This window comes from Tauraco erythrolophus, chromosome 7 (assembly GCF_009769465.1).
Source record: "Tauraco erythrolophus isolate bTauEry1 chromosome 7, bTauEry1.pri, whole genome shotgun sequence".
NCBI lineage: Eukaryota > Metazoa > Chordata > Aves > Musophagiformes > Musophagidae > Tauraco > Tauraco erythrolophus.
In genome coordinates, this window is record NC_141471.1 from 42,580,087 (window position 1) to 42,868,444 (window position 288,358).

General features: G+C 39.5%; 1 protein-coding gene across 1 annotated transcript; it reads left to right on the plus strand.

Moving 5' to 3' along the window:
• The first annotated feature begins 20,678 nt into the window (after nucleotides 1–20,678).
• LOC104379365 (ubiquitin-conjugating enzyme E2 E2) lies at nucleotides 20,679–235,268 on the plus strand. Its single transcript, XM_086614582.1, has 5 exons — nucleotides 20,679–20,854; nucleotides 28,952–29,002; nucleotides 197,268–197,400; nucleotides 211,514–211,661; nucleotides 235,171–235,268. Exons 1-5 carry the CDS (start codon nucleotides 20,679–20,681, stop codon nucleotides 235,266–235,268), a joined length of 606 nt encoding a protein of 201 aa, XP_086470708.1.
• The last annotated feature ends 53,090 nt before the right edge of the window (nucleotides 235,269–288,358 follow it).

The following is a 288,358-nucleotide window of genomic DNA, read 5'->3' on the forward strand; positions in this document are numbered from 1 at the left end:
GTCACTTGTCATCTGGCTCTGCAGACCTCAGCACACAAGCCAAGGCAGCAAGTGGCTCCCGGTTATTGTTGTTTAGTTCTGAAGATGAAGTGGAAAACACGTGTAAACACTAGGGGTTTGTTAACATTTAAATCTGTCCACTAATGCTACTGTGCCAGAGCCGGGGGGGGGGGGGGGGGGGGGGAAGTAAACCAAAGGCTGGTTGCTGTCCTGGCTGTTTGTCCTCCGGAGACTGACTTCCTGACGTCACCAGCACCAGCACGGGCAGAGCCCAGCAATCCTCTTCTGGTTCTTTTGCTGCCGTTCAGATCGGTGGTTCACTGCTCAGTACACTGCTGTAACAAATGGGAGGCAGAGTGTTTTTTATATTTTTTTTTTCTCCTGTAAATTCAGAGTAAATTAGATTTGGTGCTCTGCCAAGAACAAAATACTGTCTACTATTGTAAGGATTGTTATGGGCCAGATCTTCAAATCTTTACTACTGGCAAAGTGTGTTTGTCCAACTATTGAGTTAGCAAAGATATCTGATTTGGCCCAGTATCTTTTACATCTATGCCTTTAACTCTCTTTCCTCCCAGAACACGCAAGTGAATACAGTCTTTATACTAGAAAAAATTGGATCCGCTTAAATAAGCAGTTCAGGATTGCCTGCTATAACTATACCTGGCCTGGCTGACGAGTGATCTTTGATTTAAACAGTGCAATTAATTTCTATAGCATACAAATACGAGCTCTGATGATGCCAACCTTATTTGCATGCGTGGAATAAACAAATCCAGCGTGAGCACTCAAGAGGAGAATGGAGGTCTAAATAATGCAATATCTAGCAGGCACAATAATAATTGCCTTGTGGGAAGCTGGAAATGTCTTCTATTTTCCTTGCTACTTTTTCTAATGCTTTTAATTTCTCAGCTCCAAAGCATCTTAAAGTTGGAATAAAAGAACACTTATGACATTTGCTAAAATTTCAAAGTGGATCTGTCCACAACTCTTTCATGTTGGCTTTTTGTAAACACTGCATATTTCTAGCCAAAATCTCCCCTTTTGCACTTCACAAAGGAGACAGAGCAGACAACTTACTCTAATCCCAAAAGCGCGAATTTCAGGCTAATTTATTTTTTATGAGTATCGCAAATAATTTTAAAACATTCTGAAATAGCTTATACATGTGTGATATATGTCCAGAAATCTAAAATCCAACAAGAATTCAGTAAACAAAAGTTTCGGTTTTTTGAATAATAACTGATTCGCCTATCTCTGTCTCACAAAATTTTCCCAGCATTGTCTGGATGTGATGATGGTTGTCATAATGAGTATGAATTACATGGCTTAATATCTTCTCTTTGCTGTGAAAAAGTGATTAAAGTAGAATTTTAAATGGAATCAGTTTATAAAAGGTTACAAGTTATTAAAGAGAATGTATTTTTACTGTAGAATTATTTTTAAATGACAGGATATGCAACGGAGAGGTATTCTAGAAGGACCAGAGAGCAGTGGAGGAATTCTATTGTTTTCATGTGAAAAACCTGGTGCTTTAGTAATAGTCTTCTTGGATAATTAGATTTGTTTTAATTAATAGTCTGTTTAACATGTGCATTCCATTATCAGGAATTATTGTGCTTCAGAGACCTCTCACTGGAAGTAAAGACACAGTGGAGGGTGGTGTAAAGATGTTTGAGGTAGAGGGAGCCACACTGGTTCCACAGCTGGGAGGAACAGATTCATATTATCATGATGCTGTGAACAATGACTTCTGCCAAGGAGTGGTTTAGCTTGGAAATAGAGTCTCTACACCAATGGGATCATCCATGCCAGGCAAAAATTGCCCTCTATAAGATACGGACAAACACATTTTTTACTAGAGTAGAAAAGTATTTGGAGTCATGTTGTGCAGTAAAATAGATGACCAAATCCACAATGGCCAGGTTGAACCGGGTAGCAGCTAAGAGTAAAAAGTTTTTGAATTTTCCGTTTGTGTAAAAGAGATGGAAAATAAGAAGTATTAACTTCTTCTTTTTCATACCCTTTCTATTCTTACCACTTCCACAACTGACCTCACAAAATAGTCAGACTAGACACTAGCTTGCAGCTATTTCTGCTGCCTTAATGTGTTCTCAAGAGACTTGAGATAAGAAAGGAGAAAAAAGCTAAGGCTTAATCTACATGAAGGAATAAATATTGGTAACTGATGCCCACTGGAAGCAAAGCTGAGTGCTTCACTCTGGTGGAGGAGATACCAAAATCACTCTGCTATTTTCTTTACTGAGAGTACCATCCCAATGTTAACTATGACGACGCGTTTCTCACAGTCAGGTAAATTAATGTGGATTTACACTGATGTAATCGATTGTTACATTCTGCTAGCCTCACTGATGTTGAGATGCGTGTTACTTTCCTATGCCCAGATTCCTCCAGTAACAGTGTTCAAGAATGTGTCCGAATGTGTCCTTGTACCCACTTTGTCCTACCTTTAATTATAGAGGTATGAACTGCCCCTCAGTGATCACGCTAATTTCCTTCAGTAAGTGGATGTAGAAGAGTGCTCAGCCTACTGAAGGTAATGTCAATCCCATCTGAGTTTACTGAGTTTACGTGTTAAATTACTTTGTGACTGCAGAGTATTGACTATAAAAAGATTGAGACTCTTCTGGGTGATCACCATCTGGGATTGCTGATCTGAGACAAGAGTGTGAAAGCATGCAGTCTGTGTGAATTGTCTGTATCCTCCCAGTTGCTGCTGTTCTGCGTCATTCTTTGAAGTATTCCCCGAGGAATGGCATACTACCCAGCTGAATCAAGCATGGTTAAGGCTTGCCATAATATCACATTTCCAAAACTGGTCTATTTCAGCTTGAAATGAGTTATGTGCCCTTTGTTTGTCTATCTCATTTCTAAACCTAAAAATATTTCTTTTACAGAACAGAAAGGGTCCTCTCTGAAAGTGTGTTGAAGATGTGATAAATCAATTAGCAATAAGATACTTAGGGCTAGCTTGTTCATACTATTCTCCTCTTGATCTATGCTGACTCTCTGAGTCTCGCTGAAATTTAATTAAAGAGTATTCCAAAACGCTAATTCTAGAAATATGGTTGGTGTTTTGTGTTTAATCAAACAGATGGTTTTGTTCTGCATGTAAACTGACTTTAAGAAATCACATTATTATAGCTCAAAGTTAAAGGAAACTTTTTCTTGGTATTTCACAATGTCTCCCTCCTTAGTAAAACTGATTTGTCAAAGCATTCCAGTTCAGCACTTAAACCGTGCCTTGGACCAAAGTATTTGTGCTAAACTGTAAAATTTCAGCCTGGCTCATGGCAGAACACACAGGTATTGCTCAGAGAGCAATAGACAAAAAGACCCAGAGAGACAAGTGTCCTCGTTATGTTCATTGCTCTAATACTGCTGACCTATTCAGTTTGCTGACCAGTACATTGAAGGGAACAGAGAGTCTCCTAAGAGTTGAGGCTTTTCTTGCCTTGGGCAGTGCCCAAGAAAGTAACAAAAAAGTAAGGCAGTTACCTTTGCTTTGGCACTTCAGATCCACGTTGCTCAGATTAAATGTGCAGTTTATGTCAGGCCCATTACCCATATAACCCCATAATATTATAATCAGATACAAAAGATCATCTTCTGACAGCACTATTTCTATTTTAATCAAACTCTCCCCCTTAAAGTACTTCTAATATCTTCGGGAGTTGCTGCTAATCTAGAAATATTTTCCACTTCTGAAATTGGTCATTAATGAGACTGCTACTACTGTGCCTTAGAATCCTACCTATACGTTTCCAGATATGTTAAAAGTATGAGCCAAGGCCACCATGAGGTCTTCAGACTAAAAAGGAAGTCTGTCTAGTCATAAATGCCATATTTTGAGTGATTAGGGGCATCACATCACTAGATTATTGCATGCCCCGATATAGAGAGGGCTGCAATTTCAACTACTGCCTCGGATTCTTAGGAACTCTGACTTTTAGCGTGGATGGCATCTTAGCAGAATTCACACAGGGAGCATAAGTATCTGGTTTTACTCACAACTGCATAGACTTGTACCCTCGTGATGTTATAACAACATCTACAGTTATGCAGGAAATAATACTAGATGGGTATCTGACATGCTTTGTCTTTGAAGGTAGTTTAGATACTCAACAGCTGAAAGAGAACAGTTCTCGCCTCCAAGTTCATCATCAACCAATGGTCTGTGAGTTACAGTTTGTGAAGTGAGGGACTAAGGCACGCACTTACACATCTGGAAGGTCAAAATGCACAACAGATTGGATTGGGGGATGGAAGACCATCCAGGGACAAAGTCAAGGAAAAGAACACATGCAAAGAGACAACGGGGAAAAACAGAGTGACTGAAAATGAAAGGGAAAAGTAGAAAAATAACAAGCAGTTCAGGTACAAAAGCCTTATTCAAAGAAAAACAAGGAAAAAGTGGAAGGTAAAAGTATGTGACAAAAAAGGTAAAACAAAAGCAAAGACAAAAAAAGGCAAAACAAAAAAAGGTAAAACAAAAGCAAAGGTGCAGAAATGTGGGAAAAGACAACAGGAGGTTTACTCAAACAGAATTAGACTGTGAGATGCTCTTATTACTCACCATAGTTTCTTTTTCCCTCGTACAACTCTTCTCCGCTTGCTGTAGGGGTCTTTTTTTTTTTTTTCTCTAGTTTTTCTTAAAGCTTAAAACACTCAGCTCCATCAGTTTTTTCAAGGTGGTTAATGAAAGAGAACTTCATTCCAGATGCCAAAATCTGTTTGCTAGTAAATAAATTAATAAGGCCATAAGCTGACAGACAAGTCAAATTTATAATACATTATCATCTGTTCACTGAAGGAATAGAAGGGATAAAATAGTTTATTCGTGCAAAGACACATTTTGCCTTGGCTCACAACCTTTTAAAGCGACATCATGTGAAAAGCAGGCATTACACAGAGTTGCTGCAACAGTCACATTGGCTGCAGAAGGCCAGCTATGAAAGCAATCCCTGTCTTCAAACAATGAAGTGTGAAGCATCGCAAGAAAGCACAGGGGAATGAGATGGGGCTGTGGCTTTGCTACTGGGGTAACTATGTGAGGAGTCCTCTGAAGCAGACAGCAGACTACCTGGTGCTTTATGTACCGGAAAATCTAAAAGACACTGAGTAAAAGAAGAGGAAGGTTTTGCCGAGGCATGTGCCCTCCCAGGGTGCTCTAGGAACCATGAGGCTCTACAATAATACGTAGCTTTAGAACATAAACTGTGGCAGAAGTAGACACAGAGAGGTTTCAAAAACTATTGGACTGATATGAAAGGCTGGCAATAAAACCAAAACCAAAATAGGGTTAATCGGAAACACTGATGTATCCACTCTGGACAAAGGTGACACACCTGTACATGGTACCTGCCAGGCACTCATGCAGAAGGGCAATATCTGGCAAGCAAATCATGTTTGTTGACTGATTATTGGTTAGAAATATATGTTTTCCATAATATTTTTTCCATCAGTAAATAGTAAAGTTGGTTGGTTGTTGATTCATTCTATCTTTCTCCCTGAGATTCAAAGCTAGATGCTGATCTAAACTGAGATCCCCTGGTGTAACGCATTGGGGCACGCAGCCATAAATCTTTGCTATGAGCAGCAAGGAACACAGGTCCTAATGTTGATCCCACCTAAAAGAATGTGATAGCTAATGATCTACAGCTTGTGGTAAATGGCAGCAAACTAAACTGAAGGGGTTGAAGTGTTGGCGGCTCTTCTCCCAGGAATCCTTACAGAGGTTACCAGACTTCTCCCAGAGGTTGTCACCTCCTAACAGGGGGGAGCAGAACAGCTCATGAATCAGCTCTAAACCACTACAGCTTACAGCTTGGCCTATTAAGGTAAACCAACATTGATTTTGGTTTATGCTAAACTGTAAAGTTCAGGAGCTGATTCACGAGCCATTCAGCCACCCCTGCCACAGGGCAAATGCCTCTGGAAAACAGCAGGATTGGAGGCATTAATTGCTTCAGCTGCTGAATTTTAAACTGCCATCAACTGTGTGCCAGTATGTTTACGAGGAGTTCCTTCTGGAGAAGACCACAGAAAAAGCAACCAAACAGAAAGTTACAGCTTAGTCTGAAACTGTGATAATAATAATTTGTAGCTTATTTAGGATCCCTGTTTTCCCATATAATTTTTAAAACTGTACATTATTGTTGCTACCAAGAATACAGCTGCAATATGAGATCTTGGATGTATGTTTTCTTCTATTCCTGGAGTGAAAAATAGTATCACAACTCACCTTTACAGCTATGCTGTGGAAAATGAAAACTTTTGTAGTGTTCACTGATGCTTTCAAGAGTTATACTAGTATTTTGCATCTTGACCTGAAGGATTCATAAATCTAAACAAATATCGGGGGTCTGATCTTTTTGACATCCCTGTGACTATCATGCATATTTTGTGAAAGGGAAACTGAGGAAAACTTACTCAGTTTGCGTGGTTACACAAGTCATCTTAGCTCTCCTCATTTTATATCCTAACATTTACCAGAAAATATCATTCTTCCTCCAAGACACTCATAACAAAACCTGAAATCACATGAAACTAAATTGGTTTAGAATTTCAGTGTAAGTTTAAAATGTAGTCCATTTTTAGAAAAGGCCTTACTATAACATTCATAAACTTTTGAATTAATCTAGATACTGTTTTGAGCAAACTTGCCTATAGATCTGGTTTGGTGACCAAACTATGTAAAGTACATGAAACCAGATCACCCAAGCTTTGATGCTTCTTAGTCAGTTTTGGTTTGCGTTTTGAGTTTCAGAGCAAAGCCATAGTTGAGAGAATGAACTGTTACGAATTAGAAAAAAGAAAATGCTTATGTGAGGTTCTCCCTAAAGAAACTCACAGATTTTTGCACAGTTCTCTATTTTCCCTACAAAATTAAAGTCTTTTAAGCCTTCCTTCTGAAATAACATAAAACTAAATTCATCTGTCAGAGGGCTTACTCTTGTTAGAGTTTCAGAAAGGATATCCATTTTAAGGAGCACATTCCTTATGGTACATTCAGGACCACTTTATTAAAATACATACATGGCAAATAATGTATGGCATCAATAAAAAGGTTTTATAGTGGCAATTAGGATTTGATCCAAATTCCATTAATGTCAATGGGAATGTTTCCGTTGATTCCAAAGGAGTTTGAAGTAGGTCCACATGAAAAGAGATGTGCACACATTTCTAGGCCTATCCTAGTCTACCCAGGTGACAGGAGACCTGTGTATGTTTCTCATGCCTTCCTTACCTTCTGGGCTCTCACCAATGGATTTTTAATTACCAGTAATGGCCAGACCATTATATTTAAATTGCCAGCCAATTTCTGGTCCATTGTTTCAGATCCGTGGGCTCTGCGAGCAGATGCCGAGGCAGCTGTGCAGCTCACAGTTTCCGTGGCATCTCACCTCACAGGAGATGTAGCACAGCAAACCATTTAGCTGGCATCCCCCAACACTGGGAACTCTGGTCCAGTAACACAGTGCAATCCAAGCTGCCAGCGCGCAGGAGTGAAAAGCTACCATTGAAATTCTTCCAAAAGCAAATTATATCTTCCATTGTCTCAAAGGAATAATAATCCCTGGCTGGCTGGTTGTGGAATATAATAATCATCTAGCTGAATTAGTGGGCATTCCTGGGAGTGACTGATTTCTGCTTTTCCCAAAACAGCATTTTTTTTCCCCAAGATAATAGCCCTTCTTATCCGAAAAACAGGATTTCTCCATACATAACTACGTGAAAACTAAACTTTAGAAGTTTAGAAATGGTGATATTCAGAATAGTGCCACTTGGTCTCAGCCAGATGTTTGAAAATCTTCACTACTGCCTCAGCGCACAGTCGCACAGCATGTTTGAATCAGCAACACACGTTTTGCTACTTTAACGTATTTTTTCAAGTAATGGTGGATTGTGGTGTTTTCTGGTTTTAAGTCAGTCACGTCTTTGATCTCGCGAGTAGAAACCCAAATTCTTGATGGCACCGAGCAATTTACAGCTCTTTGTGATCCTGCCATCTTGCCCGCGGATGTTGGCCTAGCAGAGCAAGCTCTCCCATCTTCACCAAAGCATGGGCAGAAGCACTTCATCAAAATGTGAAGCAGCTAGACCTTTCTTCAAGGATGTCAGAGACACGGGCACAAACCAGCTGTTTTCCTGAAGGCCAACGTTATCTCGGGTTGCTGCCTTGAAAATCGGCAATGGTGTGGGAAGAGGACAGGGGACTTATTAATCTCTCTTGCTAATGCTGTTCCATTTTGAATAGCATCATTAAATATTAAAAGAGTGAAAGACCAAAAGATAGAGTGACTTTTAGCCTATTTGTTAGGCCTCTCACGTTTGCAGTTCCAATCTAGTGTAGACGTAGGTATTTTTAGAGAGGAGATGCAGCAAGAGAGAACAAATAAGCCAAGCACCAAAATGCTGTAGTGGTTAGGACACACTCTGTGAGTTAGAAACTGTGTGGTTTTGTCCTTTCAGTCAGGAGACAGAATTAAATTTCCACTTCCCACATTCTCGGTGATGCCCCTGGCACTAGAAGTTGGAACAGGCAAGGGTCTTCTGCTAGATCCAGGAGATTCATAGATTCATAGATTTCTAGGTTAGAAAAGACCTTAGAGATCATCGAGTCCAACCATCCCTAATCCCCATTAAACCATATCCTCAAGTAGATCATCCACCCTATTCTTAAACACATCCAGGGATGGGGACTCAACCACCTCCCTGGGCAGCCTATTCCAGTGGCTGACAACCCTTTCAGAGAAGAAATACTTCCTAACATCCAACCTAGATGGATCTAGGAACTCCGTAGATCAAAGCCCCAACCAGAGATTGTCAATTATATTTGTGGAAAACACTGCCGGTAACATCTCTCTCCTTGTCACTTCCTAATAACTAGATCAAGTGGTTTAATACTCAGTCTAATATCTGTAGACCTCCACTGTCTAAATATCTAGCTCTGCTAATGTATTTCACTTGAAACGTGTGGCCCTACCTGAGAACTGTGAACTTCACTAGCCATCAATAGTTAAGCACTAAGACAGCATCAACAGTTAGAAATTGCAACGGAGATCCCAAATTACCTTTGTGGGTCTAGTCCTCAGCCATGCCGTGGGTTCCAGTTCAAAGAACTCTGACGAACACAGGAAATCAAGACAAAGAAACATTTCAAAGAGGAACTAGGGGCTGGATTTTCTAATTACTTTTCACTTTTCCAAATTAACTGTAGAATGCAAGTAGCATCCACTTTGCAGAGGTAGAAATGGCTATGTAACATGCAAAGTTGGTCAAAATAAGGGTCTACTTGGATTAAAATACAGTAATAAATATAGCTAAGTAGGCTCTGAACTTAGTTATAAGGGTAAGCAAAATTCCTTAAAACACTCATTATGATAAGATTAAGATGTCAAAGAGCCCACTCATGCTGCTCGGGGCTCTGAATTGCAGTAAGGATACTCAGGAAAACAGTCTGCTTGCTTAGGAAGTAGACATGTGCTCCTGTGCTGTGCCTTGCAGCTTTTTTAAATGAAGTGTATGCCTCATCTGTGTCCTCCCCACTGCCTCTCCATGACTTTGCAGCCTCAGGAATAATTCCAGTGTAAGAATATTTGTCCCTTCCCTGAAGTTGCTGCTTCCACTGGGTAGGTTGCCTGCTTCATTTTGGGTAGGTGAGGAAGATAAGCACTAGCTGTTCTGTTTCCTGCTCCCTGAGATTCTGCAGCGGGAGTTTAGGGAAGAGCAGACAGGAGTTTGTCAGGCTCTGCATAGACCTATAGGCAAAAGATGTTCCCTGCAACAGTTACCACCAAGGACAAGACAAAAGATGTTTGGGTTTTTTCTTCCTCTGTTTGTTCTTGGACTTAGGCACTGGCAGCTGCTGTATTGGCACTCGTGTGGTATAAGGTTCCATAAAGCAGAAGGGATAATTTAGGTTTATACAACTGCAGGCATTGCCCTTCATCCCTTCCAAGTACAGCCCAAATCAGGCTCTTTGGCCAGGATCTTCAGGAAAGAAGTGCAAAACATGAGTAATCTGACTTACTGCTGCAGAGGACTTCCGCTTCACTGGGGGAATCCCCTGCAGAGAACATGTGGGTAATTTCCACTCTGTACAAGGCAGACAATCTGCTCCAGACTGATCGTGGTCCCTTGGGATCCTGAAATATATTTGGTCATTCATATTGAAAGGACTGAACAAGCCCGCTGTAAGGGGTTTGGTTTGCTGTGGTGGAGGCACTAGCTGCCTCCTTAAGCGTGCATTAATCATGCATTAACAATACAGGACATTAGCCCACATTCTTCTGGAACCTTAACTTTATTAAAAGGGAACATGAGTGCCCACGGCTTCTCTTTCTATGTAAAGATGTAACTTTCCCTACAGAACCGCAAGACATGCTCAGAATTTTACCCATCTTTAATCAGAAAACGAAGCTCTGATCCTGTGAATTAAGATGTTATGAAACCAACAGAAGATAATAGGAATGTGGAGGTGCTGAAAAGCGTGTGGAAATAACACCTAAAAATCGCCAATTTTCTTTTCTAACCTATCTTCACTTCTCAACATTCTCTCCCACGTATGGTGATGAATTAAGACAGGCAATGTAGGGAATTCTTCCAGTTACAGGTCACTGCATTGCAATAGCTTTGGAAATAAAGATTTTTCCCTTCAGTACATACAAGATGAGATTTTTTAAAGTAGTGGCTTAGTCTAGGATTCAATTGTTAACAATTTCTGTCTAGAAACTGAGAGAATTATCCTATGCAATTATCCTAAGTTGTGCTCTAAACCAGCACATAGAAACAAACCTCCATTGCCACTAAGCAGTGATTTATTCTCTATCTTAAAAAAAAAAATAAAAATAAAAGGGCAAAAAAGCCAGGCTTTCATTAAGGACACGGAAGCAAATTATTACCTCCCTCCCACCCATCCCTAATATGTTTTATCTTTATTCTTTACAATCCTGGATAGCAAAGTGGTTGAGAGACACCAGGATCTCTGATGTCACATGGTTATTGTCCCAATTGTTTCTTCTGGTTCCAGCTGAATGATAGTGGGAGCTGTTCTGCTTCTGAGCAAAGGGGAGGAGGAGGGGCTGCAAATTCTTAGTTTTTCAGGTTAGAGTGAAAGAGATCTTAAAACTTGTTTGCCTCACAACTTAACAACTCTTTTCATATTTAATGGATTGAAAAGATTAGAGTGAATAAATTCTAATGATTTGCAAGTTTACACTATTGTAGAGCAAATCAGGAAGTCAGGCTAGTAACAACTTGTCTCTGTGCCCACACAATCATTTTACTTCAGAATGCCATGAAAATACTTAAAACAGATTTCTGTCAAGGCACTATTTGAATAATAGGCTTATCTGGGGTTCAGGATTCAGTCATGTTTTCCTTGATAAAGGATGTCAATTTTTAAGGGATAAGGACATATGCAATTAGCTGAAAACTCTAATGAAATTTTTGCTGCAGATACCTTCCTTGCTACTCCACTTCATTCTACATGCTGATAGCAGGAATATAAAATGAACATGAAGAATCCTGATCTCTGAATCACTCAAATGCTGCATTTTCAGACACAGCTGGTGCTGCAGAGATCAGGGTACCTGTGAATTTCAGTTTACACTTGCCAACATACAGAGTGGAATTCATCCAAGTGGCAACAAAAGCAAAGCAAGATTGCAGAAAAAAAAAAAATAGATGCAGTGCCAGAATAAACTATCTACAAATGGGAGAAAGAGAACTATCAGAGATGGAAAAAGAATACAGAACAGGCCAGATCCTCTGGACTATCCTTATGGCTTTGTGCCATCACAATAGTATAAGGAAAGCCAGCTATAGAAGAGGAATCCTGTAACGGGATACAGCTACTGCAGAGACTCATGCCATTTTGTGTCCATGCCTCAGCTCAGGATGCAGGACAAGACTGGGAAAGAGAGGGCCTGCTGCTGAGAGCTGCTTGCCCTCTGCTCTCCGAACAGCCCCATGGGGCCCAAAACTCAGCAGGGAAGAAATGGGGGGAGTGATGCAGGCTGGGATAGCTCCTGCGGAGCTGGGAAGTGGAATCAGGTAAAGAATGAATAAAGGCACCTTTGTCCCCATTCCTCCAATCCTCTGCTGATAACAGTTCAGATGGATGAGACTATCTGGTTCATTAGGATTTGGTGGAAAGAGATTGATAGAAAAACAGGGTGCACCATGGACAACTGAATATTTCCATCCACTTTTACAATAAATACTAAAGTTTTGAAAGTGAGATATGCTATCACAAGAGAGATATTGTTTTCAGCTGTATCATAGTTGAGATAATTCCTCATCTTTTCTCCACCTCAGAAAACCAATCCTTTCTTATCAGCTATAATGTGATGGCAATGCTCATTTAACAACTTAAATAGCAATATGAAAATGCCATATTCTTTCAAATGGGAACAAACAATAATTCATTAATAGAAATGCAGAAGAAACCTGAAAGTTGCATTTTCCTATTTCTTATTTTCATGTGTAACAATAACTTATAATTGAATTTCTCTGTTTTTTAACTGAACAGAAACGGATAAAGCTTGCCATAAAGGAGATCTCAGTACAGCTAAATAAGTCTAAAAATCTAAATTGATTCAATACTTCTTTAAATTAAACACTCTTAAATGGAAATTTGGCTCAGGTTTCTCCAACTTCATGGATTTTGATTGACATATCTGCCCTTATAAAAGACACTCTAAATCAAGAGGCCTTAACAGAGGCATCCTTAACTATAACAGTCTTAAAGCGTGACTGTCTGTGCCAGGTGAGCCAAACTCCAGTGTGTCTCTGAGGAAGCTGCAAGCTACTGTGAGAGTAAATAACTCGGGTTGTTTTGGACACGTCCAGTGTTGTAAAGAGTGTTAGCTTTTAGAAACCACATAAAACTAAGCTAGGGAAAAAAAAAGTGTAATGTGTGTGCCTTAGCACTCCAGCACGGGTGAAATCTAACACTGGAGTATTGCTGCTCACTTCAAAAGGGCCAGGATTTCATCCTATATGATCCAAACCTACAGAAGTGTTCCAAAGGATTTTGAATACTACAATATTATGCAACCCTTAACATCCGAGGGCCAAACATGTTATTTTGAAAGGTCAAAAGGATAAAACTGGGAGCAGTTGACTACCTTGCCCTACTCTCTTAACACTGCATAGGTAGGGCTCATTCAAAACTCCCACTTTCAAATTCACAGGGCACACCTCAGTGTGCATGTTCTATTCATAAGGCAGCACAAACCTTCTCCCTAGTTTAGTTGTCCTTAATTTAAGCCCTAACATTTAGGGCTTTGGGCCAGAGGTTACACACCAAAAGAAAAATCAGGGCCTGACTCTCGATGACTCAAACCCTTCATTTGGTGCTGGAACACTTCACCGCTCCCTTGATTTTTTTGGCACCGGGAATTTATGACCCAGATTCTGGGACACTGTACGGCCCCATCCTACCCCTTTTTGAATCAGGCTATTCACTGAGCTTGTCTTTCTGTGCTTCCTGCGGATTCTGGCAGAAAAGAAGAACTATAATGAAGCACACCGAACTGTCACTGAAGTGAAGTTCTGACACGGGCTGAGCAGTTTCAATAGATGGGGTATCCGAACAGGAAAATTTATGCCTCCTTTAAGGCACCTTTAAGCAATCAGAGCAACATTAAGGAAGTACGGTAGAAGACTCATTTGGAAATGAATTTCATTGCTTCCTGGATCGTTTACAGGAGGTCTTTTTTGGAATGACTGAAAGAAGAAGGCATGATTTAAGTGATTTTAGAAAAGGGGACTATGATGTCAAGAGTGTGCAATGCAGCCAGCATCCTTTCAGCGCGATGAGAAGCATTACTTGCGGGAGATTTGCATTCTTTAAAGGATTTTTATGTATCATATTCTGTTAATTACTTAGTTATTAGACCTGGTGAGAAGTTGATGCATGCTAACAGATAAAAACCCACCAAACCAGCATTAGGAGCTTTTCTCCACGAGTTCATCAGAAGCAGGAAAATATCCTGTAAACACAAACAAAATAGGAAGAACTAGCTGATTCAGTATTTTTAAGCTTAAGTGAAAATGTCACTGGGATTACTTAACAAAGACATAGAAAGAGACAATAAACCAAGTTGTTTCAAAACAATTACTCAACAAAGATTAATTTTATGTACAGGGAAACTGCAAAAATCACTTCTGTTGTCTGGATGTAAAATGAGAGTAGGTGCCAACAATGTTTCTAATCCTTAAATATCTCAGCAGTGCTTCAAGTTCTCAATTTCTGTATGTTTGGTAGCATGGACTCCACCTACACCGTAACCATGAGTCAGAAAAAGTACAATACTTCACAGCTCAAGCAAGGAGAAACTTTTCCTTGTACATATGGAATGGCGAGAACACATTGTATCTTTTAATTCCCTTTAGTTGTCAAAAGAGGGAAAATATTTTGACTTTGCATTTCCCCTTTACCCTTGGCTGGTACATTTCCCTGTTAGACAAAGGTTCGAGGTGATAAAGTTTACATAACGTAGCTAAGCATAAACCAAATGTTATGTAAAGATTAGAGCAGCAGGGTCAGCGCAGGGAAAGAAGTACCTCAGTTAGGCCAACGCAGGCAGTTACCTGACAGCCAGTTCTGTTAGAGGTTTGTTTTGTTCCGGGTTAGCATTATTCATACGAAATATGTAACATTTGAGTGTGACTCTGTCTTGGCCTCTCCCATGCCTTATTGCGATGCTTGCCACGGAGGTAATGCCTACTTGCGTGGGAGGTGAGATTCATTTACCTGCCTACAACCACGCTGCACCACCTATCTCCAGCTGGGATGCTGTACGTCATCCCGTGTTGTTAGTGGCCGGCGGCTGTTTGTGCCATCGAGCTGTGCTAATGCGACGCAGTAGCTTTGTGGTCGAAACTACCACGATAAACACAAAAGTGTGACCATAAAGTACCGGCCTCGGCCCTCTCTCCGCGCTGGAGAAGGCACCTCGTGCCCTCCCACCGCTCCTTCCCAGGTAACACGTCCCTCCTCGCCCGGCCGCCGCCGGCAGCTGCCCGGACCCTTCGCTCCCCCGGGGGCGCCCGGCGCGTCTCCGGCTGCTCCCTCGGGCGGGGAGACGCGGTGGCTTCGCGGAGACAAAGGCCGCGGGGAGTTGCGGGCAGCGGGCCGGCAGGACCGGGGCGGGGGGAGGAAGGGGAGGAGGGGGCGACCGGCGGAGGGAACAAAGCAGCAGAAAAAGACCAGAAGAGCAAAGAAAGTTGATACCGGCCTCCGCCGCCCCCCTGCCCCGTTCCGGCCTGCCCGGTCACCCCCCGCCGGCGCCCCGCTCCCGCCCGCCCCCAGGACTTTCGCGGGCGGCCCGCGGCGCAGCCCGGCACTCGCGGCAGCGCGGGGCCGCGGCAGCCTGGCCGCAAGAGGGAAGCGGGCCGGGTGCCGTAACCTCCATCCCCCGCGCAGCCCACCCGACCCCCGGCTGGGGCTCCCCCCCTCCCCTCGCGCCTCCTTCCTACTCGGCCGTGCTGACCCCGCCCCCCTCTGTGCTTCCCTTTAACGCGCGCTCCCGCCGGCGGCTCTTCCCCTTCCCCCGCCCCAGCCCCAGCCCACGGCCCCGGCCCGGCGGCGCGCGGCCTCCACCAGCCCGCGCGGGCGCGCACCCGCGCCCCATGCCCGCCGCCCCCGCCCGCCACTTCCCCCCCCTCCTCCCCCGCCCCCTCGCCCAAAGAGCGCGCGCGCGCGCCCGCCCACCCCACCCCTCCCTCGGCGGACCGCGAGCGCCCGGGCTAATTGGCTGGCGGGCGCGCGCGCGGCGCTCGTCGGGCGGGGGCGCGCGCGGAGGCGGCGGCGGGAGCGCGCGCGCGGTGCCGCTTCACTTCTCTTCGGGCAGCGGGGGCAGGAGCGGCGGCGGTGGGAGAAGCAGCAGCAGCAGCGGCCGCCGCTGCTGCTCGGAAGAGCGGGGAAAGAAAGAGGAGGGCGAGGAGCGGGCTCATGACTCAGTGAGCGGCTGCAGCCCCTTCCCAGCCCCGCGCGCGGCCGGAGTCGGGACGACCGCGTCGGATTGTCCCGCAGCCTGTGCCCGGCACCAGCGAGAGAGAGAGAGACCTGCGCTCGCCTGCAGGTAGCAGCGGTCCCCGTCCCTCCCGAGGTACACCTCTGCCCCGGCTTAGGTCCCCGTCTGCCTCCCCTCCCCCCGCCCCGCCGGGCTCCCACCCCCTCGTCCCTCGCCATCCCTCCCTCACGGCATCCCCCTCATCCCTTTAACTGTGACCCTCCGTCTCTACCTTTATCCTTCGTCTCCCCTCCCCCCTCCGCATCCCCCCGGCGCTGCCTGGTACCCCCTTGCCCCCCCTCCTTGTCATCCCCGGCCGTGCCCTTTCTTAGCAACGGTCCCGTCCGTCCCCCGTCGCCCCCCTCCACCTCGGCATTTCTGCCGCTGCTCCCCCCTCCTCCCGGCTCCATCCATCCTCCGGTCATCGCTCTAGCCTCCATTGCTCCTCAGCACCCGCACACCCCTCCAACAACTCTTCCGTGTCCATTTGTCCTGCTTGCCCTGCTGCGGGCGGGAGCAGCGGCCACCCCCGCTCAGCCCCGGCTCCGCTCCGCACCCATCGCGGGGTCCCGGCGGCACTCGCTGCGCCCCTGGGTCGCCCCGGCGCCGGGGTAGCCCCTGACCGCCCTCCCCCTACCCCCCCCACCCCCCCCCCCCCCGCCATGATGGAGCCTCCTGGGGTACACCATCCCCACGCCCTCCCCACCGCAGCGGTGGGCGCCGTGGGCTGGAGCCCCTCGGGACGGGCACTACCGCCCCCCACTCCCTCCCCGAGCGCCCCGAGGAGCCCCGCAGCCCAGCCCCCTCCCTTCCCTCATGTGCCCTCGACGTCTTCCTCTCGCAGTCTCCTCCTCCTCCTCTCCCCGGCTGTCTCCTACTTCTCACCCCGGCCCGGCCGCCGCCTGCCCGGCCGTGTGGGTACAAGGTGCGTGTGGCGTTTGGGGGTGCCCGTGCCCCCCCGCCCCGCTATGGCCCGATTCCGCACGCTGTGTCCGCCCGACGGGCGGGGGCAGAGGGGCGAGTCGCGCGTGTGCCCACCCGCGGCAGTGGGGCCGTGGGAGCCCGGGGCTGCCGTCTCGTTCCTCCGGGTTCCCCTCTCCGAGGCGGACCCTGCCCGGCCAGAAACCGGGCTCCTCCTGCGTCCCCTCCTGTGATGTTTTGGTCCTTTTGCGCTTTACGGTTTCTAATGAAGATGAAGTAAGGCGGCTGCTGCTGTTGCTGCTCTTCGTGGACCCTGCAGAAATATTCAATTTATCTTGGCTTATAGGAAATTAAGACCGCTTTAGAAAGACATCATCACTAGCGCTGCCGCCCTTGGGACCCATCTGCACGTTGCCAGGATCTCTCTTTCCCTGACTGCTGGATTTTTATTTTTTTTTTTGAGGGGTGGTGGTTAGGTTTTTTTTTTGTTGTGGATTTTTTTTTTAATTTATATTTATTTTCCTTTTGAGGAGGGAGGGGAAGTTGCCAGTGGATATGTATGACAGAAGCAGGATCTTTTGGATGCTCTTCACTTAGAATTGATAGTTGTGGTTCCACTTGTAATCTGTGTGTCTGCTGAATCATCTCACATTAAGGGAGAGACTTTTAGCTCCCCTTTCACTCTTTCCTCTGTCCCCTCTGCTCATTTTTCTCAGCCCAGCAGCAGGGAGGTTAGCAACCCTTGTCTGAACCCTCGCCAGAATAGCCTGGCAGCCAGGGACCTGGACGTCGTGTGTCTTTCCTCTCGCTCCGTGTGACAGTTGCAAATGCACTTATGGCTGTTCAGATTCAAGGAGTATCTTGTATTTCTCTGTCTGTGTTCGTGGCAGTGAAATGTTTTCCTAACAGTGTCACCCCCTCTGTTGATTTCTTTTTTTTTTTTTTCTTTTTCCCATTCTCTTATTTGTTCATGTGTTTGTTTGTCTTTCTAAGTTTGACCACGTTTGTAAGTGTCTAACTTCAGGGCCATTAAAACACACTTTTACCATGGTGTTGAGCATCCCTCGAACTAGGCAAAATTCCTAAAATTGCATATATTGTGAGGAGAAGACATGGAAAGAACTGCCTGCATGTCAGAAAGGGAAACAGAGAGACAAGGAGAGAGGGGAGAAAAAAAAAAAAAAGAAGAAACTAGCCAGACATCAAATGACAGATTTAAGCATTTTCCTGTTGTAAATGCTGGCATTACATGTTACAGTAATTATATGCTCTGGGCTACTGTTACAGTGTTTGTCTGCTGGATAGTAACCTGAACTTATGAAGTGAATACAGTTGTTTTTGGATAATAGTAATATTTATAGCCAAGATTATTCACAGCAGATGTCCTATGCATATAGGCTTTATTAAATATGCTTTTAACATTCTGGCCTGGAGTGTTAAAGCCTATGTACATTGAGAAGAGGATTTTTCTCTTTAAAGTTAGATGTATTAGGCAATGATCAGAACTCAAAAGCATTATTAAAAAATAAGACTGTATTTTAGCTCTATGTAGAAGCAAAAGAAAACGGGTACTATCAAAATTGCATTGTAGTTATTAAATGCATATTTTGACTTGTCAGAATACGATACTTTTGTGGCTTATTACCTCTAAATATTCTGTTACTTTTAACTTAAAATCTGACAACCAGGATTTAAATATCTAAACATTAACCTGTGTAAATATATGAATTATGTTAAGTATAATGTTGTAGCTCTACCATAGGAAAAATTGTTCTCTAAGAATGAACAATTTTTGTATTTTAATTTTAGGATGCAAACTATGCATTCAGTTACTTCAATGAGCAGGCTAGGTGTTGTGTTTTTATGTAAATTTATATATGAACATATAGAATCACAGAATCATATGATTTATAAAATCAATATTTATAAAATATTCTTTTCCATAACAAAACCCAAAATTTAGCTTAAGCTGATTAAGGGAAACATAGTCCTTTATCCATCACTTGCTATTACTTGCTATTTCTTTCAGCATCTAAACATTTTGAAGGGATGCCATGCTTCCAGATTTCCTTTTCAGTGTAGCTTCATAAAATAGAAAAAAAAGATCTAATTCCTCCTGAAGTTAGTTGTATTGTGTCAGTAATGCCTGAAAAGATTAATTCTTCCACTCCATGGTGTGTACTGTTTGATAGAATTAGATCTTCGTAAGGCTTTTCCAGAAAAGGAGTAAATTTATTTTCTTACACGCTGCTATAACTAGAACACTTACGGTCTTTTTAAAAAGCGTCCTTTTCAACATAACCCTGTTGACATGGATGTAACTTTACTTTTCCTTTGCTGTCGCGTTCCACAAATATGTGCCGAGAGATGAACTTTGTTTAATCCGCTGAATGAGCATGGTTGAATCTGAGACTGCAATCTCATTATTCTCCCTTGAGAGAGTATTAAAACTTATAATAGTCAAGGTGGATAGTTTTGTTCTTAATTGTGATGGTGTCTGTACATGGGTAAGAGGAAAACTAAGTCAAAGTTCACAGCAATTTAAAACTCTTTGTGTATGAAAGAGCAAATTCTTGATTCAGACAGATTCGATCAGAAAACCACCGGGATACATGGGGATTGTGTGGGTGTAAGCAAGTAACGGTTGGGCCTCTGTGCTTTGAAGACCATTCTTTTATTAAAATCTCTAGAGGAGGATATGTAAAATATGTATATAAACTACAAGTTTGGAGTTAAAGGAAAGACCTTCTGGGTTTGGATTTGTTTTGGTAAAATTTTGTAACAGTCATTGCCACGACATATGCTAATTGAGTAAGAGTTTTTCATGGACATCTGCCCTTAGAACAGTTTGAGAAGTCGTGACAGCTGTAACAGTGAGCTTGTAATTCCTCATCTGTCGACATATTATTATACTATTTAAAATGAAGGAAGAAAAAAAAGCTAACGAGTATCAGAAGTGTGCAAATAAAGCATTAACATGATTTCTGAAATATACTAAGATTTCTTGTCGCTCGTGTTCTCTGACAGCTTTATTCCCTCATGTTGCCTGAACAAAATTTGTCAGGAAAAACTTTCTTATATCCTCTACCAGTGTGCTTACTGCTCCAGAAGCCTACCTTTTTAGTAAATACAAACAGTCCTGTGTTAGTGCCTTTTGGTTCTGTGAATGTTTCCATAGAGCATGCCAAGACGTGGATTTTGTAATGTGGAAACCCACATTATAGGCTCAGAATGAGCCCACAGATTTATTTCATATGGGATAACAGAGAGTCTTAAGATAGTAACAGCTCTCAGTTTTTAACAAACTATGCTAGATTTGAACTGGTGGCGTAGTGGTGAGGCCACTAACTCATGACATTGCCGAGTGGTTGAAAAGTATTATTCACAGTGAATGGTATTATGGTTGCAGAATTATATTTCCCACTTAACTACAATAATTTATGCTTTTCATATAAATAAGGGTTTATTATTTATTTATTATGGGGTTTGAAATGACGAACCCCTGAATTATTGTGAAGATGCTTATGGCAAAACTCTTTAGTACTAAGATTACTGAAGTACTGTAACACAAGTATTATGTGTTAAGACAAAGACATAAATCTCGTGTGTTATTTCCTTAAGGCATGTAAGAAATACTATTGGATAGTTTCTTCTGAAGAAGTTAACTTTTGTTGTTTGTTTTTTTTTGTGTTCAGTGCAGCATCTGCCATGTCTACAGAGGGGCAGAGAGTTGATGATAGTCCAAGCACTAGTGGAGGCAGCTCTGATGGAGATCAGCGCGAAGGTGTTCAGCAGGAACAAGAAAGGGAGCAAGTTCAACCCAAGAAAAAAGAGGGCAAAATATCAAGCAAAACAGCTGCTAAACTGTCAACTAGTGCTAAAAGGTACAGTGTTCTTTCTGGCTGTTTATTTTCTTTCTCTTTTTTCAGCTGACCATCAGATATACGTATTGACTCAGTATATTAATTTTTTTTATTGTTTTATTATAACACTACTATGTCAGTGTAATAGCCTTTGAGACTGGTCACAATAATGAGACCTGTATACTTTTTTCCTTTCTTTGACAGATTGGCTCCTTCACATGGTTTTAATAGTAGCTTGCATGATAAAAGCTGACATTTTTTTATTGCTAGTAAAACTCAGACAGTTTTGTAGCCTTATAAAATATATCTCTGTATGTGTATGTATGACTGATGTTGAAACTTGTCAGTGTAACTTACAGTTAATTAACCATAAACATTTCAGACAGTTCAGTAACTCAGCATGTTAGGACTACCGTAATACCTATTGCTGTAAAGAACTGCGTTTCCTTTTCCCAGATTGTCAGGTCAGAAATATTTGAGTGAACAACAAATGCATGTTGGTTTCATTACTTTAAACTGTCGTCTATTTTAATACCCATTCTTTTTCCTCCTCTTTTCTGCTTGAGAGGAAAGGTGAGTTTGTAGAAATAGCTATTTAAACTACTCTATGCTATCATGTCAATCTCCAGATAACAATTGTCTTGCTTGGACCAGACAGAAGGAATTTACAGCTTAGTGTTGCTCCATTTAGTACATGTAGGGGTGTTAGTCTAGGCAACAAAATTCAAATGGGATTATAGTGATTGAAGTTTAAAAAGGCTTTTAAAACTATCTGCCAAGAGACCAATTCTGCAGACTATCCTGATGCAGAATTCCTGGATCCTGTTTCTTTGCTAATTCAAGGACATGTAAACTACAAAAAAAAATTGGAGTTGCGCCACTATGGTGCTGTGGTAAAGGAGAAACATTAAGGCCCTATTGCTGTAATTTATAACATATGCATATAGTAGTAGTCTGTAAATACCAGTATATAAACGTCTGTGTACATCTCTTCAAGATTGAAGTCTTTGTCTTGCCTTAGTCTGTCCCTTGCCATTTACATGCTTTTCTGAGCTGAAGTCTCTTCTGTCTTTCCAATGAGGTATTGTCATGCTTTTCTTCTGCAATAGGCACCTTCCTTACAGCTAGCCTTTCTTCTTTTTTTCTTCCCTGGTGAAATGGTTTCTGAAGACCAATTCGTACTATGACACTACTAGGAGATTACCTAGTTGTATCACTTACAGGATGGCCAGCAAAGCTTGCCCATGTTTTCCTTTATGACTAAAAGGAAAAAAAGAAAACCACCAACTTTCACTTCAAACCATGATGTTATTCAGGTGATTAATCCTTACAGCCATTATAGTTTCTAGCCGCCTTCTCTTTCGTCTGCTTCTTGCTATTGTTATTTTTAAAATATTGGGAATATTGGACTAATTATTACTTTTAAGGTCATAAGAAACAGTTTTTAACATCTTTAGAAAAAAGTCTATGTGTTCTGAACTTTGTACGACGCCTAATGTAATGATGCCACAATTCTAACAAGGGCCTGTGGACACTATCTTATTAAAAAATTAATAATGATATGTCAGAAATTGGTCTATTAATCTTAGCTTTGTATCTTCAAAGCTTAGAGCTTTTATCAACATGCATTTCACAGTGATAAAATTACTTAAACCTTTTAAAGTTTAATCATATCTGCTTATGGTTCTGCTGAAACTAATTATGCCAGTTGCTGACATCAGTATGTTTGCCAGTTAGACTCTAAAGCCAGTTTCACATGTGTGCTAATATTGAAGGAAAGCTTTTGATTATGCATTTTAAGAGCTGAGATGATTTGTAAGAGTTCTGTAGATATATGCACAATAAATAATGTTTTTGAAAAAAAAAGTGTTTTAGGAGTGCTGGTTGTCATAGCACTTTGTGGAAGGATCACAGCAACATAGTTTTTATAGTAACAGGGATTTTTTAATAGTATAGAATTTTTTTTATCTTTTTTTTTTTTTTTTTAGTATTCAGTAGTTTGTCACTGTGTTAGAATTGGGATTACATTTCTGTAAACATTCTTAATCTGACCAGGTTTTCATATTACAGGTTTAGTTTCTTTGCTTTTTAATTAAAACCAGTAACGCCTCAAGAAAGGAAAATCAGGAATTAAAGTAGAGGATAAAAATGAGAGGAGTAATACAAAGGAAGGAAATACAGCATAGAATGCTCAATATGTGATGAGTATTACAGAAACTGTATATATAAAATATCTTCATAGTAGTAGTATTATTCTTATTCATTAGAAATGTAAAATAATGCAGGAATACAGCTATACTCCTTCAATGGGAGTGTTGTCCTTGACTAGGTTAAAAAAAAGTGATCTTTTAAAAATTGAAAAAAATTGAAGTCATTCAACTGTCCTAGTGAAAAAAGGCTGAATATATGCTTAGCAATTTTTCCCTTTTCTAGCTTTTGAGTTCCGTGGGTTTGTATGGCATTACTCTAAATTTAGTCACAATAATCTTTACTTAACTGTTTCACTATGCAATTCCCTCTAATAACTCCATTACAGTTAAAGGAGTCAACTCTGCTAAAATCAGTAAAAACCCCAAACAACAGAGTGTACTGCAGGTGTGGCTTTGGTCAAGATTCCTTAATTCCTGTTTAGAGCAGAGAACACTAGCAAGTTAGCGTAGCACTGGAGCTCAAGTCACACACCACAGACTAGATTCTAACCTGAGTTTGGAAGTCATGTTTTCTCACTCGGAAAGCTTTTTCATGCATATGGAATTGTAGTCACAGTATTTTTGGATTACTTTATGATACCTACGGTATATCTTGGAATAGGATGATAATTTGTGCATCTGTATTTGGAATATTTCTGTTCTGCTTTTTATTTGTATGTTTGTGTAGTCAGTTAGATTTAAAGAATTTTCAATAGCGTTAGGTTTTCTGTAAAGCAAGATTTAGCAGTGTGCTGACTTTTGCTTGTGTAAAAGTAAACTGCTGCCATGTCTTATGTATGAATATACTACTCCTGCAGCTTACTGCTTTCCAAGGTGATCTGATTATGGAGGCTGTAGGAAACCACTTGAATTCATATTTGAGTAAGATTTTTTTTTTCATAAGATACAGCATTTCTTCTGTTAGCATTGCTATAGATGGCATCAAGAAGGCAGAATGCCATCACACGCCGTCCTTCTCTAATACTTTTAGGACTAGCTGCCATGCAGGTGTAATAGCTTACAGCGTATGTCATACAGTGTACCGGTGCTTCAATTTTCCTCACCCAGAGGGCATCACCTTAAATAGCAACCTTTCTTACCTAACATGTCAAGATTGAGAAACTCGCTGCATATCACAATTACAGTTCAGACACGGAATTGAATTGCTGTCCTTGAAAACAGCAGGCATCTTGTTACCTCTTAAGTAGCAAATCTTAGCATGACCTTTGGATTGAGAGAAGTGTAACCATTCTTGGCTGACATAGTAGCTCAACAAATAAATGTATTGTTTTGTTTGGCTCCCGAAGTTGATAGTTGAAAATCTGTCAACCTTTGTGTCCAGTCCTGGAATTTTTTTATAAATATCTGTGCCAACAATGAATGGTGAGCTTTAAAACTTGAGTTATATCTTTTCTTTTCTTTATTGAAATAAGTTAGAACCTTAAGGAGTAGCATTTAGGTAATGGATTAAATTTGTTTGAAATCCAACAAAGTAAAAATGTGTTGGGTTTTTTCCCCTCTTTTTTGTCTCAGAAGTTTATCACAGCACTGTTTTCAAAGAATCTGGGAATGGTATTTAGCATGTTGAATATGACAGCAAAATATGGAGTGCTTTTTCTTGTAAGAAATACCCTTGTCATTTATTGTGCATCTAGTATGAAGGCGAGAATATTTCTTTTCCTCCAGCATGAATCTAACCATCTTTAGATCAATCTCCTGCTCAGTCACAGTTTATGTAAGATTGAAATAAATACCAGTGATTGTATTTCTTAGTATTTCCTAAATAGCATATTCTTCAGTATGGAATATTGATTCACCTGGCTTTTATGGGTAGAGAGGCATTTATTTTAGAAAAGTAGATGTGGTAAAAATAACTCATTGTCATATAGTCTTTTATTTTGCTTCTTTTCCTATTAGTCATATTGGGAAATCCTCTGACATGTTCAGTTCTCTGTTAGCTTTAGAGAACTTTAACTGTTTCATGAAGGAAACAACACACAGTCCCCTTAGGCTTGGAACAGTAGTAAATACGTGTCTGTAAGAATTAATAATATTTGAAATCCACAATGTACTTTCATGTTTCTGAATTTAGGAGTAGATTAACCTTTGCACTATTACTAGAGGGCAACCATGTTTGTCCTTTTTTGTTAGTAAAATGGAGGGGGAAAATATTTTTATATGTGTATATATATATGAGAGAGAAAGAGGGGTCAAACGACTTCTTTAAGACTAAACAAAGAGTATCAGATCTGACATTGCAAATTAAATGCCCTGTGTATACAGCCCAGGGCTTTGATTGCTGGCTTTGATTTCCCCTGCTGTCACCTCCATCCCCAATATATAGTAAACCAGTATGTCATTAATTTAAATATAAACTGGATATATATGATGATTTTATTTTAGAGTCCTTTTTGCTCTCTGACATAGCTAAACACAACCGTACTGAGGCAGATAATCCGAAGAAAGAGGTGCCAGAAAGGACCCTGCAAAAAAGGTTTCTTTGCCAGAGGCCACATGCTCTGGCAGTGAACCCTCCGTGGTCAGCGAAGGAAATGAGGCACATCCTCTCCTATGCCAGATTCTGAGGGCAACTCAATGGAGATGCGAAACAAGTGCCAGAGCAGTGGAATAACTCATGCAGACGAAGGCCAGCTTGCACTGGTCTCTATCAGTGCAAAGCTCTCTGGGATGGTGTCTGACGATTTAATTGTAACTTTGAATGCTGTGACATGTGAACAAGCTATTGTGTGTCAGCTGCTCTACAGAAACTGTCTATGAATGTGCTCTCAGCATGAATGCAAGGTAAATTGAGGTTGCAACAAAAGAGGTGTAAGGTGTATATATTAATTTTATTTTGGGATGCCACAGAGCAGGAGAATAAACACCAACAACTTGCTGAGGAGCAATTGATGGACAGTATCATATTAATATGTTGTATCTTGTTTATATAAAAATGATCATGAATGAAACATCTCTTTATCTTAGATGCTTGTAAAAGCAGTTAGGACTTTTGAACGCAAATAGAAAGTACCATCTGATGAATTTTTATAACTTGAAACAGAAAGGTATTTTGTTCTTGCTTGCTCAATCACAGGAGAAGTTTGAAAAAGGATAATGTTAGTGCTCTTGACATTAGAAGTTAGAAATTTTGAGTTGAACTAGAACAGCGGGAGAAAGGAGAGAGCCCTGTACCCTTTTGGTTTTGGAATGGAAGGGACATGGATTAGGATTTAGGAGGAAGAGATTTTTGATCTAGGACTTAAGCTACACTTGTCAATCCATTCTTGATGTGTCTCAGACTCATTGTAATGCAATGAAATACTAACTGCTCTTACTACTGTATGTAAAGGAAAGGAATAATCCCTGACTCTATAGAAGTTCAATGCCATCATTCTGTAACCTCCCAAAAGGCAGAAAGCTCAAAAAATACCCATAAAATACGAAATCAAAGATTACATGCTACCCAGGTTTTCTGTGATTTGAATTTGTGATAGTATAAATTTTAAAAGCACAGTAGAAATTTTTCACATACAGAAGAAATGTTTTCAACATCTCCCACACTGTAATATCTCCCTTCTAAAGAGTGTAAACTGTTAGGATTGTTTAAATGGAGTAACTTTTTAAAAGCAACATGTTTATTGTGCTTAGACATCATTAATCAGATTTTCTCTTTTAAAAATATGTGGATTTTGAGTGTTACAACAATGACTTGCTGCAAATATTGATTAAGCAGCCTGTGCTTGTATTTTTACAAGGAAGGAATGTTATTTATTGGGGAAATTCTATGTTCTGGAGATGTAAACGTTTCCGTGAGTAAAAAAAGCAAATAAACATCAAATTTCTCCCCCTCTACAGGAGTATGTAGTGTGTGTGTAGGTAAGGATGGGGTGCATAGAGGTTAGAAGAAAAGATAAGCATCTGAAAGAGTGTTTTTATCTTTTCAATGATATTGCCTGGTTTAGTAAACGGTTATTACCTCTACCTACAAATCTTGCCCACGTATGTCCTAATTACTTCAGGATGTGAATGATAAAGGATTGGACTTTCTGGTTCAGGCCAGTTTCTCTACCGCTTTTGGTTCGTTTATTCATTGTAGCCATCAACTCAACTCTTAGTGGCATAAGGGGAATTTTGATGGTGGCTATGAGACTCCTTAGCATGAGATTGTATTTGGATCTTAACATTATATAGAGAATTTAACTGCTCATTTTTGTTATGTATGCCAATATACTTGAATGTTTATTTTGATAAACTGTGGTTTGTTGTTTGTTTGGGTTTTTTTGCCTGTATTTATGTGCAAATGGATGGCAGTTTTTAACAAGATATGTGTGTACTTCAGGTCAGGCTTGAATTTTTGGGTTGTGGCTTGAGCACGTATCTCAGGAATTTGAGTGGTATTATCGTGCAAGTTTTCCTTCTTAGTGTAGGGAATAACAGGAATAGCAATCTGCTCCTGTTCATGAAATCCTGTAAAGAAGGGAAGAAGAAAATACTGAGGGTACATTGAATTGTTTTTCTTTTCCTTCCTTCTTTTAAATGTCCATGTTTTTGCACTGAAGTAGCCTATAAAAAGCCTTGGGCGTAGTTTATAGGGAAGGTGGCCATCACAGTCCTGTTTATGGCATCATAATCTGGCAAGTCTTTGGGAACTGTAAACTCCTCCAAGTTCCTTTGGGAACTCTGTAAACTCCTACTCTGCATGTTTAAATTTCTTCATAGGGGAATATACTGACTCTTATGCAGATGCTGGTATAACAGAAAAGAGCTCATATTGCCAGATGTGGCAGAGATCAGGAATTCAAGGACTTGGCATGGAAGCACCAGCCTGGGAATATCCAGAAATCCTTAATGATGAGGTTGCTCTCCCTGGAGGAAGACCTCCAGCAGGATGCCCCTCACGAGTGCAGTACTGCTGGGATCCATACTGGACTTGCCCAGCTTGATGTCTTTATCAGTGACCTGGGGGATACCGCAGAGCGCACTCTCAAGTTTGCAGATGATGACACGTTCAGGGGGAGCAGTTGGTACATGCAGGGGCAGAGCTGCTGCTCAGAGGGACCTCTGCAGGCTGCAGGAGAGGGTTGACAGGGAACTCATGAAATTCAGCAAGGACAAATGTAATCACGTGTGTGAGAAAGACTAACCCCTTGTAACGGTACAGGCTGGGGAGCAACTCTGCTGCGAAGGACGTGGGGGCCCTGGCAGACAGCAAGCCCAACGTGAGGCAGCAACGAAGGCTAACTGCTGTATGAACAGGAGCATAGTAGGTAGAGGAAAGTGATTTGTCTCCCGTTACTTAGCTCTCATTAGACAGCATCTGGAATAACGCATACGCAGTTTTGGGCCTCTCAGTACAAAGGCGGCACGCACTGGAGCAAATCCAATGGCAAGTCCCCAGCCTGGCCAGGGAGCTGGAGCACTTTCCTTTGAGGATAGGCTTTGGGGGGATGTGATAGCAGACCCGACACAGGATGGACTCTTTCTGGCATGGTGAGACCAACTATCCTCTGAAGTTGTTTTTTTTGCCCTGCCAGTACAAGATACATTAAGAAGTTAAATGTTCTGGAGAGCAAGAGCTGTTGAGGCATATAGGCAGAGGGGAAGTAGATGAGGAGGCTGTATGAGACGTTTAATTGTTGTGTAAGTGAGCAGAGGAGCTGAGAACCCTGACCTATAGAAAAAGCGGGTTTTTCTAGCTGGCAAGTCATGGCATAACTTGTCCCAGATTGGAGACTCATTTTTCAGAAGAGGTTTGATTTTTAGTTCAACATTTTCTTGAGCAGTTTTGTGAAACCTTATAGCATCAGCTTTCCATCAGAAATTATAAGAATTGTATTTTATTATTACAGATTTCTGTAGACATGTTCATAAAGTTGAAGTAAGTATATTGCAAAAAAGTCCTGATAATTATTTTTTTTTTTGTCTTAAGAATTCAGAAAGAACTTGCAGAAATTACATTAGACCCTCCTCCAAACTGTAGGTAAGTTCACCTGGATTTTATTAATTTGGAATATGGAAATGGAATATATGGAGTTATGGAAATTGCATAGGGAATGGGAGTGAATTTTAGCTATTCTTTTGTGCTGATTACTTAGTAATTTGGGAATAAAAGCTAATAGATCATGTTTGCCTACATACAAGGAATTGACGTGACATACTTCCTGGTAGCAAAAGTAATGGTAAAAACTGATGAACTCTGATGCTTTAATAGCTACAGGGTAAAAATCAAATTGCCCTTCATTTGAGATATTAAATCAATAGCATTTTGTTTGATTCTGTAAAATGTAATCTTGGTGGCAGTTGCTGGTATATTTGATTCCTTTTTCTTGCAAATTGTTAGCACACTGTGAATGTAATGGAGAAGGAAAAATGTTGTAGGCACAAAGTATTATTAATCTTCTGACTGTGTTTCTGGTGATCAGTTACGATACTCAGTGGAAACTTCCTGAAATAGAGTGTATCATTGCTTAGCCCTTCTAATAATGATTTTGTGCTTGTTTGTTGGTTTGTGGTTTGTTTTGTGGTTTGTTTGGTGGTTTTTTTTGTCAGGTATGTTAACTTTTGGTGTGCTGAACATTGCCTTTGAAATGAGTAACGAAGTAGTCCTAGAAACCCTGGCTGCCTGGTGGCCGGGGCGGTATGCAGTTGTTTTCAGATGTCTGTCTCGGGCTTCTTATCTGTCAGTTTGACACACGGTCAGTGTTGGAGCTGGGCCAGGGCTGCGCAGTTCTGCTGAAAGGAGCCCCTGCCACCGCACCTCTTGCGGTGAGAGGTCGGGCTTGGTGCATAGGAATAGTTTCCATCGAGTCCTGCCAACCCATTTCAACTGATGTGGTTAGTAGGATTCGTTCTATTAGTGCAGGAAAAGGAAAGATTGATAGAAATGGCTGATTGCATGCAGCTTTTATAATGAATCCCAGTACGTTTCAGTATCAAATTAACTAAGCAACTGGTAGTAAAAATGACAGTCAGCTTTATTGTTTTGGTCTCTTGACAAAAGTATGCGTGAGAAACTATTCTAACAAGATTTGATGTGGTTGTGCTGGATCTCAAGATAGAAGTCAAGTGGCTACGTACTAACGCGCTGCGTACTGAAGTAGCCTTGCAGTAACAGTGTTCAAAGAGTATTTCAGTCAATTAGGTTGAACAGTTCTTTGCTAGATAAAACATTTTAATAGCTAAGCTGCTCTGTCATACTTACGACTGTGTACGAGTCTTCAATCACATCAAAGCTGTTTCAAATGGCAGATCTTTACTTAGGTGTTGATGACTGATGCCTATTAGTGGATTGATTTGCTGAGATGAATATAAAACTTAGGCCTGTTGTGGAAGAATGCATAAGTCTTTGAACTGAGTCTAAAAGGCTTATAGTTTTTACAGCAGTGTCATTTGTTCTAGTTTTCTGAATCCTTCCCTCTGTAATTAAGCAGTTGTTTCAGTATACAAGATACTGTTACTTGATTTTCTTTTGCTAGCAAGTGTAAAGTGAGCATTGGCTGTCTTAGTGGAAAGCCCTTTGGTGACTTGCAATTCAAAAAAAAAAAGTGAGCTGGAGATTTTCTGTTTGTTTTTCTTAATTATTTACACGAATGATGAAATGGCAATAAAGTGCGCTGCATGATGCTGTTTTGCAAAATAAAAAAATTACATCTAACTTTGTGTGTCTGCTGCTTTAACACAGTTTTTAGGATGCAGAATTATTTCATGTTGTGATCTTGATAGATAACCATTAGTAACTTTACTATTAGCAAATATTTTTTTATAGTCAATACGGAATCACTTCATTTAGTTTCATGCTCTGTTGACATAGTCTAAACAGTGTTTTCATTCCAACTTCATCTATTTTCTATTATAGTTAAACATTACAAAATAAATACATCAGCTAGACATGATTCTTCAGCGTAATGAAGTCAAGCTATAGTACAGTATGCCTTACCCTGAAGTATTGATATGTCATTTCTTGTTTTTAGTGAAATTTAGATCATTGTTATAATAGGTGTTAGAATTTCTATTAAAAAAAACATATTTCATAAAGATAAGTTCCTTACAAATGTAGGCCACTTGAAATGGTTGTGATTCCAGCTTACTTTCAATATGTGTCCTCTTTTTATATATAAAGTAAATCATGATTGAGCAATAGGAGTGTGATAAATCTCAAAACTAAATGTCACAGAAGACGTGAAGGAAAGCTGTATTGTTTGAGAATACTCGCTAAGTAGTTATTTAGGAACTCCTGATAGACAGAATATTGAGCTGAACTGGAACTTGGGTGGAGTACTGCAAGACATGTTGCAAGACTTTCCATTAACTACAGCAGACCAAAGCTTCAAGTTTGTCTCATTCAGGAAAAACCCCAAAATGGAACAGTGTCTGTAGTACAGTAGCATCTCTTAATGGCATGCTAGGCTACACAGTCGGTACAAGCTCCAAGGGAGTTGCAGCTTCTACTTCTGCAACAGCTGCAACTTTAACACTTCCCCTGCCTCATCGCCACAAAGAGAACAGGCTGTATAATCTTGTTTGCTTGGGAGACAAAAAATCTTGCTCACACATGTGCCTTGTAATTGGCAGATTATCACTGCTGTGACTTGCAGCATCTTTGCAAAACTGTGGAAAGCTGTGGATTTCGGAGTTCCTAAAAAAATCTGTCATGTTTGGCTTCTTTAATGTTACAAGAAATCAGAGTTGCGTGCCTCCCTAGGTATTGTATTTCATATTTTGTAATTTTGAGTTTTGGGCAATTGAAAGAGTCCTCCTGACTCACGAAACTTTCGATCATTCCTCAGGACTGAGAATGGATAATGTTCTAACTGTCAAAAAGTCAAGCTAGGGGGGTGTGTGTGGGAGTTAAGCAGTGTAACCATTGCTATTTTCGGAGGAAGACATGTCATAAAAAAGCCTGTTATACTTCACATTTAACAGAAAGAACTGGATGGTTTTTGGTATGTGTTGTGTCCTATCCCTCCCCCCCTTTACTTTTGTATAGAGCTGAATTTACTGTCAAGGAGAGCTCTGAATAAATCTGCAGCATTGTGAAATTTTAGTTTGTCAGGAGATAGTATACCTAAATTGTAGACATTTGCCACTCCTATTTGTTATCTCCTCGTTGAAATATCAAAACTTGATTGCTAGAAACGTTGCACGTATTATACCTCTGAGTAGTTCAGACCATACCTTTTCTCATAGGTGATAAAAAACTCATCTTTAAGTATCACTTTCATATATTACCTTACTGGAAGAGGGGAATAGTCAGTAATTCTTCTAGCTATAATAATGCCTTTTCAAACTTTCCCATATTTTGGACTGCATCTTGTCTGAGACAATAGATTTCGTAGAATACAACTTCTATTGTCAACGTTGTATACTATTTCCCTTCTCACTGGCAAGAGAGCAACATCCCTGTGGCAACTTATACCAATTGCTTACATGGGAGAATAGTATTTGGAAAGTATTTAATGTATTTTTAGCTTCTTTCAATGTGAACTTAGCAGCTGGAAACAAGGGGAGCCAGCACAAAGCGAATAGCAGTTCTCTGCGGACACCACTTGGAGCAACTGCTCAAAATTTTCCTATTGAGTCACTGTTGTTCCCTATCTTCCTCTTCGTGTTTTCTTTTGATGTTCTCTAGCTTATTTGTCTCTATTTTTCTCTTTTCTGTGTATTTACTGCAATTCCTTTTATGTGTATACATTTTATTTCTTTTTCCCTGTAGCAATATGAGTGATGCTTGAGGCTCAGAAATATACTTTTAAAGGGTCGTGCAACTTAGTAGGCAAATCAACGGGTTACTATTCCAAAACAATCAATTGAAAACCCTGCATGTAGTCTTATCTCTTCTATTGGTTTGGAATCATTACATTAATTCCTTGCTTCCTATACTTTCTGCAAAACTGAGAAACAACCAACGTATCTGATCCTAGTATTTGGCTTGTGAAAACTAGTCATGCTGAAAAGACTTAAAACACATTATTTGAGGGGGATGATGCAGAGGAGAGCCAAATGGAATGGCAAATTGTTCAGCTGGGCTTAGGGAGAGAGGTCAGCGTGCCTCACAGATGTCTTTTGCACTGTTAATGACTGTATGGAGTCTGACACTTCTGTTCAATATTGCTCTGGCAATATTCAGTTTTTACAGAAGTGATGAGGCTGCGATCTTCACAACTCTAAGGGATTGTGTGAATCCCATCAATTTAAGTTATTGTTCTTAAGGCTGTTTGTTTAAACTCTTGCCTAGTGCAACTTTAAAGCTAAGGAGATGGCACAAGTATCAAGAGCAGAAAACAAATATTGGCACGATTTTGTGGGGAGACTGGGAAGGAGAAGATTGTCAGCCTTGCTCTATGATGCAGAGAGAGGGAGGTGTAGGGGCCTAAAGCAACAGGTACAGCAAGTATCTGTCGTGCTGCCCTGGCCTGCTCAAGTCTCCTTCCTTCCCTCTCACTTGAGGAACTCGTTGAGGAAGTCTTCTGCTCTTTCCTATGTGCACACTCACACAGAAGGACGCGGGACATTCACACAACTTTCCAATGTGAGCAAAGAGATGCCTTACAGTTTTTTAGATCGCATACTCATGACATCAGTTTGACTTGGGGGGGAGTGTCTGTATTATCTTGGTTGTATATATTCCCTTAAAATATTTGAATAAATGTGAAAATACTTGGAGAAGGCAGAGTAATGACTTCTCCAAATACAAAATGCAAAACCCATTTCCCTTGGATGCTGGAAGGATTCTGTTTTTAATGCAATTTGCTCAACCTAAATTTGCTTCTCCTTTCATTAGTCTCCTTTAGCTTGCACAAAGAGTTTACTTAATGACTTTGGTAGTGCTCACTCAGTAACACTGCATCTGCTTAGGTAGTGTTCACTATCTATTTCACTACCTTTAGATGCCTGTTGAGTTCTTTTTACTCTTGTGCAGAATGCACAGGCTACTTCAGTGTGGTGCTTCCTTGCTCTGTAACCGAAGAAGAAACATTAAGGCAGCATGTCTTTATTTGCTGCTTCCTTCATAAAACTGTGGAGGTACAAAGGATGATTGGCATCATGCTCGTGGTTGTCGTATCACTTAGGAGGAGTATAGGAGTATAGTGGCTTCTCTGCCTAAAGAAAGAGTTAATCGTATTTCTTCTGATAGGGATTTCACCGAAGGAGGATCCAGGCACAAAATTCAAGTGGAAAAAAAATTTCCAAGATCCAGCAGCTTGTATTTTTATTTTAAAATGAACTATTATCAGTGGTTTTGAGTATTTGAGTTAGCAATGCATCGGTCTGTTGTCATAGGCACATGACTACGATGCATGTGATGCTAATGTGCAAGCGGGATGAAAACCGGAATAAGGAATGCTTTCTTTGAACGTTCTTCTGCACAAACATTTCCAGCTGCCTTGGTATAAATCTGGGCTCTCTTCTTGTTATATTATGTTACCCATGGAGTATACCTTCTGCCTGTGTAGGCTTACTTTGATCTGCTGCTAGTTTTGTGTAACATCCTAGAGAAAACGTGACACAGAAAATTGTGTATAACTTTGCCTGGCTAGACCTCTTAAGAGTTTACAGCAAATAGCAAAACTTAATCAAAAAGATATGCATAGAAGCAGTTGATATTAATGTGCAGAATCCTGTTGTTTTTTAATCTAAGATGTATTAACATTTGTTTGAGAATAGGAGTGAATGAATGTAAAATATATCGAGTGCTCATTGCAACTGCTTTATTTTTTAATTTTGATTCCCTTTCTGCTTCAAAAGCAGCAAGAAACATGTCCTGAAAACATGCAAGTTAACAATCGCACTGGGATTATATTTTATAATAGCAACTATACTGTATTTTATCACTTGAGTTAGCTTGCCTGTTTTTTATAACTGGTGGGTTTTTTAGATTTATTACCTTGGTACCTTGAAGTATGAAGTGAAAAGTGTCAGGTTACTGTTTAATATGTAATCTTTTAATACCTTTAGCTATTTTCTTTTATGACTTCTCAGGACAGTATCAATTGTGCTTTAAGGTCTGAAGCATGTAAGTGTACTAAAACATATTTTTAAAATATGTTTATTTCCACTGTAAAAGTGACTCTAGACTTTTCAATGTCATTGTTCACAAAGCATCTGTTTTTAAAAAATAACACACAGATGTTTCTTTTTGTGGGTCTTCAATGTGTCAAGATGCAGCATACTTGGAAGGTCATCTAAACTATAGCTGATGTTTCTTAAGTGATCTGATATCTTTGAAAATGTATGTTTGATATGAAAAATTATTAGACAGCACTGAGGTTTGGGTTTGTTTTTTTTTCATTGAATAAACTCAGTTCTGAATATCTACTTGATTCCATTACTGCTTGTGGTCGTGGGGTGACTTTAGGATTGATTAGATGCAGCACTCAAAAGCTTCAGGATGTATTGCGGGCGTTGGTGGCTAGAAATCTTGGCAACTTTCATGAAGACGGGAGGAGGGGAAAAAAAAAAAGGGCAATACAGGGAGCCTGCTGCTGGCTTCTTGCCAGGGCCAGCAACTTCACTTGCTGATGACAAAGTAAGGAACTGGCTGACAACACCCGTTAATACCTCCCAGCATAACAGTACCTCCACATAATTTCTACCAGTTCTCCCAGTTTTAGAATGATGACAATGTTGCTCACCAGCCTGGGCTGCAGCACCAAGGACGCTGTTGCATCTTCCACAGCCAGGAGGAAATGGCCTGCCTCTTGTAGGCAGGATCGGTACCTTGAGTTAGTTAATTAGTTCATTATCTTTAACTCAGTCCAGCTGGCTAATAATGATCTGATGCCATAATTCCCCCTTTTTGTTTTACAATTTTTTGTTTTTTCACAAGGGCTTTATGGTGAGCAGAGACCCGGTCCATTCATCCAACTCCAGCACGCTTCCCTCCCGCGAGTACCACGTCGGGGCTTGCGGCTTTACCTTCTTCTCCGAAGGACTCTCGCTCGGGCTCCCGGCTCTTTTGGCTCGGGCTCTCGGCTCCAGCGACGGAGTCGGGGCTGCACAGGGTCTTAGATGTATCACATCGGGGTCACCAGTTGTTGCTCACCAGCCTGGGCTGCGGCACCAAGGACACTGTTGCATCGTCCGCAGCCAGGAGGAAATGGCCTGCCTCTTGTAGGCAGGATCAGTACCTTGAGTTGATTAGTTAATTAGTAGTTCATTGTATTCAACTCAATCCAGCTGGCTAATAATGACTGGATGCCATATGACAACTTCTCTCCCAGGAGGAGCAGAAAAGAGAAAGTAGTATTAGAGAAGAATAAGAGTACTTCAGTGAGCACTATGTGAGTACAGGTTTTGGGAGGTCAGGGAGATGCCAGAAAGCATCCCATGGGACAGCTGAAGCAGGGAAATGAGTGGAGACTGGGGCATAAAGAGAGATCATGATGATCACACATGAAGCAGGAAAGGATGGAAAAGTGCCCCAAAATGAGCCTGTGGTGGACATCGAAGAGATCCTTGATATTTGCAATGAGCTTAGTGTACAAGATTAGTAAAGCTGTAGTTTAAATCGCAAGTGTGGGGAAGGTGGAGGACTGTAACAAGAGTGAAAAGAAACACTTTGAGCTTTAAGCATGGGGAATCCTGAACAGAGACATTTTCTTCCAGTGTTTTCATATTAAGTTGCAGCTAGTCTTTGTAAGTCACTCTTTTTGGAAGTACAAGGGCAATCCTCAATGCTTTCGGCTCCGGAATTTTTCGGACTACCTTCCATAGACGTTTCTCTTGCCCTCTCCTACATAGCTAAACCAAGTTGTGGGTTGTTTGTTTTTTTTTCTCCCTATGGGCCTGAATTTGGTTTATGATGTAAACCTGATATTATATGTGCATGTTTTTGTAATAGCCTCAATATACCCCTCATAAAACACCAAAAAACCCTGTCGCCCCACCAAACTCTAAAATAAGGGTATTAAGCAATCATTGCTGGCCAGCGAGAGAAACAAAACCACGTTGGCTGAGAATTTGCAAAGAAATATCTTAGTGTGTAGCTTTTAAATTTACTTAAATATTTCTGTGGGATTTTTTTTTTACCATTTTTTTCTAAATGTGGATTAATGTCTTGTATAAAAACTACATAAGGATCAATTTCTTTACAGAAATTTGATAGAGCAGAGTTATTTGAAAGTGTGACTGTAGTAGGAACTATTGCACTGAACAAGCAGTCACTGCCATTTCATGATAATCATGTAAGAAACATGCTTTTATTAGCAACTCATTACCCTTTAGTAAATTACTCATTATCGAATATATGGGGGAAATGGAAGGTACTTTGTCTGTTGGTTGGGACTGACAGAATTACTGATAATGAAGTATTTGTCTCCTTAAATAAATGGCACAATCTCAGAAGTGCCTAACTCTGTTGTCTTCAATACACCCCCATTTGATCAGAATTTGAACTCTGATCTTCTATGTAATACTTAGAGATTCCTTCCTTTTTAAGAAAACTTAAAAAAAGCATCTGACAAATTCATGATATTTTCTGAATGCCACTGTGTACCTCTTATTCCTTCCAAATAAAAAATAGTATTTTCCTCTCTCCTTGGAAGACTATTAAAAAAACCCCACAATCTTTCTCAGTTCCAGTACCACAATTCTACAGCTTTTTAACAGCCATTAACTTACATGCTTCATTATTTTGGTTTGTTTTGGGTTTGTGGGTTTTTTTTGTTGTTGTTTTGTTTTTTTATGGTTGCTGGTTTTGTTTTGGTTTTACATAGGCATGACAGTCTAAGGCAATGCTGTAATTTATCTTTTATTCTTTGTATTGTCATGGTTTGATGTGGGGGGGGGGTGGTTCTGGTGGCAGGAGACAGTATACACAGAATGTGTACAGATTTACGATTAATTGTCTGAATTTAATGAAATTGTTTTCCAAAATCTCCTGGCAGAAAAGCTGCAGCTTAAGACCAAAGAGTCATGAACTAGTAAGAGAGCATGCTTTAAGCGTTTCGGAAACAAACTATGAAATTGATCTGGGTGCTGTTTTCTTAGTGTGCAATAAAACTTATTTATTCTGTAGTTACACATTTGCAGCTTTGTTACAAGCTTTTTGGGGTATCTAATTGACTGCAGCTTTGAATCATATCATAACACATGCCAAATGTTGCTAATTACAATTAAGATATCTACTTGAAATAATCTTTGTTTTTATTTTCTCTGACAATTTTTTTTTCGCTTATTTACATGCCTTTAATTTTTCATTTTAACAGTTCTTGCAGCACTTTAATTTATTTTTGTTTCAAAGCTGTGGAATTGGATTAAACAGGGTTTTTTAAACACTTCCATGTTGCTTGGAAAGAAGCCAGTTACTGTGTATCAGCTTAATAGAAACCATGCTTAGCAGAGCCTCACATATGGCAGCTCGTGTTTGTGTGGTAAGGCATTATGTATTTTAAATATTACCTTTTATACGATAGTCAAATTTATGCCAGAATCTGAAGTTTCCTCTGATTAATGTTAGCAAAAATAGCAGAGCGCCAAATGTTTCTGTTTTTTAAGGAAAAATGTGTAATTAAATACATAATTTACTGTCTGCTTTGCACAAAAGTCGTATTTATGTGGCCTTTATTAACTTGAGATGCATACTGTGCCTAGAAAAGGCTATAGGTGAGTGATAATATGCTTTCTTCACACTTATAGCCTTTTAATGTTGTAAATACTGTGGAGGCCAAGATGGTGACTCTGTAGCTAAGACTGAAATATTGGGGTTTGTGCTTAATTTAGGAGATTGAGTTGTATTTGAAGAATAAGTGGTACACAGTTACAGCAATTACTCTTTGAGTAACACTTGACACAGCTGAGAACTTAAAGCTTAAATTCCTCAAGACTTTTTTCTGGCTAGGGTGTTGGTTTGTGGATTTTTTTAATTTAAAACTTAGTATAACCTTTATCAGATTTAGAGCTCAGTGTAGTTTTTATGAAATTTAGAGCTTTTAAAGGCATTTGTTCTGGCTGTAGACAGTCTTTTTGTATAAAATTCAGCTGTGAGTCTTCATAATGAAATTTCTTTATCAGAAAATAATGTTGTTCAGTGGAGAAATAGCAAATAATTTCATTCTTTCAAAATGATTGCCTTATTTTTAGTACAGGTTGGGTTTTGGGGGAGGAGGGCTTTTTATTTCTGCAAGATTAGCTGATGTTTGATTTAACTTTTTTGTTTGGGAGGTATTAACATTAATCACACTGAAAATGTACATCATAAATCTAATAAAAATTATTATCCTTATTATTATAACTTAAAAATTGCTAAAGGAAATTCTTTCTTACTATGGCACTAGTGCAGTATCTTCTGCATCAATCATAGTTATATGGGTAATGCATATAATCCTGTAGTAACAAATTGAATTTGTTTTATGTTTTAAGGCGCTCTAATTCTAAAATGGCAAATACAAGTTTGTTACACTAATTTATCATTAGTCTGTTTGCGTATAAGAAGGCAGCATTTAGAACTTTATACTTCTGAGCTAAATAGATGATGTTTTTTTTAGATAATTACAATATGTGTAGAATAACTACATGGTGTCAACTGTGAGGTCATTTTACCGTAGATGTGATCCAGACCATTAAAAATGCTGTACAGCCTCACTATTTGATATCTTAGGTAGCCTAAATAGGATAAATATATGTATTACCTATAAAATTAAGCATGTTATAAACCTTAAAAGAGGATGGAAGGAATGTGAGTAACACGTTTAATTTTCAGAGAAGTTTATGATTGAAAAATTAGATGTCTGCCTATGATGCAATTTCAGATTTGTTGATAGAAGTAATTGATTGCTAAGCTCATAGCTGTGGCATTTAGGGTTGCAAACTAAGGATTTAAAAAAAAAAAAAGTTTCAAATTTGGGGCTTGCGGCCAGAATGGCTTCACAGGAAAACTAGGAAAGCTGGAGAGGGACTTTTTACAAGGGCATGTAGTGATAGGACAAGGGGCAATGGATTTAAACTGAAAGAGGGGAGATATAGATTGGATATAAGGAAGAAATTTTTCACTCTGAGGGTGGTGAGGCACTGGAACAGGTTGCCCGGAGAAGTTGTGGATGCCCCATCCCTGGAAGTGTTCAAGGCCAGGTTGGATGAGGCTTTGGGCAACCTGGTGTAGTGGAGGGTTTCCCTGCCCGTGGCAGGGGCCTTGGAACTAGATGATCTGTGAGGTCACTTCCAACCCTAACCGTTCTATGATTCTAGTTTCAGAACCACAATGGTAAATGCGGTGCTAGCTTTTGCAGTAACATAAAGTAACTGTGGATGGGATTTGTTAAGTGTTCTAGGTTAAACTGTTGACTGGAGTTAACTGGGCTTGAATGTCGCACAGGGATTTTGACTGAGTCTCTAGCGTGAAAATGGACGTTATTTCAGATTTTGTTGGATAGCTTGAAAAGAGGGGTGTTCTTGACTGGACTTTTTATGAAAGAGCATCTGACTTTTGATTGCTGAAAAATCATTAACCTTGATCCATGTTATGTTGGAGTAAGTTCATTTTTCTTCAGCAAGTATCATAGGAAACAGTTGGGCTTGCTCATTCAGAATACTTTGTGGGAGTGCACTTTTTGGTGCTGCACCTCTCCCATCCCAGACGACTGATTTTGCTGGCTGGGTCAGGAACACAGCCATGGCTTCTTGTATGTCCTGCATACAATCCGCCACATTGCCTGCCAAAAACAATCTTCCGGAGTCACTTTGTGCCAAAGGTACAAAGAGCAGGTTCTTTATCTTGCCTCTCCCTTTCCTGAGGTTCTCGTGTAAGATCTGCCATAGTTTGGCTCAGAGAAATAGCCGGCTCTGGTGGGGGGAGAAAGCCCAACAACCAGCATACCCCCCAATAATTAGCTATTTGCTTATTTGTGTTCTGTTACAGATAAAATAAGACCTGTCAGTCTATAAAAAATATTTCTAAAGAGGGCTTGCTTCACTGCCATGTCTTATTCACAGCAATGTCCTGTCGGTAGCAGCAAGAACAGTAAAACACTTTGACACACAGTGTGCACGTTACAAAAATGAAGTGTCATTTCAAAAATGGCTGTAAACATTTTTACAGTCACTTGTCGTTGCATGTTTGAAGGTGGGAAATTTTTAGAGAAGATGACTCAATTTTCTTCCTTCCCTGAATGTCTGGGCTGCCTAGAAGGGAAGAAGCATCTACTTAATGTGCCCACAACAGCCCATTGAAATGCCATAACTACTATGATCCTGGTTGTCTGGATATATTCCTCAACAGTCTATTAACACAGCGATTAGGCATCAATGCAAGGGGACTAGTTTGAATGTGGATCCAGCATTAACTGTTTTTTTTGTTGTTGTTGTTTGATTGGTTTTTTTTTTAAATTTGTAAACTGTAGTCTTTGAAGAGTAAAATCAAGTGATCACAAGTATCATTGGGATGGGAAACTGCTAGCTGATAGGCATCACACAATCAGCTTGAAAATCTCATTTAACTCTGGAATTATGGTAGTGTAAATCAGATTTAAATTCATGATTCAAGTATAATGACCTCTTGCATTGCAAACTTCGTTGAGAGACATTTAATTAATAATGTATATTAACTGTGAGTGTTCTACCATATATGTGTGGCATACATTTTCAGGTAGCCACAAATACAGCCTCAAAAGCCCACAACGTGGTGGCTGTAGGATGACACATTTCTAAGATGTTCTGTAACAACCTGCTTTGCTCCTTACTGAATACAAATAGCTGAGGGATGACAGCTATCTCAGTTTCAGTAGAATCTTTATGATTTATATGATAATGATGATTTTATTCTGCTGCCAGTACAGAGCATTTTGCAGACTGATATCAAGGTTAATTGTCACTTTGAGAAGTGAAGCAGTCTGCCAACCTGATGCTCTGCTCAGCTGAGAAAGATAATTGTTATTCAAGTAGTATTTAAATGAGCCCAAATGCTGATAAATACACAACCAAAATATTTTTTTTTTCCCTCATGTTCATTCACTGTGCTAGAGAATGAGGTCATCACTGTGTATAAATATCACTAATGGACGCTGTAGTAAAAACATGCTGAGTATTTACAGAAATTACAAGGAGAGGGTTTCCCCCCATGTGGGCTGTGGGGAAATACTTTAAGCCTGAGTTCCTCTTGTCAACACATTCCAGTTCTTTTATGGCTGTGGTTGCTTTTAGCAGTTGTACTGTTACCTATATATGACCCCTCATGCTGTATGACCTGACCTTATTGATGCATCTGAGGGGTTTACAGTTTGTATTATGCCTTGCAAGTTCTTAGGGTTACTCCACGCTCCGCATATCTCACATTGATTCTAAAGATAACTTTCATTTTTTCCCCTCTAGATTTAATGAATTGTAAGCAGCCCAGTGGCCAGAGAAATAATACAGAAACATGCAAATATTAGTGTAAATTAGCAGGTTGGGTTTTTTTATGTTCTAGGTAGCTGCACAACTTTTTAAGGGAGCTGGTCAGCTGTATCCAACAGTGTAGTCCTATATCCTGCAGAGCCATGGGGCTGTCCCAAAATCTGGGTCTGTCTTTGTTCAATTTACGTAACCTCTTTCACCTTTGGGTCTTCAAAATTAAGATTTTTACTGTGTAGCTTTCCCTTTTTTTGAAATATTTTAATTGATTGGAATGCATGCTCTTTGTTCCACCTGCTGCCCCTTCAGAGGATTTTTTTTTTCCCCTCTCTGTGCTGTTTAAAAATTATTAGCTGCAGGGGTCTCTTAGCCTTGAGAATTTTACTTTATCTTAATGCAGCACGAGCTGTATCTTGATGCTTATACTGCTGTTCTTTTCCTCAGCGTCAAACTGACTTTTTCCTTTACCATGTGAAAACTTATGGTTTATGTTTAGTGATTTGTTTGTTGCTAATATTTCAGTGAAGTGGGTTCTGTTTGGAGGGTTTTATTATTTAGAATGTTAATTTGATGCAATTTTTGGACTAAATTCATAACTGATGTAACTCTACTAGACAGACTATATTGTAAATACGTCAAAAATTTGCACAGAGCACAGTAAAATGATAGAATAGTTACTTCTAAGACTTCAAGAAGTGAAGCTAAAATAAACTTACCTTAGTGGTTTATGCAACGGGAAAGATTTTTTCCATGACCATCCATAAATTCCTGGCTAAGGTGTTTGCATATTATTACTTTTGTAAGACAGTTCATTACCTACTGGTAAGAGACCAGTTACATGTTAATTTAATTCTGTTATTTAATATGCATTATAGTCCTGCGGCTAAGAAACACAAATTCTTAAATGGATTGTTTTCACTCCTAAATACTTCCATACGGTTTTGTAATATTTTTAGATTCTGTATGGCTTACTAGCTTTCCACATGACTAATGAAGATTTTAACAAACAAAATGGAAAAGGGCCAGCTTGTAATTGTTAGTGCAGTAGTGTAATCAGCCATACATGGTTTGTTTGTTATAGCTCAGCAACAGAACAATGTTTGAAAGAGAAAACACGTGGAGATGATTAATAAGTACCACGGTGATGTGAGACTGTCCAACTACAGAAGTAGCCTAGCTGGGTTATTCATGTGAACACGTCAGTATATGCTTTTGGTTTTGTTATCATAAAGGGCACTGATAATGTCTCATTCTAGTAGCTGTTTACACCGAGTTACTAAGAAGAAATAAATGAAAGCTTTTTTTTGGGAGGTAAATGGATGTGTTGTAGAAGTGTAGCAAATGCTATGTGTTGTAAAACTACCAAACTGATGAGAGCTTACTTTGCGCAGATACGAAAAGGTGAAAATTATCTGGCAGGAAGACAGTTACTTTTAAAGAATAAAATGTTTATCAGGTGTTTATTAAAGATATAGATAAGTAACTTCTGGATTTATATTGTAGCAGTTACAAAGGCTACAAAACGAGCATCCTTTCTGACTATGTATTCATCGAAATGAAGAAATTAAATCAGAAATAGCAATGCAGTGTGGTACGTAATGGAGAGAAGACTCAATTGCATAATAGTTGCTGGTACTGCTTTTCAGTCTCTTTTGCTGAATTTGTTGGAAGCAAGTTTTAAAACAAAACAAAACAAAAAAACCAACCGAAAACACAACCAGGAGGAAAAAAAAAACCAAAACAAAACCCCAAACTGTTACTGAGTTTACACAAGAATCTGAACATATTTGATTCGTAAAACTGTGCTATTGTTTGCTCAGTTGAATAAATATAAAATTTCTTGTATTTCACTTTCAGAATTTTTATTGTCCCTGACTATTTCGGGTATCATTGTGTCCTTCTGTGGCAAGTTTGAGGATAGCATTCCACTGTGAATTCTTCCTGGCTTCATCTTGGTCCTAGAAAGTGGTCATTCCCTTGAGAATTCAGTGTCAATTATAGAATACTTGTCTAGCGAATAAGAAAAGGTAAATTTAATGCTCATCTGTAGAGAGACAGTATATTAGTGTCTGTTTTTCAAGAGTAAATGTCATTCAGTCCTAAAATTTCCATTGAGTTTACAGGTTGATTTTGCTTACCATTTTACTCACCCTTTAGCAAAACAATTGTTTTGCAAGCCTTATGCTGTTTTCTTCCAGCTTCTGCTACATGTTTTTTCATCCCCTTGGTAGTGACTTGAGTCATCAGCTTTATCTAAATATGCAGGCTATGAAAGCTGATGAATTGGTTGAATTAGTTTTAAACTGATTTTAATTAAAAAGTGTCCAGATATATTTTTGAATTCTTTAGTTTCTGTCTTATTTAGGGTTGTATTAAGTCTATTGATTTTAAACTAAATCAATGTAAACCTTGTTACTAAATGTTCCTGCAGCTTTTTGACTGGTTTAGCTAAAAATAGTCTTAAATTGTGTGTTTTTCTTGAACACTGCAAGTTTATGCATGGACAAGCCTTCAGCTAGGTGTCCATTTTGCTTCTTTATTCTTTGGTTCTTCCTGAATAAAAAACTAGAAAGTCCAGGAACTGTGTTGGAGAAATGTCGACTAACCATATTTAACTTCTTTGCCTTTACAAATTTTATTGTTTCAATGATTTTATTTGACAGGAGCCTTATTTTAATACAAAAGATACTTTTTGGAGGCAAGGTCAATGTGTTGTACAACACCAGTTTTTCTGGCATCTGTTATACAGTTTCTGTTAAAATGAAATTCTGTAGAGAAGGCAGGGCTTAGGGGAATCTCATCAAAGTGTATAAATACCTAAAGGATGTAAAGAAGGTGGAGCCAGGCTGTTTTCAGTGGTGCCCAGAGACAGGACAAGACGCAATGGGCACAAATCGAAACACGGGATTTTCCACATCGGAAGATCAGAAAACACTTTTTCATTGTGAGGATGACCAGGGAGGCTGTGGAGTCTCCATCCTTGGAGATATTCAGAAGCTGTCTGGACATGGTCCTGGGCAACCGGATGTAGATGGCCCTGCTTGAGCAGGAGGATAGGACCAAATGACTTCCAGAAGTGCGTTCCAACCTCAGCCATTCTGTGATTCTGTGATAATGGCAATGTAATTTTTTTTGTTTTCTTCTTGTTGAAAAGCATGAATATTTCAGCATTTTTGAGTTAACAGGTAATTAAAAAACCTAAGGGTCAGTTTATATACTTGTTTTTTGACTGAAACAATGAGGGTGAGATGTGGTTTAAAAACAGACTGTATGTGATGGTTGGCTCACACTCTCTGAGTTTAACTATATTTCATATATAAACATGTTCATTACAAATTTTGCTTTTGTTGTGCCTTAAGGAATCATGTGCAGTTTTTCTTGTTAGAGCTGATTATAGCTTGTGTTTGCAGACAACTGGTAGAAACTAAAGGATAAACTTAAAGAAGGCGTGGAATGGATGTGCGAAACTTTTTCCCTTCTTGAATTGACTGATAATTTTTGGCTGACATTTAAATTCACTAATTACATTTTGACTGAAAATTTTGCAGAACTGTTTTGTTTGAGCATTGTGCAACTACTTTGCTGACCTGGATTGTACTAGTTTATATTTAGACTTCTAATAAATGAAATTGGCCAACTGTTGTCTTTTAACAGCAAAGTTTAATGCTGTTAAGTGTTTTCACTTGCTTGTTTCAGTGAAGTATATATACAGTCATGAAGAACTCTTCTTTATCCTGAACAATTTTTTTTTCCACGCTTGAAAGTTACTGGACTCCTTTGCATTTATTGCATTTCTTTTTGAATCAAAACCCAACACCCAGCCAGTTCCTTAAGGCTTTTTAAGCCTATGCAGCTGAAATCCCTCTTAAACATGGAACCCATGTCATATACTCAGACATACCTAACCCCTGATGCAGGAAGAGATCGATCAACAACTAACCTGAGTGATCCTGCAGAACTGCCTACCCCCTGTTGCCAGCAGTGGTGTGGTTCCCAGTCTGCATGATGGAGGATCCCTGCCTGTCCTGGCACTCTGTCCCTGGCATGCCAGGCTGGTAGTAAGTGGTTTAAAAAAACCCCACCTGTGTTACTCGATGTTCTTTTATATCAGAACAGTAAACATTCTAGTCCTTTTATTTGCTTCTAAAAGCAGTAACTAATTAGCTCAGCAAAAAAGGAGTAAATGATATGCTTAAACTTTAATTGCCTTACAGTGGTATTCCATCAGCAAAAAAGGCCTTGCTGATGAGACGCTGAGCACCGTCTAGGTTAGATGCAGAGCTGGTATTGAATGAGCAAACAGAAAGTCTGGACCTGTACTGGCTCTGTACAACGTCATCTCTTGTGCCACTGTACTAAGTTTCTGAAGGTGATTCTTAAGAGGCAGGAGTGGCATTCCTGAGATCGAAAACAAGCATCTTTCACCAAAGATGGGGAAGTAGTGATCTGAGGGATGTGTGGAACACTCTTGATTTTATAGGGAGAGATTCACCTTCTAAAATGTTGGGAGATGCTAATTTAGCATACAGACTACATTAAAAAAATACAGTTATGCGATGATTTTTTTGTTTGTTTGACAAATAATACACATATTCATTTGAAAGAATCTTTCAGGTTAATATAATATACATGTAATTTGAAGAAATTTATTTATAAATTTACAAAGTTTAAGAAAAAAGTTTAAAAAATGACAGCCATGTATTTTTTAGAAAACAATGTTTCTTCTGTCTCAGCACCTTTTGTTTAAAAAAAACCCAAACAAAACAACAACAAACATAACCAAACTCCAAATCTTTTAAAGAGTCCCTTTAAAGGACTTCACATTAAGGCTAGGTATATTGATCAATAAGAAATGCAGTTTTTACATCATTTTGGTGGCTGATTTTTTTTTCCTTCAATTTAATTTAACCAAATAAAACAAAAAAATCATTTGTTCCTTGCAGTCTGTTAACTTTATAAACCATTTGGATTTCGTTTGTGAAGGATTTGGTTCATTGTTGTTGCCACAAAGCTTTGGTTCTCTAATTGTCAAGGCTTGATAGTTAACGCTTGTGACTTTCATTTGATTGTCATGCTCCTAGTAATTTTATTATTAAAGTTGATTTTTTTTTTTTAATTAGAGTTTAATGGAGAGCAGACAGAGTAACTTCAACATTATTTTAGATAAGGGTAACACTGGGAGAAGTATGTCCTGTTGCTGACAGTCCAAGTACTGCTTAAAAGAGGTATTTTCCTGAGTTAACCCTGTCTAAAGAGCCGCATGATTCCTCGGGTAAGATGTAAAGATTCCTGAAAAATCTTTTGAAAATAGCTTTTAAATTGCTATTCAGTTTGAAGTAACCGATCCAGAGGATAAATTTAGCAAGTATGCCTTTGCTGCCAATTTGTTTTTGTAAATATTGTAAATAGTCATATGTTTAAGCAAGAACTCTATTTAGACCTTGTGGTTAGTGAACCTGTTCATCATTAAAAATGGCAGTAATAGAGCATGTGACATAGCGGTGGCCTTTTTGTGCCACAGGAACTAAAAGAAACTATATTGACCAAGTAATCAGGATAAATGTTGAACTTGGAGGCAAAACTAAGTGTATTCATTGGGATTTCACTGGGTTCTATGAAAATGGCAAGAATTTATGTCTAGATCAACCTCTGAATTGTAGTTGCATTTAGACCGTGGATTGTCTGTGGCAGAATTTGGGAAAAATACTCCTTGTAATGATAATTCCCTAAAATACCAATGACATTAAGGCAAAAAAACCCCAAAACTTTAGATACCTGAAGCTGAAAGCATCTTTCTTACTCTGATAGCTTCCATTCTTTCTCCCTAAATACTTGGAAAACTATCTATTTAATGGTTTTGCTAACAAGATGACTGTCCCTTGTGGTGTTCTATGGTTTATCCTAGCCATTTCAGTTACTTCCCTTTGTTTATGTGTTTATCTTCCTCTACTTCTTGTTACAAAGGTGAGGTGAGCCCTCTGGACTTGGCACTTTAGGTCTATACTGGTAAAACGGACGATGCAAGAATGTGTTCTTGGACTATAAAACTCAGTTGTTAATATTACTGAGTTACTAGAACAATCTGGCAAGGCTTTGGACAGCATCAACCAGTATTCTCCTGAACAAATCTTGAGCATGGCTAGGGAAGAGGAAGGCTGAAAGACATTCCTATCCAGCAGTTGCATACTTTGAAGGGTAAGGGAGTATGGACACAGGCTGTTCTGTGCCAGCTGGCCTTAGTGCCAGTAGACAGTCTTGGCGTGTTTAATTTACTGTTACAGGCAGTCTTACACAGCATCACAAACAGAAACACTGCAAATCTGGGCACCTTTCCATGATGAGGGCATATATATGAATGGTTATATATTATTTGTGTATGAGATTACTTCCAGGTTTCCCCCTTACTGCTGGGTGCTGTTGAAAGAGAAACTTTCATAGCTGTGATTGGGCTGTACTCAGTGCGAGGGCTACCAGGTGATGCTGGAAAATACCTCAGTAGGCAGTGGTTTTGCATAATTGTCTAGACAGGATGTTTTGGGAATGTAACCCACTCTTCTAAATGCAATGTTGTGTTAGTATTTTGGTATTGCTATGCAGCAATAATATAGTTATTCATGTCTTTTAAAACATGAACTTAATAACACTGATGTTAAAAGGTGATAGAAAATTGGGTGTGAATTAAAAAGGACTCCATGTGCCGAAAGGGAACGACGCAAATGCGTGCCTGGCTTGTACTGAGAGATCAGAAGTTTGGTGTGTGAGTTCAGCTGGCTGCCAAGCAATATCACCCGTATCCCATTTCATTGTTTGGGGCTGTTGGCATTGATGATGGTCTCTGTTGCTGGCCTTGCAATATGGAAAGACTATTCCAAGGCTGTTGCTTTAGGTATGCCTCTGTAGACTTAACAGATTATGTCAAAAGGTGATATGGGGGAGGAGGGAAGGTTAAAAAAAGAGTATTGGTAGCACGCTTTCAGCTTTTGTTGAACAGAAATAGGAGACTTCACTTTGCAGTGGCCGAAAATGATGCTTTTGCAAGTTTAACTTCTCAGATGTAAAATGTCTGAGAAGAGCTTCCATCCTCTCCCAAAGCAGAGTGGTTGTTAACCTGGTCACAAGTTACCAAAATGTGCATTCTAATTCTTTAAATGGCTGCTTGGTGACTTTTTACATGGGAGCATAATTGATGGTGTCAGTTTTAATAAATAATTCAGTAGTTCTTTCTCTTTGATTGTATAGCAGGATTTGCGGATAATAAAGGTCTGAGGACTACGTGTGACTGATGAGAATGGATGGCATATTGCTATCAATCTTGTCACTTTTTACCACGTGTAAAAATTGAATTTGAGTTATTGACCATCCTACTGCGTATTTGTCCTCTCACTGTGTGTGGACTGAAAACATGCTCAGAAGGCAATTATTAAACTTTGTGTGCCTGAAATAACCAATGCAAGTTACATAGCTCCAGAGTTGGCTTTACTGATTTTATTTATTTATTTATTTGCTACACGGAGAGCGTGGAAATCACTTCTTTAATTCTGAATTTCATTGAGTTTTATTTTCTTATAGCTTAGCTTTAAAAGAAATTTACACTTGTATTTACCATTCCAAAGTCAAACTGTATTTACTAATTTCATGCAATTAAAAAGTGCTTATTTGACTCTGATAATTATGATGAATGCTTTGTAGTAAAATGACATGGTCAATAAATTAAGATGTTATAATAGCATTTATTATATGTGTGTCTTTGCTTGACATAGGGATAACTATCTTTGGCTAAATTTGGCTGATTCTGTCTAACTACATTTTTTTTCTTTCTTTCTTTCTTTCTCTCTTTTTTGCCTTGGTTGTAGTTTGTGATTCATCAGCTTGGAGCTGATTTTTTTTCTTTCTTTCTTTCTCTCTTTTTTGCCTTGGTTGTAGTTTGTGATTCATCAGCTTGGAGCCTCTTCCACTCTCTATTAATCCTCAGTCTTAATAGGAATTCTGATTGACTGTACTTGATTCCTAGATGTACTTTAGTGTATGGTGATGTCCAGCAATCAAAGTATTGTTGGATATTTCTTTATTTGGATGTGTGCAGGGAGAGTAAGAGACCATTTATATCCATCATATTTCCTGTTTGGTTTTCGGTGTATGTTTTGTTGGAGGGTTTTTTTGGCATCATTTTCCTTTCAGCGTTCACTGAGCCCTGAATATGGTTGGAGTGTGCTAAATACTGTCTCTTTCCTAGCAGCCTTTCCCCTAACCTAAAATAGATCAGTCAATGGTAATATCGTGTAATTGCAAGTCGAACAACCTTTTTCTCCTTTGAGAGAGAATATATTATTACTACTTTGGGGAATTGATTTGATCAGGGAGTATAATAGAAGCTTAACATCCTTTTAGATATTTTCCCATAAAAGAAAAGAGCAGCTCTGTGTGAAAACATGAAGTGGAAAGCTTGGCTTCTTCCATGTTCCAAAAGATTGCACATGGAGTGATTTCCTCCTCCCTCCCACCCCCCCACTCCATGACTCCTCTTCCTGTATCCACTTTATTCAATCCAAAAACCCTCCTTTTCAAAATAAATCTGAACTCTTCCCTATACCAGTTGTTCCACTGTGCTGTCTCTCTGTAGCCTTGAGGATAGTGCTAGGAACACTCTAGAGCATACAGCTCTGCACTTTGAGCCCCAAACTTCAGCCTGACTCCTAAATCTTGCTTCCAGATCTCTCCCAGCCTTCTTCCATTTTCAATACTCTTAGGAGCTATGGGAACTAGTTCCCTTCAAACACTCTCTGGGATACTACACAGATGCCAAGTCAGGTCTGCTACTTTGGTGTTTAGAAGGCTGGTCATCATATGATCTTCCTTGGCATCATTAAACTCACTGTGTGTTTTATAATTAGACCCCTGACATCTTCCCACTGCAGAACATTTCCTCTCCTGAGCATCAGCAATAGGGCGTAATATCCTGGTCATCATTTGCTCTATGCTGTCCCTGTAACCCTCTCGTTGATTTATCTCTCTGTCTTTGTGTGTTTGGTTTTGCTTTTTTTGTTTGGGCTTTATTGTTTAGTTGGTTCGTGTGTTTTTTTCCCGTTTGCCCAAACTGTCTTCAAAGGAGAGTGTTTTTATCCCTGGTATCTATAAGCTGCCTGCAACAGGTGCATACATGCTATACATGTTACACATCATACATTAACTGAGAAATCTTCAATTGCTAAGTTTGTCTTAAATGATTGTATAATGCCATAGCATGCTCCAGAAATTACTCCTCTTCATAGCTTTAAACTTGTTGTGCCTATGTGTGTTTAAGTAGAGGCCAGAAGGTTAGTGCACAGGTAGTACATAAGTTTTTGTGGTCTGAATGGGTTGATGGCTTGATTATCTCCCTTCAGCATGAGGAATGCAAAGTACTAGGGCATGTTTCAAAACTTCTGTTAAAGGAAAAACAAGCTTGACTTTAGGATTAGGTTTTGGATTTTATTAATGAGAAACCTGTGGAGTTGAACTTCATCTTTTGATGGGGGACAGGACAGGAAGGCATTTTGGTAGACAACCAAAGGTCCATTAAAATAATTCAGAATACTGGCACAGATTAATAGACAATTTTGTTGATTGCTACATGATGAAACTCTTTCAACTACAACAAAATGTCAAGCATGTGCTGTTTGCATCAGTGGATAAGGAACTGCTCTGTTTAAAACAACCAATCTCCTCCCACACCTGTCTGCACTCATTCAACTTTGTCTACAATCCCAACTTACGGTTTATATCCTCTCCAGACTGAGTATCAATGAAGTATAAATATCTTAAATAGATGTAGTTGTGATACATTTAAAATAAATTCATTTCTAACATGACTATCTGGAGGCTAGAAGCATTTCATCAGGTATACACCTCAGTACTGGATTATTTTACCTGATATATTGTTTCATTCAGAAAACAGCATTTGTATTATTTGCAGACATCCTAACATAATACTGAATTTCTAGAAATAGCTAAATAGCAAATAAGATTATGTTTTTGTGTGTCAGTCTTATATACTCTGTACTATTCTCTGGAAGGATAATGGAATACTACTCTGTGGCTTAAACTAGCTTAGCGTCTGAACTCTATTTTAAACCTTCATAGCAGTAAGGTTGTATATTGTAATATATGCTCATTTCTGTAATGCTGAGCTTACATTTATTAAAGCTCCAACTTTCAGTAAATATCCCTGTTTGTGAAAGCATCTCCTGTAACTTCTCCTTCTTGCCTTTCTGAAGAACAGAAATACAGTTTTCATGTTATTTTTGTTTGCCTTTTAATCTGATTTTCAATGGCAAAAGATTATATAATCGCAGTGTTGTTTCTGAAGTTTTTAGAGAGGAAGCTCAGTGGCTAATTTCAACCAATTTGACAGGAAAGTAGGAGTCTAAAAAATGCTAAATTCCTACAATAAGCCTACACACCATATGGCCCAGAGCCCACATGTAGTCGTTGCATCTATTGCTTCCGTGTGCCAGTGGCCAGGGGGCAACATGTTCCCTCATCACATGTTCAACAGATCGTCCGGAAAACAAGAGAGCCGATTTCTTCCAACAGCTTCTCTAGTGAAATAAGCTCAAAAGCAACACAAAGGGTTGAAACACGCTTCTTGACTTTCTTTGAATAGGCAGAAGTTCCTGTCTAGGGATGTGTTTAATGTTGAGAGGGAACTGGGTTTTGGAAGTATCTCCATCTGTGCTCACCACACATAGTATTAAGAGGGATCTGCTGGTTTGGAGAGACCTAGAGCAGACAATTTTCCTGGTACCTTCTCTCTCTTTCTTTGTGCCTCAGGCTGCCAAATACCAGGTATTGTGGGAGGATGATGAGCTGACTGGCATTCTTTTGGTGTTACTAAGTTCTTCTTTGAACTTCAGCCTTCAGAGATATGATAGTGCTGTTATTATGCAGGCAATAATTTTAAGAAAAGATGTGCTTTTGTGAGGGGCTGTAGTCTTCGGGTTGGTTTCTGGTAAGGCAATTGACTGTTAGTGAAGTGCCTGGTACAGATGAGTGTCATGATTTCTTTGGTCGACAAGGATGGGAGGATACTCTTTTCTGCAGAATTGTGATCACTCTTTAAGTTCTCTAACTGTTTTTTTTTGACAAAAAGACTTTACATTATCTCTCTGGATCGACAGATATGTGACATACCTTTTGGTATGCTGTAGCCAATGAGGTAAAAGTGCCCTCCATCACAATTTTCATACTTGCCAAATAGCTTAACTGGTGCATTCTGGAGAAGGAAGAAGAGCCAGCAAGGTGCTTGTTATTATTAAGGAAATTGGCATATCAGAATATGCTTCCCAGTTAGTCTTTCTATTGTGAGGGGAACAGTTTTACTGGCATTAAACTAAGGAAGTCCTCAATTCTGGTTTTCTTCTCTTACCTTTGGTCTGTGTAGAGGTGTGAATTTTTAATGTCTTGCTCAGGTGATGTGATTTTGGGTGAGTGTTCTTGTGAAACGGAGCTTAGGCATTTGTTTGCCTACATATTCCTGTCAATCCTGTCAGCTGCTCTTCTTCTTAGTACTGTCCCCCCTCCCAATCATTGGCCAAATTTCAGCCAAAGTTGGCAAAGTGAAAGAGATTTCAGATATATTAATTTCATATGAGGTTCCTGAAAACAAGATGACTGATAAAGAAGAGACTTTTGCCCTGTGGGGATATTAATATGCAAATACAACCCATATTAGGCATTAGAGAATCCACATGAGATCTCAGCCCTGAGGCACAAACCCATAATAAACTGTTGGCTACTGGCACTATCTTGCTTGTTTCCTATTTTACCAGTTGATCTTCAGTTTGTTTTTGTTTTTTTTTTTGTGAGGGCAGGGGGAAAAAATGGGGACAAGAGGATGCTCTGTAAAAACAAACAAAAGTTTCTCTTCGGTTTCTTTTAAAATTGTAGCAAGTTTTGAAAATGTTGCTGTTGTTTAAAAAACTAATGTTGGCTAACTCTGCCTTTTCTTCTAAAAGGCAGTATGATAAGGATTGGATGTCCTTGGTTAAACATAGGTTGTGGTCTTTTCTTTGAAAAATCTTATGCTTCAGCCTTTCTCTGACAGTTATAACTGCAAATACCTGTTGCATCTCAGTTCTTGAACTAGATTTAATCCAGCAGTTAAGCAACATTGTGGTTTATTTCTCTTTTATTCTTATATGGGGAAAAAAATTAAAAATACTGCAATTAAAGTGCAGCTGAGTATTAAGAAACAAACACGGGGCAGAAAAACTTTCTAAAAGAAAAAATGATGGAAAAAGAAATATTATGCTGCAAAATTCTATGTTTGTGATTCATGGTTATGGAAAATGCTGGTTATATTTGTGTAAACATATGGATATATTTCAGAGTGATCTGTAATGACTGTCTTGCCATGCACCAAAACTGAGAGCTTCTGCCTAGTCAAGGTATTGACTTGATGTGCAGAGGTCTTGAATCTACCAAAGACACATACCACTGTATGTACAATACATAACACTATTTAAATAATTTCTGCTTCTCGAGGAGCATAGGAAGATGCTGTATAGAATTTTTATCAAGCTATATATACTCAGTCTTGAAGTTTGTGATATAATAGTCTGTTCCCCCTGCTCTCCTCCCCCCGAAAAAAATCCTAAACCAACAAACCCTAAAAGTTTAAGCAATCTGTTTCTTGACTAAAAGATATAGATCTGGCCTACATTTATATTTCTCAGGTGTAGGTGTCCTGCAAGCTACTTATCATATCATTCTGGCTTGAACATTAGATTGATAAGGGATATGAATAAAATAGATAGTTATATAGAAGGGATAACTGATGTTACTTACAGTGCTGAACCAAGTCAGGAACAGTTGAATAGATTTCATTACAGGTATTTATCTGGGACTCTATCACTTTAGCTGAGTACCCCAGAAATTGTCTGTAGGTAGAATAGGAATCAGCCTCCAAATTCTCTTGGATCATAAGCCACTACAGGAATTGCCTTTCCACCAGTTTTGGGAGAGGAATTTGTCTCAACCTGTCTTTCATGCTAGATATAATTACTGAATCCTTAAAGTTGCAACTTGTGTTTTGTTTGCCACCTTTCTTTTGCCCTTATTTCCCCCCCCACACACCCCCTTGCATAGATGTTGTCTTTTGTTCTGAAATAATGTGGTGTGTCCTTCTGTCCTCTGCAATTTTTCACACGTTTTGCGAAGGAACTGTCTGGGTCAGAAGTTACAAAGCCTTCATCTGTGGAGGAGCTGATTAGCATTAGAGCTAATGATAGATATTTTTGCTGATAGTGCTGAAATCCGAAGACTAAATGCAGCTCAGTGTAAATAGATATGACTTTGCTTTTTAATATAATGTGAACAGAAAAGAAGCAGCTCCCTCTGAAAACACAAAGTATTTCAGCATTGGGATGTATTAGTGAAATAGTAGCATAGAAGCAATGTCTGCTGACTTCTGAGTAGCTCAAGTAGTATATAAGTATTTTGAAAACCTGTGGATTTTGTGTATGAGTATGACTCAAACTGAGATATAGCTTCTGTAAAATGAATTTATTCTAAAATGAAAATACTTTCTTATTTAGAAAAAAGTTTGCGTTGATCAGAATGATGTATTCTTAATCTGTGCTTTGTTGCTCTAAAGTTTTAATTATTTTTTTTTTATTCCTCAACCCCCTAAAATAAATGAAGGTATCTTGCATTGAATAGCTGTATTTTAGCAGGAATTAGCATACAAATGTTTGAGACTGAAAGTTTATAATGCCTTTTATCCTTTTTATGCTTATCTATTTTAAGTAGCTTCAGTGCTCTGTGAAGACAAAGGCACTGGTGTACATGCCACTGATAATAGACAGTGTGACCGTATCATGTATGCTTCCTTAATAATGTCTGACATTATCAGATTGATTAACTCGGCAGGGGGCTTTAATCAGATTTAACTACTGTTGGCAGCTGTACACTGGCAGAATAGTAATACATCAGGGAGTAATATTGAACTTCTTTTATAAGCTGTATTAAACATGAAACTCAAAAATGTACCATAAAAATTATCATTATTTCTAGTACTAATGCAATGAGAAGTGAAACCTGCACATTGCTCATCATAATCTCAGATCTCTTGGATTGTGCTGTCTTAAATTTTCTGTTGTCTTCAGTTCCAAATACTGATCTTTCTTCAGATTCTCCTTTGGTAGTAAATGGGAGTGTATTTAAAATATAGCTGTTTCTTTTAAGATTCAAAGACCAATAAATCATTTGGGACTCAATGACTTAAGCAGGAAAATAATAAAAACATTTTGTAGCTACAGATTTAGGCATGTGCGTACGTGACAAAGTAATGATAGTTGGGTTTCCTGCTTTGTCCTTTTCAAGTCAAATGCCATATTATGACACATTGTTTAGTTTCATTTGATGCAGAATACTCACAGTATTAATAAATAAGATGCAGGCCTCAAAGATGTTAATGTAACATTCATTCATAGATCAATAGGTCAAGAGGGACAACTGTGATCATCAAGTGTGACCTTCTGCCTATCGCATGACATTAAGACTTTTCAGAGTTCATTCCTGTTTGAACTAAAGCATGTCTTCTTGAAAAGATTGACTTTTGGTTGAAACAAATTAATGAAGGGGACAACCACAGTCCTTGGTATTTGTCTCAGCAATCAGTTATGCTTCAGGTAAATTTGTAGTTTAACTTCCAGATACTACATTTCATTCTATTATCTTACCATAATTAAAATATAGTAGAAATATGCTACTGTTATTTTATAGTTAATTTAAAGGTTTTTTCAAAGTATAGTTAAACACTGATTCTGTTTCCTATAACTTTCCATGTTTCCATTCACTTTCTCTTTGAAAGCAAAATAATTCAAGTTCTTGGAGTGTTCTTGTTCTAAAGTAAGCTTTTAAAGTTTTAACTATTATCATGTAAGGTGCTTGTGTTCAGGTGGTTGTTGTGGCACATTTATGAGTTTTTTTTTCCCCAAATCATATTATCTTCTTATTCTAAAAGTACAGCCTACATTTCTGTCTTCCATGTAAGACTTTGTGTTTCTTCATATTCCAAATCCTGCTATATGCTTGTACTTACCTTAAAAATAAGTCCAGGTTACTTTACTTAGGCAATTTAATGTTTTCCATTTCCCCCATCTCTGCTGAAACTGTAATTGTTATCAGGGATGATTTAGTTTACTTCAGATCATGAATATGAATGTGAAACTGCAGAGCACCAAGACCTGATCTTACAGATTGCTCCTAGACTGTTTCAATTCCTCTTCTTTTGAGTGAGAAAAAAGCTTTGCCATCTTATTTTCTGCATTTCCTATATTGCAAGAGGATTAGAAGAGTAGGGACTTCTCTCTCTTCCTTCCTCGCCTCATAATGTCTTTCAGATTGCAAGTCTTAGGTGATTGACATCCCAGAGCTGATACACTAGACTCAGCTGCACTTAAAGACTCATTTCCTCATTAGAATCTTTTTTTCTAACTTTGTGGAAAATTATTTATAAATAACCTTCACATCGATAAATATACAGTTGGAAGAATAAGTTAGTCTCCAGTTTGTGCAGTCTTTAGTGTCCTGTATGGTTTTTTGTTTCTGTCTCAGATTCTAGATAATAGGTGCTACATCGGTGAGCTTTACAGAAGAGAGAATTAACTCACAATTAATAATAGAACAGCAATTAACTGTTGCTTCGACATATCCTTATTTTTGTTTCGATGATCTGGCAAATCTTCAAATTCAGAGAGGTTTGTGTCTACTTGTACTATCATTGCTGGAACAGAACAAAATCATTGGCTTTAAGTTAGGTGAGGAAATTATTAGAAGTGCTTATGAATGATAAAATTGTAATGAAATATGTGAATTACTTTATAGAAAGCTAATTTAGTGGTTTTTTTTCCCGAATGCTAAACTTCTCACTCCAAATGGTAGTGATGATTGTTGAAGTGATATTACAACTACTGCAATAATACTGCTGCTTTGCTGAGTTTTTAATAGAAGCGTCTCAAGCAATGACAACCGTGTGCTTCATTATATATCTTAGAGAAATTCCAATTATATGATGTAAGCAAGCAAACAGAAATTGTTTTGAATTTATTTATAATTACACAGGAAAGCGCTGTTGGAGACCAATAAAATAGATGAGCATTGATCACTATAGCAGAGGTGAAAGAGAATCAATGTTAACATACATTTAGACAAATCAAACTCGCATTTGAGCAGTTCAAAAATATTGTGATTTCAATAAGGTGCAGTAAGAACCATCAAAAGTGCTGATAGTTCTCCAGTATTCTGCATACTTGAGGGGGAGGGAGGTGGGAAAGATAAGTTGATGAGTATGTCAGGTACAAAGAGGAAATGCCTCTGAGAACAAGTAAATGTCTAAGCAGAATGTTACAAACATTGCAGTAGAGGTTGATATCTGGCAGTCCTGTAATTTATGACAGTATGTATTTAAGAAGCATTTGCCCAGGAAGGTAGCAGGTTATAAAAACAGAGAATCATAGAATGATTAGGGTTGGAAGGGACCTTAAAGATCATCTAGTTCCAACCCCCCTGCTATGGTCAGAGAAATCCTCCACTACACCAGGTTGCCCAAAGCCTCATCCAACCTGGCCTTGAACACTGCCAGGGATGGGGCATTCACAACTTCTCTGGGCAACCTGTTCCGGTGCCTCACCACCCTCAATGTAAAAAATTTCTTCCTTCGATCTAATCGAAATCTCCCCTCCTTCAGTTTAAATCCATTGCCCCTTGTCCTATCACTACACGCCCTTGTAAAAAGTCTCTCTCCAGCTTTCCTGTAGGCCCCCTTTAGGTACTGGAAAGCTGCTGTAAGATCACCCCGGAGCCTTCTCTTCCCCAGGCTGAACAGCCCCAACTCTCTCAGCCTATCTTCATAGCAGAGGTCCTCCAGCCCTCAAATCATCTTTGTGGCCGTCCTCTGGGCTCGTTCCAGTAGCTCCATGTCCTTTTTATGTTGGGGACTCCAGAGCTGAACACAGTATTCTAGCATAAAAATGTTTTCCTGATTCTTATGCTTCTGTTGTTGTGATTTTTTTTTTTTTTTCATTTCACATCCATTCTTGTTTGCCAGCTTAGTAACTCTGGGACTGTCTTGCAGATCATTAAGGTGTTTCGAAACTGCTTCTGGATGACATAGTTTTACAGATTACTTTCCTTGCATGTGACAGAAAAATATAGTTCCATGGCACTCTCATGATGTATAAAATTGTTACCAATCTGATGTTCTGGGAGCCTTATAGGGAGTGCTTGTTTGTATTTACTATGATCCTAGGGAAAGTGTATTTTTTACAGTTCTCATTTGTTGTTTCATGTCTTAATTCTCTGTTTTACTTAAGGCCTAATTAAATTGGTTTGTGGATCAGACCGAGTCCCTGGATTAAAAAAAACCCGATACAAATAACAGTGGCGATTCAAACAAACCGTTTACAGACATATATTTCACCTAGTGTTATGTGATTACTATACCTAAATCGGTATTTCTGGTTTTGGTAGTTACTACTTTGACTTGTTCAGAATAGACTTGAATAGCCCTGACTGTTTAGGATCTCCTCATTAGTATCTGTATGGTATTTTTATCAAGTCAAACTTATTTAATTTACATTGAAAGGGTTTGGATAACCCCATGTGGTGTAACGTGGATTCAGTTGACATCACCAAGGCAGAGGAAGAACAGATTCTCTGAAAGGACGGAGAAGATTCACTGGCTACTTCATAACGTAACGTATGGGACACAAAGATTGATTAGTCACGTTCTCTACTTGTTGGTAGATGTTTTTGCACCATGCCACCATGAATATCACCTGCTCTGGAGAGAATAAAATAAATTGCATTACCAGCATAAATTAAAAAAACAAGTCAGTAACAAAACAGTGAATTCAGTTATTGCAAAAAGAACTTCATGTATGCATCAGACCAGTCAAGTAACTAACCAGCTACTTAAAATTACTGAAAGATACTGTGTAATCTGTACTAATAAGAGATTTTAGGGAAATACCCAGTTAGAGACTTTCCTTCTGTGCTGCTTAGATTTTTGTAAAGTATTTTTGGCTTTCCTACTAGTCTCTGAATATGAAGTATCTTATGAATTTGAAGCTCCTCTTGCCTCCAGCAGCTGGAAGGAACAGGCTGTCCAAAGTATTTTGGAGGCTGTGAGGCTGAATGCTAGGATTAGATCGCCTGCTTCTTTTGCCGTCTGCATGCTGTTGCTTTAAAAGGGGATTTTTAAAGTCTTTCACACAGTTCCCCAGGGTTATCTGGGTTATCCTGAGTTATCTCTCTTTCCAATGAGTCATTGCTACTACTCATGATAAGTTGGTGGTTGGTTGTTCTTTTTTCCCCACTGGTAGAGTGCGACTCACATACTTACTGCTAGTTTGGTTTTGGCATATGACTGAAGAAAAGAATCACTAAAAAAAAAAAAAAGTAGTTAATTTTCATTCTGCTCCTGTGTGCAGCCAGATAGAATTTTCTTTAGGCTGGGGAATACAGTCTTACTGGTTTACAGTTGGTTATTAAGTTCATAATTGGAAAATTACATTTTTACCCTAGAAAGAGAGGAAGCTATTTTTGCTGCAAAATGTAATTATTTTTCATAAAAACAATTATTGAGTTAGATGACAAAGTGGCTATAAACCATTTTCCACTTGTCACTACTATTCAGAAGAGTGCGTTTTTACAGCCCTGTTGCCGTGGACCATCAAATTTTGTTCTAGGCAGTTGAGTTGGGACTTAAAGATAGAGCAAATAAATCCTGGAAATGTAATCTCAAATAAAAGATCATACACTTTCTAGTAGGATGGAGGGCTCAATTTATTTAGTGTCTTAAAAATAGCAGAACTTTATATCTGATGACAAAGCTTGTAATTGTCAGAGAAAGCAACAGTAGTCTCTTGTATAAGATCCAGGGAAAAAATAACTGAATATGAAAGGACAAAGAATGAGAGCAAAGAGCTCTCATCAATAGATGTGTTATAGTGAACTCAGCATGCTGGTAGATGTGTAGAATAGATCATCGTTCCTCTAAAGAAAGTGGCATTTTCACTCCAATATTGAAGCGAATACAATAAGAGATACATTGACAATCTACTTCTTATGGGAGTAGGTCTTGCATCAAAAGAAAAGGTTTTCCTTTTGCTATGAATTATATCTCTAAAATAACTAGAAATAGTTTCTAATAATTTGGGTCAGATCATCGTAGTGGAATTACTAATTTTAATATTCTTTTAGAAATACTTTAATCCACATTAAAGTTGTGAAACAATGGAGCAATCCTTACTGTGTCAAACATCGTTCCTCAAGTTTGGGCTTTGAACAAAGGTGAAGAAAGTTTCTGCTGTTTGAAGGAGGGGGGGATTACTTTTATTTTAGTAGTGTGGCAGTCTTGAAGCAAAAATGCTAATTTTTATTTGGAATAAAGAAGCTGTTAATTGTTTTGTAGAATACTATTGAAAATCCTTTAATGTACGGGAAAGTGAAATCGATTATGCATCTGTTCACATGTTTACTGATCCTTGGGAAGAATGTCACCACAGATTAGAAGTGTTCTGTCATGGGATCTAAGAAATCTGTATTCTTCAAGCTTTATTAAAAAAAGGAGAGAGAAAAAGGCTTACAATGTCAGTCAAGGCATGCTATATCCATTAACTTTGCAAGGAGGACATTGGAATTATGTTGTATTACCATAAAAAGTGCTAAATTGTCCCTTTCTTGGGAAAACGTATCAAGAATTTGGTGGCATTTTACCCCAACTAAATAATCAATTTTCAGTGACTAGGAAGCTTACGCGTATAGCTGGCTTTAAGCAAGGGTAAGCTGATCTGATCTCAGCATTGTACAGAATTACGTGTTTGAAAGATTGCAACTGTGGCAAAATAACAGCTCATAGGAGAACTGTGTGGTCGAGAAGATGATTGCAAATACTGAGGGAGGTAGGCAGACATTGAGGCCTTCACTTTACGTGTTTTTATTGGCAATCTTGGAGAACTCTTCTGAGAGTTCTTACGGAACTAAAAACTGTGTCTGTCCAGGAAGCAATCACTGTTTTTATGTAAAGTGATGGAGTTAGACAAGGATTCAGGGAGAGATAGGCATGGGTGGCTAAGTACCACATTGGTATCGGTTGCTCCAAATTTGCACCAATAAAAATGTTTTAAGAGAATGAAAACCATAGTAGGAAATGAAAACTGTAGTAGCGTGTCTAGCATCGCTTCTGAGTTTTTTTTGTGTATCTCTTTTTATTTCAAATCTCAGCTGGCTTCCCTGCAGCTCTGGGAAGTTCCAGGTCAGTGTTCTAGAATTCTTGTTCAGGATAGTATTTTAATCAACCATTTATCTTAAATGAGCATATTCAATTATGGACAATTCTAAGTAACTTACTATATGTAACATAGTTTATATTATATAGTTTTGTATCACAGCTATTTATTTAACTTTCAAAACTATAGTGCTTGGCTTTTACGTATGGTTATTTTAAATACCGAAGAAAAAAATGCAAAGATTTAAATAATAATCTGAAAATGTTAATAAATTGTTTTTTTCGTACACTAAAAGACACTCTAATAAAAACAAAAGGTAACATCTACAGAGGCAGATCTAAGTAGCTTAAACTGTGTTTCAAATAGTTACAGCTTCTAAAAATGTATTTTAGCCAAATTCAAGTGTTTTTTTTCAATTAAACATTCAAAGTACTAATACTGTATTGTTTGAGGCTTTGAATGTTAAGAGTCTTTTATCAATAACATTGTTACCTTTTTGTGACTCTAACCATTGGCAGTATTCAGGGTTGTCAAGATGTCTTTTGGGAAAAATCCATGTTTCTTTGACACCACTTCATTTACAAATCTTGTAAAGAGGCATCTCAACAATGAGGAAAACATTTTCAGTAATTTCAAGTTTCCCTCTATTTAATTATTTTCCGTAGAATCATTCTGCTTTGACTTTCTAGGCTACTGTGACAATCCTAAGAATTGTTATTCTACTCAGTACTGAGGATTGCCGGAGTCTCTCTGGGTCAGCATGCAAATTTCACTAACAGATTGATTCCGAGGGCAGGTTGCTTCCCCTGCTGCATTCTGCCTCTCGGTTCAGATAAAAACTGCAAGACAGTGTCAGGATAAATTTTTGTGATGGATACTGTTACTAAGCTTCAGGGGAGGGTGGAGTTGCTTTAGTTTAGTTTTTAAACTTTGATCCTGTTTCAGACAGAATATCAGTGGACAAAAGAATGTCAATTATCTTGTACAAATCAACTTTTCAAGTTTCATCCTTAGGGAGAAGTAACAAAAGCAAGTATTGATTGCTCAGTTAGACTAGTCAGGGGACTCAGCTACAAAAATAGATCTTGGAAGAGACAGGAGGCAGAAAAAGCATGGGCAAAAAAAAGGAACAGATAGCAATGTTTTCTTTGCAGATGAATGCTTGTAATTGCATAACAAATCACAACAAAAACTGGCAGCCGAGAAGAGAGGGAGAGAGAAAAAACAATGTGTATAGACTGGGATCCTGTTTTCTGAACCTTAAAATTATTCAATTAGGAAGTAGTGGAACCTGCAGGGAAGTGGCGAAGTGGGTGTTTCACTGCTTTATCTAAAGCCGTGCATATCCTGTACAGCTTAAAATACAGGCAGAAGGATTTCTAGAGGGCTCCATATAGCGCCCAAAATGTCAATTTTCTTAACTTTGAGGGGTGTGTGTGTCACAAGAGAGATGAGCTATCAATGCAGTGTCGGCAAGGATGAAGCTCTGGGAAAGTGTGATTAGACTGCTGAAGCATCTGTGAGCCAGCACCTAATGTCTTTTCTTCAAGGGTTTCCAGATAGAGCCTTTGTCTCCAGGAGGCATGCCGGAGGGGATGAATCAATACTGTAGGCCAGAGCTCACAGTCTCAGCTGCAAGCAAAGAAGTCTTAGCAGGACTATGGGAAGCACACTATTTATGCTTTTCTCAGAGTATCCTTAGCACCCCGACATTTGTCTTTGCCAATGACCACGATATCAGAGGGATGTCAAACCATACCTGGATCCTTAAGGTAGCATACAACCTCCAGCAAAAGCCCATGCAGCTCCACCTCTTCTCAGCTTTTTACAGGCTGTGGTTGAGCCAGTGTTTCATATTGTTCTCAAATTGCTCACTTTGAGAAGCTTAATTATCTCTTACATTTATTCCAGATAAAGAGAGTATGCCTTGTCCACCAGCTCATACAAGATTTTACCCAATTTTCGTCATACTAAGATGTCTTGAGAGTATAATAATTAACATAGGCATTATAGTTGAAGGCAACAAGGTAATCTATTTGTCTAGTGATGCCGCAGTGCCTTCTTACTTCATTAACTTTTCTTACATATGCTAAGCACACTAAAATCAGTCATTTCAAAAATGATTGTTGAGTTTGATCTTTGTGCAAGTCACACTGCTGGTGCTTCAAAGGGATTTCAAGGCAACAAAACAGTAATGGCATCCTAGTTAATGCACTAAACATGCCGTTTTAAAAAGCTACGGTATTGCGATCAATAATTGGAGTTATTCTATTGAGTATACCATTATTTTTCTCGCTTCTGGTTCAGCTTAGACTCGGGTGGGTGTTTAAGCACCCTTGTAAAGTAGCATTAATTTTATGACTCTGTCTTGAATTAAGTGTATCGCAAAAATGAAACAAGGTATAGGAGACAAATGTAGATATTATAATTACAGTGCCAGTTTTGCAAAGGATTGTTCAAACTCTGAATACACAGTTATATGGTGTTAAAGGCGGCCTTTGCGCTTAGTTTCAAGATGTGATGCAGCAATTGCATGTTTTGTGTTGTAATCTTTATGCCTGAACTCAACCTGTACGTATGTATATTCCCTAAACAAATGGATTGAGAAATGACTGCCTGAACAAATAGGGGTTACAGAATTAGTGCTTTTGAGAAAAGCGATCAAACCAAAGGACTAAAGCCCCTGCTCCCATACTTCGGTAACTGGATTCAGTCATAGTTTCTGAGACAATATTAACAGCATAATTGTCTGTTATAATAGCACTTAGGTTTCATTCGGTAAGAACTGATTCAGATCAGCGGGAATGTCATTTTGAAATGACATGTTACTACATGTTAATACTGTATGTGGCCAGCAGGTTGAGGGAGGCGATTCTGCCCCTCTACTCTGCTCTCTTGAGACCCCACCTGGAATACTGTGTTCAGCTCTGGAGTCCCCAACACAAGAAGGACATGGAGCTGTTGGAGCGGGTCCAGAGGAGGGCCACGAAGATGATCTGAGGGCTGGAGCACCTCTGCTGTGAAGACAGGCTGAGAGAGTTGGGGCTGTTCAGCCTGGAGAAGAGAAAGCTCCAGGGTGATCTTATTGCAGCCTTCCAGTACTTCAAGGGGGCCTACAGTAAAGCTGGAGAGGGACTTTTTACAAGGGTGTGTAGTGATAGGACAAGGGGCAATGAATTTAAACTGAAAGAGGGGAGATTTAGATTAGATAAAAGGAAGAAATTCTTCCCTCTGAGAGTGGTGAGGCACTGGAAGAGGTAACCCAGAGAGGTGATAGATGCCCTAGCCCTGGAAACGTTCAAGGTCAGGTTGGACAGGACTCTGAACAACCTAATGCAGTTGAAAATGTCCCTGCACATTGCAGGAGGATTGGATAGATGACCTTTAAAGGTCCCTTCCAACCCAAGCTATTCTATGAATCTATACAGGTGGATTTTTTTTTTTTTATTCTCCAACAACATCCGTATTCTTTAAATTTACCACACTGTTCAACTCTTATATTTATTTTTAAATATTTATTTTTAAAATAGTAGTTAATACATAATATTTTACACTTCTGTTGCATTTTCATGCAGACTTGCAGTGCAGCTGTTCACCTTGCTTCAGACTGGGTTAAAAAGGAACAGATCTTTTTTAATTATCTGGGAACAGCATTGATAACACAGAGATGTTTTAGTTACTGCTGAGCAGTGCGTACACAGAGCCAAGGCCTTTTCTGCTTCTCATACCACCTCAGCAGTGAGCAGGCTGGGGGTGCGCAAGAAGTTGGGAGGGGACACAGCTGGGACAACTGACCTCGACTGACCAAAGGATATTCCACTCTGTATGACGTCATGTTCAGCATATAAAGCTGGGGGAAGAAGAAAGAAGGGGGGATGTTCAGAGTGATGGTGTTTGTCTTCCCAAGTAACTGTTACGTGTGATGATGCCCTGCTTTCCTGGAGATGGCTGAACACCTGCCTGTCGATGGGAAGTGGTGAATGAATTCCTTGTTTTGCTTTGCTTTGCATGCGCAGCTTTTGCTTTACCTATTAAACTGTCTTTATCTCAACCCATGAGTTTTCTCACTTTTACTCTTCCAGTTCTCTCCCCTGCACCGCTGTGGATGGAATGAGCAAGTGGCTATGTGGGGCTTAGTTGCCGGCTGGGGTTAAACCACGACGGTTAGCTGTGGCTAACTGGCCCAACAAAACAATTTTCATGAACCCTAAGCAAGTATTTACTGAGCCTTTTAATCTTCTTTTGTAAATAGAAACTGAAAAATGAACACAGTTATTGTGAATTCATAATAAACTTTTAAACACTCTTTATTTTCAGTCTGCATGAAAGTCTTCTCAAAGTATTTTGTCCTGGGAGAGGAAACAGGAATTGTCTTTCACGCGTTAATTGAATAAACCATGGGCAAACACTTGGATCTGTAATATCACCCATTCTCCTGGAAAGTACTTTGCCTTTATACTGATAACTGTGATATTGTGGACTTGCCTAATACCTGGGAGGAAGCTCATTAGCAGCCTTCAAGTATAGAAGATGGGAAGCATCTGCTCCCTGTGGTGGGTTTTCCCTCCTTGTGGAGCAGCTATAGCAATGGCTGGCATCTCAAAAATTCTCAACTGGCTGGTGCTAATGGAGCAGAGAGGCTAAGGCACGAAGTACAAAATTACAAGGGTAAATATTTATTCATGAGCATGAGATGTCCCAAACTGGGGCACTCCAAATGTGGTTTCGCACATTCAAATGTTCAGGTGCAACACAATTTGTCTAATCACTAGCACTCACACTAGTGATTACTAATCATAGTAAAACTTTGCAAAGCAACTCTGTTTCTGCAGCATTCTTGCTGTTTGTCTGTTGATTCAGATGTCCCTGGAGTCAATCTTGCCGGAGTTACTTATCTATGACACCAGATGACACTGGGAGGGTTTCAAAGATGTGTTAGAAGGGCTGGGATGGTGGTATTATCTTGGTTGTCCAGGCGTATCCTTTATCCTTCATGGACAGCTCTAAGCTTCCAAGAAGCAAAGTCCTGATTTCCAGGGCTAGGCTGTTCTTTATTTTGTTTCACTTTAGCATGAACCATACTGAAGTCTCCAGCAAAATTCCAGTACTTCAGTACATGACAGTGTATAATGTGAATTAATATACATATTAACAAAGTTAATACACTTTCATACTATAAAGACTGGTTGATATAATAGGGTAGGGAATTTTCATAGCGCTGGTGGGAAGTAGTTTTCCTTTCTTACCTGGAAGAAGGTTGCATGCAAAAGAACATTCTGAGTGCAGTGGTAGCTTGTGTCACCCCTTCTCATGGTGCTTATGGCTTTCATAAGAACAGGCTGAAACATGGAAGCAGTCAATCTAAATGAAGGCCAGCAAGCAGTGAGGTAACACAGACTAGGAGAGCCTTCAACAGTGGAACTAGCCTGCTGCTCTAGTTGTCTGTGCTCTCACCCTCATTCGCTTGTGAAACCATCTAGCTCTTTGGAGTGACTGTTTGGATAGTTATCTCGTGAATTTGTTGCAATTTTTTGGCTTATTGCACCTCTCAAGATGACTAAGCAGGCCTTTTCTAACCTCACCTGTACTTCACAAGCAAAATTGGAGTTGGAATGAATTGTAAATATAAAAGAGAGAGCTCGCCTGAGAAAAGAAGCGTTCCCTCAGTTTCTGTATGGCACTTGTTACTCCAGGCTGCTGGCTTTTAGCATAGCTAATCCATGAAGATTTTACTTTTTTCAATACCAATCACAAATGTCAAATAATGCTCCAAATTTTAACTCTGATTGGAATCGCTCCTCAAGTAACAAACAAAAAATGACTGCACATGAAGTGCTGTATGTTTGCATAATTTCTCAGTACAGGCAACTGTTGAATAACTATTTCTACTATAGTGATGTATACGCATGGTTCTGCAGCAGTGGGTCTGTATAAGTGTGGGTTTGTATCCATTCTTCAATCCCCAAAATAATGAATTTCTTAAAAAAAAAACCAAAACACAACCTACGCCTTTTACTTTAAGCTTTCAAATACATTTTACAAATTCTACACTGAAGGTTCTTTGGTTTTATCACTTTCCAGTCTAGATATTTATTTTTCTTCCTATTAATGTTTTTTTTTTTTTTTTTTCAATAATTTAAGGAAAGATTATTGTCTCTGATACACAAGATCTGGCTTGTTTTGGCTGGCTGCTAATTCTGCCTACCATGTTAGAGAAAGAAAACTTCGTATATTCTTCAAAGCTGCTCCCCCACCCTGTGGTCCCTGTGGTGGAAATATATCTGTACTGCTTTTGACCTCTGATTTTAGCTGTCTGATACAAAAAGAAGCGTGAGGAGAAAAGGGCAGGGGCTTGTCATCTGTTGTAGGTCAGAATAGTTTCCAGGTATATTTTTTGGGCTGGAGAGATGTAGAATAAAGAAGGTACTGTCCTAATTTGCATGCTACTACTCTGCTACTCAGAACAGGTGCTTTAGAGAGCCTGTGCATTGATGAATGCTGTCAGTCCTGGGTGGTATTAAAGGTGTTTGTTGGAGTAGGGAAGGAAGAATGGTAAACTCTCTTTCAATAGTCTGTTCTGTTGATAACTGCATGCATTGTGTATGTGTACACATATGTACATGTGTATCTCAGCAGCTCATTTGCTGATGTAGTTGTTGCACATAGGTAATAAATGCATTAGCTATAGTTAGTATGTTAGTTAACTATAGCTATTAGCTATAGTTTGTTACAAAACCTGCTTTGTTGATTCACCTCTGTTAATCCGCTCTGTTGCAAGTTTCAGACTTATTTTCTTTGGCTTTGTATTTCAAAATTGTAGTCGGTAGCGTTATTAAATCAAACACCTAATTTCTTACCAGTTGTCAAGTATTCGTTCAGTTACCTTCTCTGCGTGATCTTTTGAGGATGCTGTTTGTGCAGTAAGTGCCCTTTGGCAAATAAAAATACAATGATGTGAAGTGGTACAATTTAAGGATGATCTGATGTGATGCCAGACCCGTGACCAGTCATTCGGTCTCTTCCTCCTGTTTGTCATGAAGGCGTTAGGGTAACAAAACCAGAGAATCGCTTTGTAGATGTATCTAGTAGTGCTAGTGAAACAGACTTCCAAACATCTAGTACTTCCTAAATCTCTAACGTGTAAATTTAAGTGATTTAAGGGTATGGATTTACAGAGTAAATAGTTTCAAAAAGAAGACAACTAGGATGGAAGTACTTAATTTTCTCTACTTTTTATCTTTGCTTACATGGGTATAACTTCAGAATAGAGCTTATGAATGCTCCTTATATTTTAAAGTCTATTTTACAAAATTTCCATTTAAAATGCTGTAATGTCAATTTACTGGTTTATTTATGATAAGAAAGCAGATCTATCCTACTTTCCCGGTAGCATGATAGACAATCATTCTGAATCTGAAGTGGACATCCTCTGATTTCTGACAAGAAATCTACTATAATTCCTTAGTTTTCTCAGAGAACTCTTAACAGGTGTTGATTTAAAATAAATAAATACATGCAGCCCATCAAAGGAAGAGAACATTGATGGAGATTTCGAATTTAGTTCCTCTGAAATATTCACACCTTCATGCTACATTTTTGTAAATCTGTATTTGGGGACTTTAAGATGCTGCTTTAGGCGGTTGAGTGGACTGTTACAGGGTGGTGATAGGTGTTTTCTGGCTGGTCCTGGTCTCTCTCTGCTCCTTGGGCAGCTGTGGCAGGGCTGCCTGCCCTGCTGCCTGCCCCTGGGCTCCAGCAGTGCCCCAGGGCTTGACTCCCTTCCCCAGCAGCTCCCCTCGCTGCTCCAGAGCACAGGGGCAGTGATGGGGAGGAGGTGACCTGCTGCCAGGCCACAGTCTGCTCCCAGCTGGTCCTCTAAAGCCAGCCCTGCTTCATGAAAATTAATTAAAATGGTTCCGAGGGAAGAGATGAGTGACCTATTAAGGATGGCATTAGCTTTCCTTTTCTGTTTTAGGGGTAGAGGTAGGAATCTGGCTGAGAGAAACCCTTTTACTGGGACTTAATCTTTAACTTTTGCTTTGAGTTACAACTGACATTGAAAGTCAAGAGGTTGAGGGGGAAAAACAGCCTTGAAAAGGACGCTGCATCCCTCGGGCCCGCGGAATTGTATGCATCTCGTATGACCCGCATCTGGAGAGACGACAGCAGCTTCCTGCTGCCTCCGGGCTCTGACAAACGAGTTCTGGCAGATTGTAGTGCAACAGCTTAAGGTGTTACCATCCCCAGATGCTTCTCATCTCTCTGCTGGCACTTGCTACCTGGCAGAGGGTTGCCCTTTGATTAAAATTATTTTTTCACCATGACGCCGTACTGTAAAATGCAGGAGTCAGTGTGTAGGCAGATGCCCTGTTTTCCTGTGGCATTGATGGGCGGGCAGAGAGCCACGGATGAGTTTGCCTCAGACCCTTTCTACTAAATATACCTGAGCTCGTTTGTTAACAGATAGGCAGCTAGACCTTCGCTAGGAATTTACTTTGTCTTCTGTTAGAAGCCATGATTTACTTGACAACACTCATTCACATAAAATGACCTATCTAATTTTCTGGCATTTAGCCCTTTTGTGTGATTAATCCAAAGCCCAAACTTCATATTTGCAGAAAAAGAGATATAAGTTAAGAAATGTATGTGCCTTTGCTGGTATGCTGACTTTTACTAAGTATAAAAAATATATCCAAATAAAGAGAATATCTGTATCTCTCAGATGATAGAAGTGTTCTGGTTCACAATAAACATAACAGAAGGTTACTAGTCAAAGCAGGAAAAAAAGAAGTGGATAGAGTACATAGTTAAAATCATTTCATTTGCTCTGAAAACTTTTCTGTCATATTGTGATGTTGGTGTATGTTCAGGCATACATTTTCTCAACTTCACCACTCCAGGTTGGCTGCATCGTAGTGTTGTTCCTTCATTTATAGTGATAAGCAAGCAAACAAATTTGGAAAACTACTACCGCAAAACTAGCATGGTTCAGTCAGTCTACTGCAGCTTTATGGACAACTGGCTTTTTTTTGCCCCTGATGGGGAAGTGCATCATTTCTCTATTGTGTTCAGTTCTCATTCCCTTGCTGCACTTGAGAGGGTGTCTGCAGCCAAGCCAACATGTTATCAGATCGTCTGCTGCATAAAATGTTATTAATTTTTTTTTAAGAAAACTCAATTCACAATTGATTGTTTTAATACGTAAATAAATACTTTTGCGAATAATTTTTTCTCAAATATACGTACTTTTCTGCGTATGTGAGAGGTGTAACCTTATGGAAGAGAAAGACTGTTGTGCAGAGTGTACAGCAGGAAAATACACGAACATTTCAAAACCTAGTTTCAAGAAAGATGGTTTTCAGTTGGAATAGACACTACTGCCCATCACGCTAAATTATTATAAGTGATATTATTAAAATAAGTTCAAACATTATATTTAACTTCATAGCGGTTTCCCTCCAACACAAACAGGACAAAAAGATAAACTGAAGTGACTAGTGCTTCATCTGCAACCTGTTCTGTTTTTCTGTCATATAATTGCCAAGAAGGTTGCTGTTGATCACCTTTGCAGCAATGGCACATTCAAGTCTACTGAATTAGCCAAATAAGCAATTTCTATTTATGTAAAGAATGCAACTGGATATATAAAATGCATCCAACTGATGTTGTGTGCTACTTGTCTCTTTGCTTTCTTAATAATTAGGCAACATCCATGCTTTTAGTGCAAAGTGACTAAATAATGGAGTAAGGTAAACAGTGAAGCCATTATGCAATTACTCACGGGTTTGGGTATATTCTCAGTTTTTTGCAAGGCTATTCACCTACTAGCTGCTGTCTACACCAGTATTAACCCTATATATTCTTTTTATGTCAGTCTCCAGATTTAAAACGTCGCTTCATGTTTTTCATGTTCATCACATGGCGAAATATACCTGGTTTACTGTGTATTTTGAGAAGTTTTCAAGATTTCAATTTGTCTTGGGTTAGAGCTTGCATGAAAAAAATTTTCGTGAAAGTGCTACTTATTTTTAACAGATCCACATCAGAGATAGTGACCTAAGAGAAGTGAAATGATTTGTTTGTAAAAATATTTGGGTTTGTGTGGCCATTTGAAGTGGCTTTCATAATCAGAAACTGAACGTTTCTGTGGTCAGAACTGAAAAAGCTTGTTATCCTCTCTCCTCCAGAATTAAATTAATTTGAAGAGACAGACTGTCATACTGTCTTATGAAATAGCAACAATAACTATTTTATTTAATTTTATTATGAGAGCAAGAATAATGAAACTGAAAAAATAATGAAAGGATCATTCAGCTTTAGTTCTGTTTCATACACTAAGAAAATTAACAGCTTCTTATTTATAACTTTTTTGTAATACAGAATTCTATTTTAATCATGTCAAGAGATTTCTGTGATTCCGCGTCCAATAACTTGAGTTACTATGAACAACTCCCACCCATTTTGGACTTTAGTTTAATCTACTTGGCACTAATATAAATTTGACTTGCTTCTGTGGAGGATTTAAGAGAGTCAAAACTTTGAACACACCAACTGTTAAAATATAACTTTTAACTATTATTTTAAACCTTGTCTTTCTAGCTCTGCAGATACTCAAGTGAATATATGCTGATGTTTGTGAATTAAAGTCAGATTTCTAAGTTCTTCTAATATATTCTGGAAAAGTATGGAACAGTTTCTCCCAATTAAACAAAACTTGAATAAGATTTTTCACTGTGAAATAAGGACTACCAAAGAGTTCATATGATAGGGTTGTGTAAAAATGCACATTTCATAAGGAGGTAGTAGTTCTCCATGTTTTCAGAATTAATGAGCATAAAAAGAAATTAACAGCTGACTTATTTATGGAAGGTTTCACAGAATACCTATGTAAGCTAGGGACGTCCTTTCTGACAGTTGCTGTGGATGCTAAAACTTCACATGGAATCAAGGAGATGCTGGAAAAGTGCCCAGAAGAGAAATTCTTGCTACACCCATGATGTGTGCAGAAACCACGTTTGCCTCAGCTGCAGAAGGTCCCTTGGTTGCAGACGGGAAGCACTGGAAAATGTGTTTTATGTAGTGACCCTGCTGTGATCTCTTCTGTGCATGTCCCTTTTGGCCACTGTCAGAAACAAGATCCTGACCTAGGCTGGCTGCCTTTACTCTCATATGTAGAGATGACAGTATATTCAATATTGCTCTGCTCACATTAACGCTAGTGGAAGTTCTGTAGATTAAACGGGAAAAAAGGACACTACTAGCCATAGTAGTCTCTATGACTTGAGAGCCATGTTCCATTTTCGAATGCATTTGGTAGATTGCTTTTCACTAGGAAATACTAACTTTGGTGGATGAAATCAAGCCCATAGTTCTGGGGTTTTTTTGATTCACGTTTTGGGGACAGAAACTTTTGTGAGCTTATCCTATGAGGTTTCTGATACGGCAAACCTTTATTGTGTTTTTTTTGCACAGTAGCATGTAATTTGTCATTTAACATGAAGTGTGTTAACTTAGGACATGTAGTTAAAATAGAAATTGTAGAAAGTATTTGCTTAATTGACGCCTAGGCCTAGACCTTGCCTTTTGTTGGCATGAGTGGGAGGAGAGCAAAATTGTGACAGTCCTCAATAAGTTTCCTATTTAAATCCGAGTGACAAAACATGCTACAATTTACCAGGAGGCATTGTGTGTGCATGAATACAGGAGCATGTTTAGACTGTCTCCTACAGCACTTAACGTTGTAGGTTTCCTTCTCTTTGCTGTATTTCTGGAGGCTTGCAAGTTCCCTTCTCTGCTGCCTACTAAAAGCCACAGCAGCTGAAGCGGGTTTGCATCATCCAAGTGGAATGACCCGGTGCTGTGCAGAGCTATTCACAACTGTGTATGCAAATGGGGCTTCTGTGGTTACCAATAGTGCCAGCTTCCAGACGTTTGGATGAAAGAGGGATATATTTTTAGTTTTACTTTTCATTATTTTTGAGAAGCAAGCTCATTTTAACTGCCAAAGGAAAGAATAATCTGTAAGGAAGTTAGTGTAGGAAAATTGACAGAAGAGAGGGTAAGTAAAACACAGAAGTTAGCTTGTACCTTAAGCTTGCTTTGAATTTCTTTTCTGTTATAATTTATTGCCATCTAAATTTGAACATTTTAATGTAACATCTTGATTAGTGGCACAAAGCATGGTTCACAAAATCTCAAAAAGCCGAGTGGCAATGTTAGTGTCAGGGTGATGGCAGTAGTAAAATTGAACATTAAGTACACCCACAAGGATTAGTTTAAAATCTGCTATCATGAAATATCAGAATACAATGAAGTACTTGATAGCCTGCATTAGCTACTGATAGCGTACGCAAACAATTCGCTTAACCACAAAAATAACCGCTGAGGAAGTTCAACTCCACTGCCTCAGTACCAGCCACTGCTATGATTTGATGCATTCTTGGAAGACCAACTTTATTTTGTTGATAAATCATCCTGAGTTATTCCATAATGTTATCATTCCAAAGCATATCCCATGATTTTTTATGAATTCATTGTTTGGCTTCACTTTTGTGGTATCTTGCCTGGTTTCTAGCATCTATTTTCACTTGTTCTGTTTTTAACTAAGTACAGAATTCGGCTAGATTTACAGAATCTGTTGCAAAAAATAAAAGTAGATTATTTTGCAATTTTTGAAAGTTAAATTCTTCTTTTGCTGTGTCACATTTTTTTTGCCTTCGTTTTCCTCTCTAGCCCTGCCTTCTCAAAATAAAAGCTTTACTAAAATTAGAGCAGGCAACAGTAATCAGAAGAGAGAAGATTTTCTGAGAATTCGGAATTTTGATCTTTCCCCCTGCTTTCTGCTTTTAGGTTACATTAGATTACATTAGCACCAGAACATCACCTACTTATACAGTAGGTTTTAATCCTTTCCTCTGCTCTGTAAGCCAACATTTCTTTTTCACATAGGGTATCTTTCTGCTTGCCACTTTACATTTACTTCAGGTGGAATTTGGTATTTAAAGAATACCAAGAACTTGCAACCAAATTCAGTTTTAAGAATGTATCTTCCCAATTAAATTGATCTTCTGTTAATATGATATTTTCACAGTCAGGGGAAAATACTGACATGTATGGAGATGGTATGGTTTTGGCAGAGAAAAGGCCACCAAACGTATGAGGAGTTTGCATGAAGAGAAGGGGTTGCTGTCTGAAGTGAGATATCCCATATCATTTTTTGATTTTCAGAAGGAGCAAACGATAATTCAGCAATACCATGGGAACAATTGTAGACTTGCCATAGTGACAGCATTATAAGCAGTTTTGTATTATTTAAAAAAAAAACACATCAGAACCAAGTGTCAGCAAGCAACCACTACCAGAGTCTCTCTCATTACATCTTGTGAAATGAGTTGCTTTGGCCTGGACCTTACTTTTGAGGGCTTCAGTTCTTCTTCCATCTAAGCTGCCTTGGCCTGTGCCTCCCATGGGGTGCAGAGGGCCTCATTCGCATGGATACTTAACGCACTGAAAGCCAGACACTGGAGCAAGTACTTCTGAAACTGTAAATCTAAATACTGTAGTACTGGATGAGAAAAAGTCGTGTTTTCTTCTCCCACATTTATTCTATATTCTGTTTGTGAATACCTTAATTACTCAATTTTATCTTAATTGGCATTTATAACTAGCAGATGCTTATTCCAAGGTGTATGTTGCCTTGTTAGTAAAGCAGAAGCCTCTTTTCCAAGGAAATTCCAAACCTTTCCTACTTTTGTCTTCAGTTTACCTCCTGTGTTGTTCCTTATTATATGTGGTAGCATATTTTCTACTTTCATTGCCAAAATCTCTCCCTGAAGTGGATCTTGCTCCCAACAAGTGCTTTGCTGAGGACTTGTGTAGTCCTTACTGAAGTGGGAACATTTATATAGGAGAAAAATGTTTGCTTATGTAACAGGCATGAGGGTTGTAGGTACTCCAGTACAAAGCTCTGCTGGCAGATGGCTTGTCAGGTAGAAAAAAGAGGACTAGAAAAATGAAAGAAGATGCACAGGGTTATGTTGTCTTTTTACTGCTGTGATGGCCATTCTGCTTTGTTGGAGAATGAATGCCTATCATTAGTCTTCAGCAAAGAAATATTTTTATTTAAAAAATTAATACAATGGAAGCATAGTTAGCCAATATGAAAAAAAAGGTCAAATTGATTCTAACAGACACAAAATTATTTGTTGAGGCTTGAAATTACTGACACATGGAAACGATAGGGAATAATATATAGAAAATATGGAATCTCTAATCTAGTGCAACTTCTATAATATAAGTGTGTTCATAATGACAAATAAAAAGGTAATATTGCATTAAATACAGCTGAGTTTTCTTCACCCTATTGATATAAGAAGAGCTTTATAGATCCAGCTATTATTTCACATTTTTCATAGAAGAGAAGAAAGATTAAGTACTGTATTAAAAGGTACACGTAGTTGAAAAAGACTATAATTATGTGTGATTTCATAAGAAAATATTTTTACAAATCCTGTATTTCATGTTTTATGTTCATCCTAATTAGTTCAATAGAGAATTATTAAATACTAATTTTGCCATGCCTGCCAAGATACCTGAAGGGTTATTTTAAAAGATATTATTAATGGGACTGGATACAATGTATGTGGTTCCTTAATGATAATTAATTCACTCAGGAGACAGTCCTAATAAGCAGATGTGAAACCAGAATTTGAGACAAAAAACATTCTGTTAGCTTGTGAAGTTTGTCTATTTTCTAGTGTAAGTTCGCTTGATAGATAAGTAATTCCAATCAAACTGTTTTGTGTACTTATCAAAAAGTGTTTTGTTGGTATGCCTTGAACCGTAGGTGAAATTTTATCATGAAAACTTACACATAGACTTCATAAATATTCCCAAGATTAAAGCTAATTTTGCTAGGCCTGCCAGTGTGATCAGAGTTCATTTAGTTTGATTACACTTTTTTTTTGTTGTTTTGCACCCAACTATTTCACCATTATGTCAGCTAGGTAATATTGATTTCTCACTGCAACAGCACTTAAAAGCTTTTGTGAAAATTAAATGAGTTTTTATACACAGCTGCCGATTTCATGAAAACTATTTTTAAGTGTCTGCTAGAGTAATAGGAGATAAGTTTTATTTCACTGAAGATATTAATTTGGTTTTAATCAAGTTTAGCAGTTCGACAAAAAAGAAGCCTGGAGAATATTGCATTAAATATTAATAGGTTTCCCTATCAAGGTATTGGGGCTTTTGTTTTGTTTGTAAGAAATATCACATCCTTTTAAATTGCTAAATCATTCTTATGTATCCTGTTATTTTGTCCTTAGTTGAAGTATGAATTCACAGTGTCTATTCTAATTGATTTATTATGTTACGTGATTCTAATAATGATTTCTTTTGTACTTTGATTTAACTCTAAAGAAAAATGCAGGTATACAAAATAAAAAAAAAAAAGTGTTTGAAAAAACAGGCCTATTAAATAACAATAGTGTTAGTTATCTATTTACCAAAAAATATTTTCAGTAATTTTTTAAGGGTTTACAAAAGGAAACTCAGTCATACTTGCTGCACTTGTTATGCCCCAAATTATAATGCTGAAAAATCTCCGTTTCATTCTGTAGATAGCTTCCAGCTTCTCCTGCTGAAGTCAAAGCAGGAAATCGTCCACGTTGTTTGTTGTAGCACTGTTAAATCAGCTAAATGGATCCAAGTCTTAGTCTGAAATAAGGTCATACTTGAGTTGTCTTTTAGAGCATCTCAACTGTCATGTGCTCGATGTTTATGCCCAAATATGCTGTTAACTCTCCTGCCCCTGACAAAAACAGAAAATCATGTGAACAGAGATGATTAATCTACATAGTATTCTTTGGCTATGGGATAAATAAGTTTCTTGATTAAAATTTTTGCCCTCATTTTTTAATGCTTTAATTGAACACAACCCCAAATTTCTGAGTCAGGTAAAACATGCCCTGATGAAAAAGATAAGATCTTGCAGTGGTAATTTCAGAGCTGCAGGCTCTGTAGCTCGTACCAACTTCTGTTCCACCGTGATAGCTGTTTGCCAGCAGGCAGCATCAAATCCCTTAAAGTACCTTCTGGGCTGCTTTCATACTGTAGTTTAAGTAGTTTTGGAATACCAGCAGGTTTTCTCATGGAATGGTGCTTTTCCCAATTCTGAGTGTCTTTTTGATGTATTTTTTGTAAGTACAAGTTAAATAGGGTTCTCTTGTATAATTGCTTTGTAATGTTAGGAAAGATGTAGCCTGAGGAGCAATTTTCTGTTATGTTTTAAAACTAACGAGGCATTTTTAATCTGGTTTGATTTGCAAGTTTGTTCCAGACTCCCTCCGCTGTGAATGTCTTCACTTGCTGTCCCGTGTTTTGTGCCAGTTTTCTTAGCTGTGTTTGCTGAAAAAAACACATACTTTGTTCTGGTAGAAGTAGATACCTTTGTAGTTAGTGTCAGGTCCACTGAGGACTTCGAAAGTAAAGACGCTTGGCCTAAGATTTGGCAAATGAAATCCAGTAGCATCTAATGGAAGATACATAGTTCTGGATTATTATGTAGAAAGATGTTCTGGAAAAATGCTTGTATCTGGGACTCTGTATTCACTCTTAAATAGGGTGAATATTTCACAGAATCACAGCATGCCTGGGTTTGGAAGGCACCTCTAAAGATCATTTAGTCCAACTTGCTCAAATCAGGATCAGCTAGAGCAGATTGCCCAGGACTGTGTCCAGTTAGATGAATACTTCCAAAGATGGAGACTCTGCAATGTCTCTGTGCCACCTGTTGCAGCGTTCAACCACCCTCACAGTAAAAATAGTGTTTTCTGGTGTTCAGATGGAGTCAAGATGCAGTTGACCTGCTTGTGGTTCTGTAGATCCTCCTTCCTGCCCTTCTTGAAGATAGGAATGTGGTTTGCTTTCTTCCAGTACTCAGAAAGCTCTCCCAACTGCCATGACTTTTTAAACACAATTTTGAGAGTGGCCTCACAAAGACATCAGCCAGCTTCCTCAGCACCCTTTGTTGCATCCTGTCTGGTCCCATGGACTTGTGTGTGCTCAGTTCCTTAACCCGAGCATTCTCCGGTGAGAGAAAGTCTCCAGTGCTCCGTGCTTTTCCCCTGGTTGCAAGAGCTTCAGATTCCTGAAGGCAGGTCTTACCTTCTTTACCAAGGCAAAGAAGGCATTGAGTACCTCAGCCTTTTCTGTAGCCTTTGTGACTAAGGCCCATGTCCATTCAGCAGCAGGCCCACATTTTCCCTTGTCTTCCTTTTGCTGCTCACGTAGAAGCCCATTTTGCCTTCCGTGTACCTTCACCAGACTCAATTCTGGGTTGCTTTGACTTTTCTGTCCCCATCCCTGCAAACTTAGAGTGTCCCTGTATTTCTTCTGGGTCACCTTGACTCTGCTTCCACCTCTTGTACATTTCCTTTTTGTGCTTGAGTTTTGGCAGGAGCTACTTGTTCATCCATGAAGGCTTCCTGCTGCCTTTCTTGTGTGAATTGCAATAGTTCAGGCTGGAGGTAACAAATGAAAAGATCATTGCAACCATTTCCTTATGCAAAGATGTAAGTTTGAGTGAGGATTATAATGGAGAAAGAAAGTTAATATTGAAAAAAGGAGAGATTTTGAGATATTGCTGCAGACAGTGTAGTAGAATATGTTATGAAAATCTTTAAAAATATTTCAAAACAATTGAGTACAGATACATTAATAGTTTATTGTAAACATGACCCTCTAGAAGATTATAGGGCGTTATATACAGGATTTAAACGTGCTTTAAAATATTTGCTGTTGTTCACAATGGGACTTTCAAATTCTAAAGTGAAAATAGCTTGTCTTTATTTCAGTAGAAAAGGCTTCATGATAAAAGCAACCATTGTTGAGGTGGGTGAATGAGTAAGATTTAATGAGCCCATTCTCAAGTAAGCACAGGCTGTCACCTAACCAAGTACTGCATACTCGCCTATCATGTAAAAGAAAATGGGAAGATTTAAATGATCAATGGTGATTGCCAGCAGTGAATGGAATACCAGATTTAAAAATGAAAAGTAGAACATATTTGCCAGGAAGTGGGCAAGGAACAGTCAGTTTGACTCCTTTTTAATTAGGTTGAGATCTGTTCTACTACATCTGCCTGGCAATCCTCAAAGGATGTCATAGAATTAACGTTATTAATTTTACCACAGTTCTAGCTAAGTGTAAGCCTGGACTAGCACTCTAGACAACAGCACTTAGAAATTTTACAAGTGAACAATGGAGGGAAATAATGTTGGCTAGTTGGAGATAAGAGCTGATAAAAATGAGAAATGGGTCAAGTGGAAATAGGACATGAAGTGAAGACAAATAGTTTGTTTTTAATAAGATGGAGAAACAGGTGTCAGCGGAAGGAACTTGTAAAGAGGGTTACATGGTGATTCAAAGAGCTTAGGAAACTGATCCTTGCAGGTGCACTCTGAGCAGCTGTGAATAGTAAAATTGTATTTGCTAAAGAAATGAGAAAGAAAAAGGACAGAAATAGAAAGTGCAATAAAGAAATTTGACATGATCAGATTGCAAATGGAAATATGCTTGGTGAAGGGTGAGAAAATTTAAGTCATGGGACAGTGACGAAAAAAGCATTTAGATATGATTCAAATGCAAAGAGCTAGGAGACCTAAATAAAAACCATCGCCTTAACTATCAGCTTGCATAATAGCAGGTGAGGATAGTGCTTGGAGAGAGTAAAGAAGGAGACAGGGCTGGTGGCTAGATATAAGCTGGCAGGTGTTTAGAAGAATGGAGGTATATTTTGATTTGGTCAAGAAAATGCAGCATATATAAAATAATGGCAGATGTCTGAATGGTCTTTGAGAAGTGGTAGTTGAGTTTGTTTGGTGGTGGCTTTATCTGGAGATAATGTGCAGAGAACAAAGGGAATTAATTAGAAAAAGACTTGTAGAATGTGTTCTTTCTACCTGAAGGGAGGCATCAGTTCTCAAGTCCAGATGGAGAAGCTCTTCCTAGGGACATGCTTGAACGATTGATTAGAGAAGTAGGAACTCAGAAGATTTGACAGTTTATGTCATGTATCACCTACAGTATTGGGCTCTGATCTCATTTTACATCAATACAAAAGACCAAAATGGAAAAGGAGATGAAAGTATTAATTTTTCAACAGCCAATCAATCATTTTTACACTGGTGAAGGCTAGAGGTGATGAAAGGCGAAATGCACATCTATACTGTAAGAGGGGCGGGAAGATTCCTTACTTGTAAGACTCGTCATTAGTCAGTTTATCATTGTGGAGGAGAGTATTCTGAGGGAAAAGTGGATGTGGAAAGGTAAGTTTCTTTCTATACTACTTAATAAAAAATACGTGACATTTATTTTTTAAACCAAACAGATCAGAAGATGGAGAGGGAGATTGAGGGGTGGGGTGGTGAAGGAAAGTGTGAAAGGGTGGATATACAATTCATGCTTGTCTGTCCATCTTCCCTATCCCTGTTATCTCAACAATGTTGTATTTCACCATAAATTGATCTGATAGGGAAAATGGTGAGGTACCAGGAAGATGTAAGTGTATAATTGTCCACGTGTGTAAAATAAATGAGAAGGCTGAAGAAGAAAGAGATTGTGTTTGGGAGCACATTTTACATAAAAAGAACAGAACCATGAAGTATTTAATTAGTAATTGTCAGGAAAATCAACAGGTAAAAGAAATAGGCAGTTCTCTTAAATGGATTTCTTTAGCTTCCTCCTCTTCCCTTCCCCAGCTACAATAAAAAGTGATGCATATGGAGAATGTGTTCACATATATCAGTGAAGCATATATTACGGTTGATGCTCAGGGTTTGCAGCCTGAGGGTTGAACATACTCCTCTTACCTAAAGGTTTAGAGACCACAAAGTGTATTCTGACATACTTTCTCTGCCATGTTTCGTCTTACTTTTTGCACAAAATGTGAAAGGAATGCAAGTTACACGGAAGACCTCAACAAGAACAGCTAGCCCAGCAGTGCAGGGCCAATGCTGCTGAAACCCAGAAGCAGGCAGAGCCCAGGGCGCTGTGGGAGGAGAGCATCTCCGTTTTTATCCACAGCGCTCTGATGACCTAAGGTAGGATAATTTCTTCTATGACCTGCCTGGGAAGGTGGAGAGGGCAATGCTTTTTGGTTCCCAGATTCCGCACTGGCCTTCTGCTAGGCTGGCTATGCGGGTGAACTGAGAAGTAACTGATTGCAGGGAAGCACATGCCGTAAGCGAGCGGTGGTTCCCAGCAGGAGTCACAAGTCTCTGCGAGGCCGCAGAGCAGCTGGGCTCCCTCTCTTTGCTCCGCTGCGGCCGGCAGAGCCTGTTGAGCAGCTGCGTTCAGGACAAGGCGGCAGTGGCTCAGATAGGTCAGCCCAGACCCTCTGCATCGTGTATGACACAGGACGTCTTTCATGCAAGTAATTCTACTTTAGATAGTGACTTTATATTGCCTCCGGCTGCAGGGTTGATTTTAAATTATGAGAAATACTCCAATGTGTTTGAAACATGACTTTTTTTTTTCTAAATATTTAGGCATAGCAACTAATTTTGAATAATAAAGTTCGCATTCTTTGAACTTACTGTAGATAAACTACTCAGAAGTTGTGACATAGGGTACTGAGCTTAACAGCGTCGGCAGGCAAAACTGACAGTGTTCTGAGTCATCAGATTCCCTCAGCTGATGGTATCACTAGCTCAGGCGTTCAGAAAACATATCATTGTTTAGAAGCTTGCTGTTCTAACAAACCAAGACATAGTACTTTTGTACTGATTCAAAACTTTGTCATCTGTTGTAATCAGCAACAGCTTATAACTGAAATATTTCCCCGATTGCTTTTCTTCCCCTATATTGCCTATATTTGTTGCATCTAGATTGGGCATGAGAGGTTGGCTGTTGATGTATTGGTATTTCTTTCAGAGAGAACAGTTGAAGCATTTTACATTGTGAAAGAAGGAAAAACCCATCAACATGGTGTTTTTTGAATGGATACACTCGAAGGAAGGGAAGTAACAATGATGGTGCATTTGTCTTATTTTTCTTCAGTATTGCAAAACATAGATAGCTAGCATGCGCAGCCCTTAAGGATGACTTAAATCCATTAATGAGTTGCTAAGGATCTGGAAATTTTTAGAAAGAATTAAGATGATCTATATCATCTAGGGTTTCTTTTGAGCTTACAGCTGGGGGGTTTACTAGGTGACAGAACTCTGTAAATGGCAGAATTTCCAAAAGCAGAAATGAGGAAAATCTGCAGGTTAATCCCTGCTACCCAGCATTGCCACATCCTAAAATAATTCTCCAGAATGTAACAGGCTTCTAGTACTGTCTCTAAATGACTCCATTTTCTTTTTAACACCAAAACTGTGCTTTGGACTTTTTCTGTTAGGTGCAGATTAAGCATTTGATGTGGTCAAATAACTGTAAACTTAAGTTTTTGAAGTATTATGTAATTCTGCTTCACTGAATCTTGCTCTGATCAGAATCCAAGGCAGGAGAATACCAGCGGCAGGATTTTTAGGTCCTTCTTTTTTCCTTGATACTCCCTGCCAATAGTTTGGACTGATGAATGAGAAAGCCATAGAAAACATAGTGAAAAGGGAGGACTGAGAGTGAATGAGAGTGTGCTCCTTAAACTGAATCCTTTCCCATCTTTTATGATCAAGCCCTGGCCTACTTCCATTGTTATATGGATCCCTTAGGCTTATTTCCCTATGGAATTAGTGTATGCAGTTTAAATTCAAGGTATATTAGTGAGCTACTCTGCAGCTGATGCATCACAGCACAGTGAAGGATGGCCAACATCATCCTTTGGATAAGGTTGCCCCATCACATTTTGTAAGTGTAAGAAATACACAGCCAAAGATTTCTTCTTTTCTTCAGAATTTTGGTGCTGTTAGTTGGATAAGATAATCACATAGAAGCATTAAAAAATAATATTTCGAGGTTAGTTAGATGTCAAATAGCTTCTCATCGTTTTGTGAGTATTAGAGTTATGTAGTGATATTTCAGAGCACGACATCTCACAGAGGTCTGCTTCTTTGGTTGTCAGAATTCTAAAGGACTTTGAATCACCAGCTGCTATGCAGGAAACGTAGGTTTCAGCCAGCATACCTTAAAGATACAGTACCTCCATTTGGGCATAAAATACTAATTAAAAATCACCATTACTGTAATACAGAATTAAAAATAATTTTTAACCAAACAAACTAAAGAGCAACATAGGGAATGCTCTCTATTGTAGATTTTCATTGTAGACAAAAAGATAAATAGATACATCCATCGTCATGGTCTCTGTTGGGTTCAAACCTTTTCAGGCAAACTGTCCTGCTAAGCGTTCTGTATCTCCCTCCCTTCTGAAGTTGCAGAAGGGGTTGATTATTTCTTTGTCTGTCAGTCCCGATCAGCAGTTAGATGAGCGTCTAGTAGTGCCCATCTTGTGACACCTCTGCTGCTCATGGCCATTGTTTTCCCTCTGAAGAAACACCATTGTTTTCCTAAAGCAGCAGCAGCAGCAGCAGCTTGTAGGATCCCATCTTATGCTGACGTTTTCACTTTGCCTTTTCTGTGGTGTGTATATTTGCAGTTCTTCAGTGACTGGAACATCCGTTTCTAATTTAGAATTAATTAATTGTTGTTTTCAGTTTTTGAGAATAAAACAGCAGCAGGTAACGATCTGCACTTCATTACTGCCACTTCATAATTTAACAGCGTTGGATTTGCACCAGAGCTGGCCTTTTTTCAGTAAGCACTTTGTTCTTTTGCCACTTCTTGCCATTTACTATTTTAGGCATAATAAGGCATAGCAGCCTCAGTTTTGAACCTGTATTTCATGGCAAACTGGCAAAAACTCATGCACACTGGAACTGTGACTGTTTTCTTTCCTTAATCTTCATTTGTGGATTTAGACAGATAAACAAATAGGGCATACAAGTTGATCTGTCCACATATGTGCTATTAACCAGTGGCAAAGGCAAGGTCTTTCAAGATAATGAAATATGAGTGAACTGATTTGAATTATCTCACTTTTTCTAAATGTACCTGATTGGCAAGAAAAAAAGAATTTGAAATTTCACTTGGGATACAAGGTTGTTTGTTTGTTTTCAGAATTAGTTGTTTTCTTTAAAGACTGTAATTATAAATAAATTTAGATTTTTTTTTTACAAGGATTAACATATGGTTCCTTCTTAAATCATACAAACTTATATTAGTTTTAGCTTCCAAGCTAAGTTAATGTAATACTGCTGGTATAGATATATGATCTCAGTCGATTAAAATAGTCATGCTTTCTTCTAAATAGACAGTGGAAGTGCTGCGTGAATGAGAAATACTTTACCTGAGACCATCTGGATGTCTGCCAGGAATGCAAGGCAGTTATCAAGAGCTTTCTTCCAATTATTTGGAATAGAAATTAATCTAGGATTAAACTGTCTCCTTTAGCAGCACCTAACTGTGATATCAAGAGAATTGGTTTGGCCATTCACACTATTAGATGTAATTTTGCCCTCTTGACAGTAAGCCTCTTTGTATGTTTCCTACTCTTTAGTAGCTGTTAAACTAGGTATATTCTGAGTTTCAAAGGTCATCATTTTAATTTGTGTTTTCTTGGGAGCTCGGTTACTGATAACTTATTTATGATTTAATGAGCAAATCCGTCTTCCTTTTGGTTGATGAGATATGCATGTAGGGAACCTTTGCGGTCTACTCAGTCCCCAGAGAATTTGCTGAGCCAGTTTTTTCCGACAATGATTCAGGAGAGATCTCAGGTTCTGTTTCCACAATGTGCCACAAGTATATCTTTATATATTTTTCCCTTAATCTCTTTAGCCTTGATCTGGAGAGTTTTAAATGTTATGTGTATTTTTACATTTTGCTACTCATAGCTTATAGTCAGACCGTTGTGTGTGGGGAGGTACCATGTGTTGGGACAGTTATGCCTGAGCCTTAAGTCTTTACCAAACAGGTGAAAAAAGAGCTATGGGACTATGAGGACAAAGCAGCAATAGGTGGTAGAATGAGAAATTCTCCAGATGTTAAAAAGACCTGTTATATTTGTACTAGTGACTAGTAAGGTGCTATAAATTTAATTCAATTGCAGTGCAATAAATTTAATTTGGTTACTGTTCTTGTGTGTTGACGTGTAGGACTGGTATAATTAAGACTGCTAGGGCCAGTGTGCCAAGAATAAACATTTTCTGTTAATAGTCATGGCAGAAGTTGCATGAAAGGGATTTCAAATTGCAGTAAACGTAACTGAGCCTGACTGCTTGCTGTTGATGAGTATTCCCAGGCTACAGGTCAACATTATGCTAAGGTCCAGTAGAGACTCCCATTTTACGAATTTAAAACGCTTTCCCAAGTATGAGTAAACTAATTCTCACAGTATCTGGAAAAGTAAATAAATATTATCCCATTTAAATTGTGGGAAAAGCAATTTAGGCAGATGAAATGATTTGTCACATAAAGAAAAGCTGTACCACAGCCAGAAATTGAAGCCAGATTTCCTTATGGCATGTCCTGCTTTATTAAACTTCCCTCCCATGGTTGACATATGTCATCCCATGCTATTGTGCGTCAGTATTTCCACTTTGGATATTATGAACATTGAAATAAGTTATGGGAATACAATATCTCCCTGACTGTGACCCTTCAGTCCATCCACTGTAATAGTTGAGCTAAAGGAGTGAAACCACAAAGTACAGAAGTGAATTATCAACTATTAGATCAGCCACAGAAGTAGGACACAACACACTCTTTGCCAGTGTCTTATTTACTTTCCAAAACAGTTGTTTTCATAAACAGTTTGTGATGCTTATGTATACAGAATAAAAGAGTTCTTTTCAAAGAGTGAATGTATTAAAAATTCATTTATTCAGAATTCATATTTACCTACTTTAATGTATTTGTACAGCGGGAAACCCTTTGTACCTTTTTAATTGTTATTTTCTCTAGATATTTAAGTCACTTACTGCTGAGCAGTTACACTCTGGTAGCTTTTGTTAAGTTTGGAAAGGAAGAATTATAGAACTCAAAGTAAAGCAAGCAGCTCGATCCCTCAGAATTAAATTCCCTTTTCTTATGATGAGAGAAGGATGTTCTGATGTCAAGGCTGATTACTTTAAAAATAACTTTTTAAAAATAAACTCTTAAATGATTTCTCTTTCTAAAGCTTTTTTTGGTTGTTGTTTCTGAATAGATGAACATTTATTTTTGGATGATGCTTGACATGTAAAGTTTGTTTACAAAGCTCTCACTACTTCACCGTGAAAGTGAGGAGCTGTAAAAGTGGAGTTCTTAGCTGATGTGGTGATCTTGGATTCTGTTAGACACCATCTCATCTCCCATCGTCGGAATTCAGAGGGAGAGGTGCTGTCACGAGACAGAGTGTCAAAGACTATAACATAGCTACAATATTTCACACCAGGTATATAAAAATAAAATTCAAGTATAAAAAAAAAAAGAATTGTTTATCTTACTTCATTCCTGGAGTCATGCTTTTCTACATGGCTACTACTCTTATTGAATTTCCTTTGAAACAATAGTAATGGTCAGACTATTTCATTGAGATTAATAGTCATTATAATATTGACTATGGTAGTTGTAGAATCAGCAATATCTCCTTTAAGGAGAACTGATAAGATATAGATTTCTTATTTTCCTTTTCTAATTTCAGACTGGGGTTGAGTCCAAGTTACATACTTCTAAAAATTGAATAAATAATATTGTCATACTTAAAATAAAAGGAAAACACATAGTGTGAAAGCTGCTTTTCTGTTCAGTCATATAAATTCAGTTCTTCTGCCATCACAAGTTGCGTTATCAGCAGCCTGACTCCTTACTCATTTTTGGGTTGGAACTCCTCCACTTTGAATTGGCCTCTGACTGATTTTGTTATAGAAATTATAGCTCTTTTACAGCATGATGCTGATGGACTCCTCCAACTTTAAATTTTCCTGAGTAGCTTCCAAACCCATGAGGGCCACCAGAGTAGTTACAGATACCAATGATTCTGAGTTATTCTCTGGTCCACACATGAATCATATTACCATATGTCATCCTGAAAACACAGTGGTGTTATTTGTGAGTTATAAAGCACCAATAAGATGTTCTGTTGGTCCAACAAATGTATTGACTAGTTGAAAAAAAACACATAAAACATTTGGAATGCAAAGCCTAAAAAGACACGTTTCTTAAATACCAATCTACAACTACCTACAATATTTGCACGTAGTGAATCTGTTTCTTTAATGAAATCTGCATGTAACCAGTTATAACTTGTTCTCACTTTTTATCATCAGTTTCCCTGTGGGTATTTTTAAAGCCAAACTAAACTAAATATTTCCTGAACAGATTATATTTTCACCTTCTTAAATTCATCTGAATGTAAAAAGGGCTGAATTATCTGCTTCTGTTGACTTTTGATTTATACAACTACACTGAATTTCTAAAGCAGATTCTATCTTCCTTTTTATATACATATGTTTAGGTGCAGGTTTTTGAAATACCACTATATTGCAACAAATTCATTAGTGGTATACTTGGGCCTGCCTATTTTGGGATTCAGTTTGCATGTTTGTAGTCAGCTAAGCCAGGGCTATTTGTTCTGGGCTAAACCCTAGCGTGAAAAATACAACTTGCTCCAGCATGCGTTGGCACGGTCTCAATGGGAGCTAGATTTTACAGGTCTGCTGTAAAATCCTGCTTCTCTTTTCCAAACCTTATCATATAATGGTTGCATCTAGTGAATATTGAAGCAGACATGGTTGAAGTTCAAATTATTAATTAAGCTCTGAGAGTATAACTACAAATTACCTAGTCATTGTCATTAATGCTTTTTAAGTATACTTCCCTAATTATAATTCATTACCTGTGCTGATCAAGCAGTAGGTTCTGCAAATTCTCACTTTTAATTATTGGTATTGGAGCGTAGAATCACTAATATAGTCTGGGATTTCATGTGCTCTTGTGACAAATTTTCATACTTGGGTTCTATTTATACTTCCGTATGAGAAAGTTAATATATCAATAATCCACTTGGATAGCTTCTGGTAACCTTTGCAGAAGAAACTTTTGTATAGCCTCACCATTAGGCAGGAGTTTTCATATCAGAGAAACTATACTTGTAAGGGGGGAATATGCCCAGAGTTGTTGGAATATCTTTCAGTAATTGTTGGAATATCTTTTGTATTCAAGAATTTGAATAATGTTTTAATTCTTTTTTTAATATAAACATGGTTTTATTATTTTCTATTACTTGAACTGTTTTCAAAAGCATGTGTTCATCTGTCTTTCCTTAGTTGTTGAGGACATTTATTGGAATTCAGTTACCTTATATTTTTTAATATGGAAGATTAAGTGCAGGTTTAGCAAGGTACAGCAGAAAATGCTATTGCATATTTTTATGAACTGTTAAAATATTCAACATAATTCTCTAAATATTCCATATTACTTAGACAGTATTTTTACTATACTATACTGTATATATGCATTGAGAGGAAATTGCTTAAAAGCATTCCCAGTGAAATTTAAGTATATGGCAAAAATATTTAGCACAGAATATTTTTAGAAGGCTAACAAAAATCCTCCCTCTGGCATGTTTTTTTACTAAATACATTTAACTATGCTCTGTCTAACTTTAAAAGACTGGTGTGAATTTGCAGGAAGAAACTGTAGGTAAGGTCTATTTAATTAGATTGTATAGTTGCACCCCTAAACATTATGCATATATTTCATTAATTAATTTCTTGAAAATAGAGGAGTTGTCCATTGGAATAGCATAATACTTAATGAATATACATTTCAGTTATTTAAAGAGATTTGGTAGCATATTCTAGAATAGTTTCATTTTCAGGCTTAATATACCCATCTAGGGATAACCCTAAATTTAGCAACTGTAAGTAGATTTAATGTGTTGTAGATAGGCAACAATATGATAACCGTGTTCTACCGTAATAATTAGGATAAACTGACAAATGGATCTCCATAGAATTTGTGTTATTTCTCGTAGCACAATTAAGATATGCTCTGCTTTACGAAAAAAGCTCAAACATTTTATTTTTGCAAATGGAAATTGAGGCAATGAATGCTAGTAATTGTGTCCAAACTGCTGATGAAAAAGGTATTTAATATTAAAGCTATATTACTTTACTTCAAAATGAATCCTGATCTTTTACATTTACATGTTTGTAAGTCACAAGCCATGCTGTGCTGGTTTCTCAACAAGTATGCCTGCCGCACATCCCAGTGACTGGGAGACGTTTTGCTTTTAACACTGGAGTATTTAGGACTGGTAGCTTTTATGGTAGCTTTTATTGCTCTTTTGTTGATTTTAATCAAATAATACTCAGTGTTTCATCTTAATCACAAAATGTCAACCGGCATTTTATGTCTGGGTAATAAAAAACACTGTTGAAATTCAAATTTCACACCAATTATTAATTGTAACACATCCTCAGGGCTTCAACAAACATGGTATCTGACGGATAATAAAAACTATTTTCTAAGAATGCTGTGCAGAAGCTCACCTCTATAAATAGCCTTTGTGAGTTACAGTACATACATTAGCAGCTCTGGAAAGTGCTAAGAAACTCCAATCTTAATTGTCTTGTTTGTTTTTTGTTAAGGTATTTATAAAATAGGTTATAAGCACATTGATCTTGTACTCTTGCTTGTGATGTTGAATGTGTAGAATAATTGACTTTCTGTCCCATTTATGAAGTATTCAGTAATTATCTCAGTGAATAATGTAATACCAATGTTTAAAGGGCTTTCACAGGAGGAAAAAGTGGCGTGGCTCAGTTTACTGCATTGCCTGTCAGCATTTTATTTGTCTACAGAAGCATATGCCACAGCATTTCAGTTTTACTAAAGCAGCACTGTGTGTTCTTCAGCTATGAGGAAAGCTATAATAGGAAGTAGGTCAGTGTTTGAATGCAAGTCTCTCTCGTTGTTTCTGGATCTTTGCTGATATTTTGAGCCTGTGAACAGTTTTCCTCCTGAAGATGTTGCTTTATTTAAAAGAAAAGAGAAACCAAGCATGTTCTTCACCTTGTCTGTTAAGCTTTTGGGGAGTAAAAGTGAAAACTCCAAAGTTTTGCACTTAAAGGCTGGTCAGCTGAGGAATGTAAGTGAACTGTGCATCTTAATCGACATCTTTACTAAATTGTAACCTATTTATTCCAGCAGATCAAAAGGTCTATTAAGCTGACTCTTAAGGTGTATATATATGAAAAGAAATGCCCTGTATCATTACTGCATCTTCTAAAAATTCTGAGTGAAGGGGCAGCAGTAAAAATGCTGACAGAGGGGAAGTGGTGGTTTTTTTTGGTTGCTTTCACTCAGTATGGTCTGAAACTCAGTTTCACATACATTGCTTTATACTTGGTTTTCCTAGTCTTCAGTTGAGAATTTTTCCAGTATTTTCTACCTGACAAGGTAGGAGTGCATGTGCTAAGATTTAATGGCTCTTGCCCCTGTTCTAGCAGAGATGAGATGCACCTCTAATGAACAATTTAAGGAATACCAAGAATTCCTTTATCCAGTGCTAATGTAGTAATACCTTTTGCATAAATTTTTAAGTTATGCCTAAGCAGTTTTACACATAAGCACAACTGCCATGCATGTGTTATAAAAATAAACAGTCATAGGAATAAGTGTGGTGATTATGTTTGTGTTTGGCTTGTGTACTTTTTTCTCTTCAGTAGATCTGCTTTCTGTTGCACTTTACCATGATTCAGAATAAACCTTCAAATTTGTAATGCTTATAATCCCGCTTATGCAGAGCTTCTTAAAAAGTCTTCTTTACTCATTTGTACTTTAGCAAAATGCCAGCTTTGTTCTTCTGGCTTTTGTCTTTAGTGAACAATAAATTCATATTCATAGTCCTCAAATATAGTTTCCTTTTTTTGTTATAAATTTACTTAGGGGATTAGTAAAAGTTATCTGTAGAAGATTTTCCATAGTGTTGGAAATGCAAGACATGGTACTTGGTCTTGGGAGTAATTAATGGGATCAGATACTTTCTTATGTGACTTCCATCCATGGGGGAAGAGGAGAGTAGTCATATTATTAAGAGAAAGGCCATAATGCTACTCTACTGCCTTGTAGTTTTGGGTATCCAGTTTACCACTTTCCTTTTTGTGGACCCATGCATTGGATCTAGTGGGTCAGCAAATTACACATCTGTATCTTTCCTGTTCTTGAGAGGGAAAGAAACTGCAATGCTACCCACAAAAACATGAGTTTCAAATCGTCAGCAGAGTCATAGGATATTTGGAAGTGGCCAGCTGATCTTTTTCTCCTGCTGTGCATGTTATTCTTATTACAGTGGAGTGCTTACTTGGCCCATGATGTACTAAGTTATCTCAGGTACAAGCAGAAACAAAAAAGCCAGTTTCTATGTTAAAAAGCTGAAAAGTAAGAAGAAACAGAGGCAGAGGTGAAATTGTTCAGCCTGACAATGTCAGTGCACTTACACTGGTGAGTCTTGTATCTGTCACAGCAAAGTCTATGCCTCTGGAGAAGGAACTTCAGGTCTGTGGATGCAGCAGAAACTGGAATTCCTCCTTCTGATTTCTATAGCTGAATCTTACCCAGCAGCTGCTGTGTGGTAGAGAGTACAAAGATGAGGCAGAAGAATCTGTGCAAGAAATCATAGTGCTCTGAAGGTCGTAGCTGATCTCTTCTATCCTCTTTGTCTTCTCTTCTGTAAAATCCTTCAGTAAAATTCTTCTGTAAAAAAAAAAAAAGTAGGAAGTTGAAGGATAGGCCAAAAGGTAAAAAGGTAATGCAGAATTTATTTGCAATTTTGAGAATTAAGAACGTAGATTGCTGCCATTGTTGCCTGATAGCTGATGTCTTTTCTGTGGTACTCCATTCTGAATATCTAACCAATTTCTTCATGGGTGGCAGGGGGAATTCTAGTCAACAGTTGTGAAGGATTTTGTTTTGAAAGGCTTTGTCCGTAGCTCCTCTTTTCCATCAGTCTGCATGTGTCTTTCTTCAGGCAAATTGCAGAACTGAATTCTTGCTCTATAGTCTGGCAAGGAAAGTTTCATTTCAAGTAAGGCATCAAATACCAGAAAAGAAGATATACGAATTTTGTCTTGCAGAGTACCTGTGTCACATCAGTACAGCTCTTTATCCTGCTTTTTTTAAATTGCAAGCATTCTTGGTCAGAAAATCGGATGATTACCCAGTAATTTCAGTGTCAAAGGGTGGTTCTGAAAAGGCTTTCTTAGTAACTGAGAAACTCTTAGGATGAAGTATGAAATGGTGTTTATTTTTGTTCCCTAACTTGCTGCATTCGTACTTGACTTCTTTAATTGCAAAACCTTGTGGAAAATAGATTTCAGACAGGGCCTGTTGCCCAACTCTTAAGAAAAACAGGCAAACTACAGTTTCCATGGTTTCAGACACTGCTGCTCACCCTCTCAAGGCTGTTCTATCTTGGTAGGAGAAATTCAAGCACTGAGAATGTGTGAAAGTCTAAAAGTGAGATTGATTGTTTCAGGGTTATTTTTTCATTTTTGTATTGTGCTTACTATAACATCTAGAGTTTTCCCAGATTGTCAAAGCTGAAGAAATATTTTTCCCATCCCAAGGATTTCTCATTGGTGTTATGAGTTCTCTTTCTCAAACAAGGCTGTCTTATGAAGTTTTTCTGAAAAAAGCTAGATATGTCAGTATTCACATGAGGAGTGTTTCTCTTGGTTTCAGGGATGGGCAGTTGTTTAACTGTAAATATGGCTATTTCAACCAAAATGACTTGAGTTCATTAGCCATAGGCTTCTGTTTCTAAGGGAGTAGTCTCTGGTTTTGGTAGATTATCCTAGTTCTTTAAAGGAAATTGCATTTCCTGGAAAAGGGGAGAAAGAGAGGGAGAGGAGAGGGAGCATTTGTCTCTCTTTTTTGCCTGCCATTCTTTGCCTTTTTCCAGCACAAAAACAGTTAAAAGGTTTTCAGAATGTTTAGTCACCTCTGAAGTGGCAGAATGTAGTTCTCAAGGAATGACCGTTGCTTGCAAACCAACCTCTCACTCTTTTCCTTCCTTTTTTTTTGTTTTTAATTAATTGGTTAATTAATTGAATTATTAAATTATTAATTATTTAATGTAATTAAATTATTTAATTAGCTCCCTAGTAAGAATCTGGGAGGAGAGGATTTTTGATTTTCAAAACGTTTGATGTAGTATGAAGTCCACTTGTCCTTTGCTTCAGCTCCCATGTGTGAAACAAGAGCATAGGGGATCAAACAGTTCCAGTTGACACCTGGGTCCTCCTGATGGTTGTAGAAGCAGTGAACTTCAGTTATCAGTAGTCCTGGCCCTCCTTGGGAGCTGTTGCACATGTAGCTTGGTCGCAGGGGTCTACATACAGCCAGCAGTGATAGGTCACCTAGAGAGTACCCAGTCTGGTTCTTTTCATCTAAGGTGAGGTTTCCTGGCTCAGCTATCTACATCAGATTTGTTTGAGTAATACAATTGAAAAACTTTATGCTGCTTTATGTTGTATCTTTGATATTTTTGAGAAGATAGCAAGTAAAAACAATCAGTATAGAATAAAACTGATCTTTTTTTCCCCTCAATCCTTGTGGAGCTAGAAGAGGATGGGAGAAACTGCTCAGAAGAGACATCCGTAACCACTAGCCTGTAAGACAAGCTGCAAAAGCAGCTGTAAAAAATCTTATTCTCAAACCATTGGCCCTGATTAGTTAATAATGAAACCAATGTAATATTCAGTGCATTACTTAATTCAGTGTTCTGGTGTGTTATTTGCCTTCCATAAGAGTAGAAGCTCTTTGGCTTTTCAAGGTGGGAAATGATAACAGTGCTCATCGGAAAAGGGACTCCTCCCTGCAGACTCTTAAGCATTACCATGCTAAATGTAAAATAATAAAGCTGAGGAATACATACTGTTTTTGTTCCCAGTTAGTTTGTGTGTAATTTTATTACCTAAAACCTAATAACTATGTGAAAAAAACATGTTTTTCCAAAATTTCTCTGTCTTTTCTATTAAATATTAGGCTGTGCTTTGTCATGAGAAAACTGCATTGCTGGCACATAAAATATGTAAAAATGAACTCTTACTTACAAGAAAAATGTTTGGTAGCCCACAAGTTTGAAAAAATTCCCTTTGCTTTAGCAGAACCTTAGTGTTACTGGAATACTACTTTGATCCAGTTGCCTATTATTTATGTAAATGCAAATAAATTCCTTTAAGTATCTTATTGTACTATTTCCTTCTTGACTTGTCACCAAATGTCATCTCCCCCGAACCTCTATTTAAGTGCCATTTCCCAGCACCATCCCATGAGCTGTTAGAAGGAGTGAACAGCTGCTTTCCCCACCGCCAAGTGCCACTACTTGGATCGTTAGCAAAAGATGGTGATTTATGGAGTGATCGGTTTCCCCTGTCCCAGAGGCTGGATGAGTCACTCTGGAAGGAGCCTTGTGCTCATTGTCTCTGCATCTGAGCTCATACTTCCCCTGCCTGCATGTTTCCCACTGCCAGTACAAGGAGCCGTTCCCCAGGGAACTCCTTTGCAGGGGGCAACCTTACCCTTTCCAGCACAACTTAAAAGCCTAAAATAAGTATTTTCTCCTACACTGTCAAATTGTCTATTCCAATTGCTTCTCTGGTTTCAGCAGCGCTCACCTCTTCAGAGCTCCCCAGCCACCATTCATTCCCCATCCGCTGCTATACCCTTTGAAGGGTCTTTATCATTTACAGATGCAAATAAAGTCTTCTGGGGTATATCAGCTCTATGGCAAGAAGAAAAGGAAAATAAACCCACTTTGGAGACTTGGCGATGCTTGGAGTAGAAGCGACTGAAAAGAAAGCAAATCAAGGAAAGAGATTGTGGTACAGGGGAGGGAGATCCAGAACTAACAAGCAGAGGGGTGGCAAGTCTGACTATTTTAATTAATTTCACGAGGCAGTTGCCACTTTGAATTGGTAACAGAGCATTTTTCTGGGTTTGATTTTGACTTATTGTTGTTGAGGGGGGTGAGTCTGCGTAGGAAGCGGTGGGGGAGGGAGCATGCATGCATTGGAAAGTGTGTCAGTGCTCTGAGTCAACCTCTTGAAGTGTTTCCATTTGCTTTGCTGAAAAGTAATAGTCATCATCTTTGTTCCTCTTTCACCCCTTTGTCCTGATGCAGGGATCTTCTCGGGTTAGGGACTTTCCCCTTGTGAGTGCACCCCATGTGGAAGGCGCTCCCCTGAAAAAGGACGTGAAGCTGAATAACGAAAGAAGTGAAATGTGATACAGAGTGAAAATGTTTTTTCTCGCTGTTTCTATACCACAACCACTTTCACTAGGCTTTTTAACACTAATGTTCCTCCTCTGAACGTTCCAATCCTCAACTAAATCATATTTTGTCTCTGTAAGAAGTATGTCACCGACCTGCTTATTTACCCTGTAGAGTCTGAATAAAATGCATAGATAATTTTTTCCCCAGTGTCACGTCCAGCATCAATTGTTACTCATTCACCTTCTCCAACTTCACCAAAAGGAGTAGCTCAGAGCATTCATCCATAGCAGTGCAGCTCTTCAGTGGGTGAATGTCACAGAAGGCGTCAGTCCTTCTGCTCTGTTTTTTTAACTCTTGAGAGACTACTGCCTCATTTTCTGTACCATCGTGTAAAAAGCAGTAACCAAGAACGGAAGTCTGAAAAATACTATTATGGAATAACAAGGAGGTCATCAGGTCATCACACCAGTCTGCAGCCGTGCAATGAAAACAAATACTTACACAGGATAACTGGTGAAAATTAATCACCTGGATTATCTCCAAAGATTGGACTGAGCAGAAGTTTAGTCATAATCTGATTTGAAAACTCCCTGTTTGGGGAGGTATGAGAAACATGGTGCCTTCTCTGGGAACAGCAGAGCTACCAGCCTTATCCTAGACATGAACTTTGAGTGAATGTTCGTGCTGCCTTGGGGACCTGCACTTGAGTTTGAGCTCAAAGTACTTGGGAAGTGTTATCTGTAGTGTCTTTCTACCTTTAGTTATTAGGTAGCAGGACATATTGTAGATATGTTAAATGCTGCTATTACTATACCTTCCAAAAACATCCATTGCTCCTCACCTCAGAAAAAACTTGATTATTTTCTATATAGCTTTCCAAGAATAAATACTTTAAAACAATAGAAATTTTGTATTTTAACAACTCTTTATTGGTCAGAAGCAGAGTGGTTTCATATTTAGAACTGTTTAGAAAAGACGAGTGAGTGGACAACAAGAAATACTAGTAATTTATTACCACTTTTCTGCTGCTAATTAGCTGAGATACATTGTGATCTGATTTGTGATGAGACTATAATTTTCCAGTATTTTGACTGTCTCATTAGCTTAATGCTTAAGTAATAACTTGCTTCAGATAATGGATTTAATGTTTCAGTGTTTTGTCAGTTCAAATATTTGAAGGAAATAATTTCTCAATGTGTTTGTTAGATACTGTGATGATATATTGAAAATTACTACTATAAGCAGCAAGGTATGAACAGTCAAACCAAGACCTTTCAGTCTGATGAAAATGTGAATATATACTTATAGGCCTCTTCAAAGTTCTCAAAAATCTATACTTATTAAATTAGATGGATTTTACTCCAGTGCTGCCCAACCAGCTGCTTGATACTCTTCCTGTTGTCTGAGAAGAGTTTAGTTACATAGTTCAGAGATTGTTTCTGCAAACCTTTCTTTCATGCGAGCAGTTAATACTTCAGTTCGTCCTTCTTGGTGGAAACAGAGACTTAGTACAAAAATAGACTGAAAGAGTTACAATATCAAATTAAAGCTGTTACATTTTATTTTCTTCCAAATGACCTTTTTTAAAAAGAAATAGGAAGGGTTTGCTGTAAGTTGTGCATAGTCACGCATGAGTTTCGTATAGGAACTCCAGAACTGCTTAGGCATCTCAGATTCTGCCCAGGCAAACCACAGGTGTGTGAAAATACATCTGGATTAGCCTTTGTTTCTGTGTTTGCCAGTAAAGTACTGACTTGAGATTTGTACAAGTTTTGATATGACTCATTTTTTATTATGGTTTTGGTTTTTTTTTTTTAAGAATAGGTAGAACATTTGCTGCAAAAATTAATCATTTTCCTTACGGTAGAAATAGATGAGGTTTTATTGCAACTGTGTAAAGCAAACAAGTTCAAAGTCGCTTAACTCAGTCTGTCATTATTTTCTGGCTTAAGAGAGTTCAGGGTTGGACAGGGCTGGATGCATATATGATACAGATAGAGAAATTACCTAGAGCACACAGGCTGTACTGTACTCCCCTCAGACTCCTCATCAAATCTGTCCTTGTTTGGAGGACAACTCTTGATGTTCAATTCTGAAGCAAAGCATTCGTTTGTGAACAGATAGCCTTTATCATCCTGCACACAATGGCATTTTCTTAATAGAATTCATTATTTCAGAATATTAAATGATTGCTGTTGATTAGTTATAAATTCAACAAATGAGACTATTGCTGTTATCAAACAGGAACCCTACAGTATTATTACAAGACTATTGAATGACTGTCAGTTTTTCTCTCCACAAAGCAATCCTTTTATACTGTTAATGGAAAATAGCCTGGGAATTCCCATTTTGATTAGCTAATAATAATTAGCTGAAATAATGCTAAATTCTCTCTCTCTCTTAAAAAAGAAAAATAATCACATCTTTATGGTGTGATTAAGAGGAACATCACAGTCATCGCGTTATAGTGAATCTCATCTGGAGAAAGCCGAAACTGAGCTTGTAGTAACCCTCTAGGCCTTAGAAATAAGCAAACCACACTTAATGTATTAATAAGGTTGTGATCCTACAAAAACTTAGGCACCTGCTTAACTTTATCCACTTTACTTAGTCGTCTTCACTTTTCACAGTGTATACAAGTTTTCAAAACCAGGGTCTAATAGCAACATGTAGTGCAAAGAGTATCTTCTCCCAGTCCTTACGCCATTTGCAACAAAGGTTGTATCAAGCCCTACTATGGAAGTATTTTAGCTTTTTATACCCATTTTATACAGCACTGTAAATAAAGTATGAATGAAGGCAGAAGGATGTAGTGAAATTGAGTAACAGGAACTCAAGGTATTACAGGAATTTTGCTAAAATTCAGCTTTTTTTGTTCCCTGTTTTGATCCCTCAAATTGAAAAACAATCAGTCTTTTTAAATTGTATAAAGCTAAATTTAATGTTGTTATTATTTTTGTTAGAACATTATTTTAAATAGTGTTTCCAGAATGTTTTACTCTTTACTTAATAGTTTTATTAGGACTTGCTGTATGGAGGAAAGAGATGCTCACAAAGTAAGTAAATGACAACCAGGGTAGGAAGAAGGGAGAAGAAGAGGGAGAATTTATTTTTAACAGAAACATTTCTTTCCCATTAGTCTGAAGTGGTGTTTTTAGATACATTTGGTTGAAAATATGAGGCAGCAATAAGTTGGTTCTTTTTTAGTCTAGTGTTATTAACGATCTTTTGCACTCTTCAGTCTTAAAAAAAAAAAAAGATGTTTCATTGTCATTCTTTTTGTTCAGCAAGACATACAATTTAGTATAGTTGTGATGCTTTGAAGACATTTTGGAGTGTAACTGTAATAACCAGAAGATCCTTTCAATATTAATAGGTGACTGAAAGCAGCAATTTGACCTGCTTTTTTGAATTAAATAAACTGAAGTAGTGGCTTAGATTCATTCAGCCAGTCTAAGTCTAGCCAAATATAGCTTTACATCTAGTATATCCTCTTTTCCATGATAAGACTCTGAATGAAGGAGGACAATCACAGAATCACAGAATGTTAAGGATTGGAAGGGACCTCAAAGGATCATCTAGTCCAATCCCCCTGTCGGAGCAGGACCACCTAGATCAGATCCCACAAGAACACGTCCAGGTGGGTTTTGAACATCGCCAGAGAAGGAGACTCCACAACCTCTCTGGGCAGCCTGTTCCCCAGTGTTCTGTTACCCTTACTGTGAAGAAGTTCTTCCTCATGTTTAAGTGGAACCTCCTATGTTCCAGCTTATATCCATTTCCCCTTGTCCTGTCATTGGATGCCACTGAGAAGAGCCTGGCTCCATCCTCATGACAGTCACCTTTTCCATATTTATAAACATTAATGAGGTCCCCCCTCAGTCTCCTCTTCTCCAAGCTAAGAGACCCAGCTCCCTCAGCCTTTCCTCATAAGGGAGATGCTCCACTCCGTTAATCATCTTTGTGGCCCTGCGCTGGACTCTCTCAAGCAGTTCCTTGTCCTTCTTGAACTGAGGGGCCCAGTACTGGACACAATATACCAGATGCGGCCTCACCAGGGCAGAGTAGAGGGAGACCTCGACCTACTAACCGCACCCCTTCTAATACACCCCAGGATGCCATTGGCCTTCTTGGCCACAAGGGCACATTGCTGGCTCATGGTCGTCCTGCTGTCCACCAGGACCCCCAGGTCCCTTTCCCCTGTGCTGTTCCCCAACAGTTCAGTCCCCAACTTGTACTGGTACATGGGGTTGTTCTTACCCAGATGCAAGACTCTGCACTTGCCCTTCTTGTATTTCATTAAATTTCTCCCCACCCAACTCTCCAGCCTGTCCAGGTCTCTCTGAATGGCAGCACAGCCTTCTGGTATGTCAGCCACTCCTCCCAGTTTAGTGTCATCAGCAAACTTGCTGACCGTGCACTCTATTCCCTCATCCAAATCATTGATGAATATGTTGAACAATCTGTGCGCATTCCTTAGAATCATATCCTTGTAAGCATTTTCTTTTATCTTCTGTTTAATACAACTAGGCCTAATTATTTTTCTTGTGTAGAGGAGTTTCTAGATGATGTGTGGTTTGCATACAAGGTTGATTTGAAGGCAATCTTAAGTTTCTTCAAGGTGTTACCTTATTTTTCTACAGAGTTGTTCAAGAACCTGCATCTGGGTCCTCCTTTCTGTGTCCTTGGTGCAACTCAGCATAACTGAGAATTGTGTATGTCAGAATGTGAAGAATTAAAGTACAGCATAGATACAGTACTTGCCTTGGGTTGCTTCCCACATGAATCTTGTTTTAGAAACCATGTTTGTAAAGGCAGGGAAATAAGATTCAGGACTGAGTATTAACAAGGTTGACAAAGAAAATGCATTGTATTCACTTAAAATTAGTAACTACACATATGAGTTTTGGTCATTTGAAATTGCTTCATTTTAACAAACTTAACGTTAATGTCATGGGAGTGCTCTGCAAGTTCACGATCAGGGAGACCAGTTAGCCTGCAACCAAAACTGTTAAAGTCTGACCTTAGAGGTGTTTCTGCTTCCATGGCAAGTGAGGACTTGTTTAAGTTGCTGTTCTTTCTCTTTCCCCTTTACTCCTTCTCTTTCTACTTTCTTTCCTCCCTCTTCAGACCGTTCCCTGAATCATTTTGGTAAATGCAGCAACAGAAACTACTTCGATAACAATGACCAAAAATCGTGTCCTGTCTACCTTGTGGGAGGCATGTCATAAGTTCCTGGAGAAACAGGGAAATTGGTTCAGGATTGGAAGCTGACAGTCAGAAGTCTTTAGTGCGGCAAGTTCTTATTTAGGTCTTTTTTCCCTCTTTTTAATTTAGCTGAAATGCGTTATCTTAATCTTGTCTGTAAGCAAGTATTTAACAATAACAAAAATAACTGATATGTTTATAGCCTGTCCTTGACATCATTCCTAAGTGAAGTAATAGAAAGGCTGATGCAGGTGTCTATTGATACAGAAGTAGAGGAGAGAGGTGTAACATATGCCAGTCAATATTCATTTAACTGTACTTCCATCTTTATTAGATTAAAACTTTGACTGATGCAAACTAATATTGTTTACTATAAGACATATAGAATTCTGTAAGGCTTGACGTAGTACTGTCTAGCATTTTTATTTAAAAATAATGATGTGAGATCAATCTGGTATTCTAACTGGATTAGAAATTGGCAAACAAAGGGATGTCAATACACCTGTAAACAAGGCACATTTTCTATTGGGATCTTGTTGGAATCAGTTCTTCACTCTATATTGTGTAACATTTTAATCAATAAGCCGGTAGAAATAAAATTACTTGCACTGTTCGATTCACACAAGTGATTGGGGGAGTGATAATGAACATGGTTATTCTTACAGAACAATATAGATAACTGATAAACTGGATGTGAGCAAGTGAAATATTTATATACAGTGCATCATTTTTGAGGGAACAAGCAACGGACATCTTCTGAACTTGAACTCCCAATTCAATTATTCAGAAAGGCCAACATCCTCATTCTGAGTAATTATATGGCCATCAGTTTGTAACTTTGATTCATAGTTGAGATAGTTTTGGTTGGCCTTATTTGTACGTTTGAGTAATTGTTGGTGATGGGTTAAGTTGATGGGGAAAGATAGTTGAATAATTGTTAAATCTTAAAAATACATCAGGAATACATTCTGTGTGAGAGATTATTTCTGTACGTGAACCTTCTAATATACTCCTTCAGTTAGGCTGGTTGCTATTTATCTCTAGGAAAAGAAGCAATTAGGCTTGTATAATGTGAGTGCTAGTGTGTGATTTAAAAGGTAAAACTTCAGTTTCATGGCATGTTGCTTAGTCTCTATGTGTTTTAATTGCCTATGTGTAAAATGGGAATAATTAGTTTTCCTATCTTGCAGCATGGTTGTAAAGATAAATTTCCTGAAACTTTTCATATGCAATGATGCTAGAACAGTGGAAGCCAAATAAATACATTATCTTTCAATAGTATTTCATATAAAAAACATTTTTAGATGCTTCTCTGTCTGCTTTTTAAAATCTAGATAGCAATTAGACCCTCACAGATTTGAGATTTTTTTATTTGCCATCTTTAAGAAGAGAGTTGGCATGCAAACAAAACAGCAACTGAAATATTCTACAGTAATGCTTAAGAGCAGACTTTAATGGTCACTAGTATGTGCAAATGTGCAGAAAAAAATCCACTACAACTGAAATATGCACTCAATATAATTAAATTTCAGTTAAAATCATTGAATAGAATGAGGTAATGCAAAATATTAAAAAAGGATTTTGTAATCTTGAAGGTTTGGAGGTTGAAAAATCAAATGCAATGATAGGAACTTAAAATGACCAAGTTAGCTTTTTTCCCTTGTTTCCTCAGTTTTCTTCTTGTGCATCTCTTTTGCTGTGATCTTATGTGGAGGATGCATCTGAAAAGGAACATTCATGTTATGTAACTGAATCACAAAAGTGCTTTGAACATATGAGAGCCTAATTAGTACAAGCAACTCCTCACTGTAAAAAGCTGTGTTCCCCATTTAAGCCACATGTACTTAATAACCATCTCTGAGGTGGTGTCGACTTTGTCAAGAGAGCAGAGACACAACTGTGTGCTGTGTGCCCGTATAAGTTACAGAGCTAAACATCCTGAACTGAGAGGTTAAACCACACTTGTCACCTGCTCCAACTGTGTCTTGTGTTCTTAGTGCACAGAAAAAATATCCTGGTTTATTGTGAAACTAAACTAAAGTCATTGTAGCATTTCTGTTAAAGGCTTTTTGGCTTGGTTATTTAACCCTTTTGTAGACGGTGAGAAACTTGTAAAACATTCCAGCTGGCTTCCTGACAGATATGTTTGGTGGAATAATGCAAGATGGAACAATCCTGAAGCACTGAAACAGCTTTTATTTCTGATAGAATTTTGAAACTTAGAGGAAAAGGTAAGAAATGAAACTAGAATTAAAACCACCAATTATCTAATGTTTGCTGAAGTAGTATGGTTTAAATGTGTGCCTCAAGAAGCAATGCATGCTGGCTGACGCAAAGCATGCTCGTTACTAGCACAGTGGTGAATGCTGTAGACTTGTGCTTCTGAGCGCATGAGGCTTGACTCACTAAGGCCTGAAGCTACTCCAGGAAATACATAAGCAAACCCAGTGCTCTTTTCCCTCAAGATTCATCAAAGAATGAGTCATCTGTTGAAAACAGAGTAATCACCAGGCTATTCTGCTTTTCTGCTGACTATTGCTATTAGAACAAAGCCTTCGAGCAGGAAAAAAAAAAAAAGGAGAAAAAAAAAGACTTGGCTTTGATCTCATTCACGGGATTCAGGCTGGTTTATGCTTTCAAGTCCTGCCATTGTGATCATTTCAGTCATAAGGTGGAAAATACTGTGCCACCATGAGGCATAGCTCCAATGGCAAAACCTATTGTATGAGGAGCAGTTAAGACTGTGTGTGAACGCAGCTCCTTCTCTGAAGTGCTGTATCCCGTCCAAGACACTGGTGTAAGCTCCAGGGCAAGGAAACACTTTCTTTTCCCTCCTTACAGCTTTCTCTCCTTAAAGCTGTATTCTCTCAAGCATGGACATACTTTATTTCAGATGGAGCTTTAATAGAGTGATCAACAGTGAAATGATTAGTTTTTACTTGGACAATACCCAAGAAAAAGTATGCGACAAATGGGGATGAAGACCCTCCGCCAACACAGTCTCAGTTCGAAATAAACATCCCTGAGTAATTACATGAAGCCAGAGTCTAAACAGTCTTAGGAAATGCCTGCAAAACCATTATCTTCAAAAAAGCTTAATTTCACAGAAAAGGCAATGTTCCTAACAGGGATCCCCCCCTGCCCCAGACCCTTATCCGCAAGAAATCCTTATGCCTGTCTAACAGGCAAAGGAGGGAATTCATAAGAACACTCTTGGCATAGTATCTCTGTTACAAAAGGAGAGAAATGCAAGGTGGTGTTTCGTGAAGTACACTAAGGATTTTGAACACGAGGTACTTCATGAAGTCAAATACTAAAACTAAGTGATACCATCAAGTTTTTGAATAAAAATTCCATAACTATGAATGAAGATATTACACACAACTCTCACAGAATAGGGCTTAGAAAATCTTTTATGATTGCAGGTGATTTTTTCAAATCCTAAAACCAGACTGATAACCAAGATTAGTATTTCTTTTTTATATACCCTTAGGAGGGGTTCAGCATTGTGCTTAATCCATTTACATTTAAATTTGAAGCATAGATTTCAAAAATATAAGTAGGTGAATGTGAACAGGTGACTGTACTTCTGAAAATGTTATTTATTTAGGTACTATACCTTAACTGTTGCTTAATGCTGTGGGCCTGGTATCCGTATCTGGTATCGTAGGCATTGAGGTTACCCTCAGTTTTACAAAAATAAACCTTGCAGAAAATGGTAATGTGCCAGAAATTTTTCCAGTCTGGTTCCTGAGTGACAGCTGTGGGCTGTCTCTTTGTTGAGCTATAATTTCTCCCTTCCTCAACAAGCCTTTCTCTTTTTCCTTTCATATTATAATCTTTCAGGTACAAGGGGAGAGATCTGAAACTGCTGTGTTGGATCCTTTGCTGTTCTAGATAGGATGGCAAGACTACCATCACCACAGGGTGGTCAATTAGAGTACCATCTCCCTAAATCTGCGTGCTTTCATCAAATGAACTAATTCTCCTTTCCTTCCTTTTAAAAGTTATTATTATTGTTTTGCAAGTTGATTCTACTGCCCTCTTAATATGTTCTTTGCTGTGGCAATGTAGAATTTGACATGTCATTCAAAGTCAAAACTGTCTGCTTTGGAGAAGAAATAAGATCTTTCAAAGAGGCAAACATAAGATAATTTTCCCTTAATGACATCACACACAAATTTCTAACAGACATTATTGGTTACACTGGCAGTTAACAAAGACCTTAATGGGTTTTCTTTCTTTTATGTATGGTACAGGTTATCATCAAACACTGTACTGATAAGGTAAACTAAGTACACAGTGATACGAAACTTCGCATACAGTAAGGCAGCATTGTAGTGGCCTGAAACTTGGATTTCTCCCCAAACAGTAACTTTCATTGAAACTTAATTATGAACTAAAAATTAAATTCATGTCCAAAATACTTTCTTATTGTTCAGTCTTCTCTGTTGTCGTCTTGGCAGCACGATTTATTCCATGTGCAGAAGGATGCCAAGTCTGCAGGTTCCAAAGCAGTTCTCATTTTAATCTAACCTAGTGATCATATTAAATAGCTGATCAAGTTGTACAGTTTACCAGATTAGTCACTCAGTGGATGTTCTTCAAGGCAGGAAGGGGAGTAAAAAGTCCATGAAAGTGTTGTAATGTCCCTTTCATTGTACTGAGAGCAATTGAGAGTGATGACCACTCCCTAACTTGGGCAGCGTTAGTCCATGAGCTGCCAAGGGGATTAAGGCCAGGACTCACATTTGAACACTCTCTCCTGAGAAAATTGCACCTGCTTTATTTCTTACTTGCATTTCTCTTCACAAATAAGATGCTTTCAAAATATAAGTAATTTATTTGACTTAAATATTTTGCTAAAAATGGTACAATTCTTAAAATAGCTTTTACCAAGTGAAATTCTTCCTTTTATTCTGTTCCCGGTAACACTAGGGAATAAAAAGAGAAAATGTTTGTTCTTTGGTGTTACTTGTGATGAGACAGGATTTCCCAGTACTTATGTATTTGGGGAAAAGAAGGGTTAAAAGAAAAAATCAGATATCATGTCTGTATTAAACCAGAATTAATGCAGGCCTAATTGTTTAGCAGAACACTGATTATGTATGTATATGTCTATCCGTCTGTATCTCTCTAGGCAGTTTTATTGGCATTTTCCAGCTTGGCTCTAGATTCCTACTTTATTCTTTAAATGAAATCTGGAAAATCATAGACTCATAGAATGGTTTGAGTGGGATAGGATCTTAAAGATCATCTAGTTCCACCCCCCCTGCCAAGGGCATGAACAACTTTCACTAGATCAGGCTGCTCAAAGCCTCATCCAAACTGGCCTTCCGCATCTCCAGGGATGGGGCATCCACAACTCCGCTGGGCAACCTGTTCCAGTGTTTCACCACCCTCATTGTAAAAACTTTTCACCCTTATATCTAATCAAAATCTACCCTCTTTCAATTTAAAGCCATTACCCCTTGTCCTGTCACTCCATGCCCTTGTCAAAAGTCCCTCTCCAGCTTTCTTGTAAGTTCCCTTTAGGTACTGGAAGGCTGCTAGAAGGTCTCCCCAGAGCCTTCTGTTCTCCAGGCTGAACAGCCCCAACTCTCTCAGCCTGTCTTCATAGGAGAGGTGCTCCAGCTCTCTGATCATCTTTGTGGCCCTCCTCCGGACCCGCTCCAACATCTCCATGTCCTTCTTGTGTTGGGGACTCCAGAGCTGAATGCATTATTCCAGGTGGGGTCTCATGAGAGCAGAGTAGAGGGACAGAATCACCTCCCTCGACCTGCTGGTCACGCTTCTTTGTATGCAGCCCAGGACACGGTTGGCTTTCTGGGCTGCAAGTGTACATTGCTGGCTCATGTTGAGCTTCTCATCAACCAATACCCCCAAGTCCTTCTCCTTAGGGCTGCTCTCAATCCACTCTCCACGCAGCCTGTATCTGTGCTTGAGATTGCCCATCCCAGGTGCAGGAACTTTCACTTGGCCTTGTTGAACTTCATGAGGTTCACACAGGCCCATCTCTCCAGCCTGTCAAGGTCCCTCCAATTGGCATCATGCCCCTCCAGGGTATGAACCACACCACTCAGCTTAGTGTCATTGGCAAACTTGCTGAGGGTGCACTCGATCCCACTGTCCCATGTTGCCGACAAAGATGTTAAACAGCACCAGCCCCAATACTGACCCCTGAGGAACACCACTCCTCAGTGGTCTCCACTTGGACATCGAGCTGTTAACTGTAACTATTTGAGTGCGACCGTTCAGCGGTATATTTCCTGGGATTTAAAACAACAAACCACTTTTAAAATCTTGTATCTAAATTTCTTAAGGGTTGCAAGTCTTCCGATGCCAAAGTCTAGCCTAATAATTTTCAAGGACTTAATAGTATTCAATATTCACTGTATGTTTTCAGAAATAAACGCAGGCATATACTTTGCCTCTGCTTAGATGGCTTAAATAGATGAAACTATTTGGTTTAGTAGATGTTTGTTTGCTTTAATAGATGGATTGTCTTGTTATAGCAAACAAAAATCAGCACTCATGCTATTAATAAAGCCAGGAAAGAGTAAGAATTTTTGAAATTTTTCAGGTAATACCATAATATATGACTGCATGGCTAATAGAGTGCTACACCAGAAGATACTGAGAGCTAGCTAGGATTCTGCATGTGAAAATTATGTTGATCCCATTAAAAACCATTTTTATCTTATTTTTATTTAAAATATTCTGCTGAGGTTTAAAATAAGCCAATACTTTAAAATCCTAAGTGTGATATAATATATTAGTCTTCACTAAAACTTCAGTCATTGATATTTGAGTAGTTGTTTAGTTCTTGTTCTGAAGAGTTGGATTTATGCTACTTAACTGTAGAGCAGGATACTTTTGCACCATGATTGTACATTTCCCAAAATAAACTGGTGTTTTCTTATTAATTAGAATAAAAATGAACCCTTTATTTCACTGGGACACACCATTTTGTATTAGAATGCCAAGGATTTGTATTTTTATCTGGAACTGTTCTGTCAATATAGATTTAATTTTTGATTTAGAAACAGGCCATCACGAGCCAATTTATATGGGCAATATCTCTCTGTTTTTATGCCTTGCCATTTATGTATCTGATTAACAGACACAATATAGAGGAACGTCTCAATATGCATTAGCTAACAGTGATTTCTCTGCTGTTTTGTGGTAATTTATAGGCACATATTTGTCAGCTGTTTCACAGTGGTTCATGTTGTTCAGAGTCTTGCTCACCATCAGAATTTTAAGGAATGCCTCCTAGATTTCAGATTTACATCAAAAATAATCAAGGTTAATTTAGAGTAGACTAGATCCGGTTACATTAAGGAGGAATTAAACCATTTGTGTAACATCTGTGTTAAGAAGCTTTTTCAGTTTGTTTTTCATCATGGACTGGAGTTTATTTAAACCTGCACATGAAGGGTTGTAATTACTTCATGAAATTGTTTCTCACTTTTAGCCTTCAATATTAAACAAGACATATGCATTATTTTTTTACAACAAAAGATGCAATGTTTTATATTACATCACTGTTGGGCAACAGATCTTCTGCATTAATTTTTCTTCTGTCCTCAATTACGGAGTCTTTTTTTAAAACGGGTCTTAGGCGGTTGTTCAAGTCCCTACTCACACAGCTGAATTTAAGAGTTTTTCCTAAATTGAGAGTGTGGGGGGAAATTGCAACTTACCTGCCGCACTCTCCAAAAGGTTTGCACAGCCTCTTGCATATCTTCTGTGCAATTTGATACAGTTAATAGTGGTGGCAAATAAAAGTTTGGCTTAGTATTTTGTCTCTCATGTATTGCCCCTTATCTTTGCAGAATTCAATGGCAGGAGCTCTCTGAAATAACAGCATTGAAACACCTAAGAATCCAGGAAATTATCTGTGATATTTTCTTAGGTACAAATGTTGTTATTTTAAAACTCTGAGACATAAAATCTACAAAAGCCCTTCTTCAGTGCCCCACAGAAAAAATGAAAATCACCTGTTTGGGGCAATTCCAAATGCCCCAGAGATGCGTGTTTATTAAGTTCCCGAGCTGCATTTTGAAGACAGAATACTTCAGGGGGATATTAAACATTTATTTAGTCATCTGGTTTCAGGCCTGTGGACTATGATAAAGGGGACCTTGTAGGCAGCAGAATGCTCCTGCATTTCGTGCTGGAGAGCTCAAGCCTCAGTCCACATTATACCTAGTGCTTCTGATACTGGAGCAAGCACAGGTCCCTTCTCATGGGACTGACTTGTGCACTAAGGACGGGTTTCGAGGGAGAAATCTTGGAAGTTTTGAAATTATTCTCCCATTTTTATAAAAATCCATGTCTGTGCAAAAAAAAAAATTGAAGTTCTAAAATAATAGTTTGCACTCTTAGCTGACTATTGTAAATGCACGCTTCACTAATTAGCAGCACTATACATGTGAGGTGAAAACAAAATACAATATTTAACTGATCCTTGCATAGCTGGTTGCATTATTCTCTGCACAAGGATTTTCCCTGATCATTTTCCTTTTTAAGACACAGGCAAATACTAAATGGCATTGAAGTGTAAAGCTATAGCATTGTAAGTTTGAATGTAAGTTAGGACAACTAAAGAAATGTGGGTTAGCTGCTATATATATTATCATGAAATATCACAATTTTTCCTTTTTTTGTTATTTATCTGTCATTATTCATGCACAAAAGGGTAAGGTGGAGTCTTGCTGCCAATTTCCTCTTTGTGTTTACAGGTGGCTCTTGGCAACATAGTTTTCTATAATTTCATACAATTTCTGCTGAGTTATAGGTTCTCAGATATTCTGATGAAGCCAACTAGCCAAATGATGTAGTGGAGGAGAGGCTGCAGGATATTCTTTTAAGTACAATAAGAGCTAGAAAGCACACCTCAGATGTTTGTACTCGTCAGTCCCATCTTAACTGCAGAGGAAGCTCTGTGAGGCACAAGAATGAGGTGAAGAGAATTTTGATGCAGAAGATAAACAGCTCTTTATTGCCCTTCTAGTCAGAAGGAGTCATAATGTAATTGTGCCAGGACAGAGATAGGAGTGTTAAGCATTTCCCTTCTGCAGGGACTATTGCCCAAGCACACCTGTGTTGGGCATCAGAGGGCTGTAGAAGCTACTGGTGACTTATTCCAAAACTGCAGGCAGTGTAGATACCTAAACTGAGGAGTCCTAAAAGACACAACCTATTAGCTTCAGCATGGCACCATGCTAACATTAGCTGTGCTGCCTCTTAATCAAAGTTGGGATCTGTTGTACTACGTGGACCGTGGGTAGGTCAACGTAGTGTCTGAATGTCCTGTGCAAACATTTCTCGTTGGTTTAGTACTATCTTATGGATCTCTTCACCACACCTCATTGTTTGAAGCAGACGGGCTTATCTCTCAATTGAACCCTGTGAACATAAATCAGTGTTGGCATTTCATTTCCCCTACCCCCCACTACCAAAAACTCCCACATTTGCTTACATGGCTCCTCATATGGGAGGCATTAATTTAGGCCAGGGTAAGCAGTGGTGTTCCTGATATTTCCCACCCAACACTCTGAAAGCCTGTAAAAGCAGCCACCAAGATGAAGAAGAAAGGGAGTACCACTGAACTGAGAAAACCGATTTGACAAGTTACAGAAATAATGCTGCCTGAGGTTGAGCCATTAATGAGCAAAAGAAAACAAACCTCATCTAGAAGACGACTGTCTGTCACTTTGAATGTTATGCTATGAATATTTAAATGAAAACATAAAAAAAAGACATACCGTTTTTCTCTTCTGAAAATCAGAAGCTAACAAATCGTGCTGTAGATAAACTATGTAAAAAGATGCCACAATTTTAGAGAAGGTGATATGTTGCTAGTTTGAAAGAGACAAGGACCAAATGCAGTTTATACAGCACTTTGGGGACGGTGCAGAAACCCCGCGACAATGAGAAGAATAACAGTCTCATAGACTTAATTATGATTATTTTCCATAAAGTGGGAGAAGAAAGAAGAAGTGCTGTTGCTGGCTGCTTTAGGGAAGCTTTTCTTGCCCCAATTTTTTCCCCCTTATATGTCTGACTAGAAATTAATTAACATGACTAACATTAGGCAACCGTCTCTGCCTCTCACAAAATAAAAACCAAAAACATAAAACAAAGACATCTCTGACACTGCACTGAACGATTTTGGCAGCTGAAGCTGTGTTTAATCTATAAACAGGTTAGTAATATTTAATACTTCAATTTGTATGCTGTGAGATTTTCTTTTGTTCCTAACAATTCTATATTTAAGATTACCAGGGCTTCAGGCAGAACTGTTTGGGTAGTAAAGTGATAAACTGACACCAGAATACTGAGCAGAAAAAAACCCATTACGCTAACAGCAGCCAACAGCAGTTAATGGTTTTCAGCTGTTGCAGATCTAATTGATCTTGTTGCTATAACAGAAAGCAGTTCTCTGTGATTCATATGCTTTCTTACTGGAACATATTCTACTCCCTTGCTGTTTTTAAGCCTCACTAACTCTGGTTTTTCCTTTTTCTTAAATGCCATTGCTAACAACACATTCTATTTAAAGCTAGTATTAGTCAAATAAAAATTCTGTTAGTTTGCTGAGCCTTACATTTTCTCTTATCATTAAAAAGAAAGGCCAAACTACTTAAGTACAGTTGTGCATTTCTTATACTTATTAATCCCCTTCTTTGAAGTGTCATACCCAGCGCTTGTTATTCTTGATTTATATGTACCTTGAAATCTGTATCCGCCATGAATGTATCAGATGTGACCAAAATGACATTAACATTTGCCATCAACTACAATCCAATGCCAAAACCTCTTCTCAGTTTGGCAAATGGAGCTTCCATTGATGTCAACAGGATCCAGTGTGTTTTCTGCAGACATGGTTTGACTAGTACAACTGATATAGCTGTGTGTACCTTTTTGGGTTCTGCATACAAGGGCTTTTCTTTTTTTTCCTTTTTTTTCTTTATAGCATTTGGAAATTTTATTTTTTCAGAAGCATTAATTTGAATTATTTCACTGGAATTTCAGTGATTATATCGGGTGTTTTCTTGGTTTGATTTTATTTTTTGTCAGAAAGAAACTGAAAAAAATAGAAATTGTGTGAGAATCAATAGAAACTTGCATTCATCATTGTAATTCTAACTCATCAAAGAAGAGAGTTTGTTTTCTTATTATAAATTTGAGTACATATCAAAGGGAAATTTCCAGTAAAAGTCTTAGGAATTTCAATGGAAATGCAGTCTATATTTTGATATTGTTCAGATTTCATCTTCACTTTGAGAGCTGCTTATATTCCTAAGTAAGCAGACTGCTCTTCAGAATGACTTTACCTGACAGTTTTGTGTGAAAAACATCTTGGCTCTCAGCATGTGCTTTAGCTGCATTGATCCCTATTTTATTTAAGCTAAATATCATGTATTAAGAAACTTGAATCATCTTTCTCTAGGAAAAAAAAAAAGAGTTTTGTAACTATTTAAAGTGTTGGAAATTCTAATTATACTTCCTGTTCATTTCCTTTTGTTCTCGTAAAGGCATCCATTGCTGCAATGGAAGATAAGGTAACATTTGCAGACAAGAAATAAATGAGGAATTTTTCCTTTCTTTCTTTCTTTTTTCTGTTGCTGTGTTGTTCTGATTTGGTTTTTTAAAGGTTGACACAGAGCCCCCTGAGAATTTTTAACATATGAGAGTAGATAACCTTGTTCTTTTGTTCACTCATCCCTGCCCTGTTCTTATTGCCTGGGGCTGTTTTCTGCATATTCTATTTCATATCCGATTAACACTTTCTCCATTCTTCTTTCTGCCTTCATTCATCAGTTCAGAATAATGTTACACTCAATGTATCAGCAGAAAGCATAACAAAGACCTTCAGGCATAATCTCATCAGTGTCTCATTGAAGGAAGAATTGCTAAGAGCAAACCAAGGTTGTATAAACACAGAGCAGAATCCCATTGCAGGAAAATGTGCAGGTTCAAATTTAGCGTTTACTTTAGTCCTTTTGCTTATCAGAGACTTGACACTTCTTAAAAGATTCTGCTGCTTTCACCTATGATGAGAAGCTCTTAACTCCACATGCTGCCCTCTCTGGTGTCCAACACATTTCTCACAGAACCAGACGTCGTCCTGCGGGAAAATATGGTGACATACAGCTCAGAGTAGATCTTGGGCTGTAAAAAGACTAAGAAACTCCGATACACGTATCAACATCAGAGAAATTTTTCCACTTATTTAAAGAGCCATCTCCATTTTTAACCAAAAAACCGGCAGCATCTCATAATCCTGGTTGAAGAAAAGGACTTTTATTATAAAGCTTATAAAGGAGCATCTTGACTTATGTGAAGAATAACCAAAGCCTCAGAAAATTGATATGAAACACAAATGACTTCTGAAGTCACTCCTAATAAGCATGGGCTTAAGAAACACCTTTTTCAGAACAGAATATTTAACTTTTCCATTCACATACTTTCACAAAGGGATGTGAATTCAACAATTACAGTGTGGGGCAGGGCAGAGAAGAGTACCTAGCAAAAACAGTGCAAGTGTGTAAACGAAAACACCCCGTTTTCATGAACAATACACATGTACGATTAGGAAGAGCACTTAGACTTTAGAAATCAAGCTATTTTTAGAGTCACATTTTATACATAAGCTTAGGAAAGTAACATATTACATTTTAACTTTCAATATTAAAACTTTATTGGTAGCATAAAAGTCTTGTGAGAGGGAAGACTGAACTACTTACAAGAAATTAACAGTAAAATAAAAAAAAAATACGCAAATTCATCTTCTTTAGGTTTTAGAAAGAGGCCAGAAGGCAATAATAAAGTAAGGGTTTCAGGAGACATAAAGCTTTAACCAAAAAAAGTAAAATTTACCCTGCAAATGACACAACAGCAAATAAAATGTACACTAGGAACCAAAGCCATCTGGCAAATTAAGTGAAAATTAATGATTAAAGAAAATCTCACTGTGTTTGTAGTGTATTTTCATCCATCTGTGGCCAATTATAAAAGAGTTGTCAAAGAAAGCAAGCCACCGGTGGTTAATTCCAAACTAATCCAGAAAGCCTGAAAACGTCCATCAATGCTTTTCTTACAGTTTCTAATCTCTGCAGGTTTCTGATAAGAGCAGCATTAAACTATAGTGTCATGAATCTTGGCTCTCACGTTTGAAACTAACAGAGATGTAGTACCTGTGATCATTTTAGATTAAGGAAATGCCATCTTTCAAAAGCACACTACAGATAGAATTTATAAAAGAGAAAAAATATGTTCAGATCCATTTCTGTCATACGAAGCCAACACAGCAGTTGTAGTTACCAATATCTAGACTCTTAAAACCATCAGCTGTGACCTGAGTAGATAGTGCTGAAGGGCTGCGTTACAGTGCCGGAGTAGGCGGTGCTGGAGAGGCAATACGCCTTCCACCGGCTCCGTGGCACGTTGGGTTCACAGGGCTCCGGGGCCCAGGCACGGTAGTGGAAGTTGTGAATTTGCCAGTTTCCTGACATTTGGCATTGTGCACGTGCTGCGATTTCACACCCTTAGTTGCTGCGCAGCCACCTGCGTGGACTCGCTCAGCGTCCTGCGCTTCGTAGAGCCGCCGTACGTTGTTCTCTCTGCAGGGAAGAGGCTGTTCTCTATTTGGAGGAGAAGGAGCCTGTGATTCCTTTACCATTTTGTTTGAGCCCTAAGATTATTTTTAAGTGCTAGCTGTGACTGCCAAGCTGTTGGGACTTCTGACTGTGCTTGCTCCATGATGGAGCACATGGTGACATGGTGATGGGTAGAACTAGTGGATAGCCATTCTTGGGTAGGTTATTCTTTGGTCTTTCTCTAGAACAAGTGAAAAGAGAGGTATATCCAAAAAGCAATTTCAGAGAGCAGGTGGCTAAATTAATTGTTCTCTTGAGGTCTGTAACCACTAATTGAAAAAGAAAACTAGTCTCTGTGTGCTAAAGTTAACCTGTATGAAGCTCCTTCACAATGCAATTTAGACCGAACAGTAGGTACACACTAGAAGAATTAGTGAAGAACAAACATGGAGAAGAGCAAGTAATTCCCTTTGTGTTCATTTCCAGATGAGGATTTGATGTCAGAGAAGTGAGTGACAGAAGGGCAGTATGAAGCAACGTTAAACAACTCTCTTCTTTTTGTAGATTCTTTAGTACCTGGTAGTACGTCATGAGCTTTTTTTTTGTTAGTGTAGTAAAGGGTCACTTTTCTACCCTGGCTTCTTGCTTGCAAAAGATTTAGGACAGCAGTTTGGAACTCTGATAGGGAAAAAAAGGCAAAAAGTATTGGGAGAGGTGTCATTCTTCTCTAACGCTACACTGTTCGCTGTCAGCCTTCTAGTATTGTCTCTGAAGGCTGGGCATTTTATTCCTTCTCAAAGTCCTTGTACAAATCCTTGAAAGTCCTTGTACAAATCCTTGCTGCTGGGTCTGTATTAGAACTCATCCAGACTTGAAAGTTCATTTATATGAAACATTTACAGTTTTAAAACTTCAAAACTCAGTGACATCTGCTTTCTCAAATGGGCCCATCTGAAGTTGTTGGGCCCACCACCTTTAAATAATGCACTTGAGTTAACCCCTTACACTCTTCTGACAGCAGACAACATAAATCAGTATTATCAGCTAGCTATGTAATCATAACATTTACAGACCTCTCAACATCCTTTACATCTTGTACATTAAAATTGTCTGCTCAAACGTAGACTGTAGTTTGACATGTAATTGGTTTTGGCTGCGGTTCAGGCTTATACAGCCCTTGTAGCTCCTTGGTTGTGTTGGTAGAAGTATTTGTGCAGCCATGCAGTGAACCAGATCAGGGACCTGAGCCAAATTACAGGAAAAAAATAATAAAATAATAAGGTTATTTTTGAGTTAGATCAGTTCCCTGTACTGGCAGCAACAAAAAAAAACAGAGAAACAAAAAACCTCCCCCTCCCTGTGGGAGGCAGCAACAAAAAAGCAGAGGAAAAAATGAGAATGAGTGCCAGCATACCATTGAAATGGAGGCATGTCAGGCCATGTTTTCAATGTGAACTTCCAGTGCGGTGTAAAAGATTGCTCCATCTAAATACCAACATTAAATGGGAATTCAGGAAAGCTCTTTGTTATTGTCAAAGTGGAAATTGCCATATTGACAAACTGATCTAGAATGCAAAACCCATTTTTTAAACTTGGACTGTCTAATTCTTTGGTAAACATTATTATTGGGTTAGGGGGTGGTAAATGTAATGTTTTGTTTCATAAATGACTGATAATGCTATTTTAATATTGCAAATTAGATTCTGCTTCAAATGAAATACCCAACAGCGGCTAGATTATGCCTCAGTTATACCTGTGTATTCCCATTAACTTCAGTGATGCTAATTAAAAAGTTATTTAGGGCAAACTTTTCTCCGAAAAGTTTGTTTAGTCCTTATATACAAAGCATTCATTATTGCCTAGATTTCAATATAATCTACACTATTTATGCCTTTATATATGTATTTTATTTTCAAGCCCTATAGGGATTTGTGTTGCGCATTACATCCAGTATTTCTGTAGACATATGCAGTAGTAAAGAAGGAAATCCTGGTGTGGTGGTTTGGAAGTTCTGATACACGATTTGCTTTCCACTTTCTCTCCCTTGTAGACAAGCCTCATTTTGAATGTTGTAATGAATGTTGTGTGCACCATATGTGCACGCAAAAATTACCTGGCACGTTACGGTTCATGTAACATCATCTACATGAAGTGAATTTTGATTTTGCGTAACCACGCCTCAAAAAACTAGGAAGTACTGATGTTAAATTTACTCACCGTGCTGTAATATTTTGCTGTGTCTTGTCTGAAGTTCAGTAAGCAGCATGTGGCATGATGTCAGGGAAATATTGTGGGATTTTACTAATCAGCCTCTCGTAAGCTCTGCTCAGACAAAAACTTGCTCAGAAGCTGCAGCTCTAAAATAATTTTAATTTGAGGCCAATTTGGACTGGAAGTCCTGGAGTCAGAGACTTATCTTCTATAAAAGAGACCTGCAGTATTTCCAAAATAGCTCTCACTTATATGATGTTACCAAGAGTCCTGCCTGCCGGAAGTTCATCTCAAAGGCGTTCCTTCCAAACCTGTGTGCTGGGAAGGACTACGAAACATTTACTATTTTGTAATGAAATCACCATCCTTTTAAGATCTATTTTGAAAATTGAGCAAAATGTTCACAGTTTTGGTTTTTCTTAAACTTATTACAGACAGGAAAGAGCTAATGTTCTGTGAAGAAGGCCAACAGTAGCAACATTTGGCATGGATTCTATGGGTTGTCCCATTAGTTCATTCATATAGAAATATAAGTGTGTATCTGTTCTATTGATTCTAAGATTAAATCTGTTTTTTATATATACATGTGAAGAGTTTTGTCGTGCATTTCTTTTTCTTTTCGGAGGGAGAGGAAGCTAGAACGGGTTAGTGCTTCCTGAAAAATAAATAAGAAATTGCTAAAACAGTCACGGTAAAATCAAGCCACAGGCAAACGTGTATCTTGTACAGCAGCATGATATTCTGGTTGTATGCCTGTTTAATATCTTTTAAGCCACCCTTGGGCAGGACCTCACTGTAAACAAGCTGTCGAGTTTGACTTGGAACATCCTTTTAAAAATAACGCTAATAAATAAACATTCTGTCTTCACACATTTTGCTGCCAGGGATTCTCCATTTCTAAACTTATGAGTGTAATGATTTGTAAAGGTTTTGTGTATTAACTGCAGTCTCTTTTTTTTTTCATAACTATGAACTCTTCATTTTCCATTTGTTTAATGTTTTAAAATTAAAACTTCAATTTTATTTTGTAATTATATACTGTCATTTTAATAAAAGCTTTTATTGAAATCAGCTTCGTCTGTTAAATTCTCTGCCTGGCAGTGCTATATAAATCAATAATAGTAATATTAGGTAATAATAGGAGGGGAATACAAGTCTCAGATTATTAAGAACTGAAGTAAAATGCTACACAGAGGAAATCGTTTGCTGTGTACAGCAAGATCCATTGATTCAACAAAAGCCAGTGAGACGCGTAGCCTTGAACTCCTTCTATGATACTTTATCTGTGAACAGTTGATCTAAATATATCCTTTAGCTCTTCTTCTCTTCTCTACTCTGATCTCCTTGTAGCTGCTTGCTCTTTCCTGCTAGGTTTTGTTTGCTCCAGCATTTGCTGCCCCGGGGCTACGCAGGAGGTTTGGGGTCTCTCCGGATTCCTTGCAGTGTTGCATGGAAGATCCGGTGGAGAGGAATCTGCAATAAAGAGGCCAAAAATAAAGGGCTTTTGGAGATGATTAGTAGCACTCCTTATTCCTCCGAAAAGGCAAATGGAGTATCCCACGTTCTGTTTTCACAAATGGCAAATCTTGCCTCCAATGATACTTCCATGCAAACAGAGGTCTGCCTGGGCTCTTTCCGTTTTTGTGAGCTCCATGCACAGCTGAAACAGGAATTCTTAATGTGATATTTCACCAGAGCTGACTCTGAATTAAAAACATATTTTCTGAACAGCAACAACAAGGAATGTGTTCAATTAGATGAATTTGTGAACAACCTGAGACTCTGTTGCCACAGCATTTGAGAGGAAGCAGTTTGCTAGACTTCAGAAGTGACGTTTCACTCCACATTATTTGACACTTACATTGTTATTGATTTGATCTTGTTTGCTACAGCTCCTGACTTTTTTTTTTAAGCTCTGCTACTATTTAGTTTCATTATATGTTTTTACCCTTGGTGACGATGTATGCATGTGTACATAACGTTGACAAATCCTTTGGTTTCATTGGGACTCATACTTTTTGTGCAGATGCATGCACGTGCAGTGCTTTAGGAGATAGGTAGGCATGTTAAAAGCTCAGCCTTTGTTTAAGAAGAATAAGATGTCTAATTCCTATGATTGTGGAGAAAACCAGAAGAATGTCTGCCTAAAAGTAGAGTAATGAAGTAGAATAGAGGGAATTTTGAATAAATATTATTATTTTATCATTTTTATTTGAGAACTTGGTGTTGGCAATGCTGGGTTGAGCATTGTGTGTTTAAGACTTCTACAAGTGAGAATAAAAGTGTATTTTAAAAACTATGAAACAACTAGATATGTCTCTCTCACAGTAGCATAGATGACACTGCTGTCAAAATCAATGAAAACTGCAGAAGAATTCGATGAGTTCTGTGTTGCTGTCACTTCACATAAGTATTACTGGCTCCATAATGCTGTTATTTCTTACCGAGTCATAAAAGGCCATGGTAGCATGTAAGATACTCTGCGTATGAATGGTACAATGACTACAGAGTAGATTCATTGAAATGCCTTTCAATCCTGCTGCTGGAAGTTCAAAGGAATTTCTTCAGCAGTAACTGGAGGCTCTTTAATGAACATTGTTTCCAAGCTTCTACAGGTTCATTTTGAAAGATACATAAATACATTTTTAGAATTAATTTTCTCTGCTGTGTTTCTCTGCGTGTTGAATGCAAATGCCATCTCAGTGTTGAGCATTGCAGTGTTTTTGAAGGATACTCAAAACACGAGATATGCTTTGTGCATATGTTGTATGCTTGACAGTGGGGTTTTTGTGACAGACTGTAGAACCATGAGATGAATTTCATTTAAAATGCGTGTTTGACTGCCTCACCTTCATTCTCTTCACTATTCATCTTGATTTGGACTCAGTGTTATGTGGAAGTATCACCCTGTTAAACAGAAAGATTTAATTCCCCCTGCACCATACACATTTTGAAAAAAAAAATCTAAAATACTTTTGCCTTATTTTGTCTTACTCAGTATTCTAAGAGCCAATATTTTGTAAGCCATTAAAATCTTAATCAATAGAGCTGAAAATTCTGCTTTCTAGTATTGCAAGACATTCTTTTCAATTCATGCTAAGTTCTGAGTTATTGGATGTTAAAACTGTAGTACCATGACTTATAGGGAATATATTTTAATAATTTTCATAGGTTATTGAAATACATTCATTATCATTTTATTCTCCCTTTAAGGCCTATAAAGTTGAATTCATGATAATAAACTCAAGTGGCTTTACATGTAGATATATAAGAAATATTATCAATAAAAAAATAAATCTCTCTAACACAGATCTAAAATAGATTGTCTGAAAAATACGTGTTATAAATATGATAAATGGTGGTGCAAAACAGAGGTATTAAGAGCACTCCCTTGGGATGATCTACATGAAAATAAGGCAATATCACTGCGCTCATATGTGGTAAAACCTTAGCTGTACAATTCATTGGGGTGAACGTAAAAATTTATAGCCACAAGCGTGTGTTACAGTCACATATGTGTATCTAACTTTTGTTATATAACTGACAAACTTAATCTTCATTCAAGATCTGTTCTTTAGCCTTCACCACAGCGGCATCAAGCATATTAAGCATTTGTTTTACTTTGTTCTCGGTGAAAATCACAAGTGTTGCAACAATTTCATGTTATTTGGATATAGAATTTGACTTCCAGTTTGAAATTAGCTATAGTTTTTTGAAGAATTGTTGTTTCTTTATTTCAGTTGTTTAATCTTTGTTCAGTCTTTGTTCCGTTGCTTAATGGCAGTCCATCATAATATGACATTAACAACAGTAGGGTGGCAATGATGTCACAAGAAACTTGTGTGGATCACGCTTGACTTCTAGGTAGTTGCTTCAAGATTTTGATTTTCATATTCTGAAAAGCCATTTCCACCTCCTTACCTCCGGCTTCTGCATTTTACATAAAGTCTGACTTCAGTACTTAGGATATTAAGAGTATGTATTAATAAACCATGCACCTTTGAAAAAAGTTATGGAATACATTCCCTGAGGGCCAGTGATAACCTTGTGGTTCATGGTCCGCAGATTATTTCAATCCCTCAAGCTTAATAAGTGCTTTCATTCAAACAGTAAGGTACCCAGGCTTCTGAATTAATACATAGCTGCCTAAACAAGTGGTTACACCTTCATATTTCTCCTCCATGGCTTAATTTATGTATGTTCCAGAATCCACTAGTGGGAATAGGTAGCTTTGTAGTAACTTCACGGCTGTTTCACTCTATGGATTCATGGACCATTTTTATGTTGTTTTTTATAGGGAGGAAGGGAATTCATATATGTCCATCCAGAGGAAAGATGTTAGAAAAAGTTAAAAGGCAGGAAAAGAAAGTAACAGAATGAATGACTAGGTTTTGAAGAAGGTTATTTCAGATGGAGGCTGAACATGGAAAATCCTCAATAGCACAGAAAGTACAAGTGCTGATCAAACTAAGCTCAAGGAGGAAGAGAAAAGCAGAAATGAGAGATTTCACAAATGGAGAGAAGTCTCACGGGAAAACTAAGTTTCTTAAAGCACTCAATAGCTCGCACTCTGTAAATACGATTGGAAATAGAGGAACCTCATGGCTGAGCTCAAACTGAAGAGGCAGATATAGAAGTAGAAGAAGGAACCTTAGCACTCTAGTAAAGAGAAAGAACAAATTGACAGGATAGACTACAGAAAAGACAAAAGAATGTAGGTAGGAGCAGAAAGGCAAGCAGAGTTAAAGCTTTAATTTGGAGACAGCAGTCATGAGAGACTCAGAATAGGTGATGACAGTTTTTCAAGATTGAGGAGATAGTGCTGCATTAGATAAGGTAAATTGAACAGAGAAGAGGGTGGAGGTGGAGAAAAAGACATATAGTGGAGTGCCCATCTAAAGAAGACAGGAAAATTCAAAGCCTTCCTCTTTCCTTAGGTGTACAGACATGGAAAAGAAAATATGAAAAAAGAGAAAACAGCACTTTCTTTAGTCAAGTGATGCTGAGACATCATCAAAGTTTCATTGTGTTAGTCAAAGGAAGTGCAGGGTTAATCTGTACATGGCATCATTTCTTACAGTGGTAAGAGCAGCACATCCAGGTAGTTCTGCTTCACCAACGGTCTGGTTTACAGACCTTGCTGACTTAATGATGAATACTTTTACTAAAACTATTTTATTCAAAACAGTTTCCCACTGTACTCATTATTTAATGTACGTATGCGTTAATGTTTAGAAGTAGTAAATAACTTACTCAAGTAACAAATAAAGTACTCAAGTCATCACAATGGTTAATTAGCTGGTTTATTTGTGGATTTTGCTCATTTGCCCAATGGTTTAAATGGGCATTCTTAGTTTAGTGTACGTGCTAAATACATGGGTATAGAGTAGAATAAGTGAAAAAAAGCTCTAGTAAGAAAACAAAATTTACTTTATGGTTTAACACTAATCAACCATTGCTAATGTGCTATAAAATACTACTTAAGGTAGACACTGATTTCCATTATTAAAGTTAATGGTCTTAGTTGCCTCATCTGCCTTATTCCAATATATTAAGCATGCAGACCCCATAATTTAATTATCACCTGTTAATATTGGTTCTAAATTCATTTTTGTGCTTTTGGGCTGAAGCTGCAATGATGAGCCAATTAAAAACCATTATCTGGCTGCTCAAAGCATCACATTTGTAGTTATGCTCAATAGTACATGATTCTACAGGGACTTTCAAGATGGAACATGCCGCCCTAATGCCTTTAGGGATTAGCTAAACAAAAGAAAAAATGTAAAGGAAATTTTAAATATTTTCTCTCCTGCAGGATTTTAATTTTCAGATCTCTTCCTTTGCTGTACATCACAGTTTTCCTTGAAGCTAATTTGCATAGCTGTAAAAGTGTAGTGTGTAGCTGAATTACAAGAGAGACTCAAATGAGACCCTGGGTTTTCTTTAAATCCCAGGGGAGGAATTTGGTTCAAGAATGTACATAAGGTACTAATTGCAAAGATCGTCTTAGATAGCTACTATTTGAATGAGACTGCTGAGCTAATAAAACACAGTATATCATAACCTCAGAGATTTGATAATGAAAAAAGGATCATTTAATTTATGTGGATGTTCTCAAAGCAACTTGAAAGGACAATAGCCACACATTGTATCAGTTTCATTACATTGTTTATTAACACGAAAGACTCCTTTCCTCTTACGTTATCAGCTTTCTGCTGATATGGAATTTCAAGTGCAGGTGTTTCAAATTGATCTAAATTTGTGCTTTTAGAATGGCTGACTGAGAAATGGGTGATATAGATGATGCACCATAAAATTTGTTACTGAAATAGGTGAATTTCACATAGAAATATGTATTTGTGTTTTGTTTGTCAGTCTGTAATACTGCAATATAAACTTCCCAGCTCTTTGTGTGGCGTAGATATACAGTAATCCAGTGGCAGAATATAGAAACCAGACTATTTGATTTACTGTAGCTATATTGTGCTGCATAAACATAAAGGCAGGACTTAAAAGTTTCTAGAGGAGTCAGAGAATCTTCCTCTATAGAAGAATCCTCTCTTCTGGAGTGCAGCTGACTTAGAAACTCTTTGAGGGCCTTACTTGCCTGTGGTGTAATGAGGGAGTATCCCTTTGCCTCTCAATTTGTTTGGGGCACTGCTGTCTTAGGGACTTGAACTTGACTCTTGCGTGACCAGTTCCTAAAGTGAATCAAAAGTCATTCCTTGGGCCACTGCAGAGATGCCAGGCATCTGTATGGAAACATCCTGTTATTAGCCGTTAAAACTAACAGAAAGTGGAATTACTGCTGAACGTACCCAGCCAGGTTTTAAATGAGGTTGGAGCTTTTCAGGGGAACAGAAAGCTGCCAAAGAAAAAGCTAGCAGCAGCTGAAGTCGGCAAGAATTCCCCAGCTGATATGTGTGCGTGTTTGGGTGTCAGTTTGCTTTGGTTTCGTTGCTTTCTGCTTATAATTTATTGTATTATAGGCATGTGTTCTTTTGTCAGGGAAAGCTATTAGAACAGAGCAGGAACCCTGCTGTGCCTTAAAATTAAAACAGGAAAAAAGCTCAGGCATGAGAAGAAAAAAAAAAAAAAAAGAGCATAGATAAGAAATAAATGTAAATGAAGTTATCAGAGTTAAGTAATTTTGACCACAAACAGCAAAATAAATACAGCTTACTGTTCTTAGAAATTCTTCTGCTTCTTTGAGTTGGTCTGGACAATTATAAACTGTATAGTCTATTTTTCTCATTAAACGAGATGTATACTGTTCTGCTGCCTGTCTGTATTTTCATTAGTTTGTTTTACAAATTTCATGAAAAGCAACAGTTCAGCAGAGCTGCTGCTGAGATTTTTGCCCCACTTCTCTCCCCCTCCACTCTTCTGCTTGGGAAAGATCTGCAGCATAAACTTGAGAAATTCAAGTTAATTTGGCCCACATTCAATATCTAGCCAATCTGTGCACAAGCAGATACTCCTGCCCAAAATTATTTGGAAGAAAATTGAAAAAACTGAGAGGTATAAGCTAGGTGGATTGAGGGAGAGTGAGGAGCTACTGAGAGTATTGCACTGAAGCAGAGAGCAGTTGTGAAGGACATCTGACAGGACATTAGATTATTGTGGCAACAGTTTTGGAGGATATAAGACATATCAGGAAGAGGCAAGTTTTCTTTATATCCGCTGCTCACATAATAACTTGGGTTTTTTGGTAGTCTGTAAATATAAAGGGATCCTTTCATGTAAATTGTAAACTGTAAAATAACATTGTGATAACTCAGTTTCATAAAATTCAACTTGCCTGAAGAGCCAGAGTAATTTATTTTTTTTATAAGCAAGCAGAATACCATTAGTAATTTCATCAATCACTGTGACAAGTGAATGTATTTTATGTCTTTATTAGTAAGTTGCTGAGACAGTTTGGCAAAACTGTAATGATTATAGGGGTAGCACTCAACCCTTGCAATTCCAAAGTAATTTAAAGCTTTGGGTGAACTTCTACTACTGTCAGCTCATGGTTTACATCTATATAGACAGACATGTATTTGACATGATCCTGTAGTTCAGCAAATCTGGTGAAGGTAATCGTATTTTTTCCAATGTATCAATTTGATCTCATTATATTAAAGTAAACCTGGTTCTTCAGAATCAGCCATCTACACATCCCTATTATGAAGTTTCACTATATATGCAGATTTTTTAAGATATAAAAATATTCATATTGAGCACTGGATTGTATACAAAAATTTGCTGATATGATTTGTCTCCTTTTTTAAGAGACAGATGCCCTTCATTCAGGTAGTGCTTGAAGGCTTGGTCTATCAAGAAATTATATATTATTTAGCTATATTTTTAGTGTTTGTTTAGTTATTTAGTATTTTAAAATGTTTTACTGTGTTCTGATGAAGGGAAGCATTAGTCTTCTCAAAAAAAGAGTCACAGGCTGTGTATATATAGTTATGTTTTAGGTAAAGCTCTAAACGTGCCTTCCAAGTGTATTCTGAAGCTGTGTGACGTGACTTTGCATTTTGGAGGTACCGACTGGCTTTGACTGAATAGCTTTACTTTACACTTAGAAGAGGAATCTAAGTGTTTTGTGCTGTATGAAAAATGCTGTATCTCCTAACAAAGAGGAATTACTATTTGAATAGAGAATAATTTTGCTGAAAATTTACATTTGGATTAATACTAAGAACTCCAGCTTTTGTGTCATTATTTACTTTACTCTGGCAGGCCTTAATAATGGGATGACAAGCTCTTTCCATAGAGTTACAATCAGAGTGTTTCCAACAAGCTATTTTAGAAGGAATTATATTGTTGTTGAAGTAAATTATTGAGTGCTTATCTTCTCCCGTTGTGTTTATCTAAGTGTTGTACATACAGCACAACAGTTCAAACAACTCTTTAGTAAAGCCATGTGTCTTGAGAAATTACTTAGGCTGCCATGAATTTTCTTCTACATGAAGAGGCAGTTCTCTAATGGTGTCTAAATTTGAGCTTTGACTAACTGATGCCTTTTAAACATTGCAATATTAGCCATTCACATTTTTAAATACTTAGAAGTTTCAATCAACATTATGGAAATGCTTATTTAGAAATCTTAATATAACAGGAGGTCGTGAAGTTTCTCTGTCCCTCCCTTATTATCACTCATAACTGAGCAATGAGTCCATTTAACAACTGTGTGAAACTATTTCTATCTTGAGATATCATATTTTATCTGGAAGAACTTTTATATAGCAGAAACATAGAAAATCAAGAAAAGCTATGTCAGTGAGACAAAAAGGAATAGTACTGGAAACTGGCATTCATCAAATTTTAGTTATATAGATTGCTTAGCTTGGATTATGAGAGCCTGTAAGTGCACCTGCTATAATTGGTTAAGCAAGAGGAGATTGATGATAATGATTTACTGTGGAATTATTGTTTATCATATATCATGCTGGAAGTGTTTTTTCTCTCACTTTTAGTTTATTTAGAGGCTTTATTTAGTAAACAATTCAATAGAGAATAAATACCCAGAGGTCATTGTCCTAGCTATTAGCATCCTCCCTTTTACAGGTTAACATGACTTCTCTTTTATGGTCTTAATTTTTCCTGAGATGAGCTGGCTGCTTCAAACAAGATACCAGGTTTAAAAGCCAAGCATGCCCACTAGATGCACAGTGCTTCCGACTTGTACACTTCAGACGTAGATAGCTTGTGACACCCAATCTGATCTTGAACTGCATGACCGTAATTCTGCTGTGGGTACTGAGAGTATGACTACGCAATTGTGCCTCATTAAGGTTTTACAAATGGCTATTTTGAAGTATAAATATAGTTCACAGTGAAAAAGGCTGTTTAAAATAAATTAAATCACTGTATGCGCTGTGGTGGCTGTCGTGTTTGTATCTGCAAACAGCTCTTCAGAGACATGAGGGCTTTCATTTAAGCCAGTAGAAACATTGGATTTTGAGGGATTTTAGAGGTCACCAAATCCACTCCTCTGTTGTGGCATGCAACATTATACAGTCTTTTACCTAGGCTGGTTACCTATTATGTTTTCCGTCCCTAATTTCTCCTTTTAGAAAGTTTTTGTAGGACCACACTCCTGTAATGAGGATTACAAACCTTCTTCCAGTTTTCTTCCTTAATTTATTCATGACCAGCTTCTACCCATTTGTTCTAATACCAGCATTCTCTCATAGGTTTAACAAATCTTTTGCCCTCAGTACATTTGCTGCAAGCAATCATCTTTCTTCCTGGGCTTCATATTTCAGCATAAAAAAAAACAGGTCTCTTCAGTCTCCTCCCATAAGATATCTTTATGTTTGATCTCTGTAATTGTCCTGTGCTGCACCTGTTCAAATTTGAATTCATCTGGGTTTTTTTGAACATGCATAACTGGAATTATACAAAATACTTCAGATGAGGTCTTGTACAGGCTATACAATGCTATGAATACTCCCCCTTCTTTACGAAAATACCTTGCCTTGCCCTTTTCATGGTCAGATTCAATTAAGTGGCTCGCAGTCATCCTATGACTGACTAAAATAGGCTGCTATTTCCAACTAATGAGCTCCCCAGTACGTATCAGGAATTCTTGTTATTAGTCCCATGTGCCCTTTGGACTATTACGTTCAACCCAGTTCTGTTTCTGGGGTCTTCAAGATCATACATTTCCCATCACAGGACATTCAAATCCTCTTCCTCTAGGAAGACTTTACCTCATGACTTTGTATCCTCAACAAACTGCATTAGTGCATCTTTATTTTCATCCCAAGGTCATTAACTAAAATATGGAATAAAATAGGCCCCAAACTATAAACCCAGTGTTTTTGGAAGAGATTAATCACCTTCATGAGGTAATGATAGTAATGGCTCCTAAATGACCAGTGAGATTTTTTTTTAATATAATATGCATCACTGTGAATCACTTTTTCATGTTACCTCTGAGCTCAGTATTTTACACCTTGATATTCAGTACTTGAAACTTAAACCTGGTGTTTCAGAAATTGCAAGGTCACGTCTGATACAAAGACGGTCTTCTCTAAGGGCGTAGCAATCTGTCCAGATTTGCACCGAACACCGCACAGGTTAGATAAATGGGCCTCCGTGGATGCGGCATTTGGCAGATTAGATGCCTGTTATCTGTTCTCTCCACTCACTAACATATTGCTAATTAGGTTTGAGGGTGAGGTGAAATGATTCATCTTCGCAGAACAGTGAGTGTCTTTAGTAAACCGTTACTCCAGTTCCAATCCACTTGAGAGAGAAAAGAAAATAGAAAGTGAGAAATGCTTCTGAGATTGTGCATGTATTTTTTACGTTTATTTCTTTCCTATCCTTATCTCTAAAAGTCCTTAGATTATCGTTAAGTTGGTGAATATGAGACATTAATGTCAATTAGGAGTAAATGTAGAATAAATTCAGTAGAACCAATAACCATACACTGAAAATGTGAACAAAGAAGTACTTGAGAAAATTCTTCTGTATGTTTGTGTAAATGAAGTGGTGAGATGGGTAGGTTATTTTTATGTAGTACAGAAGACAACTGCACAATGAGTGAACAGACAACTATAAATCTGACATTCCTGAACTTTCAAGCACTTGAATTTTCAAGTTAATTAGAATTCTTTGAACACTGGGTGGTTCTTTTTTGTTTACTTTTGCCTATATATGATACTGTATTCCTGAGTTCTTTCTGTAGCATCTCCTGTGACAGTTCCTCTTCCCTTATTTTCTTCATAGCCATAATGGTGATGGGTATGTCATATCTAATGATCTGCGGTACTACAGCTCCTTTCCCCCTGGAATAGTCTGGCAGGTGATCTTCCCATACATGTCCTGCAGTTTATGTTAAGAATGGTTCCCCAAATCATGCTATATGTACGTATTCCAAGACTAGTGTTTATAAATGCCTATTCCATGCCATTCATTGTATGTGATACCATTCTACTGTAAGACAATGCAGAGCAAAATAGACAAAGTAAGTAATTACAATATTTGTCTGAGATATGAATGGTTGGATTATACAGATACTACATTTATATTCAACCAGGAGAACAGTGAGATTGATATATTGTTCCTCACTTGCATAATACAGTATGTGCTGTAACATTTAAAAACACTCTGTAATTGCTTTAGACCTTTGTTGATATATAAATGGCATATTTGTATGCATCCGTGTTAAGTGCCTGATAGAATTTAACAAGTTGAAGAAATGTGTGACTAAAGGAGTAACATGAATCTTTTCATGGAAAAAATCTGTCTGTTGTAGGGATGTGTAACCTCTGATATTTATTGATGCAGAGAAGTAGTAGTTAGATAAGTGCCCCTTGGTCTGTAGCTTCACTGCTTAGGTATTATCTGAATATTAATCTGCCAGGATGTGATTGTCTCATGTTGAGAAAAACAGCGACGTTCTCACTGTCAACAGTAGGTTGGAGCTGTGTGGATGCAGCTGATGCTTTTTCTCCATTCAACTATGTGGAAGGAGCAAAAAAAGTATCCTGCTCTCTTCTGCTTTGATAAAGAGAGGAGGAAGAAGACTATGAGCTTTTTCCTGTTTGAGCAACTATTGCAGAGATTGTGGAGGGGAGAGGCGATTCTCTCCATCTTGTGTAGCTTTGTGTCCTTGTGACAGAGAGGGATGCTTCAGAGTGGTTCCTCCTTAAATTGCACTTTGCTGTGGGAATTTCAGTCCTGCAATAATGAGACCATTGGCGTCACAAGACTAAGCAACGGATATCCCTGTGAAGCTACTTAGATTAATTTGAGGAGAGTGACACTACCAGCTGCCACCTTTTAAAGAGACTTCTGAAGGTGTGGAAGGGGATTGGAAGCGTTTTCTCAGATCTTTGGATCACAAAGGTAAAAGAAGCAGTGAGGGGGATCAGGGTTAATTACGGCAGTCTTAAGACCAGCCATCGCTTCATGGCTCTGTTAATCATGCAAGAGCTGCCGTGAGACTCCGTGTCGAAGGCAGGGGCACTGGCAAGGGTTGTCTTTGCACCTGATAGAGCAATAGTTTGCTCTCTTTGGAAAAAGCAGATTTCCTTAAGGAGATACATAGGCAAAGGAAATCCTCTAAATGCTAACTTAATAGTTGAAATGTGTCTCCAGTTATAGGTAGTAGTTTTTTTTGTACTTAATCTGCTGGCACATGTACAGCCTCCTGCTTCTGCTCTAGTGGGACTCCCTAGAGCATGGGGCTTTGAGTTAACATCCAGAAAGCTGTCGTCTTGGATTTCTTATAGATTTATATAAATGTAAATGTATGAAATGCAACATCCTTGTAAATGAGGACCAAAACCATATTTGGTCATTTATATACAAAATAAAGTTCTAAACTTGAACTCTAGGCCCACGAGCCTTTGCATGAGGCTTTAGTGTTTGTTCTCTACTCTGACATGCCGGCAATGCAACCACTCAAAAATATTTGATGCTAAAGTTAATACAGTGGGAAATCTTGGTGGGAGTCTGTAATTTCGCACCTGAACCAAAATACGAGTGGGAGAAGAGAGTTGGGGAAGGTTGAGAGGGAGAAACTTGAAATGAAAGTTTTCAGATTCTTTCCATTTTCTTTTGGTTTCCTTTTATTTCTTTTTTAAAAAATGCAAATATTTTCAAAATTACCCTCATGAAATTGTAAGAAAAACAAAAAAATTAAGGAGTATATGTAAAAGCAGAGGAGGGAGAACTGGTATTATTTCCATACCTTAAGAAGGAGAAATGCCTCCAAATGCAGGAAAGCCTCATGCAGTGTCCTTTATGGCCTGAGTAGGCTTGGATCTGCACTTTCCTTTTCCTGTGAAGATGTCTGGGGAAACGCTGTGTTGTGGCATATTCCAGGATGGTGTACTCTCTATATCCCCGGGGTGCTGCTTGGATTTGTGTAAATAATCACTCCTTGACTGGAGCAGGAAAGGAACCTTGGGCGTTTCTTTGATTTTTTTGTGTGTAAATTGACTTGGAGAGGGAGAAAAACAGTTCTTCTTCTCTCCCTCTCTCCTCTATCAGACACCAGAAACTTTATAACCTCAGAGGAATTCCCATTTCTTCATTCTCGTTTCCATACAAGTCGCTCAGGAAGAAGATTCTGCGGAGTCAGATTATAACCTGAATGTAGATTTCGGTTAATGTTTCATCACAAACTTATGAGAATTCCTAGAATCGCTGTCCAAATCTTTGCCACAGCACTGTGTTGATAAAGAGAGAAAGAAGAAATACTCAAATAGTAAATACAAAACATATAAAAGATTTTATTAGCTGTTTAGCACATTACGTTAATCCCCTGATAGCTAATCTTATAAGCAAGGCTATGTCTGGAGAGGGTAATAGCAAAGATCTTAGAAATAGAAGTAATTTCTTTTTAACATCCAAAAGAGGATTCAGAGAGCTAGTGGATTGTTACGAAAACTATTGCCCTTAGTGAACACATTAAATTGGCAGAGCATTAATCTGATGAAATGTAAGATGTTGTCCCTTATGAATGTAATTTACAGTGTAGAAAGCTCAATTAAATATGTAAAATAAAGCCATGAAAATGGATAGACAGCATTTTTATAAGTTAATTATTCTAGTGCATTTGATAGTAAAATTTAATATATATAGATTAAATCACTAAAGTAATGTTTACATTATAAAATTCAATACATCAGTACTTATGAGCTTTAAGGTATCAGATATTAAGAATAATTCTATATTATTTTTAAAATATTTTGAATAATGTGGTTTATCTCTTCATGGTAAAAAAGGTAGAAATTCTGCAGAAAGTAGTCATGGTTAAGAAAAGGACTCCAATGCCTGAGTCCTGTAAAGCTATAGAAACATCCTTAAATACTTTTAAAAGCTTCAGATTATGATTTAGTCTGATATCGTCTTCCTTTCTGTGCAGTTATGTGCAGCATTTTCTATTTTTCCCTTCCTGAACAAAACCTAATTTTTATGTGCCTTCTCCCGTCTGCTTCTTAATATCCACAGGCTGTTGGTTAATGGGCTAGAAATTCTGAAAATCTTTCTGTTTGTTAAAGGAAAGACAAAGTCAGCAGTGGGAGGGTAGAAAATGGAAGTGCAGTTCCTAGGGATTAATTGCTGCTTCGTTCCCCTTCTACAAATTTTCTCCAAGGTCAGGCTTAGTTTTGTCTGATATTTTCAGGGAGAGACTAAGATATTTTTCAAGACATCTGTGTTTAAATGGATAGAGAAGCCTGAAATTTAGGAAGTTAGATACAAACGTAATCCTGGTGTAACAGTACTGATTTCACTTGACTTAATCAGAGACTTCATTGGCCTTTGTGGTTTTACAGACGGCTGTTTGTTAACCACACTGTGTGTATTACATGCGCTGCAGCTTGTCGGCAGTTTGCTTCATCTGTTCGTGTAGTGGGGGGTGCTTGAAACAGCACTTGAAGGACGACGTGCTTAAAAATTAGCATTCAGCAGTTTTGCAGAGACACCGTAAGCATTGCAAGGTCAGGTGCGTGAGCAAAGCAGGATTTCCAGTTGCCATTTCAGAAATTAAAACATCAAATTCACCTTTTGTTGTTTTTGTTTATATAACGTTGCGCGACTAAAAGCATCAACGCGCTCACATGAAGATTAATTTTAAATATTGTTAATGGCCTGCTTCATAGTGATAGATGGCCTCAAATTCAAAATATAGCCTGGAACCATCTTTTAATTTCCTGAAATTCATGTGGTTTTAAGGGATTTTCTGGTAGTTCCAAGCCTTAACCCCCTAATTTTTGTTTTCTGTTATTTGAACCAAGCCCTTACGGGTATTTTATAACATTTTTCTGATGCTTTATGGTTATTCTTTAAGTTTCACTGACATACTTAACTGTATTTTATACTGCATGTGTTTTAAGGAACACATCAGTTGTAAAACATGTCTGTTGCAGGACATGAGTGTATCCAGCTCATGGACATTTGAGTCTCAATTCAGCAAAAATTACATAGCATTTCAGAGGTCAGAGATCTTTCTGATTTTGACTTCAATGTAGTAGGAGCTGGTAATGGGGTTATACTGGGAATAGTCACATTTACAAGCCAATACATTAGGTACCTTTGTTAACTGCTGTCTTGCACCTGGAGTGTGTGATTTATCTGCCTTGGCTGGTGCACAGGTAACCATTGCAGATGTCTTCCCACTACAACTGTACTGACCCAGCTCTTTCTTCAACAGCAGCTCCGGCCTCTATCTGCTGAGTTCGCCTTTAGCGTTGTCATTGCTATTGTTATCGCTTATGGTTTTGTAGCTGTATCAGTTCATCCTATAGCTGTATCAAGCAGTTATGCCAGCATAGATGAGGAGACTACCGACGTGGAGGCTGCAGGGGATGAGGAATGCTCCCTCTAAAGACGCATTCAAGGCTTGATTTTTCCCCAGATCTGTAGAGGAGGAGGTGTGTGTTTTGGATAGGAAATTTCTGGTTGAAATACTCTGGATGGTCCACATGAAGGGTAGAAAAGAAAGTGCGGAGTGTGGGGAGTTGTTGTAAGGAGCTTGGAACGATTGTAGGATTGGGTTTAGATTTGGGAATATTTTACTTGAAATGACTTTGTATTTAATACTTAGTGTATAGAACCATAGAATCATAGAATCATCTATTTGGAAGAGACTCTCAAGATCATCGAGTCCAACCATTCACCCTGCACTGTCAGGGTCCCTAAACCATGTGCCTCAACACCAAATCCACACGGTTTTTAAACACCTCCAGGGATGAGGACTCCACCACCTCCTTGGGCAGCCTATTCCAATACTTCACAACCCTCTCTGTAAAGAAATTTTTCCTGATATCTAACCTAAATTTCCCCTGGTGTAACTTGAGGCCAATATGCCTTACTTCTGCATTTTATCTGTATTTGATTAATGAGAGAGGTTTCTTTCCAAGTGCATGCCAGGCTGAAAAAAGCATGTAGGAGATTTTGTCCAAGTGCAGGAGAAGCAGGAGATCCCATGTCAGAAGGATTTGGTCATATTAGACCACAGTATCTTTTTAGAAAGCACCAGCTCTCCTCTCAGGTAGTATTTGCAATAGCCCAAGTACCAGGAAAGCCTGCTGATGATCTATGCCAACCTTTGGGCTTCAAGACATCAGTCTGACTCTTGCCCATATCAGCCTTTCACAGCCTATATAACAAAATGAGCTTAATCTCTCTTTTTATTTCTGACTTCACAAAATCATTGTTATATTGCTGCTAACCTATGTATTATTCATGGTAAACACAATCACTTTAAGTATGTTTATAGTGTCTAATTCAATGGGTTTGTCATCTCGTCTGGGTCTAGTTGAAGCCATGCATCAAACAGATACATTTTGAGAAAACTTCTGGAAAAGTACAATCCAAAGATAAGAAACACAAACAGAATTTAAGTATTGCAACTTTTTTCCGCATTTCTCAGGCATTACTGCTCTTTTCTTCCAGACTCCCCACAGCATATCCCACACAATTTATTTTATGAAATATCAGCTGACTTGAAGCAACCAGTAAGATACATTTTTAGATTATTATATAACTTAGATCATTATATAACTTAGAAACAAATCCTTGCCACATTTGCCAAGAACCAACAACTATATAGCTTTCTGTTGAAGGGGTAGGTGGGTACTCAGTGGGAAAGGTCAGGGGAAGTGGTGGACTGCCCAAAGGTGGACAAGGATTATGTGAAGACATGCATCTTCCAATCATTGGGACAGTACTAAACAAAGAAACATCCAAGCAGAGCCTACAATAAAAATAGAATTATATTAATTACCATGCTGAGGGCACTCTGCTCCGTTGAAGCATGTGAGAAATCTCTGTATATAACCTTTGTTTGATGGTCAGTGTAAGGCATTATACACCTGAGGAAACAGATTCGAAACTGTAGCTGCAATTACAACTGGAGTTCATGGCTCCCCAGGACATCGGGCTCAGAGAGTTAACTAAAAATAACAAAAGTGAAACAGTTTATAGTAAAAGATCAGTTACCAAGATGTATTTGCATAGATGGCATAAAGCAATGCAAATTTTTCCACATAGCTACAGTTGTTTATTGCAGAAGTTTTACCAAATTTGTGTGTAGTTAGTGTTCACTTACTCCAAAGAGATCCACCCAGCTTTTCCTCTCTCTAGTAGTATTTATGCACATAAAAAGAACAAAGTAAAGAGAGGATCATTCCCGGAGAGATACAGAATTTTTACAGGACTTCATGAACTGACAAACTGGGTGTTTTGATGCAGCATGTACCAGGGGGCTCTCAGGCTCTGCTGTATACTAGCTGCAGAAATTGTTTAGTTGTGTGCAATGTTTTCTAAGGACTTGTACAACATTCATTTCAAAAGAGTTGTAATTACAGAGATGTCTTTTGAGAGAATCTTTTTTCCTCAAAGCCAAGCGTTTATTCAGGTAGTAAATGTAATCACAGCATTACTGCTCAGGTCATACTTTTATGCATGTGTTAAGCAATTATTTTCTGTTACCATTTTTCATATTTCATCTTGAGAAGTTTTTCCTGTGATTTGTAGCTACACAAATGAGTCTCCAAGGATAAAAGAGGCAGAGTTTTCATGCCATTTACAGTCTGAGGAATTGCACTTCCAAATTTCTAGTTTCATCTCACAACAGTTTATTTGTGAAGCTTTCCATTTCTTGTGTTCAGACTGTGCAAAAAAGACTGCAGGAGTCATTTGAAGGTTAGAATAAAGAAGCCGAATAAATCTAACCCAGAGATCTTAGTTACATCTAGAAAGTAGAAAGCCCTCTTATCACAGTTATCCCTAATAAAAAATATTTTTATTAATAAAATCTCTCTTTGAGTGAGACTTTCACTTTAAAAAACAAACCAAAACAAACAAAAAACACAAACCCAAAGCAGCACACGCAAACCAAAACAATTTCTTTCAGCAGATGCACCCTTCTCTGCATTTCATCACATCTCAGATGAAGTCATCCCTTTGATCCCCAGTTTGAACCTCTCTGTTCTGCCAGCCTGAGTAAGCCTGAGAAGCGCAGAACCAATCCCAATGCATTTGCCATTCAAATACTGCAGACTTAAAAAGGATGTAATTTTTTTCACATTGCTGTTTCCCTGACTTTGGTAGATGTAATAAATTAATGCAGACTTTGGTAGAGTTCCATCTACTCTAAAACAGACAGTGAGGAAAGAGCCCAGCAAGGTTCAAAAATTCCAGCAGCAGAACCTGATCAAGCGCATTATTTAGGATTTATTTTGTTCTCCATTTTCAGTATTACTTACACTGTCTTTAATTACTCAAATGTGTTCATGACTATGAAGTTCATTTTGTGTAGCAGCATAGTGAAGAGTTCATTGTAGTTGCCTTGACAGATGGGTTTAAGCCATCTGAAATATGTGTTGAAAGGTGGGGTGGAGTAGCATACAACCTGAGAGCACGGGAGTGTACGAGAAGAGATATGGGATTATTTTTCTTTTCTTAAACTGCTTGGTTGCATGACCCTAGAGAAGACAGAGGACCTTGTACTGCTTTGGTTGCCCTCTGCATAACAGTAAGTCACTTCTCAAAAAGCATGTGATCCTTGGTTAAAAAAACATGGAAAGCATTACTTTGTGATACTTTATGAAGAATGGCAGAGACCCAAATCTTTGTTGTCCTTGCTGTTCCAGCTGTGCTCTTAGTGGCTAGTCTAGCACTCAAATTTTATTTGTGTGTTTATTTATTTGCCAACACGATTCTATTTTTAATTCTTAAGATATCTTTAAAGATTTTTAAATGCTTGGGGGTTTCCCATCCCATTTTAGCCATCACCCACAGCATAGGATATTTTATTTCATGCAACTCTTGTTCGTTTTGTTTGAAGGGAAATTTGATATTACTTTGGTTAAGGCGGTGACTATTTTGACACATCTGTCTTGCAGTCATTACTCAAATCACAGAGTAACACTTTCTGCGTACACACACAAGCATATTATAAAGGAAAAGATGAAAGACTGGTTGTTTCATTACCATTGAATTTTTTCATTGTAGGTGTTACTTGCTCACCCACTGTTCAGTTGACCCACTGTAAAACTGATAAAAAGATGGTGTGAAATTGCCCTAATGTACATTCAGTTTGCATTTTCTCTATGCCAGTTACAAAAACTAAACAAAGCTACTTTAGTATGCGAAAACACTACTTGCTATTCTTGAATGTTTTTGAAGTAAAGGATACCTATTAAATTTACCTCAAATGTTTAAATAAAAAAAAAAAATATACAGTCAAATTCATAGGAAGGTTCATTTTAATCTTCAAGTTGAACTTGTTTAGACACAAAAGATTTGTATGCCCTGAGAATTCCCAGCTTTTTTAAAAATAATCTTTTTATATATGTGGGTTTGCTTTTTTTTTTCCGTTCAAAATCTGGAACACTTTGTTTTAATCAAGAGATCAATTACTGTGCTGAAAATGCAGCTTGACATATTAGCCAGCTTGAAGAGAATGGAAACTTAAACTATCTTCTCTCCCACCATCAGCCAGATGTTCAGATCTTCACCTTTTGATCCCCTGGGCCAGGGTTCAGGAATTCCAAGCTCTCTGCCAAACTCCAGTGCAGCGTGCTGACTCTGGTAGTAATTTATATGTACTCTTAGTATGTCTATACTGTAGCTGTCTTTAGACCCTTCTGTTGATACCCTCATCTTTACTTTTTAAATTTTTAAATAAGAATTAATCTATTCAGGATATTACCTTTTATTTATATGGAAAGATACTTCTCCAAAACTCTGATTTATGTATCATTATTTCAAAACCTAATAATACTAAAACACTAGAAAGAAAATATCCTCAAGTCTTTTCTTTGTTGTATAATACTTCTCTATCCCTGTGAATACTTCAGTGCCCATCCTCACCCTCGCTGCAGGGATTGTTGCTCCACAGATAACAGAGCAGAGCAACTGGGTTCAATCATCAGGCTGGTCCCTTTTTTCTTCCACTGCCAAAGTGGGAGAGAGCAGTACCAGTATATGTGATTCTGGGGAGGTGCCTGAAATTTGGATCTGTCTGCCACCTCCAAGCATGGGGAATCTTGAGCCTGATGTATAAATTAAGTTTATAGTTGTTCAACATATGGTTGAGGACTTGCTTACAAGCGTATGTTCCAAGTACCTTGCTGAAGGGATGTCTACTGTAAGTAAAATGATCCACAGTCCCAGTGTGAGTGTGCTCTGTGCCCAGTCTGCTTGTTCTGAGACACAATTACATGTAAGAACAGAATTACTTTTATAAAACTTACAGCACTAGAGTGGTGGAACAGTTAATTGAATGAGATAACTCTGAACAGTGCTGCTTCATCTCTTCATTGCAAAATGCAACATGTGAGTTATTTGGCTCTGTGATTCCAGGGTAGCCTGTCTAGATCTTATGTTGAGTCTGACTTACACTAGTGATGTACTTAGTATGTCCATAATATATATATATATATGAAAAATTACAACTAAAAGAACCCGTGTAGAAAAAGCCAATCCTAGCTTTATAGGTAAGAAACTGTAACTTGCAGGTGGTTGCAACATATATGTAAAATAGGAGACAGAAAGAGCCTTGTGGAAGAAATATGGTGCAACTAGATCACACCACCACTAGACACACTACACCAGTTAATGGCACTGGAGCTTCTGATGTATCCTTAGCTCCCCTGTTATCCATGTCCACTGACATCTTTCATCCCACTGAAATTGCACAGTTAAAAAACTTTTTGTTTCAATGTGTGCAGGTTGCATGGTTTGGAATAAAGGTCTTCTGCAGTCCTACCTGCTCTGCCCAGAGTAGTTATGTGGAATACCTGCTCTCAGGCGTGCATGTAATGCCAAGCTGGAGAGCATGTGGCTCAAGAGTTGTATTAAATTGAGAGCATGGGAATAATTAAAAAGTGGGGAGGAAGAGATGGTGTTACAAGTTGTGTTAATCTCTTACTGTTTTTATTACAAAAGGATTTGAGCATGGTAAAGAGGTATGATTTGCCATGTGTTAATGTTACTACTGCGCTTTGCTTTGATACCTGTCAAAATTCTTTATTTTTACAGTTTTTGTCTGTATTTGCCTTAAGAGACCAGATCTCTTTGAAAGTGTGAGAAATACTGTTAAGTGTATCATGAAGGGACTGAAGGGAAATCCTAAAGTAGTTATGTTTCGTCGAAATGTATTCACATATTATTTCTATAAAAGCCTCTGAATCACTGCTGTTTCAAGTACTGAAATTGAATCCTAGAAATATAACTCTCATGGGTACAATATTTTTGTAAACATTAATATATAAAAGAAGGAGAAATAGGACTAAATTCATCCCTGTAAGTAGAATAATGCACTGCTGAAGAGGTTGGTGAAGCCACTGAAACCAAATATATTTTATGGAATGTGATATAAAATTAAAATATTCCTGAAAGGATATGTTTGTCTGTTATTAAAAAACCATTATTTATATTTAAATATATACTTACTGTTCTTACTGTTCAAATGATTTTCCCTCTTAAGTGATCCATTGCATTGGTGTAATACTATGGACACTATTTAAATTCTTTTCTCACTTTTTTGTTAAATACTTGAAACTATAGTGAAGTTTATCATTTTCAGAGTAAATATCTACATAGCGTATTATAACATCCAGAAATTCAGTGTTGTCTTAGTTTACGAAACCTTCTTGGCTGGCACTTGACTTGAGAATCATATTCTTTATTACTACACAGCAGAACAATTTTAATTGCTCCCTTGAACATTACTATACTTCCAAGCATGAAAAAATAGCATAACAGCTATGAGAGTAAGTCTGTGCTATTTCAGTCACTGTTCTTATTTGACAGTGAAAATCATGTTTAAAAAAAGAGAAGCTGCACTCATGTAAAAATAATTTTTAAAAGCTACTGCTGACGTATTATGGAATGGAAGTAAAGGAATTCCTGTGAGGATATGATCTACTTTGTTCTGCAGAAAGAGGAAAATAGTAGGCAGAACATCTGAAATAGGAAATCATCCAATAAACTTTTAAAAGCTATCCTTTGAATATCATGGAGTGCATCAGTTACTCGAAGTACCAGAGTATGTTCAATGGAAAAGGTAGAGTGTTATCATCAAAATTATCTAAATGACAATTAAACAATGCTTTGTGCTCTGATTAAGAATGTTTTAGGACAAAAATAATCAACAAAATTGAGAAAGATAATAAAGAAGAATAATCAGATCCTGAACTGTTGAGACTAATTTAAAATTAGAATTAGGATTATTTAGATCCATAATTTTTAGGACTAAACAGTTGTTCTTACCTTGTCTATTACTCCTGCTGCAAGTAAAAACATTAAAGGGCCTATCTTAATATTGATTCTTACTAAAAAAAAAAGACACAGCTTTCCTATTCCTCTATATTGTAGTGATACATTTCTTGATGAAATTAGTGTTCTTTTAATGCCTGGATGCATGAGCTAAGTGGTGAGTCCTTTAAGGTACAAATATTGACTTCTCAACTTGAAATATAGAGAGAGGAGTATCTCCAGTAACATTGTGCCCCACATAAGTTATCCAGGAAAGTGAGACACAGTCTCTCAATGTCCGAAGATTCGTACTACATTCCTTTTCTAAGACTGGGGGGGGGAAGCTAAAATGAAATTAACAATACATTGCTTAGCAATCTGTGGAGCACTGCCACTGTAGCGGATTCAAGTTCATATTTCATAGAATGATCATCTAGTTCCAACCCCCCTGCCATGGGCAGAGACACCTTCCACTAGATCAGGTTGCTCAAAGCCCCATCCAACCTGGCCTTGAACACTGCCAGGGATAGGGCAGCCACATCTTCTCTGGGCAACCTGTTCCAGTGCCTCACCACCCTCAGAAGGAAGAATTTCTTCTTTAGATCTAATCTAAATCTCCCCTCTTTCAGTTTAAAGCCATTGACTCCTTGTCCCATCACTACATGCCCTTGTAAAAAGTCCCTCTCCAGCTTTCCTGTAGGCCCCCTTTAGGTACTGGAAGGCTGCTAGCAGATCACCCCGGAGCCTTCTCTTCTCCAGGCTGAACAACCCCAACTCTCTCAGCCTGTCTTCGTAGGAGAGGTGCTTCAGCCCTTGAATCATCTTTTTGGCCCTCCTCTGGACTCACTCTGACAGGTCTCTGTCCTTCTTATGGTGTAGAGTTCCAAAGCTGAACGCAGTACTCCAGGTGAGGTCTGTCTCACAAGAGCAGAGTAAAGGAGGAGGATCATCTCCCTGGACCTGCTGGCCATGCTTTTTTGGATGCAGCCCAGGATACGGTTGGCTTTCTGGGCTGTGAGCTCACATTTCAAGTCCTGAAATGAGTATGGAAATGTATCCTCCTTTCAATAAAAAAGTCACGTCTAAATTTTGTCATGTTGATCTGCTGCCTTCAGTTACAGATAAAGTGCTTTTAGGAGACATGAACATTTCTGATAAGCAAATCAGAGTGCATACCTTTAGGGTGAGGTACATGCACTGTTCATCTCAAAGAGAATATATATATAATGGTAATGGTTGTTCCAGCAGCCCAATACCGAGCTTTATGTCCTTGTGGGAAGAAAGAGAATCGTTATCTGGGCAGACCTTTGAGTTTCTCCTGCTCCTCTGGCTGGCCCATGGTGTCACGGAGCGGTAGCAGCCACAGTACCCTCCACTGGCTTGGTCAAAATGACACTGCATCGGAAGACTGCTGTGCAGTGATGTCTCTCCTGCTAATCTGTACGGAAGAACAGTGGTCAAATTGATGGTCAAGACAGACATGCATGAGATTATGAGTTTACAAGACTCATTAATGTGGCTAAGTTTCTCATCATTGTACATTTAGTACAGGCATATGGAACACTAGCCATTAGATATGAATGAGAAGGATATTTTTCTAAAAAATACCTTTCTATAATATGATATCCTCAACAAGTTTATCTGAGGTGGCAAACAGACAGGCCTTTCACACAGCATGCCTAAATAGAACTATTAATCATATTTCATTTCCTCTCTCACCTCCTGTGTGACATTGCTTGCTGATTTTCCGTGTAATTACTGACCTCTGGCTATCAGTGGAAAAAATATCTCACTGCTATCTCTGCCCATTCTTCCTCTCTCTCATTTCGAGGACTTGTTTACCGGTTCTTAGGCAACTTTCACAATGTTATGCACCACTCTGAAATAATTCCCTGGCTCCATGACCAATTTGAAGTCATGTTCTTTTTCCTGATCTAGCAAATAAATTCTGTATAGAACAGTATCACCACATCAGTGACAGATCTCAAAATCCCCTGAGTTTGCCTCAAGTTACCTAAAAATATCAGCCCTAAGTTTCATATCTCTTCCTGTTTTATCAAACTTTGCAATTGTTTGTAGAATGTATTCTCAGTCAAAACATAGAAGCCAGGTTGTTACTTTTAGAAGACATAGCTACCGATTTTAGAGCCAAACTTCATTTTCTTTTTGCAAGCCTGTTCTTTTGATCCGTTTCTCTCCAGAGGAAAATGGGATCAATATCTTAAGCTATAACTGTCAAATGAAAGGATACAGGAGAATCTTACGCTGATGTTACCTGCTTTTCGCTTTTTTAAATTCAGAGGGTTTACAACAGAGGAGACTAAGAACCTGTTTATCACAGATTCTCATTTCCACCATTTACTTTTACCACAGGACTGATCTCATGCTTGGTCCTCCAGAAAGAGATCTTCTTGTGACTGGAAGGTATCAAAAGAATCTACTGCTTCCCTTGGCAATTTATTCCAGTGAATTATTACTTTCACTACTAAAAATTCATGTTTCCTTTCCAATTTGAATTAATCTGGCTTCAGTTTTCACATTCATGTTGTACTTTGTTTTGCTAAATAAGCTTTCTTTAGAGTCCAGTATTCAGCAATTTATATCTTTCACAGTAAGGCATTTTTTCCAGACCTTGACTCATACCTCTGTTTCTTTTCTGTACACTCTCCAGATTTTCCAATGTGTCTTGAAAATATGAGCATCAGTGTTCTGACACCATCTATATAAAGTTATTTCTCTATTGACTATATGTCTTTTTTGCCACTGCACAACACTGTATATTGGTGTAACATTGCTTATCCAGTGTAATTTTTCAGAACCACAACTTTACAGTCCCTCATTTTGAAGACCTGGCCTCTGTGATGGGTCCTTAAATGTGTTCAGTGTGTTAACATACACTTTGTCTGATTTGGCTCAGTTTATGATATAATCCACATTTCTCTGCAGTCATTTCTACACCAGAGATCCGGATGCTCTTCAGCTGTGTCTGCATTAGACAACCCCAAGCTGGAGTCCGGTGAGCTGCCTCAATCTAAAAGTAGCATCGCTGAGTCAGCATTAGCGTACCGTGCCGCCCCACTATCTGAGCTGTACCGTCCTCCCCACACTGTGGTGTGCTAGCAATACTTACCAATTCCCGTTAGGTTTTCATGAGCTTTGGGTTCCTCTCTCACTGTCACTGCACCTTGTGGACAAGCCCTCTGTGACTGCAATGTCCTCTTAATGTTTTACTTTTCACCAGTCTTTGTAGCATTCTGTGGTTTTGTCAGAAAATGTCATTCAGATCACTCATGAAAATTGTTGAATAGTGTTTATTCTAGTACTAATTCCTGGAAAAGGATACTAGAAACACCTATTTAATCATAAGCTTATTCCTCATTCATGGCCGTTATGTGAATGCAAAACCTTTAGTGGATGTTTTGGGATGTAGTTAAATTAATAGCTGAACCAGAAGTTTACACATATATAGGACTCTAGCTAATTTATTCAAATGTTTTGTTTCCATGCGTTTTCCGATCATTTCCATCCCAAGCTTGTCTGGAAACTGTCTAGCGCCTTTTTGGGGAGTAAATCTCCTTTTCTCATAAAGATTTATGAATTTATTCATTATTCTGGTTTCTCCAACTGCTGTCCTGGTAGTTCTCCACAGAATTTGTAACAATTCGTAAAGCACGCAACTGTATCCAGTAGTGATTTCAGTATAGACATTTTAAAATGGTTCTTACAGGTATTATCTACTTAAACCAATAATAAGACATAGTATTTCAATAGGCTGTTTCTGTTTGGAACAAGTTTCTACTACATGCAGAGCATTTTCACTGTCAGTTCTGTGGTGCAGTGCTTTGGGCGTGTAAATTGTATATAGTAAATCACAGAGGGAGAGGTAAACTGAAGATGTGAAAATGCTAACGGCATGTGGATGTTGTTTCCAGCATATGATACGAAAAATTCTAAAATAATCTTTGTTAATAAGTAGAACAAGTATTATTTCTGTGTTCTGGTTTGCAGAAAATTGTGTGATGTACATCGGAACTTCTCTGATGGAAGAAACAGTTTAGAACGAAATATTAATGCTTGTGACATTTTGCCGTGCTGAGGGGAAGAGGGTGTCATTTGAAACCAGCTTGCATTATCACAAATACCAGTATTTTTTAAAAAATATTACCTTTGACATTGCTGTAATAAATTAAGATTCAGTGCTAGGATTATGAGCTTCTTCCTTCTTATGGTTTCTGCTATATGACACCCATTTATCAAACTTAAGTGGCCAAATCAATAGTGTTTCCGTAGCAGGTAGTAATTGCTTTAGACTTATTACCTATACTAACAGACTTTGAGTTCTTACCATCATTCTTCACTGGGTATCTCCAAGTTGCTTTCTACATGAAGGAGTGGGATACCACTATTTTTTTCCATAATACTTGTTAAGTACTTAAGATTGCTCTAGAAGAACTGATAAACTGGTGGATTATTTAAACCGACTGTTCCACAATGTATGTACTTATGCAGTAGCCACAGTCTCCAGTTGTTTATGTTCAGTCAATACTGTGAGCTCTCTTACAGTTAGTTTTACGTTTTTGTTCATTAGAAAAAAAATTGTCCTAGATAATGCTTTCATTGTGCTTACCTTTAACAAGCACTGTGCATTTTCAGATTAATTGAAAGGTTTATTGGTGCTGGTATTAGAAAAATATAGGTTTTATGGCCAGTAAAATGTGCCTTTTTTCTCTCCTGAGATAATGACTTGTACACCTGGCACTTTTATGGCATCCAGTGAATTTTATTTTTAAAGAGCTTTAATTAAGCTTCTGGTATCACATGACACAAGCAAGCAATGTGGGGTTTTTTTCCTTATCTCACAAATCAAGATATTAAAATGGATTAATTAATAGATAACTATGACCTTGAGATCTTATTAGTAGACTAAATATTTCATAGGTTAGGAACTGGGTTATAGGATACTGTAAACTGCAGATGTTATAGCATTTTTAAGTACACTGAGTTCAGCTGATACTTTCACAAGTATTCAGCTATTTTTTTTTAATTACATATGTAAATTGCACTTTTTCATATACAGGCATATGCCTCATATACTTGCTTTTGATTGGTGCTGCTGCAGAAGAGCCAAGAGAAAGATCCATCCTGCCAGGGTAGGCAGGTCTTCTAAAACCCAGAAAGCTGGACTGCCTCTTTACTGACATTTTCTTTATTCCTTTTGCTGTCACTTTGCAGAAGGAGAAATTCCAGAGTGACCTTGTCTGAATTGCAATAGGAAAACATACTGGGGAAACAAGTTGTTTTGGGGTTTTTTTAGGAAGTCTTGCTCTACTCAATAGAAGTGTTATTATGCATTCCCAGCTTTCTATCCAAATTTCTTTAAGATTATCTGCTGCAAGGGACAGAAGGAAATATAAGCAAAGGAAAGAAAATCACATATAATATTCATATGGACTAGGAGAACATAATGCTTTGTGCCTAAACAGTTGTGAGATAATGTGTGCAGTTCTTTACCCTAAGGAGAAAAGTTAAAGCCTTAAAAGTCCAATCAAGTAATAAACAAAATGTTTAAGTAATATGGAAATGACAGTAAATATCATGGAGGAATGTTTTGATTTTCATAGCTGTTGAAATTTTAATGCCTATTTCATTTGAGCTGATACTTCTTTCATAAGGACCAGAAAGACCATCCATTAATTTCAAATTGCAACCATAAACTCCCTGGAAGAGGAAGCAATTCATCCTGTCTGTGTGCACAGCACCTGCCACAGTGGATTTCCAAGTCAATCTGCAAATATTATCACGTAGTAAAAAATTGAGTGAAAATAATTCAGATTTGTGAACTTGGTGAGCCTCTCACTATCACAATAGTATTTAAAATCTTTGAGGACACTTATTCTGGCTGTCTAAACCTGCTGCATATTTAGAAAGCACGTAAGCAGCCGAACTGGGAAGCCAGTGCTTTGCATTGAAAGATGCAGGAGAAAAGGCACAAGACTAACAACAGACAAATCAGGTTTCCCTTCATCTCTATGCATCTACTTTTTTTAAGCCTGTTGAAGCACTACACGTCCTTGATCTCTGAAAAACTGAGATCTATAAGTTAATTCTTGTGTAAAAATAAATGTGTCATTTATCTACCATTTTTTATGTTGTCATTTCTCATTAAATTGAATGTTCCTATGTTATTTATAGAACTTCAGCTTTAAAAGCTTACCCATGCGGCCTGAGCATTTGCCAGATTTACACTACCAGTCTGTCTCAGTGATGGCCAAAAGAGAGAGAAAAACGTCTGAAGACAACCTAATAAAATAAAGTTTGAAAAGGCAGGAAAGAGGAGGGGGATGTATTGTCATTCTAGTCAGGATTTAAAAGCAGATCACTGACCTGTCAGCAAATTAGACTGGGAGTCCAAGGAGGAGAAAAACTGATGGAAAATACTACAAATTAAATTTAAGATACCTTTAGAAAATGAGTGAACATGAATGGAAGTAGTTGAGCATTGTTTAGTCTGCTCTGAATTACTCATGGTCAATTTAATAAAAGTGGCATGTTTTGAAAAGTACTACCAAAAAACCTGAGCAATCTCTTTCCACAAAACATTCATTAATAGTGTGAAAACACCACCAAAAAAAGTCTATGACATTCTATGAGCATGTCAGTTTTGCAGTGGTGGTTGTAAATGTGAAAAAGCAGTATTCTAAAAATTCAGAATGGCCAACTTTTACTTATTTAGGACATTGCGTAGTCAGTCGACAAACAAAAAGGCTGTTCTTTTATTTACTGCACCCTTCCTGTGGAGGTTCTCATTTTGCCTTAAGTGTTTCTGTGGGATGTAGCAGAGAAGATAATAACACTTAAAAGCACTCTCCTCACCTCCATGTTTCCTAGTTCAAAGACATATTGGGGGATGGTTGCCACCTACTTGTTAAAATGTGAGGTGATAATAGTTACTGCTCCCTGGCTCTCACGCCTGTGCTGATGCTGCAGTGCCAATGAACAAAGTGCGGTAAAAAGATTGTAGTTTTGCTGCAAAACTCAACAGACTGTGAACTCATTCAGAGAGTAAAACTACTGAGAAAAAATATTGCTTTTTTCACTTAGTCATTTTTCCAACCACAGTTGTATCTCAACAGCTATCTCCTTTTTGCTGGCTAACACTTGTTTCATTAAGCAGGTTGAGAAATACTTTCTTAGTTTCGTAGACTCATAAAAATATGACTCGTGGTAAGTGTTTGTCTCTAATCAAATTCCACCAGCATGGTCAAGGGAAACCACAAAAAGTCCAGTTTCTTTAAAATCTGGGAAAGAAAAAGGCACATGGCTGTGATCCTGAATTTCATTTATATATCAGGAAAAGGAAATCATAATTATATCAGATGTGATAGTCTCAGTTGAAGTAGCGAATTAATAGTCTGATGTTTCATCTATTTGCCAAGATATGTCATCACTTGACCACAGGAAAGAAATTGCCACAATGAGAGCCTTAGAGTCACCAGGGTAACTATTGTTTATGAGGAATACAATATAGTCAGAAAAAAATAGTCCTTTTGATATATGTGTCATTGAATTTCCTCTATGGATGTTGTGTGTAGAGGATAAGATCTTTTAAAGATTGTCAAAGCAGTCCTGTAACCTCTGAACCTGTCACCTTTTTCAGTTTAATGGGCACGTGTAAGGTAGTGCCTAATATACCTTTGATATCGTTTCTGTAATCAAAAACCAACCCCATTTGCCTGAAACGTGCTCTGCCGTGAGCAACTCAATGGCAACCCTCTCCAGAAGGAGAGCTCTGAACTCCGCCGTCACTCACTTTCTCCACTGGCCGACTTGCTACGGTGCCCTGCTCTATCTGCCGTATGTCTGTAGAGGAGATCCCTGATAAATCACAGTTGCATTGCCCTGTGGAAAGTGCGTGTGTGTAGATGAAAGAAGAGCATGTATATCTAAAAGCATGCCTTTTGTCTCCACCTGCATCAGTTGATCTAATGAAAGAAATTCTTTCTTCCTTGAAATTGTATTTGCCTATGTGTGTACTGGCTCCTTCGAATCAGTTTACATTAAGATTTATTCGGACTAGTATGATTCACTACTCCTTTGTTTAGAAAAATACAGTATTACCTTTTTGGAGTGGGGCCACATTTTCATTAAATGCAATGACTGTGTTACCTAAAGGAACTTTGACCTTTGATTTGGACCTCTTGTCATCGCTACGTGAAAAATAATAAGTAGCTCTCGTGGATTTGGTGAGATCAGTGTGTTTAGCCCTAGTTTCTGGACAGATGAGGTACTAAACCTATTTCGCTACCCTGTGATAAGTCGGTGTTAGCAAAAGGATATATGTCATATAAATATTTAGAGTTGGAATTGTGAAGATGTCAGTCAGGTCTACTTAGTAAGATGCTTGAGAAAAAAATCATTCTCAGTAGCAAAGATTTTGAAAGCTGAGGGGAACAAAGCTTCTGGGTATTCAATGACTATAAAGACATTGTCCATCTCCGTAGCTTTGTGTGCTTGCCTACAGTGAGCAGGTAAAATACATCACCAAATAGCGATTACAACTTCCGTAACAGCTGCATTTATTAAGAATTATTGAGTAAGGCAAGGAAAAAAAAATGTCAAGGGGACAGGGAAGCATAAGCACAAAATCTAGGCATCTTAAACACAATTATTTTCTTTGGTGTTTATGCATGCAGTTGTTTTCTTTTGTGCAGTCGTTTGTCTTGTTCCTTGTTGTGGCTACACAATTTCTTAAGCCGTACAGTCTGAACTGTGTTGTTCAGATATTGTAATCTTGTCTCTGAAACAAACTGTCATATTGTAAAAGTATTTCATCCTGCTTTATTTTAGCCTTGCTAACTTTTTATGCAGTATTTTAGCAGTGAAGGTTTATAACGTTCAGTGAGGTTAGGCTTGTGTCATTTTTTACAATTTTTCCTTTCTGCATGTGTCATTTTTGAAAACAGCACTTTGCTACTGTAATTATCTTGGCCATCAATGCCTGAATATCTTTAAAAATCCAGACCAAAGAGCTTTCATAGCCTGAAAATTGAATTCTGCATGCTCTGCTTCAATGGCAACTACTCTTAAAAGCTTTAGGAAGCTATTGACTTCATCAGTAGGATGTAAACTATCTAAATCTCACAAAACAGAGTAAGTTTCTGGAAAAATGGTATTTTGAAGCAATTTCATTTAATAAAGCTTGTTTTTGTAGACAATTCTTTAGTATAACTGCTTTAAGCTTACTCATGAGGATCACTATGTAAAGAAGTTTCTGAGTATCAGGAGAGTAAAGATGATGTGTTTACAGGAGCAAGCAGGAAATATGTAGAGAATGTCTGAAATAAATAATTTTACAAGAAAATAAATTCATATTGAGCTCTGCATTTCTGATCTGTCTAGTCAAATGTATTTACCCATAAGTGCTAAATGCAATAAGAAGCATGTACCTAGAACTCTGTATTTTATTCTTTGGACAGTCACTCCTTTGACTTCCCACTCCAAAAGTCATTTCAGTTGCAGCAGTCAGATATTACAGAAATACTTGTAGATTTCTTAAATGCATTTATTTATTGCATTTTATGTTTCTTATCATTACAGAGAAAGATAAAGACCATTTCCCAGGATATTTAATAAAATCCAATCATCAAAATTATTGCCCAATTAAGTGCAAACAAAATAAAAGTTAATATGGCTTCAATTTTAGCTGTCAGTAATTTTGACATATTTTAATCTTGATGCTGATGAAATATTTTCAAGAACGTAACTGCCGTTTGGGGAAACACTCAGAATATGTTTAGCATAATATCACATGGGATAAATATTCAGCCTCATTATTTATGTTTTGAGTTCTTGACCGTGTCTGACAGAAATGTAGTCAAGGACCTACCCAAGGATAATGCAAGCTCAGGTACTGAATGATGCACTAAGAAAGGCTTTTTGAGAGCCGGGTCATTTCGTCCCCACTATAGTGAAAAGCAAGCTTATGATAATGTAGGGGGTTTATGAATTTTTAAAGCAAACATGAGATTGTACCATATTATTATGATTCTGTTAATATCTCCAAGTGCCAAGTTTGGTCATATTCAAATCAATACTTAGTATTACTTTGGAAATTATACTTTAATTGTTAAAATATATTTAGCAATATACAAGTGAGATTAAAGAATTAGCACCTGTCTAAACATAGGTCTTCACTTTACAATAGCTATATTGTTCAGGCCTTGATACTGTGAGTTAATAAACCATATACTTGCAAAAATAAGGGTCCATGTCACCTAACGTTTCATTAAGAAAATTTACCTTCAATGGCATGTTTCATTTTTCAGATTACAGAGCATTTTTATAATTTATGATCATTAAGGAAATAAGGTACTTCTCTTTGTGCTTACTTTATGGGTGGATGTAAAATTGGCATACCTAATAAAGAGATACCTTTTATTAATGAAAATTACAGTCTTCTCTGAAGTAATATAGAGATCCCTCAGTTGATACAGATGCTGTACTTGAATATCAGCATTGCTATTTCTTAATGCCTTGGAAAAATAGGAAAATGAAAATATATCAATTTACTTGCAAATCCAGTTCTATACGTAAATTGAAGATACTATGACCCATTAGTTATGATTGTTAACTTTTCATTTATATAAATACAGAATGAGAAAAACAAAAAATACAAACACTTCATAACAAATTCTACTACAGAGTCATCAGGAGTAAGCAGTGTCAATAGTTCAGACTAACCACAACTGATTTGGTAACCTGACATTACAAGAAATAAAGAAAAACACAATTAGAGTAATACAGAAGTCAGCTGCTTTTTATTTTTGTAATACCACTATATTAACCACAAAGGAAATTTAAATTGCTACTTTTAAAAGAGTTGTAAGCTTGTGCAACAAATGAAAAGGAGTGCAAGAATTTTAAATGACTGTTTTTTTAAGTGACCTTAAAGGATTTAAGAGAAAAAGTGCAGGATATCATAGAAGGTAAAAATAAATAATTTATTCCTTTAAGGATAGATAATTAGCAAGCAGCAGAATATTTCATTTAGTCTGATATGCATAGTACTACATGAAAAACATCATCTTCATGCAACAAGAAGTGGATTTTTTTTAATGGCAAACAAACTGAAGAAAGAAACTAAAGCTGATTCATTCAAGAAAGTGCGGCTGTATAACTTACATCTTGAATACAATTTTGTTTTGTGCAAAAGTAATTTTGTTACTGAAAGCTTGTTTATTCAGAGAAGAAATGATAAAAGCAAGAGATATACATCAAGTGGTTGATGGCAAAGAGCAGTTTTCAGCCAAACTTAAGCAGTGGGCCTCTTACAGCATACTGTTTGTTTCATGTTTGAAATTCCTCAGAACTTAGCTGAAGATGAGTCAAAAATTTTAAAAAAATGTGTTTCTTTTTGGCCATGTAGTTTTCTTTTGTTTGTTTATTTGTGGACCATTTTTAAATATTTTGGGGAGAAAGAAAGGATATAAGCTAGAAAAAAAAATGCTTAACAAATAGACTGAAAGAGGCAGAGAAAATTATAAAATGAGATGTAAATAAGACACTTTCCAGGTGCAGTTTTAATTCCCTTGTTTCCTGTAATGAATTATCAGTCTATATTAATATAATCATGAGGAACACTAGATCAATACATAAAAGCTTATATAAAAATCTTATCTAAAAGTTATATAAAACATATACAATTTGTTATAAATCATTCGTTTGGTCTTAGGAATGTTAAATTCATTTTACACACTTTTCAATTGCAAGAGTCTAGAGCCTTACTGTTGAAATTTCTATTTTACAGTCAAATAAACTACTGTCTGTGTTCTTTAGCTCAGTGGTTTTGTTTGCTGATCACTGAATCCAGATATGTTTAAGGCTCATAAGATTCAAACATGAATGTAGTGCCTTGTAGTTAGAAAATAGTGAGTAACTATTTCTGCCCCCAACTCCCAATACTCTCTCATGATACATCACCGTTAGGGGCTGACTTTGAGATCTTCTTATTTCTAGTTTTGTATATCGATATATCTAATGTTACAGGACTCTATTAAAAATACTGCCATGCTGAACAGAGTCCAGAAAATTTATCCAAATTGAAACAAGTCCCCAGACTGTTAATGATGAAATGCTTGCGATGTTCCAAATGGACGTCACCACTCATGAACAGCTGGCTTTGATTCCTACTAGCATGCATTGAAAGTTGATTAGAAATACATATATGCCTCCCTAAGAGATTGTGTATTTTCCGAAAACTTCAGTAGTGTCCGCATTGGTGTTACGCATGTCAGTAGAAGAGGACATAGGCTGGTTCCCACTGGTGCAAGATGCAGGCTTTCCTGCCTGTGGTGCATTTGATTGGAGAGGTCCGTATTATAGACGAGTTTGAGAAGTTCCTATCAAGATTCATTCAGAGTAATAGCTATCCCCTTTCTCTCCCTTCCCATACCTGTATCCTGGCCCTATTCAGTGACCACAGATGTCTTCTCAGTAACCTAACACAAGCTAGAGGTCCACGGTTTGCCTTCACAACCAGTCTCTGGTGTGATATAGACTACTCAGGAACATTCTCTGTACTTGCCTGGCACGTGTAACTGAGTTGAGGATACACAAATAACAGTGTTTCTGCTGTACTTTAAATCACAGGGTTTTCGTTGTTCTCAGAGGATTTGTGTAAATAACCAATTTGGGTTGATTATACTGAGTATTATCTGTTCTTCAGGAAAAATGGAGATGATAAAAAAAGATAGTAATTTGTTTTCATTGAGATAAATACATATAAAAAACGTGTGATGGTGAAAATCTGGGGGGTCTAGTATTTAGATTAACAGAGTCTTAATCTGGTTTCTACTATCTGGACTAGTTTTTGTAACCTTATGTTATCATTAACAGAAGTTCCTTAGCCCAAGGCAGTGTTTCATTTAAAACTACAGGAGCAAAGCAAATGAACTAAAGCACTGTTGGTTTTTCTAAACTGTGGGGGAAAAAAAAAAAACCCACAACTTAAAAACCAGAAACAAGATATCGTAGTCCTCCATGGAGGAAAGACACTGTAATGACAGTCTCATGTAGCTAGCTAGAAGGATTTGGGGAGATTTCTAAAGATAATCAGTTTAATTCTAAATATTATGATAAAATCCTTGTTGCCTTGGCAAATCCTAAGCAATGGGCTTTATGTAGGTGACTTACTTGGAGTTGGTAGGAATAGACTTACATTTGACAAGTCTCCGCACAGTTTGAGTTGTCACTGGAGCCGTGGCTCAGATGAGGGGAAATAAATTGTATTTACCTGACTTCAGTGCAGTTGGGGTGTTATATAAATTTGTTATCAAATTAACAATTTGATTATAATTGCATTGGATCTAGTACAATTATTCTTAAAATCACAAATAAATCATATAGATAAATAGACATACAATGTATGGAATGCTAAAGCCATATAATATATGTATAGAAAATAATGAAATCAATTAGATGTTGTACAGATCATCAAAAACTAATAGATAATTAAAGATTCCAAACTATGATGCTAAGAGCAAGTTCTTAGTCAGACAGCTGTATGATCGTTATAGTTTTGCAAGAGATGTAAAAACAGACTGTTGTCAGTTTTTAATAAGGCGAACAATACATAATAATATCACCTTACTCCAATATTTTTGTCATTATATGGGATAAAGACCTTTGTGTCCAAAACTGATCTACTCTTAGACAAGTTGTTCTTCTACTTGATAGAACTGTCTGGGGCTTTTTAAAAAAATGCTATGTTTATGTTCAGGAGGGCTCAGTTTTGTTTGTTAAATTTTTTCACAAAACACATGTAATCCATGGAGTTAATAGTTTAAGTGGATTGGGGATCTATCTGTGATTTGTCTGGGGTAAATCTTATTGAAATAATCTCATGCCTTATAATAGGGAGGCAGGGAAACAAATCTGAATAGAGGATGTTATATTTGCTAGATCTATGAATAAAAGATAATGAGTTTTTTCCCATATGTTTTTATAACAAAACAGGTTTATCATTATTTATTCCTTCACTTAACTAGAGTGGAGGTTTTGTTTCAGTTTAATGCTTGATAGGAAGTGTTTTATTTTACTGAATCACTATAGATGGCAAGGATCCCGATTTCGATTTCCAAAGGCTTGAATAAAACATTTGAGAAGCATTTTTCACTTTTCTCAAGTTTTACCTTATTATTCTTTTAGAAATACAGAACTAAGTTCACTAACATATCTTGTCTAACTCCTATTTCGCTTGTCTAGACCCAGGAATATCATTACCAGATGTGTGCAAATAAAACAGTGTTTTCTTCTTTTGAAGATAGTTAATAATAATCTATCACCAAATAAACTGGTAGACAGTCAGCATGAAAAGGAGTCTAATTTCATTTGTTGGAAAGGGGAGGGTGAAAGAACCTTGGCAACATGAAACCATCTTTGGGAGTGTTGAAAATAGTTCATGAATACCCTGAAAATTGGCAGTGTTAAATAGAAATGAGGGATGAAGCACTAATACATGCGGGGCAGAGAATGGGTTGAGAGCAGCCCTAAGGAGAAGGACTTGGGAGTGTTGGTTGATGAGAGGCTCAACATGAGCCAACAATGTGCGCTGGCAGCCCAGAAAGCCAACCGTATCCTGGGCTGAATCAAAAGAAGTGTGGCCAGCAGGTCTAGGGAGGTGATTCTGCCCCTCTACTCTGCTCTCCTGAGACTCCACTGGAATATGGCGTCCAGCTCTGGAGTCACCAGCACAAGAAGGACATGGAGCTGCTGGAGCGAGTCCAGAGGAGGGCCATGAAGATGATCCGAGGGCTGGAGCACCTCTTCTTCTGGAGAAGAGAAGGCTCTGTGGAGACCTTCTAGCAGCCTTCCAGTACCTAAAGGGGGCCTACAAGAAAGCTGGAGAGGGACTTTTGACAAGGGCATGTAGTCATAGGACAAGGGGCAATGGATTTAAACTGAAAGAGGGTAGATTTAGATCAGATCTAAGGAAGAAATTCTTCCTTCTGAGGGTGGTGAGGCACTGGGTCAGGTTGCCCAGAGAAGATGTGGCTGCCCCATCCCTGGCAGTGTTCAAGGACTATTAGATGAGGCTTTGAGCAACCAGATCTAGTGGAAGACGTCCCTGCCCATTGCAGGGAGTTTGGAACTAGATGATCTTTAAGATCCCTTCCAACCCTAACCATTCTATGAATTCTGTAACTTCTCATAGAAACAGTTTAATTAGCTTTGCTAGTTTGTGTCAGTTTCTGTGTAGCAGGGAAATTTTAATCCGGTTTTTAAATACCTGTTTCAGAGTAGTACACAACTTTCAAATTTGTATTAGCCTTGCATATAGTGCCAAAGTTTCCTTTGAGTCCAAATTCCTAAAAAAACACAAAATGATAATTTTTCCTTTAATCAGGATACTTTAGGCCATCTTTTAAAATTGCAATTTTCAATGAGAACACCCCGTGTTTAATCCAGAGCTAGCTAAAATAAGAATCTGGTTTATTACTTCCCAACATACTGGAATTAAAAAACCAACATGTGTGTGTAGTTGAAATTATCTATAATATCCTTGAAGACATTTTGGCAAGACATAGTGATTCGCTGTTTCAACTGTATGTTTAAGTGATTTGGAATATTTTCCAAAAACCCCGCAACTGGTTTAATAATTAGCAGAAACTTCACTGAGTTGATTGCTGAATGTTATTAAAATCTGTGTTATTTTCTGTTGTGAAAGCCTGTTTTATTGGCTTTAACTAGCAGAAATATCAACCTGTATGATGAATATTGACAGACCTCATCCAGAGAATCTTTTCAATGTGGAGAGCTATTTTATTTCACTTTCTCTTTTTAGACTTTATTTTCCACAGTTTATAAATGTGTATTTCACATTATTGTATCCTGCAACATCAGAAGTATTACATGGTTCTGATTGCCTTTCTCTCTGATGCTCCTTTTTTTAAAAAAAATAAAAATGTGATTGAAGGATAGGATAATATGACAAATTATAAGACAGTTCTACAGCCTAGAGAAAACTCAGTAGGATAGAAAGAAGGGACCCAATTATCATCTATAAATACTTTCAGAGTAACTGTAGATGAAGGAAGGAATTATTCCCAGTCTGGGAAGATATCAAGACAAAGAATAATGGCCTGAAGCTATTAGAAGCAGTTTTTAACAATGAGCTACAATTGTCATCCGATGCAGACGGTAAATCCCTGCTGAAGTCAAACTGAGGAGCTCTCAGTTGGTGCAATCACCGGAACCAGTCATTCCCCGTTTGCTGATTCTGTCAGTTTTGCAGACAAGTCTTAGCTTGCTTATTTGAGAGTGAGGTTTTTCTTGATTTAAATAGAATCAGCTGGGTGGCTATCTGATGTCTTTCTCCCACACTTCTACGGCCCGCTACATTCCCCCTGCCTTAGTCCTGGTGGTCTCTGTGTTTTTTCAAAATTTTCCCATATTCACTCTTAACTACCAAACCGGTTCTATCTGGCCCAGCTGTCTCTGGGCTATAACTGGCATCAGTGGAGCCTTCATCAGCAAGGTGGGAAAGATGCTCACCTCAGTCAGGGAAATGAGAAAATCAGGTCAGAGTGAAGGAAATTAAACTTCACCTCAGATCTACAGGCCATTGACATTTTTCTTAATGAGTATTGCCATTTTTGCAAATAAAATACCTACCTGGGGAGAGCTCCACAGGGGATAGAGTGCCTAGCCCACGTACAAGGGCTGAGCTCGAAAGTAGCAGCCACAGGGATGCGCTGGACCGCCTGCCAGGCTCAGCAGAGTTCAGTGAAATAAATGACTGCGTGTTGATTAAGGCAAGTTAGAGCACATCGCCAACAGTTTTGGCCCAAAGCTGTGACACACGTCCACTTCTTTCTTCGTTCCCAACAGCTGTACTGATGTATGCCATCGTACCATAGGTGGCTGGGGTGGGAGATGTGGACAACACCATGCCTTGCGGCGGGGCAGGCAGCACCGAGCTTGCCGTGGACAGGTGGTGCCGTGTTAGCCATGGAGTGGGAGCACTGCTGGAGGAAATGGGAAGGATGAAGGGCAGTATTCGGAGGAGAAGGGGAAGAGGAATGAAGGTTTTGGGTATTTGGAGAAGAAAGGGAAAAGCCGTTGTGTAAGGATGTGTAAGATGTGTGGAGACCTGATCTGATGCTCATCTGGCTGTTCTCTGCGGTGATCAAGTCAGTCAAAATAGAAGAAATTCATTCTCCAGTGAAAGATATAGTGACGTTCTTTCCTCACTGTCTGGCGCTACAGAGTCTTGCAGAGAAAGAAAGCTGCCACCTGTTAAATTACCAAGACCTGCTGAAGTGCCTCTGTCCTTTCTACAGGTCTTCCCTCCTCTTCTAGAATCAGCTGTGTTTACTCAGTCGGATAGAAAGATCACAGCTTTAACAGTTTGGAGTATGTGTTATTTTGCAGGGGTGCAGAAACATAAAGTGAGTTGACGCAGGGAGAGGAAACCTGCACAAAAATGCACGAGGTGTGCAGATGGATTGCCAGAACACAAAAAAAATAGTGGGATGATGAGTACTGAAGACCTGTAGTTGTGTGTGTTCATTTATATTATTTTTTTTACACAAATACGGTTTAATCAGTCAAATGGCATATGGTGAATAAAGGTAAGAGACAAGAGTTACTCCTGCCATCTGCTGCTCCAGCAATCATTGCCAACATATTACAAGTCCCTTCCTGCAAGACTCTCATACAGCTCCAAATCTCAGGCTGTCTGATGCTTAAAGAATTATGTTCTGATTTATAAGCCCTTAGGTTGGTTTTTAATAAAAAAAAATGGGTTTAAAGATTTATGGAACAATTGGTTGAAAGAGCTGTGAGTTGTTTTGTTTTACCTTTTTTGTCTTTTTATCATTTTATTAAATCCTTCAATGTGTTCAGCTATTTCATCTCATATGAATTTCCCCTCTAAAACATTACCCATAGTTTTGTGTTCCAAAATATGGAAACTCTAGGAGGAATAGAACCACTGTCATCTTTTCAACTGCTGTTCTCAGGAACAAAATGAGTAATTTCATTTGTAAGATTATTTGTAAATCCTTTTGGCTGCTACTCAGTCCACTTCAAGTCTATTAGATGAAGAAAGAGGAAAAAACCCATGAGGAGAATTTTGAAAATAAGATTGAAGTTTTCACTGACTATTCAAATTTTCACATTCTGCTAGTCAGGATAGGTGATTTCAAACACTTCAAATTATTTCAGTTTTAAAGGAAATGTCTTAAACTTGTCCTCCCAGCTTTAAGACTCCCGCAGTTTCCCAGGTATCACTTGAGCTCTAGTTCTTGTGTTCTTCATCAGCCTGTGTGGTGTTTACAGGAGGAATGTTTCAGTTTGATAAGATGTCTGGACAACTGTGTAGTCTTCTCCCTTTGGTAAACCATCTGTGTTATGGAAATAATATAATATAGGAAATATTTCCAGATATTTTCTTGACAATCGGGGATTTGAAACTAATTGTTTGTTGGCTTTAATTGGTCTGTTCTACTTGCTCTTATTGTAACAGGAAGCTTTTTTTTTAAATGGCAGCTTTTTTAGGACTGAAATAACTTTTTCCTAATATTTGAAATCAGAAGATTAGAGCTTGCAGGACAGAATTACCTGACTATGTATGATGTTTAAGTGAGGAAGAAGGTAATCAGCAGTATTTTCTGTGTTTTTTATGCCTGAGTAATGAGGGATTTTCTGAAAAAGAAGAGGACTATTACAAAAAGAGGTGGAAAAGAAAGCATTTATTGTAATAGGTACTCCAAGGGTCACACTTCCTGGGTTTATACCAAAGAATGTTTCCCAAAAAGAGAGGAAAATCCTCAGTAGCTTCCCTAGAAGATACGTTTTCAAGAGTTTTTCTGTTGTTGCTGTTGAAAAGTTGTTATTCGAGCTTGTGACGGTTTGACAGCAGAAAGGGGACGTGGCAGGGTTTACACCTGCTAGGTGACAAGATGCTCGATTGCGTGCAACAGTGCACCCCTGCAGCTCAGGCCAAAGCCGAACCAACAGCCACGTGTGAAACAGAGCTTGCTGGGTGCCGGATGCCTGTTGTCATCTGACGATGTAAAATTAAGACATGGTTTGACAGCTTTTACCATTTTAGTTGTATTTTTACTTTTTGTCACATAACAGTACCTCAGGACAAAACATAGTCATCTTTAATACTACTGCTAACAGAAAATGCTAGGAAAAAATGGCATTTTTCCTATGTCAGGTAGTTAGAGCCCAGTACAACACCTAGTAAAATAAAAGGGGTTTGTTCTCTCTCTCTCTCCTTTTGCCTCTCCCTCAGTCCTCCCTTCCCTCCTTCCCTTTCTCCTGCCCCATAATTTTCTATTTTTTCCCCTTAACTTCAGAGGGTTTTGAATAGCCCCGTAAAGAGCAGAAATATGCTTTAAGGAGAGATGCATGTAGGTCTCCAGAGTACAATAGGAGCATAAAGTCTGTCTCAAAGGCTTAATTAGCTTTGCAATTAATTAATATTTGCAAACCACTTTGAGAATCTGGGTGCAAATTATTATTATTTTCATGATGTCGCTGCTGAGACGTATGAACAGGAAGTAGAAACAAAAGGATAATCAGTAAATTCTTGAAGAGCTTCCACTGCCGCATTAGGATCATTAACAATTGCTTCTTCTTATGTATCGTTTTTATCCAATATTAGTTTTCCCACTCTGATGAAGGGAAAAGTACAAGAGCTCAAAATTTATGAAGTCTCACCAGCTAATGAGACAGAAAATACAATAAAAAGTGAGAGGTGGAGAAAGAAAGATATTTTTTTTCTATGATTTTGAATATCAGATGGGGAACAGGGAAGAGTCATTTGTACAATTAGTATGTAATTTCATAATTTTTTATTATTATTATTTGTTTACACCTAGTAAAATCTTAAGTGCTGTCCCCACACAATTTCCTAATTTTGTGAAACAATTTTGGTTTAATACATATGGGCATAAAGGCTTTAGATAGTCCCCAACTGATTTTCACTGTCTGATAATAATATATTGGACAAAATAGCATTGCTATTTGTGTGGGAGTTAATGCTTTTGAAAACAGCTAATACACTTAACTACAGTGTATTAACAGTGGGCGTTCTGCTTATTTTTATTGCAAGCTTTAGCACTGTGCAATTTTCCTGCAACATGTTAACAATAATCCACTTCATGCTGGCACTTAAGTATTTACTGAGCATTACAGTAAAAAAGTTATGGGAAAAAATGGATATTAAAAAAACCCAAATTACATCTTGGTATGTCATGGTGTCCATAAAAGAAAACAGTGATGCGGAAGTTCAGTGCAGTTGTTTTTCAGATTAGTAAAGACTATTCCAAAAAAAGTATTACATACGTACAGCATGTTTGTTGCCCTACCTTTATAAAAGGAAGAATGCTCTGGCTAAAAAATGAAGTCCACAAATTCACACCAAAAGTTTCATTGCAGTCCCTGGTTAGCACCAAGCTGAACATCATGGTGAAAGCCATAAAAATAAATGAATCCTAGGAAAGCAAAAGAGGCCATAGCAAGCATTAGCGCACATGCCCACACTAACCCGCTTACGTGGTATGGTGTTTCTCCAGGGTGCCATGGACCAGGTCTACCTCCTTGGCAATACGGCAGATGAACGGCCGTGGCGTATATGCCCCTTCCCCATCCAGGTCCTCTGAGGATGATGGCTATTCTCAGCACCATGGAGAGGGAGAGATCTTCATGGACTGCTGACAGTGTAGGTGTGTCTCTGTGTAGTTAAGTTTTTATGCCTGCATGTACCCATGGAGTTGGCCCTGGTGCACTGTGGGATGAAGCTAATTGCCAGCTCCTTCAGGCAAAGGGATGATAACGGCCACAGCAATATCTAAAATGGCCTTTTTAAATAATTGTTTTGAAAAATGTGTTTTTAAGAAGCTAAATACTGTTACAGGTTCCAGAAAGGAGTGAATCCTTACAGCTGGAAAAGGCTATGCACATACAATTCTGAATACAAAATTACACAGCTTGGCTGTAGTTTGGAACTGTACACAGAAGGTAGTGGGAAGCAGTCTCACAAAGGGTGTTGTCCGTACAGAGTTTCCCAATTCACGTAGCAGCCATTCATACTAGCCTACAAAAGATGTTCTACAAGAAGGCTGCAGTACAAATGAGCAAGTCCACATAAAACCACACAAGCATGGTAAGACAACAGGGAAGCGATGCTCGGGAATCAAATGTCATACAGAACAGCTAAACATAAGGAAGCTTAGGAAGTGCTTGTTTAATCCGGAAAATACCATAGAGCACAGATACATGGGGGCAGCACTCTGGATAATAAGACCCTGTGTCACTACCTCTGGATTTTCAAGGGGAATCCATCCAACCCTTAGGGTGGATTCATTTAAAGGAAGAGTGTAAAATAAGTAGGTTATATTCTAACAACATATTTGATAGCACAAGTCTGTAAAGGAGAACATCCTACAGCCATCTGCCATAATTAGAGCTTTTGAAACAACTGAATCCCCTAGGAAAGCCATACTCATTTATCTGTAACTTGACTGATTAGCAGTGTGTTTGTTTATGCAGTTATTCCAATCATCAGGCATTCTTTTTAGTGTCCTTCTTGGATTGTAAACAAGGCTGTGAAACATCTCTCCATAATCAGCTTCTTCCTTGTCCTCAGCAAGTTTCTTTGGCACTGCTTTTTTGTCAGGCATTACCACTGGGCAGGGCTCTGCAAAACATTTTCATCTTAACACAGTTAATTTAACCTTTACAGGGAGTACCAAAAGTCTGAATGTTCACCTAGGCTGATTTATTCTTTTGTGTGCCATAAAGAAGTTTAGACTTTTTGTATAAAATTTTTTTTGGAAGGTGATTAAGTAACCGTGCAACTCTTTGTTTTCATTCGAGTAAAGCAGGAAACCTGGGTTACTTGTCACTCGTTTTTATGTGATAGAAAAAACTCTTCCTTGTAATAATAACACACATTTTTTGTCTCACAGATCTTTCCTTTGTACTTCACTTAGCTTTATTCACATGAAGATGCCTACACAAGTAAGACCCTGATAAATCTCTGTGCCCTCTACTTTCCAGGGTTCCTTGAAAGATTTATGGCAATTGTTTATAGTTAAACATCTGCATTGTTCTTCATTAAATTTTGTTTAATGATTTATGTGCATCAGTAGTCCCTTTGATACATGACAAAAATTACAAACAGCAGAGAACACAAAACATAAGAGCCTTTTTACCAATCCAGACACTCCTAAAGAAAGCCTCACAAAAGATGAGAAAGATAACTGCACAAACATGGAGCGAAATCATTATCAAACACGGTATTACATTACTTCCTGCTGCATTCTGTGGGTTCTTTCAGTATATTAAATAACTTTTGGAAAAAACAATACTTTTGCTTGAAAATGTAGCAAAACGGCTGCACTACAGTCCCTGGTCCTCATGTGCATGTGTGTGGAGTGATTTGTGCAACCTGGAGTCCAGCATTTCAGTGTATCCCACTTTGAAATGAGGGCCCAAGTCTGTGGTCCCATGAGCCCGTCCCTTATGATGTCTCAGTGTACAATAGCTGTTTAAAATACTCCTTGAACATGTTTGATGTACTTAAACATACGTTTCACCTCATCTGCCTTCAAAGAGTGCTTAAGTAACACAATACATATAATCAAACATTTTTTCCTGGATGATTGATTATCGTATGCTTTAAGTGCAAGTTTCTTTTAATCTCTTTTTTTTCCTGGTGCAAATTCAGGCTTATGTTTGAAAGGTATGGAAATGTATAGTGTTTATATGGTAATCATCTTTTGCTGTCACCATTTCAAGTCACCTTCCAGACAAAAGAAACATTAGCTGCTATACGACCTGCTGGCTCCATAATTAACACAGGATTGATCACTTTTCCCCTATTGCCTGCATTAGTAGGCTGCAATGCCCAGCCTGGTTGTCTTACACACACATAACACAATTTCTGTCCTCTCACCAGATCGTATTTGGTTTTCCGTGTAACTGGGTATATCCCTGTAACAGATGTGGAAAGCAAGCCAGCTTCTCTTTCTGCACCTACTGTGGCTTCTCGAAAGAGCAGATAAATCCTGCTGGCACCCAGTTTGTGTGGCAGATTTGGTCCCCGGATTCTGACTATCTTGAAAACATCAGAAGGACTACCTTAAGAGACTGCAGAAGAAAAACTTTGTCCCAATTCTGACTCCATCAAAACTGAGGTGGAGACCTTCTGCGTGGGGGATGATGGCTGGGAGATACAATCCAGGAGTGTAATTAGCTATAACTGTTAGGGATAGAGAGATCATCTGTATCTCTTTCTTAATAATTGTCACAGATCAAGCTCAGTGGTTTTTCTTTATGGCTTTTAGAAGAATTATAATTTTATCTTTTATAAAAATGTTATATTGGTGAAGTGAAAGTGGAAATTTATGCAAAAATGGTTCATAATAATTTTCAATCACAATTCATATTATTCATACTTATGCCATAATTGATGCTGATAAGAAAGCGGAAGCCTTTTGTTCAGTCCCTCAATGCTTAGAACAATGCAATCATGCATTTTATTTTAAACTTTGTAAATTATCAATTTTCTGAAACTGTAAATGATCCATTTCTAAACATAAGCATTCCATGTTGTAATCCCATGATTTTATTTTAATGTGAACAATGCCATTCACTGACTCCAAGCATGTAACTAAAGATTTTAAATTTTAACAATTAATATATTCTATGTTTAATACTTACAAAGATATTCAATTATATACAGTTATTTATTAAGTGGAGAACTAATTGAATGTCACTGCTAAGCAGTGTGTCCCTGGAATTTAAATAGAAGTGTGAAGAATCCCAAGAGACTGTCACATACCAAGGGAATAAGAGTATGAGAGTAATGGGTAATGTAATCTAAAAAGCAATAGACTTCGGACTTTTATCCAAAAAGCAACAGACTACTGTAAGCAACATTTTGCTTTAACTAAGTAAATTGCCTTCGTTGCAGTACTGTCACAATTCAGGCAGAAAGAGGCCAGTGACCCCTTCCTCTCTCCCCCCCCGTTTTTTCCCCAGCGTAATGGGGTTGGAACGTTCTGCTGGGAAGTGAGAAGAGTAAGTTTGAACCACGCCAGGCTAGGGAAGGAATTAAACCAGAAGTTAACCCCACGTCCTCTGGGTTCTGACCCTACAACAGTATTTAAATAGTGAGTACCTATCATGTTTTGGTTATGAAAGCAGGAAGTGAGGCACCTTAACAAGTTAGGGTGGGTTTAGGGCTTTGAAACCCTATCTGACATAGTCACTGCCTTGCAGGCCATAAAAAAGATACCTGAGCTGCAAAAGAAGAATAATTCGAGGCACACCCTTCCCTTACTGTTTCTCTTGGCTAGTTTCAACAGCTCCCAGCTCAGCCTTACTGTCTGCTCCGAATTCCTTTCCGAGGCATCCGATTCTCCCACGAGCAGGGACCTCAGGCACCTAACCTGGTCCTGAGCAGTACCTCCCAGCCTCTGATACTGTGGATGCCAGGCATTTAGGATGAGAAGTGATGACCCTCAGTATTGCCGGACCCAAATCCCTTTGCACATTTAGTGCCAAACACATGCTAATCTCCTGCTGCTGCAGAAAACATCCTCAGCCTCTCAGTAGTAAACTGGCCACAAGCTGTACGTGCCACTAGGTATATCATAAGAAGAAAAAACAGGCAAGAAAGATGTTAGCCCATCCATTAGAAATGGATATGGTGTTCAGTTAGATAATCCTGTAGACTTTGTAGATGTGTGGTCTTAGAGATGTAAACAAAGTTACAGTAGTCATGCGTTTAGAAGGATGTGATGTATAGACTGGACTCTGATCGATATGAAACAATTTTGGAGAATACTGCTTTCACAAAGAGACTTCATGGGAGAGAAAAAGAGGGAAGAATAAAATTAGATGGCTGTACGGCCTTGATTCTCCCTTGTAGACTTCAACACTGAGCACTGTAAGTGCAGTATTTGTATGAAGTGCTTCACTGTCAGGAAAAACAGACGCAGTTGTAATTGAAATAGCACATGGTTTTACTGCCTGTTTTTATTATTTTTGTAAGGGAGTAAATTATGACTGATTATCATTGATTGGTTTTGCATTATTTACATTATAAAATATTATCACTTTAATTAAATCCATACATGTATTTAAAACAGTCACCATCGTGTAGTTCATTTATACTGATAGAGAGGTTCCTTATGTTTGTGTATTTTTTTGGTTTAGCAAAGGAAATAACTACAGTGCTACAGGTATCAATAAAGCCTTCTCCAAGTAGGAATGTCTTGGTACCAAAATACTGCACACGCATATTGGAGCACAACCAAGATCAGCCTTTGGGCTGCTCCCCCTTGTTTCAGTAACTGCCCTGAAATAACCCCCAGCCATTCCCTTCATGTGGTGTTCCAGCTCAAAATGCTTTTTTGCACCTGGCCCTGTACCTGCAATGTTTGGGAAATGCAATTTTTTTGGCACTCAGTGGTTTAGTTCTTGCATAAACCCTTTTTTACATCTCTATTATTACTGAGAAAACCAAACGTATTTGTCTCTTCCAGCTTAACAGTGTACCTGAGAACCAAATAAATATACAGGCTGTGTCTCCTTAGATTCCTATCTTTGAGTTATTATTGTGTTCAGTGAGTTTGTGGTTTGATATACTGATAGTTAAATGAAAAGATTACTGTCATTACTGGTAATTTACAGCTGCTGTGTTTGATCTGTCAAATGTTCTTTCAAAGATTAAACGTGGTCTGTTAGTTGTACAATTACCTCAAACTTTTTAGGCTGCAAATTTAAAAAAAAGGAGCTGCTCTTTTCCTTTAAACTCCTGTCTTTACCTCCCAGCCTCTGATACTGTGAGATGTTACCTTCTACCCTTGTAAAGGTGTTACTCTGAATTCAGGTAGCTGGAGGCATTTTAGAAGGTAATCTTACAGCTCTGCTTTCTGTCTCTTATGAAAAGTAACAATTATCCTATTTCTTGGATGTGTGTCTCAATCATCTCTCAGGTTGCATAACGCGAATGGGAGCTCCACAGCCAAAATTAAAAAAGATTTTGTTCACAGGCCCCAATCATTAGACATATCTTTTTGCAGAGAGCTAAACTGGTGGTGTGGTGTTTTGTTCACATCAACTAGGACTTCCTTTGAAAATATACTGCATGCCTAATTCTTTAGTTTTTAACCAAAAGATTTTTCATCATACTATAAATTTAACAGCAAATTGTATAGTGGTAATAAAAGGTGCACCAGAGTCTTATTCTGACTTTTTTTAGTAAGCCGTTCAAATATTTACAGTGGTAACATTCAAAAAAAATTTAAACAATATTTTTTAAAACATTCTTATTTTTACATTAGGAGAATGAATTACAACTTAGACGTGTTTACAAACACTACAAGCTGAAACAAAACTGTTTAAACAGCTCAGTTTATTGATAGTTTAAATAGCAATACTGGGCAGGGTTTGTTTGGTTTTTTTACAGCTAAGAAAGTTAACAAGGTGAATTTGTGTAATAAAAATAGGAAAAGTGAAGGTAGTATGTTAGTTCAAAGGTGTTCACCTCAGCCCTATTCTGATACTCATAATGTCAAGAGGTTGCAGGGGAGGGGTTCTTTTTTAATATCCTTTGTTTTTCTGTGTTTGATACCATAGTCTAGTCTTCCAGTGACCCTTCATTCCAGGAAAGTTGCTTGTGGTCTGCTGGATTACCAGCCTGATTTGTAGAAGCGGCTGCCTGACAGGAGCCATTCAAAGGCTCCTAAAAACTGCTGGCTGCTGCCAAGCGCAGCAGTTAGAGTTGCAAAGAGAGGAGGAGGCAAAGCTGAGCTGGCTGCCTGGTCACCGGCCGCTAGCCCGGGGCCACCGGGATGGGGAGGCCGACATCCCCCCAGTGCCTGACCCCGTGTTGTGTCCAAGGGGAAAGTTGTAAGCACCAGATGAAAACCTAACGCTCATCCTTTGTTGCCAGGCAGCCAAGACGGCTGTTGCAGAGCTATTGCCACTGGAAGACCCTCGATTGAGGGGTCACGGGAGCTGCAAGGGAAGCGTGATGTATGGAGGGTTTGCTGCCTGTCCATACCAGCTTCTGTAACTCGCTCCGCGTCCCTGAGCCGCAGGATGAGTTGCTGCGTGAGGTCTAAGAAAAGCACACGTGTTGTGGCGGGAGTGAGCCAATTCTCTTCCGATTACCAAATGGCCCACGCGACCATTCAGCTGCAGCACAACATGCTATCTATTTTATTTTGTGGAAGTGGTCATGGGTTGAAGTGTTAGAAACAATAAGCTGGCACACATCTGTTAGGCTTTCATGCAAGGACTTCGTGCCATCATATGTTGTTTAAGCTAATATTTTCAAGAACTCTTAATAAAAATAAAATTAATGTGGGGACAGTACTTAAAACAAGATCCTCGGCTCACTCAAGAGCCCGGATTTGTAATGGAATAGGGAGGGATAGGGTTGGAAAACATTGTTGGATTCATGTTTAATCAGACCGAGTGCTTTTAATTAGCTGGAGAAGAAGATTATGAATATTTCTATTTAAGTGAGTGTTACTGCTCAGAGAAATACTTTCATCATAAGAAATGATTGGCTCACTTGGCATAAATGAAGAACTCATTATTGGTGTCTTTTAACATACGACGTCTTTTAACATTGCATATTCAAAGTAACAAGGAAGATGAGGCACCTGATAACTTTTAAGCTTTTTTCTTTCTCTTTCCGTACTTTTTTAAAGCTTGAGTAATAATTGAAGTATAATTAGATAACTTCCTTAAGAGCTGGATCCATTTAATTGATTTAAGCATGACTACACAAAAGATTCATTTCAGTTGTTGGCATTTTTAAATCACACGAAGACATTGTTTTTACTCTGTATAAGCTACTCATAAAGGAGTATTAGAAATGTGATCAACATGACACTGAAGTATCAATACCATATTGACATCATTAAAAATTAAAGTTGAGGATATTACTGAATGAAATGAGATGATATTCTGCTTTCTGCAACAGTTCTGTTGAAAATATTTTATAAATCTGCAAAGAATATGCGGCTAATGTCACTAGAGATCCTTTTCTAAGTTCTCGCCAGAGTCTGAAAAAAAAAAGCTTTTATCTAGGACCAAACGTGTATTATCAAAATCGAATTTTAGGAAAAGTAGGTCTTTTTAAAATAAAGTATGGGGTTATCTTGATAATGTTAGTATTCGTATTAATATCAGTACTCTGTCTAATCACAGAGAAAGGAAAAATACCATAGTTGTAATACTGAGGCTCCCTTGTAGGAATATTTGGACTGTGACTCTTAGAATGTTTCCGTATTTCCCTGGACAAATAATCTTGTATGGACCAAAACCATTTATTTTTTCTAATTAAATCAGTTTTATGAACCCTTTTACTGCATTAATTTGAGTCCAAGAAATCTTTTCCCCAAATTATGTGGGGACTTAAAATACTGAGTTGTCATGTGTTTTCTGCTAAGTAAAAATGCATGTTACCAAAAGGGATGTAAGCTCAGCAGATGCGATGCTGCAGTGGTGACTGGCCGTGGCCAGAGTCTGGCCCATGGTAAACATGATAAAAAAACTTCTGTAGATATGCCAGCGATAAAAAGAGATCTAGGGAAAATGTAGGCCCTCTCCAGAAGGAAACGGGGGACCTGGCTACCCAGGATATGGAGAAGGCTGAGGTTCTCAATGACTTCTTTGCCTCAGTGTTCACTGGCAAGAGCTCCAGCGGCACAGCCCAAGTCACAGAAAGCAAAGGCAGGGACTGTGAGAATGAAGAACTGCCCACTGTAGGAGAAGATCAGGTCTGAGACCATCTTAAGAACCTGAAGGTGGATAAGTCCATGGGACCAGACGAGGTGCATCCACGGGTCCTGAGGGACCTGGCAGATGAAGTTGCTAAGCCACTATCCATCATATTTCAGAAGTCCTGGCAATCTGGTGAAGTTCCCAATGACTGGAAAAGGGGAAACATAGCCCCCATCTTTAAAAAGGGGAAAAAAGAAGACCCAGGGAACTACAGGCCAGTCAGTCTCACCTCTGTGTCCGGCAGGATCATGGAGCAGATCCTCCTGGCAACTATGCTAAGGCACATAGAAAATAAGGAGGTGATTGGTGACAGCCAACATGGCTTCACTAAGGGCAAATCCTGCCTGACTAATTTGGTGGCCTTCTATGATGAGGTTACAGCATTGATGGATAGGGGAAGAGCAACTGACATCATCTACCTGGACTTACCCAAAGCATTTGATACTGTCCCACACGACATCCTTGTATTTAAACTGGAAAAAACATGGTTTTGATGGATGGACCACTCGGTGGATAAGGAATTGGCTGGATGGTCGCTCTCAAAGAGTTATGGTCAATGGTTCAATGTTCACGTGGAGGCCAGTGACGAGTGGTGTTCCTCATGAGTCAGTACTGGGACCAGTGCTATTTAACATCTTTGTTGGAGACATGGACAGTGGGATCGAGTGCACCCTCAGCAAGTTTGCAGATGACACCAAGTTGTGTGGTGTTGTGGACACGCTGGAGGGAAGGGATGCTATCCAGAGGGACCTTGACAGGCTGGAGAGGTGGGCCTGTGAGAACCTCATGAAGTTCAACAAGGCCAAGTGCAAGGTCCTGCACGTGGGTCGGAGCAATCCCAAGCACAAGTACAGGCTGGGCGGAGAATGGATTGAGAGCAGCCCTGAGGAAAAGGACTTGGGAGTGCTGGTGGATGAGAAGCTCAACATGAGCCAACAATGTGCACTGGCAGCCCAGAAAGCAAATCGTATCCTGGGCTGTATCAAAAGAAGTGTGGCCAGCAGGTCGAGGGAAGTGATTCTGCCCCTCTGCTCAGCTCTCGTGACAACCCCACCTGGAATACTGTGTTCAGCTCTGGAGTCCCCAACTTAAGAAGGACATGGAGCTACTGGAGCAAGTCCGGAGGAGGGCCACAAAGATGATCCGAGGGCTGGAGCACCTCTGCTATGAAGACAGGCTGAGAGAGTTGGGGCTGTTCAGCCTGGAGAAGAGAAGGCTCCGGGGTGATCTTATAGCAGCTTTCCAGTACCTAAAGGGGGCCTACAGGAAAGCTGGAGAGGGACTTTTTACAAGGGCGTGTAGTGACAGGACAAGGGGCAATGGATTTAAAGTGAAAGAGGGGAGATTTCAATTAGATATAAGGAAGAAATTTTTTGCATTGAGGGTGGTGAGGCAGTGGAACAGGTTGCCCTGAGAAGTTGTGGATGCCCCATCCCTGGAAGTGTTCAAGGCCAGGTTGGATGAGGCTTTGGGCAACCTGGTGTAGTGGAGGATTTCTCTGCCCATGTCAGGGGGGTTGGAACTTGATGATCTATAAGGTCCCTTCCAACCCTAACCATTCCATGATTCTATGATTCTATGATTCTATGATGTCGCTTACCTCTGTTTTATTCCAGGCCAAATTGTCTTGAATAGCTTTGCATTTCCTATGTATGCACTGACAGTATCTGTGGGAAGTAACTTGTTAGCCTTCTGTCTGTGCAAAGATGCTCTTCCCCACCAAAGATATAAAAGGATCCTCTGGCCAGTGAGGATAAGGCTGAGGAAGTAGTTTCATGATGGATTTAAGCCTATTTAAATCCCAGGGGTCACTGAAAGAGGTTGTCCCTCCCTCTGCTTTATCCGTCTGCCATTCATCGCTGCCTCTCTCTGTGTCAGCACAGGGCTTGTCAGTTCAGGGAGCTGCTTCAGCTGAAAAAAATCCCTTTTTTTTCCTGTGGTCAGATTAATTTTCAGTCCAGCTGCACAGCTGCCCAAGCACTGATGCCAGCACAAACAAGGGAGCTGGAGCGCACAGTCACAGACAACGGGGAAGGCAGTACTGCTGCTCTCAGTAGCAGGAAATACGGTGAAGTTACTCATGAAACTACAGCCTGTGTGTAAAACGAAGTCTAAATCAAGATTACAGATTTATGCTTTCAAATCCTTGAACTTGTGGGTAATCCTCAGTGAATAGAACTGAGTGATATTTGCCGTTCATTCTTTTTTTTTTAACTAAAAATATTTTTTCAATAAACTAGATGGTTTTGCTGGGAAAAAAAATATATATATACTGGTTTATTTTGTTTCCTTTAATGAAATAAGAGCTTGCTTTTTTTTTTTCCTGAAAGTGTATTAACTTGGTTTTAGGGAATGATTTCAATTACTTTTTCTTAAATATTTTCATAGGTGAGTGTTTCCCCTCTCCTCTCCCCCTCATAAAGGATCTTTATATATTCATTTTACAGCTAGAAATGAGATGTAGTGAAATTAATTGACTCTTCTCCCCTGTTTGATGACCCAGGAGCCTGCAACAGTCAGGGTCTGAACCCACATCTCTCAGATTTCAATCCAGACTGGTATGAATACAGCCAGGGGTCCTAAAGCCAGAACACATCCTTGAACAGATTACCTCCAGCTTTTTCCAGAAACTGTCATGTAAACTTTTTGCAGCGAACTGGCCATGGTTCTCCTCATTGCTTTAGTTACAGCGGACATAGATGTTTCTCCATTCAGCATGGACCCCGGGAGTTTGTTAGGCAGCAGTGCTCCTGGGCTCCAAACATGCTTCTCTTTGGTTTCCCTCACTTGGGAGAATGACGGTCTGTATTAGAAAAATTAATTAACGATTTGAGAGGAAATTTCAAATTTAGATGTTACCCGCAGTGAGGAGAACAAAATTAACTCATTTAATGTCAGCCTTTCCATTAATTATTTAATTAGCCTCCTGGCACTTGAAAAGAATTTAATACGGATATACATTTTAGGTCCAAAAAATTGTGTGACCTTTAGTGGGGCCTTCTGCCTTTGTTTTTCATCCTCTCCTTCGGGGTAGCATGTGAGCTACAAAGTGCAGTTTACTAGAGGCGAGAAGGACTGTCTGAGAGGATTGCAATTACAAAAGATTAAAGGGAAAATGGAGCAACTGGGGAGATTAAGAGAGTCACTCAGGCAGGACTTGTGTCTGTTCAGCCTAGTACGAGAAAATAGATAATTCTGTTCTTTACTGCAGCATTGTCTCCTGTTTTCTTTTCTTTCTCTCTTTCTTTCTTCCTTCCTCTAGTTTCTCTGAGGATAAAGTAGACTTGAGTTTTAGAAGCCTTAAGTTGAGTAGTGGCTGTGTAGTGTGCAATGGGCAAAGACTCACTCCTACGGGCAAAATTATTTCTAAGCATGTTGGATCACTGTGGCTGAGAATCATCCCGTGTGTGTGTGGCCTGTGAGAAGAACCACCTCTTGGGATTGCCTTGAACATCATTAACAGAGATGCAGTGAACTAGATAGCACAGGTACACTTAGAGTTGTTTCTTTAACTGATAGATGCCTGTATTACATGAGCAAAACTGAGGTATATGAACCTCCCCACGTTTACATGAATAGAACAGATGTTCATGGTTACTCATCTAATACTGGTTTTAGTCATACAAATTGAGTGGCCACAATTGAGGTAACACTGTCCTGAATTACACCCCTTTAACTCCATTTGAATCCATGGGCTGTAAGACTCAACACTAGAGTTTATTTCACTTTTACAGTATAGGAATAGCTTGACATATGGCATGAGGGTATTATGCCTTTTAAATATGAATTGTTCTGGTTGTTAACAAAGCAGTTTAACTTTCTAAGACATTGTAGCAGATTTTTTTATCTTAAACTACACTGCGGTTGGAGTCTGAGAATATATGAGTATTTCTCTGAAGTGTTACAAAGCTTCTGCAGAATTCAAAACTGAGCAGGCGTCCTTCTGGACACACTCTGCAAGACACGCTTCCCTTAGTGGGCTGGAGCAAACTCAAAAAAGGTTTCCTGCGCTGGGTACCGCCGTTTCCGGAGTCTGACTTTGAAGGTCAGAATAACACATATGCATTTGGGTTAGTAATTAAGCAGTTATTAAAGAGCTTTCTTGAATCATGACCTAATAGTTTAATTTGGGAAGTGCTGGGCAACCACACCTTGGCCTCAAAGGTATTTGTGAGGTCTTCACATAAAAATGTCTAATATAGTTTCCCAAAACCCCAGGCCTCTTAAATGAGAGATCAGTTTGCTAGTTTGAGCCTGAGCTTGCTTGTTAATGACAGCTCGTATATTTGTCAACATTCTTGAAGCATATTTTTGGAAATCTGAAGAATTTCCTTTTGCTAGCTGCTGTTGGTTTGGTGGCAGTCAGGAATTCTGTAACATAAAAACGCATCTTCTGTCTGTCTTTGAGGTGTACTCTGTTTTTTGGGAAGGAATTTTCCTCACCAGAATTTACTGTTACTAGTGGGGATGTAGTAAAGTGTCATACAACTGTTCCAGTTCAACTAGATTGGACTCACATAATGGTATTAAGTTTCTCACCCATCATTTCTCAAGGAGACTACATCAACATCTTATTTTGCTGTAACACAGAAACTCATTGAATTACATGATGCTTGGGTTTATTCCTGGAATTTTTAACATGCAAAATTTCTGTATTCAAAATAAGTAGGATATGTACACTGTCAAGATAAAATACTTAACAGAAGAGGTTTCAGTCTGAAATCAGTTGAAGGTACTTGTGATTTTTTCTTTTAGTTGGCTTATATTAAACTGCTAGAAGTTTGAAATCAATATTTATTTTCCTACTGCTTTTTTCTTTTGAATTCCAGAAGCCCTTCTCCCCTTGCAGCATCTCTTTCTAAAGGCATGTAAATTTGCACAGCTTTCCTGTTTACTTCTTCTTCATATTGTCCTCAGTTGTGACAGCCCCTTCTAGGAAGAGAAACAGTTGAGCTATACCCCCTCTACTGGCAAGCATGCATGTGCATTCAACTCAATAAAATATAAAACTGTATTCGTGAAGAGCTTAATTTTTGTTGAAATCAGTACAAAGTTCTTTCCAGTCTTGTTAAAGCAGGATTGGGGCAGATGGGGAATGTTTTTAGTCTCCAAGAGGAAAATCCGAATCCCAGAATACATTCCAAACATCATAGAGTTTACCAGGAGCCTGTACTGCCAACTTGCCTGTATTCAACAGGAATAATACTTAACCTATCGCTGGCATAATAGGCTTTGTAAGAGAAATTTTGTGGCTATTTTTTATCACCATAGCCCTATGTTTCATATTGCAGTCTGTAACGCAAGAGGAGGAGCTGGAGAATTTGTGCATACCTGAACTCTTTCTCCTTTTTCACGCCTTTATTTTTCCCCCAGATCCAAGCAGAAAGTCCTGGGTAGAGCTAACTGGTGCAGTAATCTCTGAAGCATGAGATCTGAATAAGCCTTCCTCCATATGGATAGGATTTGAGTCCACATTTCCATAGAATGAGGAAATGAGTTGAATTTAAGTGATCGAATGGGACATAACCAAGGGTTTCTCATATTCAATGTTTCATTTTTTGTGCGTCTTTTTGTCAGACACCTGATTGACAATGTCTGAGCACACAAATCATTTTGTATCAGCATGGGAAAAGAATTTCAAGCTCTTTCTAGAACTTGTATTTCAGGGGATGAATTTCCAAATAGTATGAAGGAAGTTTAGAGTTTGATGACTTTTGACACAGCAATTATCAGTAGAATCACACTGGTAAGGTTTAGAGTGTATTTCAATTTCAAGTTCTCAGATGTTTGCTTTGATACACTTTGTCAGTTTGAAGGTAAAATCTGACGTCTTAGTTAAACATAATATAATTGGAATATATATAACTTAATTCCACAAGAGGCTAGCGGTTTAAAAGTAGAACATATTTGGGAAGTAAAGGACTTGGCAGTGTTCCTTTCACAGAGTTAGGACTATGACGCATACAGACAAAAATCATGAAACTGCAAAGTCAGCATTAATCAGCTGTAACAACTACATTTCCTGATTTGATATGGCTTTGTGGATATGTGACAAACTTACTAGATTTCAGATGCAAGTTTTTTGTGCTTTAAAGGTCAAATGTTTCAAATATATTGCATTCCTAATCAACATTGCATTTCATTTGCCAGCTGGAAATTTACTTTGACTTTGTATGTTAGAGAAGGGAAATGGCTGTGAGCTGTTTTTTGGCAACTACCGTAGTTAGGAACAAGTAAAGTAAGGAAGAAGAATTAACTGAGTCATTTCTTGCTCTACAAAGTTATGAAGTAAGGACAAGAAGATTGTATTTGTCAATTCCACTGTGTATGTGACAAATGCTAAATACATTAAGTCAGCAAATACACACTTTCAGCAAATAGGTAATTCTAGCTGCTGATGCCTAGGTCATGCGTTTGCTTGTCAGCAAGCAGAAACCATTGAAGAGGTAATGTGAAATCTTAAATAAAAACAGGTGCATCTTGTTTACAGCCTTCTATTTTCACTTAAAAGTGTAGCTGTCATAGCATCTACTTGGTGGCCAGTCTTGCACAATCCAGAGGTTGCATTAATGTAGTGGAGTCAACTGGCCATGCTGGTATTTATTTAAAGAAAACCATCAGATACAGAAAACCAACTTATCTGAAAAGGAAATGGGAGAGAGGCTCCAGAGTTTTAAACTACAGAATGAAAACTGTAAAGAGTTTTCTTCAAGATTCATATTTTTTAAAAAGTTATCATAATTTGAAAAATAGTAAATTCTTTCTGCAGTCTAGTCTGAGCATATCATCCGTACATGGATCTTGCCAGCATGCCTACTTAGCCAAGAAGGAATTAGTGTAAAATCTCATTTAGCCTGGTGAAGAAAGACCTTATTTCCTATTCACATACCTTCTCTCAGAAGTTATTCTTAATAAATGTGAATGTGAAAATATGCTACCAGGACAAATTCAGCTGCTCCTGTATGTTTAGACATGTCATTCTCTTTAGATGCTTCTGTGTCAATACAGCGTTATATTGCAGGTTTTAGTGGTGATATCTGGATAGCAAATGAGTTGGGAAGCTGGGTGAAACTTGCAGGCCATAAACAAGGTGTCATCTCCTCATAACTTTTTAATATGACATTGCAGACAATTTTTTAGAAGTCGTGCCTCTCTATACTTCAGCTTTGCTCTGTCCAGAGCTGCAAAATAGTGACAATAGTAGCATTCCATGGTCATCATCTTCAGCTGTGTTAGGCAATCAGACCAGAGTCAATGTGACACCACTGTGACATACCAATTGCTTAAATGAGGCTTTTGCATCTTGCCTTGGAGAAACTCCGTAGCAATCACCCTCATGTTGGTGTATTTGGTTATGTGAGAGCCGGGATAAATGGTGCCAAGTATCTGCTGAGCTGAACAGATCGGTACACAAGCCATTTCTTGCCAATTGATGAGGTCAGAAAAATCTTTTGCTTTCTGCAGATTGACAAAGTGCAGACCTGAGGTTTCTGCTGAGATATAAATAAGCGAGTTGACTGACTTTGATCAGCTATGTCTTTTTCCTCATGTTGTAATGAAACATCTTCATTTTCTAACCTGAATAGTGTTTGGAGATGCAGAGGTTTTGCCTGCCACTTTTCATTCCCTTCTGTTCAGTTGCCTTCTCTGATGAGAGGATGCATTTTATAAAGTTTTGTCTAAGGGGAAAATGTCTTTTGCGTTGAACCTGTGAGAAATTATTTTATTCTTGTTTTTCTGTAGGTGTATGTGTGTTTCTTTGTATCAGATCACATTCTGGCAATACCGGTCTTGGTACTCATACAGAGTGTAGTGTAATCATCTTTATCCTGCTATTTACATTTTTACTCCATTGTGATGTTACACAATCCACTTCCATGATTTAAAAAAAAATATTTCTGTAGTCTTTTATTTTTCTAAAAATAAATACTGAGCCAAGTTTAATCCTTAAGTAAGCTAGTACAACTCCACTCAAGTCAGTGAATTGTATCATGACAATGTTTGGCCCATTACTGTAATTTATGAGAGGTTTTTTACATATGCATGTCTTAGAAGCAGGTTTTTTTCATTGCACTACAAGCAGCTCTCAGTATTGGTAGACTCTTGAGAGAGTATGTGTTCTGATAAGAATGCACTGGGGAACATAAAGAAAAGTAGGTGTTTATTCTAGTGAAAATTAGATCTTGGAAATGTGTATATCCTCATAGAGTAGGATGTGTTACAATTGTCCAGTTTATTTTTTAATATAGAGAAACATGATAGAATTACAGAATCACAGAATGGTTTGGGTTGGACGGGACCTTTAAAGATCATCTATTCCAGCCCTTGGACTATGGGACATGAGCACAGACATCTTTCACCAGATCATGTTGCTCAAAGCCCCATCCAGCCTTACCCTGAACACGTCCAGTGATGAGGCATCCACAGATTCTCTGGACAACTTATTCCAGTGTCTCACAACCCTCATAAAAAAATTCTTCCTTATATCCAATGTACATCTATCTTCTTGGAGTTTAAAACTCTTGCCCCTTGTCCTGTCACTACAGGCCCTGGTAAAAAATCTCTCTCCAAGTACTGGAAGGCAGCAATAAAGTCTCCCCAGAGCCTTCTCTTCTCCAGGCTGAACAACCTCAACTCTCTCAGCCTTTCCTCATAGAAGAGATGTTCCAGCCCTCTGATCGTCTTCATGGCCCTCCTCTGGACCTGCTCCAACAAGTCCATGTCTTTCCTGTACTGAGGGCTCCAGAGCTGGATGCAGTACTCCAGATGGGATCTCACCAGAGTGAAGTAGAGGGAGAGAATCACCTCCTTTGACCTGGTGGCCACGCTTCTTTTCATGCAGACCAGGATACGGTTGGCTTTCTGGGCTGCAAGCACACACTGGTGGCTCATGTTCAACTTTTCCTCCACCAGTACCCCCAAGTCCTTCTCCACAGGACTCCTCTCAATCCTTCATCCCGCAGTCTGTATTGATACCAGGGATTACTCCAACTCAGTTGCAGGACGTTGGACTTGGCCTTTTTGAACCTCATGAGGTTCTTGAGCTTGACCAGGTCCCTCTGGATTGGATCCTGTACCTGAGACTTGTCAGCCACATTAGTCAGCTTGATGTCATCTGCGAACTTGCTGAGGGTGCACTTGATCCCATTGTCTACGTCATTGATGAAAATATTGAGTAGTATTGGTCCCAATACAGACCCTTGAGGGATGAGTACTGCCCAACTTAAGTGAGAAGAGCAGAGCATATAAAAGCCTTTTAAAAGAAAAAGAACTTAAACTTTCCGCAGTTGAGACTTTCTGGTTACTTTAAACTGTCTATTATAGATACCAACGAAACTCATCTTATTAACACCCAGTGGGTTTTGTGAGAGTATTTTCCAGCTCCTGGATACACCCAGTGAACTGGACTTCATTATTTCAGGTTGCCTTTTCCCTGGAGCAGATTAAATTTTTGCAGAACTCCTTCAGCTGACCCCTTGAAAGACAGCCTCGGTGACATTTTGGTGTTGTCAATCCGTCTAGCCTGCAAGCCTCAGTGTAGCCTACAAAAAACATATGCAGTTCCTTCTTTGTTGACTGAACCTCCTGGACATACCTTCATGCAGAAGAAATGTTACAAGTGCAAACACAGTTCCTAAACAGTCAGGTATCTCCTACTATACAAAAGAAGTTTTTTTCCTTAATTTATATGAAGTTACTCTTAATTCATATTTAATATTGCCATTTGCTCTGAAGAAAAGATGTTGATTTTAAGTTTGTGGGTGTTCTACATCACTTTCTTGCTCTGGTTGCATTCATGTGGTTGTAGAAGACAAGTGTGATCCCTGTGATAATGGATGTATTATTCTAAGCTCTGTTATTAAGAGAATTTATTCTGTGCGTCAGTTTTCATATCTCTTAATGCAGGGACAAAAAATCACAGAGCTGCAGAATTCTCATACGAAAGGTGTTATATTATTCATTAAGGGAAAATTGCCAATTAAAGCATATTACGAATGGTTCCACTCTAAATAGTGTTTATTCTACCCACTGACAGAGATGTTGCTCACCCAGCTTAGAGTAAATAGCTTCCTTATAATCAGCAAATCTGACTGAATATGGGCTGAAGTATTCTACTCATTAGAGGTACCACAGTCTGTTTTCTCATTTTCGTCTCCCTGCAGGATATATTGCAATGAGGCTGAACCTGCCTCTATAGTTAAAAGAGTAACTTACGACAGACAGCCACTAGCACACCGAGGTGTTGTGGTAAGGAGGTTAGGACCCTTCACCTTGAGCTCTAGAACCTGTTTCCTACTGTCACGTGGTGTGGCAGATGCAGATATTCAGCACACGACATCCCGGTCTTGAACTTCTGCTGAACAGATGAAAACGTGATTGTAACATTCCCCTAAGCTGATAACAAGCCTTCTATTCTGTGCCTGCTGTGGGTACTGATCTCATGCTCCATACTCACGAAAAGCAACAGCACCCCCTGAAAATCCAACACAAAACTCTTAGGGCTTGTTCTGAAATATTCCATGCTTGGATAATTGAGTTTATTCATTGCCCAACAGAACTAAATAGGCCTTGCTTATTAGTGCCTCCTGGTAATGTACTGGCTGAAAAATAACACTATAAAAGAAGTGTATTTCCATTATTGGAACACAACTTTTCACTTCACTGTAAAAACCAGCAAGCTGCAGCTGGGAAGTGTAAATTCTGAAGACCTTGTGTCCTTAAGTAGCTTTATGCACACAAAACATTGTTGTTCATGTCCATATGTATTTTTGGTACTAGATCCTAACATTTTGTAAGACCTTAAGATAATTAATGTCTCCTCTTTATAGTACTGTGAATATTTTCATTGGCGTCACCCAGTAGAAAGTATTTGCAGCAACATGTTATTAAGTTTTAAATATTGTAGAGCAACGACGGCAAGCTGTGCTACGTGACTGCAGAGAATTAACGTTATAAAACTGTTCCCTAACACCTAGAGTGCAGGTCTTCTCCTTGGCGGTGGTGGGAAGCCCACAGCAGAGGACTGGGCATTGCTCCGAACCTTCCTCTTTTAGTTCCATGTGCCTGTATAAGTAATGCTATTGAATAGATAAAGAACATCTTGAGCATGGATTGTCAAAGGTTTGAAAATCTCTTTGGCAAGGGAAGGGCTGCCTGGCCCACTCCCCTGTCAGGACTTTCTGGTTCTAGGTCAGTCTCCTATGAGGAGGTCTAGAAGTATTTTAACAAGGCACAATCTTTTGTTTAAAATGTCAAAAATAATTTTGGATGTTTATATTTGGATATGCATTTTTTTGATGTTTATTTTTGGGCATCTGCAGTGGCTAGCATAACAGAAATCCTCCTGAAAAAATAGTATCGATGGGCAGGTAAATACATTTTCTGAAATTTGGAAGTCATTATAAACCACAGAGCAAGAATATTATGATGAGTTTCACTACAACCGCCTGAACATGGAGTTAAGAGTTACAAGGCCACTTCTGCTCATGATGTGATTATGGGGGTAATAAGTTAAAGTGTCAGTTGAAGCCCCAAACCACCTGAATTTTATTTGATTCATTAGTAGTGTATTCAACTGAGAAATGTATTTTGATATTTTGGTATTGAAATGTACACTAGGTAGCTATAACAAGTATGCCAATGCCATATGTAATGAATAACTGTAATGTTTTATAGCCCACAAATGAAAAATACTTAGGATTATTATAGAGAAACAGAGATGAAAAGGATGAAAAAAGTGTCTGATTTTTTTGACAAGAGATATGTCAATGCAAAATTTTTAATTGACAGTGTTGGGAAATTGTAACTTGCCCAAACTGATAACCATGAATTGAAATTGTATTTGTGGCAGTACCATCTAACTTGCACTAAATCTCTCCAGTAATTTTTTGGAAATACATGAAAGTTCAGACATAAAATCATTTATACAATAAGATAGATGGGCTTCTGAGTGTTACGATACTTTAGATAAATTCTCCAAAGCTTGCAAAGTGAGAAAAAGTTGTTTTTTGCAGGCTTTCCACGATTTCTGAAGTGAAATATATTTATCAGTTTTATGACATTAAAGAAAGAGTAATAAAATAAGACAATGATGTCAATACAAGAGCAGTAGCTGTTGATGTTGCTAATACTGCTTCATTTGCAAAAAATAAAATTATTTTTAAACCACTTTTACTTCCCACTGTTTGTGCTGGTTTGTTTCCCACAAAAAAACTCTGGACAATGGCAGACAGATTTTGAAATACACGATGTGTGTAATTTCTATTTGTAAATATTATGATTCCGTATTTAAACATAGTATTTACAGTCACATGCGAGGAGGCAGCTGGCTGCTCACATTTGTGAACACCTCTTATTCACACAATCATGTTTTCAGGAAGATAAATTTACTTTACCTGTCAGTTTGCCAGGACCTCAGTTTCCTGGTTTTCAACAAAAAGAGTATTTCTTTGCTCCAGATTTTTTAGAAGGGAGCGGCTGCAGAGCAGAGGTAGGTTTTTGAAAGGGGGTGTGATTTTAAACATTGTTTCTATTTGTGTAGTTTCTGCTGTAGTAGCACTGCAAGCCAAAACACTGGATTGGCATACTGTCAGAAGTTGTTTTTTTTTTAAAAAAAAAAAAAGAAAAAAGAAAACAACTTACAATAAGTAACAGAAAGTTAACCTTGAAGGCAGACTGATTATCTTTCTTTCAGTTTACTAATTCATTTTCTTATGTCTAGTGCTACTCAGTTTGACCTTTTACCTCTGCAGAGAAAATATTCATGTAAAAGTGTTCCAATTTTTTTTTAATTGTAGTAAGATTTGAGTCCTGAACCCAACAATAATCCCTACTAGTGATAAAATTACTTGAAAACAAGTGTAAAAATGCGAATTAAAATAGAAACATTCTTTAGATAGAGAACATCAGCTTATGAAGGAATGTTCACCAAAAATATAATAAATCTAGTTTCATCAAACAAATTAATACTGCCTTCCTAAATTACCACGCTCTCTTATTTCACACAGGAACTGCCATTTCAGTTCTGAATGTCAGAGGATTGTATTGAAATTGTTCTTCACAATCTCAGACGCCCCCAAAAGTTATAGGAATGGTAGTAAACCGACAAGTTTGGTTTGTATTTTTGTGTTATTCTAAAATACTGCTGTAATGGAAGAACTTTGATCAAAGCTTGGTGGTTGCATGGACCAGACCACCATCCACTGCTTTTTGATCTTGAAGGTTTAGGGTGGGTTTTTTTGGTCATCTGAGGATGCAGTTTTAGAATATGTTTCCTACTATGGTAAACTAAAACAAATTTAAAGTATGTCAGCATAAATTTCAATGTACTTTGGCACACACCAGACATTTTTTTTAACAAGACTCACTAGAAATAGGAGATTTTAAAATTGCAAGCACAGATGCATGCATGTTTTATGTGCTTACAAGTGGCTTGTAAGTGCTCTTTTTTTTTGCATTTCAACGTGTCGAAGTCAGTGGGAGTTTTATCACTGACATCATTGAACACTGGATCAACTCTGGAGTGCACTGGGTTGAACCTTCGCTTCCCAGGAAAGCTGACTGTCACTCACAGCTTCTCTGCGTTGGGGTTGAATACACCTGGTTTGCTAAAGAAACATGTAAATCACTTTGGTGTCTTTAGAAAAAGCTGAGTAATGTGTCCCATAAGGGAAATGGTGCTCATGTATTAAGCACTGCGGAGCTGACTGCTTCATTGTGTACATGGTGTCTTGACAGTTGTTGCCCCCGTGGTATCTCTATTACACAAGAGCGTCTCTTGACACGAGTTAAAACCTACAGGATATTTCTGTGTTCTGACATTTTCCCTGTCATATTTGCCACATTTTGTAGGGACGTTTGTTGGCATGCCTGAGTGCCTTTGGAGGGGGGGGGTGGCGGGGGGGGGGGGGGGGGGGGCGCTGCTTCAGTCCTCCATATGCTATACATTTAGCTTTAAATACAGCATTTATGTATTTCAAGGGAACTGCACTAACTAACTGCACTAACTTGATAGTGTTGCCTGGGGGAGAAAGAAACGCTTTCATGCAAAGATTGTCACGGGCTGTGGAGTGATAGCTGAAAGTAGCTGGCCTTATTAAGCAAAGTTCCTGGAGGTGTTTACATGTCTATGTAGCTGTAAAATAACCTTTCTTCAGTCTTGATTTTTAACTCATTTCTCTCAGTTCTGTGTTTCAATTTAAAATATATGTTGTTATATGTGAACTTCTGTCTAGAAAAAGACTAAGAGCAAGGACTAGATCTCATCTGTGTTACTCGTGATTAGTTCAGTGGCTTTCAATGTGTCTACTTGAACAAGTGAAATAAAAACAGATTTAATTCCAAATCCTTTTACAAACCGGCAGGGAAGAGTACTCATTGACCATTATAATATCTTAGCTGAGCACTAGATGTCATCCATAAATGATACACATTTTTTAGTCATTAAGTCACATTAAGCAGTACTAAGTTTTGCCCTCAGCATAAGTAGTCTCCTGCAATTGCATCTGTCTCTTCAGTATGCAGAGAACATGAAAGGAAAATTGTGTTTTACCCTATTATCTAAGAAATTGCGAAGCTGTGAAAAACAGATTACTATTAATAAACAAAATTTTCTTCAATTGGCTATGCGTACAGTTGTGAGGAAACAGCTGCTCTCCCTTCCAGAATTTACAATTGGCAAGTACATTAATTTTAAAAAAGATTATTTTGAAAGCATCAAAACCAGTAAGTGTAGCAACTGTGACAGGAATACATATGCACACTGTTGTGATTCAATGTGATCTGACAGAGGAATGTTTTTTCCTCTTGATACGTAAAGTGGTGTATTTAAACCTTTCTCAGGCGGCTAGGTTTCTGCTAAATTATCACAAACAGTACAGGTGAACCATTGCTGATTTTGATCAATTACAAGTTATTTAAACAGTAATATGGCTTGAGATCTCTCCCCCATGCCTTCCCTCCGCGTTAGAAAAAAAAACAGGACATTTTTCTGTTAAAACTATTACACCTAATGCAGTGTTTGTGAAGAGTACCCGACTGACCGTTACAGTGATTAGTACAGATACATTCCTAATTAACCTATGAATAACCGGCCAAGACAGGCAGCTGTCTGGCATGTGTTCCCACAGCATTCCCAGGGCCTCAATGAAGAACTAGCATGTGAGCCGAAGAGTATTTCCTCCTCCATCCAGTCAGAGTTGCCAGCGAGGCTGCAATCAGCAATGATATTCTTATAATCTGGGACATTTGTCCACTAAGAAAAGGATTTGTAAAGAAAGTATTCATTAGATGCAGACCACCAAAGAGCCTCCAAGTACAAACAATTTGGACAGAAGCCATCTAGGCTAGCACTGAACCAGAGACCACAAGATGGACGTTTCTGAAGCTCGTAGCTATTTGCTCCAGCTGTTTGCTTTGAATATACAAGCCTTAAACGAGCTTGATTAGGATAATAAAGATAAGCAGTAATGCCTGATAAAGACTAGTAATATAACTCTAGTGTTCATAGGTTAAGCTACATGTTATTTTTGCATTGTGAATTTCAGCATGACTAGTGGAGTGTTCGGCAGTTCTTGTGGTGGTAGCTCTGACTCAAAGACTGGTCATTTGTCACTTAATGCACACAACTAGAAATAGTACAAGTGAATAAACAATGAGAGAAGGTATCACCAGCACCTGAACCAGGGAGATGAGCTGGAACTGAAAATGGGAAAGAAAAATACCATAAATGTAATTTTCATCATGCAAAAAACATCTGTGTGAGTAAGGATTCCACATTGTTGTTGCCAAGGAAATTATAATGGCAATTTCAACTGTTGTCGATACAATATCTTGATGTAGAGAACATACACTGTGGTTATAAAAAAACCCAGGTCTTACATATGTGAAGTTTAATTTTTCTATGACAGAATTGTTGATTACGACTTACAGATTAGAATGCTAGTTCTCCCTTACTAATTAGAAAACTTAATTCTTCATTAGACAAGGCATAATTTCTAGAGTAGATCATGTCTGAGGCCTGCAGCAGTGGAAATGTCACATGAAACCTTGAGAGGGATTTTATGGAGCTCTGAGTTCCCTGACCCCGGCCCTAAGTTGAAGACTGCTTTCCCAAGCAGGTACCTGCACACTGGTTGCGTGCCTTTCCATCCTGAGAACAGAGGCTGAGGGCTTCTCCTTGCAGCCATATGCTTTCATTATAGCTTTCAAATATAAAGCAAGCATCCTTCTTTTCTTGAACTAACTCTACCGTCATCCTTCCCGAGATCACTTTCCATCTTTCCATCCTAATGCTTTTGAATAAAGCAAGGGATGAAACTAAGCTGTTTATAGGGAAGGGTTTTCCAATAAGAAGTCCTGATCCTGGGAGCACAGTGAAAATCTGTGTACTGAGAAGAACATAGTCTCAGTTGTCCCTGAGCTCACCTTTACTGAAAAACACACTGGAACGACCCTGTTTTTACAGTGAAGTCGGTGGCATAACCAGTTTCTGAGACTGTTCTAGAAAGTTCACTTGGTAACTCCAGGTCTGACTTTGAGAGGATTTCCAGGAACCTCAGCACGGAAAGCTCAGTCCTACGTAAGCCCCTTCCTAACCTCAGCCTCAAAGACTCTCCCAAAAGATCCTGGGAGAAAATTATCCTGACAGAAAAATGAGAAATTTCTGTCTATTTTCTATTCACCCTATCATGGACCCAGAGAAGTCCCCCCGCTCCAGGGAAGGGATATATTAAAAAGTCTTAATGGTATTCTAATGAAGTAGAAGAAGCCACATTACCGGGTCCTAGTCTCACATAAACACTTCCCAAGAATCTGCCAGATCCCCGTTTATTTCGACTAGTCAGTCAATTGGTGTAAATTGCTCAGTTCTCACAGACACTGCAAAGAAAATTGCCTATAAATGGTGTTTTCTTCTGATAAGTCAGCATGTGGCCTGCAATGGGAGCAATCAGTCTCAATCAAAAGTTGAGACATTTTAAGGTTTCTTTCACCTTAGGCCTATGGCTGGTCTCCATATTTGAAGTAAGAGAATAATTTCAAATGAAGAACAAATGTTGTGAAAACACGTCCGTTTGCCAGCAATTTCCAAGTGTGTTTTCTTCTGTTTACCAGAGATCTGGAGAAATAAGACAGCCTCTTAACTAAATTGACTAAATAAAAGGAATCTGCTTTTGAAGTATATGGATTTCAGAATCAAATTTCCTTTTTCTGTGCCTGTTGGCTTTATAGGCTTGTTTACTCAGGAGGAAATGACTTGTTTTATAATGTGTTTAACATCATGTTAGTTAATCTATGCCATAATATAGAGTTGTTTCCTTGTGTAAGCAGGCATTTCACGTGTAAGCATGTGTGAATCTCACTGAAAGGAGGGCAGTCTGCATTCAAGCCTGTTCCTCTGTTTACAAGATGGACAGAGGAGCAGACTTGTTGGTTGCACAGCTGTATTGTATGGTTGAGATCTCATCTCTCTGTAAATACTAACTTTAATTCTTCTCGTTGCTTTTGCTCATTAATTTTTTGAGAGAGTTTTACAAGCAGCTTATATAAAGAAACTAAAGTCTCTAAAACATCACAAAAGGAAATCTCAGAATCAGGCCACTTCAGAAAGCAGGCTACACAATTATTCTTGTCGCATAAGGTTTCAGATTTTCCAGGTTGCTATTTAGACAACTGCCTGTGGATGAGATTATTAAAGATGACAGTCTTGAGCAAATCAAACCTCTTTATAGGCAGTTTGATAAATCATTTTCAAGGAGGGGAAAGATACAATGACTAGTGGTTATACAGAACCAGCTTTCTGAGGAACAGAGAATATACAGTCATTGAAAAATATTACTGCCTTGCTTATGGTATTCATAATAATCAGAAAACGTGTGTGTACATATATTAGAAATAATCCTGTGTAAATCATTCTTAATTACTGAAATGTCTGACTACTGCAGAATATCTTTACACTAATACTTCTTAAAGTAAGATGCTGTATAGATCTTTTTTGAATAAGCTTTAAAAAAAATTCTTCCATGAAATCATTAGTCCATCATCAGAAGTGAAGGAGACATTAGTTGAAGTTCAGCTAATCCATTCATTGCTAATACATTCATAGAATTATAGAATCATAGAGTCATAGAATAGTTTGGGTTGAAAGGGGACCTTAAAGATCATCTAGTTCCAACCGTTCTGCCATGGGCAGAGACACCTTCCACTAGATCAGGTGCTCAAAGCCTCATCCAACTTGGCCTTGAACACTTCCAGGGATGGGCATCCACAACTTCTCTGGGCAACCTGTTCCAGTGGTTGCATATGATTGTTTTTTTTATTATTATTTTTCATCATTTCTGACTAAGAGCAGGAGTTTGGGATAATCTTTTTGTAAGTGATCAAATCAACATATCAAATGGATTTCAAATCCAAAGCTTTCGGTATTGGCATCCATTCATGACAAGTCTTTCTAATCTATTTGAGCTGGTTTGCTTTAGCCCCGTCTACCTCTTTCTCTTATGTTGCCTCGAAGGTTTCCACAGAAACTAAAAAGTCAATGCTGTTTGAAAGAATGCTTTCTTCCATACTACACCTCTTAAATCTTCCAGTTGCTATGGGGTTTCTGTGCTATCTGTCTGCACCCAGTCACCTCATCATTTTGAATTAGATTCAGAATTTAAAAATATAGTGCCTGATGGTGCCACGCCACTGTTGTGTGTCATGTTTTCTGTTTAACTTAGAAAAGACAGAATGGTAAATTACAGCTGTTGTGGGTAAAGGGAAATGTTGTGAAATTAAAAGGTAGTTACGTTTTGAAAAATAAATGGGAATCATGGGAAAGAAAAAAACTCAAGCAAATTAGGAGGAACATGGAAATAATATCACTTGGCAAGTTGCAAGGTTAGAGGTCATATTAGAAAGTCCCAGGACAGTCTATCCTTTTTTTGTAGTGTTCTTCTTTCCTATTTACTTGAGTTTTCCTCTTTTTCTAAGATGTGGCTGCAAGTCATGCTTTATATAATTTACCATAGAGGCAAATCAGGCTGATAAATATTTAAACTATACAGTTCATTTCTGGTGGTATAAAAGAGCTGGAACTACAGTTAGTGGTATTACTTTGAAAGAAAAAGAAACAAAATCGATGGCAAAAGGGAATTGAGCCCATAGATGTGTAATAGGAGGCAAATTGTTGTTTCCGGTGCTGAACAAGGAAAGCCTTCTGTGAAGGGTTTTCTGTAATTTTGTTCAGCTGAACAAAGTGGAGAATACTTAACAAAATTGCCATTTTTAAAATCTCATTGTGAATACTCAGCATGCTGTGATCATACGCTGTGTAATGGTGTTTGCAATGAATAAATTGCTGTAGATACTATAATATAAATAACTGGTTTGTGCATTAAGAAGCAGTTCTCTTCATGATGGTTTCTATCTCAGGAACACTCTGAAGACAGGATATTAGAGAATAAAAGCATCAAAATACTCTTTGAATAATACCAGTCTGCTAAAGGGCTAGGATACTTTTAATAATTTTTAGTGGTATTATTTAGAAGTGAATAATAAAAGCAACTAAGTGATACTCACATTGGTCTTAATCTATTTTTTATTTTTAGTGAGGCCCAAATTTACTAATTTTAAACACAACACAGCTTGACCCAATAATTTTTAGTGGCTGCAGTGACAGGAGGGAAGAAAAAGTTAATCACCAGAAAAAAAGGATTTGGCTCATACAGACTTTTGGCACACTGACCAGGTGTGCTGTGGGTTTGCTGCAAGAAAGTGGCAGGAAGCACCACAGTTAAACTGCATATTGCTTTGGGTGAGAAGTGGACCTCTGGAAACACCGTGCTGAAACTCGAGAAGATTCACAGAGAAAAAATGCCATACGGTACCAAATTCAGTCGCTCTCAATAAGCGTAAGAAGCAATATCTTGTGTTGTCCTGTAATATGTTGGTGCTCCTTTGACAGCTCATTGGGATCAGTTTTCCTTGATATTCTTCCAATCGCTTTTACCACAAACATATTGGTTCCAAAGCGTAGATGAAAACGGTAACTGACTTCAATAAAAAGCACTTGATAAAAACAGGATATAACCACTTTGAAGGAATTGTAGGATGGGTTAGAAAAATGTCTTAATATCCTCCTTCTCTTACTGCCTGTCTAAAACTACTTTTTTTTTTTTTTTTAAGTTTCTTATGGAAGGATGGTCTCAATCAGAAATCTGGAAGAAATGGAAGAAAGTCTGATCCAAATTTTTCAGCTGAATTCTCTCACTGTAATGGAAACTAAGTGGTGTAAGGGATTTGTCTGAAGTTTCTTTTTCTGCCAAAGCCTTTCTGAGTGACAAGTGGCCAAGTCACTTCACCCTCAGTTTCCATTATGAATAATTAAGTCTAATGACAGATCCCTATCCAAAAATCATGCTTACCTCATCTAATTATGTTGCTCTTCCAGAATACATAAGAAATAAATTCCTGGTAATATTGCAGGATGACCGAAAACACTTGATTTAGCAGAGACCCAAATTTGAGTGTTAAATCATGGAAAGCAAAGCTTTTTCACTATACATAGTGTCTAGTTAAAGTAAAATGAACAACTCTTTAAAATTGAAATGTATGTGTATTGTTAATCTTAGAGTAATTCAGATCTCCTGGGCCTCAAATTTAATGCTGAAAAATATCTAGCTTTGGTCTAGATAATAACAAGTAAGAAGCATGGGCATCTTCCAGTATTTTGATAATGGCGCCTTTTGCACCATCTAAATGAAGGAATTGAGATGAGGATACGTTTTTTTTTAAAAAAAAAAAAAAAAGGAAAAAGAAGATTTTAGGAGTTTTCAGCAGAATTGCAGGAAAAAGAGGAAATGAAGAAAAGGTTATGCATTGCAAAGGTACAAATTTGGAGAGGGTTTACGTCTTGATGAGAGCTTAAGTCATCAATATTATAGCCAAACTAAGCACTTATCTCTAATTCTGAAGGGGTTTATTTCTTTAATTGTTCTTTGATTTTACTGCTTAGAGACTAGCCTGCTAATTTTATTCATAGCAGAGGTGTTATTAGCCATACAACTGTGCCCATTGCCACAGGCAGTCTCAGTGCTTGCTGCTATGTCTTTGTTTTTGTTTTGTAGAAATGTATTCCTTTGGCTGCTGTGGCAACTGTTTATTACATACATTTATAAAAGTACCACCGATATCACTGTAGCATCTGGGTAGGCAGCTGTGACTGCCTTTCCCTTCCCTATGCCACTGTTGCTGCAGCACTCGCTTTGCTTGCTCTTCATTTCTACATCGCAGAAGAAAGGCAACAGGGAAGGAAAGAAACAAAATGAGTAACTGCTGTACGGTAATAAAATCCTCCTGCACCATTTTCTACCTCCTCTTCCTTTCTGGAGAAAGATGAAAAATAGCAGGATGTGTTGATGGCTGTCAATGAGAGAAAAAGAAAGGGGATGTTAGGGTGAGTGGGATCTGCGTGTACCTGAAGGAAGGAAGGATCCACCATAATGGAGGAGCAATGAGTTAGCACTATACAGAGAGGGGTGGGAGAGAAACCACTCTCAAGCAGAAAACAGAACATACATGTTCTGTGAAGAAGAATTGCCAGTAACAAGGGAAGGGAAGGGGTGAAGGCTTAGGAGATGGTGCATCAGGTGGGCTTCTAGAACAGAGAGGAGGGAGAACTGAGAGAAGAGCAGAAGAAATTCAACAGATGACCGGTGCTGCTGGCACTGTCTGTATCTGTTCCAAAGCCAAAGACTCATAGCAGTGGGAAAGCAGGCTGAGAACTACGGTTGCTCACGGAGCTGTGATGCCAATGCTCCTCGTGGCACTATTTTTGTATTTTGATAAACAGGGCTGGGCTGGGTGCGCAGTTGGGTCTGAGTCACCTGGTGATGTTAGCATCAGCACAGCTCCTGCTGACTGACTTCTTCCCGGATTGAGATTATGCGGCAACCACTGGATAATGCCAGTATAGCTCCACCGCTGGTCTCGTGGCTGTCCTCAAGCATGGGGAGAGCCCCAAGATGTGGCGCAGACCAAAGCAACGCCTTCACTCAGGACCAGTTTCAGTATTGGCACCATGTTCAAAACAGAGAGCAGAGCTATGTATTGGGTTTATTTTAATGAGGCTTTATATGAGCTTCTCAAGAGACATATCTCACTGAAAGCTGAATTTGCAGTCTTCTGTTTTGTCACATCCATCCTCTTCCCTCACCAGCTGTGCTCTTAAATTATTTTGCCAATCTTCCCATACTTTTGTATCCACTTTGCCCTCTGGGCAACTGGTTTCCCACAAGCATTCATGGAGGGCAGCTTAGAGGCAGGATCTGCTCCAGCATAGCTGTTAGATGCGCAAGAAACAGCATTGCAAGAAACTGTGTTGTATGTGTTATAAATGAAGATAATCCTGTGGTGAGATTCTCTCCTCAGAGGGAAGTCTCTTAAATAGTGAAGTCAAGGCTCCGTGTAACAAAAGGAAAGGAAGACGAAGAAACTTGAGTGTATCCCTCTTCTATCTACTGTCATATCTTACTGAAGATAGTTGAGAGAGTCTGCATCCTCCATGGACTGCGCCTAGGGCGGGGGAACCCCAGTTCTGATGCATGTTTCGATGTGTTAAGGCAATTCAGATTAAATGATGCAGTAATAAGAATGAATTGTGGTAGACAATGCCATAGAAAGAGAGTTCATGGACAAAATTAGTATAATATCCTGTTCCTTCTTTATTCTGCCCTGCTATAAAGGATGAGGACAAAAATGAACTTAGAGTCCCCCAGTCCAGAAGAATCTTTCCATTTCTTTCTGAGTCCTAAAGATTAGGAAGACCTCCCAGTCATCTTGCTTTTCTGTTTTATTTGGCCTGATTGCTTCCCCTCACATACTGTTAGCATGTCGGAACTAGAAGGCAGTTTAAGATACAATTCCTTTTCTTACTTCTTAGTTTTGTGCTATAGGCTTGACTTTCCCTGTGTTAAAGAGCACAGTTATGCTTTGAAAGTGGATACCAGCAAGATTCAGAGACCAAGAATGAAAGGGAAGACATTGAACTAGTCCTCATTTTCTGCAGTATAAGGTCATGCTACCTCCAGTTATAGACATTGGGGAATCAGGAGTTCCCTCATCAAGAAAAATAAGTTAGATTAGAAAATAATAATATTACTTTGACTAATTTATTCCATATGACTACTTGATAAACATGTGGGATACTGTTCTTTCTTTGAAATTCTGTATTTTTACTTTTTTGAGTTATTCTCTGAAAATTGAGTAAATTTGTATACAAATCACGGCTCCAATAAAACTAAAAATCAACTGTACTTTCGTAACTTTTTCAGATGGGTTTTCATCTGGTATGTCTCATAGATGCTGTTGTTTTCATACAACTCTCCTAATACATCATTTAATATTTAACGTTTCAGGGTTTTCTAAGTGCAGGGAAAGCTTGGTGTTCATAATGGATTGTCCTGGACAAGCAGTCTTTAGCAGCACTACTTTCAAGTGACAGCCTGCCTAAAATACATTGAGGGAATAAAAATACTCAGTGCGTTAAGCATATTTAAAGCAAAATGAATTCAGTTATAGTAGCGTTTAAAGTATTTTGCTACTAACTGTAATTGATGTGCATACGTTTCACCTGCAAGTATGTACGTGGGAAGCAGTGGCAGAACTAAAATATATAAGGAGAGACAAAGGGGAGTGAAATACAAAGGAGACTATTTTGCATGTTTTGCCTCCTTTGTCCTGAATTTCATACACCCATGCTGATGTCGTTCTGGAAGAGAAAGAAGACTAACTCCATGTCCACTGCTCTCAGTGCTGCTCTCAGCTCTTCCAGAGAGCAGAGCCTCCTCAGTGGGTAAACCAGGCAATACTCTGTGCAGTATCTCATCAGCTATAGGGGAATAACGACAGCAGAGAGCTAGCTTTTGACAAGCCATTGATAGCGTCAAGTCTCCAGAGCCTTTATGCTCAGCTGCACCTCCTCAGCTCTATGTTACAAATTGCACCTGGGAGAAAATGCTGGAAACATGAGGAGTGACAGCTCCAGAGTCCCACTGCGGGCTCTCACGGAGCTCCTTGATTGCCTCATCCTTATCCAGGTTCACTAGGATGCCAGCATCAGGGCTCAAACTGGGAGGCTACACTGCTGGTCGGACAGCAGACCTGTCCTTCTCCTAACCACCTTATCCTGATAGTTCTGCCACTTCCACCTGGAGCTGCCATGGGCACCGTTATTTCTCCCCTGAAGCTGACTGATTTAGCAGCGGGTTGGTCGCAGGCAGCACACGTACACTCTGGCCCTGGGTCAGTTGAGTTCAAGACAGATTTAGTTTGCCCTTTGCCGAGTGGGTGCACGTTTGAACCTGTCCTTCCAATGATACAGAACTTCAGGCGCCGAGATGTTTGGTTTGCTTTCTTTGAGATCTGTGGTTTTGTTGCCAGTAACGTTAATAGAGCTGGAAGATAAATCGTACTGAATGTAAAACATTTGGGCTTCAGTGTGCCGGGCAGATATCCATGTAGAGAGAAGGGCAATTAAATCCTCTTGCATTATAAACCTTATAGAATAAGGCTCTGGCTGAGGTCTTACACATATGGGAATTTTCTCTGGTGAAGCCTGATGAGTTGTCGTTCTGGTTGCCAATAATATGGATAAATAAAAGGCTTAACAATTAGGAAAGAAGGAAAACAAAGATAATACACCTGTCAAACTTTTTGTATTATTAATGTGCAAGTGAAAAAACGTCGTGCTTGTGCATGATGTTGCCCTTAATACCAGCTGTTGCTTGTGCACATGGATCAGTATTTTGCATCGCCGAACAGCCTTGCTGCCAGCAAGCACTCTTAACAGGCAACGTCGATAACAGCAGTCTTCCCACACTCCATACAATTCAAGCTATTTTTCAAATTAATAATAATACTTAATAAAGCTTCATCTAGCATTTGCAAAGAAAACCTTCAATTAATGTTAATCAGCATCCTCAGAATGTGATCAGGCTGGGCTTGTAGCTGGACGTGCTGAAACAGTTCAACTGGCAGATGGAGCATTTTCCAACTATTATAATTAATGGCTGCTCATTTCAAATGTTAATGCAATTAAATAAATAGTCAAAACAAATAACAATAATATATGTTATGAAAATACCACTATCGGAGAGAGTTCTGATCAAAAAAGTGAGCCTCGCTCAAACCCAAGAAGGGCCCAACCATCCCCTCTTGGCTAAAGAAGATCTAAAAAAGACAGGGCTTGCTTTTGTTTCTTGCTATTTCCAACCAGTTCTCTAGGGTCGACATTTATATCACTTCCATTTTAACCTGCTGGCATCAACTGAGTCATTGCTTCTCCGAGTATTAGAACATTTTTCTGCAGAAAGTGGGAAAGGATTTCCGTCACGTATTATGGGCTTTTTCTCGTGTAAGATTTAGACTGTCCCTGCTTCTTGCCTTTTCTGCTTGAACTCAGTGTCTGATTTTTTTTTGAAGGGTTTTACTTTCTGTGAACCTTGTATACCATAGCACTGATGTAGGACCACATTCGTTTGGGCTTATAAAGAGTTCAATTAGCCCCTTAATGCCTAGTTCAGTCACAATTAAACCTTCCCTGTTGACTCAGGATTGGTCTTTCTAAAGGCAGTGGAGGTGGTTTTAATTATTCATTCTCTGGTTTGTTTCTTACAGCAGTCTCAGCTGTGCTTTATTATTCAAAGGTTAATGCAAACTGAGAACTGGGTAAATTAAATTTGTTTGGCAGCTAGCAACCTGCTGTATTATAGACACTGTGAAATATGGATGGCAACACTTCTGCTATTGTGACACTTAAAAAGCCAGATTTTATCTTTAAAACAATTTCTAGTTTTGTTACTATGGCTGATGATAGAAAATGAATGTTCCGTAATGTTATAGTCTCTGTAACCCATTTTTGTTAAGAAAGCACGTAGTTTAGAAAGCCAAGAAGCATTAACAGCTATTACAGAAAATTGATGTAGGTACCATGACTAATGAAGTACACCGTGCAGTACTAAGTCACGCAGTTGTATGCAGGGAATCATGCAGTCAGAAGTTTTAATGAAGGGAGTCCAAGGAATTTCAGGTGAAAGAGGGTTTTATTAACTTTCAGTGAACAAAATGAATAGTTGAGCAGTGAACATGACATGTCGTCGTATAATAATTGTATGCCTTAGGTACATTGGAGCATGGAGCATAGCCAAGAGCTTTCATCTGTTCTACACACAGGGTTATTTCACAAACCCCTGCATGCTGTGGAAATCTTTTTTGCAAACATAACAAGAATTGTTTCACAAGAAATGCCTTGAGACAATACCACATCATTTATTTGAAATATACACCAGCACTGCCGCCTTCTGAAAAATATTAATCGAGTATCTAGAAGTCACCATCCCAATTGATCCTATCTAAAATCCAGGTCCTGTATCAGTGGCTGTATCGGCAGGCTGTGAACCAAAAATAAGTCTTCATATTCCTTAAAAGGCCACCCTGAGTAAAATTTGTATATCCATGGACAAGCATTATTTTGTGTGAAAGGAGGCTGTGTTGGCTTTTGGAAGAGTCATGCCCAAGAACTCTTATTAGTTTTTAATTTTATTTTTTCAGGAATGGACTCTGTGGGTGAGAGATTTTTCTTGTTTCACATACAGGATTAAGTTTTGTGCATTTTAAATATTGTTTCAGTCCTATGTTTTTAAACAAAGACTTTGAATTAACATAATCCAACAGTTCATCCCGCTTCCTGCTTATAATTTTTTAAGATAGGGTAACGATTGCAGAGTAAAGCAGCCTTCTATACTAGTGACTGGAGACCTTAGGTTAGTATCTTAGAAAGTGCAGCTGCAAGGTCATTTGTACCGTGCTCGGTCTTTAGTACAGTCTGTGCTGTATAATAATGTGCGTAATTACGCTGCTACTGACTGATGAGGTAGGTGGGTGAGGAGGTAGGTGAAAATAGGATGTCTTGTGAGGCAAGACAGTAACAAGACATCTCAGCAAAGTCTCTGTATCCTTGCACTGTAAATACTTCACATCTGCCCACTAAAATACTTGCGATAAGACAGTCAAGAATTGTTCTGTGCTTATTTGAATAATTTATAATGTGATTTTAATACTTCTTCCTGGCTGAATATATCACTTCACTGACAGAGCTTAGGACACCAGTTACATTTTCTACCAAGGACTAACTTAATGAATGTGATACACAATTTTAACTTGTAGTGTTATTGCAAAAACAGTGGTACTACTAGTAGAGTACAACTGATGCAGTATATTCTTGGTTGTATGTGGTTATTATGTTATTTTTTTTTTCTATTTTAGTGCTGGACCCAAAGGAGACAACATTTATGAATGGAGGTCAACTATACTGGGGCCTCCGGGGTCTGTATATGAAGGTGGAGTTTTCTTCCTTGACATTACCTTTTCACCGGATTATCCTTTTAAACCACCTAAGGTTAGTAGGAGGATTTTAAAAGTCTAACAGGAGTCCTTTCCTTGTGATATTTTTTAATGTGTATGTTGATATATCATTGTAGGATAAAACACAAAATTTTCAAGGCAATAATGAATATTTAAACTGCGTATTTTGCTAGAAAGAATTTAAATAACTGCCTAAAATTTGCCTGCGTGTTGCCAGTATAGCTGGATGGATATGGGTTTATTTAGCAAATGATTGCATAATTTCCAACAGTTATTTGTTTGATTTGGATTCGTTTCTAATATGAAAGCATTTATATTTGAGTTGCACCCTTTATAAGCAGCTGAGGGTACTTAATCTTTCCTGTTGACCCATATCCTTCACCAGAGGTCTGTGGCAGTCTGACAAAAATATGCACCTTTTGCACTACCCCGTATAAATTACTTCTGCAGATGCAAGATACACTATTGTTCGTGAAGTTATAAGTAATTGGTTTACATCAGTTTTCTGGAAGAATGTGGAAATATGGCAGCAAAGGCAAGAAACTGGAGTGAAAGACAAGAGATTTACAGAATTCCGTACGGATTTGTTTTCTAATGCTGTCAATAATGACACTAACCACAAACGTAAAACTGTACCAATAACATGAAGGTGACAGATCATTACCGTGATCAAGTAGACTCGAAACGTCAAACAGGAAAAATCTAGTGATTATGAAGACTGGAAAAACAGAAATGGGATGAAATGCAGTAGTGCAGACTGCCATCGATAACCAGTCGTAACAGTTGCTGAGGGAAGGTGTCAAAATGGGGCTTTATTGGGTGATCACAGGATTATGACAAACTACCTGTCTAATGCATCTATAAAAAAGGCAAATGCACTCCTAAAATGCATCCTCTGGCACTGCCTGTAGAAATAAGGAATTACCAATGTCATATACAAGACACTAGTAAGACCTTATCTGGAAGACTGAGTGCAATTCTTCACGCACGTGTTCACTAAGAGGAACAGAAACTGGGAAAATTTACTCCGCATGGGTTGTTAATAGAATCAAATGAATTGATGGGCCTGTCTTTTATGAAACAGAGTCAAAAGAGGTGAATCATTCACCTTGCCAGTGTGAGAATGAGGGTCTGGAACAGCTCCTTGGGAGGAGCTAAGGGAGCAAAAATATTTACCTTCTTTTTGACACATTTATGAAAGGGTTGGTATGCCATGTTGATCTATAATAGAAGCATATTGCATTAAAAGAGGGAGTAGCTGATTCCTGTTTGATTACCATGAGTACACTATTGAAAGGGAAGTATTTATAAACAGAATTTTAATGCCACAGTAGTAATGTTTATAGTAGTTAACATTCATATTATCAGGAAAAGTTTTGAAAAATAACAAGAGATGTGAATTCAAAGTACTTGTCATTCTGTAAATTGGACTTTCCCAGCCAGTGACCTAAAGATGGGTCAGTATAGCAGTATTAGAGATGGTAAAACTTTGTTTCCCACTTTTAGTGTTCCAGTTTAGGGAAGCTTTGAGGTCCCTGGCAAATCTTACAAGGATTGTACACCTTGCTGATTGCGCACTATCTGATTTAGATAACTGAGATTACATGATGAAGAAAGAATTTGAAGCTGTATAACTTCTCCTTCAGTTAGTTAAAGCTTTGGGCACACTGAGCTGGGGTGATGCCCCGTTCTTCCTGCCTCCTTCCCAGCCCAGGCCAGTCCAGACTTCTTACTTGCTATACAAGGTCCATCTCTACAGGCTCCTCCTGTTTGCTTCTTTGCTGGGCTTAATCTGTTTGTAGTAGTTGTAATGCAAGGGTTACATTCAGTCCCTCAGCAAACTAAATTTATATTATTTAGGGGTTATTGACACTAGATGGATTTATTCAGTATAGAGCTTGAAGTTCTCTCGGAGATCGAAACCTGATATGTGAAGAACTAGATCTGAAAGACAAGTCGTCCTCTCTGTTGAATCTGTTGAGTCTTGAGGCAACAAATTTGATAGGCATCCTTTTAAAACAGAAGGTGAAGGTCCAGTTTGCTGTTTCACCACGAGGTAAAGAATTTTTCAGTCCACACTCAGTTGTGTTTGGCAACTGTGTTATTTTGAGACATGAGTAATGCAGCTGTGCATTGCTCATTAATGAAATATCAAGCAAAGAGGTGGCTCTTGTCTTGCTTTGTAATACTTTTTTTTTGTCTGCCTTTATCTTGATGCCAGTTGTCATTCTAAGAAATGTTTCCATATAAATCATATGAAAATGTACTGCTTGATAAAGGATGAGAGAGTCGATGCCATATTGTATTACTAAAAGGCCACTATTTATGATGAGAGAAATTGTTATCTATAAGAAAGTAATGAGTACATGTGCACAGAGTACTAATGTCAGATAAAAATAATATATCACTAGCCTATTTTGTACACATGGATTCTTATTCTATTCACTTCAATCACTGTTGTAAATTACCCCTATTTTCAGTCCTGCTGTAAGATCTCTCAAACTGTTGCTATTTCATTACACCTATTTTCCAGACCCTTTGAAACTGATTCACAGGTAAAATAGTTTGAGAAATCCCTTGAATAAAGCAGTGTGGGAAGATGACTGCTTGTCATAAGGTAGCAGCTGCCAGTCAGTATTGTTGGGAAATTATGGCTAACTGTGTTCTCCACACTCTTATTTCTAAGAAAAGAAAGGTGGTGGGTACGTGGAACATAACTTATAGCCTCACAGGACGGTGCTGTCCATGTCACTGGATGTTCACACCTCTTCTACCTCACCACAAGATTTGTGATAATTGCTGCTGTTCTTAAAATCATGGGGTTTAGGGTTATGGGAATAGATCATCTTAGATTTTTTTTTCTGAGTATATTCCCACTCTTCATGGCTCTATCATCTTAAAAAATCTAGAGATAAAGTACAAGACTGTGGAATGTACTGAGAAAGACATGAAATGTATTCCTGAGTGTTGGTGAGATTACCGCCCTGTAAGTACATAGCAGAAAGGGTCTGATTCACATTTCTCGCTATGATTGAATTCATACATTCCTCCTGAGATTTCTGTGGACCGTTTTCATCCTTCTTTTACTGTGAAGCAAGGAAACATTTAAATGAGGACTGTCAAAATTAATCTTCCAAAAATGTGACCACAAAAGACCTAGGAAGAAACAGGAACTGTGTTTCCCAGATGCGATTACTTGACCCAGGCTGAGGTTCCAAAGGCAAATGCCCGTGTCACATAACATAGTTACTGTTAAAGGGCCTAATCCAAAGTGTATTAAAATCTGCACAAAGATTTCCACGATCCCTTTTCCTTATCTATTCTCAGATGTTTTGCACTCTGTTATCTTGCATGTGTATGTTGCGCATGGATGTCGGGAAGGGTAAAATAATTTTAAACCAAGAAAAATCATTTTTTTATTTTTATTATTAAAATTAAATATATTTGTAGTGTAACTATTGTTTGGGTTGTATTCTATAAAGTTTACAGTATACTCTAAAGGATCTAGATTCCTTCTATAAACACTGTTGATGTCTATTCCAATCGTTTGACACCTTCGGCCTATGGAAAACATTAATTAAAATCAAATTAAACATCTGAGAGCACATTTGCACATGAGGGAAATATGTTTTGGGGTTTTTTTTTAACAAATGTGTGAAGTAATTTTCATTCACTCTTCTAGATAGTTACCTTTCTTTCTCACCTTATCTTTATCATGTAAAAGAAACTGAATCACTCATTCATTCAGGCTTTATTTAAACAAAGAGAAAGTATCTATCCAAAACTTTCGTTTTTATATATTTCTTCAGTATTTACAACTTTGTAGCCTTCAACATCACATCCTCTTACAATTATAAAGTTTTATCTTTATTCTTTACATCCTTTACTTGCTACTGTGTGGACCAGTTCACGTTCTTAGTGTATAGCCTCACATCACTGCCATCAGGTTTCCCTTCCCGTCTGCAAGAGTTTTCTTTTTGCCTATCGTTAACTGTCAGTGTCTCTCTAAAGTTAAGCCATAAGCATAATATCAAATTATATTTGATTTTATTGATTAAAATAATTAATTATATTGAATTTGAGTTATTCTTCACCAAAACAGAATATACTGTGTGGTAAGTCCCAGTATGATTTGCTCTCACAATATTAATTTTTTGCCCCTTTGAAGTAAGTCTATTTCAGTTTTTCAACTTTGCCTTGAAACTGGACTCCAGACTTTCCAAGCGGGAGGTCACTGACCCTTTCAGCTTTGCTTTCCTTTTAAATGAATGGCATTTGGCATCACTCACAACCACAGCACGCTCAGGCAGAGGAGGGAGTTGTTCTTCCCCAAAAGGTTTATCTGTGTGTGACAGATGCAGCCCGAACAGGAGCAATGGAGGCCATCCCAGCCAAGCTCCGATTTATCTCTACAATCAGAGAACAGGATTTTTAGAACAGCTCATCTGAGAACTGACAAATTAGCTTTGGCTTTCTGGGAGGCTCTAATCAATTAAAAATATTTCCTCACCTCCAATGTGAGGAAGCTTCTGTAGCACTGCGGAAATTAGCTGAGCGCCCGGTTGGCTGAGTCAGCAAGAAAGCGGGCAGCCTGCAGAATCACCGTTCTCTTTTCAGCTGCATCCTAAATATCACGTTGGTTTTATGAGATGCCAGGCAGGAGGAAGGTATGGAACAGGCAAAGCAAGGCGTAGATGTGGACGTGATCTTATTTTCTGCTAAAGGGCAGATGCTGTTGAAGCTTCAGTCTTGGTCACAAGGTGAGGTTTCACTTCAGCCCAAAAATACAAGCTCTCCCCTGGAGTGCGGTGGGCTGAAGAATAGAGAAAGCTGTGCCCTGTTCAGAGCAGCCACTTAAAGAAATGAATAAAAATACTTAGATGGCCTGCCAAGGAAATAACCTGAAGTTTCTCCGGTGCCTTAATGACCCCTGAACCTTTTTTAGAAATACCTTTGAGATTTCTTTTTCCTTCTAACTATCTTCCTTTCGCCCTTAATGGATTCAGACAGTTCGCCCCTTGGCTTTAACAAAGGAAAACACTCTCTCTTGCTCTCTCTCTTTCTTTGGGGTATTGAATGGGATATATAGCTACAAATAGATAGATGTCTCTTGGGGGGGGGGGCGGTGCATAGCTGTGGGGGGGTGTGTGTGTGTGTGTGTGTGTGTGTGTGTACATATGCGTATATACATATGTCTATATATATAAGCGCATATGAATAGGGTCCATCGTACCTTTCCGACAGCCTGATCTGAGAGAAGGAATTTCAGCTGAATTTCTGTCCTCGGTCCACATAAGAAATCAGGGAATTCTCCAAGTATGCAAACTTTTGATCTGATGTCCTTTACAGTTTAGCCATCATAATGAATTAACATTGCATCATTATGTACACTATAGTTATTGAAGGAAAGGCAGTAATTTCATTATGCTGCATACTGTCCCTCCGGAGCAGGAAGCCTTGACAAATCAGGAAGCCATACCAGGGTCTTTTGTACAGGTGTTTGTAGAAAAATTAATGTTCTTCAAGAGAACTTTCCCCTCAGGAATTGTCACTGCAGCAGTATCTGCATTTTCATCAAGAATAATCTTTATTAATAACTTCTACTCTCATATTTGACTGCATTCAGTCTATTACAGTGTCAATTCAATTTAGCTGTAGCTGATACAATATGGATATACCTATCATTATCCTAGTACTCTGCTAGCTTTATTTTTGAATTTGAGTGATTTATAAAATCTCTTAATCCCAACTCTACAATTAATCTTGCTAGGGACTTTAATCTCAGCTGACTGAAAAATGGTTCGCGGGACTTGAAAGCTGCAATATGCTAAATCACCTCTAAATCAAAATTAAAATAACAGAAAACTCCATTTCCTCCTTGTAAATCTCATATGTCTATCAACTGACTGAAAAATTGTTCTCAGCATTTGAAAGCTTAGCTGTTCTAAATCAACTGTTGGACTGCAAGGAGGGTCTTTTTCTTTTGTACATATAATGCACGGTGTCTATAGAATCTGGTCTTAATGGCAATATTAAACGTCTCTTCGATTTTTTATATGTAGTTGTCATATAAGACTAATCTTTATGCACTAAATACCATCATGTGGAATCCTGTGGTACAAACTTTCTACCTATTTCATAAGGTCAGCCTTATGTACGAGGGGCAAGTTTTTTTATTCTTGGCTTTTACTCTACTCTTTCATACTTATTTTATATTTGATTGGCTGTTAAGGACACTTTTATCTGCAGCATAATAGAAAAACAGTGTTTACAAGAGTAGGTGAGAAAAACTAGGCATTCCTTGGTATTTTTAACCTAAATTGTTAAAATGAACCTTACAAGGCAGATGCACATTTTTGTTTGTGTATGTCACTATTAACACAATTTATATTTGAAGGTCTCAAATTTGAAATTACCTTAAATACAGCTGATTTGATTGTCTCTGTTTGCCATCTCTGCAACCCGGGTGTAGGCAGGACTTCGATCTACCTCCTCTTGCCCTAGATATTGCCGTTGTATGACCAGCCTTCAAACGCAATGGTCTCCTGTCACTCTTATCCCTCACATTCATTTGCCTCGTCATACTTCTCTCATAGCCTCTGTCACATCACATTAGGTCTCGGTGCAGTGCTGTGCTGCTCACAGCTTTTCTCAGCTGCCTTCTGCCTGCCCCATCCTCCTCCTCCTGATCGTCTGGTGATCCCTCGCCTGGCGCATTCCCACACCGTTGCCTCCCCTAACCCCTTTGCTGTGCCTCCACTCTCCCTTGTTCTTCGCCTGGCCTTGGTATTTACATCTTCTTGCCAAGAGCAGCCTGTGAATCCTTCATGCGTGACAATAAATGGAGTTGGCGGGCTTTCCCAGGGAGTGAAAACTTTGGGTGGCTGCAGGCAGAAATCAGATGCACGGGAGTCTTTTTGAGAGGGAGAAATGGACAACCTACCACCAGCAGACCGTTGTCAGAGCTAGCAGAAGTTCTGCTCTTCTCAGAGCAGCTGTTGCCAGGCATGCAAACTGCAGCATGTGGTTCCCACGATGCAGTGAAACTCCATTCATTCCATAGGTCCCATATCTTCAGGTAACGGTGAGCCTATAGGGCAGTGTGTAGTGGTACAGAACTTGGGACAGGTCAAACCCAGATGGCTCCTTGAGAAACTTGAATACCTCTCAGAATCACTGAGACATGAAGTGGAAGACAGAGATGCAGGTGGAAATATGTCAGGCTGAGGAAAGGATCAATAACTACATTTTATTGTGAATAAGTGCAAAAGTCACTTTTGACAGGAACAATACTGTGTAAATCTCTGAGATTTCCTTTAAATTCAGTTATCTGATAATTCTTCTATTAATTACTAGATCAAATTGCCATTTCTTCTAATGAATAGCCTTCTTTTTCACTGTTTTTAATATACTAATTTGTATCAGTAGTTTGTATTGATATGTTTAGTCTTGATGAAAATGTCCCTATCCAATTAAAACCTTCCTGTTGTCCCTCTCCAAAACTTAGGTGGTTCATCATTTCTTTCTATTTCCTCTAAATACCTGGTACAAGAAGCTCCTCAAAAGGGCCTGTAGAGGCATCTTACAGGGAATATCTTCTGCCTCACAGCAGTGGTTTGCATACTGCTTGGCAAATATATTTTCAAAAGAGGACTTGTGATGTCTACTGGATGTTTCAGAAACTGCATCATTCTGCCATATCACACACGTTTTACTACTGCATAAAATCCACACGTGATCTAAAAATACATCATATGTCAATGTTCTTTTTTATCCTCTTTTACACACACACATATATACACACAGGTGTGAGAGAAAGACTTTTATGTACATTACTATTACAAAATAAGAGCGGGTGACGTGACCAGGACAAAGAACTACAGTTTTGAGGTCAGTCTACCTAGAACTTCTTATGTAGGGAGCACCTAAATACCCAAAGGTGGTTAAAATCGGGCAAGTAAAAAAAGGCCAGGTTTCTTAGAATAAAATTGAGGACTTGAATTGCCTAACACAGCCTGCCCGCTCGCCTCACCAACTGGCAGCCCCGTGCCCAGAGCTCTGTGCCCCATGCCCACCGTACCAGCCTCTGCCTCGGTTCCCTGAGCCCACCCAGGAGCTCCCTTCTTGCAGAAGCATAGCAGAATTAGGAGGAATAGTAAAATGTCAGGTACTGTCTGTCACATGGTGATACAGGATTATTTTGTGCAAAATAAAAATGTTGCTATGTGCTGGGCTTACTCACATTTAGGTGAGAAGAGCTGGATTGCATTAAACCACACACGAAGGGGCGCTTTGGCGAACTCCGAGAGGCGTGTGTGTAGGATGACACGGCCTGCGTGCTTTAAACGACGAAAGGGAGGATTTATTTTGTAAAAGTTAAATGGCCAGTAAATCTTAAAAAATTTTACCCTCTTATAAAAGGACTTTATTACTGACTTTCCGTAGGGAGTTACTAACTGTAGGAAAGATTATGCTGATGAAATGAAAATAATTTTATAAAAGTTCATATTGACTTTGTCAGAAAAGATTTTCAATGTTTTACGTCTTACAATATCGTTTCTTTTCTGAATGTCCCTAACCTGGACAGCAGTCCATTTCCCTTGCTCTCTCCTGCTTTTCCTTTATTTTCAGAAAACTTTGTACAGTTTAGAGTAATTTATTATTTGCCCTCTCAGGTACATCAAAGATTATCAAGATCGCTTTTTACTTTGCTATCAAATCTGTGTGCAAAATCAGTACACTTATTATTGCTGTGCTTATTCAATTTTTTTCCCTGCAACAGTCTGTTCAATGAGACAGTGTGAGTAGTTGCTCAGCTTCATCATTATTATGAATATAGTGAATAATTACTTATATTGCATACAGTTTCATTTTCAGTAATATTAAAGGTTAACTGATGCGGATGCCATTATGTCCCTTTTAAATTGTTCTCACTTTTGGCTATGTCTCACATGGTGCGTTTTGCCACAGAAACTCAGAGTAGTTTGCATATCAGACTTTTCTGTAGGTCAAGCAAAAGAAATTACAATCTGTTATTTCCTGCTAATGCAGATGACATGTATTTTCCTTCGATAAAATAAAGTATAGCTATTCTTTGCCAACTAAAATTAGGTGTGAGCAAGTTTGTTAAGAACTGGCTGAAGTTCATTTCTTGGCATATATTTAAATTGTGCTCTTTAATAGTGAGCATCATGTGGTCAGTCATTTATTATGCACTTTTTGTGATAATCCATTAAGTGTCTCAACAATTTTTCATGTGCGTGCTACAAATCTGTAGATACAAACCAGAGACAGATCACCCTGTCTTAGAAAGGCAGCCTCAGTGCTGGGTATAGATAAAATGAAGTGCACTCTGTAAGAAATTCAAGGATGCTAATTAACATAAAGGCTATTGCATGAACATTGTGTCACTCAGAGCTATAGATATTTTTCGTTTATTTGTTTTATAATATTTTTCTAATATGACTAAAGACTGTAGGCCTGGTCTTGTTTTTATTATTCTCTCCATTCGAGCAGACAAATCTATTGCTCATAAAGTCTGACAAACTGAGATGGGAACTACTTACTCCCTCCTGAGCTCCACGAACAACATCATAAAGGGCATCATATTTTTTAATATATATATAACCTTTTCTGTATGCAGTACAACTTCTTCCACTTCAGGTAGTGCCACCGCAGTTTTATTAAAACAGAACTCCAGGGGAATATTAGAGGAAGACAGAAGTTTCATCTCAGGCAGGCATGCAGGATTGCGCCCTTGTAAGAAATGAAAGAGCTTGAAAGGAACTTTCCAAAACCGCAGGAATGAGAGCCCTGGGATCTCAGCCCTGCTTCCAATGTTGGCTGAGCAAAAGGAGGTTGGTTTTGTTTATTCTCCTGTTGACTCTGGGAATCTTTCATCTCTCCCTGCACAGTCACCAGGCTTCAGTGGGAGGATCGAGGAACAGAGGTGAGGGTTTGAACCCAAACGGGCTGAAGAAAGCAATTCCTGAGTGCACGCTGTAACCCCTTGTGTGCTAATGTGCAAAACTGGAGAATCATTTCTTCCTCCTGATACATTTCTGAAGAGAATTACAACTGAATTCAGTGGACTCTGAAAGTGCATGAGATGTGTTTGTGGGACCAGCCCTTTGAGAGCTGCCATGCCTTTACGTGCTTATCTAAATCTCACAGCGAAGGTTAAAGAAGTCAGACATATAGATGCCAATGCCACGGTGGCTGCTTGGGTTTAGGCCTAACATAGGAACATCAGGTGCAAAACGGAGATAGTGAGTGATTTTAGGACTACATTGTGCTGGAAAACTGGTGTTCAAAATCACTCTGAGATCCAGGAGTGATTTATCTTGCCTACAACCATTTGCCTCCAATCACTCAACTGAAATCCATCTTAATTCACTCTTCCCAGGTTTTACAGTCTTTTTTCAGTCTTAAAACTTACTCAATGAACAGTCAGCCATAGCTTTACATGTACTTCTTTTGTCTCCAATCATTTTCTCCCTCTTTTGAATAAGCTCATTTTCTTCTCAGGAGGCTATGTAAAGTGGTTTTTTTATTTTTTCTGGTTTACAGTATTCAGAAGAGTTTGACATTCAATAGTAGATAAACAGATGAGTTTATTATTGTTTACTTCCAAAACTGATTGAATATAAACTCCTTGCCATTATCTTTTAAAAGCTTGTTTATAGTACTCTTACAGTATTCAGAAGATAGTCCCATTTTTGCCCATTTCCTGTAATTCACATTTTTCCGACCTGCAATTTTATTCAACAAAAATGAGATACCCTCTTAAAACTGCAGAATCAAGGAGAGTAAATCCATAGAGGACACTTATCATTCAAAAAAAAAGATAAACTACTCCTCTACCATTCAATTGTCTGAGGATAACTTCTCCTATACACACACACACACACACTCCCTTAAGCCCCTGCATGGGATTGTTTAGGTGTGTTCATTAGGGGATACATGGAATTAGAGTGCACCATTTATAGAAACCATTTAAATAGCAACAAAGGTAAAAATATGACCATAATAAAGAAAATGTAGTTCCCCTGGTGTGGTATTATCACTTGGTTTGTCTCTACACAAATAATAGGAACAACCCTGCACAACTTTAAAATGTTGATATGGTAAACACAACATCCAGAAAGTAACATGTCAGCATGTCTCACATAAGCTGCAATTTGAGGCAATACCTCGATGAGGAACGCAGTATGTCATCCCAGTTGTGCTGTACGCTGCTTTGGGATAAGAACACCATTACCTGCCACTGTCAGCCCACAGTTCTCAGCATATTAAGGCTGTCATTAATACAGCTTCTTCTGAATTTCTGAAAGCTTTGATTTTTTGTCATTAAAACATCTCTGTGTACTTAGGCAGGCACTTTAAAGTGCACTGGCATGTTTGGTGAGTCAGTGACATATTTGTCAGTGATAAGCAGCAAGACTTGTGAGTGGGCAACTTCGTCGGTGTCACAGGTTTAAGATGTACTCGTAGTGAAAAAGAACTAAATTTCAGATCTAAGTATTTGCTAAAAGTGGCCTTCCAGCTACAAACAGGTGTAGTCCCAGGTGCATTTATCCACCAGATAGCCTGAGATGACAATGGAGTGTTGAACATGAAAGACTTGAACTACCTCCATTCATCCCAGTGGCTCTCTGACTCCTGCCAAATTCCCAGTCTCCCTACTTCAGTGATACAAAAATAGCTAAGTCAGGGGAACGTGTGTTGAAATACAGGCTCGAATTGATGGCCTTCTCTTTAAGCAGGTTACAAGCTCAGACTGACCTATCTGTAAATAATTTAGAGGGCATAATTTAATCTGTGCAATGGATTCAGTGTGTTTCCTCCGCATTCAGTGAGACCACATATATCTTATTACTCAGTGTATTCAGGTATCACTGAATAAAGTACTCAAATTTTTCATCATGGAAGCATAGGAAAGCACCCTCCTTCAGGAAAAATAATTAAGCTAAAATTTCGTTCCAACAATGTGCTGAGAAGTAAGCGTACAATACTTAAAATGAAGCAGGTGCTGAAGTGTTTGCTTGAGTCATGGGACATCCTGCTAGGAAGTATTCCCTCATTCACTTATATCTCAAGTGTAAGAGTACCTGGAGTTAATCTATCCTGGGACTTAATGAACACTGACCTACAATCCACAGGATGCTCTACCACACCAGCTCCTTTTGTGGACACTTTTGACATGAAGTTTGTGTAAGGTAGTTTACCACTTTTGTGTATTTGTAATCTTCGTTGTTCGAAATAACGTCCTTTTGTAGACCAACATTTAGTTTTATCACTAAATAATAATTTCTTGATCTTGCAGAAGGCTTCCTTCACTCTAAATTCTGAAAGCGCTTGGAATCCTAATAAGGGGGAAAAATAGATCATCTGGCTATAGTGTTTGGATGAATTGAGTTCATTGTGCCAGAAATATTTTAAATTCTCATAAAAGTCACTGAAGTGAAGCACTTAGGCTGGAAAACAATGAGCAAAACCACAACTGTAAGAGCTGGAAAGAACCTACAAATACGTAGGGTGTGGAGGGGCAAACTATTAAATTATCCTTTTAATTGGCAATACCTTTAGACATAGATACATTTAAAAACTGATGAATTTGCTTTGTTGAGATCTTTGTTACAGAACTCAACTGGTGCATGACACTGGGCCCAAAAGTGCTTTCCCAGATTTATGTGGAAAAGTACTTATGAGGAAAAGTATTTATTTTTGAATGTAGTGGTTTAATACCAGAAATCTACTACCTTTTCTTTCCATTATTTTGTCAAAGCTGCTTGACTTAATCCAAAGAGGCAGAATTTTTCAGTCTGTTAGAGAATTTATTTTTTTTTAATAGAAGTAAACCAGGTACCGTGTTATTTCACTTGTATCCTCTCTTCTGCTTGCTGATGAGTGACCCGATCTCAATCCCACTGAAATCACTGAGATTTCTGATACTGAATAAAATCAGAACAGGAGCGTGCCTGTCATCAGTTTCCATTACTCTCCAGAAGCAGGTTTATCTGTGTGGTAGAACAGGGATAGGTGCCTAAGCACTCCCAGTTATTAGCACCATCCAATTCTGGTGAAAAGCACAGCTTTCTTGAATTGGGATGTGCTTTGCCTGCTGTTGTCTCCTGCCTAATCAGCCCCTCTGTCGGCAGGGTTCTTGCTGATGAGGTAGACCACTGAAATTGTACATCTGAATTATAGATGTTATGAACATGTCATTGAAACCATCTGGTTTGGCTTGTCATTTGAGTAGAACTGGTGGAGAAATTAGTCTTTGATGGAGACCCTCAAGGGTTATTTTTTCATATTGTCCCTTCTTATCCAGTAGCCCCAGTATTCATTCTGAACTACAAAGTGCACTTTTATAGCTGAACTTCTTTTCCAGTAAAAGGCCTGTATCTTCAACTTGAAGCAGAAGCACATCATTCTAGTCTAAAAGAAGTGATCTCCTCCTTGGTTTGTTACATGTAGGATCACCTGGGAGACAATATAAAATCGATACAGAAATCCTCAAAATCAACTACAAATAAAAAATCAAACAAAAGGCATTTATCAGCAATTCTACTGATTCAATTGTAATTTAAAATTTGAAAATAAAAGCATTTTTTTTGAGCGGTCTTTCTCAAAGATATTTCACTTTACTTTTTCCAGGAGTTACTGGTGTGATGCCTTCACATTTTTTTTCCATCTTAATCTGTTGGGTTAAACAATGAACAGATGAAGACAGCAGAAGAATCTGTCTTCTTCTGCCTCCCTTCAAAGCATGAAGTAGCTGTGGGCCTGAGTTATGAATGCTGGAATAGCTTTTTCTGGCCCCGTACAAAAATAATGAGATCAGTGTGACCAAGGCAAGAAGAAGCTTCACATTTTGTGATTCTGTGAAGGCAAGAAGAAGCTCAGGAAAAGCATCCCATTCTTACCTTGCACAAACCAGTACCACTGCTGGCCACAGGTGGAAGAGGCAGACTTTATTTTCTTTATTTTCTTATGAATATCCCTACCTTGCCTAGTCTTTAACTGTCAGTAGCAGAGTACTACCAGGAAAGCAGAATGTTAGTTCATATAATTTTTTAATTCCTTAATAATCATGTAATTTTTGGCTGTAACACCATTGTACTTAGACACGCTGTCTTTTCTAGGTAACATTTCGGACAAGAATCTACCACTGTAATATCAACAGCCAAGGCGTCATCTGCCTGGACATTTTAAAAGACAACTGGAGCCCAGCATTAACCATTTCTAAAGTTCTCCTCTCCATCTGCTCCCTCCTCACAGACTGCAACCCGGGTAAGACGAATTAACTTTCACATTCACATTCATTCACATTTCATATTTGAATGTGGTCAGCTACCACTAAAAAAAGACAAAAATGTAAACTTTAAATGCCATTCATTCAAATTAAGACATGATGTAGAAAGAAAGCACAATTTCAGGAGCTCGAGTGCATTTTTAGTACTTGAGAATAAAAATCTTTTGATTCCAAAAGTTTAATCAGTAGAAAATACCTTGTAGTAGGCACTAATTTGGATATTACTAACAGGATATTAGTACCAAGAAATATTAATAAGTTAATAAATATTGAAAAGAAAAGCTTTCATTTAAATATGCTGATAATATGGTCTCTGAAAAGAATATTAATAGTACTGACAATGATAGATGTCTAACACAGACTCTACAAATAATGAAAATTAATTTAAATGAGGTTTATTCAATATCCTAGACAGCCAGTATGAGTATTCAAAGCAAGCTGTCATTCTTATTAACTAGCATAGCACTTAACCTCTTCCCTGAACTCTTTTAGATTTGTTTTCTGCCATTGACCACTAGATCAGTAATTTCCACTTTCTTTTACCCTATTTACCAGTGAATAATTCTGACTGTAGCCTTGGAAAATTGTAGTATATAGAAATTATTAAAGAATCATTAAAGGAAAATTAAGTGATCTGTCTACATGTTGTGAGGGTTGTTGCTGGTTTGTTTTTTATCATACACTTCAGTATTTTTTTTAATTTGCCATCTAATTTTTAAACCTGTAGGTTTCCTGTTTTTAAACTTTTCTCCACAACCACGGGGCTAAAAATTGCTTTGCAAAGGGCAGAATGTGAGATTCTTGTGTAATCAGGGACTGAATCAAAAGCTGTAACAGGAGATTGAATTATTTCAAAGCTCAAAATAAGATGAAAGTGGGCAAAAATGCAATTGAATATTTATATTTTCACATGGGTTTTTTACTCTATGTGTTGTTAAAACCCATTACATTCTTTCCAGCTAAGAGCTGGAGCAGTAGAAGACCTCTCTGTTATTTCAGATTTGTTGGATGCTCTCTGCTTATGTGTCTGAAAGATTGATTTCTGGTAGTGTCAACCTCAAAATATGCAGAGGTGCCTGGTAGGGAGTCATGCAAATTGATGCCAGAAGTGTAAAGAAAAGCAAATGAATATTTGCTCATGTGTCTTAGAGACCAGGTAAAGAGCTAGAGACACTGCAAAGCTGTGTTGGGATTGAGAAACTGGCAATGAGTATGTGCTCGCTTGTGGTCAGCTCTCTTTGGAGGGATACAGTCAAGCTGAAAGCTGGCCACTTTCCAGTAGTGACATGAAATTTACTGTTTCTGCACTTTCAATCTTTTTCTTTCCCTTAGACCATTTTACAGATGCAGTCAAACAACAATTGTAGCAGACCAAGTGTGTAAGAGGAACACTGAAAACAGTTACCCATACTATATTATCGTATGCAACAAGTTAACATACTAAAATTGGGAATTTATCCTTCCCTTTAGTTTCTTTCAGTTAGCAGCCATAAGCATTGTCCTGACCATAGTAAAAAAAAAAAAAAACAATTTTATGATGTTTCATTTTCAAATGTTCTCTTTAATTACAAAGTAGTTTTGGATGTTATTACTGCTTCATGTTAAAATTTTCCTATGAGTTTTTGAGGAATTAATGCAATCTCTTGATTTGTATTGTGAGTTCTCCTCTCATGAGGTGCTGATGGCAGGTAGCTGTGAACTGCTGAGTGATTTTTGCCTTCCTTTGAGATTGCCTGTTTTCTGTTAGATACTTTTTTTATTAAAAAGTGGACTTTGAATGTTAGTAATGTACAACAGAAGGCTTGCAATAACTTAAAAGTTCTTACTTTTCAGCGTATTGCCTAATATGCTACAGCTTGTTCTGATTGTACTGCCTGTCCCATTATTTTTTTAATGACATTTTATCATTAACAAATGATTGGTTCCTTGCCATCCAGGTTGAACATGATGGATGGATGCATAGATAGATAAACAGACAGGCAGAGATATACATCACTGATACCTATATCACTGAGATACCTATCATGGAAGTGTGTCACATATATATGTACGTGTATAGATACAGAAACATGCATATATGTATTTTCCTCTCTGTCAGCTGGGAGTAAGTTTCTAATCCCTCGGTCTTCTCTTCATCTAACTAGTCTGCCCCTTTCTAAAGGCAGAAAGTCAACAGGGGTCTCGATTTGATAAGCAACTCTGAACTCTTTGTTCACCATACATCAGCCAGAAGCATATCAGGTCAAACGGAAAGGCAACACTGAATCTTCCACAAACATAAACACTCGGGATGGGCGAGTTTTCCACCCCCAGCCTCTCCGAAGGGAAAAATCAAGTATCAGTTACCCCCTGGTCTTACATTCATGCAAATCTTCATTAGAACAGCAAATAGCGGTAAGAATGGCGGCTAATTAACCCTCAGTCATACACGGTGATTAAACGGAGCTGGGGCACAGCTGCAGCTTCCTTGGCAAGCGCTGCTATTCTTCTCCAGCAGGCCGAGCAAATTAAAAGAGGTATTTGCTCCTGCCGCTCCTGTCATTCACACAGTAATCTACAAAAGCCACGGAGAGAGTCTCTTTACTCCCCGGTTATACATCACTGCCTTTTGTTCCCTATCACTCCAGGCAGGAGCGAGTTTGTCCTTTTTAAACAACTAATACAATCCTTTACTCATAAGCTGTCTCAGACCCTTCAGTCCTGATTATTATTAATTGTCTCTATTTTGCTTGGCGGTATCAGCCAGTAAACTGTGTTAATGAAATGTCTGAATTTTGTAACAGCTGGCTGACTTTTTCGTGGGGGGAAGGGGTGCTGTAGGGTTTGTATATCAGCAAACATGTGTGAATTATCTGGGAGTGCAAGGGAGCCAACTGGAATGGTATCAGAGAGATGGGAGAGATGACGGGATACACCAGCACTCGATCGGGGGATTCATGTTTTTCTTTAAGGTGGTACTCAGGGAGACAGCACGTATCTCTTTCTACAAAGCAGAGCCCCAATCCTGTAAATATTTTGGCATATGCATGAGCAACCCTACAAAACCTGAGAGATACATTTATCTGCATGAAACTGAGCATGTGAATAAGTGCTTGTAGGCTATGTGCTTGAGCTCTGAAAATACTTCCAGTGCTAGCTCTTAGGGCTTGCTACGTGGGCAGTTAGTTATTTCCGAGTAACTCCGTGTCTGGACACTCCCCTCTTTGAAAATGTATTAAGTCACGAAAAACTGTCTTGGACGAAAAGTCGACTGTACTTTAAGTATTCAAGCGGAGCCTGGGGAGTGTAAAATCCCACACTGCCTTAATCCAAAAGAGCTTTCAAGTGTGGATGGCCCCTGAGGTTTTGTATTTTTGCTGAGCTTCAAGTATGAAAACAAATTAATAATTTTTATATTTAGAGAGCTGGGTTGAAATGCTTACTGTTCTCAGTTGGTTCTTGCCACCTCAGCCCTGCCAAAGGTCCTCCAGCCCCAGGAAAATTCTCATTTGCAAATGCTTCAGAGAAAATAAATTGAAACACAGTGTAGACTGCACTGCAACATTTTTTGCGTCCTTCTTCATATGTTCAAAGTCTGAACTTGACTGGCCTGATTATCCCCCATGTCTGAACTGTCTAACATCGAATCATGTCTGCTTAATAACACACGGCTGAGCCTTGATTAGGATATCAGAACAAAGCCTGCGACATCTCCCTCACACCAGCCTCTTCGCTTCTGGTGTCATCCTCCACCTCTAGCTCCTTACCATTTTTCCGGTGCACAAAAGTTCCACGGATAGTGGGGATTTTATCCCTCATTTGTACCATTGACATTCCCAAACCAAGTGCTTCGGTGGTGCCCCCACCCCATTCCCTGTGTGGTAGCCATGCCATGCTGCGAGCTCCTGCTGTGGGGATGTGGACGGTGGTGCAGACAGGATAAGAGGGACAGCCTGGGATGGGGAGCAGCCACAGCACTGCCTTCCACAAACATGCCCGGTTCGGCTGAACGCTTGGCTGGCTGCTGTGACCAAAAACACTGCTGAGGGGCTCCGCAGAGCTTTGTTTGCTTTGCTGTTTAGAAACCACTGCCTGATTTCTAGCCTGAAGTGGCTCACAGGAGTTTTATACCCACTTGCTTTTAAGCAACTTTTGTCCTATAGCTAAAGTGACAGTTTTCCTGTTTTTCATTCCCAATCTATTAATGAAGAACCGTCCTCTTTCCTCCTGGTTATTATTTGCTGCACACTAACCAGACCTGTGTCTGTTAGCCTCCTTCCATAAGAGAGGCTTTCCGTTCCCCTGCCCATCCTCACAGCCCGCTCCTGCCCCTGCATCAGGCTGCAGTCATCCTTCCTCAACGTGCCTGCCTTGTGTGGAGTTCATCGGGCCATGAGGCACAGCTAGGCAGACTGACCCCCTCATCATCACCGTCATCCGGGTTGAAATATTTACTGCTCCCCCTTGGATGTCCCTGTCTCACTGGCAGCCCTGTCAAAGGTGGTTTCTTTCTCAGCCCTGTCATTTTCACTGTTTATCTGCTTTCTAACTCAATTTAGTGAAATGACGGAGAAAGGGAAAGGAAGAAGAAATGGAAAAAAAGGAAGAGGAAGGAAGAGAGGGCAAAACAAAGAAAAAGCTTTTGCTAGAAAAGGACGTTAACCTCTGGCAAAGGAAATGCACAAACAACTGCCAGCAGTACCCACTTCACCTGGGCCAGTGCTGGCCAGGCTAGTTGGTCTGACTGCTCTCAGGTACTTTGGTGGCATATTATATGAGCAGTGTAAAGCTGCTTGTCTCTTGTTATCCTTTAAACACGCCAGAAAGTGTGAGACAGTGTTGTTATGTGTAAAGTTTGAAACTGTGAATGTAGTTAGAGACTGAAGCCTACAATGTCCTCCCAGTAAATGTACTTAGAAGAGTAAATGAGTTGGATAGATACCGCTACATTACTTTGATGTGAGCCCCATCAATTTTTATAGGAGCTGGAGTTGCTCAGCACATCCGAAAAGTAGACTGCTTATGTTAAAAAACATTGCAGCGCCTATTGTGGTTTTCAAATATAATGTACCTCGGTTAGAGGTATACGTGCTGGTTTTTACAAGTACTGCCATGAATCATGAATTTACTAGATGGTTTCATACTTTGTTAACCCACATTAAGTAACGTGGCTGTGCAGTTTAATGACTTACATTTCTCTAAGCATGGATAAACAAAGTCAAACAAGATCCTAAGATTATGAGGATCTTTACTTATCTCGCTAAGGGACACGAGACATGCTTTCAAGCTTTCTTTCTATGAGTCATCCTTAAGTTTTGCCTTTATCTTCCACAGAAAATTCTTTATTTTCATCGCAGGGTAGATATAACTGTCAATTTTGGATAACATCCTATTGTTGTTCTTCTATTGCAATTACAAGTTATCCATGTGGTTTGGCGTGATTTAGGTTTGCCTAAATTTTCTGGCAAAAAAATATTGTCACCCTTGCCTGTACCTGCACAAGGGTGCTGGTATTTAGGAAGCTTAATTATTACAATACTCTTTTTTCTCTTTTTTTCCCCCTTGTTATTTTCCTATAGGTTTGCAAGGTTCTGTACTCTTACTGCTGAGGGTATAAAATCCCAGTTCTGTCACCCTTTGCAGAAAAGGATTCAATAGTGTAATTTAATGCATATATTTGATCCTCCATGGGATCTGAAACAGCACTTTGGAGAATGACTTTTCAACATAAGCATAAAAGCCCTAAAAGCCTGCACAGTATTTGCCCTGCTACAAAGCTGCTAGAATTGCTTCTGTCTTCCAAGACCTTTGCAAAACAGGAGTAGGTGAGGAAGAAGACTTAGACAACATGAGAGGGGAAGAATTGAATTAGCGTACTGTCTCAATTTCTCAGCCCATTTCCCTTTCAGCCAGGAGTGTACACTTTCGGAGGGAAGTTGGTGTCCTGCAGTACCTCTGCCCCATCTCTCAACAGGTCTGCCTTCAGTAGCCTTCTCCAAAGCTCGCTGTTGGAGTCGCTCCAGCCGGGGTGCGTACCTGCATGCCTAGCAGGAGGCGCCAGCATATGGACGCAGGTGCAACGTGGATAGATCTGGCGTTTAGAAAGTTTTGAGCACCTCCACATTTTGAATTTGTGTTAGTTCTTGGGAGAAGACATTGGTTCCATAGGAATAGTTCTGTTTTTTCAGCCACTAAGTTCCAGCCATACCAGCAAGCATTTTAATACACTAATAGATGTCCACTGTATCAATAAAAAAAGATCTATTTTCAGAATTACTGAGAGATTTGAAAGCACTAGCCTGTCCAAAAAAAAAAAAAAAAGTTTAAAAATAAATCTAAGGCAGCTTAATAAAGGAAAATGTAACATAGCTGTAAAAATAAAATCTGTTCCGTGCTGGAGTGTTTGGCTCCGAGAGGATTTGGCTGACTTGTGGTTACAGCTCCGCTGTTTGGCTTCCACGTTTGAATTTTAAAATAGCTACCCAGCCCTGGGTAGTGAAGAACAGGTCTGTGCCTCTCGCCACTCAGCAGACTGGATGTATCTTTTTTCTCTCTGTTCTTCTATATATGTCAATCTAACAGGAAGCATGTATGATGTTTCTCCTCATCTGGTGCTTCTCCTTAGCAGAGGCTGCTTTCTGTCAGTGCCAGCTCCCGTCAGATGTTCCTTCTGCAATTTTTTAGACTTCCCAATTATCATTCCTTCTTTTCCCCTCACCTGCAGTTGTGAAGTGAATTTAGAAACTCTGGATGACAGCAAGTTCAAGGGATGAGCCACTTCTCATTTTCCTCATTCCTGTAATTTTTTTCCTTAAAGCTATAATCTGCACGTTTTGCTACTATCAGAAACTTTGCTTCAGAATTCGATCTGATTTTTCTCCTTTCTATTTAGCAGCTTAACAGCTTTGTTCGGTTTATCAAAGAGGGCTCCTAGTCTTTCTTGTGCCCAAATATGTTCTGTACTGGTTTGTAATGAAATTTTGTTTCCTTTTAGAACATTTTTGTCAAGACATAGAGAAGAGAGGAAAATCATAAATACTTCTTCTGTAATAATCCAGCACATATTTGAGTAGATTTGTCAAACGTGATAAATGTTCTGGATAGTGACTGAAATACTTTGAAGTTGGCAAAACAGTGTTTAATTTGTCCAATTTTGTGCGTCTGGCTAAGCCCTGCTACTTCGCTTCTTCCCTAGCACCGATGGGCTACCAGGTGCAACGTCACAGCACAGCACTATCAGACATACAACAAAATAATCTCGTTTTGCCATATATCCTTTTTGTAAGCAGCAGAGGCTCGTGTAAACAATGAAATTGCTCTGTTGTCTGAGATTATTTATATTCTTTAGCTTGGAGCTGTTTTTCCCTTTTCTTCAGAGTTTGTGTACTGTGTGCTGTCAGGAAACGGGCAGGTTTCTGGGCTGTTTCAGCACAATGGAAAATGCTCTCTTGTATCTGGAGCAGGAAAATACTCTATGCCATGTCACTCAAGCACGGCAACAACAAGTAAGAGAGGGTAAACAAAAGTTAGAGCGGCGAGGAATCAATTCACATAGTAATGTTTTTTTGGTTCGTTCTAAGTTGCAACATAACCTTTCTGTCCCTTTCTAAATCTCTGCCTTGGGTTATTTCCAAATGAAATGAGCTCACTCTGGAGGCTTTTGCTTAGCCAATACAAAATGTAGTGTGTGGTTGCTCTGCTGTCTTGGTGCTGCTGGTCTGGGAGCAGTGCAGATGGGTGTTCTGCAAAAAGGCCATAGTAAGTTGTCCTAAAGGAGCATGAAAGGAAAATGCAGCATAAAACTGATGGGTTTTGTTCCGCTCTCAGTGAGTGTAGAATGACAACATCAAAGGTGAGATGGCCTTGGGAAAAACCCATCAATATCAACTGCATTCACATGAGCAAAACAGTGCCATCAATTGCAACAAAGTTATTTTTGCGAGAAAGTACCTGTTTGTGGTACTCTGTGTTCCCCTGCAGAACCTGCTGTATATCTAGTGAAGTATATGTACATATTTGGATGGATCATATCATATATTCTAGAGCTGATATTTACAAATTCTTGATAGTCTATCAGTGGTTTCTCTTTCTATTCCTTTTAAAAGATACTGTACTATGCTATCTACACTATAGTATGTAAATGATACTAATTGCTATTCTGTAGTTTGAATTACTTACAGTTTGTCATATTCTGAGCTGAACACACAGTACCAATATGTTAAAGGTATTTAGGCACCTAAAGATGTCAGCAGACAGCCAGACGGGTTTTCAGTGCTTCCCATGGGATTTAGGCATCCGAAGTCCCATGAGGAGTCGCTCTGCATTGCCAGGAAGAGACTTTCTATACATCTGGTCTTTAAATATTTGCAGACACATACACCTATATGTGTTAAAATCTGTGGATGTGATTTACAAACATGAAATTAAACATATGTAAATGCAAGCAATGCAGCAGCACATTATGAAAATTACAGATAGGTAAGCATTGAAAGAGAATTAATTTGCTTTGCCATAAAGAGCTGATGAAAATGTTAGAAGATTTTGTTCTTATCAGTTGACTAAGCCCCCTCAACATGAACTCATGACTGTGGGGATTATTATCACAGCAGGAAAAACATTTGTGAACTGTCATCCCTTTAGTAGTTCTCAGGAAAATATGTCTTGGAATGTCTCCTAATTATGTGTGCAGGGGGAGGAGGCTTGGATCGGGATTACTATTTATGTTGGCCTAAATCTTTGCTCTTTTCAGTTGCACATTGACAACACCTTATGGGTAGGAGAGCATTGTTCATGAGCGTAGAGGCATTTTGTGTGTTTAGATTTAGGCTATTCAAAACTCACAAGGCACCATTTAAAAGATTAACACGACTATAGAAGTAAGGTTGTTTAGAAATACTTAGTTTGAAACCCCCCATTTTGGTTTCAGAAGTCTATAGTCTGTTTAAACAATTTTTTTCTCTGAAAAATATCTGGAGCTATTTACATAACAATATTGGTGGGTTTATGTAATTTAGAAAGTGAACAGTAGAGATTACTTTTCAAAAATAAAATGTGCAATCTGGATTTTGTGATATCCAAGGCATAAAGCAGTCACTAGCTATAGCTCCAGATACCAGTCACACACGCACCATTTTCTTTTTTTATCTGATGTGTCTGTAACTCTCCAAAGAATAATCACTAGAAGGAGGAGTGTAGTCATTCTCTAGCAGAAAACCGGTACTACTTGGTTCAGTCAGGTGCATTGCCTCTAACTGCTCATTGCTCAGTGGTTCAGTAAAAAGTGTGAAATTCCCTCAAAGCACTTTACTCATACAGTCATATACTGGAGAGGAAATTCCCTCCTAACCACAGCTAACGATCAGATTATGTGTTGAAACATGAACAGTAATAGCCTTTGCAATGGTGACTTAGGTGGTGCCATGACGAGTGTGTTTTCTAATTATTTTTTAATTTTCCTAAATTACCTTCTAATATTCCTACACTGTATTCTTGGATGTGTTTAACTATTTGGTGTATGAAGCGTCTACTTCCTTTTAACTTTTGCAAAATATGCTTTTTGTTTGTGTTCTTTTCTTACTATAGAAAAGATAAGCAAGAACGCTTTTTTTTTATAATCTTCTTTACAAAATTACCTGTCACATCTTATTTTGTCTTTTTTTTTTCCAGAAGAAATAAGCTTAGATTTCAACTATTCCTTAAATGGGAAAGGTTTGACCATGCCGCTAATGATTTCTTGTCCTTTTCAATAAGTTTTCTACTCCTATTTTGTTTTTATTTAAGACAAGGTGAGAAAAATGGAACTTCAGACATAATAATACTCAACTATCAGTTTATTAAATGGCATCTGATTAAATCAGAAATTGACTAAAATCCAAATCAGTAAAGAGGCTTTGTACGTCTGTGTCAAGAAATAAATTTAAAGGGATGTAATTAGCACTCATGAGAGAAAAGAGTCTTGTCACTACCCTTAACTGTTCCTAATTTTATTATCCCTCAAAAGGGCCTTCTAGATCATACAAAATTCAGTCTTATCACAAAATGGAAGTAAAGCTGGGGAAAAAAAAAACCACACACACCTGGCATTTAGATTTCTTTTTTTACATGAAGCTTATAAAAGCTATATGATAAATATACATACAGGGTTTTTAAAAGATTGTACACTTCCGCTCAAGAAACATAGGATTTCTATAAGCTTTACCTTAACTGTCATTAAGTTAAAAGTACTCGAGAAAATGCATGAGTGATAGATGCTACAAATACAAAAGGTCACAATTCGTTTTCCTTCCAATAAACGTGTAATTTAAAAGAGTACCAGTGAAGGTTTCTGACGCCCATTACTTCAGAGAGAAGACAGGTAATTTAGTGCATGCACATAATAAATCTTTGTGTGAAATGAGACCAGAATAAGTCATCAATGTTAAATGTTTAACAATGCGAAGTATTTAAATAAAGCTATTAGTTATTTCTGATATATAAAATACAGAATCCTAGCTTAATTTGAATGAATTCCACGATACAAAATAAACTGCCTTTTACTTTCAAATTACGCTGCAATCATTTACAGTCATTACATGTCTTTCCTTTGTTTCATGCAGGTTTTGTCTAGCCAATACAGACATGTCCTTAGTTAAACTGGAATCTTTTAAACAAAGTAGATACAACACTTTGGGGCTTAACCAATTCTGCTGGATGTATTTTCTCACTAATAGAACTGTATATATTTAAGGGAAAAATAATTAAAACTAGAAAATCAATAAATTTAGACTTCACATTTACCTGTATTCCTACACTTAATTCTCTAATCTCATAAGAATTTAATCTAATATTCATTACTCCCAGTTAGTACAAATAGCTCAAATCCCAGCTGGAATAAACCAGCATCTCTCCTCCTAAATTTTGATACCCCAGGTTTTTCATTTAGACTTTGTTCCATTTTACTAAGTGGAGTTTTTTATTTTGTTTTCCGCTGTACCTTTTTTAACATGAAGGCAAGGACAGATTTTGAAATTTCTTGCCGTATGTTTCTAACTGCCTGTGAACCACCTTCAAGACCCTGATTAGCACAACTATTTTCAAGGCCGCTTCTTCCTGTTCTTAAAATACAGTTATTCCTGTTTCACCACAGAAATCACACTGTTCTACATTCTTTAAGCTCCTGAAAAGAAGCCTGCTACATTTGGCTCTGTAACAGATTCACAACAAGAATGTAAAGTCAACCCTAAAAAGCAAAATTTATAATCCTGGATATAAGTATGTTAGCTATTAAATCATTTAGTCTGTCACTTTCTTGAGTAAGCTTTCAGAAATTAGTATTCCTGAGTCATTCAGATTCTACCTTCAGAGATGATTTACACTACTGCAAGACGTCTTTTATTTTGCATGGCTAATTTTCTACATTATTCAGCAGGGGAAGAGGAAACAGTTGTTTGTTTTTTACGGTTTTGCAGATCTATCAAAGGCAACAAATAAAATAAATTATATGCAGTGTGTGTTTCAGAACCCCTGTTTTCACAGCAAATTAAGTTCAGGTGCATTAACTGGAGTAGCAGACAGTTACCTCAATAGCAAAATGTGTGGTGTAATTGTCTCAAATTTAAGGATTGGCTGTACTGTAAGATTTCACATTCATATGGGATACAGAAATAGAGCTCTGATTAGTAAATTGTTTGTGGTTTTCTCCATCTGTACAAGGCTTAGAAAAAAGGCCCTTCTATGCAATGGAACATTTGCAAGTTTAAGATGAATTAGATTTCGGAAAATTGTCAAGGGATGGAATCTTCATCGCTTGGGTCTTTATAATACCGATTAGATAAAGTGCCATGAAAGTAGAAGTTATTGTACGACACAATATTATACTAGCAGAAGGAATGCCTTCATGACCTTCCAGGTCTTTTCCATCTCTACCTTGTATAGCTTTTTTTCTACGCCTCAGTCTTAGAACTTCTTATGCCAATGCCTGAAATCATTTGGCAAAGTGATTATTGTTTGGTCAGGCGTGACAATGGAGTCGATATGACCCCTCACGCAGAAAAGATAGGATTTCCAAATAAAGTTATTTTAACTGTTACTAAATATGAAATTATCACTGCAAATATTGTAAATTCAATCTTTATTCAGCATTGGCATGTAACTTCATTGCAACAGTCCAGGAGCTAAAGCTGCCTACATGATGAATGCTAATTATTTTTTTTAACCTGTTTTTTCCTTCTAGTCCTATTAGAACCTGTTCGTAATTAAGCCTAATTATATTCATGTTCTGAAGTTAATTTAGAAGTGGATAGTCCATTTGGTTACTAAAATGAGGTAATTTTCTCACTTACCTGCTGATTCATCAGTTATTGCGAGATCTAGCACCACCCTGCTCCCTTCATGTGACATCCCATGTCACCTCAGTGATCAGCCTCCAGAAATATTGCCGTAACTGGCCCATACCGATCTTCAGGGCAGGATGCCACTCTGTTTTTCTTGCTTTCTTGAGCCACTGTGTGTTGGTACAAGCATCTTCCTTGGATGGCTTTTTTGGTACGGCAATATTGTTGCAAATTCTGCAGCACTCGAGGGATCAGACTTCACCACTCTGGACTGTTAGAAACCTGTCAAGCTTACACGTTCACAATGAGAATGACTCCAGAGGTCCCTGTCCCACACTCTGCTGAGATGGCACCTATTTCCTATGTTTGTGGTGCGGTAACATTTTGGGATGCCTCCTCCAGAATAGTATGGACCACAGATGCCGATGGCAACGTGAGGCACAGTCCCAACATGCGATCACACAACTGGGCTCAAATGACCCAGACCTGCAGTCCCGAAAAGCCCCGAGAAGCCAGCCCCATCAAAGAGCGTCTAGGCCGTACTGACAAAAATCCCAAACAAAGCAGTTTCCAGGCATTTTCCTTCTACTGCCTCTTGATGTACATATAAATTTAGACACGTCTGAGCCAGATACAGCCTGTGACTTTCCTCCCCATATTCCCTGGAAGAAAGGGAAGTATACAGAGGGAATGGAGAAGCCTGACTATATTCTAAGTTATTAACAGTAAGAGGTATGTTAATACAAGGCACACCTAAGTTCCTATTCCTGTTCCAAGGGATGTTCAACTTGCCAAGGGATTTCAGGCCCTGGCCTATGAAAAAGAGTCCTATTGGCCTTTAATAGGGATAAAATTCTTCATCAGCACCCTCTGTTGCAAATAAAAGCCTCTTGAATTCTTTTGACATTTTGTATGGGATTCCTAATAAGTTTTGGATTTCAATGCGTCATATTAATAATGAGATTTGATAGGACGAGAAGGAGAAAATCAGATTAAACCAAAATAAGCAGCATTCTCAACATATGTAGGCTTTTCTAGTTACTCCAATTAATTGCAATAAAGGAGCAAAGGGATAGATTCAAGAGCAGGATTCAGATGACTCCTGCATCTGACCTAAAATGACCTTGATGTGTCCAAGTTGAAGATGTTGGTATTGCTCATATTCAAGCCCATCTCCTAAAAGTGAAGATGCCTTTAGGACTCATTTTCCTCTCAGCATCTAAATGCCACCAAAGACATGCAGTAGCACTTCCTCCTCTCCCTGTCCCCCCCAACACTTACCACACTTACTGTTGGACCTCCTGGTTTTCTTGCAGAGTAACCTACATTTGGTACATGTGATTATAGAATGTCTAACACTGTACAAAGCGTGGTCACAGGGAATGCCTTTACACCCAGCTGCTTTGGAATTAAACTGTTCATTCAGGATGTGAAAGACCCATAGGTTACTCCTTTGCCTTTGATGGTAATTAGTGGGAAGTGAGAAGAGGCAAATCTAGAAGAAAAGTGGTCCTTTTTTCTTTAAACGAGATAAGTGCTAAACACACTAGAATTCCTATAGAATAGCTATATATAGAATAGCTTAATAAATCTTCAGACAAAAAAAATCCACAGTATTTTTCTGAAAATATAGTTATGACCCCATGGATACATGCCAGTTACATTATGGATCATGACATTTTGGTTGCTTGACAGTATTTTGAGATCTGAGAGTTGTGATTTCCTTATTATCTACTCCCAATCATCTTCCACAAGGTAAATGCATATTGCTATAATTTTTCTGCCAATTTTATCAAGCCATGTGCCATATAATGTCTTCCATAGCAAGTTCTTTTTTACTAACACCTTTTTATTATTTTTTTTCTATTAACAACAACTGTTTCTCAATTGAGTTCATTATTATGAACAGATACATTGCTAATACATTGCTAATGTATCTGTGCTTTCAATTTTGAGATGCATCCAAGCATCAAAGTGAAGTGTGTTACTTCAGAACTTTAATTGTTCCTGCATGCTGGCACTTCTAATAGGTGCATGTTCTTCCTTAATTAAAGACAACTCTTCAAGATCGGTACACTGTGCCTCGTTGATCCATGATTGCCTCAGCTAACTCCCAGTCAGCCACTGAGCTTTATAGAAATCCTGCTAAAAACTGAAGACTGAAAAAAAAACTTACTCTTTAAACAAGAACGATTTCCCTTGGCAAGATACAGAGACAAATCACTGCCAATGCTTTCCTTTAAGAGCCATGTCAATAATGTTGGGCTAGATAATACTCCTTATTTCTGAAACATCTTTTTCTTAGGTGGCCTCATATTTCACACAGATCTGTGGTAGGTAGCCTGACAGCAGTCAAATGCAAGTCTAGAGAGAAGAATGAATTTCTCCTTCGTTGTATCCAAAATGGGTATTTTAGTAAATGGATATTTTCTAAACTGGATTTGCAGAGCTCTTTTATTTTTGAAGATAAGCAACATTTTTCTTCAGACAATGGTTTGGACATTGGAATCAAGTCACACATGCCTTAATATTTGTGTAACTTCAATCATTTTACGAACTAACAGAAGTCAAATGTGTTTCTGACAATTCTACAGAGCTCAAAATTTAGAGTCAAGTTGCAGGTATCAATCTCTTTACAATACACATCCATACAGTAACATTTACCAGAGCATCCAGATGCCTCGCAATTTTTAGCATATTTATTCTCAGAATTCTCTTTATCCTGGGTAATGGAGAAGCATAACTCCAGTTTTACAGATGGGAAACTAAGGCACCACTGTAAGATCACTTAACTTTCTTGGAGTCATCAGGACTACTTGCAAACTGTGAAGTTTCACCTCTTGTGAGCAATATGACATGACTGCTTCTCTGCTTACCTGCCCAGACATGCACCCTGGCTACACCTTGTCTGTACAACAAAACGAGACCTCAGGGTCTTCCAGGCTTTATCTCACCCTCTTTCTCCTCCTGCACCTGCTCTGATTTCTTCCAGGAAAAAGACTTTAGATGTATAGCTAGAGAGGTAGCTGAGGGCTGGATGATTGAGTGACCAGGGCTATGGGACCAGGTACTGGTGAACACAACTTCATAGGAAGCCTGGTGCAAAACTGTAAGTCTCCTTTAGCCCTGTGTTAGCACAGTGACAACTAGGTTGGCTTTCCTATGTGGGGACAAAAACTTTAGGCAAACTTTTGGCTTTAAAATTACACAGTCTCCAAGCTACCATATCTATCATAGTTTTCACTTAGTTCTCTAGATGCAGAGGTGGTTAGTGTAAACGTTCAGATCTGTTTCCAAAGATTTTGTCTCAAGTTCTTACGCATCTGTCCTGTATTTCCTTATTTCCCATGCTATATTTCCCATATTATACCTGGAAAGACAATCCTAGGTTTTATCTGAACCTGAGAAGTGACATAACAAAGTCAGCCTTTTTTCCTTCTGCCTCCAACATATTTGGTCAACTTGTATCTAAGAATGCTATATCAGAGGATATCTTACTGCATCCCTTGTTATTTTACTTTGGTGGGAACAATACTTTAAGGTCATATGGTTGTCCACCTTGTCCAATCCATATAAACCATAGTAGCCAGCCTAATGAGGTACATGATGCAATTTCAGCAGGTTTATTTTGATGTTTTAGCACAATAGTGTAGCCTGTATATATTAGAAATATTCTATTGGATATTAAGATGTGACCAACTATATCTGCAAAACTAGTTCCTGAAACGAGTTCAGGAGAGAGTTCATTAAACTCCATATCACGTAATTTCTGCTGTAATCTGTTATTGCTAAAATGGATATTAACTTCATTGACTTCTTTCCTAGTAGACATTAGACCTTTGGAGAATTTGTTCCTTTCTCCTCTAAGGATTACCTTTTTTCTTTACTGGAACAATTCATTTTATTAGTTTTCTTTTTTTCCTACAATGTTTAATGATGACTTTATCCTTCTTCTGTACAGTTTTCAAAGAACCTCGTAGATGGATAAATGCATTCTTTATGGATAGTTGGAATTGTGATTTTATGAATGTCAGAACTAAATTGTAGTTCAACTTGTAGGGTGTGTAAAGTAATTCAGAGCCCTGCTACTCCCCTTTGTTCTGACTTGAATCACTCTGTTGTTCCAGTTTGTACACGTGTGTTGATCAGACTTCCAGCCGCGAGGCTAGTTTTATTGCCGCACAAACAGGGATTAGTGCTGCACTCATTTTCTCTTCTGCCCTGATCTTGAGCACTCTTTTCAAAGGTGAAAGGTTAGCAGGGTCATTCAGTGTGCCACTTCACCTGCCTCTGCCTCCAAAGAATTACTTAGTCTGTGCATTATTATTAATGATAGCAAAAGAGAGCAACACTGCTGCTGTACGATCACTGAAGGACACTATGATGCGTTTCACATACCTCATTTTCCACATCGAGACTCACAGTATCCTTGACATGGTCTTCTAGGAGTTCATTACGTTTAAAACAGGCGACATGTGGCAAACTATGGAAAATTCCTGAAGCAAAGTGACACTGTAAATAAAATTACTCACAAACAATTCATTTTCTCTTAATCCCTCCCTTCCTCTCAGGGTATTAAATTTTCTATGGCATATTTAATATAGTGTGTCTGACAGTGCTTTTGTCTACAGTTTTCACTGACCAGTCTTCTTGTAACACTGACGAATAAAAACATCATAATAAAATATAATTAGAAACAAAATATTTTTTAAAAATTAAGTTTAAGGGTGTTATTGGTGTGCATCAAGCTGTCGGCATTTGCTGTTCAGAAAACCAGTGTTTCAGTGAATTATTAGTTTCTGATTTTCCTCCCTAATCTTGTTTTTTTTTAGTAGGTCTTTTGGGACCTATTTCTTAAAGATTCATACAATATTAAAAACCACAAAAATTGGATTCAGAAAACTTTGCTTTCACTACAAGCCAATATGGGAAAATATACTGTCCTGCACTGCTATTTGCACTGAAATCACCAAACAAAATGTGATTATTGAAAAGATGAACTTTTATTATGGGGAGGTTTAATTTAGGGATAACCAATCCTGCCTATGCTGCTGCATAAAGATGACTCCAAGGCAGTTATCCTATAGACAACATATAGAGTACCTGGGCTTTTCCTTAAAAAAAAAAAAAAAGCTCAAAAAACCCAAGCATTCACAATTTTTTAATTCAAAAAACAATACGGCAGAATATTTGGAAAGAGAGGCAGACCTAAAAAAAAAAATAAATTGTATGCCATAAACCAAAAACTCTTCTAAATGTGTAACTGAAGTCCAAATAACTAAAAACTGACTTGTTTGTTTTCTTCTGCATTTCACGCAGCCTGTCCAAAGAAAGGAAAGCAGATTTAATTTTTGGTGACTGATGTTTCAGAACAAGTAGTTCCATAGAGCTTCTCAATGGGATACCTCTCACAGCTACGAGAAAGGAGTCATTTATAGCTCAGGAAACAGAATAAGACTTTTCAAGTTCCATCTAACCTTTGGAAATTCTTCCAGTTTAATTTTGCATCTCCAGCTCTTCTGAATTCCCCCCCAATACAGAGCTGAATCTAAACCTGGACATAAAAAAAAGTACCTTGTAAATATTTGGTTGAAGAAACGGTGAGATTTTGAGAGGGCTCTGGGGTTTTTTAGTTTTTAAGATGCTCCAGAAATCTTTCTGAGAAGCCACTTGTGATGGAGTAGTATCTGGCTCCATCAGCTGTTCTTTATTAAAACTGTAAAATATTGCAATAGAAATAGAATTCTACTTTATAAATACTCATAAAAAATATATATATCGTGCATAGAAACACCCGTAATGTACATTTTAAGTCCAAATGTGTGTCTCTAACCATGTTGGCACTACCAATTGGAATTTCATTTCATATCATGTGGCTTATGGAGAAGGCACATCGAAATCAAGCTGTTAAACACACCATCTCCATTTTTTATTTCACTAGAGTGTGTTTGCTGTATTTTTAAAAGATCATTGAAAAGCCCAAGAGATAAATTCAGCTCTGGAATTGCTATTTGCTGACATAGAAGTAGCTGTAAAAATACAAGTGGAGAGAAATACAGTATAGCAATATATTCTCATTTATTTGGGGGAAAAGTAGTTTTAAAGAAGAATTATAGTCTGTCTTCTGAATGATAAAGGAGTATAACTAGCATTAAACACAGCTGAAATTTTGTAATGACCAAACCTCAGCTCATCCAAATCCCCAATAGCATTAACTCCCTAGAATTGGGCTGTAAATTTGATTAGCCTTACAACAGATATGAGACACAAATGTTCTTCCTTATACAGTCATATTAAGTGGCTGCAAAAGAAGATGATAAGGCGTTGTAGAGTGGCACATCCAACCTTTTTAAGTGAGGGACAAGCTCCAGCTCACCAGCTTTCAAAACTACATTTAAATACAGGGTAATTTCATGAATTCTGGTATAACATGGGGATTACATATAGTGAGGTGAGAGGGGATTTAGCAGCTGCAGTCTTCCTATAAATCATCCAGAAGCTTTTCTTCATACTTTAGTTCTCTTGATTGACACTTTCCATGTAAGCTACATCGCTGAACCTTAGCTTCTGTCCATGCCTGTTTAATTTGGTGCTTTTTTCATATATTTTCATTACTCTTGCACTGTCCTCTAACATGAAATTTGATGCTGTAACTCTTGGTGTGTTCCAATTTTACATGGAACTAATCAGAGCATTGGATAAAAATTTTTTCTTTAAACAAACTAAAGGTTATAGAGGCATCCTAGGGGAGATTTCTAGAAGTGAGAGTCAGGGACTAGAAAGAACAGTAAATTATGAGACCTTAAAGATTTCCAGATCAACAGAGTTGCAGCAGCTTCTCTAGTGAGCTGACAGTGTGTGCGATGGCATGACTCCCTGTGCTCCCCACGCGTGGCTATGGCAGCCAGCACCACCTGCAATGCCGCTCCTGGATTTCTGCGCTGCCGGGTGCTGCACACGATGGCTCTGCCTTGCCCTAACTTCTCCAGCCACCAGCGCCCAGTGGGCTGGGATGTCCATGCCTGGCCACATAGCTGGGAAGGAGCTGTGCGTGAGTGGTGCCACCCCGGCTCTGAAGCCAGGCACGGTGTATCTGATGATCTGAGAGGTCCTGAAGTACGTACCTCCTGCCAGGCCAGGAGTTGCAGAGTTTTGCTGTTACTGTTACCAGTTTATTGTGGGTTTATTTTCACTTCTTTCACTAGGTTGTTCTGATAACATATTTCTGGAGTAGCTTTGTATTCTGATCCCCTGGTTTTCGTTGTTGTTTGGACACAGTCCCATTTGGAGGGAATTTCTGAAATTAACCCTGATTCACTGATGAGTCACACTCTTTCTAAAACAGAAAAGAAAAAGCTAGAGTGGTTTACTAGTTATGGAAACAAATTTCTAACATTGAGAGGAAAACCACAGATATATACAAATGGAAAATAAGAAACAGTTTTATGGCAATGAGAAATGGAAACATGGGAAAGTACCACTATGAATTTTGAGATCCAGTATTCCTTTTTATCTCTTAATTAGACAGTTTACACAGCAGTTGTTTTATAAATACATATTTGGCCCTACTAATGGAGATTTCACAATACTTCCTAAATAGTGCAGAACCATGTGGTGCTCAGCTATGTGCTACTTAGTTTAGAGTAAATGGGAACCATTGTTTCCTCCTTATCTTTGATATTTTGTAGGACTTGGACACTATAACCAAGGCTCACGCATGTTGGAATTAGATCTTTTAATTGTTTTAATTAAGGTGCTTCAGTTTATTGTGTTATATCCGTTTTATGACAACACCCCCCACACACACCCCCCACACACACACCACCCACCCCCCGCGAACTGCACAGCAATGGTGACTCATGACTCATTAAGTCTTGAGAGATCTGTCCTCTTGGGCATGCAGGCCAGCTCTCTCCTCCGCCAGGGACAATATGGCTTGATCCTAAAGCTGCCTGCCTTCGTGCAGGTGCAGAAAGAGACCATTTGTATTTCTGGAGCTCACACGCCGTCCTTATGTCCACCAGCGCAAATGCCGTGTGCTGCGTCGAATTGGCCAGTCTGCCACTGCCTGGGTGGCTCTCAGCTGAAGTTGAAATTTCCCTCCTCACCAGCTGTCCCCAATTCCCAAACAAAGCAGTTGTACCTCCTGATGGTTTTACAGCTTCACAGGAACTGCTGAAATAAGCTAGCTCTTCAAACACCTGTTGAAGAGTCCTTATTCAAGTCCTCATAAATAACTACGGATAATGACAGCACACCTCCAGACCCTCTGACAGGGATGCAAAATAGCTGGGCCTCTCTGGCAATAACTGTTTTTCTGTTTCTTCAGTTTGGGGTCTCAAACGAGCAAGCGGCTTTGCCAAACTCTGGGTTTGTTTTGTTATTCAATGTTGTCACAACTGATAAAATTTATAGCCAAACTGCAAAGAGCAGAGAGCACCTTTTAGCAGCATCAGCTTGGCAGCTGGCTGTGGGTGCAGCTCGTCCTGCTTGTGCTACGGCAGGCAAGGACCTCTCTTTGCTCCCACAGTCCTGCTCGCACAGGCAGACACTGATGGAGGGAGGTACTGACTTGAAGGAAGCACCCCGAGACGATAGTTGTTGATTCACAGATCACTCTCTTGATGGGAATTTACACACCTACAACAAAAGCTATGTAGACCTCAGACATCTTGCAGTCTGTCACCTCCACTCTTTCCCCAGCTGCCAAACAAAACACTGCAAAGACAAAGGCCTGAAAATATGAATAAACAGCCCAGTTCCCTACATGACTGGACTTCAACAGATGTCCCCACTTTATTCTCAAAAACTCCTCTCACTGATTCCCCCACCACATGTAGTAGAAAGTAGACACCCTCCAAGCTGAGAGGCGATGAGAGGAAGAGTCTGTACCTTCCAAATCCTTCCAAAGATGTATGTTGTTGAAATACTTCCTTGCTTCCTAAAGGAGATATAGATGAAAACCCACACTAGGAAACCAAACATTGTCATCTATTTTCCAGGATTGGGGATGATGATATGATCCTCAGTACTCTTTCAGTATATCAAAGAAACTGATTTACAGCTCTCAGTGTGAAAGACACGCTTTCACAGAAACATTCATACCGCACATAAAAGACTTTCAGATTTGAACTGGGTGAACTTTTACTACAGCACATCACTTTTCACTGGCTCACATAAGGTTTTATAAAGGTCTTAGTGGCAGCACTTTAAATGAGCGCTAAACCTCATTAAGCACTTACCGCATTCCAGATGATAATGCTGTGATATTCGTGCAGCCCATCACAGCCAGATACCTCAGAGGCCAAACCCCACCTTTCCCAACAGCATGAAAACCGTCACATTCATCGAATCTTACTTCAAGGATCCCTTTCAAGTTCAACCCTTATTCTCCATTTCTCCATGAGTTTGTGAAAGTGTTTCTTCACATAGTGGTGTCGCGTCCAAGGAGAGTGTGGGAATTCACAGCAGTGCTGTCAGACTTATCCCCGAGCTACGTTCCACTACAATAAGTTTTCCCTGTGGCTATTCCCTAAATTTTTTGCTGAGAGAGGTTCTGCCCTATCCCATTGCCTAAGTTCCCCATTTGCCCTGCAGTGCTTCTCAGACCTCATTCCAGCCATGAACAACTTTGCACTCCATAAATACCTGTAGACTGTCAGCCTCTTATTTCTACAGAACAAAATCCTTCCAGTAATCCCCTATATAGTTCTTCTCCTTGGCTGAGAAGTTAAAGGTGATATACTTTCTAGTCTGAAAATTTAAAATGGATCTCAGATCAGATATGCTTCTTTGACACTCATGCATGTAAAAATAGCAAAGCCCAGGTCTCGGTGACCTCCTCTGGATATATTAAGATATTAAAGCTAAACATATGCAGTAAGCGTTTGCAGGACTGAGACTACAGGGACTTAGTACACCACAGTCACAGTGACAACTTGCCTTACTAATTTAGTAGGTGCAAACTTAAGATTCAAATCATGGGCTTTTCCTGAAAGTAGCAAAAGATTTTTTCATTAAATATTATTCAGTAATATTCAGTAATGTTGGCAGTAAGCTAATCAGTTGATTTTTGGCTAAACCAACGTATTTCTCCTATCATGAACTCTTATTGTCAACAAACAAAAAAAAAGCTGAGATTTACTCTGCTATGTGGAAGACCTGACATCTAGTCCCAGGAATTTCAGTGGTTAATAATGCAAAAGCCACAGTCGGATTATGGCTGTAGTGGAGAAGCCGAGATTCATATTGTTCAATGGCACCATCTTCAGTCAACTACAAAGCTGCTTATTAACTGGCTTTAATAAGAAGTCACGTTCATCTGTCCTAAGTCAGGAAAAAACGTGGTATCAGTGCTTCTGAACTTGCACGATGTGGTGGTACAATGTCAGGAAATTTACTGCTGCAGAAGAAACATCTAGAGTATGAGTTCCCCCAAAAAAAGGGAAAATGTCTACACATTTTGGCTGCTTTAAACTGAGAAGAGAAAAATGATGATGACATACAGTCACTTCTGGGAAAGTCTTGTCTTGGTTTATTTTTCTTAGAGGGCTGATGGGTTTTTTTTAATTATTTGCGAAGTAATTTGTACATCCAAATTTTTAGGTTGTTTCTTCATTTTGGATAGCTGGAGAAGATCGAGTCATGTAGCATTCTGGCCATATAAACGCTCAGAAAGATCCTATAAATTAAATACCATTTACCAAAGTTTGGAATTAACTTTCGCTCCTTTGACAATAGTACTTGCTGCCCTAATTCCTGATCTTTCTTTACGCTTCAAAACTAAAAGTATTCAAAAAAAAAATTTAACTTGATAGTAGAGTTAAAGCCTATCCTCTTCTTAGGTGGGAGTGTAGATGTTTGTGGGAGTCTAGTACCATAAATGTTTATTCTTATCACCTGAAAGTGTCTTTTAGCTGAAAATAAGGTTATTGGACCATTTGTTTGTGAGGCAGAGTTTTAGAAAATGGTTTTATTTCTATGTTTACCAGAAACGTATAGCTCATTGCCAGCCAATGCCTCCCCATCTTCTTCCTTTCTCCCTGTACACATGCGTGCTTTCAAAATGGGACTAGTATGTGTAGGCACCTTATTCTTACAGTTAAACCTAAGAGAACTGAATGAATCTGAATCTAAGAAGAGCTTTTTCGTCCTTCCGACTCTGACGAGTATTTCACGGTTTGTGTTTCCTTTTCAGCTGATCCCCTGGTTGGAAGTATTGCCACCCAGTATATGACTAACAGAGCAGAACACGACAGAATGGCCAGACAGTGGACCAAGCGATATGCCACATAGGAACCTACTCTAGGATTTGCTGGACCTGTGCAAGCACATTCACTAAGTGCATCAATAGCCCTTCCCTTCATTCTTATTTTTTATTAAATTTTGAACCATTTTGTGACAAAAGGTTGTCCTTCCTTTCTTTTTGGTTTTATTTTTATTTTTATTTGTTTTGGGTTTTTTTGTTCTGTTAACTTGAAAGTTGTTTCCCTCAAATGTAGACAGGGAATTTTGGTTATCAGTGCAAAGAATGTTGGATCTGTAATAGTATAGAGCTTTGTCACAAAGCTTTGTATTAATGTGTGGGGGTTTTTTCTTTCACGTGGTTTTTGGGAAAACAAACAAATTCAGAATTATATCTCATTTCTACTTAAATGTAGTGTTTAGGGTTATTTTTTTGTACTGAAGTCTTTAATGGTGGGTGCATGCTACTGGGAACAAGTTTTGTATAAAAGCTTAAAATCAAGAATCACTGTGCATTACTAAGACTGTGTTTATCACTAGCCTTCTGTTTCCCACACAAAAGGCTATTGCGTTGAACAAATTAATATGTATTTTGATTTACTTAAAAAAAAAAAAAAAAAAGTGCTTGTAAATTTCTTAGGGACCTGCCACTTTTGACTGTGGATCAGTTGATGTACACTTGTATTATTAAAGCACTCAATAAAACACTGTGGCTGATAAATGCACTTCTTGCAAGACGGTGCTTTTGCGTCTGTGCAGTAAGGCTGCATAGTCCTCACACAATACAACTGCAGGTTAAGCAGCTATTTTAGACCTAAGCTATTCATTTCTTCTCAACAATGCGTTTCTTAACTTAGAATTCTTCATTGTGTATATCTTTCATATACAAACATCTTCCAAATTTTAAGGCCTTTCTTTCGCATGCCGGTGCTCAGCTCAACTATTCTGAAGCCTTTTGCTTCATCTTTTGTACTATGGCTTCACTATATCCGTCTTGTCACATTTAAAATAGTTGGCTACAAAAATAGCCTTGCAGTGAAGGCAGCATATTGATGATGATTTTATACAGCAGGCCTCATTTTGTGTTTCTGCAAGCTCCTTAATTGTAAAAGCAACTCTTATTTAAAAAAACAAATGAAGGTTTTCGATGGGAAAATTGAGCCCATTGCACCAATCATTCCCAGCACGTTCAATGGCAAGGGTAGTTCAATTCAGATTTGACCTTCAGGCTAATTTTAGATATGCAGCCATAGAAGGAAAACTTCTATTTGGCTAAGGAAATGTGTGGGTGTTGCGATTTAGAAAATATATGCTGTGATGCTGATATCTAAATGTTCTTTGTGCTGCAAGGCATATTGGAAAATCCCTGTCTCATGTAATTAAACGTTACAGATGCTATATACAGTGCTTGCCTGCCCTCTCCCCTCTCTCCTTGCCCCTTATGTTTAAAGAAGATCCTATCTTGAAAAGATACATTACAATAGGGATAGTATAAAGATACAGGGAGACTCAATCCCACTACGCTCCAAGCCGATCCAATCATTCTGAAAACTAAAGCAGCCAAGGTGACATGGTAGGGCCTCTGCGCCAACCACTGCACTGCTCCACATTTCCAGACTGATTTGTTTTTCCCTCAGCCATTTGCTAATGACTGAACAGACGTACAGCTTGAATCTACTGGTGAGTTGTCCTCTGTGTGAAGAGAAGCTGAACGTTGACTTTGTTGTAGGTAGTATATAACTACCACCCTGAGAACCACGGGGATCTCAAAGAAATAGTCAATCTCTTTTGATCGAGGCAAACAGAGAGTCTTTGGTGTCTGTAGAAGCCAACGGTTTACAATCCCAACCATACAACATTTTGAGGCCAACAGATCCTAAACACAGATGTGAAAGAACAGTAACAGTTCAAAAATACAACAAAATAAAACCCCAAAAACAGACTTCTCTGAGCCAGAACACCTTCTCAGGAGAGCTGTTATATGTGCTTCCCTTGGAAGTTTCTTCCACCATACAACTTGCTGTGAAGTACCTCCATGTCTGAAAGGAACCTTCCCGCTGTAAAAATAGAACAAAGGGGTAAAAGGATTAAAAAGAACAACTCCATCTTGCCCAGTACAGTAACTGCGTTAGTTCTCCTCTTATCCCATCTGCTGAAGAGATTCCTGCCATAAAAGACCTGTATCCCCCAAGACAGCAATTAATGGGCAATTTCAGATTTCTTATGAATTACTTTTAAGCGTCTGCCATTCTGCAGCCTTTATTTACACTCAGCTGAGCAGAATGCAGTAGTTTTCCAGGTCCATTTTCAACCTACTTGATAAAGAAGTCTTTAACTCCTACTATCTTTTTTTTTTTTCACAAAATATAAAGAAGACATTATAAACAGAAAACCCTATTGTATCTCTAATGAAGATGTAACTGAAAGACAGCTGAGATACCTTGGAGGGGAAATCACAGAATTCTTAATAAATGTCTATTCTCAGTTCATCAGCTCTCACTTGCCTTCCTTACCAATCAAAAGCTGCGCAGTTTGAATTTGGAGGTAAGTTGCCCTCTGTGTGAAGCTGAACAGTGGTTTTGTCCTAGATACTATAAAACTACTGCTTTAAGAACCACGGGGATCTCAAAGAAATAATCAGAAAGGATCAACCCATGTTGATTAAAGCAGATGCAGAGTCTTCTGGCGTCTGCTGGAGCCAAATGTTTGCAAGTCTGGCCATAAAACATTCTCCTCTATTTGCAAATCTGCACTCTTTGCCTCCCAAGTAATTCTTTTTCTTCATCTGCTAAACCTGGGAAATATGAAGCGTTATTTGAAACCTGCTGTTGTCGCTGAGAAGAAATGATCCATCCCCAACAGAACTCAGTCTGCCAGCAGAGCCTCACTGAACAATAATGTATTGTCATAGTCTCTTTTTCTCCTGTTCTTTTTCCTACATATAGAAAATATTGGACATTATTCTGTCCTACCTTTGCTCTTCAGATCCTCTGCAAATTCAGCTGATTACTGCTTTCTCTTTTATGCCAAATCATCATTCTCACTTCTTCTAGACAGTGAAGTCCACATGTTGCCCTCCTACAACTGATGTGAAGATCATTCAAATGACTCATGCGTAGTAAAACACATTCAATAGCATACAGTTGTCCTAAAACAGCGTATAAAGGCCAGCACTTCAGCAAATCTCAGTATTTTCTCAGGGACACACAAATGCTAAAACTGGGTTTCATTCTTTAAAGACATCTCGCAACTTCTTTGAATTCAACTGCAATATGGAGTAAACAATATTTAATTTCCAGTAACCCCAGCTGAATGTCAGTGTCCCATACCCTTTGAGTTCAGCTCAGATGAAGCAGAAGTCAGGGAACTCTCCAAACTGTGTTTACTCATTCACTAATGATTGCATTGGCCTTCACATCCCCCATCTAACTCACCATCGGATTTCCCTCTCCAGAAAACTACAGAACATAGCTGAAGTTAAGGTACCCAAAAAATCCTGTATTCCTAGATATAGCATTTCCAGACTGCTCCGGGAGTGAGTTTTAGCAGCTCATAACCCTTTTGACAACATGTGTTGTGGGCGATTGCTGCCAAACAGTTAAAATCCATTAAAAACAGCTGCTGTGCCACGAATAAGGCAGGAATAATTCCTTGTCAGAGATCTTTCTTCAGGTTTTCATATTGTGGGCTGCAGATGGGTACACAGATCCTGTCCCATGCCCAAAGAACAGGCAGCAGCCCACAACCCTTCTTCCCTACTACCTTGTGCAATGACACCATGTAAGTATAAAAGACCAGAGGTCTTGAGCCCTGTAAATCCCAAAATTGGGCCCCTCTTCAAGGCCCTCTCAGCGTCTTAAATTCTGGCCCAATGCGTGCTCCGGGTGCAGTGCATGCTCTGAGCTGCTCTTTCAGCATGTCGTTACAGCATGCTCCTTCTCCCTGGCTGTCTTATCTCCGTCATTAATCCCTCTGACTTACTCCTTCTCATTCACCCTTTCCTTCTCTCTGGTTGCTTTCTTCTGCTTGACTGATTCATCACTTGCAGCTGAGAGGCCACCCAAGGTACTGATACCAGTTCAAATAGCTCTTCCTGAAGTTGGCTGAGCATAGTATTTTCTTTGTCCCCCAAAGTACATGCCTAGAACGTGCCCCCAGGGCCCCATCTGCTCCCTCTTGCTTGAGGCAGTGCCTACAGCAGCAGGAAAAGCAGAGGCTCTGCTGGAGTACAAAGATGCCATGCAATGATTCAGACAGTGGAGCGACTCCCAGTTCCTGCATCCCCAGTGTTATCCTAGGGTCTCTTTTCTCCTTTCCAGTTCTCAGAAACTTCTCTTGTCTCTGAAGATGGACGTCTTGCCCCAGGCCCAATGTGCTTGCCTGCATTTTGAGTTGGACAGGCTAAAACAAGGACTCTTAAGTAAAAATTCTGGCACCTCCAAAGTCCGACAGTCCAGCCTCAGCAGCCACAATTCCTGCAGAGCCAGCTCTGCCTTCTGTCTTTCCATTCTCAGTTGCTCTTCACTTTTCCTTTCCATTTCCTTCTGTTTCTCCTCCTATCCTTTCCTCCACGACATCAATACTAAATCTTGAAGCTTCCTTCTCCCCTCTTCCCTCACCTCAGTCATGGTTTTGTTCTTCCCTCAGTGCTAACAAGACCATGTCACTGTAACACTGGGCCTCCAGGAGCTGCTTGAAATCCCCTGATTTTTAGGTCTTAGAAGCAAGAAAGAGCTTCGTATGAATGAAGTGCTTCCTCCTTGTGCCATGCCTGGCACTGGCTATAAACCAAATCACTTCTCCCACACGTCATTAGCAGTAATGAAATCCGGGCTGGCCTGCCTTCTTAGCATGACATCCATATGCAAATGTGTTTCATCAGCTCAAACAATCTGCAGAGCCAATGCATGGCTGCTTGGGATGCCTCCAGCAGCCTCTCTCAGGTCACAACTGGAATATATTTGGGCGATACTATTTACCAGGAAGAGTTTTATGATACCTTTAAATCCATCATTCTGCACCCTAATTCTGTCTTGAACTTTAATAGGGTCCTGCAGCACTTCAGGATAATGAAAAGGGCAAAGTAAAAGATCCCTTTCATGTCTACTTTGATTGTGAAAGAAAGTAGTCATGGGCTAATGGAAGGTTGAAATAAAGACAAGGCTACTAAGGCATCCTAATCCATTGCCAGTCCTAAATTAGAAAAATCTCGCTTCGCATAATGGCTAAGTGAAAGCTGTATTTTATTCTATAGATTTTGCAGAACTGAACCAAAGAAACTCACCACTGTCCAGATGTTCCAACAGTAAACATGGATGGTCAGACCATGGATTTCAGGAGAGGCTTTCTAGGGAAATGCTTCCACTGGGAAGAGCTTCCCAGCACCCCCACCTCCTCCACCTCTGTCAGGCTGCGCCCAGGACTCCCCCCTTAGCAGCCCCTTGGGAAACAGGGCTGGAAACAAGCACCTCAGGTCATTCCTTATTGTCACTGCTCCTCAAATACACTCACCCACAACAGGCATTTGTTGCTGCAGAATCAGCAGTGAGGTCCCCAGTTGTGTCACTGAGGACCTTGGGGTCAAGAAAAACAAAGGGTCACACTTCAGTTTCTGTGAAATGCCTTCCTTCTTTGCAGTTGACTCATAGCCTTTGTAAGGCCCTGAATGGAGCCTCTGCACATGAATGGAGCTCCTACCACACAGGTTTCAATGCAGACCCCACTCCTTTCTCCACTTATTATCAACAGGGCAAAGGAAGTGTCCATCGTGCTTTGGAAACACCTTGCATGTAGCAAAGCTGAACTTCGCTCTTGCCCATCTTCAAACTCTTCTCATTTACATTTCTCGGACACCTCTCAATTTTAAGAGCCTTTCTTTAGCAATCACTCCTTAACACCAAGGACCTGCAAAAATCCTGCTTGCTTCTTCCTTTGGACCACATGTGAGACCTTCATCCTGGCTCCTTCTCTGCTGCTCCCCAGTTCCTAAATCTGCTTCTTCACTCAGGCTTCAGTGACACAACCCCCTTGCTAAGCCTACCCACCAGCACACCAAACACCAAAGTCACCTCTGCTTCATGCTCCTCGCAGCCCATCACTGTCTCACCATGGTGTTCCGACATCAAATAGAGGAAGGGAAAGTCCACCCCAGCACCTGAAATTGCAGCCGTCTTCACAAAAAGAGGGATGGAAGCCTACTTTATGCTCATTCGCTTGAAAGAGCAGTTAATGCTCTCGGTGCTCAGCACAAATATTTTCTGAGGATCTCCTGGTCTCAGCGTTCACAACAGCACTCTCTGTTGGTCTTCTAAGTGGAGCATTGTAAGTAGTAGCAAAATGGTTTATATTGATTGCCCTGAATGTTACTGATCTAATAAATTGAATGAAACTCTCCCAAAAATCTGTGTGTGGTGGGAACTTCATCTTTTATACAGGAAAATAATTGTGTGAATTGAAGTCTCTCCTGTTTCCTGTTCTGCTTCATTATGTATTGTCCACCCACTACCTCTTGCTGCAGTTTTAAAATAAAATCTTCCTGAAATCTACTTAGAATTTAAATCCTTATTGCAAAGCAGCAAAGAATAATCAAAACGTGCTCTGTCATATCAAGGTAATCTAATCAGAAAGGCTCATGGAATTATTTATACACGTACATTTTTGTGATAATTTAATAATTGATAGGCTTAAAGGTATAATCTCATTCTCTTCCATTTCATAATATACATCATGAAATACTATATTTCATTACTGTGTAAACTTGCCATTTTATCTATTTAAAATAAATGCAGATTTGAATAACTTCAATCAATAGTTTCCTAGTGGATGAAGAAGACTCTATTACTTGTGTCGTATAGTACTGTGTGGACCTAGTTGTCTTAAAAAACATAATCCTATTTGTAACTTTTTTCTTTCAATTTTTATGAAAGATTGAGCAAATTCTGCAAATGAAAAACGACAGCAGTCACTTGAGCCTTGCTAATGTGCCGGCTGGAGCTGTTAGGGGTCGTAACTCTGTCTAATTTTCAAAGAGTGGCACTGAAACTCTGGAGGCAGAAGGACAAGAGATGCAGTCAAACCCCAAGAGGAAACGAAAAGAAAAATAATTACAGAAATAAACACTGCACTCATGTGCTACAAATTTCCTCCAGCAATCTATACATGCTGCAGCAGCCCCCTTAGGTCAAAATGCACTCTTGCTAGCTGTGGGATGCTGAACCGTTGGAGCAATCGTACTGCTGCACCTCATCCAGATCCGACAGCTTCACGTGGGTCTCTCCTGGTGCCAGGCTCCCAGTTCTGAATGGGAGCAGGTAACCCCAGGGAGTCGGCGTGTTAAATGGCAAAGCCAAGGAGGAGTGGTGCCTTCTTCCTTGCTCCTGGTCCCACCAGGGCAATGCCCTAACAGGGGAGCTTCCCTCTCCTCCTCCTAATCTCGCTCATCAAATGCCCTCCACTTGCTCCCCCTGCTCCCAGGGGGTGAAAGGACCAGCTCTCCCTCCCCTCCTCCCCCATTTGTATCCAGCCCCCTGACTCTGCTCAAACCCCCAAGAGGTTCCACCAAGCCTCCAACATATTCAAATTCATCCTAACGCTGAACCAAAAGGCTTTTTCCAGAATTCAGCAGCCACGCATAGAGCCGAAACTGCCAATTGGTAATGCTCTCCTGTACGACAGATCTGGGCCCCAGTAGCACCAATGCATGATCATAGCACAGCTTTGGCGATCGCGGGCCTTGAGAAGGAACGTTAGGAAACTCTTTCTGTTTTTTTTTGGTGCAAAGGGTTTTTGTGAAAAGGACACAAAACTTTTGTGTCTTTTTCACAAAAACCCATGTCGCACCCTCTCTGTGTGCATACGTCCTTTACGTCCTTTCCTTTTCTCTTACCACCTGCATGTGGATCTAGAGGTGGTTTTTTTTGAAGAAGTGGGGAAGATGTCATCAGAAGCAAGAAAAGTATTGAGAAGCAGAATGTTTCTTCCCTCTGGAGCCTGTCCAATACGTGCAACGACTGCAGCGATGTGAGCTGAGGCGACACTTGCCCTGATGGCTGGACCTTATTCGCAGAGGACGAACCCTGCCCTTTCTTAGGTTATATCAAGCCAATAGATGGATGTACTTTGAGGTAATGCTGCATGTGTTCTTATCATAGAATCATAGAATGGTTTGGGTTGGAAGAGACCTTAAAGATCATCTAGTTCCAACCCCTCTACCGTAGGCAGGGACACCTTTCACTAGACCAGGTTGCTCAAAGCCTCATTCAACCTGGCTGTTGTGGTTTTAGGCTGATCCAGCAGCTAAAACTCACACAGTCTCTCCTTCTCCAGTAAAGTAGAGAGGAGAGAAAAAAAAACCAAAGGGACTGAGGGTTGAGACAAGAACAGAGGGAGCACCCACCAACCATGGTCCTGGGCAAAACAGACAGGGCTTTCTCAAAGCAAAACAGTTTATTAATGATTACTTAGAAGGACAAAGGGAAACAAAACCAATTACTCGAGAGGACAGAAAGAAACAAAACCAGATTTTAAAACCGACACCTTCCCCCCCGCCTCTCCTTTTCCTCCTGGCTCTACCTCCTCCCCCCAGCAGCACAGGGGGCAGGGACTGGGGGGTGCAGGTCAGTTCATTCTGTGCTGTTACTGCTGCTTCTCTCTCAAAGGAGGAGGAGTCCTTACACCCTTTTCCCCTGCTCCAATGGATCCCCTACCCACGAGGAAAAATCCACAAACTTCTCCAGTGTGAGTCCAGCCCACTGGAAACAATCCTTCCCCACAGATTGCTCCGGTGTGTGTGGGCTTTACCACAGTCTCGGGTACTTAGGGAGCTGTAGCCACTCGCTCCGGCGTGGGTCGTCACACAGACTCCAGATGCCTCTCTGCCTTGTCGTGCATCCCAACACGCCCATCCTCAGGCTCAGGCATCTTCTCCCCACGGGCTGCGAGTGGGTCTCTGCTCCACCGAGGCCGTCCTGGTTGCAGGGGGGCCGCCTGCCATCTCACCATCAGCCGCAGGGGAAACTCGGCTCCGGCACACCTCCTCCCGCTCCATCCTCACTGACCTGCTGTCGATGCGGCTGTTTCTCTGAGATCTCAGTCCTCTCCAGGTGAACTCAGCCCAGTGGGCACCCCGGGAGTGGGGTGCCCCCGAGTTCCCCAGCTGGCTCCGCCACCGCCATTCTCCGTGGGCGACGCCGGCCCGATGCAGGCAGCCACCCGGCCAGGAGCCAGGGAGCGGAGGCAGTGCCCTCCTCCCTTCTCTGCTTGCTCCTGGGCAAAGCACCTTTTCCGGTTCCTTTGTCCTGACTTAAATAGGGCAATTCTCAGAGGCGCCCTATTGGCTCAACCCCGAGGCGGATGGCAGTCTGATCTGGTGGCCAGAACTAAGCCTAACCCGGTTCCAAAACCGGGGAGGTCGCAGGGAGCAAAGCCCCTCTCCTGCCACCAGAACCACCCCCCCCTCCACATCAAACCATGACACTGGCCTTGAACACTGCCGGGGGTGGAGTTTATAAATCCTTCTCCTATATTATTTTAAGCCAGGCTTGGGGTGGCAGGAGAGGGGACAACTGCTGACCACAGCCCTGTGACCCTCAGCCCAGGCCCTTCTTCATCCCACTGCTGCCTCCAGGACTTGTATGCAGAGCAATGTGGGGCTGGAGGAGATGCAATACAGAGGGCCAAGGCAGAGGTGCTCAGGAGGAAAAACTCACAATCATGAGCCCCAGCTTAAAACTCAGATGTCAGCCCACCTGAAGGTATGTGTATGCATATGCATATGCATATGTACGTGATATATGTGTATCGATGCATGTTTTATACGTATACATATGCCTGCTTTGGGCACACACCGGCACCTTCAGGACTGAAGAGCATTTGGTTCAACCTGCACTGCAAGTGTCACAAAAAACGTGGTGGTGGGTGTGAGCGCAACAACTCGGGGCGCCACCTGTGAGGGTGTTTGCAGTACTGCTGAAAGTAAAAGAAAAAATAACATTAATGAGAACTCATGTTGAGGCACTTAGTAATTAAAAAAAAAAAAGGGAGGCGGATAATGTCAGCGGAAACCTTCTGTAGATCTAGCAGAAGTAAACTTATCCTAATGAGACAATTAAGGATCAAAATGTCACCTTACAGTCACAAAAGAATACCCCAAAGTACAGAACAGCTTTTCCCTATCCAACATTGCACTACACCTTGCCAAAACAGGAATGAGCCACTTCTACTAGACACATAGTACACAGCCCTGAAATGTATAGACTTGCTGTGTTCCAGTGGGGAGCAAGGGAGTGAAGACCTGTTAAAATGTTAGTTGCTTATGGACAACTAATTCATACATGTTATTACACAGTCTAATCAGAATTAAAATTATTAGAAGTATTTAAAGCTGCTGAAGTAAAATCACTCCCCATGCGGAACTCTTTAACAAATATTTGTCTTTTAAAGGCCTGTTCCTCCAAATAAACCTTCCTGCTCCCAGAAAGCAGCAAAGCCCATCAGCAAGGGAGAAAAATACCATCTCCATATCTTTATTAAATCCTTTGGGAAAATTAAAATATATTAAAGTCAATAATTCTCCAGGGAAGTGGCAAAGCAATAGCTTGTAGTTGAGATGTCTCCCCTTAGCCCCGACGGCGGCTCTCACTGCCCCATCCTGCCTGAACAGGAGGGATGGTTCTCAAGACCAGTGCAGAGTCTGAACTGACCTGTCCCATGGTTAAATTCATGCCCTGTGAGTTATACACAGTTTGTAGATCTGCACAACAGCCCTTGATCCACAAAGCTGAGCACGTGAAGACTTTTCTCAGAATCGAGACCTTTTATATGGTAGGTAGTTTTGCCCGGGGGGAAGATTTCGACAGTATTTTGTATCAGATCTAATGTAAAACTCAGCAGGAAAAAAATTATTAAGTAAGTATTTTTCTGTGTCACCAATCCTCCAAATATTTATACTTGTAACTGTATTTCTTGCACATATATGAGATCTCTCTAATGAATCTGCTTCAGCTGGTCAAATAACTTATCTCCAGGATATTGTTTTTACTTCATACTTATTTGATTTTGAAGTCTTTTGCTTGTTAAAGTGCCTACCCTCAGTATGAGCCTGCTTTAATTTCAGAGAAGTACTTAGAAAATAGTCCTCCATGGATTTGCCACTCAAATGTTGCAGCATTGAAAATCTGAATATAAAACACCATATAAACCTAAATGAAATTGCCCTACAGGAATTGATTTTTATTGTCTCAGCTGATAGAAAATCAAAATGTAAAAAGCGTACTGAAAAGTAAATTCAATTAAGTGCTAGTAATCTGAGGTGTCATTAGTAGCGTAAGCAAAGGGAGGTTTTGATTTACTACACGTTGTGTTCAGCCTGGCTCTGGTGCTCTGAGCAGCTCTGCTCTGCCAGGAGGAAGGAGCCTGGCAGCGGAGGAGTGAGCTGCGGAGCTTTTCAGTGGCCTGTCCTCGAGAGCTGATGGTCAGCACGGGCAGCCCCTGAGGTGGGAGCTGGAGGGGAAGCAGGTAGGGGGTGAAGGCATCATGTGCTGATCAGGTCAGGCATAGGAGACTACCAAAAAAGTTGGGTGCTGGAGCAACAGTTAGAGCCAGGGTAAGGAGGACTTCTAAAGGCTGAGGAGAGCTGCCTAATGGCCTTATTCCCTTTCTGTTTATTGAAATTTGGCTCTAAGAAGCACTTTTTTATTCTTTCTTTCTATTTCTTTCTTTGTCTCTTTCTCTCTCTCGTTCTCTCTCTCTTTATTTCTTTCTCTCTCTCTCTCTTTCGACTGGCTCTCTGGGCTTCAATGTGTATTTAGGCGACAGTGTCACCAGAGATTGCAGGCTTGTGTGCCTCGGGCCGCCTTGCAAGGCAACCTACTGAAGTAGGGGTGCCTTTTGCCACTCGGGAGATGCTGCAGCTGCCCAGCTGCTGGGGGATATCTTCCTGCTGAGAGGTGGCCACAGGAGGAGCAGCCAGCTTTGCCTGACTCTTGGCTTCTTCCTGCAGTTATCTGGGAGGTGACTGACTGTAGGTACCAACACTTGTGACCTCTCATGTGGCAGAGGGGGGAACAAAGAGTAAGGCTTATGAATTGTTTTGTATATGAGCCATTTTGCAAAATAAAAAGCTGGTTTGTTCCAGTAATGGAAGCCTCGGGAGGTGCCTCGGCTGTTAGGTGGCAGTAGGATGTATTTTTTGTTTCAGGTGAAAGCTGATGGTAAATGGGAGAGATTTAGTGCAGCTTAAAAAACACGCCCAGAAAGTGAGAGAGACCTGTAAAGCACCTTAGCTTTTAAATTTGAATCAAAGGAGAGATGACCATTGAGAGGTAATGGTGGCCTCCAATCAACTTCAGTTCTTGTGTAAATGATCCTCAGCCTCTGCTTCTTACTCAATTATGGTGAACCCATTAACAGATGGACTACACTATCGGTCCTGTAACAACTTTAGTTTTCTGATCTCTTTCATATAGGTCATACTTAATTTTTTTACGGACTCAAAAATAAAGTATATCATCACAGCTGTGGAGGTATATATATCATTAAAGATATTTTTTCTTCTTTGTTGGTTTTTTTTTCTGACAAGGCTAAAAAAAATTTAACACTTTGGATAAAATCAGAAAAAGCATCTTCTCGATGAACTTGTGACATCCAGTGAGAGTTTTCAGACCAAGCAGTAAAAACTGACAAAGTGAAACAAATGACGATATAGTATTAAAATGAAAAGTATCGCACAACTTTAATAGAAGATTCTGCCTAACCTGCCTTGAAATGCCTGTATGTGATATTTCTATCTTGGAGGAACTGATTTATTGCCATTCTTTCTCTCTCCATATGCTGTTTCCACAATGAATCAGGCGTTGCTCAAAACTATACTACTTTCAAGGTTGATGAGAATTAACTGATTAAAATAGCAAGCTTGGAGGCTTTAACTTTACTCTTGGTAAAGTCAAAGCAAGTTTTGCTAATTTGTTTGAGCCTTAACGGACTGAGAGAGGGAACTGTTTTTTACAAATCTTGTGGTTTTCAGTGTAACCCTAGCTAGCTCAAATCTAGCTTGGCCTTTTCATCACTGACCTCTGATTTTTACTATTAAATGAAGTTGTGGGGAGAACTAGGAAGTGGCCCTGATTCTCCTTTGGGCTCAGTACTGCTCAGCCCTCTCTAGGGAAAATAGCAAGCAAGTTCCCAGAAGGCTGAGACCAAACTGTCCGTGTCTTCCAAAAGGCAAGTCAAAACACACTCTTGGCCCAAAGTAACGAGCTCTGTGGGAAATCAGCTAGAGCCAAGAATGAAAACTCTATTTCCCCGCCCCTTAGACATGGCACTGATTTTTCCTATCAAAAGGCTTGCTTTTATCTATTCAGTATGGGCTCCATGCTTACTCTATGATAAACAACAATTTTCTTTCAGTTTCATTAAAACTCTTTTTGTCTGCTAGGATGCCATGAAATCCATCTTTAATTGTATTGCCAGTCACAGCTCATTAGCCCCGTAGGCACAGCGGTCAGGCTGAAATACTAAACAAGAAAAAAACTGATGAGAACAAGTTGTGAAGATATTTCATCAGTTCATAAAATATGTGAGAATGAAAAAGAATTTTCTTCTTTTTTGAAGGGGAAAAAAAAATAAAAGGAAAAAAAACCCGATGCAAAGGTGATACATTCTGAAAACAGAAAGAGATCAGCAATTCTAGCCCCAACCTCCCATTTCTGGAACAATCATCATTTTGCTTTTCCACATGTTTTTGCACTATTTCACGGTGCTGGTTTGCCTGAAGCTGACTTACCAGGGCCCTGCGAAGTTTGTATGCTCTGACAGAGCACACCACTTCCTGTGCTCATCTCCTCTCCTCTACCACATCGTCAGAGGTTGTAATAGATAATAATGCACATGAGGCATCATTTCTATTTATAGGTACAGACAGCTATATATGAAGTGCAGAAGAGACAGTGCTACATAATGTATGCAGAAAACTTCATTACAGATGAGCTCCTCGTATTTAAGATCCTGTCTATGTCACAAAACACCAGTAAATCGACACTGAAGGAAGAGTATCCTGTCGAAAATCTCAGTTGTCTTCCTGCTGTAGGGCTTGGCTTCTTTTTTCTTATTTTTTTTCCCTCTCTTTCCATTTATTTTCATTAGGTTCTGGCTACTTCGGTGTCTTCGGATTTCCTTTAAATTGACCTACATCTCTTCCTGAAAGATCTGACTTAATCCATGGTATCCTCACCTTAAAACAGGGCTAGTAGAATGACCAAATAGGACAGCTGCTACAAGGAGTAGCCAAGGTTGCTGGAGCCTGCGCAGGGAAGCGTGGTTATGGCTCAGCTCCTCGCTGCAGCGAAGTGCCTAGCTCTCTTCGGTGTAAAGCTTTGTCTCCAATTCCGTAGCCGGGGCCTTAAGATTACAGGGACTCAAATGTGTGCAGAAGCTTGAGGATATGGTTTAACAACACCCTTTAGCTGATCTAATGGCTCCCTGGTGTTGAAGGGGAGCAGCCCTTCTCACCTTCAGTCATGCATTTCCATGTGGGAAAGGACTCTTGCTGAGCTGATTCAATTCACTGACTTTGCAGAAACCAAGAATGAGTATATGGCATGGGCGGAGGTGGAGGGAGCAGGACCACAGCGCTGAGCTGCCAGATTTCTGAACTCACATCTGAAGTCTGAACCTCCTGGTCCCACCCTGCCTCAACTGAGCAATTCCACCTCCTTCTTTACACTGGCTCTAGTGTGCATCTGACCTGGTGATGAGTCACTCCAGCATGCTAAATTGGTAGAAAACAATGGGGTTTTGGGTGTCGAGGGTGTGTGTCTGGCTTGCATTCCCAAATGGCTCAGAGCAGGGTTAAACGAGCACGAGAGCTGGCATAAGGAAGGAGACAGGGAATGTGCAACCAGGGGTGGGAAGGCGGGTGAAGGCGGGTGGGATTGCAGCAGACAGCAATTAAATTGGTTTAAGCTGTTGTTTTGTGGCAGCCTGAGCCAATTTTAGGGGCGGCTTAAGCCCAAGTGTAAGGGTACAGTTGAGTACTCTACCAAATGAAAGCATTTTCCTCAGTAAGTCTAAATATGAACAGTGTGTAGCTGTTTTTCTTGATTTCACAAATACTCACGTGAAGAATTTTTAAATGTTGGTTGTATTTATAGCCAAGGAGGCAGCCCTTTAAGAACTGTATCCCATTATCTGCTAGTCACTCCTGCGGCAGCAGGAGCAGTGCCTCTTGCTAAGAGAGGTTTCTGCTAAAAGCCCTTTGATTGCCTCCCCCTTTGGAGCAGGGTAATGCCAGAAAGGAGACTGTGTCTTCTGGAGAGCTGGCAATGGAAGCAGAGTTTTCTCTTACAAATGAGTATCAGTAATATTTCTTGGCACTAGCCTTGCACCGTGTGTTGCTTTATATGTTGCCGTAGAAAGGAGGCATCACTCCCTAACCACATCTGAGTGCTGCTGTCCATCAGCTTTCTGCAGAGCCTGGAGCAGGTCGACTGTGATAGCGTTTTTGGGCCACATGTACCAGGGGATGCTCAAAAATACAGCACCCTTTTGCGGCTCTGCCTTGGCCCTTGGAGCAGACAAGTCTGCTATCACCTCTGAAGCCAGCGTCAGGGACCCCCTCTTATCTTTCATGCCGGTGTGGATTGATCTCTGGGCAGATCTGCAAATGAATGGCTGCAGATGGGGAAAGAGACTGGGGATAAGTGCTTCCTTTGTGCCTGTAACTACCACAAGTGTCATTAAGGAACACGCCAAGACCTTAATTAAATAGTGCTGGGTACTTTCTCCCTGTCGCTGGGGCAAGCCAAAGAGGATGGGAGCATGCTGCCTCGCCTTGTTTCAGCCAGGGTCTCCATCCAAATAACAGCCATTCTCTTCTTACTCAGCGCTCCAAAGCCAGTGGAAATGGCCTCAGCAGCCTGCCAGGTCATTTTGCCTAGGAATCTGCTGGCCCACGAAAGCTGCTAAACAGAATTATGAAGTCCCCAAACCAAACATTAATAAAGGAAGCAGCAGTATCTGAGGCACTTCATTTAAGGGCTGATTAAAAATCAAAGTCCAAAACACGTCGGTGGGAATGTTTTGCTGCTTTCAGTACCCTTTGCATCGAGCCGCAGGCCCAGGTGTTGCCTCGTGTTGTGGAAACGACGCACACGACTTCAGAGCTGCGTGCGGCAGCAGCGCGCAGAGAAACGGGGAGCGTTTGGGTCCCTTGTTAGAGCAGGAGGAAAGCGGTGCTGCAGGAATGAAAGCAAACCTTTTTCTGACTACTCACAAATACGTGCCATACGTTTCTCCTTTTGGTACCCTGTAACTGATCACGTCAAGCTGTAATGAGGAACCGAACGGACAGACAGGTGGGTAGTGCAGTTGCATGAGATCTCACCCTGCAGCTCATTATATCAAGTTTGTGCAGAACGTGATGTGTCGGCACCACGAGGATACTTGGGTCTGGATTCACTCTTCGCCCTGTCTTCCCCATGGCAGCTGCAGATAGGCTATTGATCTTTCTCCTCATTAATCAGAATAATTTTGAAGAAAAAATAAAGGGCTCATTTCCTATCCATTCTTCCCCTGAGTTCTTTAATTTACAAACAGCTTTATTTTGAGCTTTTCCTGTTTCCTGCCTCCTTTATGAGGCACCATTCAATGACTGCTACTTATTTGGTAGTGATATGTGACTCACAAAGTGTCTGGGGTTTCGCTTTGTAAAGCATTAAGAAGGGAGTAAAAAGGGAGAGAGGAGGGCCTTGTTTTTAAACAGCAGTTGCTGTGCTGTAATTTGATCAAGCTCCAGGTAAATGGGTTCAGTTCATCGGGGTAGAGGAGAGAAACATGTACTATCACGGTCATCTTTGAGGTTTACATTTTTAAATGAAAATAAATGCATCTATCTAGGGAACATATACATCTCCCTTTACTCCAGCCTCAGAATCTTTAATTACCTTCGCAGCCCTGCTGTGCAGCAATAAAATGCTGTTATCCTCACTTCATTTCTTACCCTTAGCTAAGGAAAGAAGGCAAGGGAGGCAAAGGACTACCAGAACCCAAGCCCAAGGCAAGAGGTTTATGTCCCTGACAGAGCAGATGGAGGCTTGATGTCTAAGCAAACTCCACCAAATCTGCGTAGTGGAGAATTTTCTACTTTGCCAGAAAAAAAATGTGGAACAGAGAGGCCTGTCTTCTACTTCGGATTTCATTGCCAGGATCAAAGACACATAGAAGACCCCCCACACACCCTCTTTGGATCCAGAGTTTGTATTTATTTTGTAAGGATAGGAGTTATATCGAGTTATTCAATGAAACTATTTGGGCTCGGAGTTACCTGGAAAAGGACCCCCACATAGGTGGAGAAATGACTGAAGCACAGAAAGGAATTTGGGTATAAGAAAGATACTGAACAGCCTGGCACAGCGAGCACTGAGGAGCTTTTAGGGGTCTGTGGATCTGTAATATCTAAATAACTTTTTAAACCAATTGAAATAGCAGTTAAACCCAAAAAGCTTAAAGCTCCTTTTGATTTTAAACTCCCCTAGAGCTAACAGCTGAACATGTATGCTGTGGCTTAGGCGCCGAGACCCTGGTTCTGAATGTGGACTTGCATTTCAAGCCCACCACCCAAGGCTGGTAACTTCCCACTGCGATTCATTATTTGGCTTGCCTTCATTATTTCCTTAAGTCCTTTTTTTTTTTTTCCCTCCCTCATTTAATGAACCTTTATGAAACAAAAAAATAATTGTTGCCTTTCGATGCAAATCAAGCAAGAGATTTGAATGGATTACTGCTTTTGATGGTATGCTAGGTACGTGCAAAGACCAGTTACTAAACTCCATAATTTGATACAGTGTTTTTTTTATATACGTAAATATATACATACACATGGACACACACATGCTGCAAAGGGAAGAGCAATTGTACCCATCTAGGTTTGTTTGGAGCCTTCTCTGAGTTGTTCCTTTATTGAGCAGTGACTCAAAAGGCGTTAGGAGGAAATAACGTGCACTTTGACTCTTGATGGGTAAAATATTTATCTTATAACTGCATGCTTTCAACCAGCTTCCCAGTATTTGTAAAATATCCAGCACGGTATTAAAAGCAGAGCACAAAGCAGAGGGGGAGTGCGTTATTTAGGAGGAAGTTGTCGAGCCATTTGCTGCTGTAATATTGATGAGGCTTCTTGGACAGGTCGCGTTAGGAGAGTGTGATAGGAAATGAAAACTCTCTTACAGCTCTGAAGCCGGCACTTGGGGAACTTGATTTGAAGTTGCTAAGCACCTATCCAGAGGAAAACAAAAGGCTACTGCCAGGAAGCAGGTGTTGCATCTAGTTCTCCAACTATGTAGCAGATTTGTAAGGCACCATTGAGGTCACGGCCATTACTAGGAGGTCGTGGGGAGCTGTGTGCTTTCGATTCCCCTTATCAAAAGGGATTTGGGTTTATTGCAGAAGTCCTGACAGCTCAGTGGTGTTTGCTGCCTTATTGTGCCTACTGCAAAAGGTCAGTCTGTTCTGGCTCAGGCAAGCGCTTTTCAGCCAGAGTCCTCCTGACAATAAACTATAAATGTTTTGTCTCTCAGAAGACGATGATAGCTTGGTAGTGCACAGTTTTCCTGTCCTACTGGAAATCTTTGTGTTTATATAGACTCCTCTGTCTCCAGGATTTATCAGCCTGGCAGCAATTATAAACAAAACCCCATGGGTTTGGGACCTTCTCCGAATGTTTTCAGAGAAGTGTTAAAATGTGTCGGTTTTCTCACTGAAGAGTCACTACTCATTATTCTGTGCTTGTGAGAAAAAAACGGCCAGGGAATTAAAACTGAAACCTCCCTCTACCATTAAAAGTGAAGCTTGCTCCCCCAGGAGTGACACCATGGTGACAGGTGCCCGTCTCCACAGGGCTGCTGCGTGGAGCTCCTGAGCAGGGAGGTGTCCACGTTCCCCACCAGAGCAGAGCCCAGGGTGCCACAGAGGGGACTGTCACACCCCGAACTTCTGCCTGGCCAGCTTCTTCACAGATTTCTCTTTGGCAATGACAGGGAGGGGGAAATCTTCTATTCCCAGAGCCTTAGCCTATTTGTATATTCAAGACTGAAGACTGTAAATATGGGATCTGTTAACTGAACTAGCACTGGAGCCTTGTTAGACACTGTCACCAGTGTATCCAGTAGCTCTAGTATCTAATAAAAGGGTATTTACATCATGTGGGAGTGAGAAATTCCAGCTGTTAATATCCTGGAGCCTGTGCAAAATACTTATACCGAACTGTTCAAAAAGCCTTCTCCGAGAGCTTGAGAAGAGAGTGAAAGTGCAGTTGCCACCTGAGGGGATGATGGTGTGGAACCAGAGGATTGTAATGATGATTTTGTTGTGCAACAGGCTTAAAGTACTTTAATGAAGCCATTACCAGGTGAAATCGTGCCATTGTTAAGTGCTTTGCTGGCACCAAAGTGCCAAATGCATGAAATGTGAAAAGGTGAGCACACCCAGCTGTTGCTCTTGGTTGTGGAAAAGAACTGAAGAGCAGAGTTATACTCACTGCCCTAATCGGTGACCTAGGAGAGGAAAGAGGGATTAATGCTCCCTTCTGCTTAGTTCCAGCCCTGTGAATATTGCACCCATCACCACACATCACTAGATTATGAAGAGGATTCCCTGTCCTCACTCCCACCTGTTCCTTAAATTTCTAGCAGGCATGGGTCTAACTCCTTTCTGAGCTAGAAGGGAGTTTGAGACTGTCTCCACGTGTTTTGAATCAGTGTCTTAAATGGAAGGCTACCATGTTAAAGGCTACAGGAGGGTTTCTGTGTTCTTCAGGAGTTGACTTGGGGCTGTGAAACTCAATCAAGCAGAAGTGAACCTTCTTGCAGCTCATGTCCACTGCTGAAGTTTGGGAGCAGGGAAGGATTTTGGAGACCACTTCTATTCTTCGTATTTTCTGTGGAATCACTCCATGGTGTACTGGCAGGAGGCCTAGATTTCTTGAGGGGTGTTTTGGATCATGTTTTAGACATGCGGCCTCACATTATACCTATGTAGGCTGCTGCTGGAAGAGGTGATCCAGATCTTCCCTCTGCCTTGACTATGGATTACAGTTCATCTCATTTTGCCTCAAATCTTGCTCTTTTTGGTAACCTGATGTTGAGGGGTTTCTGAGATGTGTGTGGAAAGCAGTTTTCTGAGACATGAACCTGAGTGGAATTGAAACAGAGCAGTGATAGCTGCAGGATCACAAAATCCAAAACAAAATTGTGAGGGCCCCTTGCTGCACACAGACAGAGCTAGAGGGGAATTTGGGACTGACCCTTCTAGCAGCAGCCCACAGTTATGCTGGACAAGAAGTGGCAGCAAAAGCCAGCCTCAGCAGCACCCTTTACCCACTAGTTTCAGGCAATTCCAAAGATGGAACATGGAAAGCTGTACTTGCAAGCATAGCCTGATCGTAGCCGTGTAGTTCCTGACCCCACAAAGTGCAAATTATCCCATGTGTGATGGAAAGTGTCTTCAATTCATCTTGCAGGCAGTGAAGCATTTTCAAGATCTGGCCCTGATATACTGGAGGGGTTTTGCTGCATTTTAAGTGCATGATTTCAATGAACTGCATGTTGGTGAGTATATTTTATGTATTTCTAACAATTCCTTGTGTGTGCTTGTGGAAGGTGATTATTCTTCTCTGTCTACTTATATTCCCTTTCTCTTTCCATCTGTTTCTGTTTCTAGTTTAGACAAAATCATACCATTTTTTTCCGTAACACTTTTCTCAAAAGGTAGAAAATAAAATGCTCCAGTCCTTCATAAATGCTTTGTTTGTGCCCTCCTGCCCCCAGCTCATTCCATTGCAAGTGGAATGGCATATGTTGTCAGATACCCAGCAAAAGAAGTACATAACCCAGAACCTAATAAAACAACAAATCTAGTGTGCCCTCCTGGTCTGCAGTCCTTCAACAGGCTCTCTTCATTAAACATAAAGCCATGTGTTTCTTAAAACCGATCACATCCCTGGTTCCACGGTGTGCTATGTGTTGGTCTCACTGTATTTCATGAGGTTTTTTTAATTTATAGCAACACAGTTTTTATTCTTACAAGGATTCTTGAAAAAGCACCAAAAAAAATCAGCCAAAAAAAATGGGCAATACTGATTTCTGTGAAAGCTGTAAATGACCTAAAATTGATCTGAGCAGCAGTACTTGCAACTAACCTCGACCGCTCGGCTTTATTCCTGGCCGTGTGTGCAGCAGCCCAGCTATGCCTTCCTTCTTCAGGCATTTGGGTTGGCCAGGTGAAAATCCCAATTAAGTCCAGTGGCTCCAGTGGCGTTGTTCTGGATTTACACCGGGGTACCCACGAGCAGAACTGAACTACGGGCTTCCTGCCTGCTCCGACCGCCTGGGCTGCATTTCCATGGCACAAGCAGTGATGGAGCACTCAGGAGGACTGACAAGTCGCAGAAATCTTCTATTTGTATTCTGCCAGCTCACCCCTGCTTCGGTGTTTCTATTTCACTACTGTTTAAAGCAAAAGCTAACAAGGTTATGGCCATAAGCCTCTAGCTGGTGTTCAGGCTGCTTTGGCTAACTAACAGCACTGGTAAGTAAAGGACGCTGATGGAGTTTCTTTACATTTGATTAAAGAATGAATTGTTGCAAGCAGGGGGATAAAACTGAGCTCTCTTGTAGAACAGGTTCGTACCTTGTCATTTGGATATTTTTAACGATAAAAACAGCTCTTTAGAAACAAGTGTGGTGCATTGTACCTACTAAAATTGCTTTTTTTATTTTAAAGTGAAAACACCGTATAAAGCCACACATGTAATTCAGGGAGGGGTGGGAGGTAAAATACGTCGCACTTCATTAGAAGTGTTGTTTTTCTTTTACAAGCACATGAGAACAGTTTTTCACTAGCCAAAGTCTGTCTGGTTTTCTATGCACAGCTCTCCTAATGGTATCTCAGCGGGCCAAAATTTGCACTGCATTAAATGATTGCAGTCAGATTGACTCAAACGATGTCTTGGTCTTTTACACAAGTGGAACATTTGCCCCGCTGTTATAAAAATATCTGCAATGTTTATTAATCTAATAAATTTCTGAATTAAAAAAAAAAGCCATAAACTCAAAGGTTTGGTAATTAACCACAGAGCTGAAAAGTTAAAGTAGTTACTGCAGACTGAGTCTCAGTTATACTGATATGAGCGTGAAGTAATTTTACTGAAGTCTGTGCTGTTACCTCAGACTTTCTCTGCTCTATCCGCAATCAGAATTTGGTTCGGTCTGCCTAAATATCTTTTATCTGGGCTTAGTTTCAGCTCAGTGACACATCTCCACCTTGCAACCAATCCTTTGGCCTTTGTGAATGTTTTTTTTCTTGAGAGCAGTGCCATTTTGGTTTCCATTTAAAAAGAAATAAAGATCCAATTATGCAAATTAATTTAAAAAGCTTTATCGCCAATCTGCTGGGAGAAAGGTTATTGCATAAAGCTTGTGACAGACTTAAAACAAGGGTTCTTTGGCTTTTGAAATGCACGGCGGTATGACACCGCCTCTGTCCCCTGTCATGGGGCTGGCAGCAGTTCAGAGACCTAACTCGGAGGAAAGAGCAGGGCTTGACTCATGGCAGCAGAGCAGAGAGGGAGAGAGGAAGGAAGAGGGATGGACTGGGGTGTGATACTGGAGCCCCCAGAACCCCCAGACACATGGGGGTGACCACTGGGCTCTGCGGTTCGACTGCGAGACTCAGAGGCTGAACCTCTGTCCTGTTCTCCCAAGGATTTAACACGGGGCACTGAGGGGAAGCAATTACTTCAGAACAGAGTGGAGTTTAACTTAGGAAAAGTATGTTCAATCATGAGCTTATGTTATTTAGGCTTTAGAAATTATCCACGGCAAATATTAGGCCAAGACAGGGAAGAGCAAGGACACGCTAAAATAATATTTGCAAGTAGCGTGCGCTTTCTGTGGCGAGCAGGGCTCAGCTACCCTTCCACTCCTTTCTGTCTGACGGGGAAAAACATTCACAGGGTGATGCAAAGCTCAGAAACTGGTTGGGAGAAAGCTCGTCGGCTGTGAAAGCAGCTCCCACCCTTCCTCATGCCCCGCTTCCCCACATCCAGCCTCTTCCTAACAGTACGAGAGAGCCGCTTGAGTAGCAGCAGAGCTACTTCTCACTCCTTCTAGCAGAGTGTGGAGAATCATAGGCCACAGAGGACGAAGACATGATGGCATTAAGCTTCTACATCATGGAACTACACAAAAGTCTCCACATTGCTGCTGTCTTGGTATAGGCCAGCTGGCCACTAAAAACCACACAGCCACTCGCTCACCTCCCCCACCCCCAGGGGATGAGAACAGAATTAAAAGGGAAAAGGGAAAGAGACCTTGGGTTGAGATAAGAACAATTTAATACTAATAATATATGAATATATGTATATGTATAATCAAAATAACATATACAAACAAGTGATGCACAGTGTAATTGCTCACCACCCGGTGACCAAGGCCTGGTCTGTCCCAGACTAATGATCCTGAAACAGATAAATCCTGACACCACAGTCCTGGATGAGTGAGAGGCCTGAAAAAAAGAGGGGTGGTGGGGAGAGAGAGAGAGAGAGAGAGCACTCTGAGAGCCTGATAGAACCCCTGAAAGAGCAAAGGACCTTTTTTCTGGACAATCCTCATTTTTATACTGGGCATGATGCTGCATGATATGGAATGCCTCATTGGCCAGTTTAGCCCTCAATCCTCAGTCTAAATTCAAAACATAAGAAGAGTTCTGGACCCTTTGTCCCAGCCATGCTCCCCCCCAGCCTGTGCTCCTGCACACTGGCAAGAACATGAGAAGCTGAAAAGTCCTTGAGGTCCCAGTGCCAGCTATAAACACCAGTGCGCCATCAACATTCTTCTCACAACAAATCCCAGACTGAAACCAAAACACAGAGCTCTTCTAGCTGCTAAAAAGAAGAGCTAACTCTGTCCCAGTTTAAACCAGGACAGCTGCTGTAGTGAGGTAACCAGAGACCAGCACGCCTGGCTGTGGGCTGCGCCCTGGGGACGTGTGGCCCCTTGCAGAGCCCCAGAGGAGTCTGCAGGGACCAGAGCACACCGGTGAGATTCCTTGATGAAAGCCGCTCTGAAAAACTCGGAATGGGAATTAAACTTCTGGGAGTTGAAATGTCTTCTATACTTAGCCTGGGAGAGAGGGGATGAGGGGAGCGCTGCCTCTGTGGTACCAGGAGCAGGAGCGGCTGCAAGCAAAATCTGCTGTCAGTAGCTGTGGAAAACCTTTGCTGCACCAAATTGGCTCGCTGCAAACTCAGCAGTCATAAAAGGGCTCGCTTTCTCACACGGCGTTTGGTGTCCCCGTCACACACTCGTCAGGAAACTATTTGTCAGCTTTCAGACATGAGCCTGAGCTGCTGAGGGCAATGGCTGTCTGCAGCAGCGCCATAAAGGACTAACGCGTTGAGCTACACGAGAGCGGAGGGTGATCCCGGCTGGCGTGATGAGGACCATGCTGGTAGTGCCTTCGCTGACTCTTGGTGCTCGCACATTAACAAGCCAGTGGTCGGCGAGCACTAAAGGAAGACGAGGTAACAGAGAGGACTGGAAAAAATGACTTGTGGGCTTGTTCTGTTCACAGAAATCTTCCCTTGGGGAGAGAGAGAGAGAGAGAGAAGGGTGAAAAAAGCAGCAGGATTTGGCGAACGTGCTCTTGCTGAGAACACTGCACTGGAAATGCTTCTCAAAAACGGGCTGGCTCTTACCCTTCCCCATCTGGATGTCAAGTGGGGTGAACTTATGGAGTTGCTCTGGTTATTTTGTACAGATGTGAGTGTGAAGACGTTGAGGTCACCACACCACCGTGTGTGTTTGAAGTAAGCTGAGGATTTTAGTGTGGCAAGTCCCTCCCCTTGAGTTTTACCTTTTTAATTCTGTCATTTGCTAGAAAGGGACTGCAAAGAAAAGAAGAAAAAGATTTATTTTACATGGACCTGTAATGCTCAAACAGAAAAGATTTAGCAGCATTTTCAGAAAGAATGACTCTGAACTTCCGCTCAGTTTGTTGCTATATATACACTAGCATGCTCTGTAGGCTACTGTTGCAACAGACAACGACATCTTCAACTGTTGCAGTAATAGCTCTCAAGACCCTATAGCGTAAGATAATGTCATAGCATTTGAACAAGGTGGATCTCAGGAGCACCTTCTGCTGGGATCACTGAATGCCCTACTCCAAGACAAAATCCATCCAGTCATGGTGGTAGAGGAAGGTTTGGGGTAGACGCAGTATAAATATTTTGGAATTGGTTCCCCTCCCTTTGGAAAGGAAAAGAGGAGTTTGCAGTAAGCAAGAGAGATTGTGAGAACAGGAAGCTTTACATGACAAATTTTACTTCATCAGTCTCGTAGCAATGCCACAGGGGCTGTTGCCTCAATGAGCATCCCCACCAGATCCCTGATTAAGCTGTTTAATATACCCAGTATTCTGCTTAGCTGACTGAAGATGGGGGCGTAGCGTCTCTGATGGGCTGCAGTGTCTCTGATGGACAGCAGTGTCTCTCATGGACAGCAGCTCTGCCTGGGTCTGGTGGTGGCACAGTCGTGTCCCCCAGGGCCTGAGTGCAAAGGCAGCATTGCTTGGGCTCCTCTATGACTTTATTTACACTCCTGAAGATGTTGTTAAATGTCTTTCCTATTGTTCCTTCAGAGATCTCAAAAATTGCCCAAATTCTAATTAAATATACTCCAGCATGAATTAAGAATCAAGACTTAAGATTTTACAGTGTTATAAAGTACATGAGAAAATCTCTTATTTGCAAATTCCTGCTCCTTTTGGTCGAGTTCATGCAGAATCCCCATTACAGTTGGTGGCAGGTAGCTCCCAGTGCAGCTCCAGATCAATCCAGAAGTCATCAATCTGACGTCCGTACAATAGCTGTTCCCTGGGGACAGCTTGCTAAATATTTCTTACCGTGAAACAACCAAATTGTCTAAAGCAGGAAGACAGACATCAACACACTGTAAATATCGGCCTGTGCAGAGCTGAAACTTAAGGCAGAAGAGGAAAGAGACTATCCAAGACACGGCATGGAGATCTGGGCTTTCTCAGAGTTGATGGAGACCAGAAACTGAAGTTGGAGAATTAGAAAGAAGCCATTTAATTAATCTGGAAAACCTGATGCTCTGTCCTCTTGTCCTTATTCTAACTTCGCTGAAGTTGATGCTGCATTGTACTGGCCAGAGCAGGAGGATGAGTCAGGATCCGCTTTGTTCAGCACAAAAGGAGTGAGCAGAGAGGAGGGTGTCTGGGCAAGCCAAAGTTGGGCACTGGAAGTCCAGAAAATGAAGAGCAGAACTAGCACAGAGGGAGTCAAGATTTTCCTAATATTGTTGGCTCAAGACAGTAAGGATTCAGATGAGAGCTTTCGTTCTCTTACTTTCCTTTTGGGATGAACTGTAGATGAGCAAATCAGTCTTTCACCAGTGCCTCCACTCCTGGTGTTGATGGGTTTTGTTGATTTTTTTTTGGATGTGGAGTTTTGGTTTTCTTTTTTTTTGTGTGTGTGTGTGTGTGTTTGAGCCCAAACAACTCAACCAGTAAAACAAACTGTAGCACAGCATGTTTGGAAGTGGTTTGGATATGCTGAAGATCAAAGGGAGATGCTGCCCAGTGTTTGATGTACACTTGGTTTTAATTGAAGGTTAAAGAAACAGTGAAAACAAGACTATACAGAATGGCCCCTATTGAGAATGCATCTGGGAGGTGAAGGGAGAGACATTCCTCCCTAGAATCCCATAAAACTATGCACATATGCTTCTCCCTATTGTTAATCCCTTTTGCTGATGGGATATGGAGGAGATTTTATACAGTGGTGCAAAATGGAAATCTATTGCAGGAGGAAAGAGTGCTGCAATCCCAGAGGGACTCTTATGTTCAAAACAAAATACAACAATGGAGTTAATTAGCATTGCATGGTTCACAAAATCCCCTCGAGGGGATCTTTCTCTGTTCTAAATCATCACTTGTATGTGAGATGGAAAAGCTCCCACTGAGCAGGCCCCTTCCACAAACTTTTAATAGATATTACCACGGTTTTTCATCATTTGCCATTGGCTTTGAGAAAGGTAACAGCTGAGCCAGGGCTATTCAGCTGCATTAACCAGCTGCATGTTAATACAGAACTACTCTCCTGCTCCTCCCTTCTGCCTGCAAAGCTCCTCCACCCTCCCGCCCCTGCTCCCCCACCCCCCCCCACCCCCCCCCCGCCCCGCAACGAATTAACCCTTTCCTGTCACACTCTACTCTGCCACTGTGACACAGATACATAGCCAGAGATTTTAGCAAAGGTAGACAATGAAGCAAGGGAGGACCCCACCTTGATTATTTGAATTTTACTTGTGTGCAGATGAAGGTACCCAAACCAGATCTTTGACTTCACCCGTTTGAAGGGACAGCCCCTGCTCCAAAGGACTCACCACTTCCCAATGCCAGGGAGGAGGACAAAAGGCCAAGAGGAAGGACCTTGCCCCAGGAACCTCACAGAAATTAAACCCATTCCTCTGGACTCCCACGCCTGCTGTTCCTCTCAGAGCCTGTTGGCACAAGACTCCTGGCAAGGTGGCTCTGTTCTCACTGAAACGCCCTGCACCCACACACCGATTTCCAGGGAGTATTAACGCAGGAGACGATCTGTGCTCTACTCACTAATACCGCACCGTGAGCTAGGGATGAATGCTTCTCTGCTGCTTCAAAGGTCCTCCAGTCGCCCTCCCGCTCTGTTTCGTGTCATGCCAAATCTGCTCTGTACCTGCATGTCCTCCACCCATTTACCATCACGTTGGCTAGGTGGCCAAGTCTACGATTCAGTGCAGCCTTGTGCTCCAGTGCAGCTCACTCCCCACTGCAAACTGCTGGAATCAGCAGCAAAGCTCCGCTGTGGACATGACCGTGCTGCCTGATACACCACCCTGCCGCTGATCCTGCATCTCCTTGTCTCCAGGGGAGAGCCAGGAAGCCCTGAAGAAATACTGCAATACGGCAATCATTGAAAGAAAAAAAAAAAAAAAAAGCCATGGCTAATGAATTGTTGGAGCAGGAACCTGTCAGGGCACCTTGTAGCTCTCAATCAAGAGCTCGGAGCTGCAGTGCTTTGTAAGTCAGGCTCTGAAAGGGTTTGTGCTACCTGCTAAATTCTGATGGGTGAGAGGGGGTTTTGCCATGGGTCATTCCTATTAAGCTATGTTTTATTATAATGGCCTCAGGTTAGTCAAGACTGCTGAATACTTTGGGACTGGCAGAGCATCTGGTAAGGACAACCCAACCCTGGAATTCTAATATGCCAGGAGGAAGCCAGGAGGTAAGCCCCTTTCTTCTTCCCTTTCAGCATCAGATGTGTCCGCTGCTTTCTGTCTTAGCTGAGCCTTTCTCCCCTTACCTGGCCAGGGTCCCAGGGAGCTGTGACAATGGCTGGGCCCCAAAAGCATCTCTGCTTGTAAGCAAAGATCCCTCTGTAATGCAGGAGGGAGAGACACATGGAAAGGGCAGGCTGTGCCTGAACACAGACGCACAGACTGCACGTCCAGGGCAAGGGACCTCGGTAGAAACTATCTGTCCTTTTTTACATTTTATTAGCATTTTAATTTAAATAGTGCTGAGATCAATGTGAAAGGGACAGTGAAGGGTGGTGATCAATTCAAACAAGCTTAAGCTAACACAAACCACCTTCCTCCAGCTGTGGCTAAACTACCACCCACCCCCAGCCCCCTCTCCTCCCCTCTTCCTGACTCTCACCTGGCACACCACAGTGGCACACCACGATCTTCCCCTTTCGCACGCCGAAAGCGAGCGACCAAGCCAGGGCAAGAGGAAATGGTTAAGCACATTACTGCTTTGGGAGCCTTCTGTGGGCTTCCCATGCCCTGCCACCACTGCTCTCACCTGCTTGTCGCTCTTTGTGACCATTGTGTTACCCCTTCCACTTCTCCCACTGCACTAACCTGCACATTTTGGCCAACCACCTTCTCACCACCCTTGGCGCACCAGGTTTAAATGTACCACCATCTAATGGTGACACAGTCCTTGGATGTCTAGTGCTGTTTAGATGTGTTACTCCCTTGCTTTGGCTGATAGACTGCTCTGAGATGACAGCCTTGCAGCACTCATAGCACTGGTGACATAACGTTTCATGACTTTGCGGACGTACTCATAGCTCTATATAGCATGTCCCTGAGCATTTTATCACGGCACATGAGGAGATGTTTCACATTATTCTGTCTAGTCACTGCTCCTGGCCCAGAGCCTAGGCATTTGAACAGTAAACTCCTTTCAGGACTCATGTGAATGTGCACGGAGATCGCAAGGCAAGAAACAGAGGATGTAATTAACCACTAAAGTTCCTCGCAATCATTGCAAAACGCCGACAGACTGTTCATCTCTATAGGCAATACAACGTGGAATTTAAGCACAAGGAGGTCTCTGTTCTTGCTCTAGCAGCATTACTCTCAGATGTTAGGGGCAGAGGCAGTTTCCTTGATCTTTCTGTGTGCCTTTTCTTTCTTACACCTTCTTTGGGAATCTGTTCTGCAGTAGGTGCTGACACACAGCCACCTGCCCTAGTGCAAGCCAGCAAGGCCATCTGAAGATGTCATCTGCGTTGTTGAAACTCAACCTAATTTCTAGGAGCAATTTGTGGAAGTGGCTCAAATCTTAGGGACCTGACTGCGCAGGGGAAATTCTTCTGTGTAGTAGAGTGTAACTCCAACACACTGCAGCTATCCCACAATGCTACACGTGGGCTTCCTTGTTCCATGATTTTAAAGCATTTTCCCAGTTCACTGTAGCTCAAACCCAGATTGTCCACCCTGGGAGCTTTTCACACCTGCTCTTCCTGTTGACTCAGTTTCCCTGGGAGGATGTCTGGAGAAACCCACAGTGTAGGCAAGCCTGAAGTGACTACATCCACCTCTGGATTTGCTTCATTATAGAATAAGCCTGGAATATACAGCAAAAAGAAATCTGAATGTAATGACTTGCAGCAAAAGCTGCTAGGAATCTGCATAGGACCAGTCCCGTGAAACACACTGAGATGTTGAAAGGTTCAGATAGGTGCCTAACCACTTTGAATTGCTTCCAGAGGAAACTTAAAGCCCTATTGTTTGAAATTCTTTAAATTGTCAACTGGGAAATTCCCTGTAGAAAACAGGCCTGCATTGACTAGTCCTCCAGTGGCCTTTCCCATCTTCAGTTCCTATGATTTATGTGCTCATAAATTCCTTTGTGTTCTGTTCTTACCTGGAAGACTCGCCTGTGGCTGGCATCCAAGAACACCACGGTGGAGTTGCATTAGGCTCTTCTTTCTGGTTTCCCATTGTCTCTTCCCTGCCTGAGTTTGTATCCAAGAGCAGAGATAGACCAGATGCAACGTGTCCTCTTCAGACTGGAAGGCCACCTTTTCCTGTAGGGACATCCATCCGGTTCAATTCTGCTAGGTGACGGTAGAGAAGTGAAATGCGTTGTCCTTGCCCGTTGCTACCAGAGTGCCTTCCCTGGATGCACCTTGCTCAGGCTCCTTGGCTTCAATCCTGCTCTATTTTATTTAAAGGTGACCATATTGGGAGTAACAGAACTAGCCTGGGGCAGAACTGGTCTGAATTCAGAACCAGTCCCCTACCAGCACAGGCTTTTTGGAATATTTACTTCATATCATTTTTCAGGACAAAATTTTATTTCAAAATAGCATATAAGGAAATTGTTTGTTAACGTAACTCTGTTTCATGTATGCATGGCCAAAGCTCCTCTTTGCCATCTATACAGCAGTATATTTGCATATCAGAAGATTTCACATAGCTTCTCAAGTTACTGTGCATCTCTAACTGCTTCAATTGCCACAGTAACATTGGTGAAAAAACTCTTTTACAAATGCTTCACCAGACAAATCACGTTTTTAGCAGAAGCAGAACAATTCCTTTCTCTTAGAAAGATGTTTTCAATGAGGGCAGAATCAGTACAGTACTTAGTTACAATACTGAAGTGTCAGATGTTTATTGAGTCAGCAAAGGAGATATAAAAAGAACTGGCAGGGCTCTGCAAATCACTTTGATTTTTAGTAGTGACTCTACTACAGTAAACAGTAAATAATGTAAATAGCGAAGGTGTTCTCATTCACAGAGAAATGAAATGGGAAGTCAAAATCCTTTTTTTTCCTTGTGATAAGAAATCTTTTTAAACCCTCTGATGCCATTTCTTATTTCATCAGTATTGCATTAACTTGATATGTTGCTGTTAAACAGCCGCACTTAAATACATCAAATGGATTAATGCTGCCACTTTATCAGGTATAGTTTCTGTTTCTGTAAGACATCTCTAGACATATAGAAACTACTTAAAATGCGAAAGGAAGTTTCTCCTCTTCATTGAATCGGAAGGCTGGGTGTAACTAACTGATATTTCTTGAACATCCCGATTAGCACCAGGCTGGTCACAGTTATGACAGTGCAGATAAGTTAAGTGGGCTTTGAAAATCGCTCTAAGTGACATGAGTTAGCGCAGCTTCGAAGTGCTCTCAGCTGTGTGGGAAAGCAAGCAGAGGCACAGCGAAGGAGAGCCTACAGACTCATTCGAGCTAGCTGCAGTTTTGCCAGGCGTAACTCCAGCGAAGTTGAGGCATGAACTCAGTGAGCTGTCTTGGCTTATCTGGTATCGCTGTATGTAAATCCTCAGGCCAAAGGAAAAGGAAGGAGAGCAATTTCATCACTGATAAAGGAAAGCACTAAATGGAGTGAGTCACAGGGCACTGTTTACAGAGCAGTAAATAAATACAGTGTAGTCACTTGTTATTTATTTTTTTACTATGAAAAGTAAGAATGATAGTGCTCCCCTGTCCCACTGCTGGTTTCTCCCTTGAGCAGCCAGCAATTCACCACTGCAGGGCCAGCTGCCTTGCAGGCAGGCAGGCAGGCAGGTTCCCCTTTCCTTCCTACCACTCTGGGGCTCGCATGATTGCTGCCTTAAATATATGACTCTGAACAAATAACCTTCAGCTCGTGGGCCAGGGCCTGCCTCCCCCTGCTCTCTAGGAATGCCACTAAATCACTGCCAGCCCTGGCACAAAGCCTGGCTCCGATTGTGTCATCTTGGTCTTGTGTCACGAGCCGCTGGGGCAGCAGCGAGGTCGGGGACCTTCTGATAAAACAGGAGAGGTTTTTCCAAAAGGAAAACTGAACCCAAGAAAGGAGATCCTTCCTTCTCTAGCCGGATTTTCAGTGCTCTGCCTCCTTGCATGGGACAGGGAGCAATTTCCTCCCCTTTCAGCTGCTGCTGACACATGGCTGGGTGGTTTCCAGCCTCCTCTGTGCACATTGTTCTGCAAGTGTTTGTCTTAGCAAAGTGCAGAGCCAGCCGCACCTTGCAATTAATAAATATGTGTCAACACTCAGTGCAAGCCTGATTATTATCATTACCCCAGAATTAGAGGGCTGGCACAGCCATTGAGCTGCCCAAGGGCCTGATCCTGCCAGGTGCTCAGTGCTCTTCATTTCCATTGGCAGCAAGGAGAGAGGAGGCCAGGAGGGAGTTACAAGATTCAGCTATCCAAGGGGTGATTTTTTTATTTAGTCTCAAATTCTAAAAGAGATTATTCCTGTCAAGAGAGAAGAGTAAAGCTAAATTAATAGCTTGGGGCCATCCCCTCAACTGCTGTAAAATAGTGCCGCTCACTTAAGAGCGATAGATCATTGCTGATTTACATCAGCATAGAATCTGGTGCTGTGCTGGTAAACATGAAATGGAGATTATGAAAGGAAATTAATAACAGTGAAAGCTAACCTAAAAGCTGAACAGGTATGCAGGGATTCCTCTGTCGGTTACAGCGCAGCTATGCGGGTCTTGAGTTGAATTTCTAATCCATCTTGACCCTGACAGGTCAGAGAACTTCCCATTTTATCCTTGGAGCGGTGCTTCCTTGGAGCCAGGGTCACACCGATGTACCGGGAGGGAGGTTTTGAATCCTCAGGCCTGATTATGATTTGCACTGATGCCTCTTTTCACTGGAAATGCTGCAACATTTACCTAACACCCTGAGCACTGCTAGAATGATAAAGAAACCATGGAGGCAGATCTTGAAAGGTGGTTAGTTTCCTGAAAATGCAGACAGAACATATTTTTAAGATATCTCCATTCTAAAAATACCTCTTCAGGCTAAGTCCTCAACTTTCCTTGATTTCATCAAGAGTTCAACATTGCTCCTGCACTGATGCTTTGCAGGATTTGTAGAAGTGCCTAACAGGTGTTCATGTACCTTTGTAACTTGAGAAATCCTGCCTCCCCAGCAAGCAGAGTATCGGGCGACCCAAAAGGATTTGGCTGCATCCTAAGGAACAAGTGGTTCTTGTCAAAGCTGTTGCATCAGGATGGTTGAGGATTGAGCTAGAAGGACGGAAGTAAGCAGTAGCCTGGAGTACCATCAGGTGTAGTGGTGCTTCCACAAGAGTGTAGGAGAAGGTGCTCACCACCAGTTACTCTTTTCCATCTCTGTTGATCTGAGCATCTTTGCATCATTTAGAGCAAGGGAAGGGCTGGAGTGAGTAGTGGGGTGCTGACTTGAATGGGAAGCAGTAGAAGAAATCTGCAAAGATTTCTGAAACAGCTGCCTTGAAGGAAGCCTGCTGCCAAAATCTAGTACAGCCTCAGTCCTGGGGACTGTTACTTGAATAAAACATTAATGGCGGCTCCTCCAAGAACTGCCGTTAAATAGAGCAGCAGTCATTACCCCAGCTCCCTCTGACCCTTTGTAATCTATACCGCAGACACTGCTATAGTATCAAGGCCCATTGCTATGAGATAAACACCAAAATAGGCAAACCATGTCTGTAGTGAGTTAAAATGAAGTGTGGTCAGGTGTAGCTGACAGTGCTGAAGGATCATATTTTGGTTAGAAGAAGGACTCTTGCATCATGTAATGCTGCAGTTCTTATCCAAACAGTTTCTACAGTCCAGAATGTAGAAACTCCTCCTGCCTGAGGAGCATGGAGAAGCACCAGACCTCTCTGTCAGCTCTGGATCTGACTCTTTGCTTTCCTATCTCCAGCTTTTTGGACGTTGCCTTGGGGAAGTTAAACCCTGAGTTTGACTCACCATGGCTAAGTGATCCCTTCTATGTAATAAGCCCAAGAAATGGCTTTTCCTAGCTAACCTCACAGTGAAAGCTGTCATTATGGTCCAGGACTATTTTAAGGCATGGACCCACAGATTCCAGGCCTTACACCACTGTTAAAAAAAGGTTTCTGAAATCCATCAGAGGGAATGAAATATTCTAAATAATAAAAATTTTCCATTTCTTATGTGATCAAAACACACATCCTCTGTGATATATTTTATAACACCTGTTTGCGTTTCAACACAGCAACCCAAGCAGAAAACGTGTGTACAGTTGTGTCAGACCTCCTGAGGGAAGTAACAGAAAAGTGACTTCCTGGACAAACTGGGTGCTGCCGTGCGTGGCTGTGTCCTTGTGTCCAGCTGGCATCTGCTCAGGACAGCAGAGCCCTCACTGAACCCTGGGGTTAGCACTTCCACAGTTTGTAGCATAGCACTACTTAGCCCTCATCAGCTACATCTTCTTATCAGGAGGCTTTCCATAAACTTCTGAAAAAGCAATCTTGTTATTTTCCTCCTAAAATTTTTCCTTGAGAGGTCTTTTCTTACAATACTTTCCCCAAAAATGCAGCCCAAACTTCTTTATGGTTGAGCTGCTACAGCACTGATAGTGCTCCTTGCTGCCTCTGACGCCATCTATTCTTCTTTTAAACTTCTCCAGCCAAAAGGCACCCTTTTCTTGTTTTTCGTTTGTTTTTTGTTCATACATTACCTAGTAGAGTTGTATTCCGTAGTAGAGTGGGACTGGCATGTGAGCTCTGCAGTAATGCAAATAGCATTATTATTTTTTAGAGGGAGCTTCTTTTTCATTCTGTGGTAAAGCAGCAAGAGCAGCCACAGCTGTGAATTCCTTCGTGTCTCTATGCTAAGTTGCTCATGGCTAAAGTTAGTTGATTTGCTACTTGTGTCCTTTAATGGGAAGAAGTGTTCTCCCCAAAACTGTGTTGGCATGGCTGAAACTCTCCGTGGTGCCTTCCTGTTTCTGGATAACCTGGTCTTCTGTGAGAAATCAGGTTCCTTCAGAAAACAGCGGCAGGAGGGACTGTCTTGGAGGAAATACAGAAACCAGGTCTGCTGCAAATGCTGCACAGCTCTTTTTTGATCGCTACTACATCACCTGATGCAGACACAGTGTTGCTGCCTGCGGAGCATGACACCTGTCTCCATCTCAGCATTGTGCTCTGGGATTTTCCCTGACCCTTTGCCTTGGAGCCTGCATTTGGAGGGCCTGTTCTGCACTGGATCACGAAGCCACTGGCTTTAAGACCTTGTTTGTGCATTTTGACTATAGGAGCTCATTAAATGAGCTGATTAAAGCCTAGATCCTCAAAGGTATTTAGGCACCTAAATCTGGTTAAGCCTATTCCATCCCAGTGGGGTTAGATGCCCCTGTGTTTTTAAGGAGCTGCATTTAGCACCCTGGTTGGGGGGAGGAGGAAGATGGGGCAAGGAGCAAGAGGCATTTCTCTGCAAAATGTACGTAAAAGGACTGAATACGGGAAACGAAGGATGTTAGACCCTGGATTACAGATCTGAAGGTTACAGAACTAATGAAGAATAAACAGTGGAGAGAAAATTTATGTGTTTAACTTTAAAAGAACCCTCATTTCTTCTAGCTTCTCAAAATATACTGAGGCAAACCACACACTTTCCAACACTCAGGTGCCTGTTTCTTATGTCTTATTTGTTCCTTTTCCTCACTTCAGGTCTGACGCTGCCCATCATCCCCTTCAGGCAAAGTCTGTGCTCTCCTTCGTGTCCTGAAAGTGTTTGGCAGACTGCGAGCAATAAAAACGTGGCTTTCAAAACCGGCCGGACGGTGCAAGGATTTGTGCTGCCCTGAAGCCCCACACAATAGGAAGAGCGCAGTGTGTTGACTCTTTGGTATTTGTTATTGTCAGTCTTATGTGCCGCTAAGTTGGTCTCAGCTCCTTTTCCTGAAGACTGCCCTGGGATAACCTAGCTCCAGTTGTGATAGGCTCTAACAAATATCTGAATTTCAGGGAACTGCTGTGGCCGTGCCTGGGCATGACTCCTACCCCAGAGTTAATTTCTTTGTGCACAAACCAGGCTACTTCCCAGGCACAACTGCTTGTTAGAAAACCACTTCTCTCACCAGGAAGGAGCTGAGACACTGAGGGTGGTGGTTTTTCCCCCTGTGCTGCGGTTCGGAGCCCTGCGGAAGGACGCAGTGCGGCGTGGGATTGCGCTGGGAGCCCTCCACCACCGGCTCACAGCCTCCCGCGCACCTGCTCCGACAAAGCTCAGCCGTGAAGATGGTGCACGCTGTGCCTCTGGCCGACACAAACGCTTCTTCATCTTTTTATGAAAACTGACAAACAGAGATATCCATTACTGCGGCCTCTGAGTGTGCGTGGAGGTGAAGCCTGCAGGCAGAGACAAGAGCTCCCAGCTCCCTGAGGACACATTTCCTCCTTTTGCCAGGCTGCGTCCGACTGAAAACAGCCTCTCCCCACTCCGCTGCGAGAAGGCAAGGCGGTGCCCACGGAGCCCATTGAAGGGCTGATTAAGATGTGAGTGAGGAAGGTCTGCTCAGCAGGCATTCCCGGCAGGGGTGCCGGCGGGACGTCTACCCGCGAACCCCGCAGCAGCAGCCGCCTTCACCAGACCTCCGGAGACACCGGGAGAATTTCCTCTTCAGCTATTTTCAGGCGGCATCTGCGTCTCTTGCCAGCCACGGATGCCACAAGGCACGGTGCCAAAAAATCAGCAGCTTGGCCGCTTCTCTGCATGGACTTAAGAAATATATTCTGGATTATCTGTGCCATCTGCCTCTCACAGGTGTTCATCTGGGAGGAGGGGGGAGGAGAAGGGCACCTGAGGGCACCAGAATTGAACGGAAAGTGTTTTATAGGGCAATACACATTGTAGCAGCCGGTGTTGATGGAGGAGGAAGGAGGAAGAAGGGATACTAATTCCTACCTTGGAAAGATTAATAAAGTTTACTGCACAGTTTCGTTGAAACAGGGCAAATCTCTGAGTCCTTCCCTCTTGGTCTGCTGGGGCAACAGGGGAGGTTCAGGGTAAGAGTTCTCAGGGGTAAGTACTGTGTGGGGCAGCAATTTTCCAGGTAAGTTTGGAGAAGAACTACGTAGTGTGTGCCTTGTTTGTGGAGAAGTGGAAATTTGGAGTAAGCATCCACAGACCATGGGCTTGGGGTTTTTTGTCAGCTATGGCAAAATACTGCTGTCTCTCAGCAGACACCACAAAGGTCTCATCCTCCTTTACTTATTCATGGTTAATCATTAATATTTTCCTGAAAGTGGAACTCTACCAGTTCTCACAGAACTACAAAGCCACATTTATAAACAAAGATCTTATTTGTGAAGGAGAAGAAACCCTGACGGCAATGAATGGTTTGCTTTCCACTGTGCTACAGAAACACTGTTTCCTGCCCCTCCCATGTAAAGAATTTGCTGCAGCACAGACTGCACACCTACAGAAACCACTGGCTGCCCACGCCGGCCGGCAGCACCGGCACCCACCACCTGCCTCCACTTCAGGGACAGCCATGCGTCAGCAGCAGCTGGAGCTGCTATGCTTACAGGGCTCCATGTACTGACCACTGAAAGAGGGTGACTGGCGTGTGTTACGTCTTTTTTTTAAGCTGTCTCAAGGAATTGACTTGTTTCCACACCGAAGCAGGGAGACTGAGGCAGGAGAGTATTTGCCTGGTAGATGCTCCTGCTGTCATCCTTGCTGCAGGTCTTGGAGAAGTCATGAAAGAACTGGGGAAGGCCAATGCTGCTCCTTTCTCTGCCCCCTATGTAACTGTTGGTGCAACATCTCTTTTAAAGCCTGCAGAAGGCACAGGGATGGCTCGGCTTCCAGCAGCAATACCTCTTCTCCCATTGCCTTCAGAAATGTTCGTGGGAATGGACCAACTTTGCAGCTACTTTTCAAGACAAAAGACTGTGCAAGTCATGAAAGGGTTGCACAGAGGGGAAGAAAATAAAACCACTCAGCTCTTCATCTGCAAGCTGTTGCTACACAAGAAGGCAGTGCAGAGCTGGTGTGAGGAAAGAGATTGCTTTTCATGTGGTTTCCAGATAACCACCGATAACATATGTGATTACAGCTGACCTTGTGATACCACATTGCTACTTGTATTTTCTGTAAAAGTACAAAAAGCTGTGTTGCCTACTGCAAATGAGACTGGTGATGGAGAACCAAGCTCACAGCACCTCCAGCAGCAGGGCCAATGACAAGAGTATCACCTTTCAGCCACAGCTTGTCTTCCTATTGTGTCCATCATTGTCTGGACCACATATTGTCTGTGCCGTTTGACTGAAAAATGTGGCCTTTCATAATTAGCCACACAGTTTTCTAATCCCCCGTCCTGAACGATTGGGCTTTCATTTGCTTCATCTGTGGAGGTACGCTCAGTACTTTGCAACATTCCTGCTACCGCACAGGCTCTCAGGAGGTGTACGATGGCCACCTTTTTGGTGGTTCCATGCCACCATGCTTTAGGCCTAATTGCAAATTTGAGCTTCTCCATCAGTAGCACCTCAAACAAACCAGAGTCCTGGTCCAATAAATTTTAATTGCTCATGGGAATAAAGATAAGCAACAAGAAAAAAGGAAGCTTTGCTCTTTTGAACTAGGCCAGGAAAACTCTTGACTGAGTTCAGAGAGGCTCACAATGTACTCTTGGTACATCAGCTATCCATATTGCATAGGGCTCCAGAGAGTTCTGATTTTATTCAGTATACTAAATAACATCAATGTTTATTTCCTACTGTGGATTTTCTATTTTTACTGCTACATTTTTGTTCTCAGGCACAGAATAAAAATACCCCAGATGCTAATGGCTGTTTATCGGGACTGTAGAAAGTGGAGAAATTGAGACTCAGAAACAAAATTACAATAATTTGTAGATAGGACAGGGCAAAAGATTGTGTCAATTGCCTATGAGTACTGCTCATATGCCCTATGATGTGTGTAAAGTTATATAAATGCAGTAATGTCTGTGAGCACCTTGTCATTTTTAATGCTAACTTTTTGTATCACTTGGTTTTGGTATGAAGGAGAGAGAAAGGAGAAAGAACATCATATTAGTCCTTATGAAAAGTGCCAGTCTGACAGCCTTGAAAACAAGTACTTAATACATCTCTGTGTCAGGCAGTGCAGAGGCAGAAATACTCACCCAAGGTGTACTGAGAGGAGCTGCACAAGATTTCTTGCCTATGGGAAGAGAGAGCTACCTGAATGCTGTCCTGGTCTTGCCTGCTTTAGATGCTGGAGAGGGTCCTCGTGTAACGCAGAGGAGTCTGTCCCAGTTGCAGCATGGGCCTGTGCTAGCTACTGCAAACATTCAAAGACCATATGGTTTGCAGTCCTGGCTGACTCCCCAAAGGTTTGTACCAATCCCTTGTGTCCTCAGGTATTTTATGGCAAGCTGTGCCTGATCTTCAGGAGCACCTGTAAGTTCAATTGCTACAGAGCTGAATTTTACAGAAGTTTTATGAATACATTTTAGAAACGAAGTTTGCACATATACCAGACAATAAATTGCATAGCTGCTGTGCTGATTGTTAGCAGCTATCTCCCCAAGGTCCCAGGGTCACTGCATGGTGTACAGACTGGTTGCACTGATTTTAATCCCAAGAGAAAAAGAGAAAAGAAAAAGAAAAAAAAAAGCAAATTATGATACAAGGCTTAATTAATAGTGAATTGGAGGACCAAAATGTAACTATTGCCAGCCAACAGATGTTTTGAAAAACAGGTCAAACAAACTGAATATATTACACCTATGTAGTTATTTTTACCAGCTGATACATTTAATATAGCATTTCGTCCTGTTTTATTTAAGAGTTAGCACCTTAAAATTTCCACAGAGTCTGCCTACAGTGAACTGGAAAATACAATACTAAGCTTTCAAAAAGTACTAGTAACTGTAGGGCATTGGGAGACTTCTATTGGGGTTCTGCAAGCATCAATATTAGAATCCAGGGCATTCAACATCTCAAGTGAATGCCCTGGAAATGAATATACTATCACTGCTAATAAAATTTGCAGATGACATGAAGACAATGATGAGGACAGAGCACTCGTACAAACTGACCAGGTGCTTAGCAATCCTGGATCATTCTAACAAAATGTGGTTTTATGCAGTGAAATGTATAGTAATTCATTTAGCAGCATGGAATCAAGCCAAAGTTAAAGACTTCATCCAGTTGAAGAATGGATCTGAAAAAGATTACAGCAGAAAAGCAATTCAACATGGACTCCAAAGGCGATTCTGTGATAAAACATAAGCAGTCTTACCCTGGGACTTCTAAATGATTAGTGAGTAGGGCTAAGGAAGTGATTTTACTGGGTAGAACAGTTGGGCAAGTTATATTGGAATATAACATCTGGTTTTGGTGTCCACATGTTTAAAGGATATTTGAAACAGGAAAGAGCCTCCAAAAGGACAGAAATCTTTGCAGTAAGAGATGCAAGAACTTAGTGCTTTAGCTTATTGAAAAGGATATTCAAAACTCGCCTGGATGCGTTCTTGTGTGATCTAATCTAGGTGGTCCTGCTCAGGCAGGGGGATTGGACTAGATGATCCTTTGAGGTCCCTTCCAATCCCTAACATTCTGTGATTCTTTAAAAAAGAGACCATCTTTAAAAAAAGGGACCATCTTTAAAAAAGAGACCATCTTTAAAAAAAGGTACCAAGGACAACCCAGGAATCATAGAATCATAGAATCATAGAATCATAGAATGATTAGGGCTGGAAGGGACCTTCAAAGGTCATCTAGTCCAACCCCCCTGCAAGGAACAGGGATATCTCCAACTAGATCAGGTTGCTCAGGGCCTCGTCCAACCTGGCCTTGAACGTCTCCAGGGATGAAGCATCCACCACCTCTCTGGGCAACCTGTTCCAGTGTTCTACAACTCTCATGGTAAAAAATTTTTTCCTAATATCCAATCTGAATCTACCTCCCTCTATTTTAAAACCATTACCCCTTGTCCTATCACAACAGGCTCTCCTGAACAGCCTCAGACCAGTCAGCCTTACCTCTGTGCCAGGTAAAATCATGGAACAGATTCTCCTGGTAGCTGTACTAAGGCACATAAAAAATAACCAAGTGGTTGGTGACAGCCAACATGGCTTCACTAGGGGCAAGTCGTGCCTGACTAATTTAGTGGCCTTCTACGACAAAGCTACAGCGCTGGTTGACATGGGTAAAGCAACGGATGTCGTTTTCCTGGACTTGTGCAAGGTGTTTGACACTGTCCCACATGACATCCTTGTCTCTAAAATGGAGAGACACGGATTTGACAGATGGACCACTCGGTGGATAAAGAACTGGCTGGATGTTCTCACTCAAAGAGTTGTGGTCAATGGTGCGATGTCTACATGGAGACCGGTGTCAAGCGGTGTCCCTCAGGGGTCTGTTCTGGGTCCAGTGCTGTTCAACATCTTTGCCAGTGACATGGATGACGGCATTGAGTGTACCCTCAGTAAGTTTGCCGACGACACCAAGCTGTGTGGTGCCGTGGACTCACTTGAGGGGAGAGATGCCATACAGAGGGACCTTGATAGGCTTGAGAATTGGGACAGTGCAAACTGCATGAGCTTCAACAAGTCAAAATGCAAGGTCCTTCACCTGGGTCGGGCCAATCCTAGGCACGAATACAAACTGGGCACAGAGTGGGTTGAGAGTAGCCCTGAAGAGAAGGATTTGGGGGTGTTTATAGATGAGAAGCTCAACATGAGCCAGCAGTGCGCTCATGCGGCCCAGAAGGCCAACCGCATCCTGGGATGTATCAAGAGAAGCGTGGTCAGCAGGTCAAGAGAGGTGATTCTCCCCCTCTACTCTGCTCTTGTGAGACCCCACCTCGAATACTGCATCCAGTTCTGGTGTCCCCACCATAAGAGAGACATAGATTTGTTGGAGCGTGTTCAGAGGAGGGCCACAAAGATGATCCAGGGGCTGGAGCACCTCTGCTATGAGGACAGGTTGCGGGAGCTGGGATTGCTCAGCCTTGAAAAGAGAAGACTTCGGGGGGACCTAATAGCTGCCTTCCAATACCTGAAGGGAACCTACAGGAAGGCTGGGGAGGGACTTTTTACAAGAGTGTCTACTGATAGGAAAAGGGGAAATGGCTTTAAGTTGAAGGAGAACAGATTTAGATTAGATCTTAGGAAGAAATTCTTCATTACGAGGGTGGTAAGACTTTGGAATAAATTGCCCAGAGAAGTTGTGGATGCCCCGTCCCTGGAGGTGTTCAAGGCCAGGTTGGATGGAGCCTTGAGTAGCCTGGTCTAGTTGAGAGGCGTCCCTGCTCATGACAGGGAGGTTGGATTAGATGATCTCTGAGGTCCCTTCCAGCCTATGCCATTCTATGATTCTGTGATTCTATGATTCTGTGATTTTGTGATTCTGTGACTGAATTATAGCACAGAAAGCACCTTTGTTGTAGGCAGAAAATAGAAGGGTTCCCCAGCCCAGTGGACAAAACCATAGTAAGAACTAATGGCTGGAAACTAAGGCCAGGCAAATTCAAATTAGAAAATTGAGAGTGGTTTTTTTTTATTATTTTGGTTTGTTTGTTGGTTTGTTTGTTTGCTTTTGTAGTGAAAGTGATCAGCCACTGGAACACATGATCAAAGGAACAAGTCATTCTCCATCTCATGGCATCTTCCAATCAGGCTATGCCTTAGCCAAATGCGAATTATTGACTTCATTACAGTCACAACTGCAGGAACTTAATGGCCTGTGATGCACAGGAGGCTATACTGGATGATCTAATGATCCCTTCTCACCTTAACCTCTGTGCATCAGTGAATAAAAGGAATGAATTCTGGTACTGCAGAGAGATATTGCCAAATGCAAAAGGATGAAGTGGTGCTTTTGGCATCCAGAGAGGAGTGGAGGGTGTTTCTAACAACCAGAAGCCAGTTACTTTAGTTATAACTTTACTCTTTAGTAATGTCAGAGGGTAAGAAATAAATTTATTTTTGTGGCGATTCCCCTTGCTAAATTCTTTCCTACCAGCAGGTTTGGGGAAAAGAACAAAACCAAAAACCTCTTTATTTCCTTCCTTCTAAATGTATGCTTTCAATACATTCATTTAAGCAAATGAATTAAGCAATGAATGACTTTATTTGCTAAACAAATGAAACAAATCATCTGAAGGTTTCTATTATTATCTGTGACAAACAGTTAACACTAACCCCAGTCCAAAGACCATTGAAATTAAAGGGAGGCTCCACAGAGTTTTCCCAGTGGAAGTTTTATCAGGTTCACTGACATTCAAGCAGTCATTATGCAGTTTTCTGGTATCCACATCCAGTCAGTAGAGTAGACTTCAGCTACGTTGGCATAGATCCGTCTGCACACCTGGGAAGTCCATCTGCATTGGTTCAAACTTTATACTCTGTAGACTTTTCTTTTTAAATAAACCAGCCAATAGCTTCTTAAAACAACATATATGATTCTGTTACCCATTTCTGGAGCAAATTATATTTTGCCAAGATTCAGGCTATTCTGTAGATACAGTATCTTTTCCACAACTAGAAGAATATTGACTTCCATCATAAGGTTCATTTTCACAATATCAGTACCAAATAATTTGGTTTTTGAACTTCCCTGTTTCTGTCAAAAGCAAGGGACAATATTCTAGAAGAACTGTAAGGAATTAATCCCAATAGCATTGATTTAGCTCCTACAACAAAAAAGCTCTTTTCTGAAGTGTTCATTTTTGTCTGTCATACCTGCCTCCCTGCTTCATCAAACCTTGAAAACTTGGCCTTTAGGTGTACTTGGAAAAACTGTGTTTAAGCAAAGTAGGGATCTTGGATGTCGAATGCTAAATCCAGCTTTACTTCTAATGATTTTACTGGGAGCTCTAAGTCAAATTTTCTCATCATTAATCAAAGTAAGTTTTTTTAAAATGTAAGTAGCAGCAATTCTGAATGTCATTCATTATATGAGTTAGAAAATTTATAATAAGGGCCCTGTTCTTCAGCAGTTGTTTCCTATTATCTGACTGTTTCTATTATAATGTTCTTGCCTATAGCTGATGTGTAAAAAGATGTCTCTACTGCTCTAAGTACATTACTCCAGTACAGCGCTGGTCCATACTTACCTCTCCTAGCCAGCACATCGTCATAATTAATAATAATTTTTTTTTTAAGATAATCACATTAGTAATAATACTTGATATACTCAGGCATAAGAATATATACCAGTGATATATGTATTAAGATGAAGAAGGGATTTACCTAACAGGAGGTTAATTGGGCGACACAACAAGAGAATATGATGGGAACAGGTGGATCCAGGGCACTTAGAGACTGTATATTATAATAAGGTCTCTAGATAAAAATGTTTTATTTATTTAACTGGTTTATGAAATTATACATACCTCTGTATATATATTTAATACACATGGAAGCTTTGCCTATTCAGAATGCATAACACTACTTATTTTATTCCGTAACTATAAGAAAACCCTGTAACATTGCCATGTTCAGGTCCACTCTAGTAGACCAGCTATGCTTTTGTGCTCTTGTGTGAAAAAGAAGACAGACCCATAAGATACAATAACTCCTACTGGGAATATTTTCTCAGCTGGGAATGACAAACTGTCAGCAGAGAGTAGATACTTGAAAGGAGAAAAAAAAAAAAGATGCAGCAGAAAGGAAGGAGAATCCACGAAGTGGAAAGCTCATCATGAATTAGAAAACCTGAGATGAGTTTCCTGTCCTGCCACTGATACCTCTGTGCCTAGAGCCCACCCAGATAATGTCTCTTTAGTGTCTCTGAACCCCTCCAATAGCTCTTCACCACACAGCCATGTTGTGAGCCTCTCAGATCTGATTGTAATGAGGAACCATATTGGGAGCAAGCTGAGTTAGATATGAGAGGCAGCAGGATAATATCTGCCTTTATTATGGGACAGATACTGCCTTGAAAAGGCAGGACGGGGATTCCTGCCGTTAGGATATGAACACAAAGATTGTTAAATGAATGGGTGTCATAACAGAAATAATATTTCTGACCTCTAGTTTTCATCAGTCTTAATGTTGTTCCCCCATTATAACAAACTATTTACCCTTTGGCCTCATTTTATGCACATGGGAATCAGATTATTGCCTCATAAAACAAAGGAGCAGTGAGATTATCACTTAAGTAATGGCCCCAAACATACTGTTAGCACAGTGTCACGGGCTGTTGCTATACAGGAGAGCAGTATAACTCCTTTCATTAGGGCACAGTCCCAGTAACACAGGCAGTGGAGCAGGTAGAAATGTCACGGAGGGAGCAAGGACAGCTTCCCGTTCGCCATCGGAGCAGTCAGTCCCCGGAATTTTATCCCGGCAACTTGTTAAACCTCAGAAAGCTCATATCCATCTAGAAGTGATGGCTGCTGCCTCCGTGCCAAGTTGCTTTATCAGTTTTAGATAGCTGATTTTTGTCCCCCCTTGGTATTTGCTGATAAAATGTTTGCACACTGCTACATGGGGAAATACAGAGCACTCGGGGAAAAAAAAAAAAGAAAAAAAAAAGAGGCCTCGATAATTTAAGAGATGGCATTTCAGATGGAGAATGTCAAGCAGTTTAGATCTTGTTGACGTTGAACCCTGAGGCTCTTCCCCCCTCCTCCTTTTTCTTCATGTTTAAAGCAGACAGAGTGATCCTACGCTAAGGGCGCGCAGTCGGATACCTCTGCTGGGGATTCTTCTGACCGGCTTCAAGCACACAGCGGTGACTGAAGTCCAGGGAGACAAGGATCTGTGGATATAATGCCGACATTGGCTACACTTTTATTTCTGCCGTACGCTGGCCCTTCTCCTCCTCTGCATTCATTGTCTCTGTTACATTTATCTTGGGAGAGAGGCCATCATAGGCTGCATATTTATTAAACATTCTTACCTGCTTCTCTTTTTGTTCTTCACTCCCGTTCTTTCCAGTGTAGGGAGACAGAAACGTGGTAGAATATCATAGTAGAAGTACTTAGATAGCACTTTTTTTTATCCACAGATCTCAAAGTACTCTAAGAAGTTAAGTGCTAGTATAACAACTGTCGTCCTTGTTTGTCAAACCAGAGAAGCGAGGCTGAGAAAGGCACCCAAGGGCATGCAGCCGGACAGTGATACAGGGTGGATGAGACCTCACAGCTTCCATGCAGCATGTTGGGCTTTATGCTACGTGCTTCTTAAGACAAGTAACCTGGTGGAAAGGCCTCTCTTGTCCTTAATCAGAGACATTTTGACCAGCAGAAGACATCCTGTTAAACATCAGTTCTGAGAGCTGCAGCACTGCATGCAAGCCAGTGCAGTGTAATATTATCTGCACTGTAACAACAGTTACTGTGGTCTCAGGACTCTGCAAGACTCCTTCCCAGCCACTGCTTCCCATAGAGATTACCAGGCTGGCTGGATAAGCAGGCTGCAAAGAGTGCATAGGGATCAGGAAACGAATATATATGCACCAGGAGATTTAGAAGAGGTGACTAAACCCCTGATTATCAGCAACTACCTCTAAACATCCCTCCCTCCCAGAGCCATGGTCTGACCACCTCGGGGAGGCAGAGCTTTCCCTGATTACACAAACACAGCAGCAAAATTTTGATTTCCCTGAAAGCAGCGGTGTCTGCATAATATCACACTGCGGATTTTTATATCTCAATTTCAGCTTTGTTTATCTTCTGAGAACAGTTATAAAAATAAAATCCAGATTTATTTTTTCTAAGTGCTGATGAGAGTCTGGATGTCTCAGAGATTAGGTAATGGGAGAGATAGTCTTTGGCTTAAAGTCACCCATTCAACTGTGGTCAGGTCAGCCGTGTGTTAGCATTTATATTGTCTGCTATCCCATGTACTGAGAGGTTGGTGGTCTTAGTCTGATGTGTAGCTCAAAAGGAACACTTTACTTGCAATGTGAAGAGGATTTATTAGCAACAAGGCTGAAGAGTACATGAGCATAGAAAATTAAGCAGAGAAACTTCTGGACTGTGCCAGGATTTCTGTACATCAGAAGACGCTGTAGATAATACTGACCATGCTGCACATCTCTTGCAGGTAATGGATCTAGGGAAAAGTCTTTGTTGCAATCAATCCAGCACCTTCTTAAAGGTGGTATCATCACTTTAAAAGAGACTGAACATTAGTATTGTTTTCCTTTGATAACTGAAAGTTTCAGTAGATTCAAGATTTAACTGGCCATTTTTGGCTAATACCAGCATAAGAACTCCATGTAATTTTGTACATTATTATCTATACTGAAAATATTCTGTGGTTTCTTTTTCCCTCCTGGTATAAGTACAGTATCTATAACACAGCACTTTCAGTCACTGCCAGGGCCTTGGACAGTTGTGGGGGGAAATGTGAATTAAGAGTGGATTTGAAAAAAAAAAAAAAAGAAATCCCTTCCTTAATGGTACCTTTGTAACTGATTAGATTTGGTAATGGACTTGCAAATGAAGTTTAAACATTAATCTAACAGCTCAATTAGGTAAGGTATTATGGTGCAGCAGAGATTGCCTTCATTCCCCAAGCAAGAGAAAAAAACCTTGGAAATTAAGACAAAATCAGCTTCTTTTCTTTCTTGTCTTTCGAGAGGTTTAGCAGAGGTTGTTACTGAATTAATGAAACACTATTGATTCATATAGCCTTTCTAATAAGTGAAATGGAAGGAGATATCACTTACGTTTCCTGCAGCAGTTTTGTACTGCAATGGGTGACACCATTGAACCCCCCCATGGCCTGAAAATCCCCAGGCAAATCAGACCTCTCTGGAGGTCACCTGCTGACTGGAGATACATTAGCAAGCCATTTGACTTTTCTGAATAAACTCTTAAGATTTCACTTTACACTGGGAGTCACAAAGTACACTTTTCAGTATGACCAAGTTACTGGACCCCATAGTGTTTGCTCACAGAGGCTCGAACTCAAAGTCACACATAACTGCATGTTTAAACGGGAATTAAGCATATTATTAAAGTTAAGGGTGTGCTTAAGTACTGCTCTAAATAGAAATGCTTTCCTGAATCCGGAATAGCAGAGAAGAGTAATTCCTTCCACTGCAGGCCTTGCAGGGTGGAATGCCATAACCTGCGTTACGCAGGAGGTCAGACGGGATGGTTGGCTGTAGACATCCTGTTTGGACCTCCAGCCTGTCAATAGGACAACTTTCCAACTGCACTATGTCCAGCACAAGTGAACAGTGTTTAGATTATAAGAAGGAAATAAAGACAGGCTGGGGTAATTAAACACAGGGGAGATTTTTTCCATTCACCAGCCCCAGCCATCAGTGTTTTGGGTAACAAGTTCTATTAAAAAGCTATCTTGCTACAATGTATTTGAATAGTCCTTTATTCTGCTCATTCTGTTAAGGTTGCTCTAAAATTATTCCACTGAGTATTGCCAGCAGCTTTGAGACCTTTAGCTCACAGCATTAAGTAGAAATGAATAAAGACATGGCTAAAATAAGACATGGCGACTCACTTAAAAGGCACTGTCAAGACATTTTTTACACCTTTCCTTGCACTCCACTTTGTTTATAATATTCCTCTGAGAAGCCTGAAAATACTTTGGTACCTTACACTGTGCAAATAGAGGTTGTCTTAAATGGCAGCGTGAGTGAGTCTGTCTCTTTTCTCTTCAGAGCCTGAGCTTGCACAGTCCGCTGCTGTGCTGGGCCATCCTTATTGCTCATCAGCAGCAGAGGTGTCCCAGTAATTCCTCCTGTGCAGCCATGTGATGAAGGGAGCATCCAAAATCCAGAATTGGTAGTCCATATAAACTAATGACTGTGGGACTTTTAAATATAAACCCTCGGAAAGTAATACCTGGTATTTGCATTCAGGCGTAAAAATGTCCTCACAGTACAGGAACCCAGGAGGTGCTCGGTTTGTTAAAGAATGCAGCTATCCACTGCGGTTTCCCATCACGAGACTGTTCAGCGAGAGATACTCGTCCCACACGTACCTAGTGATGCCTTCCAACAAAAGACGTCCTTCAGCTACTGCAGGGAGGACAACCTGAGTGGAGAGACCGTTCTGCTGGCTGGGACCGTTCGCCCGTGGCACTGATGCCACCTTAGGTATAGAAGCCCCATAGCACCAGCTGGGCTCACATAGTGGGGTGAGCACTGAGCAACTCGGTATAGCCATCCAAACCATGCCCTTCAGACGTGGGCTGACAGCCTCAGCTGCACCATTTTGTGTCAGCAAGAAGTCTTCATCAGGCAGTGCTCTGAAGCAGGGAATTTTTTGCCTCTTCCCCCACTTTCTTGCACTCTGGTGCTTTTATGACACGTTCATCACAGCTCCTCCCTCCCCTTCCCACTGTTGTTTGGCTGCCTCAGGAGCAGCAGGAACATGGAGCCAAGCGACTACGTACCGATTCAGTTCTCTCTGAGGTAGCACCAGAGCTCTGCCAGCATTAATTGCACGAAAAAAATTCGTTTAGAAATGTGAGGACTTTTTATAAGCCCTAAGGTCAGATCCTCTTTTCATCCATGCTGGCGTCAATCAGGAGGATGTCAACAAAAGCCAGTGAGATCTGGTTTAAAGTACAGCTTTAATTTCTTTCCAAGGCTCCTAACAGAGTGTAGGTGACACTGCAGAACAGTTGCCTGTCAGCAGCCAAACAAAACCATGCTGGAAGATGTTGCTAGGACCAGCTATTAAAAAACTGCTTCCATTAGTCCAAGGGCTGTCTGCTCTCCCACTGTCCTCTTTCCTATTTCTCCACTGCCACCTCATCCAGACCTGGAATCATCCAAAGTGACAGTTGCTGGTGACAGCACCCATCTCTGTGAGAAAAATATTAAAACCCAGCCCAGGAACATGCCAGGGAACAAAACTGGAATTTCTCTAATCCAGGAAGAAAAATCATCCAGGGCAACTAAGATTCCACAGTATTGTGAGGGAGGGGAATAGGGGGATTTTCATCACACTTCACAGATCTCTGAGAGCAAGGCTCGCTACCAGCATTACTTCATTCGTCTTTCAGGAGAGAGGCAACAGCCGTTTAACAGCACTGTGTAACACCTCCTCACAGCTTATGACAAAATGGGAGGTGGAAACTGGGCTTTTTTTTCAAAGATCATCGCCATTACTTTACTCACCAATTCTCTCTAATGATTTGTGTCATACAGCCCCAAAAGACCCTGCCTGAAGAACAGTTCTCCCAAAGTAAGCTACTGTGGAAGCCCTTTTGACAGTTTTTCCAGATTTGACAATTTCCTTGGTGCGAGACCCCTCCCCAACCCTCTCACAAACCAGGCATGGGTATTGCTAACTCTCTACTCTCTTTTCACCTGCTTTGCATGAGAAGGACTAAACCCCTCTATGCAAAGACCTCTCTGGAAGGGTTCTACCTCAAAGTCTATTGAGGTAGACTATCTATCTTTCTATCTATTCAAAGATGAATATTCAAGGAAAGCTGTTGCTTGAAGTACTTTTGTAATCTTTGTCTCTCAGCTGCATTTTGGTGTGCTCATTGAATCTGACCTGTAATAGGTAACAGATATTTAAAGAGAAAAGTCCTTGTATTTTACTGAGGATTTGGGTTCTCAAAGTACATTGGCCTTCATCTTGAGCTAATGCAAATCTGTATATTTCCACCAGCTTTGGTATAGTTACAGTGATTTGGCCCCACCAGGGTTTCATCCTTTATGTTTCCTTTCAATTAGCCTCGTGTCAGCTTCTTCCCCCAAAATTAGAGCTCAGACTCCCACCTGCATCATGGGGCCCAACAAATAGCCACCCATGAGATGGGAGATTGTACTCATCCCTTGGCCCATTGTAAAAGGGAGGTAGCATGACTGATGAGTCAGATCCTTCAAGCAAGGTACTACAGAGCAGCTGATGTATGGTACCTTGCTAGAGGGGTCAAACGTGTCTGACCACTTTTCTATTTATGGGGTGCTTTTGAGACCATGTAGTTGAGATTTATTTTAGTGTATTTGATTCAGGCCATTCTTATGGAGTTGAATTTTGTCTCCATACCTGTACTGTTTACGTGTATGTGTGCCCGTGTATTTTTATGTGCTTATATATATTGTAGGCACATTGCTTTGGTTGGCTGCTCTTCAGATTCAGGACACAAAAAATCAACAGTTTCATAATTCACTATTAACATTCACAGACCTTTCCAGCCTCCTAAACCGTAACTGCTCTCTGTGTTTTGTAAGATCAGATGACAAGGACCACTGCCTCGTAACAGTGCCTCATAACAGTGAGTATTGAAGTTGGGCATCACATTAGACTGCAAAATTGCAGCCAATAATCACAGCTCAAAGCATATCTCTGACATAAGCATAAATATTGCTCATTAAATATTATGGCAGAGGAATATAAAAATCTTACTTGGTCTCTCACTGAAGCAGTAAACAGCACAGCCAAAGCACCTGCTACAAAGAGCACTGTAAATCTTTCTATAAGGTATGGCATCCAGCATTGAAGAATTAGTTTGTCATCATGTTCATCTACATTTTGAGGAAAGAAAGAATTTCCTGGGGAGCAAAGTCTAAACCTTTCTGGAGGTGCCCAGCCATGGGAACCTCAGCACCCTGTTTGAGACCTCACTAATTCTCCATATGACTGGAAAGCACAGCAGCTTCCAGTAGCCAACGCAGTGATATAAAACATGACACCTCCATCCTTTCCAAGGCAGATTGCCTGCTAAAGTCGATGAGAATTTGGCATCTGTATCAGCAGCCAGTTTGGCCCTTTAAAATAAGGTATTGGTATGCAGTTTTCAAGTCAGTTGCCAGCAGGGATTTACTTCTGTGGGAGATGTCCCTGAATAAATAGAAAGTACATCATGCTAGCACTTCTGTTAGTTACATCAGTACAAAATCTCTGTATAGACCACGCCAAAGGTTCAGGATTCAAAATATTCCTATTGGATGGTGTTAGTTACCTGGAAGCAAATTAATATATTCAAAACTCTAGTCCAGGCAAGATAAACCATACTTTAGCACTTGCTAAGCTGATGAAACTGAAGCCTTGCAGGCACAGCCAGGCTTCAGTTCAGCATTCGTCTCCGTGAAAGAGGGCAGACAGTCATGTGTGGCTCTGCCTGAGCTCCAAGCCAGCCAGATGCAAGGCAGCCAAGAAGTCCTAGTGAAGCATGTGTATTGGATCCAGTGTGTCTTATGTACTCTTGATTAGTTTTCCATTTCCAGTCTTGGAAGACATCCTTATCCATACGTGGATTAATTATGTGTCATATGGTCTTTTTGCAATCAAGAAGTAACATCAGCACTTTCCTGCGGCTACAGAAACACCTTTACATTTAAAGTCTTGCAGGTCAGCATCTTTTTTCCCACAGCTAACTTGGAAAGGTAGGGGAAAGGGAAAGGAGGAATAAACTTACTAGAAATGTTTCTTAGACTTAATTTTCTTACTGTGAGATATGGACTTACATTTAAAACAATTAAACCAAAAATATCACATAGGTAGCTCACATAGAGCTCCTGAATTTATACTGACCACGTAAAAATGACGAAGTAGTAAGAGATGCTAAGTATCTACTGTAGCTTCTGTACTCAGCACTTTTGGAAATCAGGCAACTTGATTTAGGCAGCTAAACAGGCACATTGGAAATTATTTACCTTAATTAGTTCCCCAAAGTTACATAGATTATTAGAAAAATAACTAAAGCAGCATTTTTATTCAGGAGGCAAAATATAACGCAGTGTTAAACTATTAAGCATAATTTGCATGAAACATGGTGTGCACATATAACTCCCTCAGTTTGAACTTTACAGCCTTTCTGTATAATATACTAGTAATGATTTTCCCCTTGTAATACTCAGTAGGTTTCTCTTGCTTTGGGGGATATTAGGCGAACTCTTTTGTAGGTAAAATGACAACTGCAAATGAATGGTAAGATTGTGTAGCTGAGTGGATAAAATACTTTAAATTATGGCACTATGATAAAGACACCTCTGCAAAGGTTGCAAATCATTTTTCATTTTAAGGTCAGTGTTCATGATTCCACTAACATTTTTAGATAGGTTTAAGAA

What these genes read in the sequence shown, in the direction of transcription:
- LOC104379365 (XM_086614582.1), top strand. Translation starts at nt 20,679, where the DNA reads ATGTCTACAGAGGGGCAGAGAGTTGATGATAGTCCAAGCACTAGTGGA. An exon ending in GACCCTCCTCCAAACTGTAG is followed by an intron (nt 29,003 to 197,267) that starts GTAAGTTCACCT and finishes TTTCTATTTTAG; the next exon opens with TGCTGGACCCAAAGGAGACA. An exon ending in ATCCTTTTAAACCACCTAAG is followed by an intron (nt 197,401 to 211,513) that starts GTTAGTAGGAGG and finishes TGTCTTTTCTAG; the next exon opens with GTAACATTTCGGACAAGAAT.